The sequence below is a fragment of the Schistocerca serialis genome, chromosome 2, assembly GCF_023864345.2.
Source record: "Schistocerca serialis cubense isolate TAMUIC-IGC-003099 chromosome 2, iqSchSeri2.2, whole genome shotgun sequence".
Classification (NCBI taxonomy): domain Eukaryota; kingdom Metazoa; phylum Arthropoda; class Insecta; order Orthoptera; family Acrididae; genus Schistocerca; species Schistocerca serialis.
In genome coordinates, this window is record NC_064639.1 from 287,228,290 (window position 1) to 287,452,807 (window position 224,518).

At 42.8% G+C, this 224,518-nt stretch overlaps 1 protein-coding gene and 1 pseudogene across 1 annotated transcript; both read right to left on the reverse strand.

Moving 5' to 3' along the window:
* Nucleotides 1–67,134: 67,134 nt before the first annotated feature.
* Nucleotides 67,135–193,297, reverse strand: LOC126455528 (lysozyme-like). The gene is made up of 4 exons (XM_050091279.1): nt 193,145–193,297; nt 127,315–127,497; nt 111,546–111,619; nt 67,135–67,372 (listed from the first exon to the last, which is right to left on the reverse strand). The coding sequence occupies exons 1-4, from the start codon at nt 193,221–193,223 to the stop codon at nt 67,220–67,222; spliced, it is 489 nt and encodes a 162-aa protein (XP_049947236.1). The 5' UTR covers nt 193,224–193,297; the 3' UTR covers nt 67,135–67,219.
* A 21,337-nt stretch (nt 193,298–214,634) lies between these two features.
* Nucleotides 214,635–214,751, reverse strand: LOC126459093 (5S ribosomal RNA; annotated as a pseudogene).
* Nucleotides 214,752–224,518: the final 9,767 nt, after the last annotated feature.

The following is a 224,518-nucleotide window of genomic DNA, read 5'->3' on the forward strand; positions in this document are numbered from 1 at the left end:
GAGCAGCATTTGGCACCACAGTGATACAACGAACTGTTACGAATCGGTTAGGGGAGAGTGGGGCACTCTGAACCACGAGGCACAATGAATCAGGTTGCATAACTTCAGTATAAGGTGATAACTTATTTTTTCCGTCTGTGCATATGTTGTCACTACTGCTCTACCGACTTCCATTTGTTTTCTGCAGGATCTAGTTCCTGCCAATAGTGTTGTACTGGTGATATGTTAGTTTCACGGCAGTGAAGTAATTTTTGGAGATGTAGATAGATTGAATTTTGTTCAATCCTTTGCCACCAAATTTTAGAGAAACTAAGTCATTGTAATAATATCACTACTGTATTTTAATGATATAAATCTTCAAATATTAACAATGTTCATACATAACCTCACATGAGCTTTGTTTAAAATATGTACTGGTGGGGTACATTGAACCAAGCTCTCCCGGGCAAAATGAGCCATGGTTCATTGTGCCCCAGGAACCTTTTAAGTGTCCAATACACGCACTCTGTACTTTCTTTCCTTAGCATGGGTAAAAACATATGTGTAGGTATTTAAGGCTTTTAAATTACAGACATTCAGCAGTCTTGTTTTATATTATCAGGTTTGAAGATGGTTCGTTCATACTACAGGAAGACGGACAGAGAGAAAACTGACCACGATGTTATGCAAGAAGCTCTGCAGGTTGTTCTTAATAAGGGCATGGCATTTCGCCAAGCAGCTAAATCTCTGTTTCGAATTTCTTCAAAAACTCGAAGGACTTTTACCGGAGATACCCTACTTTCGCTGATGGTACAAGGGTTTTCAATCTGGATGAAACCAATACCTCACTTGTACCAGATAGGCTTCAAAAGGTAGTGGCACAAAAGGGAAGTAAATAGATTTCTCAAGCTACTACTGGAGAATGTGGTGTCTTAGTGACCACCTGTTGCACAATCAGTGCAGGTGGTACTTTCCTGCCCCCAGCAATGATATTTCCTCAAGTACATTTTAAACAACATATGATAAGTAATGCACCAACAGGAACCCTGGGGTTAGCAACAAAGTCTGGCTCGATGAATAGCGAATTTTTGTGGATGTCATTAAACATTTCATCCACGAATCCAGTAGCAGTAAAGACAATCCTGCGCTTCTAATTTTTGACAATCATGAAAGCCATCTGTCAATTTCCTCAAGTGAAGGATGAAGCTTTTGTTCCAGCTATTAACATACTTCATGTGCTCCCCGAACTGCTACTGATGGTGTGACAAAGAGATAAAAATCATATTTCAAATTTGGAATCGGCTTCGAGTCCATTGATGTTCGGTAATTCCAAAATAAGTTACATGATTGTGTGCCTACAGATTTAGTTATATGATTCACATGTGGAATATATGTAAACATTATGTTTAAAGTACATTTACACTTACTTTGTATGCTAAGTAGGTTCTTTCAATGAACTTATTTAAAATGGTTCGTTGTACCCCACATGTGGGTGCTCAATGAACCAAATTTTCTTCAAAGGCGTGCAGCTAAAAAACAATTAATAACAATGAAATCGTAAGGCCATTTGATACTTGAATGATTAAACTGTAACATCTGTAAATCACAACTCTGTAATAAAATTATTGGATGAATAACACGGAGAAATATTTTTTATGGTTCAATGTGCCCCAATACTCCCCTACTCAGAGCCAAACGCCACTTGCGGCTACAATGGTGTCAAGCAAGACCTAATTGGAAGTCAGAATTGAGGTCTGTTGTGTTTTACGATGAAAGATAGTTCTGGCCGTGTCTTGGTTAGACAGAGGCCATCCGAGAGCCTGCAGCCGACCTCTCTGCTAGGTACACTGTAATTACACCTGGATCTATGGTCCGGGGTGCGGCTTCGTATGACAGCAAGAGCACTCTCGCGGTCATCCCACGCGCCCTCAATGCAAATTTGTACGTCAGTCTGGGGATTAGACCTGTTGTGCTGCCATTCATGGACAGCGTTTCAGTGGGGGTGCTTTCCAACAGGATAACGCTCGACCGCATACCGCTGTTGTAACGCATCATGTTCTACCGACATGTTACCTTGCCCTGCCTGATCACCAGATTAGTCTCTAATCGAGCACAAGTGGTACATCATCGGATGATAACTCCAACCTCATCACTGTATTGACCGATCAAATGCAACAGGCATGGAACTCTATTCCACAAGCTGACATCCTGCACCTGAACGACACAATGCTTGCACGTTTGCATGTTTGCATTAAAAATTCTGGTGGTTACACTGGTTATGAACATACCACCATTTCACATTTGCATGGCTTGTCTCTCGCTTACGTTGACCTGTGATTTTGCAATATTAATCACTTGAATCAGTTACCTATACAACTGTATTCCCGAAATTCCATTACTTTACATAATTTTTTTTTATGTTGCAATTACTTTCATCAGTGTAACATAATTTTTCTATCACTTATAAGGACACATCATACTATAGTTTTATTCGACGTTCTTCATTCTTAGAAGATTTGAAAGTCAGTGTCGACACAAGATTTTCTTAAAGCAGTAAACGAGCATTAAAAAAAGTAAAGAAAAAGGACACATTTTAAGATTAAAAGACTGCCGAACACTGTTAATAAAAGACTAATGTGGCAGGAACTGGATCCGTCGGTTAAAGACTTTGGAACCATAAGGTCGTTGGTTCGAACTCTGCTACACGATTTTTTTAGTTTAAATTCCAGATTAATTAACAAATCAAAATATTACTTTACCTTGGACTATAATTCTTAATAAACTAGCATTTTGTTTTTAATTAGTAATCGCATGAAAAAGTGACTATTTGATATGAACCAAAATCTGGTAAAAAATGTAAAATAGCATAAGAAAATAAAATGCTATTGGTTACTAGAGATTGGAAAGTATCATTGATTTATATAATTTTCATTTAACAAAAAGCTATTTCACATGTCTGGGCCAGATTTTAATAAAATTAAAGGGACTTCACGATCAGAACCTTTAATTCTATGCACCCCTTCACCTGCATCTAAGAGGAGATTTTTTTATACTTTGAGAAATGTGTCTTACTGTTGTAGGAAAATAATGTGGGGACTGACCTACAGAAAATGTAAATACGAGGGCAATTCAAAAGACCCGTCCGTGAGGTCACCCAGTTATTTTCCACAAATTTTATTATTATTATTATTATTATACACAACTTTGTTATCAGTTACAACGTACAAAAAGTTCTAAAATATTAGGTTGTGGTCAAGATCTATTACACAAACTGGTTCAAAAACGAAGTGCGAAACGTATGTTTAACATCTAAGCACGCCCGACGTTAACTGAATGGTACCATTCCAGGACGGTGGATTGGAAGAGGAGGAGCAGAAGATGAACTTCATCGTCGGTGGCCTCCCAGGTCTGCAGACCTCACACCTTGTGACTTATCTGCGGGGTTACGTGAAAGACCGCGTTTTTATCTCCCCTATTCCCGACACACTTGAAAGTCTGCAACATAGCATTGTTGAAGCTGTGAATTCGATAATGAGAGACCAGCTACTTCGTGTGCGGCAGGAAATGAGCCACCGTTTTGATATTTGTTGTGTAACGCATGGTGCTCACATTGAATGCATAAAAATTTGAACTTTTCTCTTTCCAGGAACGTTGAAGCTATGTTACTATCTTTTGTATTTGTAAGCAATAAGTGTTTGAAATCTGTTCCTTCTTTTTGAATAACCCTGTATAAATGGCAGCTTTTGACAAGCAGAAATTTGATAGTATGACAAATCACTTGACACTACTGGTCGGGAACAGGCTAACGGACGTATCACTTGGTTTACCCGTCGCAACGTACAATTAAAGATCCATTTCAAACGTTGCGAATACGTTAGAAAGAAGTGCACTGCTGTTGTAAGTACAGAAGCGAGAACATATGTCACTAGAAACAACCACCATCACCTAAACGGCTCCACAACTTATTGAAATCAAAGGTAATCCTTCGTGTTAACTGACAATTCTCGTCTTCATCGCGACGGGGATTCACTTTTATCTTCCCCTAATAGCTACCAGAGCACGCCAACACCCGTCTACCACGCCCTCGTCGACAAACCGTGCACCTAGGTGAAGAATTGATGACCAGAGATCAGCAATGGCACACTAATACTTCTCATTACTTTCGTCTACTGTCAGTCCATATTCTGTACTCATTATACTTCATTCCATTCAATACATCCTGTAATTTTTCATTTTTACTGAGAATACCAGTGTCATCAGCAGTCTTACGGATATTCTTTCACCTGACTTTTAATTCAACTGTTGACTGTTCCTTTTATTTCTGTCATTCTTCATTCATGTAATATTAACGAAAAACTGCATCTCCGTCTTACACCCTTTCTAACCCCAGCACTTCATTCTTTTTCTTCCACTCCTACTGTTCCCTCTTGGTTCTTGTACATACCGTACTTTAGTCTTATTTCCCTACAGCATACTATCACTTTTCTTAGACTTTCGAAAATCCTGCACCAGTTTACATTGTCGAATGCTTCTTTTAGGTCAACAAATGCAATGAAGTGGGCTTGATTTTTCTTGTTTTGGTTTCATTATCAAGCGCAGGGTCGGAACTGCCACTCTGGTGCCTTTCCTAATCCCAACTAATTGTCAACTAACACATCCTCGATTCCAACTTCGGTCATTCCATGCTCCGATTCGTAGAATGTTATCGCTTTGTTTGTTATTCCATATTTTTTTCATGGTCCCCTCCCCTTGGCAGTCCACTCTAGGACGTCCGAAAGGGATTAATCCAATATCTTTTGCCATGAAGATATTAGCAAGACACTTTTTCGATTACACATTTCACGCCCAGTGGATATACCTGATGTATCTTAATGCAGAGGTTCCCATTGCCTTCTGCATCCTCATGCCCTTTATCACCACTGTCTACAATCCTCAAAAGGACTAACATCGTGCTTTTTGCTGTTTTGTGAAACAAAGCTATTTTCAAAACATGTGGTGTGTCTAGATACTTGGTGTTGTCCAATGATCTTTAATAGTAATGAAGGCCGTTGACTGTGTGTAAATACTTCGATACCATGAGTGGTAACTCATGTGTTTCAATAAAAGCACGAAGCTTTCCGACGATGACTATATAAAAAGCTCTAACTTTTGCTAATGTGAGAGCACATTTTACAACACATTACACCTTCGTATGTTTTTTATCCCTAGCAAGAAAAATAAAGCTGTGTACTGTACGGTTGACTCCTGTTCTATGATGGGCGATCAAAACGTTTCCTTTCGAAGGACGTAAGTCCAGAATCGGTATGCCAATCACGTAAAATCGCCGTGAATATTGAGCCAGTGACCCCATCGACGCACCAAGTTGAAGGTATCCATGTAGTAAAATACCGTGTCCTGCTCCGTGGAGAAGTCCATAACTGCTGCACATGCACGTCTAACAGGAATCGTCGACCGTTGAAGGCCTCTTAAGGGAGCGAAGGCATGATAATGGCTTGGGAATAAGGACTCTACGGCGGGAGCTCTGGCGCCTCACACTTGAGTTTGCGTAACATCGGCGTTTTGCGGTATGGTTACTTGTGTTGCGCAGAATCGCGACCAGCACGGAACTTCGCGCATCATTCCACAACAGCGGTTCTCTACGGACACGCTGTCCCAGACACATTCTTTATTCTCCGATGGATATCTGGTGTTGGTCCTTCGGCAGCCAAGGAAAGCGTAACAGCACGTTGGTCCTGTTTGGACTCTTATGGTAATATGGCTTGGTTCAAATGGCTCTGAGCACTATGGGACTTAACATCTGTGGTCATCAGTCCCCTAGAAATTAGAACTACTTACACTTAACTAACCTAAGAACATCACACACATCCATGCCCGAGGCAGGATTCGAACCTGCGACCGTACCTATGGTAATAACGTCGCCAGAGGTCACGCTGCCGCATTTACCGCAAGCATGTCGGAAAGACACGAATACCACACTAATCCCCTGCCTACGTGTCGGTGCTTATATACCCGCATCTGAGTCGCTCCACGTTGCATATACGCTGCAGCGACTCCTCAACCAGAAATTTTTTGATTACTCTTATACATTATGTGTTTTAAATCTCCTCCGATCCGCTTCTCTATGCATGATTGTATTAGAGCGCCATAGATTTTAATTACACATGCACAACTTACAACTTCTCTAATCGTTATGAGATGGGACATTAACAAGCAGGATAAGATCGTCACAAAACCATCACTTTGAATAGAAAGGCTCTGTTTACAATATCCTGTGTGAAACAATATGCCGGCCGGAGTGGCCGTGCGGCTCTAGGCGCTACAGTCTGGAACCGAGCGACCGCTACGGTCGCAGGTCCGAATCCTGCCTCGGGCATGGATGTGTGTGATGTCCTTACGTTAGTTAGGTTTAATTAGTTCTAAGTTTTAGGCGACTGATGACCTCAGAAGTTAAGTCGCATAGTGCTCAGAGCCATTTGAATCATTTTTGATTTTGAAACAATATACTTTTGAAATAGAAAAAGCAGTATCACTAACCTCGTACAGAATCTTTGGACAGTTGTCACTCTAATGACAATTTCATCCGTGCCGGAGAAACTTTCTTGCATTCGAGTCGTATTTCCTTAGAATTCGTTATCAGTATATGTTTGTCAAATTATTAAAGAAAATTGTTCAAATGGCTCAGATCACTATGGGACTTAACTTCTGAGGTCATCAGTCCCCTAGAACGTAGAACTAGTTAAACCTAACTAACCTAAGTACAGCACACGCATCCATGCCCGAGGCAGTATTCGAACCTGTAGCGCCTAGAACCGCTCGACCACCCCGGCCGGCAAATTATTAAAGTAGTGACATCAACAAGACATTGAAGAGTCTGCACCTCAATTACATTTCTGTTGGAATGGCTGGAATATAATGTTTACAAATAGATCGAGAATACCAAGCGTCTCTATGCGAGCTTTATTTTTCTTTGTTCGAGCGCGAATGGACAATCCTTGTTATCATAGAAACGTGCTAACAGCTGAAATACTTGCTATCGGACAGGCCATATTATTGCACCATCTACGAGTAGACCGTCCCTCTATCTATCGATTATGAGAGTGCTTTGCTGTCTCTTGCATTTACATCTGTACCACATCTATACGCCCTACCACATGTGGCAAACAGTACTTCTGATATCACTACATTTCCCCTTTCAATGTTCCATTCGTAAATCGCTCGTGAGAAATCAACTGCAGAGAAATCACCACAGTACCACCAGTTTCTCTGGTTTTTCTCGTCGTGGTAATTTCATGAGACATATGTGAGAAGAAGTACTGTGTTGCCCGACACTTCTTGGAAGATAATTTTAACGTAAAAACCGCTCAATGGTTCACAAGACCTCTCTAGAGTTGGATAAATTTAAAAAAATTAATATGTTCAATGTATCGTAGTGTCCTGCAGAAATAAAGTGGGTAATACTGAGTAAACTGCCAATTATGCTTTCTGCTTTTATGTGTGGATGAACTAAGTTTTCGAGTACGCAATGGACGCAGATCTATGGATCACTGTTGAAACGACGCGTGTGGACAAACACTATCACTTTGAACATCGTCGTGTCAGCCATTGGACTAAAACTGTTTTGAGAGTGCCACGGAGTACGACACTGTCTAGAGCTATATGCTCCGTAAATATTTCAGTGCAGCGTGTTTCAGATTGTGCATGCTCTGGAACATTGTTCCACAACACCACGCTCACGACAGGAACTGCGATAGTACAGCACTCCTATCAGTAACTGCAACAAATGTACACTCCTGGAAATGGAAAAAAGAACACATTGACACCGGTGTGTCAGACCCACCATACTTGCTCCGGACACTGCGAGAGGGCTGTACAAGCAATGATCACACGCACGGCACAGCGGACACACCAGGAACCGCGGTGTTGGCCGTCGAATGGCGCTAGCTGCGTAGCATTTGTGCACCGCAGCCGTCAGTGTCAGCCAGTTTGAGGTGGCATACGGAGCTCCATCGCAGTCTTTAACACTGGTAGCATGCCGCGACAGCGTGGACGTGAACCGTATGTGCAGTTGACGGACTTTGAGCGAGGGCGTATAGTGGGCATGCGGGAGGCCGGGTGGACGTGCCGCCGAATTGCTCAACACGTGGGGCGTGAGGTCTCCACAGTACATCGATGTTGTTGCCAGTGGTCGGCGGAAGGTGCACGTGCCCGTCGACCTGGCACCGGACCGCAGCGACGCACGGATGCACGCCAAGACCGTAGGATCCTACGCAGTGCCGTAGGGGACCGCACCGCCACTTCCCAGCAAATTAGGGACACTGTTGCTCCTGGGGTATCGGCGAGGACCATTCGCAACCGTCTCCATGAAGCTGGGCTACGGTCCCGCACACCGTTAGGCCGTCTTCCGCTCACGCCCCAACATCATGCAGCCCGTCTCCAGTGGTGTCGCGACAGGCGTGAATGGAGGGACGAATGGAGACGTGTCGTCTTCAGCGATGAGAGTCGCTTCTGCCTTGGTGCCAATGATGGTCGTATGCGTGTTTGGCGCCGTGCAGGTGAGCGCCACAATCAGGACTGCATACGACCGAGGCACACAGGGCCAACACCCGGCATCATGGTGTGGGGAGCGATCTCCTACACTGGCCGTACACCACTGGTGATCGTCGAGGGGACACTGAATAGTGCACGGTACATCCAAACCGTCATCGAACCCATCGTTCTACCATTCCTAGACCGGCAAGGGAACTTGCTGTTCCAACCGGACAATGCACGTCCGCATGTATCCCGTGCCACCCAACGTGCTCTAGAAAGTGTAAGTCAACTACCCTGGCCAGCAAGATCTCCGGATCTGTCCCCCATTGAGCATGTTTGGGACTGGATGAAGCGTCGTCTCACGCGGCCTGCACGTCCAGCACGAACGCTGGTCCAACTGAGGCGCCAGGTGGAAATGTCATGGCAAGCCGTTCCACAGGACTACATCCAGCATCTCTACGATCGTCTCCATGGGAGAATAGCAGCCTGCATTGCTGCGAAAGGTGGATATACACTGTACTAGTGCCGACATTGTGCATGCTCTGTTGCCTGTGTCTATGTGCCTGTGGTTCTGTCAGTGTGATCATGTGATGTATCTGACCCCAGGAATGTGTCAATTAAGTTTCCCCTTCCTGGAACAATGATTTCACGGTGTTCTTATTTCAATTTCCAGGAGTGTATAACGGGTCTGGAGACATTTTCAACGTAGAATCGCCAAATGCCAGGAAAGCACGTCATAGCGGCCGCATCGTACAACGATGTGATGTGCAGCCAAGCGGACATATTTGTAAAATGCTGTTGAATACAAGCAGGCTCACGAATTTCTGAAGTAATGTATCTGTTCTCTCTTTAAAATAAAATATTGTTCCAGTCGTAATACTGTAATTTGCCTATGAAAATATTGTGGGTACAACAGTACCAACATATGAATACAGTATTTTTGCTCCCCAACCCTAGGTGTAATTTTTGTCGTTTGTAAAGGAATACTCACGCTACTTCTCATCGTTCAGAGCATTAACTCTATTTCATAAATTCTGGTTTGTCGCGTACTAAATATTTTTCTGAAAAGAACAGATTGCAGGCTGCCATTACATGACGTGCACACAAACGTGTCACAGATGTGCTTTGTTCCGGATGGCTGAGACCAGCATACCGCACGATATTTGAAATTCATAGTGTCTGGGGCTGGTTTGTTTACAGTATTAAGCGAACTGCATGGATTGTTCGTTTTGGCGTTTTTCGAGTAATAGAGTACATTTCTGGGTGTACCTGTTATTCAGTGCTCTTATGCTTGTGGCAATTACCTAATGGCAGAAAATGACGTTTAATTTTCCTTTCTAATTTCTGCATGTTTGAGTAAATGTCCAGGACGAATATATGAGTATAACTTTATTGCTTTTGAATTTCACAGTAAATTTAACATCACTGTGTATGCAGCAATATTTTGCCTCCATACATGTGATGTTATGTTAGTTCATTTGCATATTTTATTCGATATGAGATCGAAATTTACGATGGGTGATCGGATGATTGATCATTTCTTTGTTTGATACTGGGTACCACCACGAACTAACATCATTCTGTAGTGTTGCAAGTATGGGAATTCATTTAAGCTGACAACAGGGTGCGGTGACCTTTACGCGTTTCTGTAAAAGCAGCTATTGACAGAAGGAAAGTCAGAAAAGAAGCCGTGTCTTGTTCGACCAGGAGGGATGTTTTACTGCTCTGAGCCCCCCCTCCCCTTTGGCGATGTCAGTGAACGGATGCGAGACGCACTCCTGCCATTAAAACAATTGGTGAAAACTGGAAACAGCTAGGTGTCGGAAATCGGGGTTGGAGAGCGAAAGCGTCTTACAAGAATGGAGGCATCCTTATAGTGCAAAGGAATGCATGGGGTATCGAACGGGGGATGCAAGTTAACCCTTTACAGATCTTCTCCCGGGAGATGGCGAGCCACGTTTCCCACCAAAAAGCAGAGAAGTGAATTTGATTGGCGGAGTCCTTAGTTGGAGGAGGTGTTGCAGCATGGTCTAGAACAGTGTTCTGTAAGGAGTATGGACTGCACTGCTTCTGTAACTGACGCTGGGATTCTTTGCAGGGAGCGCACATGCAGACGCCGCGGGCTTTGCCGCAAATAGGCGTTCGGCGTGAAAAGGAGACTGTCCTGTTCGTTTCGAAAGAGGCCACCGCCTGGGGAGCAACTTGGACATCATTGACAAATGCTTCTGTGAAGAATCTAGCTGTCACAATTTGCAAAGTGTCGACTTCGCCACTAGGTGCAAGGTAAGTCGTTTCTCTGTGAGCAGAGCGATGATTCTTCGCTTCTCTGTAGAATCTGAAGCAGTGAAAAGCTTTTCTACGAATGAATGCTTTAGTTCCTGTTCCTGGCTCACGAGCAAACAAAAATCTTGACTCGTTCTGTGTTCTACTGAAGTAGTTTCAGCTCTAGGAGTTAGTGGACGGTGTATTACGTCCATTGTGTAGATAGAATCTAGAGGTACGCAACGTGCCTGTAACGGCTCGGAGCAGATCGATACCGCAGTACCACTCCTCCCAGCACTGTAATCGGTGATACACGAACTACGGCTTGATAGATACAATCATAGTAAATGTGTTCCATTTCCTTGTTCTCTTAGCTCTTTACTGACAGAGCCAGTCAGGTTGAGGTCTTCTGTTTCTTGGGGGTAATCAGTACCAGCCAACCTAGCGTATCCATCTGCATGCTATGCATGTTTCGAGGAATGTCACAGATGTTCTCCCAACCTTAAAGCTAGAGTAAGAGTAGAATTTAACATTTTGTATTGACTTTATATATTTCTGGTTTATTCTCTTGTTTGAGAATAATATCCAGTGAATGTCAATCTCCATCCACTTTTGCTATATTAGTTTTATGTAATCATTTCACTTTAGATCGTTTAGGACAGTTAATCCTTGATATTTTATGGTGATTCCTGTTTCCCGCGATTGATCGACAATAACGTAGTCGACCAAGAGTGGATGTCTTCGCCTGTTTATTTCCAAAGCTGGGCAGTTGACAAAATACCGATATATCGTAATTTCAAGACGTTTTCTCCGTTATATCGATATCGAAATGGCATTATCGAATGCCGTTATTTTTATGTTACATTATATTTTTCTTGCAATGTTCGGTAAATATTTGAAATCGTTCTTTTGAAAACGTAGTAGAACATAACTTTATATTAGCTGTGTGAAGGGATCTTACTACTTGTTGAGCTTTCGTCATGGCTAGTATTTCTCCGTGTGTGAACCAGGTATAGGCAGCACTAAGTAGTCCGAATGCGCTGGAGTTGGCGGTGTGAATGGAATAACAATATTTCCGAAGTGAAGAAGTAGCTCACCAGCTGCTTTAAACAAGTTAAACGCAAGTAGTGTGCTATTTTTTCACATCGGCATCCTCAATAAAAGTTGCTGAAAATGAAGAACAAAAATCTAAGTGACAAGACTGGTCTTTGTGATGGGCGGAGACGAGCGAGGAAATGCTGACGTAATCGGCGCTCGACGCTACCAACACAAACAGCAACGTTTAGCTTCACCACGCAATTTTGACACTACAACTGCTAGGTCGCTGGCGTTTGCAGAAATGAAAAACATGGAAGTCAACATGAAGTGTTCCGGACAAATCTGATATGTGACGAAATCTAACGAAAGACCCATCGGGCACAGTGCCACTTACCGTCGTTAGCAAAGTGGTTACCGCCAAGCGTGAATGTACATCGTTTTCCTTTCAATTCTTGCTCAAAGGGGAATTGGCAGGCTGCTCCCTTGTTGGTGTACAGAACTTCTAATAATTAGCCAATACTTAAATATACAGCTCTAAAACCGACAGTTTACTCTATGTGATCAAAAGTATACAGACACCTGGCTGAAAATGATTTAAAAGATCGTGGCGCCCTCCATCGGTAGTGCTGGAATTCAGTATGGTGTTGGCCCACCTTTAGCATTGATGACAGCTTCCACCCTCGCAGGCATACGTTCAATCAGGTGCTGAAGGTTTGTTGGGGAATGGCAGCCCATTCTTCACGGAGTGCTGCACTGAGGAGAGATATCGACGTCGGTCGGTGGGGCCTGGCACGAAGTCGGCGTTCCAAAACATCCCAAAGGTGTTCTATAGGTTTCAGGTCAGGACTCTGTGCAGACCAGTACATTACAGGGATGTTGTTGTGTAACAACTCCGCCACAAGTCGTGCACTATGAACGGGTGCTCGATCGTGTTGAAAGATGCAGTCGCCATCCCCGAATTGCTCTTCAACAGTGCGACGCAAGAAAGTGCTTAAAACATCAATGTAGGCCTGTGCTGTGATAGTGCCACGCAAAACAACAAGGGGTGCAAGCCCCCTCCATGAAAAACACGACCACACCATAGCCCCATTGCCTCCGAATTTTACTGTTGGCACTACACACGCTGGCAGATGACGGTCACCGGGCACTCGCCATACTCACATACTGCCATCTGATCGCCCCATTGTGTACCCTAATTCGTCACTCAACACAATGTTTTTCCACTGTTAAATCGTCCAATGTTTACGCTCTATAGGTTTCAGGTCAGGACTCTGTGCAGACCAGTACATTACAGGGATGTTGTTGTGTAACAACTCCGCCACAAGTCGTGCACTATGAACGGGTGCTCGATCGTGTTGAAAGATGCAGTCGCCATCCCCGAATTGCTCTTCAACAGTGCGACGCAAGAAAGTGCTTAAAACATCAATGTAGGCCTGTGCTGTGATAGTGCCACGCAAAACAACAAGGGGTGCAAGCCCCCTCCATGAAAAACACGACCACACCATAGCCCCATTGCCTCCGAATTTTACTGTTGGCACTACACACGCTGGCAGATGACGGTCACCGGGCACTCGCCATACTCACATACTGCCATCTGCTCGCCCCATTGTGTACCCTAATTCGTCACTCAACACAATGTTTTTCCACTGTTAAATCGTCCAATGTTTACGCTCCATACACTAAGCGAGGCGTCGTTTGGCATTTCCCGACGTGATGTGTGGGTTATGAGCAGCCGCTCGACCATGGAATCCAAGTTTTCTCACCTCCCGCCTAACTGTCATAGAACTTGCAGTGGGTCCTGATGCAGTTTGGAATTCCTGTGTGATGGTATGCATAGATGTCTGCCTATTACACATTACGACCCTCTTCAACTGTTGGCGGTCTCTGTCAGTCAACAGACGAGGTCGGCCTGTGTGCTTTTGTGCTGTACTTGTCCCTTCACTTTTCCATTTCACTATCACCTCGGAAACGGTGGACCTACGGATGTTTAGGAGTGTGGAAATCTCGCTTACAGACGTATGACACAAGTGACACCCAATCACCTGACCACGTTCGAAGTCCGTGAGTTCCGCGGAGCGCCCCATTCTGCTCCCTCACGAAGTCTAATGATTGCTGAGGTCGTTGATAAGTAGTACCTGGCAATAGGTGGCTGCACAATGCACCTAATATGAAAAACGTATGTTTTTGGGAGTGTCCGAATACTTTTGATTACATTGTGTATTTACAATGTGCAGTTGATATTTTTATAGGCCATTACATCGATACTTTTCCTGCCGAAATATCGATACTGATTTCCGATATATCGAGAGACGACAATGAATTGTTTCAAATATCGTTAAATCGAATTTCCAGTATTTTTAAAAACATCAGCAATCCTAGTCCAGAGTTATGCGTCAGTGCCAGCACCTGTCTTCGATCTCCTGCTGGTCTCCCTACATTTCGCCACAGCCTTCTGACATTTCCATCAGCCTATAGACAAAAGCATCGTTCGCGGATAGCCTTATGGAGCTCCCGACGTTATCTACCGCGTCTTTTTATATGTACTGTAAACAGTAACGGCCCTGTATCATTTGACTGGGGTACTCCCGAATTTACCTTTACATGTCTGTATTTTGTTCCGTTAAGAATAGTGTTTTGATTTCTACCCGTTAGGAAGTCCCGAACTCAGATCCAGTCAAAAATTTAGTCCAATACTTGCTGTGTTCTCATTTTATTTTAAGGATGTCCGAGTCTGTATCGAGGACAGTTTTGCGGGAAACTGTAAGAACTATCTAGCGCATGAAGTCCCAAGGAATCTTATTAAATCGAGATGTGTCCATAAGTGTTTCCAGTGGACGTCCAGCCACATTCTCTTAAAGCGGTAACAAATGTCCCTAAGCCAACTTTAATTTGCCCATCAACACTGCGATTGGTCTCCAATACTCGGAGATTAGATAGAATGCACAACGCCGAGGAATGAGGACGTTGATTTCAAAGCGATTTATGATTGGGCTGTCCAACAGTACGTAGATCATTCATTCCTTATATATTGTCCAACAGTACGTAGATCATTCCCTACATTCCTTATATCTGCCCCATGGTGGAAGCAGACTTGTGCCGTTAGAAAATTAAGAGCTAACCATGTGTAAAAAAATGCAGTCATATTAATGTATTTGTAACTTAGCCTCTGTAGAGCCGAGATTTCATATTAATGTAAGTTTTATTTCTTATCTAGTTTTGTCCATTAGTTTATTTCACGGATTTACTGTTTAACTCCACATCACATGACACATTTGTTTATGTAAAAGATAACTTTCAAGTTGTGATATGAAATCTGAAAGTTCATAATGTGTCACATCTTACAAAAGCCGTAACTTAAATTTTTTTTAGACGTTTCCATCACTTTGTATTTGTATCTGCCCTGTCTGAAGCTATTTAAAATAAAATATGAACAGAAACTACCCGGGATACTGTAGTTACACATCTGCATGCTGTGCATGTTTCTTTGTACGACTATTTCATAATTTGAAAGGAACATGGAAGTGAATTTTTTTCGATTTTACACTACAGACATAGTTCATTTTTCGTTTTCGTTTCTAACAGAAAATTGGCAAAATAAATATACGGGCAGGGTTGGGTTTGTCAGCTACTACCCGTATGAATCCTTTTGTTGGATTTTTATTTTGGTTCTTCCAAGTTCAGTAGCATCTCAATAAGAATTAACATACTATTCGCATCATGGTTACCACAGTGTACCAAAGCACGTGAACTAAAACAGCTGCAACCCAAACTTTGGTTCAGTGGCACACGCATGATGACAGATAGACAGAAAATTTCACTCACGAATTTGAATGGGACGAAGAAAGAAAATAGAGCTGTATTCAATTCACAGCGACATTAGTGACCTACGTGTCACAACAATCGCCAGTTCATACGATTCATATGAGAATTGTAGAGGGACTGAAGAGAGCCCAAAGAATGTACGTAACGAAGTAATTTCTTACTAAGCAGATTTCTATTTCTGTGCCTAACGTTTTCAACAAAATTCTGAAGAGAAAATTCCATGTCATTCGATTTGCGAGTGAATCTAGACGAAACAGAGGAAATTCTCACTTGCCTGGGTTCTGGCTGACAACTTGCCTCGTCGTATGCCAACTTCTCCAGCGCCGTCCAATGCAAGACGTCAACGCGTCGATGAGGAATGCAGAAGCTCGACGACAATTTCGTATTCCAGAGGAGCCAAAAGTTGCAGCCGTTCCAGACAGGTTCCTTTTACCTCAAGCTGTCACCGGTAGTAGGTTGTATGACGTTAGGAATTGACGGGAAAGATGTCGCGAAGTAGGAAGTCAGAGTTTGAAAGGTTCGGCGGAGAACGAATTTCAGCACAGGAAGGACAGTATGTCCCCCAGCGCTTCCCGATCGCGGTAAGGCAGCGACTGGAGCAGACGTCGACCGCCGAGGTGCTGGGTGCCGGGTGGCGGCTGATGGTGCTATCGGCGTACCGGCCTCTTGAGCGGGCATCGGCAGCTGTGGTAGGGACGCCAGGCGCACCGTCGTAAAACACGCTGCAGCTGGGGATCGCCCTCTGATAGGCCGTGTTTGCCTGCCGCGTGGCCTCCACCCAGCGAAGCTGGTGCGAAGAGTGGAAGGCCACGACACATACAGTCTGATTTAAACTGTTCGTCATTCGATGTTTAATCTCCAAAGCCTTGGCGTCCGCAGGCAGCCGTCACATGGCATTTCTCTCTGTGGCGATATAAAATCGCTTTAAGGCCTGTATATTCCACAAAAATGAAGTAAAAAATCTCAAGTTCACATACGATATAGATTTCTATAGCGCCTCTCAGCATGTCAAAAATCTGTTCTCAATTATAAATAGGGAAAGTTCAATTTTTTTGAAACTTAAATTTTCCAGTTCCTAAACAGCTTCAAACTTACGCCATTTCCCAAAAACTATTGCTCTTACGGCAATATCTTTTTTCGTCGATCATCGAAAGATCTCGCTCGGCAACGAATCTTTCAAAATTTTCGTACCTTACTGTGGTTCCTATATATACGCTTCTGAAAACGGCGTTTTTGCGTAGTTATGTCGATATTTAACTCTGAACAAGTATGAAGTTTAAAGTCTTTATGTTCAACAAAAATAATGTAAACATTCTGAAATCCTTATACACTATCGCTCCCAGTGTTATCTCTAAGCTTGTCAAAAATCTTTCCTAATTGTAATTAGGGCTGGTGTTACGTTGCTTCTTGAAACTGGAGGAATTTTCGCGTCCTGCAATTGCGCAACTTGAAAACTATTACACAAAATAACGTCTTGTTGTCTACATATAATGAAATACGAGGGCAGTTCAATAAGTAATGCAACACATTTTTTTTCTCGGCCAACCTTGGTTGAAAAAACCGGAAATTTCTTGTGGAATATTTTCAAACATTCCCGCTTCGTCTCGTATAGTTTCATTGACTTCCGACAGGTGGCAGCGCTGTACGGAGCTGTTAAAATTGCGTCTGTAACGGATGTGCGTTGCAAACAACGGGCAGTGATCGAGTTTCTTTTGGCGGAAAACCAGGGCATCTCAGATATTCATAGGCGCTTGCAGAATGTCTACGGTGATCTGGCAGTGGACAAAAGCACGGTGAGTCGTTGGGCAAAGCGTGTGTCATCATCGCTGCAAGGTCAAGCAAGACTGATCTCCCGCGTGCGGGCCGGCCGTGCACAGCTGTGACTCCTGCAATGGCGGAGCGTGCGAACACACTCGTTCGAGATGATCGACGGATCACCATCAAACAACTCAGTGCTCAACTTGACATCTCTGTTGGTAGTGCTGTCACAATTGTTCACCAGTTGGGATATTCAAAGGTTTGTTCCCGCTGGGTCCCTCGTTGTCTAACCGAACACCATAAAGAGCAAAGAAGAACCATCTGTGCGGAATTGCTTGCTCGTCATGTGGCTGAGGGTGACAATTTCTTGTCAAAGATTGTTACAGGCGATGAAACATGGGTTCATCACTTCGAACCTGAAACAAAACGGCAATCAATGGAGTGGCGCCACACCCACTCCCCTACCAAGAAAAAGTTTAAAGCCATACCCTCAGCCGGTCAAGTCATGGTTACAGTCTTTGGGACGCTGAAGGGGTTATTCTGTTCGATGTCCTTCCCCATGGTCAAACGATCAACTCTGAAGTGTATTGTGCTACTCTTCAGAAATTGAAGAAACGACTTCAGCGTGTTCGTAGGCACAAAAATCTGAACGAACTTCTCCTTCTTCATGACAACGCAAGACCTCACACAAGTCTTCGCACCCGAGAGGAGCTCACAAAACTTCAGTGGACTGTTCTTCCTCATGTACCCTACAGCCCCGATCTCGCACCGTCGGATTTCCATATGTTTGGCCCAATGAAGGACGCAATCCGTGGGAGGCACTACGCGGCTGATGAAGAAGTTATTGATGCAGTACGACGTTGGCTCCGACATCGACCAGTGGAATGGTACTGTGCAGGTATACAGGCCCTCATTTCAAGGTGGCGTAAGGCCGTAGCATTGAATGGAGATTACGTTGAAAAATAGTGTTGTGTAGCTAAAAGATTGGGGAATAACTTGGTGTATTTCAATGCTGAATAAAACAACCCCTGTTTCAGAAAAAAAATGTGTTGCATTACTTATTGAACTGCCCTCGTACATTTAAAACTGCAGTCTAACGTACTATAAGGAGAGGATGAGACCTGATTGAACAGTACACCCTAGTCTCATAATAGGAAAGAGAAATTGATCGAATTAAATTCACAAACACAAAATTTAATGGGACTTAGATATTACTTAAAGTGCACTATACACTACACGCTAATCACATAAGGGAAAAAACCGCTTAGGTCAGAGTACTGGAACTACTGGCGCCGCTGCTCGAAGTGACCACGCCTGAATGGCCAGCAGTTGTGCTCAAGCCGAAACAGTACGTTGTCTTTCTGACCCTAAGGCGCCTCTACATCGATTGTTATCCTTGTTCCAGACATTCCAAAGCTTTCAACTTGATCACAATTCCCTGGGTCATCCGCATAGCAGCCAGGCGGCTATAGAGGCTGAATTTAGAATAGATAGCTGTACTACAAAAATTTAATGTACTATCATTCTTCTCACACAGTCCAGTCTTATTTTTGTGCACAAGCAAGTACTGTTAATTTTGGGGAATTCGATTAAAGCTGTCAAATACCTCGCTTCGACATTTGTACAGTAGTGCTCCAAAAACAAAAACTGTGTACTGCAACAAAATACAAGCACACGCAATGACATATATGCTTTGTGACTGGCAAACAGAAAGCAGCATGTAACTGAAAACAGTTTCTAATTTTTAACGAAGACTGAGCTTCAGTCGTGAAAGTAATATCGATTATACCCACGGAAGCCTTATACCACCATTACTTTTCAGAATATTGTGTAGTGACCTTCTGGAAAACGCAATCTTTACGAGGTATTTTGCAGATAATGCTGTTGTCTTTGGACAAGCTCAGCGCTATAAAACTGTAGCGAAATGCAGCGAGGCCTGTTGAGGATCGACTCTTGGTACAAGGATCAGTACTTTATTCTCAAAAAATGGACATTTTGCTCATAAACAGGCGGGAAGGTCTCTTTTTGTATCATAACATGATCGCAAAAGTATCACTGTTAGCTGCTACATTCATTAAATACGAGACTACACGTACGAAACTTTTTAAGTCGATGAACGACATAAAAATTAATCGCAGTAAACGCATGTGTCAGATATATTCAGGAAGTCTTGTCCACTAACGAAGATGGTGGTTTACAAAACCCTCGTTTATCCGATTTCTGAATATTATTTCTCAGGCTGGGAGCTATACCAGATAGTACAGAGGTAATACCGAATATCTATAGAAATTAAATGCATTTTGTCACAGGTTCCATCGCGAAGATGCGCATCCAACTTCAATGGCAGACACTGCAAGAGAGGCCTTGTGCATTACAGTGTGCTAATAGATTCAGTGTGCTATCTGATGCTGGGGGGGGGGGGAGGGGGGGGAGGAGGCTGAGCAGGATCAGAATGCACTTTCTGCCATGATAGTGGCCGCTCCTTCAGCAAGGTACGGACAGGCACGTGGGGATAGGGGTTTGTTAGTTATTGGGAGCTCCAAAGTTAGGCGGGTCATGGAGCCCCTCAGGAACACAGCGTCTAAGGCGGGGAAGAAGTCCAACGTTCACTCGGTGTGCTTGCTGGGGGGGCCTTGTCCGGGATGTGGAAGAGGCTCTTCCAGCGGCTATCGAGCTTGCGGGGTGCAGCCAGCTGCAGATTGTTGCACATGTCGGCACCAACTATGCCAGTCGTCGGGGTTCCGAGGAAGTCCTTGGTTCCGTTCGACGGCTGGCTAAATTAGTGAATGCGGCCTCCATCTCTCGAGGAGTGGAAGCCAAGCTGACGACCTGCAGCACCGTACCCAGGGTGGACCGGGCTCCTCTGGTTTGGAGTCGAGTGGAGAATCTAAATCAGAGGCTACGTCGACTCTGTGACGAAAATGGTTGTAGATGCCTCGACCTACGCTGTGGGGTGGAAGACTGCAGGACGCCCGTCGATAGATCAGGGGTGCACTACACACAGGAAGCAGCTACAGAGGTAGCACAGTACTTGTGGCGTGCACATGAGGGTTTCTTAGATTAGGTTCCTCCTCACGGGAAACAAACAGTTGGCCTGAAAAATTACCAGTTCATGACACTGATGGGGGTGTGCCAACTATAAAAATTGTTAGTTCGCCTAAACAGGTCATTTCAAAGGATTTAAATATACTAAATCTCATGTTAGTAAATAGTCGAAGTGTCTGTAGCAAGATCCCCGAGTTAATCTCCGAAATAGTAATGCCAACATTGTTCTAGATACCAAAGTTGGTTGAAACCAAGCACAAATGGCAATGAAATTTTGAACTCAGACTGGACAATGTTTAGGAAGGATAGGACTGATGCAATGGGAGGTAGTGTGTTCATTGCAGCTAAAAGCTATTTAAAAGTCTGGATAAAGCTGTCAATCAGACAAGGAGTGACCATTGTATTAGGATGACTACGAAGTCTTTCGCGACGGAGTCCTTGCATAAAAAGTTCTCGGTTTACTTGCCGCGTCAAATTTGGATAAAATCCCAAGCTTTCGATGACACCTCCGTCATCTTCGTCAGGGGTTGGGATTTTATCCAAATTTGACGCGGCAAGTAAACCGAGAACTTTTTATGCATTGTATTAGGATGTTTTTATAGCCGCAACAAACGTCGCAGAACGTTTCAGGCAAAATCTTGAGTACACAGGAAACAAATACCCAAATTATCCATTAGTTATAGGTGGAGACTTTAATCACTCGTGTGAAGTATTCTAGGAGCGCTCTCAACATACAACCTTTAGCAATTCGTTAGAAAACCAACTCGAGATGGGAACATATTAGATATCTTGGTGACAAACAGACCTGATCTTTTAGAGGAAGTTAGGAAGTTAACCTAGAAGAAGGTTTAGCGACCTTAACGTCGTTGTGGCTACTATGTCACTGGAAATTGCAAAAAAAACGAAAGGAACGGTGTAGAGTTTTCTTGTTTAGGAAAGCAAATAAAAGTGTCATTAATGAATATCTTCATAGTCAGCTCCAAGCATTCAACGCGGGACACAAAGATATTGAGCATCTTTGGTCCGAATTTAAAGGTATTGTCCACTACAAGTCGTTTTAAACGTAGTCACAGCCCCGCTGACAAACAGGAATTATGCGAAATGAAAGCAGCTGTCAAATGGTCAATGAGAGATTCTTTTAACGAATTTGAAAGCAATATTTTACCCGCCGATTCTAAAAATAACCCCAAAAAATTTTGGTCGTACTTAAAATCTGTGAATGCAATAAATAATTCTATACCTTCTCTTGCTGACAGTACGGGTAATTTAACGGATGATGATAAACAGAAGACCGAAATTCTAAACCTAGCTTTCCAAAATTCGTTTACGGTAGAGGACTACAGCACCATTCCCCCTGTCAATTATCGAACAAATACAAGGATGGCTGACATAGTGTTTAGTATATCATGGATTGTAAAACAGTTAAGATCCTTAGACGCCAGGAAGGCATCTGGCCCAGACGGTATCCCCGTAAGGTTTTGTGTTGAATATGCTACAAATGTAGTAGCCTACCATTCTTATCCATCATCTATAAGAGATCATTGGAACAGCGGAAAGTTCCACGGGATCGGAAGAAAGCCCAGGTTATAGCAAGCTATAAAAAGGGGATGCACATAATTACCGGCCAATCATGGAACATACTTTGTGTTCAGACATAGTGACCTTTCTAGACCCTGAGAAGCTCATCTGCAGAAACCAGCACGGTTTAAGGAAACAGTGGTCTTGCGAGACACAGATGAACCTCTTTGTGCATAATATACAACAGGCTCTAGATACCAGCTCCCAGGTTGATGCCATATTCCTTGACTTTCGAAAGACGTTCGTCTCAGTTCCGCACTGTCGCTTGCTCCAAAAAGTGCTCGCTTATGGTCTATCCGATGACATATGCCGTTAGATAGAAAGTTTTGTAACAGACAGATAGCAGTATGTCGTCCTGAATGGGGAGACCTCCACCGAAACAAGCTAAACATCAGGTGTGCCCCAGGGCAGCGTAATAGGTCCGCTGTTTTTTTTCGATTTACGTAAACGATCTGGTTGATGGTATTGACAGCGGCATTAGACTGTTTGACGATGATGCTGTAGTCTACAGGAAAGTAGTATCACACGAAAGTTGTGAACAAATCAATGAGGATTTGCAGAAAATAAATGCGTGGTGTAATGACGCAGTTATCTCTCAACATTAGTAAGTGTAACCTACTACGTATAACAAAGCGAAAATCTCTATTAACGTACGAGTACAAAATAACTGTCCAGTCTTTGGAAGCGGTAACATCCGTCAAGTATCTGGGAGTGACTATTCGAAATTATCTCAAATGGAACGATCAGGTTACACAAGTAACGAGTAAGCGAACTCTAGATTGCGGTTTATTGGCAGTCCTTCAACAAAGGAAACTGCTTACAATACTTTAGTTCGTCCAGTCTTAGAATATCGTTCCTCTGTATGGGACCCTTACCAGTTCGGTCTGATTCAAGAGATTGAGAAGGTTCAAAGAAGAGCGGTAAGATTCGTGACTGGTACATTTAACCATCGCGAGAGCGTTACAAATATCATAGAAAATTTGAAGTGGGACACACTTGCAAATAGACGACTCGCTAAACGGAAGGGGCTGCTCACTAAATTCCAAAATCCGATCTTCGCCGAGGATGTAGAGCATACATCATTACCACCAACTTTCAAATTGCGCAATGGTCACCATAAAAGTTAAGGGAAATTAGTGCTCGTGCTGAGGCATTCAGACAGACGTTTTTCCCTCGCGCGATCCGCGAGTGGAATAGAGGGGGGAAATATGACTTTGGCGACAATAGTGGCCTCCGCCACACACCGCTTGGTGGCTAGCGAAGTATATTTGTAGGTGTAGATGAGGACTTACTGTTAAAATTCCAAGAGAGTCCGTTCCTAGAAGAGCCAACCAATAATATTGCTCCCTCCTACACACATCTCACGGAAAGACCGTGATGGTAAAATTAGAGCTATTCGACCTTGCACGTAGGCCCCCCGCGAACGAATGGCGAACTGGGTGAGAAAGGGCGGAGTGGTACTTTCAATGTTACACAAAGTACCCTCCGCTACATACCATAAGATGGTTTGTCAAGTGTAGCTGCAGGTGAAAAAGACAAGGCTAGTACTTTATTTACAACTGCCAATACTGTGTGGTTACAGAACATTAGAAGTTATCAAACATATTTTATCCACGCATCCGCATTTTAAGATAGCGAAAATGCGTCTCACTGTTGAAGCAGAGAAATTTTATTTACGAGAAAGAAAGTATTTCATAATGTAAGGCAACTCGGTCTGGACCTAAAGACTTACGGCACGCATGGGTGTCCAGAACAAATTTTTCCTCTCAAAGTAGTAGATGACACTAAGCAACGCTGGATAATGCGGTCGCAAATATCATATGATGGATAAACATCCAAAGAAGAGCGAAAAACCTTAAGCTATAAAATGGAAAAGCTAGACTATAGAGACAAATTCAGGAGTATATGCCTCTTGTTTTTCCTCATACGGCAAAAGAAACTTTACATAATAGAAAAACCAACTGACGAACAAAAACTTACAACCTATTTGTCCAGTGCTTTCTAAAGCAGAAGAAGGCTCGTACCGTTGTACACTCCTGGAAATGGAAAAAAGAACACATTGACACCGGTGTGTCAGACCCACCATACTTGCTCCGGACACTGCGAGAGGGCTGTACAAGCAATGATCACACGCACGGCACAGCGGACACACCAGGAACCGCGGTGTTGGCCGTCGAATGGCGCTAGCTGCGCAGCATTTGTGCACCGCCGCCGTCAGTGTCAGCCAGTTTGCCGTGGCATACGGAGCTCCATCGCAGTCTTTAACACTGGTAGCATGCCGCCACAGCGTGGACGTGAACCGTATGTGCAGTTGAAGGACTTTGAGCGAGGGCGTATAGTGGGCATGCGGGAGGCCGGGTGGACGTACCGCCGAATTGCTCAACACGTGGGGCGTGAGGTCTCCACAGTACATCGATGTTGTCGCCAGTGGTCGGCGGAAGGTGCACGTGCCCGTCGACCTGGGACCGGACCGCAGCGACGCACGGATGCACGCCAAGACCGTAGGATCGTACGCAGTGCCGTAGGGGACCGCACCGCCACTTCCCAGCAAATTAGGGACACTGTTGCTCCTGGGGTATCGGCGAGGACCATTCGCAACCGTCTCCATGAAGCTGGGCTACGGTCCCGCACACCGTTAGGCCGTCTTCCGCTCACGCCCCAACATCGTGCAGCCCGCCTCCAGTGGTATCACGACAGGCGTGAATGGAGGGACGAATGGAGACGTGTCGTCTTCAGCGATGAGAGTAGCTTCTGCCTTGGTGCCAATGATGGTCGTATGCGTGTTTGGCGCCGTGCAGGTGAGCGCCACAATCAGGACTGCATACGACCGAGGCACACAGGGCCAACACCCGGCATCATGGTGTGGGGAGCGATCTCCTACACTGGCCGTACACCACTGGTGATCGTCGAGGGGACACTGAATAGTGCACGGTACATCCAAACCGTCATCGAACCCATCGTTCTACCATTCCCAGACCGGCAAGGGAACTTGCTGTTCCAACAGGACAATGCACGTCCGCATGTATCCCGTGCCACCCAACGTGCTCTAGAAGGTGTAAGTCAACTACCCTGGCCAGCAAGATCTCCGGATCTGTCCCCCATTGAGCATGTTTGGGACTGGATGAAGCATCGTCTCACGCGGTCTGCACGTCCAGCACGAACGCTGGTCCAACTGAGGCGCCTGGTGGTAATGGCATGGCAAGCCGTTCCACAGGACTACATCCAGCATCTACGATCGTCTCCATGGGAGAATAGCAGCCTGCATTGCTGCGAAAGGTGGATATACACTGTACTAGTGCCGACATTGTGCATGCTCTGTTGCCTGTGTCTATGTGCCTGTGGTTCTGTCAGTGTGATCATGTGATGTATCTGACCCCAGGAATGTGTCAATAAAGTTTCCCCTTCCTGGGACAATGGATTCACGGTGTTCTTATTTCAATTTCCAGGAGTGTAGAACTGGAAACCTACATAAGCCCTTTTGTACGTCATGGCTTAGATTTCAGTGCGACGTATCTTCAAACAAACAGGACTTACAACGCCTATTCCCCAACCTGTGTAAGCAACTGTGTGTTTTACAGCACAAAAGAAACTAATAAGGGAATGTTTCGTCTAAGTCGGTGACAATGCACTTTTAGGATGAAAAGGTTTAATGCCGTCCTATTGTATTTTGATTTACTTGTTTCCGTGTGTAATTTTAGAGATACAACTTGTCACAATATTGATACGTACAGCATCGCTGGAGTGCCGGAGTATTGGGCAAAAATTCTTCGATGAAAATTTATTTCTTTATTTCATTAAGGAAGGCTACGGCAGCCTTTCTGCGAAAGTAAGTGTTTTCCCACCACAAATAAAAAGGTCGATTTAAGTAAACAAACCAAACAAATGTCACTAACTTATCATCACTGTCAATTCACATTCTTTGATCACAGCTTGGAGATTTTCATTTCTGCTCTTGGAAATTCTAAACGGAACTACCGAACAGAAAGCACGTTTTCGCAGATACGAGAAAACTGGGATTTCCCATGTAGGGCATAAGATGAAACAGTCTGAATAACCTTACTGTACCAAGCCAGTGCGTCTACCCATCCGTCCGCAGCTCGTGGTCTAGTGGCATTGCTGGCTCTGGATCACGGCGTCCCGGGTTCCAGCCCTCCCCCCCCTCCCCCCCCCCCCCCCTCCTCCTCCTCCTCCTCCTCCGGGGACTGGGTGTTTGCGTGTCATCATTTCATCATCATTAGGAAAAATGGCGGGATTGGACTGAGTAAAGAAGGCGATTTTGTACGGGCGCTGATAACCACGCCGTTGGGCGCCCCATAAACCTATCTGTTTTGCATATCAGGAAAGAGACTAATAAGTATTTCGCTAATAATTCTACACACAAACACGGAAGAAGAATCAGTCTGGATTTGCATTTTACAAGGAAAACCAAACAAGAAACCCAAAATAGCTTTTTCTATCAGGGAGTAAAACAGTATAATGAAGCGCCTAAGGAGATGGAAAAGATTGCTGAGATACGTCTATTAAAAAGTGGCAGCAAAAGCATACTTTCTAAGTAACGCATACCACACAAAGATTACCTAATGGATCGCAGGACAACTGCAACACCCTGTCACATGATCGCAATATAATGTTTTTAGAAGCAAATGTGCCAAGATCTATGGTGTCATACTCTTTAGCTTAAGATGTCACACGTCAGAGGGGACTCTGACTTTGTTTTACAAAGGAATTAGACGTGCATGCTCATATTAATGACCCTGCGGTCCATAGTGTGTGCAGTGCAGAACTACGATTTATACACACATCAAAAAAAGTTTTGTATCTCCCCGGTTGACAGAACTCAGGAAGATAGACGTTGACTGTGGATGTTGTATCATAGACACAGTCCCTTTGACTGTTCAGAGACGTCACTCAACCTGCCCAGAGGTGTAAACAACCATGCATGAGCAGCGCCTATTAGACGGAGGGGGCTCGACAGCCGATTAGTTCTAGTCATTCCACCAGGAAGGAGGTACACGGCTAGCTTTGTCGTAGCTCAACCATGCCTAAATGGTCAATACCGCGGTTCGATCGCATCCGTATTGTTACTTCGTGCCAGGAAGGGCTCTCGTCAAGGAAAGTGTCCAGGCGTCTCGGAGTGAACCAAAGCTATGTTGTTCGGACATCGAGGAGATACAGAGACACAGGAACTGTCTATGACATGTCTCGCTCAGGCCGCCCAAGGGCTACTACTGCAGTGGATGAACGTTACCTACGGATTATGGCTCGGAGGAACCCTGACAGCAACGCCACCATGTTGAATAATGCTTTTCGTGCAACCATAGGACGTTGTGTTACGACTCAAACTGTGCGCAATAGGCTGCATGATGCGCAACTTCACTTCCAACGCCCATCTTTACAACAACGACACCACGCAGCGCAATACAGATGGGCTCAACAACATGCCGAATGGACTGCTCAGGATTGGCATCACGTTCTCCTCACCGATGAGTGTCGCATACGCCTTCAACCAGACAATCATCGGAGACGTGTTTGGAGGCAACGCGATCAGGTTGAACGCCTTGACACACTGTCCAGCGAGTGCAGCAAGGTGGAGGTTCCCTGATGTTTTGGGGTGGCATTATGTGGGGCAGACGTACGCCGTGGTGGTCATGGAAGGCGCCGTAACAGCTGTGCGATACGTGAATGCCATCCTCCGACCGACAGTGCAACCATATCGGCAGCACGTTCGCGAGGCATTTGTCTTCATGGACGACAATTCGCGTCTCCATCGTGCACGTCTTGTGAATGACTTCCTTCAGGATAACGACATCGCTCGACTAGAGTGGCCAGCATGTTCTCCAGACATGAATCCTATCGTACATGCCTGGAAGAGATTGAAAAGAGTTGTTTATGGAAGACGTGACCCACCAACCACTCTGGGGGATCTACGTCAAATCACCGTTGAGTAGTGGGACAATGTGGACCAACAGTGCCTTGATGAACTTGTGGATAGTATGCCACTACGAATACAGGCATGTATCAGTGCAAGAGGACGTGCTACTGGGTATTAGAGTTACCGGTTTATACATCAATCTGGACCACCACCTCTGAAGGACTTGCTGTATGGTGATAACATGCAATGTGTGGTTTTCATGAGCAATAAAAAGGGCGGAAATGATGTTTCTGTTGATCTCTATTCAAATTTTCTGTACAGGTTCTGGAATTCTAGTAACAGAGGTGATGCAAAACTTTTTTCGATGTGTGTGTTACAAGTTACGTCGCGTCAGGCATATTTCGTATGATCAGAAGTGTATTTACAAGACGGATCGGACGAAGGAGGCAGCGTAGTTAAGACACTAATTTCATATCGAAGAGGATGGAGTTTTTGCTGTCCACTCTGCTTTCGGTTTTCTTAGATTATTTGAAGCTAATGATGGGATGGTTCCTTCAGCGAGGCCATGGCCGATCACCTGTCCTAACTTCGTAAACGTACTAATATTTTCTTTGTGTATTTATATTAAATATCTGTAATATTTTCTGCGTATACGTGTATTAAATAGCTCTAATATACATACACACAGAAAATATTAGTACATTTATTTTCATTGTATTATGATGACTAAACCACTATTATTGAGATTATCCTCGGACGAATAGAAAAATAAATAAATGTATACAAAGTTTAACCCGTTGTCTGTTTGTATTCCATAGTTTGAACGTTTTACTTAAAGTCATTTTTACGGTGCAGTATGGTACTGTAAATAATATTTCAGTATGACAATGTCCATTTTGCAGTTTCTGCATAATTCGATGCAAAGTTGCAATCATGTCCGAAGGAAAATTACATCGAGCTATACAGACACTGCCCTACTGTATTTCATGCCAAAGCAAGGCGATATGACACTGCCCTACTGTATTTCATGCCAAAGCAAGGCGATATGACGAGCAAAAACGACGTCTCTCCTTGTGCGGGAATCGTACGATTTGTATGTTGCCACTATGGAACGTGGACACTAGGACTTATGGAAGTTTTGGTTTTGCCGTGAGTTGTGCATGGGCAGCCAAAGCGGTTAAGGCGACCGCTTGCGTAAAGCGGGAGATCCGAGTTCGAGTCCCAGCCCGGCACAAATTTTCGTGTGTTCCTAATAAATGATATAGATTATGTACAATTCATAATATGATTTCAAAGAATGTAATCTTTTCTAGTTTCAGTAGCAGGCGGTCTGCAGATCGGTGGAATTGTGAACAGGTTAACATTCTCGTAAGTGTTCGTGAGAAACGTGAGGGGGAGGGGAAGATTAGACGGCAATGTAGAAAGTTGAAGCGTGCAGGTAATACGTGTAACCAGCAAAAGACACGAGCCGCAATGCGACGTAGGCATTATAAAATCTTATCATTAGAGAGCGGATTTTATGCATCATAAAAACCTTAAAATATGCATGAAAAGTGCTTAAATTTCATAAAAAGTGTCGAAATATGCAAGATCAAATAATAAAAAACATAGTTACCACTTGCATTATATCTCAAAGTCGAAACTGTGCACCGGCATGTAATTTTTACGCAATATTGATTCATCTGGTTCAAATGGCTCTGAGCACTATGGGACTTAATATCTGAGGTCATCAGTCCTCTAGTACTTAGAACTACTTAAACCTAACTAACCTAAGGACATCACACATATCCATGCCCGAGACAGGATTCGAACCTGTGACCGTAGCAGTCGCGCGGTTCCGGACTGAAGCGCCTAGAACCGCTCGGCCACCGATTCATCTGGTATATTTTGATTTAAGCAATATTTGCACAGGAAGCCTTTGAGGACAGAGTTTGTAAGTTTGTGAAGAGGAATATTGCTTGCAATGAATGCTTCACACAGATCCATATTAAACCGACATTTTTGGTTATCTTTGGACAAATTCCTGCTACTGCAACTTGCTGTTGTCAGAAGCTGTTATCGTGGACCTTTCTTCTACATTCCTGCAATATGAAGACTTGCCTTGACATTCTGGTCTATCTGAAACTGTTTTCTTGCACGAAACTTTTTCTCGCAAACTCGACAATATAAAACAACTCAATCACATTTAAATGTTCCAGGATGGTCAGCAATCCACGAAACGACGTTTCTTTTTTCGGGCAGCATGGCGCACAACATGTTACACACTATACGTCGTAAACACATTCAACTGTGTACAGGCAAATAGACAGCTTAACTGAAACAATGGACAAGCGACTAAAAGTTTGCGTAGTTTAACTTGTTGCCGACGCGTACGGTATGGCAGCGGAGGGGATTAACCAGGGATGCGGGGGCAGGAGCATTGACTCTGTCTGCCTGTTCCTGTTTCTCTTCTGTAATGATTTCGCTAGGCAATGGCCTCTCAGTTAGCGATTGCACGCAGTTCTATGTCGCGGTCAAACTGTGAGACATCGAAACTGGATCGAGCTGGAGACCGGCCGTCAAAATTTTTAAAATATTGTAAACACAGAGTGAAAATATGCATGTCACTAGTTTGTAGTTCAAATATGCAATAACCGGTGAAAAGGAGTCAAATATCCAAATGCATATGCTACATGCAAAGGCTTATAATCCAGTCTCTACTTACCATACATAGTCGGAGAGCTGTAGAAAACAAACGTAACAATGAACCTACACGTTACTGTTGTGTCAGCTGGGTCGTCAGTTCCTGACCTCTGAACACACTGCACCAGTTTCCTGTTGCAACAGCCTGGCAGCGCACAATGCGATGTATCAGCCGAGCGCTAATACAGCACTGCAGCACAACATTAACAGCCCTGGGTCAACGCAAGAGGTCGCTAGAAGTCACTGGAGTCTTCTTTGCTAATGGCATACCATGTGACGCCACAGGCAAACACTACCTCCGCAATTCACAAGGGATGGTCTCACACATGGGTCACCGATTTTGATCAAGTTTTGCGAGGAAATTCTGTATTGAAAATAAGAAGACACTTGTTTCGGTGATTCACTTGCCGGCAAGGTAGCTCAGCATGTTCTCTTTTTTTTTTTTTTTTTTTTTTTTTTTTTTTTAATAAGATGAAGTATTCAGTTCTTAACTTGAAGGGGTGTCATATGGCGTCCACCGACGGGAGAGGGGTGTGGGAGAATGCAGTAAAGGCCTTAGACTACCAAACTGGTGGTCCTTGGTTGATTCTTGGCTGTGGCTTTCTTTTCATTCGATATTTTTTTCTGCTACGGTCGCAAGTTCGAATCCTGCCTCGGGCATGGATGTGTGTGATGTCGTTAGGTTAGTTAGGTTTAAGTAGTTCTAACTTCTAGGGGACTGATGACCTAAGATGTTAAGTCCCATAGTGCTCAGAGGTATTGAACCATTTTTGATATTTTTTTCAGTTTATCAAACAACATCCTGATGATGGGAGTATCACTCTTTTTTATGTAAAACATCTGGAGGCGTGATAATAATCAAATAAGTGTAAATAATGTACCGAAGCTATTTTCGCCGCGCGGTTAGAGGCGCCATTTCACGAACTGCGCGGCCCCTCCCGCCGGAGGTTCGAGTCCTCCCTCGGGCATGGGTGTGTGTGTGTGTGTTGTTCTTAGAGTAAATTAGTTTAAGGTAGTTTAAGTAGTGTGTAAGTTTAGGGACCGATGACCTCCACAGTTTGCTCCCTTAGGAATTCACACACATTTGAACATAGGAAGCTATTTTCATAGTGCTAGATGAAGCGCTGCATCAGTGATTTCAACTCCAGATGACGACGGTGGAGACAGTAATCGAAAGCTGAGTGCTTTATTCGAAATGATATGGCTTGTAAACCGAGAAGATTTTATTAAAAATGTTTGTTCTTAGACGATCTTTCGATGCACAGCACTGAAAATACGATTTTCAGTCATCAACTTTGACCTAGATTTTTTTTCAGAAACTAGTGAGTGTCTAGCAAAAAGCCCACACACGTGTCACTTTATTTTCAGCGTAGATCGTCGTTGCAAGTCTTGATCAAGATCGGTGACTCACGTGTCAGACCCCCTCCCCTTCTCCCTTCGACAGAAAACGCCAAATAACGATCCACAAATAACACTGTCCCAGTTCAGCAAATTTGGCCTTCATTTTTTTCTTTGTTGTTATTTCAGTCCTCTCTCCCGCAAAGGGTGTGTGGGCTGCCAGCAGCACAACATTCCGCTCTTCAGCCAAAAGCTTTAACAATAAAATTAAAGAGGAAACAAAAAGATCAATAGGGCGAAAATTTTACAGATGATTTCAAAATTTAGAAAAAGATTAATATTGTAGGTGCTTACATAACGTTAAACTGTTCTATTTCTTCGTTGCTTGAGTGGAAATGGAAGGGCTAAAAGATACAGATAAGAATAAAAATATATGACACACTAGAGAAGTGGTGATACCATTTTAAGAAAGGATCACTGCAGTTTCACTTGAAAGCTAAATGACCTGCAGTGGGAGAAAAAAGGATTTGGGAAGGTAAAATGTGTTCTGCAAGGTCAAAGGATGTCGGAATAAATATTGGTCCGTTGAACAGTATCTGTGAGGTGAAGGTAGGTGTTGGGTGCATCGGAGAAAGACAAAGAGACAAAGTGTTATGTGTGGTGTGGGGCAGGGCCGTAATATGAAGAGGAGGATGGATGCGGAAAGGTAGAGAGGGAGAAAGAGTCCTGATGTGGAATGGGATGGGTGGCAAAGAGTTATATTTAGGTAGATTGTATTGCCCGGGAGAAGGAATGGTTGAAGTTGTGTTGGTTTACGATGTGTGGTGTGTGTGTGTACGTCTAGAGACGGTAGGCACGACAGCATTCTAGGATTGATGATCAAGCGTGAAATGATGGGATTATTGGAATGTAGTGTGCAAACAGTGAAGGATATGTGGAGGTGCTCAGTGTGCGTGAGGGGTGGGAATTTTATGGGATAGTAGAGGATCCATGTAGGGACTTTTCCTTCAGGTATAAGAGTGTGCATACAGGGTGAACAATAATAAAACCGACAAATTGCAGGGACGGATGCCTGATTGGAAATGGAGGAAAAAAAAGAGTCCTATGAACACGTGACCGGAAATTCATCTTTGCCATGGTAGATGGGGCTGACGAATGAAATCTCCTGTGACCACGTGCCGTATTTTCCTTGTGTGCTACAGGCTGCGTGACGACATAAGGAACACACTGCAAGTGGTAAGAGGAACTTTCATTCGTCAGCCCCATCTACCATGGCAAAGATGCATTTCCGGAAACCTGCTCATAGGATTCTTTATCCTACATTTCCAATCAGGAATCCGTCTCTGCAGTTCGTCGGTTCTATTAATGTTCACCATGTATATTTCTGGTGGAGTTTTACCTTTGCTTTTGTAACCGACAAATGCTTGCGAGAGTTTTCATTCTCGGTTTAAGCCTCTGCAACAGCTCACCCTACTTTTATGACGTGATAAACGTAAAAACAGTCATAGTGTTGGCTCTGACAAGAAAACTAGATAAATACAGATATTAATCCAGAAGGAATTAGTTCAGTGCAAAACAATGAAATTGCCTGACTGTAAATGTTGAAGCGTGTTCCGTGTCATGCTTAAATGTTACCGTTAATTGAAACACATTTTGTGACTAAAACTATTTGCAATTGAAGCTCGTTCTTATTTGCTTTCTTTGATGTAACCACTTTCTCGCTGTCCTTGCCAGTTAAGGTTTTTAAGATAATAATTTATCTTTTTTGTGAATTTTGTAATAAGAATATAATAGTAGTCTTAAGTTTAACAGTGGTACAACTTACAATATAGCTTACAAACATGTTGCGGGGTTACTCAAGAGAAAAGTCACTAGTCTGCTGTTATAATCTGTTCATTGTAAGAAAATCGTAATGTAAACATTACACGGCGTATTCTTCCATTTTTGCTATTACCTCAATGGATTTAATTTCCCAAGGAGCTTCAGGTGTGTATAGTTAGGTACGAAAATAACCTTACGTTTTATGCGGCAGTGTAGCGCACCCGCACTACTCAGCGAAGAAAACTTCTGAAAATGTTGACAACTAGCGGTTTATCACCGCTTTTTTAAGTCCAGTGTTCCTCTTCTTCGTTTCACAAAAGAACGCGACGCAGTTTCAGCCATTTTAACCGTACACATGAGAAACACGAACGAGTGAGAAGCACCACAATGATTTCCCGAGTGATTGTTGAGAAACGATTGGGGGAGGAAGAGGAGAGGAGGGGGGGGGGGGGGGGGCAGGCTGAGACTGCCTGCTATTTTCTTCACTATTCACAGCGGGTGAGGTTCTACCGACCAAGGTAGCACAGTTGTTAACACACTGGCCTCGCAGTCGGGAGGACGACGATTCAAACCCGTGACCTGCCATCCTGATTTAGGCTTTCCGTGATTTCCTTATAGAGCTTAAGGCAAATTCCAGGATGTTTCCTTAGAAAAGTGCACGACCGCAACACCACCAGGCGCCATTCAGTCTCGCCGTGGGCAGTTGGTGTAATTTTTTCGTGAATACCTCACATCCTCCACTCGTCCAACTGCGCTAATTGCATGCAGACCATCTGCTACATACATAAAACCTCGTTACCGTTACTTACTTCAGCGGTGGATGGTCAGTTATGCGCCCAGCACCAGTTCTGCAGCATCTTCAACGTTTCAAAGGGACCAGCGTGCTTTAGTAAGGGGATGGTAACCATTTTGTCCAATAAGCTTTTTTTTCAGCTTTTTTTTTCTTGGCCTTTCTCCCGTATGGGAGCTGGGTCGGCACAGCCATGAACAGATTTGGCATGGTCAATTTAAGGGGTGGCTGGATGCCCTTCCCATCACCACACCGTTACGGAATATGTATACTCGAACTGTCTGCGTATAGTGTCACCAACGGAAATTGCTCCTATAGAAGCACAAAAAATTCAAATATGTTCCTGTTTGAAACTTCCTGGCAGATTAAAACTGTGTGCCGGACCGAGACTCGAACTCGGGACCTTTGCCGTTCGCGGGCAAGTGCTCTTCCAACGGAGCTACCCAAGCACGACTCACGCCCCGTCCTCACAGCTCTACTTCTGCCAGTATCTCGTCTCCTACCTTCCAAACTTTACAGAAGCTCTTCTGCGAGCCCTTCAGAAATAGCACTCCTGAAAGAAAGGATATTGCGGGGACGTGGCTTAGCCACAGCCTGGGGGATGTTTCCAGAATGAGATTTTCACTCTGCAGCGGAGTGTGCGCTGATATGAAACTTCCTGGAAGATTAAAATTGTGTGCTGGACCGAGACTCGAGCACTTGCCCGCGAAAGGCAAAGGTCCCGACTTCGAGTATCGGTCCGGCACACAGTTTTAACTGCCAGGAAGTTTCATTTCAGCGCATACTCCGCTGCAGAGTGAAAATCTCATTCTCGATGTTCCTGTTTATTTAAAAGACCGACTGAAAAGTGGGGTGTCACTTGCCTCATTCTACCTTCCCCAGTACGTTTAAAAATTTTCTCAAAAATTTTAGTATGCGAACATATTCGCGCTTTCTTTAATGTGCGGCTCACCTCAAACTCCCCCAAGCTCCCCTAACTGTAACCTACTAGTACATCACTGTAAGTCACTCATTCCACACCCCTCCCCCCCCCCCCAGTTGCCATTTCTCACTCACTCATTCAGTCCAAGTCATTGTCAATATCTCTTTGTGTCTCTGTCACTGTCTCCTGTGTCACAGCCACTTTCTCCTTTCATTTTCACTACGTCCCTCTCACTCTCTCTTACCGCTAATATCTCACTCCTTCATTTCTACTGCTGCTGTTTCTTCTAATTGGCACTATCTCTCTCTTTCCCTTTGTTATTGTCATATATTCTGTCTTCCATTACCACTTTCTCACTTCCACTTCCTCTTTCTCTTTATTCTCCTCCAACCCCCCCCCCCCCCCCCCCTGGCACTCTCTTCGTCACTCTTTTCCTAGTACGCGGGACTGCTACGGTCGCAGGTTCGAATCCTGCCTCGGGCATGGATGTTTGTGATGTCCTTAGGTTAGTTAGGTTTAACTAGTTCTAAGTTCTAAGGGACTAATGACCTCAGCAGTTGAGTCCCATAGTGCTCAGAGCCATTTGAACCATTTTTGAACCATTGTCAACTATGTTCCACTGCCACAGTGTCCCTCTCTTCCTCTCACAATGCCGTTGTCTCCTTCGCTCTTTCTGTAACACAACCACTGTATTTATCACTTTTCCGTCTCTTTGCTACTGCCACAGTCTTCTCTCTCGGCATAAAACAGCACAAATATGTTCGCATGCCAAAATTTTTGGGAAAATTTGTAAAGATGGTGAGGAAGGTAGAATGAGGCAGCTGATACCCCACTTCTCAGTCAGTCTTTTAAATAAACAGGAACAAATTTGCATTTTCTGTGCTCCGATAGGAGCATTTTTCCGCTGGTTCCCTTCTTTCCCATGCCGCAGTAGGCTATGTACTCATTTGACAAAAATGTATTGCCCAGTGAAATTTAGATAGTTGATTTATGTGAAACTGAAATAACGCAAAACTAATTTTATACCTCAGACCGGATTTTGAGTGCGAAAAGGTTTGCATATGCTTCAGTACTACAGCATGGTACTCTCAGATTACAACGGAATCGCTTTACAGCGTATTTCTCCATGCCAAGTCACTTTTTAAACTACGTTCTCGTCTCGCACCGGTTTTTACGTGCGTATTTTACGTATACAAGCAAGGTAAATTTCAGCTTCTGTATCTCGGAAAAGGATCAAGATATGAAAAACAATTTCAAGGCTGTTCCAGATCGGGATCTCAGAAATACATCGTAAAAATTAGAGGAATTTGCTGAGAATAGGCGTCTCGGAATCCGCGACTGCATTTTGATCCGCAAAAAAAACAAGTTTTCGGGGTGTTTCTCGATAGCGTTTAAAGATTTTTGAAAATGGGGAATTGGCCCTTCTAGATAAATGCCTAGTGGATATGCTGTTAAAGGATGAACAATCTGCTGCGACTATTTACAATTTTGATTTCGCCTCATACCGGATTTTACGTGCAGAAGTAGGGTAACTTTGAACCTCTGCATCAAGAATATTCTGAACGTTGTTCGAGATCGGGATCTTAGGAATATACCGTAATAATTTCAGCCATTTGCTGTGCATTGACGTCTTGGAATCCTCGGCTGAGTTTTGGTCCACTGGTGATAGCGAAAATATGGTAAAAAATCCTTTTTGTGGGCTTTTCCGAGGAACCGTCCATGAACTAATGGTGTCTCCATAAGCCCTATGAAGCCCTCCGGAGACCACATCAAATGCGAAAAGAACCAACCTATTTGCTTCATTTGTCTAAGCAGGCGGATGTGTGTAATATTCATATTTTTACCCGGTACTGTAGGATAGCGACATTAAGACGATCCTTCTGTTGGGTATACAAATTGTCCCTAGTACAAGGGCTTTTCAAAACACTTGAAACTACATTTTTATCACCAATAAAACCTGATGTATGAGTGCCGGAAAATTCCGTTTTTATGCGTGGTGTTTAGGAACATACTAGGTATAGATGCTGACACATGCATGTCGATTTATATGAAAGTGAGCGAAAGTTTTCTAAATGTTTGCGAATCGTGTAACCGAGTCGGGACGTGGATACCATCCGGTATTCACCTACTCAAATGTGGGAGACCACCTATTGAACCACATCAAGGCGTGCCGCCATATCGACCTTCGTCGTTAATCCGTCGGGCAGATTTGATCCAGGGCCGTCGCACCTTCATGTCCGGGAAGCGGCGCTTTAAAACCACCGGCTCTGACCGTTAGATCCTCGGTTCCTACTTCTGAAAGTTACGTCGACAACACACATATAATAGGTTTTCAGGCTGCAACGGTGCGCACTCGCTTCTAGACTTTAGACCTCTCAATAGTGGCACTATACTGCCCTCCGAGAACCAAAATCGAAATTGGTGAGTGGCATACGATGGTTAATCAGCACTTGTGCAGACTTCAATGCGCACCATGCGATCTAGGGATGCAAGATGAACGAAAGACACGGTGCAGCTGCTTCGGGACATCATAGATGAATTCAGCTTATTTATTCAGAACAATGGTTGCCCAACTCTCATCCTGGCCTGGAAGACGCTCGTCTGCAGCAGAGTGTTCTTCGTATATCTCCCAAGCATTCAAGTGGAAGTCTGCCACTACCCGTTGGGGTGTGATCAGTTTTCTATTCCAATAACTACGATAAATGAGAGTGATCCAGGTCCATACACGCCGTCATCAAAATGGAACATTCCCAAAGCAGAATGGGAGGCGTATAAAACATTTATTAAGAAACACCTTCACGAAGGTTTACTGCAAGAGCCCGCAGACGAACATTACAATCTGTTCATTTCCCTAATAAATGAGGCGGCCGTATTTTCCAAATGCCAACTCAAAGCAATCCAGAAACCGAAAGTTTTTTCAGCTCCATGGTGGAATCAGGACTGCACAAGACAAATTGCTTAACGAAAGATAACTTACAGCATCTAAAAAGAGAACGCACATGGGTGAATTTTCTCAAATACACAGAGGTGGCCGCAATTTCCAAAATGTTTTTGAAGCAGCGAAAACAACAGTCTTGGAATTAGTTTTGTGATACGCTCACCAGAGAAACTCCGTTGTCATCGGTTTGGACCACAATACGCAAATTCCGCAACAAGTTCCCGTTGTAAAGGTTTGCATGGCTGGTTGGATGACTTCACACAAATCGTCGCGCCCCATCGGTCATTCCTGAACCACTGCCAACCTCTGATACTGCTGCTCCTTTGTTCCTGGGATCGACGCAATCCTTATTGACTCCATTTCAATTCTCAGAACTGCGGGACGTCTGCTCCAAGGTATGACGACTGAAAGGTCCCCTTTGAAAAATTATAAATGACTCTGCTGGTAAACTTCTACGTTATTTGGTTTTCAAACAGCTGAGCAAAACTGAAGGTACTCAGACATTTCTCTCTTTACTTATTATGATCATCACTAAACTGACACACAATATTTTTAGCACACGCAATTTGACTTTCAATAATCCCCACAGAAGAATGGCCCTGACTAACAATAACATATACCTTTCATCAATCACTTACCTCACAAAAATCTTCGCTACTCGAACTACTACAATACAGCGAGCGCCAATACTGCCAGCTAAATAAAATATTCTAACTACTGAATGCACTAACTACTGATAGGCTTAATTAGCAATATATATATCAATTCATGACCTCCATCTTTACAAATTTCCTTTTTCTGGCGGACACACGTCCAGATCGTCCGCTTATAGCAACCTCTCAAAGCTGTGGCATCTCTCTCTCCACATCTACCACTGCTGGCGGCTCACCTCCAGCTGCCTAACGCTACGCGCTGTTCACATCCTACTGCCCAACACTACAATAGCGAATATTCCAACAATACCATCCAGCCGCATACACACAGCGCAGTCAGTGATTTTCACACAGAGCGTTACGTGGCGTTACCAACATCAAAACCTAAACAGCCTACTTACACGACATCCACTACAAAATGCTGGCCAATTTGCCGGACGAATCCTGAGACATATTGCTCGACATTTACAATCATTTATGGGATCTAGGCAACTTCCAGAATGATTGGTGCACTTATTACGCCCGTACTCAATCCCGGAAAAGACCCTGATCTGGGCAGTTCATAACACCCATCGCTCTTTCTTCTTGAGTCTTTAAAACAGTAGAAAGGATCATAGAGCGCCGTTTGGAATGATGATCTGAGAGGAGCTCACTTCCGTCACGCTCTCAATACGAGTTTCAAAAAGGAAGACGCACCACAGACAGCCTAAGTCTCTTAACTACCGACATACAAAGTATTTACGTTTCTAATTCTTACCTGACGGCACTGTTTTTTTATGTTTCCGGTGCGTGAACACCTGATACGAAAGCTCCAGTCAATGAGTGTACCAGACCTCGTCGCCCGGAACCTTTACTCTTTCCTATGGCAACGTCTACTATGTGTCAGACAACAGAACAAAGCCTTGCGTGGACTACGTCTGGGCTACAGAGGACTGCCGCAAGGCTCCATCTTAAGTCCTATTCTTTATGCAGTGTGCTCGTCAGACGTTAGCGCAATTTTTGTTCTTTCAGTAAAAATCCTAATGTACATCAATGACATCTGCTTGTTCACGTTTTCTCTCGGCTAAGGTGGTTGGATCGAGCGAAGTACGTGCTGTGTTGGGGCTAGTGCGGAACTGGACTGAATCTGGCAGATACCAAATCTTCAGCGGTTGTCTTTACGCGGCAGAGACGGGCGATAACAACGCCCGATATACGATTATGGCCTTTTACTATTCGAGTTAGAAGCTCAATCAACTGGATTGGACTCTTTGTCGACGGCAGACTGACTTGGGGAAGTCGTGTGGAATATTTGATGTTCCGTCAATCAGTCAGTATCTTACGAACGATATCTCGCTTGTGGTGGGAAGCTGATGATACAGTCCTGCTCACTCTTTACCGTGGCATGACTCGGTCTATACTGGATTATGAGCGTACATTATGTGTCAATGCCTCCATATCTCTCTAGCCGGCCGCGGTGGTCTAGTGGTTCTAGGCGCGCAGTCCGGTACCGCGCGACCGCTACGGTCGCAGGTTCGAATCCTGCCTCGGGCATGGATGTGTGTGATGTCCTTAGGTTAGTTAGGTTTAAGTAGTTCTAAGTTCTAGGGGACTGATGACCATAGATGTTAAGTCCCATAGTGCTCAGAGCCATTTGAACCATTTTTGAACCTCCATATCTCTGCTAAACAAGATCGATACTCTGTAGCACCGTGCCATTAGGCATTGGGCAATGAAATGTACACCTGTGAATGCGCTTTTCGTGGAAGCAAGGGAGATGCAACTCCGGAGGACTATCTTTAGTAGAGCAGCGGAAATACACTGCAGCACCACAGAAACTGGTATCGGCATGAGTATTCAAATACAGAGATACGTAAGCAGGCATAAGACGACTATATAAGACAACAGGAGTCTGGCGCAGTTGTTAGATCGCTTACTGCTGCTACAATGGCTGATTATCAATATTTAAGTGAATAGACGGTTCACGAGCGATGGGATACAGTATCTCGGAAGTAGCTATAAAGTGGGGATTTTCCGATACGACCATTTTATGAATGTACCGTTAATATCAGGATTCTGGTAAAACATCAAATCTCCGACATTGCTGAGGCCGAAAAAAGATCCCGTAAGAACGGGACCAACGACGACTGAAGAGAAACGTTCAACGTGACAGAAGTGCAACCCTTCCGCAAATTGCTGCAGACTTCAATGCTGGGCCATCAACAAGTATCAGCGTGCGTATCATTCAACGAAACATCATCGATATGGGCTGTCGGAGCAGAAGGCCCACTCGTGTATCCTTGATGACTGCACGACACCAAAATTTACGCCTCGCCTGGGCCCTTCAACACCGACATTGAACTGTAGATGACTGGAAACATGTTGCCTGATCAGACGAGTCTCGTTTCAAATTGTATCGAGCGGATGGACGTGCACGGGTATGGAGGCAACTTCATGAATCCATGGGTCCTGCATGTCAGCAGGTGACTGTTCAAGCTGGTGGTGTTGGGCGTATGCAGTTGGAATGATACGACTCTGCCAGGTGACACGTAGGTAAGCATCATGTCTGATCACCTGCATCCATTCATCTCCATTGTACATTCTGATGGGCAATTCCAGCAGGACAATGCGATACCCCACACGGCCAGAATTGCTACAGAGTGGCTCCAGGAACACTCTTCTGAGTTTAAACATTTCCGCTGGCCCCCCCACTCCCCAGACATGAACATTATTGGGCATAGTTGGGATGCTGTGCAACGTGCTGTTCAGAAAATATCTCCACTCCTCGTACTTCTACGGATTTGTGGATAGCCCTGTAGGATTCATGGTGACTGCTCCTACAGCTCTACCTCAGACATTAGTCGAGCCCATGCCAAGTTGTGTTGCGGCACTTCTACGTGCTCGCGGGGACCCTACGCGATATCAGGCAGGGGTACCAGTTTCTAAGGCTCTTCATTGTAGATCATCCTCTTCTCCAAAACCGTAACTGCTTCGTTGAGGACAACGGGTACATTGATAGGATTCCAAGGAGGAGGATATCCCTCCTAATTTAAAGTTTCAGGCAGTAAAGGTACGTGGTACCCATCGCCCTAAAAGACACTCTGCCTCCTGCATTTAGCTTGGAATACGATGTACTAATCTACCATTCTCCAATCTTCTATCAGCCCAGGGGGTCAGATCGAACTTTCACTACTTCCCCTGGCGTTTCCCAACTATTGCATCAACGGGGCCACCGTCGGTCAAAATATTCACTGACAGCTCCAAAACAAGAGAGGTGACCGACTTCACTTATATCTGCAGAGATAGTGGTATCTTGACCAGTGTTGAGCCAGCATCTTCACTCCCGAAGTTCTTGCAATTAAGGAAGTCCTTCAATAAGCGGCAAATCAGTTGGATGACATCCTTATTGCCACATATTCGAAGAGTGATCTGGAAATCTTGGAAAAGTAGCAATGGGACTCCAACACTAACTGCCTTGTGCTCGATGTAATTAAGTTAATCTATCAGTGTGAAAGTCAACATAAACGTGTCCAGTTCTTATAGAGCAAGGGTTGCTCTGGTATCTCATGTAGTGAGGTGGCGGACCACCTGGCGAAACAAAGTGTGATCGATGGCCACCCTTACTGCACTTGCCTTCCACATACAGATTTTGTTGCTGGCATAAAGAAAAATGTCCATCAAAAATGGTCAAAGACAAGGGAGATCTCACAACAGTGCAAAGAAAGACATTATGCCGCAATACAGCCGAATATTCCGCGGACACCCTGGTTCTCTGAAATAAAACTATCTAGACGCCATACTGCCACTGTTGCGTGGATCCGGATGGGTCATCGGTTGTTACTCTTCACATATTTTTAGGAGGAAACTTCAGCCATCTCCATACTGCGAAGTCCACCAACTGAGACTGCAGACGTCAACCATGTGATACTAGGGCGTTCACGCTATGACAGACAACTCCGCAAGTTTCTTAAGGTCTTGATCAGAGCAGGAATTACCCAACCTAGATCTGTGGCGGACCTGTTTCGACAGTTGACCACAGCGGAATATGTGAGCGTTGCCCAGTTTCTGCATGAAGGGGATACCCAGTTATAAGGCAGCCACAGAGATTCCATCGTAAGCAGTTGCGATATATGGATTGTGTTGAGTGTGTGAATGCTCATGACGTACACCTAAAATTCATGTAATTTCTATTGTCTGTGCTGTATATGTGATATTGTAAGCCAAATTAGTAGTTACTCACTTGTATGGCCAAATGGTTTATGCCAAAGTCCAATAAATTATATTTTAAAAAGAGAAACATTCTGTCCTGACTTCTCTAGGGACGTGCTACGATACTGCGGCGAGGGTATTTTCATCTGTATGAGGACTGCAGCATGCACGTTTAAACAAACAAAAAATTAATTAGAAAACTTAATTTTTTGAGGTGGTAATTAAGACATTGAGAGTGCTCCTCGTCCTGCTGAAATACGTTGACAGGCACAAGTCTGCAGAAATACGAGGGTCATTCAATATGTAATGTAACACTTTTTTTTCTCGGTTAATTTCGGTTGAAAAGCAGAGAAATTTCTTGTGGGACATTGTGAGTCATTCACGGTTCAGCCCCTATAGTTTCATGAAGGTCCGATAGGTGGCCGGCGCCACACGTAGCCTTCAAAATGGCATCTGTGACGATAGTGCGTTTCAAGCAGAGACATGACATTGCGTTTCTTTTGGCGGAAAACCAGAGCATCGCAGATATTCATAAATGCTTTCACAATGTCTAATAGAGACCTGGCAGGGAACAAAAGGACCACGTGTCGTTGGGTGAGACGTCCGCCATCATCAAAAAAACATCGCCAAATCTCCAGATCTCCCACGTGCCGGCCGGCCGCAGTTGTAACTCCTGCAATGTTGGAACGTGCGCACACTCTCATTCGAGGTGATCCATGGATCACAATCAGACACTCGCTGCTCAACTGGACGTCTCTGTCGGTAGTGCTGACACACTAGTCCCCCAGTTGGGGCACTCAAACGCGTATGCTCGCTAGTTTACTCGCCGGCTACGAGAAGACCGAAAAGAACAACTCAGGTTCATGTGTGCCGTGTTGCTTGCGCGTTACGAGGATGATTGTGATTATTTTGTGTCGAGCATCGTCACAGGCGATGAAACATGGATTCATCATTTCGATGCGTAAACAAAACGGGAACTCATCGAGTGGCACCACATTACATCTCGTTCGAAGGAAAAGTTCAAAGCCGGCAAAGTCATGGCGATGGTGTTCTGGGACTCCGAAGGCGTTATTCTGTTTGATGTCCTCCCTCATGATGCATCGGTCAACTCTCAAGTGTACTGTGCTACCCCCAGAAAGCTGGAAAAACGACTTCAGCGTGTTCATCACCACAAAAATTGAAACGAACTTCCCTTTCTCCATGAAAATTCAAGGCCCACACAAGTCTGCGCACCCGAGAGGAGATTACAAGACTTCATTGGACTGTTCTTCCTCATCCACACAACAGCCCAAATCTCGCACCGTACGACTTACGTTCATTTGGCTCAATGAAGGATGCCCTCGGCGGGAAGCAGTACGTGGATGGTTGGAAGGTTATTGACGCAGAGAGACGTTGACCCAGACGTCGACCAGTAGAGTGGTACCATGTGGGCGTACAGGCCTTCCCAGTATGGTGGCGTAAGACTGTAGTACTGAACGAAGATTATGTTGAAAAATAGGGCTTAGTAGCCTAAACAGCAGGGAATAATACAGTGTATTGCAATCCTGAATAAAATCAACCTGCTTTAAGAAAATAATGTGTTGCATTACGTATTGAACGCCCCTCCTAGTATGTCAAGTTCGTCGACATAGAGTCGCAAACAAGATGACATATCGTAAGAGATCCTCGCTTCAGCAACTTGAGCCCCGTCTGAGTGCAGGTCCTACGTAGTCGGCTTGCAAGCACCAGCGACTGCTGGTGGCTGTCAGATACCACCCTATTTACGAGGCAGCGCTCCTAGCGCCGCCTTATCGCAATGTTCCTCACAAATCACTCAGCGCGAGGGGGAGCTGCAGTGGCTGGGATAGTCGAGAGCGAGAGTCGACTATTTCCGACTACAGCGTACTCTCTAAACATAGGGTCAGCCTTGTACGTTGTCCCTCGCAGAGTAACGGAAGAACGGTTACAATCTTAGAGTCGAAACCCAAAAACTACAAATGACGAATGAGTGATGTGTAGCAGACAATTAAAAGCGGCTTACGTGAAATGGAATAGAATGCGATATCTGTCTTTTTCGCTATTCGCCTTCTTTATTACCGTTTCTAACGACGTTTTGGTTAACAAACTAGCTCGCTCACGATGAAGTTTGTAACTAGCTAATGTCATAATCTTCTTAGTCCACGATAAGAATGCATGTAATTGCTCTTTTACAGCTAATGATGGTGGTTTTCACTTCATATTGACCGCTCCGCTTTCTTTTACGGTTTGGACGATCCGCAGATTGTTGCAGAAAGCAACCGAAATTAGCTATCGTGCTTTAATTACTTCAAAAAATATATGCGGTACAGGCATTAAAAATTTTTGTTCCACAAAATAGGAAATTAATCTTCACGAACCGTAAAATGTATTTTAGGTTCGAGCGTCCTAAGCAGACAACTATAATTTGTCATGGGAATAAAACAGGTATGATGTACCTGAAGGCACTTCGGATGGATGATACCTATTTTATTCGTATGAGGAAGTTAGATATTTGCTAATCACATTAGGTAGGTACCAGCAGTAGACACGTTTATACTTGGAGGGGGGGGGGGGAGGAGCAGGTCTTAATAAGTATTTTGTTATGTATTACATGAATTAATTACAGAATAACGCTGTTTTAAAGTGATTCTCCAAAATTTATGTCATAATACGGAGATGAACTTTTTGTGTACTATTTACACACAAATAACTTAAAATGAGGCTGTGACTCCAAGCCAGTAACGAACAAAGAAGCGAGAAAATAAATAAAAATTGTAGTTGTGCAACCGTTAATTCCAGTTAGAAATTCCCTTTACAAAATAATGAAGAAGACTATGAAAAACAATGTTACCCCGAGCGTCCATCAGCACTTGACGATAAACGGAAACGTGGTACAGATATTACAAAAGTGTTTTAGCATAGTAGTTATCTTCTTCTTCTTCCACAGATATCTGAGTCATGCGCTGCTACTAGCGCTCGCATACAGGATGTTCCTCCGGTAATGGTGCACACTTTCAGGAATGCTGTGAAAGGCCAGTTGTTCAGCATGAGACTAGGGATCATTTTTTTCCAAATAACTTCCGGGAATTCAGCCAGGTAACACTTTCAGCGACCGCCGATATTTCGGCAGGAGAACACCCCGCCATTTTCAAGGCAAACTGCAACGGACAGGCGGCGTACATACAAATTTAATACCTCGGTTCTCGGATAGAAGCAGGAAAGATAACACACACACACTGAACACTAGTGCCACCAAAGATGACCAAAGTCAGAGCTATCGATAGTGAGACTATGAATTCGTAGGTGAGGCAGCATTGACTCTGTTCCTCTGTTTTTTGACAAGGGAGCGAGCCGGATTCCAAACAGAGTTTAAGCAGAAACCTCCATCCCTGTTAACGAGGTTGCTCGCTAATTTAATCTCAACTGCCTCCCTAATGACACTGTCCCAATAGCTGGACGTGCATGCCAATATCTCTGTGTTATTATATAACATGGGGTGCCCAGTATCCAAGCAATGTTCGGCAATAGCAGATCTATTTGGCTGCTGTAATCGTGTGCGCCGTTTATGCTCAGTACATCTGTCCTCCACGATCCTGATAGTTTGACCAATATATGCCATGCCGCAGCTACAAGGAATACGATATACACCCGCCTTACGCAGTCCAAGATCATCCTTAATGGAACTCAAAAGTGCTCTAATTTTAGATGGAGGTCGGAAAACACATTTCACATCGTATTTCCGTAAAATACGACCGATCTTATTGGACGTGTTTCCTACGTAAGGCATAAAAGGCAGTAGACTTAGGTGTTGACTCAGAATTATCATCAATCACCCGATGTACCGTTGGTCGATAGCGCAACGCACGTTCAATCTGTCTATCACTATAACCATTTTGACGAAATGTAACTTCAAGATGGGACAGCTCAGCTGGCGAAGTCTCAGCGTCAGAAACGACATGTGCCCTGTGTACCAAGGTACGAAGTACCCCTTCACGCTGAGCCGAATGGTGACAACTATTAGCTTGTAAGAACAAGTCGGTGTGAGTTCGTTTCCTGTAGACTGCTATTGCCGAACATTGCTTGGATACTGGGCACCCCATGTTATATAATAACACAGAGATATTGGCATGCACGTCCAGCTATTGGGACAGTGTCATTAGGGAGGCAGTTGAGATTAAATTAGCGAGCAACCTCGTTAACAGGGATGGAGGTTTCTGTTTAAACTCTGTTTGGAATCCGGCTCTCTCCCTTGTCAGAAAACAGAGGAACAGAGTCAATGCTGCCTCACCTACGAATTCATAGTCTCACTATCGATAGCTCTGACTTTGGTCATCTTTGGTGGCACTAGTGTTCAGTGTGTGTGTGTGTGTTATCTTTCCTGCTTCTATCCGAGAACCGAGGTATTAAATTTGCATGTACGCCGCCTGTCCGTTGCAGTTTGCCTTGAAAATGGCGGGGTGTTCTCCCGCCGAAATATCGGCGGTCGCTGAAAGTGTTACCTGGCTGAATTCCCGGAAGTTATTTGAAAGTTGTATACGCCAGGAGAAACTCAGGTCTCACATAGGGATCATTGTCCACAAACGACTAAGTCGATAGTTTCTAAGTCAAACAAATCGGGAGGGAAATTCTCCCTGTGGAAAACCAGACCCTATCAATAGCTTTTCGTACGATGCAGTAAACTGACTGAGAGGAAGGCAAAACCCGTAATGTTCATGAAGGGTGGGGCCGGAGTGGATACCCGATACTCCACTAATGCGCTTTCGATGCTATGATGTGCACACTGACAGGATCAATCAGGATGTTAAGGTCTGTAAGAGTGCAGTCTGTGTTCACAAGATGAAGTCATAGTCGCTCAGCACTAGTGATATGTAGTTGTAGTCAGTTACGGAATTAGCACACATGACTTTCATCCACAAACAAGCATATAGGAAGTGTAGCTGGGATAATAGGTTGTATCAGTATGGACATGGGAGTCATGTGAGGCACGCTATGTTTCCAAGGCTGTTCCAATAGACAAGGGGCAGAGGGCAAAACATAACACAGTAAAATAATTGAGAATGAACTATACAGACCACCATCTTCGGAGAAGAAATGTTTGTTTGTGTAGAGAACTAGTTTTCAATCAGCATTAATTCACTTGCACGTGAAGTTTCCCGAATGAAACTTGTTTCATCGCGGCAGCACTGTAGTAAAGTAGTACTAGTAATAGCAGTGCTCTCGTATGATCCACTGCCAAACCTCACATTATAATTTTGATAGGTTGCCAACAAAGATTTCCAGGAACTTGTGAGCAGGTAGGCCTATATTCAATGATTGGTTGATAGGTCAACTTTGTTTTTTCAAGTGGGATGCTATAGTTTGGTACTTATTTTCTGATAGCGGCTATAGAGACGAATCCAATGATGTATAACAGTAAGGTCTTTGAAGGTCAACGAAGGTCAAAAAGGTGGCATGAACGTCCATTTACAGGAGGTGTTCGAAGTAATGACCACTGGTATCAGTGTAGTGCTGCAATATTCTTATCATGGATTGAGTGGTATTCCGTATCACATCGGCACTTATAGCAGCACATGCTCTGACAATTTTGAAAATTGTTTCGAGAATAATAAAAGAAGACACTTGTAAAGAATCACGATTTGCTATCAGTGTAACAAAATTACCATTCCATTTCCTCATTCAGTGCAGACTGCTTTTTCTACTCCACTGTAAAGAATAGTCTGAAAGATAAACTCAGACATTGTTAAAGGAGTAGTTAAAGCATTAATGGAACAAACTCAATAAAAGTTTAACTACGGCCAAGACTATGCAAGAAGTTATCCCCTCTCTAATGAATGTGTTGGTTCGAAGTAAAGTAAGCATTATCTGTTGCATACTCAATTAATTGAAGTTTCATGGTCAGTGTACAACCATCAAATACATGGATACAGTTGGACCGGTTTTAAGAAATGACACCTCTGTACCAAGAATGATAACGTACAGTAAGAGGCTGAGATTTGCTTAGCAAAGTTCAGGAACAGTTGTGCACAGTAATGTCAAAACTGTGTCTCTTGTGCCTTTACCTTTCTTAAAGCCAAACTGATCGTCTTCTTCTCTATATTATTCTTGTCAGAAATGTGGATGCATCAGGTGTTAAGCTACTCGCGTGATTATTCTCGCAGTTGCCAGCTCTTGCAGTCTTCGGAATTATGTGGATGCTTTTTTTCCGAAAATCTGGTGAGATATCGCCACACTCATACATTCTACACACCAATGTGAATAGTCATTTTCTCTTCTGTCATATCATACAAGTCTTCCTCCTCATAAAGGGCTTCAGTGTACTCTTTCCACCTATCCGCTATCTCCTCTGCATTCAACACTGGAATTCCCCTTGCACTCTTAATGCTACAACCCTTGTTCTTAATTTCACCTAAGGTTGGTTTGAATATATGCTGGGTCTGTCTTTCCGACAGTCATTCTTTTTCGATTTCTTCACATTGTTCACGCAGCCGTTTCGCCGTAGCTTCCACGCACTTCCTGTTTATTTCATTCCTAAGTGGCTTGTATTTCTGTATTCCCGAATTTCCATGAACGGTCCTTCTCTCAGCGATCAACTGAAGTATTTCTTTTTTTATCCATGGTTTCTTCGCAGTTGCCGTCTTTGTACCTACGTTTTTCTTTGCAAATTCTGTGACTGGCCTGTTTAGAGATGTCAGTTCCACTTCAACTAAACCGCCCACTGAGCTATTCCTTTGCGACCCAACGGACTTCAAAATCGAATACATTGTATAATCTTCTTTCTTAATTATGGGATGCTACAGAATGTAACACCATAGAAGATACAGACCGAAAAAAAGCAAAATAGAAATATAGTAACAAGTAAATATAGTAAATAGTAAAAATAGTAAAAAGTAATTTATTTCTCTGTGTGATGTGACGTCAGAAGGTGCAAGAATGGCTGAACTGAGCTGTATAAAAAAAACCAGAGTATGTTTCAATCCTCATCAGTGCTTTACCAATGCCTACCCAATAACTTGTGCTGTTCTGCCTGTTACTAAATCTTAGCAAGCCACGCACTATCACTCTCAGAAGTTAATTAATGAAAAGGGCTTTTCAGTTGCTCTCTAGGACTTTATTGAGTCTACTACCGGTTTTGGATTTTTTGTTAAGCCATTCTCAACTGGATCTGAAACTGCCTTACATATAAGAGATGTATACATGTGTATCATTTGTTGTATCCTGACTACTCGTCAAATATGGGGTGGCTAGGAAACCTGCTTTCTCGAATCGCTAGACAATTCAAGCAAATCGTATTCATGAAGTTTATTACAAAAGGAAATGATTACAATACTTAACAGATGCGTCGCAGGTTAAGGGCGACAGATAAAATAAGTGCGAGGTGCCGGGGCTAGCAGTGTATTTAACACTAAATTCTTCTAGAATCTTCATATGGAAATGATGCTCTAAGCCCCCACCCCCTTTTTCTAACTCCGACTTTTGCTGTTGCACAAGGATTAAGAAGAAATGCGAACTGACTGTAATCGACCCTGCAGGTGGAGTAGAAAAGAGTTTGACACCTGCAACAATTTAATTGGATAGAAATTAATTAGATAAAGGAAAGTTTTATTAACATAGTGAGAAATGAAAGGGTTACTCTACCAATTAACAGAATGAAAGTTCTGTCCAAAATAACAATTTGATTTATTATGACCAAACTCAAAATAATAAACAAAACACATGAAACATTTATAATACATCAAATTGGATACTCAAATAAATGCTGTGAAGGTGAAGTTGTCCATAAACTAGCTTGTGACAGTTATGACCAAGTGGTATATGGAGCCAGTTCCTTGCAACTCAAATACTGAGAGAAACACCCAGCCAACCCAACATCAACTGCTGCTACAGTAGTAAGAACTCAGACAATGAACACCCAAGGCAGAAGAAAGTTAGAAAAGACGAACAGGCAGGCTCTGCTGAGCTCTGATTATCACCTACCAAAATTACCTAATCTGCCAGTGCTGTGGACATACATTACGAAGCTGTCTTCTTAACTGCAAGGACACTATCTGGCGTACCGGAGGCGATGGCTGGTTGCATTGACGTCCCGTCGTGATGATAATGTCGCGAGTATAGCACGAAACAAATTGTCCTGGTCTGGTTATTTCAGACTAAAGACTTCCTAGCAATATAAAAGCGCCTCTGAGGGAGAAGAAGATGGCCCGCCACACAATCACTGACGGTACAGTGATGGATTTTGACAAACAAAGCCAAACAGTAACTCCGATACAGTCAACTTTTGCCAAAACTGCTCAAGACAGACAACATAGGCCGCTTGTATGCAGAACTCTCAATTGCCAACTGTACTTGGAAAGTTATGTTGAAGTCGAAACTTCAGCAACTTCGTCAAACAGTTGCAATAAAATGAAAGTATATTAGACAGCCAATGGAAGGCAGGCTGTCCAGAGCAGCGAGAGCTAAGTCTTGTAACCTACTCCGACTGAAAGGCGAGAGGCAACTCTCTAGAGCACCCGTACAAGCCGAACACAGAACATTCCCGCCCCCCACGACAGTGGCCATGGTTAAACATTCCAATCAGCAACTCGAAAACCAGCGGAAAATTCCACTCTATTGCCGACGCACTACTATTCCACCAATGGATATACTTGGAGCCAATTTTTGGGCCGATTTTGCTACGTCACGGAGCTATCCCCTGAGCAAGCCAATCACAGTTATGATTTTGCAGAAAACTCAGTAATTTGCCCGCCAAGACTGCCTGGGAACACAAATCATTCCCACGCCCGCCAGAAAGTGTTTTCACAAAGTTTCTACGAAGTAACAGAGTCTCTATCCTAGCCGCTCCGTCAGACCCCTGTGTCCATGTCGCCCCCGCTCTTATGACAATGTCGGCATCTGGAAAGCATCCACTCGACTCCCTCACACCCGTTGGCTTAACCCTTTCAAGATCAGCAGTACCCGCCTGTCACCGGACCACCCGGGAGACGAGAGATGCTGCGTGAGAAGTCCGCGTGTGAAGGAATAGCAACTTTTCACTGCATGCTATTAGAGAGGAAAATCGAATTACTCAGAGTAAGATAGAAATATGAGAGGGGGCTCCTGCCACCTCTCATCAGAAATCCCTTCAGTATAGACAATGCTACATAGTAGAAGCAAAATGACTAGTCTATATGCCATTCTTGTATCTGCTGCTGTAGAACTCACAGAACTGGCTGCGGCACCTATGTCCTCTTTGCATAGAGGGCGCTGCCATCGCAGTGTCGTCCTGGAGAGGACTCGGTCCGCATGCAATTGTCAGACGTCTTCTTCACAGCCCTATCTGCTCTAACGTACCCGACCGGCGCGACGGCGCTTGACTTTGCGCCGGAACATGATCGAAAATTAAAAAAAAAAAAGGAAAGCTGACATATGTTAATGTAAAGACAAACTATAAAATTTACAGGGGCGAAGTAATAACCAAAAGATGTAAGTGTTGTTCCCTGCAACTCAAATACTGAGAGAAACACCCAGCCAATGATATTGTCTCAAAACTAGTATAAACCATTGCATTGTAATTATTCTTTGGGTTTATATAGATTTATGCTGTGACGTAACTTCGACACTAAGTTTTGGAGACTCTCCGTGCATAAACATATGTAAGCTTTGTTTTTTCTCATATTCAACCATAATATAAAAGAATATATTTTTTTATATTCAACCGTAATATAAAAGTATACATCTGTCATTTGAAAGGCAGGTTCAGATCCACTTGAGAATGGCTTAACAAAAAAGCCGAAACCAGTAGTGGCTTCAATGAAGTGTACAGAGCGACTGGAGCGGGTTTTTCCATTAATTAAGCAAAGAGTAGTAGAACACAAGGTGAAACTAATAAATAAACAAAACTATTGAACGATCTGAATTGCGTTGCATCTGCTTGCAATGCACATAACGTAACTTTCTAGAAGTCCTGTAACCTCATTTCAGTGCAGTAGCTTGACAACACAAAATGGTTACCACAAGTGACCACTAGAAACACTTCTCTCTATAGCCATGAGTCAAGGCTTAAATTCATATCATGATACTGCAAATATTAGGAAACATCTTATCAGAGGTAAATGGAAACGATTGTATGGCGTCAGTGACCGGGAGTTCCCAGGCGGGAAATGCGACCGCCAAGTGCAAGTCTTACTGAGTGCAACGCCACATTGCGCGACTTGCGCGTCGACAGTGGGGATGAAATGATGATAACAGCACAACACCCAGTCCCTGAGGGGACAAAATCTCCCACCCTATCCGGTAATCGAACCTTGGCCCCCCTGCGTGGCATTCCAACGCGCTGACCCTTCAGCTAATGGGGCGGTCTTATTAGAGGTGAGATACTCCTAAACGCTTGTAAACTCAAATTTACCACATTAAGTGACAATTTTAAAATGAGACACCGTACGTCCGTAACTCTATCGCATAAACCATACAGTAGTTCTTACGCAAAACTATTTTTTTCCTGAATAAGAGAATTTCTAAGAATATCTGGACTCCAGCAGTTCTATGGTAATTCGAAGTATTATTGATATCTAAAATGTTTTCCAGCCACCTATTACCTGCCGTTCTCTTAGTGAATTTGTATAAAAAGGCTACTGAACTAACCAGTTACGAAAACGCGTATAAAGCCGTCAAGCGCTATATGGATACCTCACCATCAACAGCATATCACTAGTAATTTTCTGTGCTCAAGATGGCACATGGATTTGTGTGCAGTTCGAAAGTCACCTATCTAGGGGGATTCCCACTAGTGGCGACCGCTTCAAATAGGCACAAAAAGATCCTATTCACCTTTGATGACGCGAAATGGAGAACGTAGTATTGCACTATCGTTCCAAATTCACATTCAACAAGATGTCCCTTTATTACCGACTAGAAGACAGGTTGGACCATGACACAGATGGAAGTCACAAATAACGCTAAATAAGACCTGTGAAGACTGTTTACAGCATATCCGCCGGGAAAGCTTGAAGAGTCACAAGGCTTATTACGTTAATAATTTAACTTTAGTTAATGGCCCAAACGCCATATAGGGTTACGGGGCACTTATTCCGTCTTTTATATTGAAAATACTGGTACTGGATTGAGATTCGAATTCGGATCTTCCCTACCGCGGGATCTGATCTCTTCAGAATGATATAATTCAATAAATGTTTGTTTGCCCAAGATTCCAAACTCTCCAAGAAAGGCATCATCAACTCAGAAATTTTCATCATGTCTTTTCAAGTTCTAGCATGCACATAAGTAACTGGAAGTGGAAAATACAATAACAATAACAGTAGGTGACAGTTTCGTCACCTAGGACACTGGTATAAGGAATTCGATGATTAACGCCTCATCACGTGTAGTCAAGGCGCAGACTGAATAACCATACGTGGCTGATGACAGGCTTACAATAAATGTTCATGGTGTTGAGACAGCAACCAGCCACAAATTTATTTGAAGTTCATTTATTCAAAAGGTACCGTTACCGGTTTCGAATTATTACAATTCATCGTCAGTCGGCTTTCATGCTTTCATTACAGCATGTGTGCATTTTTTACTGATTAGTTGTCCTGAAATATAAATAATACATAATTGGCTCAAATGGCTCTGAGCACTATGCGACTTAACTTCTGAGGTCATCAGTCGCCTATTTTAGAACTAATTAAACCTAACTAACCTAAGGACATCACACACGTCCATGCCCGAGGCAGGATTCGAACCTGCGACCGTAGCGGTCGCTCGGCTCCAGACTGTAGCGCCTAGAACCGCTCCGCCACTCCGGCCGGCTAATACATAATTATAAGCACGTCACACAGATGACTGTGTTACAGGTTTGCATTGGGTTGTGCCTCACGTGAAATGCCGGTTTGGAGTACTTGTTTTCATACTTTTTATCCAGCAGACGGCGTTCGTCGTTTTCGCCACATTCCCATCATTGCACACATAAACTTTGTCATTGAATACATCTCCACCACATTCCTACCGTTGCACACGTAAATTTGTATCACTGAGCACTTCATATTAGTCACAGAACAGACTTCTAACACGCAACGCAAGTTTTGATAGATACATACGAGTGTCAAAGATGCAATAATATATCGTAACGTTATAAAGATGCTCTATGTTTGGAAAAAGATCATATATTCTCTTATGTAACTGAAACGCCTTTTACACCAATACAGAGAGACATTGATTTTGTGAATATTAGCAAGTATTGTTACACTAATTATAAAGATGTTCCATGTCAAAGCTTTTTATTATATATATGGGCAAGACAATACATTATTTATTTATATTTAGCATCATGCGAATTGTAGTAACATAAATTTGCTACTTGATCTGCAGATAGGAGTAGAAATACTATTTGCTTTGGAGGGTGGAAAACATTGGAAATTTTTCAGGAAAGGGGTTTTAGTCAACTCAGTTTGTTCATTAAGGACATAGTCTGGGGTGTTGTTTTTGTGTATGTGTATTTCTGTTTCTTCCAATATATTCGTAGTGGATCCCTTTTCTGCTAGGTGTAAACTTTTTAAGTTGTTCTCAATGTTTCTTACTGAATGGTTTCCTTCATCAATATTAGCTGCAAATGCAGATTTGTTCAAGTTTCTAAGCCTTAAAGCATCAATGTGTTCTTTGTATTTAATTTCAAAACTTCTGCCTGTTTGTCCAATGAGTCATGCAGCCAAACCGCTCATGACTGGCTTTTAATGCTTACCTGTGAGGTATTACTACAATCAGATGGTGTGTGAATTTAATTTCTGTGATACACTGTGCACGGTGATAAATTTTACTTGTTCGACAAGTATTTTCTTTTACGATTAGTTTTAACTGGCAGACAGGTTGACTGAGTAAATGTCTCATACATCCCACACGAATAATTTGGCTAAAGCAGTAGAAGATATTTCACATCATGTTCGGCAGAGATTGTGGTTCCGATATGATTGTGAACGTGCACACTTACCATAGTATTTCACTTCTCGGGAAACTGTTTGGTTGTAGAGTTCGTATTTTATGGCCTCTGCGTTCGCCTGACATGAACCCCTTAGATTTCTTCCTGTGGGGACACTTTAAGGAGACTGTTTGTCGCACTCCGCCAATAAATGTAGAGGAAATGGCAACGCGCTTTCATGCTCTTGTAACTTCTACGTTTTTGCAACTGTGGTGGCAGTTAAGCTGCGAAGAGTCCAGAGAAACATGATCCAGCAAGTCGGTAAATGTTTGAAGACGCGAGATCTGCTGCTCTGAAGACACTATTTGTGAAAGACAGTGTAACTAATAGAGTATTACAATTGGCGGATCTTACTGAATCTAGTATGTTTAACATTCTCACATTGTTGAGTTCTGTAGTTATTTCTGTCCTAAAGCAGATAATTAATTTTTAACTGATTATTACTCTTCAGATGTTTCGGATACCTCTGACCACTAATCTTTACGTTTAGTTACAGGGCAAGAATCGTTTAAGAAACAGTACATATTGCTGCATTATTGGGTAGATTAAAATTGTAAATTAACAAAAGACACTTCTAGTGCGCACTTTGGAACTCGACTTTGCTAACGCGGGTCTCTACACACTGTTCTAACTTCGCAATATAGAATGAACCTACATGTCATGTTTGTGATCACCGTGTTACCAAACTGCATTTCTTTGACTTCCATTTTCTGCCGAAAATATACACGGGGCAAAAATTTTGTTGCAGATTCTTTTTAACTATAATTTTGCAAGAAATCGCACTATGGCATCAGAGTGCGCTAACTTTCGTTCACCATGTGTAACAACTAGCATGCTATTAAAACTGGAATTTGAATGTTATCTTCAGAATGAAATTTTCACTCATTAGAAGACTGAGTGCTGATATGTAACTTCCTGCCAGATTAAAACTGTGTGCCGGACCTGAACTCGAATCCAAGACATTTACCCATTCCGGGCAAGTGCTCTACCATCTGAGCTATCCACGAACGACTCCCGATCCGCCCTCATAGTTTTACTTCCTCCAGTACCTCATCGCCTGCCTCCCAAACATCCTTGGACCGAGTCTGTGTCCCCACACAGTTTTAATCTGCCAGGAAGTTTCATATCAGCGCACGCACGCACGCACGCACACACGCACACACACACACACAGTGTTGCAGAATGAAACTTTCATACTGGAAACAATCCCCCAGCGTTTGGTTAAGCCATTTCTCCGCGGCATCCTTTGTTCCAGGAGTGCTAGTTGCGCAGGGCATGCTGGGAGTTAGTATGCGCATTATGGTTTGGTTTAGCGACGAAGCCCACTTCATTTGGGGAACTGAGAATCCGCATTTCGCGATCGAGAAGTCCTTCACCCTCAGTGAGTGAGTGTGCGGTGCGCAATGTGCACTCACGAAATAATCGGTGCGATGCTCCTTGATGGCACGGTGACTACCGAACGGTGCGTGAAGGTTTTGAAAGATGATTTCATCCACGTTACCCACAGTGACCCTAACTTGGACAAGATGTGGTTCATGCAAGACGGAGCTCGATCCCATCGAAGCAAGAGAGTGTATGATGTCCTGTAGGAACGCTTTGGGGACCGCATTCCGGCTCTGGAGTACCCAGGGGCCACTGCCATGAGCCTCGATTGGCCGCCATATCCTCCGTATCTGCACGCATGAGACTCCTTTTTGTGGGGCTATATTAAAGACAAGGTGTACAACAATAACCCCAAAACCATTCAGGAAGTAAACGACAGAATCGATGTCCTGACATTTCAGCGGGTCATACAGAATTTCGCTATTCGTCTGCGCCACATAATGGCCAATGACGGCAGGCATATCGAACATGTAATAATCTAAATCCGAATATTTGTCGTGACGTTTACTACGCCGCAGTTTGTAACTAATTTAGGTGTTTTTCATATAATGCAATCATTGTCACCCTGTATGTAGGAGATCTTCTGTAATGTTTGGAAAGAAGGGAACAAGGTACTGGCGGAAGTAAAGGTGTGGGGACGGTACGTGAGTCGTGCTCGGGTAGCTCAGTCGGTAGAGCTCTATCCCAAGATAGGCAAAGTCCTGTTTTAACTTTTTTTCCGAAATGGACGAATGGAAAAACTTAAAACAGTTTATGTGGCCAAAACTAGGTCTACTGCTTGTAGGTAATGGGTACCGTTAATGATTCTGTAAGTCAGGAGCATTATTTTAAATACAAAGTAATAATTTTATGTACCTAAGATTTGTGTAACTCCGTAATTAAGAATAGCACACTGCCTTTACCTTATGTATTTTCATAATTACGCCGACGAAAAACTTCTTTCTTATAAGCTGCAATCTTACTTCAGAATACGTTGTAAATAACGTCTCTCTTCCTGTATTTTATCTTGTTACCTTCAAAAGTAGAGTGTAGTCGTGCCTATGTTGTGGAAAGCTTTCGCTATATCTACTAATGCTATGATTGTAGGCTTACTTTTCTTTAAAGTTTCCTGTAAAATAACTCGTGGCGTCAGTGTTAGCATGCGCATTCGTACAGTTCTCTGGAACCCAAAATAATCATCCCAGTGGGTCGGCCTTTGCAGTTCTTCCACTTTTCTATAAAAAATTCATGCCAGTATTTTGTAAGCATGATTTATTAAACCGATAGTTCACTGACACACTGAGGTGATAAAAGTCGTGGGATACCTACTCATATCGTGTCGGACGTCCTTTTGCCCGGTGTGGTGCAGATACTCGACGTGGCATGGAATCAAAAAGTCGTTGAAAGTCCCTGCAGAAAAAGTGAGCCATACCGCCTCTATAGCCGTCCATAATTGCCAAAGTGTTGTCAGTGCAGTATTCTGTGCATGAACGGACCTCTCGAATGTATTCCATAAATGTTCAATGAGATTCACATCAGACGATCTGGGTGGCCAAACCATTCGATCGAATTGTCCAGAATCTTATTCAAACAGTGGAGAACAGCAGTGACTCGGTGACGTGGCGCATTGTCATCCATAAAAATTCCGTCGTCGTTTTGGAACATGAAGCCGAACATAACCTTTTCCAGTCAGTTATCTGTTCAGTTGGATCAGAGGACGCAGTGCATTCCATGTAAATACCGCCCACAACATTAAGAAGCCACCACCAACTTGCTAGTGCATCGTTAACCATGGCTTCGTGAGGTCTCCACTATACTCTAATCCTACCATCAGCTCTTACAACTGAAATCGGGATTCATCTGACTACTCCACTGTTTTTCAGTCATCTAGGATCCACTAGATATGGTCACGAGCCCAGGAGAGGCGCTGCAGGCTGTGTCGTGCTTTTGGTCGTGACACACGGGTCGGTAGCCTGCTCTAGTAGCCCTTTAACGCCAGATTTCGCCGCACTGTCCTAACGGATACGTCGTCGTACGCCCACATTGATTTCTGCGGTTATTTCACGCATTGAGTACAAATGACAGCTCTTCCAATGGACTGCCCTTTTATCGTCTGTGTACGCAATGCCACTGTGTGTGTGCATTTCGCTATCGCCTGTCATCTCAGTGTACATGTACTATGCACAGAGTGTCACAAAATTGTATAAGGAATATACTTACTACACTTCTTAGTCTGTGTGTTCCACAACTGCAATTCCTACTCGGCCTAGAATGTTCTGTTGCAGTATAACGTATGTTATAACAACATGTTCTGCATCTTGCAATGCAAGCATTCCTAGGTTATTGCTGCTATTGTTCAAAGAATTTAATGTGCAGGCTCAAACATCCTTTAAAATTCACATAAGGTCTAACTACAAGATAGGATTGTATACAGTTACAAAAAATTAAACAGTGAGGTACTATCAGTTTACAGAGGAACGCTTGTAATTCTATAGAGACCCACGTTGTAATTAGACATTGAATTTTGAAGTTTTACTATTTGCAATATCTTGAGCCTGCAACTTAAGATCTTTGGCAATAACAGCAATAGACGAAGTACTAAAAGTACTTCCAGCCACTATAATGTTTATGTTACAAGACAGAGGCCATGTTGAGCGAGATGGCGCAGCGGTTAGCGTGCACCGGCCGGAGTGGCCGTGCGGTTCTAGGCGCTACAGTCTAGAGCCGAGCGACCGCTACGGTCGCAGGTTCGAATCCTGCCTCGGGCATGGATGTGTGTGATGTCCTTAGGTTAGTTACGTTTAATTAGTTCTAAGTTCTAGGCGACTGATAACCTCCGAAGTTAAGTCGTATAGTGCTCAGAGCCATTTGAACCATTTTTTGGCTACCGTACTGGACTTGTGTTCGGAATTACGGCGGTTAATGCCAGTCCAATCATTCAGATTCAGATTTTCTATGATTTCCCTAAATCGCTGAAGGCAAATACCGGGATGGTTCCTTTGAAAAGGACACTGCCTATTTCCTTCCCGCATCGAGGGCTCAGCATTCGTTTGCTGGATACAGGTTTGACGATGCCGGGGTTCTTGAGCTGGGGATGATAAGCGCCCCAGTCCCCTGTTATCGTAAGATCTGGGAATGCTTCAGCGACCACAGTATGACGCGGCAGCGGAACGTTGCGTGCCATAGGGATCGGGGATCTTTGCTTGACCGTCCAGATCGCCATGGTGGTAAAAACCTCTATAAAAACGTATTAGTCTCAATGTGTGTTGTGCTCTGATGAGATGCGTGGTTGTTGAGATGGAACAGTCGTTAGCGGGCAACCTCTGGGAAACCTGCCGGACCTCAGTTATATAGGGCTTACCCAGGCACGCGGGGCTCTGCCTAGGTGGACTTTTGTTTCCCTAGCTGCTCATGGGGCCGAGATGGAACCTTCGAAGTCTTCCACTTCCCAGCGGAACTTATGGGCCACTGGTAGGTACTAACACCCAGTCAAATAAGAGGGCTCTTGTAGTTGGTCCTCCGTACTCAGGGATACTAAAGAATTCAAGTGGGCTTAATTACAGAACGCACGCTGCTGGCCACAGTGTGTTTTTATTGGTTAAACGGAAAGAGGGGGCTTTAGAAAAAACTGTCACCTTTTACATACGAATGTATTTAGAGAGGATGGCAGGTAATTGAAAATCAGTTAAGGAGTTATGAAATGGGACGCTTTTGGTGGAAACATTAAGTTCCCAACAAGTAACAAACCTGCAGAAGGCCAAAACACTTGGGAAATATGCCATTGAGACTAAGCTTCACGCTATATTAGACTACAGTAACGATATTGTAACATACAGAGACCTGGTGGACATCCCAGAAGAAGGCCTGAAAGTTTAATGGGTTCAAGAAGGCATTTTAGATGTGCTGAATATTATGAAAAGGGTGTAAGGCTATCTGATTAAATACGACTCGTTCATTCTCACTATAAATAGCACAAAACTCCCGTAACACATTAAGGCGGGTTTTCTTCGCTTAACTGTATGGCCCTATGTCCCCGAACCAACGTGCTGTTTTAAGTGCCAGTCATTTGGGTACACCACTTTTGGATGTAAGGGAGAAGCCACTTGTGGCAAATGTGGTAAGGCTACCCACGAAGGAATCGGATCTTTATCTCCTCCGAAGTGTGGAAACTGTCCTGCGGCTCACGCTGTGTGCAGAAGGGACCGGAAGTTGCAGTAGATTAAAACCACACCACGGACCCCTATAGTGAGGCCAAGAAGATTTATAAGGCCCTGCATCCCACGACGTTCTCTGCCTCCTTGTTAGACAGTACAGAAAAGCGATGCTGCTACACAAATGGAGGTAGCTCTTGTTAGCACTAGTAGCTGCTTTTCTCAATGTATTTTTGCTGCTGCACTTCCTTCGCAGCCTGCACTTCCTCCCAAAACACAGGAAAAGTCTGTGGTCGCTAACGTTGTGGAGCTTCTTGCTCCCTATAAGGTTCAGTCTGGTTCACCATCCAGCGCTGCCACTACCACTAACACAGTTGTACCTCGAAGCTTACCCAGCACAAAAAATCAAAGGCCAAGAGTTCGGGAAGTAAACAGTCTGATGACGTCTGTGTCCTACTACGAGTATCAGACATCTCTCTTGACTCTTCGGTAGAGTAAATGGAGCTTGGTGTTGGACTGAGGCAATCGTCTCGCCAACACTGAGTCCCCACACATTACGGGCACCCCTGCCTGGTGCAGAGTGAAAGGACCTGTGGTAGATGGCTCCCATACTAGAGTGGAACATTAATGGGTTCAGGATATGTGGTGGAACTGAAACTGCAAGTGCAAGTGCAAGTACGCCCCCCTGTGCCTGTGTTTACAAGACACGTTTTAAAGTCACTGACACCCCTGTGCTACGGCGCTACACCCTTCACGGAAAGGATGATCTGACTGGGGACAGAGCCAATGGAGGTTCAAAAATAGTTCAAATGGCTCTGAGCACTATCGGACTTCTGAGATCATCAGTCCCCTAGAACTTAGAACTACTTAAACCTAAATAACCTAAGGACATCACACACATCCATGCCCGAGGCAGGATTCGCACCTGCGACCGTAGCGGTCGCTCGGTCCCAGACTGAAGCTCCTCGAACCGCTCGGCCACCCCGGCCGGCGCCAAGGGAGGTGTTGCTTGTGTTTCTCAATAACGCACATCACTTCTCTGCTCTTCCCGTAGCTACTGATCTGCAAGCAGTTGCTGTCGAAATTCGTAAGTGTCAGATCACGGTTTGCTCGCTGTATCTACCATCGCCAGATGCTACAGATTCTTAGGGTCTCTTAGATCTCATGGAAAAACTCCCGTGACCATTTTTCCTACAGTTAGACTTCAATCCCCATCATGTTTTGTGGGGCTTGACCCCTACTTGCCCTTGGGGTCGAGCTTTTGAGAGCCTCATGAGCTCTCACTAGCTGTGCATCCTCAACACAGGTACTCACACTCACTTCTGCACTGCTACTGGGTCATTTTCTGCCATCGACCTCTTTTTCTGCTCTCCAGCCCTCACATTCTCTGTGCAAATGGCGGCCATTGATGACCTTCATTCCAGTGACCACTCTCCACTTCACATTCACCTAGCTGGGCTAAATGGACGCTGTTGAGCCAGGTGAACATAACAACAGTGTCCCGGAATGGGTGGACCACACAAGTGATCCATCATGCCGCTGACGTATTCATCCTAAAGTCCTCACGTCATCTTAGGTGGTGACCTGAAGCTTGGTGGACAGATGAGAGCATTCAGCCATCAGGGACAGGCAGCTCTTCGCCGATTTAAATGCCGCCCTACAGCAGACAACCTCATAGTCTTTCAAGTCGTGAGAGCCAAGGCTCGACGCGTAATTAAGGAGAGCAAGGAAAGGCCATGGCAAATGGTCATGGACTCTACTAATTGTGCCACTTGTTCTACGAAACTGTTCAACAGGCGTTTACCAGTAGCAGTAGTGTTGAAACAGGGGTGTATCAAAAAAGCACCCGGAGACATTGCTCAGATGCTGGCAGAGGATTTTGCATGGACTGATGCCAATGCGAGCCAGGATCCGGCGTTTCGTCGTAGAGAAGCGAAAATTGGTTTTCAAGTCCAAGAATTCTGAGACTTACAACTACCCTTCCTCCATGTGGGAGCTAGAATCGGTCCTGTATGAGACTCGTGATATTACATTCAGTCAACCATATCCAATACTGCGTACTTTGACATTTGCCAGCAGCGTCAAAGAAAATCCTCCTGTAATGTTTTAATCTGGTATAGCAGAAAGGTAACTTCCCAACTAGAGAAGAGAGGCATTTCTGATACGTCTAATCAAACCAGGAAAGGACTGCACGTGTCCCTGTTGTTATCGTAGTATTGCTTTAACGAACAGTGTTGGAAAGACACTGGAGCGAATGGTTAACCGTCGTCTCATCTGGGTGTTAGGGACCAGGCAGCTCCTTAGCCACTCTCAATGTGGATTCCGGTGATTTCGGTTCACTGTCGACAACCTGACCCTACTAGAGGGGCTAATCGGTAGGCTTCCCTACATAACCATCGCTGTCTAGGTATATTAGTAAGGCACACGATACTACTTTGAGACACTATTCTCGCACAACTGCATCAATGGTGCTTTCGTGGCCGCTTCCCCATCTTCATCTGTCTCAGCGGGTTTTTTAGGACCCAAGTTAGTGATTCGCTGTCAGATCGTTTTGAGCAGGAGAATGGTGTCCTACAGGGCAGTGTTTTAAGTGTTACCCTCTCTGCCATGGCCATAAACACTATCACGTCTACGGTGCACAGTCCTGCACAGTGCTCCTTATTCGTAGACGATTTTACTGTTTTCTGTTCTTCTCCAGTGTTGCAACAGCGAGCAATCAGTTGCAGCTTACAGTGCGGAGGTCAGAGGAGTGGGCTGCAAAGGCTGGTTTTCAGTTTTTTGCAGATAGTTGTGCGCTCATCTTAATCGTTCTCGACGTATATTTAATTTACCTGTCTTGCATATGAGAGACACCATCCTACATTTTAGAGAAACAGTGAGGTTTTTGGGGCTCATTTTTGACTGAAAATTATCATGATTGCCCTACCATAGACACCTGAAAGCGAGATCCCTAAAGGCACTGAATATCTTAAAGTGCCTTAGCCACACTTCTTGTCGAGCAGACAGGGCATATCTGCCCCAGTTATACAGGCCTTTCGTGTGTTCGCGGCTGGACAATGTGTGCGTGGTATATTGATCGGCGAGGCCTTCTTATTTGAAGAACATTGACACTGTCCACCATGAGGTGATAGGCTAGCCACTGGTGCTTACAGAGCCAGTCCCCAAGCTCTGTCTCTGTGCTATGGCCAGGGAACTGCCCCCCCATCATCCGGCGGCAGCTCCCCTTGGCGTACAGGTACGTAAGTTCCTCGCAGTTCCGGCTTCAACTGCATGCCGTACTGTTGCTCATCTACCTTTGGAACGCCTTTCCTCCAATCGTCCACGAGCCACAAAGCCGTTCGGGATCCGCGTGCATCGTGTGCTAGAGTCACTCGGTGTGCAGCAAGTACAAATTCAAATCTATGCTTTAAACCGTCTGCCGCCCTGGTTATTGCACAGGACCAACGTAATTTTAAATTTAGTGCAGTACGAGAGAGACTGCACTCCTGCTTCTTTTTTGAGTGATATTTTCTAACATTTTATGTGATCACTACAACTTTGTTGCTGTCTTTACGGAAGGGTTGAAGCAAGGGGGGGGGGGGGGGGGTGACTCAATTGGTTGCTCTGTCGTTTTACCGAATTGTGTCCCCAAGGTCCTGTCTTCGACGCAAAATTACATGCGATCTTACAGGCATTGGAGCAGATGAGACGTTCTCCCAGTGCTAAATTTCTTTTCTGTTCCGATTCTCTGAGTGCCCTTCACTCTCTCCAACATTTATTCCCAGCGGATAAAGTAATCCAGACTATTCAGGGTGACCAACTACGACGACTGGGGAAGGAGGTGTCTTTCTGCTGGGTACCATGGCACATTGGTGTTGCGGGTGAACGAAAGGGAGTGTCGTCATCCTCAGTTATTTCTCTGTGTCATCCCCCTGCATGCTATCACCTCGCTGTTGATGTACAGAGTCAGGTCTCGATGGGAAGACAAGTGGCTGGAAATGACTGACAGTAAGCTCCATATAGTGAAGCCCACAACTCGGACCTGGGGTACCTCCTTCCAGCCAAGTCGACGGGACGAAATCCTTATTCGTCTTCACATAGGTCACACCCTTATGATGCATGGCTTCTTATTCCAGTGAGAGAACCCTCTAATGCGTGGTGCTCATGGCATACAGATAATCGTGCGCCTCATTTTATTGGAGTGTGTTTTATTTTCAGACCAGTGCGCCACGATGGATTTGCCGACCAATCTGTCCTCAATTTTAAGTGACATTCGAACGAATGTGTTCGAATTTTAAAGTTTTGTGAATTGTCTAGTATTCTGCTCGAGATTTTATGGGAATTTTATTAATGTGTTCATAGAGTTATTGCCTCACCAATGTATTTTTGTAAGTAGGCAGCCTTTCCTTTCACTCCCCTGTCGTTTTTCTTGTTTTAATCCCCCCGTACAACAGATTTTAGTAGTTCTTCATTGTCTCAGAGCGTATGCTAACATTTCCATATTTTATCCACATCTGTTTCTTTTAAAGTGTGGAAATGCCACGCCCTCCACACCCTCCACACCCTCCACACCCTCCACACCCTCCACACCCTCCACACCCTCTTTTCCTTCTCCATTCTACCATAATTCTAGCTTGTGCTGTGTCTATAATGACCTCACTGTTCACACTATATTGAACTCTAATCCTCCTCCTATCATAGGACATGTTGGTTAGAACACATATTACAACAGAACATTTCAGAGTGAGTAGGTACTGAAATCTTGATATAAGCAGCTGTATAGGTTTTGCAACTATATTCTTCATATAATTTTGTGATACTGTGTGTAATACATGTATAATGTATCCACAAATATTGATAGGCATAGGTACAGCAACTAAAAGCACTGTGTACTGCATAATAGTACTTAACATCCGTGAAAGATGTTCCACCCTTCCCACAGAAAATATTTCAGAGTAAATAGACTTGGCCACTAATGTATCTGAAGAGCAGCCTAAAGCATTAATTGGTGGTCAAGTCGCTCTAGTTCAATAATGATTTTGCCTAGCACAGTCAAATGATTTACATCTCTAACTGAACCACATATCAACATAAAACGAATGCTTTTTGATACATGGCAACAGTATACATTCAGTGCATTCATGCGACATGTGTAAGTAAACTCTGAGAAGAGTTATCGTCTAGTTGATGGTTGGCTAAAATATCCTAAGAATAATCTTAGGCACGTAGTGTGCAGATGTTTGAAAGTTTGTGAATAGCTTTATAATTAATGTGAAAATGATAACTTTTTGAAAATGATGACCTTTTGTTTTATTTCACCTTCACCTTCACCCTTGACGAACGTCTCACTTAAGGATGTGTGGAAAGAACATTAGCATATTAGCTATTTTGTAAGTATGTCTTACTTTTCCTTTCCTGCCATGTCCCACACATTCGAGGATCTATTCGCTACGGGTCTACATAACAAACAGCGGATACAGGAGATTGTGCACAGAATAGTTTAATGAGCTGTGTCTCCATAAATACAATACTATTTTACAGGGAATAGGGGTGGGGGTAGTTGTGGCGGTCAGATGTCGCCGGCGCCCAGCAGCAGTGCGTTGAAGCGGCAGTTGTCGAACTCGTCCGTGTAGGCGGAGGGCATCGTCCCCTCGCAGCTGGGGCCCAGGAAGTGCAGCAGCGCCAGGTCGTGGCAGTCCACTTGCTGGTTGCCGTTGCAGTCCTGCAACACGGACATACAGTGTCACAAAAGCCAACAGAATTGAACATACACTGATGAAAAAAATTGCAACAACAAAAAATAATTAACGCACAGTAATGAAATAACGTCTTTTTCGACAGTGCTAGTCTGGTTTTGATGTCCTCCCTGCTCCGACGTCACTGGTCATTATGCTGCCTACGTAGCAAAGATCCTTAACTTCATCCACTTCGTGACCATCAATACTAATGTAAAGTTTCTCGCTGTTCTCATTTCTGCTACTTCTCATTACTTTCGTCTTTCTTCAGTTTACTCTGAGTTCATATTCTGTACTCATTAGACGGTTCATTCCATTCAGAAGATCATGTAATTATTTTTCACTTTCACTCCTCAGGACAGCAATTTCTTCAGCGAATCTTATCCATGATACAATTTCACCTTGAATTTTAATTCCACTCCAGAACCTTTCTTTTGTTTCCATTATTCCTTTTTAGATGTACAGGGCTATTACAAATGATTGAAGCAATTTCACAGCTCTACAATAACTTTATTATTTGAGATATTTTCAAAATGCTTTGCACACACATGCAAAAACTCAAAAAGGTTTTTTAGGCATTCACAAATGTTCGATATGTGCCCCTTTAGTGATTCGGCAGACATCAAGCCGATAATCAAGTTCCTCCCACACTCGGCGCAGCATGTTCCCATCAATGAGTTCGAAAGCATCGTTGATTCGAGCTCGCAGTTCTGGCACGTTTCTTGGTAGAGGAGGTTTAAACACTGAATCTTTCACATCACCCCACAGAAAGAAATCGCATGGGGTGAAGTCGGGAGAGCGTGGAGGCCATGACATGAATTGTTGATCATGATCTCCACCACGATCGATCCATCGGTTTTCCAATCTCCTGTTTAAGAAATGCTTCTGCTTTAGCCTTTACCGTAAGATTTTCCAAACGGTCGGCTGTGGTACGTTTAGCTCCCTGCTTGCTTTATTCGTCGACTTCCGCGGGCTACGCATGAAACTTGCCCGCACGCGTTCAACCGTTTCTTCGCTCACTGCAGGCCGACCCGTTGATTTCCCCTTACAGAGGCATCCAAAAGCTTTAAACTGCGCATACCATCGCCGAATGGAGTTAGCAGTTGGTGGATCTTTGTTGAACTTCGTCCTGAAGTGTAGTTGCACTGTTATGATTGACTGATGTGAGTGCATTTCAAGCACGACATACGCTTTCTCGGCTCCTGTCGCCATTTTGTCTCACTGCGCTCTCGAGCGCTCTGGCGGCAGAAACCTGAAGGGCGGCTTCAGCCGAACAAAACTTTATGAGTTTTTCTACGTATCTGTAGTGTGTCGTGACCATATGTCAATGAATGGAGCTACAGTGAATTTATGAACTCGCTTCAAGCATTTGTAATAGCCCTGTACGTATTAAACAGTGAAGGACTACATCCCTATCTTTCACCGTTTTTAATCCGAGCATTTCGTTGTTGGTCGTCCACTCTTATTATTACCTCTTTGTTCTTGTACATATTGTATATTACTCATCTCTCCTTGTGGCTTACCTTATTTTTCACAGCATTTCGAACACCTTGCACAATTTTACATTGTCGAACGCTTTTTCCAGGTCGACAAATCCTATGAAAGTCTCTCTATTTTTCTTTAGTCTTTCTTCCATTAACAAACGGAACGTCAGAATTGCCCCCCCTGGTGCCTTTGCCTTTCCTAAAGCCAAACTGATCGTCAGCTAACATCCGCAATTTTCTTTAGCATTCTTCTGTGTATTATACTTGTCAGCAACTTGGGTGCATGAGCTGTTAAGCTGCTTGTGAGATAATTCTCGCACTTGTCAGCTCTTGCAGTCTTCGGAATTGTATGTATGATGTTTTTCCGAAAGTCACACGCTATTTTGCCAGACCCGTACATTCTTCACACCAACGTGAATAGCCGTTTTGTTGCCACTTCCCCTAATGATTTTAGAAATTCTGATGGAATGTTATCGATCCCTTCTGCCTTATTTGCTTTAAGTCCTCTAAAGCTCTCTTAAATTCAGATTCTAATACTGGATCCCCTATCTCTTCTAAATCGACTACTCTCTCTTCTTCTATCACATCAGACAAATCTTCACCCTCATAGAGGCTTTCAATGTATTCTTTCCACCTATCTGCTCTCTCCTCTGCATTTAACAGTGGAATTCCCGTTGCACTCTTAATGTTACCACCGTTGCTTTTAATGTCACCAAAGGCTGTTTTGACTTTCCTGTATGCTGAGTCTGTCCTTCCGACAATCATATCTTTTTCGATGTCTTCACATTTTTCCTGCAGCCATTTCGTCTTAGCTTCCCTGCACTTCCTGTTTATTTCATTCCTCAGTGACTTGTATTTTAGTGTTCCTGAATTTGCCTGAACATCTTTGTAGTTCCTTCTTTCATCGATCAGCTAAAATATATCTTATGTTACCCATGGTTTCTTTGCATTTACCTTCTTTGTACCTATGTTTCTCTTTCCAGCTACTGTGACTACCGTTTTTAGAGATTCCCACTCCTCTTCAACTGTAATGCCTACTTGACCACTCTATTGCTGTATCTACAGCCTTAGAGAACTTCAAGCGTATCTCGTCATTCCTTAGTACTTCCGTATCCCAATTCTTTGTGTATTGATTCTTCCTGACTAGTCTCGAACTTCAGATTACTCTTCTCATCACTACTACATTGTGATTTGAGTCTATAATGCTCCTGGGTACGCCTTACAATCCAGAATCTGATTTCGGAATCTGTCTGACCATGATGTAATCTAACTGAAATCTTCCGGTATCACCCAGCCTTTTTCAAGTATACCTCTTCCTCTTGTGATTCTTTAACAGTATTCGCTATTACTACTTGAAATTTATTACGGAACTAAGTTAGTCTTCTTCCTCTCTCATTCCTTGTCCTAAGCCCTTATTCACTGTAACCTTTTTCTCTACTCCTTCCCCTAAAACTCTGTTCCAGTCCCCCGTCACTATTAGATTTTCATCTCCCTTTGCGTATTGCATCACCCTTTCAATATCCTCAAGTACTCTATCTCTCTCTTCATCTTCAGCTTGCGACGTCGGCTTGTATACCTGTACTACCGTTGTCGGTGTTGGTTTGCTGTCGATTCTGATAAGAATAACCCTATCATTGATCACAGTAACACATTCTCTGCCCTACCTTCGTATTCATAACGAAACGAATCCTCCCTTTATACAATTTTCTGCTGCCGCTTATATTACCCTATACTTATCTGACAAGAAATCCTTGTCTTCTTTCCATTTCACTTCACTGACCCCTACAACATCTGGACTGAACCTTTGCACTTCCCTTTTAGATTTTCTAGCTTCCCTACCACGTTCAAGTTTCTTATATTCCACGCATCGATTAGTAGAACGTTATCCTTTAGTTAATTATTCATGCTTTTTCTCATGGTCACCTCCCCCTTGGCAGTCCCCTCCCGGAGATCAGAATGGGAAACTATTCCGGAATCTTTTGCCAATGGAGAGATCATGAAACTTCTTCAATTACAGTTCCCATGTCCTGGGGATACACGTCATGTGTCTTTCATGCAGTGGTTTCCATTGCCTTCTGCATCCTCATGACCATTGCTGATTCTTCCGCCTTTAGGGGAAGCTTCCCACTCCTAGGGCAAGAGAGTGCCCTGAATCTCTGTCCGCTCCTCCGCCCTCTTTGACAAAGCCTTTGGCAGAATTAGGTGGTCTTCGACCATCAGTGCTGATTATTAATTAAAATTTAAGCGGTGGCGACTTTCAAATCCGGTAACGAGGAAACGTTTTGATTATGAATCAGAGACGCTACGCAGGCATTTAATTGCTCAGTTGTACCATTTTACATTTTATCAACTTATTCACTCTTTCGTAACAACAGCCACTTATAGCGCTGGTTGCATTTGACCGTCTTACAGTATCCCTTCGCTTTAATATTTAATGTTCAAAAATGGTTCAAATGGCTCTGAGCACTATGCGACTTAACTTCTGAGGTCATCAGAACTTAGAACTAATTAAACCTAACTAAGGACATCACACACATCCATGCCCGAGGCAGGATTCGAACCTGCGACCGTAGCGGTCGTTCGGCTCCAGACTGTAGCGCCTAGAACCGCACGGCCACTACGGCCGCCATTTAATGTTTGGTAATTGGTACTGTTCATACATTTCTGTATCCAAAACTAATGTACTGTTTCAATTGTGACTTAGTATTGTTTTCCTTTTCATTCAGTGTTGTATTACTTAACGAACATCAATGTTCGGTATATGTTTGCTACAGATTTAGTGAATTTGAATATAGTTTTTTTTTATCTTATAGAACGTAAATATAGTAGAAGTTTGTCATCTTTTGTCTTATTATAGAGTCACCGCTTCACAAAATTAATTGGTTGGTAGCGCCATCTGACAGCGTTTTCGTGTAGCCACGACGCCACTTGTAGCCAGTTCTCTGACTGGCAGAGTACAGGAACTTCCTTGTTCGTTGAGCTAGCGTTGGTACCTCTTGTTTACCTCTGCATATGAACTACGTTAACTGTTATCGCTGCCAGTCACTTTGTGTTAACACAGAAGTGTAGCAAATGACCCCTGGATCTGTATGTGATGAATGGCCAACTGCATAAAAACTACTGTAACCAATGACAACTTTTTCTTTAGCTACGATAATAGTTTGATACCATTTACAAAATATACTTTTGCAAGTCTTTATTTTTTGTCACGATTCAATGTATTTTCCAGTATGAACATGCGCAATCGATACTTCAGTTTGGCAAGAGCGATTCAGCTCAACAGATGACGATGTGACTAATACACGTTGAACAAAATAATTTTATGTTGGAGTGAATCATATAACTAAAGTTCAATTATTAACTGTATCACGTAATTGTTCACCTCATATCCAATTTTCTGTATTTTAGATATGAGTATGGCTCGTCGATAAGATGAAACTCATTTTTGATATCTTGTCTTAGAATTTTTAATCTATACATGATAACAGCAAGTGTGCGGCAACATACGCTGTCCACAAATGTACGTGCATTGCGCTAGTTACTAAAAGGCAGCTTTCAGAATTCTGCATGCCTGCTAGAGACGCAGAGCGTCATGTATCTTGCAGGTATCGCTTGGCACAGCCGTTTCCCCGTTTCCGCCGCATATTAACTTACCAACGTCCGAACGACGAAACAGTTTATCTTCCGCGTATTAAATAGCGCACCTCATTACAACTGAAAGCAGGAAGCTGGGTGAATTTGCATGTCTATGTTACCAAGAATAACTTTTCCATGATTGCTGTCAGTGCCAGTAGCACAGTTCTGCTGAAAATACTGATAAACTGTTAAGTATAATTTTCGGAGACGAGGACACATGGTTTGGTAACCAGTAGTTCGCGGCAGCTTTTTTGATAGTCACGGAAAAAACAGTCGTATTTTCCACTACATGATACGTGGCACTGCTTGGTGTTTCTTATTAGAAATAGAAATTGAGAGGCGATCCTCGATATCGCTGCTATACTGCATTGAACTGAATGCTTTCTCAGAAAATTATTTTGAACTATTAGTTCATGAACCCACTCGAAGCGTAAATGGTTGCAAAAGCATACTTGACCTCTTAGCAACAAATAACACTGTTCTAAAAAAAAAAAACCTTTTTTTCTATTTCTGATAAAAAATATTGTGATCCTAGTTGTATTTTGAGTGCTGAATTGAAAATTGTTTTTGGTTTTTTTCTGTCAGGGATAGTTAATGAGTAATCGCAATTTTATTTCTCTTTTCAGTTTCTGATATAGTGCAGCAAACGTGAGGTAAAATTCGATAAACAAATGCACATCTTTATGATGTTATAAGTTCATCACATTAATGGAGGGTGGGATCTAGCATATAACACAGTAACCTTTGTGTATACACTTTGAAGCATTTATTTGACATGAGAAATTACAGAACATTGACAAACAATGAGCCACTGCCTTGTAATGCACATCACTTTTTTCTCTTGTATTGTGAATCTTTCTTCTTTCGAATGATATTCCAGCAATAATCTGCTAACATAGAAGGTACCCACATCCCTTCATAGCGCCTTTCTGTGGTAGAAATGCCTTTATGGAATCTTTCCCCATGTTCATCCGATACGTCACTACAACTCTGTGAAGTAGTCCAGATGCAGATGAGAGTCCATCATATGTACCTTCAAAGACATATTGCACCCCAAATCCTGATATGCTTTGATCATATCCTTCACCATTGCTTTGTAGTTAGTAGCTCTTCTTCTTCCGAGGAAGTTTTCCATCTTGAAACAGTCCCATGTGGTTTTTTTCTTTATCAGTTAAACATGCTTCAAAATTTGCAACTTTCTGCAGGTCCCCGATTTGTGGACCCACAAATACACCTTCCTTCATTTTTGCAGCTGAAAGACGGGGGAATTTGGTAGCCAGATATGCAAACCCACAGCCTGTTGGATCCATGGCCTTCACGAATTGTTTCATCAGGCCAAGTTTGATGTGAAGCGGTGGAAGTAGTATATATTCAGGAGCTACCAGACTTTCACGTTCTACATTCTTTTCGCCAACTTTCCATCTTCGCCTAGGCCATTTCTTTTTCACACAGTGAGAATTTCGGTCTCGACTATCCAACTCGCAAAGAAAACAGGCATACTTTGTGTAGCCTTGTTGCATTCCCAGTACCACAGCAATTACCTTGAAATCTGTACATATTTTCCATTTGTGTTCATTGTATTTTAATGAATTTAGTAGCATCCTTTGTACGAATTCGTAATTCTCTTTTGTCAAACTAGTGTAGGCTCCTGGAACAGAGGGTATTTTATTTCCGTTATGGAGCAAAACACCCTTCTGACTTGTTTTCGATGCATCTATGAAAAGTCTCCACTCCTGTGAAATATAGGTGAAGTTCAGCACTTTCCTCAGGCCAGCAACGTCATTGCAAAATGTCAGTGCTTCGTCAGTTGAAAAATAAGAAATAAAGGCATGTTCTCTGTGCCTGAACACACTGATTTTAGTACTTTGGTGCAGTAGATTATACTCTTGTAATCTTGAGCCAAGCAGCTGCGCCTTTTGTTTACTTAGTCCTAGATCACGTACTAAATCATTTAAATCTGCCTGTGTTAACAAATGTGGCGATGACTCACTTCTGCAGTGATATAAAGAATCATCATGTGTGATTTCTTCAGTACTACTTATTTCACTGCCACTCGGAATCTGACCTCAAGCTCTTGAAAGTACTGGAAGGTTGTCGGAATGCTGCACTGGCATTCTCGCTGAAGGCATATCTGGGTAAACAATGTGCCTCTTCGACTTTTTGTTTGTAAAACCCTGAATTTTTGTTAGACAGAAATAACAATCAGTAATATGGTCCTTAGGCTCCCTCCACACCATGGGAACAGCTAACAACACCACATTCTCTTTACCTTTCCACCACTGAATTAGTCTGCAGTAACATGTAGCACAACAGAAATGTGGTGCCCATTCTTTATCTTGGTCTCCTACCTCTACTCCAAAGTAATATTTGTATGCTTTCTTTATGACTGAAGAAATTTTCTTCCTATTTCTGGCAAAAGTGAACTTCCCACAGATGTAGCAGAAGTTGTCCGGCTTATATCGACATCCACGACGACGCGGCATTTCTGCAAATTTAAAAACACCACTTTGGTAATACACCCGTATTAAATTAATAGTAAGGAACTAGAGGAACGCTGATGTGTAAAAACAAGCAGTCGTTTTATCTTCAGCACCAGGCTCAATCAGTTTACACACAGGAACTAAAAACTTCAACCGTGCTCGGAAATATGACAGACAGTTACTTGTCAGCCAAAACACCCACTCGTTAAGACTGACACAAATTGCGGCTGACATCACTGTTGTAAACTCGATGCACCTGCCCCTAGGAGGCGTGAAGCTTTACTGCCGAGGCAGCAACCGGCTGTCACCGTTCGAGTTAATGAGATGTTTCAGGTGGTCTTAATGACATAGGTGTGGCGGGGGATAACTTAATGATGTCTGCTTCTTCCCACCTGCTGTTGCACAAGAAATTATCACGTTCTATCACTACTGGATGCGGCAACATACCCGTATTTCTCTATAATGTCTCTGTGTTTGCCATGAATTGTGAATATACATATATATACACATTACATAAAAAGTATCCCTGGCAACGATATTTTGTTTACATATTTGAATTTCCCACGGTAAAATGGTCTAGAAGCACATACTTTAATATCAGAAATAGAACCCATGTCGAACAGTGTAATCCTGGACAAATAGTGAGTATCGTGACGAATACAGGGATTAGCGACCACAAGGCAGTAGCTGCTAAGCTGGAGACTAACTCCTATAACGATCAAAAAGAAACGAAAAGTATATCTATTTAAAAAATCTGATAAAATGATCTTAACGCCTTTTTAAGAGACAGTCTGCACTCCTTCCGATCTGATCATGTAAGCCTAGAAAGATTGTAGAATGATGGTGTCGACAGCAATTGAGATATATATATACCACATAAATTAATAAGTGATGGTCCTGATCCCCCATGGTACACAAAGGGTCAGATCGCTGTTGCAGAAGCAGCGAAAAAAGCATGCCAAATTTAGAAGAACGCAAAATCCACAAGATTGGCAAACTTTTGCAGAAGTTCGAAACATAGAGCGTACTTCAATGTGAGATGCTTTCAATAATTTGCACAACAAAACTCTGTCTCGAAATCTGGCAGAAAACCCAAAGAGATTCTGTTCATACATAAAGCACACCAGTGGCAAGACGCAATCAATACCTTCACTGCGCGATAACAACGGTGAAGTCACTGACGACAGTGCCACTAAAGCAGAGTTATTAAACACTATTTTCCGAAACTCCTTCACCAAGGAAGACCAAGTAAATATTCCTCAATTTCAATCAACTGCCAAGATGAGAAACATAGAAATAGATATCCTCGGTGTCACAAAGCAGCTTAAATCACTTAATAAAAGCAAGGCTTCCGGTCCAAATTTTATACCAGTCAGGCTCCTCTCAGAGTATGCTGACACAAATCCTCCATATCTAGCAATTATATACAACTGCTCGCTCACAGAAAGATTTCTGCCTAAAGACTGGAAAATTGCTCAGGTCACACCATTACCCAAAAAGGAAAATAGGAGTAATTCCTTGAATTACAGGCCCATATCACTGACGTCGATTTGCAGTAGGGATTTGGAACATATACTGTATTCGAACATTATGAAATACCTTGATGTAAGCGATTTATTGACACGTAGTCAGCACGGATTAGAAAATATCGTTCTTGTGAAACAACTAGCTTTTTATACTCAAGAAGTAGTGCTATCGACAGGGGATGTCAAATTGATTCCATATTTTTAGATTTCCAGAAGGCTTTTGACACCGTTCCTCACAAGCGTCTTCTAACCAAACTGCGTGCCTAGGGAGTATCGCCCCAGTTGTGCGACTGGATTCGTGATTTCCTGTCAGAAAGGTCACAGTTCGTAGTAATAGACGGAAAGTCATCGAATAAAACAGAAGTAATATCCGGCGTTCCCCAAGGAAGTGTTATAGGCCCTTTATTGTTCCCGATCTATATTAACGACATAGGAGACAATCTGAGTAGGCGTCTTAGATTGTTTGCAGATGATGCTGTCATTTACTGCTTTGTAAAGACATCATATGATCAAAACGACTTTATTTAGATAAGATATCTGTATGGTGCGAAAAGTGGCAATTGACCCTGAATAAAGAAATGTGTGAAGTTATTCACATGAGTACTAAAAGAAATCCACTAAATTTCGATTACACGATATGTCACACAAATCTGAAGGCTGTAAATTCAAATAAATACTTAGGGGTTGCTATTAAAAATATTCTACATTGGAACGATCATGTAGATAATGTGATGGGTAGAGCCAACCAAAGACTGCGACTCATTGGCAGAACACTTATAAGGTGCAGCAGGTTTACTAAAGAGACTGCTTGCACTACACTTGTCCGCCCTATCCTGGAGTATTGCTGTGCGGTGTGAGATCCGCATCGATGGGACTGTCGGATAACATCGAAAAAGAACAAAGAAGGGCAGCTCGTTTTGTATTATCACGAAGTAGGGGAGATAGTGTCACAGACATGATACGTCAATTGGAGTGGCAACCATTAAAACAAAGGCGTTTTTCGTTGCGACGGGATCCTCTCATGATATTTCAATCACCAGTTTTCTCCTCCGATTGCGTAAACATTCTGTTGGCACCCACCTACATCGGGAGAAATGATCACGATAAAATAAGAGAAATCAGGGCTCGCAAAGAAAAAAATTAAGTGCTCGTTTATCCCGCGCGCCGTTCGAGAGTTGAACGGTAGAGAGACAGCCTGAAGGTGGTTCATTGAACCCTCTACCAACCACTTTATTGTGAATAGCAGAGTAATCACGTAGATGTAGATGTCAATAATAATAATAATAATCCCCGTGGAGGCCCGGGAAAAGAATAGGCCTCCGGTATGTTCTGCCAGTCGTAAAAGGCGACGAAAAGAACAAACCACTAATAGGGCTAACCCCCCTTTTAGTGTGATTAGTAGGTTCAGGACAGAACTAAAGAAGCCTCGGACAAGCGCCATCATGGTCGGGGACAACGCTTGAACCCTATGCCCGCCCACAATGGTAATGACACTGCTAGCCAACTGGAAAATGATTTAAATCCAAATAGAGGTGTTTTGCAGGATATGCTTCCTGCAACCACCCTAGAAGGAAAACAAAGACAGAGGATGAGATGGTCAGATGAAGTTAATCGACACCTCATGTTCTGTTATTACCAAGCAACAAACCTAGGAACCAAAACAACTGGATACAGATAACAAGTATACACAACATTTATTACCAGATACCCAGAATTAAAATTTTTAACAGAACAACGACTAGCTGATCAGATCCGTGTAATAATAAAAAATAAGAGGATACCCCAGTCAGAATTAGAAAACATCAAACAACAAGTACAACAAATACTGGAACAAAATAATGTGCAATCAGAAGAAGAAGAAAATACAGTAATGGACTCAAACAACCCAGAGCAAACAAACAAAGAACAACACGCACCAATTAAACAATCAGAGGAAAACGAAATCTTAAGACAGCCACCAGAACAAGCACAAATAGAACACGAAGTGACACAGATGTTAGATATAGAAGAAAAATTTCAGCTAACATATATAGAATACAAAGACACAAATACAGACATTAGACCATTCTTGCATACACCACCAAATAACCCACAAGTCGAAACAACAATAAAAACTATCAACACAATCATACACAACAAAATAAATGAAAACACAACTATGGAAGAGTTACAACTACTGGATTATATAGGAGCACTCACTACACTAAATATACACACTAGGCAGAGATCAGAACCAACCAACACACAGAAGAAACCCACAAAACCAGCATGGTAACACAGGCTACAGATCAAAATAGAAAAACTGAGAAGAGACATCGGACAGCTAACACAATTTATAAGAAATGAAATCTCGGAAAAAAACGAAAAAGGTTAGGTAAAATCTCACAACAAGAAGCGACAGAGCAATTAGACGAAAAGAAGCAGAAATTACAAGCATTAGCCAAACGACTCAGAAGATACAAAAAAAATGAAAATAGAAGGAAACAAAACCAAACATTCAACACAAACCAAAAGAGATTTTACCAGACAATAGATAACACACACATTAAAATAAACAATCCACCAGACATAACAGACATGGAACACTTCTGGAGCAACATATGGTCAAACCCGGTACAACATAACAGGCATGCACGATGGATACAAGCAGAAACAGACACATACAAGATGATACCACAAATGCCTGAAGTGATAATTTTGCAACATGAAGTCACCCAAGTAATTAATTCTACTCACAATTGGAAAGCCCCTGGAAATGATAAAATAGCAAATTTCTGGTTAAAGAAGTTCACCTCAACACATTCACATCTAACTAAATTATTTAACAGTTACATTGCAGACCCATACACATTCCCTGATAGACTTACACACGGAATAACATATCTGAAACCTAAAGATCAAGCAGACACAGCGAACCCAGCTAAATATCGCCCCATAACATGCCTACCAACAATATACAAAATATTAACTTCAGTCATTAAACAGAAATTAATGACACATACAGCACAAAACAAAATTATAAATGAAGAACAAAAAGGCTGTTGCAAAGGAGCACTAGGATGTAAAGAGCAACTGATAATAGATGCAGAGGTGACATATCAAGCTAAAACTACACAAAGGTCGCTACACTACGCATACATTGATTACCAAAAAGCTTTTGTTAGTGTACCCCACTCATGGTTACTACAAATATTGGAAATATACAAAGTAGATCCTAAATTGATACAGTTCCTAAACATAGTAATGAAAAATTGGAAAACCACACTTAATATCCAAACAAATTCAAATAATATCACATCACAGCCAATACAGATTAAGCGTGGAATATACCAAGGAGACTCATTAAGTCCTTTCTGGTTCTGCCTTGCTCTGAACCCACTATCCAACATGCTAAATAATACAAATTATGGATACAATATTACTGGAACATACCCACACAAAATCACACATTTGCTATACGTGGATGATCTAAAACAAAACTACTGTCAGCAACAAATCAACAACTCAACCAATTACTAAAGATAACAGAAGTATTCAGCAATGATATAAGTATGGCTTTTGGAACAGACAAATGTAAGAAAAATAGTATAGTCAAGGGAAAACACACTAAACAAGAAGATTACATATTGGATAACCACAGCGACTGCATAGAAGCGATGGAAAAAACGGATGCCTATAAATATCTAGGATACAGACAAAAAATAGGAATAGATAATACAAATATTAAAGAAGAACTAAAAGAAAAATATAGACAAAGACTAACAAAAATACTGAAAACAGAATCGACAGCAAGAAACAAGACAAAAGCTATAAATACTTATGCCATACCAATATTGACCTACTCATTTGGAGTAGTGAAATGGAGTAACACAGACCTAGAAGCACTCAATACACTTACACGATCACAATGCCACAAATATAGGATACATCACATACATTCAGCAACAGAAAGATTCACATTAAGCAGAAAGGAAGGAGGAAGGGGATTCATCGACATAAAAAACCTACATTATGGACAGGTAGACAATTTAAGAAAATTCTTTCTAGAACGAGCAGAAACTAGCAAAATACACAAGGCAATCACTCATATAAATACATCGGCTACACCACTGCAATTTCATAACCACTTCTACAACCCTTTAGATCACATAACATCAACAGATACGAAGAAAGTAAATTGGAAAAAGAAAACACTTCACTTCATGGCAAGCACCCGAACCATCTAACACAGCCACACATCGATCAAGACGCATCCAACACATGGCTAAGAAAAGGCAATATATACAGTGAGACAGAAGGATTCATGATTGCAATACAGGATCAAACAATAAACACCAGGTATTACAGCAAGCATATTATTAAAGATCCCAATACCACAACAGATAAATGCAGACTTTGCAAACAACAAATAGAAACAGTAGATCACATCACAAGTGGATGTACAATACTAGCAAATACAGAATACCCCAGAAGACATGACAATGTCGCAAAAATAATACATCAACAGCTTGCCTTACAACAAACTTTTAAAACAACACGTTCCTACATACAAGTATACACCACAAAATGTACTGGAGAATGATGAATACAAATTATACTGGAACAGAACCATTGTAACAGATAAAACAATGCCACATAACAAACCTGACATCATACTCACCAATAAAAAGAAGAAATTAACACAACTAATCGAAATATCCATACCCAATACAACAAATATACAAAAGAAAACAGGAGAAAAAAATTGAAAAATACATCCAACTGGCTGAGGAAGTCAAAGACATGTGCCATCAGAATAAAGTTGACATTATACCAATTATACTATCAACTACAGGAGTCATACCACACAATATCCACCAGTACATCAATGCAATACAGCTACATCCAAACATATATATACAACTACAGAAATCCGTAATTATTGATACATGTTCAATTACCCGAAAGTTCCTAAATGCAATATAACACATACCGTACAGTTAAAAGGAAGTGACGCTTGATCAAGGTCCGCGTCACTCCATTTTTAACCGGACTTAACGTCTGAGAAAGTGAAGGAAATAATAATAATAACAACAAGGGCGACTTTGAAACATGATGAAAAAACGGGTCTCTAATTCGAACCCTTGCCTTTAGCGGCAGGTGATCTTCCCGGCTGAGCTATCAGGGAAAATCCTGCAGTCGGCCTCACAACCCGCAACCTCGGCCCGCAGTTTCTTCCTCATTCCTACGAAAGTCTTGTTTTTGTTAGTTCCTGACATAGTCAGGATGGAGACCAGAAGTGTAATGCTTTACAAAAAATACAAATTCTTAATACAATCTCGTAATAGCCAAGATCGCAAGTGAAACGTTAAGCGACGAGTGTTTTCACCAATCTTTAGATCGATTATTAAAATGAAAAAAATTGCATCGAGGTGGACACTCATGCAAGAGCTGGATCTCAGTAAAATAACGGCATACACCGTTGAAGTAAAACATTACGTGTGTAAGGCCGCACTGATATATAATATTTTGCAGGCAAACTCATTGCACCAGTAAATGTCAAGCAAAACATGTACAGAAACGTTTTTCCTGCGATCATGACTAGCAGATTTTATTATGGAGAATATTTTAACTTTTCGTAGATTTTTTTAACCAAGCAGCATATTTTGACCAACGTAGATTTTTTTTCACACAGGCCTCCATTTCGAACAACGGCATGTTGTGTGCCGTGTAGAATATCTGCCCCTTCTTTTCACATGTAACAAGAGGGGAAACGGGTCATCTAGGTTTTAGACAATTCTCTCTCGTCAGCATCGTGATATATAGGAAACACATATGTAGGTGTCTGTCATTTGTAATTCTATTCCGGAGACACAACGCAGAACTTTTAAAATATACGTGTCAGGGACGCATCAAAAATCATTTTAACCCGCTTTCAATGACGAAACACATCCAATGTGAACATTATGTAGTCTGAAGATAGTTACTTTCGCGAAACAACCTGGAACCACAACACGTCCTTCAATCGATCCGGAGGAAGTCATTTCGATGGGGTCACGTCCTTTAACAAGAGGACGCGTGTTGCCACAAAATACACAGGATATTTGACTGTAATATGTCTCACCCTTCATAACAGAAGGACCCATTGTCAGTGCCCCTCACATCCAATCTTATGCTGTATGAGTTTTAGTTTTCGTCGCTGCATTTGCTTTGTTGTGCTCTATGGGTGAATATATCCATCATGTACAGTTCAGTGACCTTTGATTTCGTAAAAACGTGTCGCAAAAGACACTCAGCTGTAAGGTCAATACAGAATGCGGAGTTCATCCTACTGAAAATAGGAAGTATCGTTTATTGTGAATCTGTTTCCATCCCACTGGAATTTTTCAGATAATGGAAATCACATCCTGTCCGTCAGCAGATGTTTCCTAATACTATTTGAGAGAGACCCTGAACTCATGCATGTTGAGCAGGTGTTTTGGATTTAGGCAGAAAATGAGGCGCTGACATTTCGAGGACTGTACAGAATGACGGTAATCGTTATGTAGAGCAGTCGTGCATTCGAAGTTCCGTTTGGAACTTGCCGCTCTTCAGAAAACCAGCTCTCATGGCGGTACATGTCCTTGCGTTTCTCTGATTTGTCAAGAGCTGCTCATACGAGTCGCTTGTGAGCCGAAGGTGACAGATTTTGAAACGTAAGGCCTTTATTTTGTTGTGTGTGTGTGTGTGTGTGTGTGTGTGTGTCATGTAGCCACTTGCGATAAGTTAAACTCACGCCTATTGTCATCTAGAGTAAAAAATAAATTAAAAAAACCATTAGTCTGAATGTGAGAATCTCTTAATATTATTTCAACGTATTTTTTTGTGTTTCATTTTCCATGGACAATATAGACAAACATAAGTAGCGAAACGATCATTTGAATCGTCAATATTCTGGCTGGTTTGATGCGGCTCATCAGCAATTCCTCTCCGGTGCGAACCTCTTCGTCTCAGAGTAGCATTTGCGACCTATGCCCTCGGTTACTTGCTGGACGTATACCAGTCTCTGTCTTCCTCTACAGTTTTTACCCTCTGCAGCTCCCTCTGGTACCATGATGTCTTGACAGATGTCCTATCATCCTATATCTTCTTCCTGTCATTGTTTTCTATACATTTCTTTCCTCACTGATTCTGCGGAAAAAGACATTCCTTACCTCATCAGTCCACCCAATTTCGAACATTCGTTTGTAGCACCACATCTCAAAAGCTTCTTCTCTCTTCTGTTTCAGTTCCAGCAGTCCATATTTCACTACCATACAATGTTGTGCTCCAAATTAAAGTCTCAGGAATTTTTTCCACAAATTAATGTCTACGTTTGACAGCAGTAGACTTCCCTTGGCCAGGAGTGCTCTTTTCGCCAGTGCTAGTCAGCTTTTAATGTCCTCCTTGCTCCGTCCGTCGCTGGTTATTTTGCTGCCTAGGTAGCAATCCTGATATTAAATTTCTCGCTGTTCTCATTTCTGCTCCTTCTCATTACTTTCGTCTTTCTTTAATTTACTCTCAAAACATATTCTGCACTTATTAGATCTTATCGTTGATAACCTTTCACCTTTAATTTTAATTCCATTCTTGAACCTTTCTTTTATTTTCGTCACTGCTTCTTCGATGTACAGATTGAACAGTAGGGGTGAAAGATTACATCCCTGTCTTGTAATCTTTTCAATAAGAGTACTTCGTTCTTGGTCTCTGGTCTTATTGTTCCCTCTTCCTCGTCGTTCATATTATATGTTACCCGTCTTTCCAGTGACTGGAAAAAATTTACAAATCATCCTTCGTTTCCAAGAGGCGTCGTTGAATAGAACCACAAAACTTTAGGCCTATATTGCTGATGTCAATATGTTGAAGTTCGGAACACGTTTTATGCTAGCGTATTAGGACCTTTCTGGAGACCCGAAAATCTCCACTGTAGGAATCAGCATGGATTGTGCAACCAACAATAATATGAACCCTAGCTCGCTCTGTCTGTTCACGAGAAGCAGACTGTTGTGTTCCATTAGTTCCGGAAGGCTTTCGATTTAGTTCTGCACTGTCGTCTAATGAACAAAATACGAAAGTACGCTATATCACACCAGCTTTGTGACTGGACTGAAGAGTTTGTAGCAAACAGAACACAACACATCCTTAACGGAGAGAAATCTTCAGTCGCAAAAGTAGTTTCGGGCGTACTCCAAAGGATTATAATAGGGCCCTTATTGTTAACAGTAAACATAAATGACATAGTGGATAGCGTGGGAAGCTCCATGCTGGTCTTCGTGGATGGCGCTGTTGTACACATAGAAGTTTTAACGCTGCAGAATTGTAGAAAGACCAAGAGAATCGATGTCTGCTTGAGGGAGTGGCAACTGAACCACAACAAACAGATGTAAAGCATTCCGCACAAATAGCTGGGAAGACACATTACTGTACAATATCACTATTGTGAAACAATCGCTGGAAGCAGTCACATACATTAAACATCAAGTATGCCTATGGAACGAAGTGGAGCAACCACATACAACTATTCGTAGGAAATACACTGGAATCTTCTTTGAGTGCAGTCTACGCCCGAAGAAGGTAGCTTACAGAACCCTCATTCGACCAATAGCTCAATAGTGTTCGTCAACTCCGGACCCATACCCAATGCGATTGGTATAAAAATAGATAACACCCAAAGAAGAGCACCGCGTTTCGTCAGAGATAAGTATTAAAGTGTCACTGAGAATATCTCCAACTCGTGTGGCAGACGCTACAGGAGAGACGTTGTGCATAAAGATGTAGTTTACCATTAAAATTCCGATAGCGTACATCCCTCGAAGAGTCAACCATACCTCTTACTCATACCTCGTGGAAAGATGAAGTTAAAATTAGGGAGCTTGGGGCTCACGCGGAGGCTTAAACGATTGTCCCTCCCCCCTCCCCTCCCACCACACTATTCTCGACTGTATCATGCAAAGGGGGAAGTGACAGTGGCACACGAAGTATTCTCCACCACACATCGTAAAGTGGCTTGCAGAGTATGGATATATTTGTAGACGTAGATGACAGACACTGTTGATACCTTACAATGACATTGTGTCAGAGTAAAATATTTTGAGAACTCTACAAACGGAGCATTTACATTTTTTCACGTGGCCGTGTCGTTTAAATGTTTTTATAGCTTAAGTGAATAATTAGAAATAGCGATATTTAAAAATGAAATTAATAACATTCATAAAAATGCCAGATGTGTGAAGCCTTTCGAGGTATGAAGACATAAATATACCTGATGATGATATTTAGGGAGAAATGGTTAAAGATGGAGGAAAATCAATCCAAATGAAAAATTATTTACAGAATGTGAATCTTCATTTTTTCACAGGGTATTACTTAATGCATAAAATTGCGAGAATTCAGCCTTAATCGAACTCTGTTACCTGCTAATATTTTGACTGTCAAACGTTAAGCCCTCTTTGGAGCCAGCTCTCAAGACACGATAAAGAGCTCCCATTCACCTAATGCACTGGTAGTCAGCCAATAGCGCATCCGTACAGGGATAATCATGGTGGAAGAAATAACACACGGGCATAAGAGATACACGCTACCGCGATGCCCCTCCTCAATAACGATGTATCACGAACTCTGGTCTTGCCTAAGTGAGTTAACTAACAATTGCCGCGTTCTATATCCTATGAAAGTAAAACCATAATCAGAGTTAAGAAAATCACTCGTCAAAAGTATTTCGATGACTACCCTAAAAACTGATTCCGAGAACAATGAAACAAATCTAGGCTTTCTTATATACTGCGGCCTGTTCATATATGGTGCACGGCAACTCCAGATACATCAGGCTGAGACAGGGGTCTACAGCGCCAGTGTTGTGCGTAACGTTCTTGGCCTGTTCGCATAGTACGTCCAAAATAAACTGAAGAGCCAAATAAACTCGTACACCTGCCTAATAGCGACCTGAAATGGTCGTACGGGAAAATCCCCACTTCTTCGCTATTTCGGAAGATACTGTGTCCCATCGCTCGTACCCCGACTATAACACCACCAAAATCACTTAAATCTTGATAACCTGCCATTGTTGCAGCAGTAACAGATCTAACAGCTACGCGAGACACTTGTGTTATATAGTCGCTGCCGACCGCAGCGCCGTATTCTGCCTGTTTACATATCTCTGTATTTGAATAAAGATGCCTATATCAGTTTCTTTGGGGCTTCAGTGTATGGAAGTCCATATTGATAGGGAATCTTATGCAGATCTGTCTTCCCTAGAATCGTATCTTCCTTCACAGAGTCTACGAGCTTGCCTGTGGTGCTGACGGAACAGTAACCGTCACTTAGTGTTTAGAAAGGACACAACCAATTTTTTTAAAGAATAGATTCCCTACGAAGTATAGTGCCAGGGACTTTAACACTTTCTCTTTAGCTTCTTGAGGTACGAGACACGTCTTCGGTCTGAACTGCTTTAAACTTCTTTGGTGGATAGCTTTTATATTTTCCATAAACATTTTTCAGCTGTTACAGTTTCAGTTATTACTGAAGATGGTTCTGATCAGAACACATATGTGCTTTGGACACAAGTGTATTAAAGATACCGCTGGTGCTGGTCTCCACAGAATGGTAACAGCCTTCAGCTTGCAGGTACAGATCCGTATGCGTCGGTTTGTTAAAGATACAGTGTCTGAGAGTGCCGTCAGCTTTAAGGCGAACCAAGACATCCAAGAAAGAGTGGCATCGGTCCTTTTCCAGCTTCATGGTAAAACTAATGTTTTCATGAATGGAATTCATGATGGTCCAAGAGTTTAAGACATTTCTTCTCGCCATGAGGTCACACTTTAAAAGTGTGATCCCAAACCTCCAAAAGACGACAGGTTTAAAACTTACAGACGCCACCGCTTTCTCCTAAAAATCCTCCATACAGAATTTGGCCACGAAGACGGACAACAGACTTCCATTGCAACACTGTCAATTTGTTTATAAAATTCCTTAGGGAATAAAAAAATAAGTTCAGAGCAAATGTTGAAAAAAAGGTAGTAATCTGATTCTTAAAATTTTATGGAAACGAGAATGTCTACAGAGGACGCCAATTATACTAAACTGGAACAATGCTATTATTTTAGCACCGATCCAACACATTTTCAACTGTCACTATACGTCGTGTACTCGCGGGCTACGGACGCAGCACGCGGTACAGCAGAGTCAGCGTGGTTGCCTGCATAGCAGGCGTATACTGTCCGTCATAGGGACCGACACACACACACACACACACACACACACACACACACACACACACAGAGAGAGAGAGAGAGAGAGAGAGAGAGAGAGAGAGAGAGAGAGAGAGAGAGAGAGAGAGAGACACGTCTACTCTGGAACTCAATCTCTTTCACACTAGTGCTGTATCCTGTTTGATCAAGGTAATCGTTTATAATCTGATGTAAGATTTGTGCAGTCGCTTTAGTAGATAGTGGAAGTCCGGCTGCATACGTCTGACCACAGTAAAATTAAGATATCGCGGTGCCATGCATGCAGGTCCGAAGGGACACTGCATCGTGACAGGTGCTGCAATACCGTACTTATCCGCCGACACCTGGCAAGCGACTTTCAAGTTAAAGGTCTCCCCTGTACGGGAATATACATAATGGATATAGGAGTACAGGTTGTAGACACATGGTTGACAACGTATGAAAGTTTGGATCTGGCTGTAAATTGTACTTGGGTAGCCAAATGGTAGGGCGACTTTTTGCGATAAGCGGGAAATCCGGGTTCGAGTCTCGGTCCGGCACAAATTTCCACTGTCGTCATTCCATTGTATAGTTGATGGTTATCTATATTCGCAATGGGACATATGCCTGTACCTCTCAGTGGATCTCTTCTGAATGGGTCGCCATAACGGTCACAGGTAACGACGTTTGTGAGCAGCGGCGACTGTACTACCTGTAGCTGTTACGAGGAGAAATATTGCCCCTCCCTCTACCACACCATTCACTTTCACAGGCCCGTCACGTGCACACATTTCTCACAGTTTGCGGCGCTGGTATCACATTAGGGAGAGGAAGTGGGTACTCAGTTTCTGTCTGGCCATCTTTATTTATATTCTCAGGGTTTTTGTTCAATCAGTTGTGGCAAATGACAGGACGTTACACTCGAGAATTGCTGAACCTATTTCTCCCCTTCCATGTCCTGTCCGACCTTGCGCTCCACCTCTAATGACCTCGTTATAGGAGCGGATCCAAGGTGGAGATATGGGGTGTCGTGGGTGTCATGATTTCACCCCCACCCCTCAGAAAGAACAGAATTTGTGGAAACTTGTATGTTTTTACACACATCACTTTCGAATCTTCCCGGCTAACTTTCGAAGAATAAAGTACCATGAAAAATCAGTCTCTAAAATGTCAACGAACGGAAGAAAGTTAGAAGCTACTGTATGTTTAACACAGGATAATTCAGTTTTTCGCGCAGTTTGATAGGATTCCGTCCTGACAGCTTGAGTAAAACATTCCAGCCAGCAAAAGACACTCAATTCCTAGGTTGCCCATGCCTGACGCCGACATCAACAAATCCGACAAGGTTTGATAGTTCACGAGTGTCACGGTCAAAACGCTGCATTTGAGCGAAGCAAGGGAGAGAGGGAAAGATCTCCCACCCACCTCCCTCCCAACTTAAAAAAAAAGGAACGGAAGGACTGACTTCCCGCAAGTAGGCGGAAACGATCGAAAACGACAACACTCCTCATTTACACTCACACATAGCAATAATCTGCCTACCTGTGTCCACAACCTTTGTGCTAAATTAAATATTGGTACGGGTGAATTCACGCTTCGATTTTACATCGCTTAAAATTTAGTGGTAAGAGTTTGCCATTATTATAGTTCTTAAATAAATTTCTTGACACGCACACTTCTCAAATTATTGGGAAAATGTCTTTGCGTGTGCTGCACTTCTCTGAACAGCAATTTTTACGTCTACAACAGTACTCCGCAAGCCACTTGACGGTGTGTAGCGGTGGATGCTTCTGGTACCATTAACTATTCCCCTTTCCTCCCTATCCCCTCTTTCCCTGTTCCACTCGCGTAATGGCGCATGGCAAAATGATTGGCACCAAGTTTCTATATTAGTTCTAATTTCTGTTTTTTTTTTTTATCGTGGGAATTTCGCGAGATGTACCGGGTGATCAAAAAGTCAGTATAAATTTGAAAACAATAAATCACGAAATAATGTAGACATAGAGGTACAAATTGACCCACATGCTTGGAATGACGTGGGGTTTTATTAGAACCAAAAAAAAAAATACAAAAGTTCAAAAAATGTCCAACAGATGGCGCTTCATCTGATCAGAATAGCAATAATTACCATAACAAAGTAAGACAAAGCAAAGATGATGTTCGTTACAGGAAATGCTCAATATGTCCACCATCATTCCTCAACAATAGCTGTAGTCGAGGTTATGGTGAGGCACTGGCGTCGGATGTTGTCTTTCAGCATCCCTAGAGATGTAGGTCAATCACGATACGCTTGCGATTTCAGGTAACCCGAAAGCCAATAATCGCACGGACTGAGGTCTGGGGACCTGGGAGGCCAAGCATGACGAAAGTAGCGGCTGAGCACACGATCACCAAACGACCCGCGCAAGAGATCTTTCACGCGTCTAGCAATATTGGGTGGAGCGCCTGGCTCTAATAAAACCCCATGTCATTCCAAGCATGTGTGTCAATTTTTACCTCTATCTACATTAGTCCGTGGTTAATTAAATTTTCACATTTATACTGACTTTTTTATCACTCGGTATGTTGGAGGAAGTAATGTGTTTTCCGACTCTTTTGGAACTTTTGCTGAAAGGGTGTATTCACAAGAAGTGTAAACAAATAATAATTATTACATTAAAACGTTCTAATATTTTATTATTATAAAAAGTTTTCATTCTAAGGCAGTGTAGTGTAGAACCTGTATGCGTATCAGGCAAAGTCGTCGTGAGCATAGAGGCAATTATAACATCGGCACACCAGATTTTTAGTAAAGCACCGTGTCCGGATGCGTGAAGAAATCCGTAACTGCCTAGTGCGAAGACTTGTGCGATAGGAATCGTCGACCATTGAAAGCCTATTTTAAGGGACCGAAGCCGTAATAATCGTATGGGGATAGGGAGGGTACCTTAGTGTCTCCCACTCGAGTTAGCAAAACTTCTGCGTTACTACTTGCTGTAGTCGACGTGGGCTATGCACGGAACTTCACAACGTTCGTTTTCTATAGACATGCTGCTTCATAGAAATTCTTTTCTCCGATGTATGTCTACCGATATTTGTCCTTCGGCAACCAAGGAAAGAATAACAGCATGTTGATCTTATTTGGAAACATTTAGTAATAACGTCATAGTTCACGTTTCCTCTTTTACCGCACGCACGAATGCCACACTAATCCCTTGCCCACATGTCTGTGCTAATGCATCCGCATCGGAGGCGCGCTACGTTACATATACGCCGCAGAAACGCTCTCAATCGGAAACTTGTTAGTCGCCCCTTACATTATAACCGTAGGCATCTGTGGCGTAGTAAATATGAGGACGACGGCTAGTTAAGTTTAGGCGGCCGTGAGAGGGGGGGGAAAGAGACTGTAATGCACTGTGATCCCCCCTCCCAACTCCAATCCCAGAACCAAACTACTCACCCTCATCAGGCTCGTCGACGACTACATGTTAAACCCTAATCGTTCTGCATTTCTTCTCAGAAAATGCTTCACTAAATTTTGGCCCCATTAGGAACAGTGAATACTATCTTCTGTTCCAGTTTCAGTCCCATATGGCATCGTCCACTACATCACACTCGAGCGATCAGCAGTATCCACACACACTTAAAAGAAGTAGGGGTGGGGGGGAGTAGACGAAGGACAAACGTATGAAAACCTTTATATTTTACTTTGACAGCCAACGAACTGGACAATATTTACTCAACGACACATTGGTAACAAAGTAAACCTAATTCCTTTACAACATTTTAAGATAACTTAGTGAATCACTAGAGTAAACATTTATGCATCACACCTCTGGTCGTATTTTAGCAGAAATAGTAATTTTAATTATACTGAGTTGTTTTGGAAGTATGTCAAGAACCTATGTGTGTAACAATTCTTTATATTATTTTCTTCATATCTGTTCGTGTTAAAAAAAAACACAAAATGTATAAGGGTTAAGCAATGTAGTTTACTAAGGCAAACTAAGTAGTCCATTTATACCTCTCAGCGTTATTTGCACATTATTTAACGAGTTAATAAAGCAGCCATCATTCTGAATATAATTTTAGACACCCCATTGCTGTACTAGGCATGGTCCTCTTTGAGGTGGTGTGCCTTTGCCTCCCTCCAGCCTTTGAACTGACTTACCTAGCGAGTTATAGAGGCGGGGCAGATCTACTGTTTAAGGTGGAAATTCGGCTTTTATTTCGTATCAACAAACATTGCCAGAGATAAAAGAAGTGGTAAGTGCCAGGTAAAAATCCTAAGAGACCGGAGATCGGATTCGAAACCTTTGGTTTTAAGGTCTGGTAATTTACCACTGACCTATCTAGCTCTAGCGCACCATTTGGTTGAAGTATTTCAGACGCACTTCGTTATCACATCACGCTCTTAGCATGAAAAATACACAGAAAGCTAGCAAGACACAGTAATTACCTCTCGATTGATACGGTTTCCTCAACAAGCTGCGGAAACGAGCAATGCTGCGGTTTCCGCGCGGGACTTGCGGCCGATTGCAGCAGGAAAACCAACAAAGGCTACAGAAACCGTGTATCCGGAGCACTGCAAACCGTTCCTGTCTAACGTCACCGATGCATAATTACGCACCATTACGGCGTGCAGAGACCGGAAAATTAAAGTATCGATATATCGAGTTACTAAATAATAATGTGTGACTAGGGCCTCCCGTCGGGTAGACCGTTCACCAGGTGCAAGTCTTTCGATTTGACGCCACTTCGGCGACTTGCGCGTCAATGGGGATGAAACGATGATGATTAGGACAACACAACACCCAGTCCCTGAGCGAAGAAAATCTCCGGCCCAGCCGGAGATCGAACCCGGGCCCTTAGGATTGACATTCTGTCGCGCTGACCACTCAGCTAACTGGGGCGGACATCGAGTTACTGATAAATTGACAATAATTACATCGGTACTGTCATACAGCGGATGCAAAATATCAATATTTTCGGTATATCAGATTTGCGATGCATCTGAAAGAACTTTCTTGTGTGGCAAAAATGTCAGATACGAATCGCCAATTACTACGAGAACAATTCGTAAAAGTGGTTGAACCCACAACGAATAGATCTCTGCACTTGTTTCACAAGTAGAATTTGTTTTGCCCGTAACCAGTGTAAGAGCATTCGCGTGATTGTTAGGAATTAGCTTAGTGTAAATCTATTAACTGATGTAAATGGAAACGCTTTACCTAAAACGTTTATTTCTGTGTCATCGTGAAGAGCTTCAGGTCCAATAATAGGACACAAGGTTAGACAATAAAATTATTCACCAGTATGTAAGTGAAAATCTGTATTAAACTGAATATTACAAAATAACGAGCGATGTCTTCTCAAATGACTCGTAAATATGCTTGGAGTAACAGGAAATGCAAATTAGAGAGAAGCTAGTGTCGAAAGGAAACCAAAAAGCCTGGAAAGTCCAGTGTCGAGTGAATGCAGGCGCTACGACACGGCGAAAAGGAAATGAATGCGTAGCTGGCCCTTGGGGCGTACAGCGTCACTCCAAACGTGTACAGATCACGTGCAGGCATCGTTGCAGAAAACAGCGATAATATAGACACCGCCAGACAATTATGTACTGCGACCAAATACAGTCGTCTTGTCGACCAATGCGCCAGCATCGATGGAGGGCGAGGGGTGTGGTTGGGGGAGGGGGGGGGGGGCGGGGGACGATAGACTGTGATGTCATTCGGCAACCCGCCAGAGATCCACAGACGGTTAATCGGTGGATCGGTGGATAGCGGCGCATAGTCACTTTGTAAATGCCTTTAGCGCAAACGTGTTGGTATCGCGTGTAAAGTGTGCGATTGCTTATGGTTCCGATGCGATGTGAAGTCACAGTAGATTTAAATGTTAATGCCGACAGCGATAAAGCCGTGCTCAGTCATGTTATGGCAGTTCGGTACGATAACCGCAACGATTCCCAGTCCTACAGCACGCGGCAATACCAACAGTGGATATAATTTTAACTACACTTAAAACCCGATGCAGTGTGAGGGGTGCACGTGTGTTACAGTAGCTACCACAGAGCCTTGCTAAATGCATCACACTTGTGATTTATATATAATCATTGTACTGCTCTGTGCGATCATTTTATTGAAGATATCGATACTTGAACGAGATACTAATACGACAAGCTTGTTATGATTTTATCCCGATGTTTTAACCAAAAATCTACGATGCGAATTTGAACTAAGCACAGTTTTTTAATTCATCTGACAGGCTTAGACCAGGAAACTACTATTTCCTTTAAATTTGGTTTACGAGAGGTCTTTTTTATTTAGGCACGGAAATAACCGAGAAATTTATTTTAGTTTTCCTACAATTCAGTTTAACGTTTTTATTGTTTTTAAATTGAAGAAAATTTATAGAGCCGACTACTTACACTACACCTATATTAATAATTATATTATAGATAAAATAGTTTAAAAATACTATTTGGAAATCAGTAACACCAGCTTTTCCTAAATTCTTGCTGGTATTTCTTACATGCATATCTGAAACAACAGAAATTGCTGACTAGATTTCTCCAAATTAATGCGCTGACTGAATTCCATGACATGAGCCGTATTACGTACAGATTTATTACCCTACACTAACAGATGACAATTTGTGACAGACCGGTATTCGAGCCCGGTTATCACGAGAGGTCGTCTTAACCACAATGGCTATCCGTGCACACTGCTCGGACCAACCGAAACTTCCATGCATCACAGTGTATACACCCAGGCTTCATACACCACGATGTAAGGATGTAGACAGTGTGACATGGAAGTTGGTTCGGTCCGAGGAACGTGCACGGATAGCGGTAAATCGTGGTTAAAGTCCCAATACGGCAAAAGTTTTCACATGGTAGTCTTGGGTAGGAGACCGGCGATAGGAAGGGCATCCGGGCATACTCTATCATTAGCAATCCAATGTCCGATAATGATCATGCCGATAACGTATAGGTACGGGATAAAAGCAAGAGAAAAAGAAGCACTATGTATGACAGTATGACTAATGAGGAAACAGACCGTGCGCTGTTAGTGAAACTGTTTTATGTGAACGGCAGCATTTACTGTGTCGCCGACCAAAAGGTCTCAGGAGAAACCCGATGACTTTAAATGGTTAAAGGTGACAATGAAATCTAAAGCACAGGCGACCTTGCTGTGGCACCTGGAAGAGGAAAGTTTCCTACCCTGGTGGACGTTATTGAAGGGGTTGCTGTTGCTGTTACTGACCACGCAGCACGTGCCCCGGGCAGTACTATTGCTCGTGCAGTGTCACGAGAAGTGTCCATCCCATGGTCAGCAGCAAGGAAAGTTGTGCGGCCTATATTACACCGTTACCTCTATAAGATCTAGACGGTGTACCAGCTGAATCCTCAGATTGGTAGCAACGTTCTGAATTTGTTCTGTCACTGCTCTCATCGTATGTGACTGTGTGGTGTGGATTAACAAGCACCATTAAACACCTAGAGGACCTCTCAGGTGAACCGTGACCTCTGCATGTTATCGAGACGTCCATGTCCAGCATGTGATTTCTACTTTGGTAGAGCACAATTGTGTGGAAAACACTGCTTTCATGCAAGATGGAACAACATCTCGTGTCGCTCGGCCAGTGAAACATCTGCTTAATGCAACCTTCCACGAACGTGTTGGTTTCAGAGGTTTCCCAGATGCATAGCCTGCAAGATAATCTGATCTGAATCCATGTACTTTTGGCACAGGAGACAGCTGAAAGAACGCTTCGAGTAGGGACACGTTCGGTCTATATCTGATCTGAAGGCCAATATGTAGGAATGCGTTTCTCACCTTCCACGGGTCTGCTGCGAGTAATTGTTGGTCAAGTGGTGGGTGGTGCTTAGTGTTTAACGTCCCGTCGACAACGAGGTCATTAGAGACGGAGCGCAAGCTCGGGTTAGGGAAGGAAATCGGCCTTGCCCTTTCAAAGGAACCATTCCGGCATTTGCCTGAAACGATTTAGGGAAGTCACGGAAAACCTAAATCAGGATGGCTGGAGACGGGATTGAACCGTCGTCCTCCCGAATGCGAGTCCAGTGTGCTAACCACTGCGCCACCTCGGTCGGTTTGTTGGTCAAGTCATTTTACGGATGGAGCATCTCGTAAACGTCTCCGATGTTCATGCCGAACAAATTGTGTAAGCGGCGGTTGATAATAAAATCAACGTTACTCATTTCTCACTTGTTTACCTTTTCTGCCCACATCCCATTTCTAATTCATTACATATGGAAGCCATTTCTGTACGTCTGTCTTGTATTCACAGCGACAGATATGCACCTGGTGACCAAAACTTTAACTAATTTTTTTTTCCAACATAATCTGACTCCGCACTAACGCATGAGAATAGCTACCACGTGTTGCTGTCACACAATGATTACAGCCCACACTGGACCTCTGTCAGAATCTGCACTTTAATTATATAGATCCGGTTGGTTGGTTGATTTCTGGGAGGGAACCAAACCGCGAGGACATCGTCTCATCGGATTAGGGAAGGATAGGGATGGAAATCGGCCGTGCCCTTTCAAAGGAACCATCCCGGAATTTGCCTTAAGTCATGAAACGTCCCCTTTGAACAATTATACAAGACTGTGCTTAAACTGACACTATATTTTTAGCGCAAACGCAATCTGACTTTCAAAAATCCCTACAAAAGAATGGCCCTGACTAACATTAACCTATACCTTTCACAAATCACTTACCTCACAAAAATCTTCATTACTCAAGCTACAGCAATACAGCGAGCGCCACTACTGACAGCTAAATAAAAGATTCAGACTACCGAAGGCACTAACTACTGATATGCATAGTTAACAAATGAAAGACTTTGATAGAGAACAAACAATGTACACTCCTGGAAATTGAAATAAGAACACCGTGAATTCATTGTCCCAGGAAGGGGAAACTTTATTGACACATTCCTGTGGTCAGATACATCACATGATCACACTGACAGAACCACAGGCACATAGACACAGGCAACAGAGCATGCACAATGTCGGCACTAGTACAGTGTATATCCACCTTTCGCAGCAATGCAGGCTGCTATTCTCCCATGGAGACAATCGTATGGATGCTGGATGTAGTCCTGTGGAACGGCTTGCCATGCCATTTCCACCTGGCGCCTCAGTTGGACCAGCGTTCGTGCTGGACGTGCAGACCGCGTGAGACGACGCTTCATCCAGTCCCAAACATGCTCAATGGGGGACAGATCCGGAGATCTTGCTGGCCAGGGTAGTTGACTTACACCTTCTAGAGCACGTTGGGTGGCACGGGATACATGCGGACGTGCATTGTCCTGTTGGAACAGCACATTCCCTTGCCGGTCTAGGAATGGTAGAACGATGGGTTCGATGACGGTTTGGATGTACCGTGCACTATTCAGTGTCCCCTCGACGATCACCAGTGGTGTACGGCCAGTGTAGGAGATCGCTCCCCACACCATGATGCCAGGTGTTGGCCCTGTGTGCCTCGGTCGTATGCAGTCCTGATTGTGGCACTCACCTGCACGGCGCCAAACACGCATACGACCATCATTGGCACCAAGGCAGAAGCGACTCTCATCGCCGAAGACGACACGTCTCCATTCGTCCCTCCATTCACGCCTGTCGCGACACCACTGGAGGCGGGCTGCACGATGTTGGGGCGTGAGCGGAAGACGGCCTAACGGTGTGCGGGACCGTAGCCCAGCTTCATGGAGACGGTTGCGAATGGTCTTCGCCGATACCCAGGAGCAACAGTGTCCCTAATTTGCTGGGAAGTGGCGGTGCGGTCCCCTACGGCACTGTGTAGGATCCTACGGTCTTGGCGTGCATCCGTGCGTCGCTGCGGTCCGGTCCCAGGTCGACGGGCACGTGCACCTTCCGCCAACCACTGGCGACAACATCGATGTACTGTGGAGACCTCACGCCCCACGTGTTGAGCAATTCGGCGGTACGTCCACCCGGCCTCCCGCATGCCCACTATACGCCCTCGCTCAAAGTCCGTCAACTGCACATACGGTTCACGTCCACGCTGTCGCGGCATGCTACCAGTGTTAAAGATTGCGATGGAGCTCCGTATGCCATGGCAAACTGGCTGACACTGACGGCGGCGGTGCACAAATGCTGCGCAGCTAGCGCCATTCGACGGCCAACACCGCGGTTCCTGGTGTGTCCGCTGTGCCGTGCGTGTGATCATTGCTTGTACAGCCCTCTCGCAGTGTCCGGAGCAAGTATGGTGGGTCTGACACACCGGTGTCAATGTGTTCTTTTTTCCATTTCCAGGAGTGTATTTACCTTACTAGTGTTCAAAAGTCATAATATATATAGCAGTCTTGACAATCAATCTTACACATTTCAAAACTCCGCCATCTCTCTCCCCACATCCACCACTGCTGGCGGCTCACCTCCAACTGCGCAACGCTACGCGCTGTTCACATCCAGCTGCCCAACGCTACAATGGCAGACAACAATGCAAACTAGCCACAGACTGCACACAGCACAGCCAGTGATTTTCATACAGAGCGCTACGTAACGTTGCCAATAAGAAAACAAACAGCGTACTTACAAAGTCATTTAGAGAAATCTCGGAAAACCTAAATCAGGGTGGTCGGCCGTGGGTTTGAAACGTCGTGCTCCGAATGCGAGTGCAGGTTGCTAACCACTGCATCACCTCGCTCATTAAACATCCGCTATTAACACTCGCTATTAAAACAGAGAATGGCTTTTTCATTTTATTTCTTTCTTAAGGCTGTTTGGTCTGTTACAAATGTTGTGACTGCATCGGTTTTGGGCGTTTACGCTAACGAGCTATATTTGAATACTTCCATTTTATCTGCAAAAGAAACCCCGCCTCCTGGCCCCGAAGGGCCAATCGGGACCGACTGACCGCCGTGTCATCCTCTGCCAGTGGCGTCATTGGATGCAGACTGGAGGGCCGTAGGGTCAGTACACCGCTCTACCGACCGTTGTCGGCCTCTCCCACCCACGAGCCGCTACTACACGGACAAGTAATTCCTCGACCGGCTTCACGACACTGAGTGCGCCAGTTACGGTCTTTTCACAAAGGAAATATCCCTGGTAGTACCGGAAATCGAAACTGAATCCTTCGCATAGCAACCAGGCACGTTAATCACTATGCTCCAGAGGCGGACCCAACATATTTGAGACAAGGAAATTTAAAAGAGACCCATTATCAGTGATTTCCACACAGGATATAGGAGATATTAATATCGAATACCCAACAGAAGTGCAAATTAAATTAAAGCTAAAATCGTAATATCGTTAATTATTTCGATATTTTGACAGCATAAAACGGTAAAAAGATCGATATTTCCGATACTTAAATACGTTGTTGTCTTCTATAACCGTCATCAAGATCTGTACGTAGGAATTATCTGCTTTATATGACGCGTTACTAAATCAAATTTCTATTTGAATTAATTTTTCTGCTATTTCCTGCAACTCTAACTCCTTCACTACGAAAGAGTCAGATCAGTTATGAGTCGTGAACGAAATTATAGAATGGAGGAATGAATATGAATTACCATATTATATGGTATTCACAGCTTTTTTTTTAGAACGCTTTTGGGCCAGTTGCAAAAAGATCTCCACTGACGGCCTTGATAAACAAGGCAACGGTTCAGCCTATGGTAATACACTGAAGAACATATACATCAGCACTACACTTTCCATTAACAGCGCCACACACGAGGGACGGATCGCAACGATCCATCGCAAGCGGTGTCGCTGCAGTAGGTAGCTCGCCTCGATCTGCCACACGTGAGCGAATTACCATGCAATTTCAAACACAAACAGAATGTGTAAAGAAGTTGGACTACGGAAAATGAAGTGCTATTTGTAGCAGCAGTGACAGTTGATTTCTTAATTCCCACGAATACGTGTAAAAAATAAAGTAACAAGGACAGCAATTGTAATTTGTTACACTTGGTTTGAGACGCTATCCTTGTGAACTGTAGGTTACTTACAGATTAATACTCTCAGAACAAAAGAAACGACGCACCACTAAGGAATTATTCGAATGGGATGGAAATCGGGACATGCGAGAGCGACATTAATGGTAATTTCAAAAAAAATTGATAGATTTGTTCAAGAGAAAGTGTTTCAACAAACAGAGCAAGTTACTAACGCATTGTTCCACCTCTGGCCCTAATGCAAGCAGTTATTCGGCTTGGCATTAATCGTCAGACCAGGTTTGCTGGATGTCCTCCTGAGGGATATCGTGCCAAATTTCCTCTAATAGGCGCGTTACATCATCAGAATCCCGAGCTGGTTGGGGGGTTCATACCCACAATAATTCAAACGTTCTCAGTTGGAGAGAAATCCGTCGATCGTGCTGGTCAAGGTAGGGTTTGGCAAGCACTAAAACACGCAGCAGGCACTCTCACCGTGTGCGGGCGGGTATTGGATTGGAAAAATCTCTCAAAAAGTAAAGTATGACGAAATGTTTTTAAGAAACGTGGGTTTCATGGTAATAGATTTTCGAATAAAGGGAAATATTGTGCTCAACATGTGGCATGTGAAGTTACAGACAATGAAATACAGGCAAACTCGTCAGTATCTAGAGAAACACTCATTAGTGCTTCGAAGATTAAAATAAAACGTTGTGATACAGTGTTTTCTCAAAACTAAAGTCATGTTAATGGTAAGTTAGGTTATATTCTGATAGATTTACACATCCTACTAAGGGTGTTAGGTGAATTTGTGTGTTGTAAAATACGTGGAGTGCCAGTTTACATGAAGACAGTGAGGTATCAAATGGACTAGCCAGGAAACTTATTAATTGCGCCAGTTGTAAACATATTCATTTCGGAATTCTGATAAGTGTAAATATAATTATTTTGGAGTAAATGTTAGGTGGTTTTATGTATTGAGAGCTATTGGCAAAGGACACCCTGCAGCAGAAACAATGTGTGCCCACATGAATATGACACGCCCACCTTGTAAAATCCACAAGCATGCAGGATTTATTGCTGCTGAAATAAATCATGGTATGACTGACATACCAGTAGCTTTTGATGACACTTGGCAGAAGTGTGGCTACAGTTCTAAGAATTCTGTTGCTACGGCGTCCAGTGTGGATACTGGAAAAGTAATAGATTTCCACATTTTAACCAAACATTGTTATAATTGTAAATCAGGGAATGAAGAAGGACATATCTGTGACAGAAATTATGAAGGAACAAGTGGTGGTATGGAGGCCTCTGTAGCTATTGAAATGTTTAGTCGACCTGTGAACGAAAGGGGAGTGTGTTACACTAAGTTTCTAGGTGATGGAGACTCAAAAGCACATAACAGTGTAGTAGCTGCTCAGCCTTATGGTGAGAAGATTATCACAAAACTGGAATGTGTTGGTCATATCCAGAAGAGGATGGGCACCATACTGAGGAAGTTGAAACGAAGTTTGAGAGACGAAGGAACTTTCTGATGGTAAAACCTTAAGAGGCAGGCTGACAGACAAAATGATTGATGAACTACAGCAGTATTATGGGATGGCGATTAGAAATAATACTGAAGATTTGTTCAAAATGAAGCAGGCTGTATGGACTATCAGCTGATGAAAAACCAGTACACCACCTTTGCCCTCCTGGACCTGATTCATGGTGCAATTATCGCAATACCCAGTACTCAAACAGTTCATACAGCAGAAACAGTCATGGATATCATAAAACCTATTTACAGAGACCTGGCAAATCTCGAATTACTGGAGAAGTGTCTGCATGGTCAGAGTCAAACTCCCAATGAGTCGTTCAATAATCTTATATGGACTCGCTTACCAAAAATGTTTTTGTTGGAGTGAAGACACTGAAGGGGGAGGGGGTCAGTGATGGTGTTATTACTTTTAATTATGGCAATATTGGTAGGGTGAAAGTGCTATAGCATATGGGAATTAATCCTGGAGCAAACTGCATCAGAAAACTTTAACGGATGGACAAGGTTCGCATTGATAAAGCAGAGTATGCAGCACAGTTGGCCACTAAGGAGTCCAGAAAGAAGAAAAGAAGAAGAAAAACTTGGAAAAAGATCAAGAGGATGATATGCAGTATGGTGCAGGGTGTTCCTGAGTGACTAAAAATAAAAAATTAAGCATATATTAAGAGAGTTACAGTTTTTTTGAAAATTTTAGAAGCCGTTCCTGAAAATTTACATTTTCTGTTGCATTTTTCCCTCAATCTCAGAAACCACAAGGTAGAGTATTCAAATTTTCAGGGAGTAATAACATACATATCATGAGTCTAATGAACTAAAGAACGACAATGTTATGTACAACTAAAATTATTTAGGATAACGTACAAAAGTTACACAAAATTTTAATCATGTAATTAAAAAAGTTTATTTCCGAAAGCAGTGGCTGAAATGCAATTATTATAGTTCAGTGGACTCAGAACATACAGTTTAAAGTCCTGTGGAAGTTTTATGTCAGTGGCTACAGTGGTTCCTGAAATACAGGGAAGCCAAGTCACTAAATTTAACATTTTCGGTATAGGGTGTTCCAACTCCCCTTAAAGCTGGTTCATGAAACGTTGGTAGGCTTTCTCGGGTTAATTTGCGTCTGTCTTCAAGCATCCATCAGTTTGGTTTTTCCAGCATCTCCGTAACATTCTCTGTTGAGTCATACAAACGTGTGCTGCCCTTCTTTGTATCCTATCAAGTATCCCCCAATCTGTTTGGCACGTACGAGTCCCACAAAGTTCAGCATTATACTAGGCTAGGTTATTCAAGTGTTCTGCTTCCTATCTCCTTTGTAAACTGTTCACATTTCCTTAATAACCAGCCAATGAACCGAAGTGTGCCACCACTTCACCCGCAACTAAGCCTATGATCATACCGTTTCATATCCCTACAAACTACTACACCCAGTTACCTATATGAGCTGACCGATTCCAGCACACTTCCTGAGAATGTAGTCGTAGGATACTACGCTTCTTTGATTTGTTAAATGCACAATTTTACATTCTGGAGCACTTAAAGGAAGTTGGCGAAGTTGCAACTTTTGCACCACTTAGAAATTCTATCAAGACTCAACTGAATAATTACGCAGATTTTCTCAGACAGTACCTCATTATAAATACCCGTATCTTCTGACAGAAGTCTGATTACTATTAATGTTGTCTGCAGAATCCTTAATATAAAGCAAGAACAGCACGAGTCCCAGCATACTTCCCCGGGGCACACATGAACCTACTTCGATAACTACTTTCGATAATAAAACTAGGAGGGGTACGGAGCCAAATGCTTTACGGAAATCGAGGAACATTCCATCAATCTGACTGCTATGAATACTGATTTTCAGGATGTCGTTTGAGAAAAGTTCGGGTTGGGTTTCACATGATCGATCTTTTCGGTATCTATACAGGTTAGCTTGGAGGAAGTCATTATGTTCGAGATACATCATTCTTGTCTCAGTATCTGCTCACAGGCAGTTAGAGTGTGTGCAGGTGACCGTTGAAACGCTACCACAACATCCGGCCGGACGTCCTCGTTTAATAATCGCCCTTGACCAGCATTTCCCAACTTGTGGTCTACTTTTATTGGTTTGATTAGATACAGCGATCCTTTCCCTCCTCTAACTCCTAACTATTCTCTTTTCTGTTTGACAGAACACCAAACACTGAGTGAGAAATGCGAGGACTGTTCATAAACTACCCTCCGATTAGTAACTAAACATGCGAATAATGTAAGTAAAATATTCTAGATATAATCTGCACTTTCATGATCAGTTACTTGTCCACGCAGTCGCTACCCAAACGCAAACATTTGTGGTAGCGTGACACAGGTCCCTCGATCCATTCGCCAAAGAATGGTGCCGCCTGGCGCTTCAGCCAGTTGCAGACAGCATCCTAGAGGCCATCGTCTGTCGTGGAGTTCGGAGTAGCCAGCGAGGCTATCTTGGAAAACAGACGGAAGCCGCTCAGTGCCAAGTCCAGACTGTTGGAACGATGTTGAAAAATCTACCAGCCAAAACGTCTGAGCTTTTCTTCGTTCAGTTCCCATCATGGGATCGTGCCTTGTCGTGAAGGAGAATGTTTAATTCGGTTATCATGCCACGCCGTTAGTTTTGGACGGACCTTCCGAGTTTCGCAAGAGTCTCACAATAAACCCGTGATGTCAGAGTAGTCTCATGCCTTACCCTCATCAATGAGTTGTCAAAATTCTTCTGCGATCCTAAAGATATATAACCATTTTTTTTTTGCGACTTGAGTAAGTATGGTTGAAGTTTTTGGGCTTACTGGAAGAATGAGGGTGTATTTACTGTTTGGACTGTTCCTCAGTTCCAGGGTTCACATAATGTACCCATGTCTCTACACCAGTCACAATTCTGTTTGGAAATTCGTCCCATCTTCGTGGTACGACTGAAAGAATGCCAAGGCCGAGTCCGCTCCTTCAGGTTTTGAACATCGGTTAGACATTTTGTTACCCACCATGCGCGGAACATATTGTAACGTATCCTCTTTGTGATAATGTAAAGAAGATTGTCTTTGAAATCTGAGACACGTCTTTAGAAAGTTTGCTGATTGTTAACCGGCAACTCGCATGCATAATTTCCTCAGCATGTCGCATAATTCCGCAGTCGTGTACGAATGGTTTTCTTAACCACTTTCATCATGCACATCTGTGCGACAGGCCTTTAATTTTCTGTGCCACTCCCTCACAACATCATCACTCATAACGGCATCCCCAGACGCACGATACAATTGATATAATGAATATCGACTTCACTGGCGCTTTCTGCTTGATCGAAACGAATGACAACCTCGCAGCTGGCGGGAGACAGTAACACCGCCCATTTCAATCGCTTGCTGCTTACACATTGAACAATGCGACAGACCTGACTGACGCTACGTGAGCTTCAGAGTCTCTCTTCAAGCACTCAGGCGCAATTAAGCTATAAGCATTTGTTTATTGTTAATACCCAACCAGAGTTTAATTTGTAAACAGCCCTCGCATCTCTTGTGCAGTTTGGCTAGCCACCAGCTCATTACCAGTTTTCTTCGTGTGTTCGGCGGTGACAGTCACTCCACTAACACGCACCACTGCAGGATGATAATTGTTTCCTCGCCTTTAACTGTACGCAATCGCCATTAGTTGGGCGCTGATGACAGCGCAGTTGAGCGCCCCCACAAACCAATCATCATCGTCATCGTCATCGTCGTCATCGTCATCGTCATCGTCATCGTCATCGTCGCCATTAGCTGTTACGATGAAGTTGGCGCAGTGGGCACTGAATGCGCATTCCACAGGACCTGGCCATCCAGGTTTAGGTTTCTCGCGGATTCCCAAAAACCGATTAAGGAAAATGTGAGGATGGTTCGTATGGACAGTGCACGGCCGGATTCCTTCCCCATTCAGAGTTTTTGTTTCGTCTCTGATTGCCCCAATTTTCTCTCCTTCAGTAAAAAGTACCTCAAAATTGCTAACGTCAAAGTTATTTTTAATCCACCAATCTCGATAACATATTGCTGAACCTCACAGAAGGATCGTGTTTAAGGAATACTTTTAGTAATAACGCAAACTTTTTCTCAAAGTACACATCAAATTACGAAGGTTACTAATCTATACTTACTTTTTCTGAATATCTATTACATATGATCAGTTAGGTTTTAGGAAGGGTAAACGCATTAGAGAGGCAATCCTGACGTAGCTGTCGATAATGGCAGCAAGAGGGGAAAAAAATTAAGACACGTGCATAGGATTTGTCGTTCTAGAGAGAGCGTTCGACAGTGTAAAATTCTGCAAGATGTTTGAAGTTCTGAGATGTGTAGGGGTAAGCTTCAGGGGAAAGAAGGGTAATACATAAAAGGTACTAGAAGCAAGAGGTAACAACAAGAGTGAAAGACCAAGAACGAAGTGCTCAAATTAAGAAGGGTGTAAGTCAGGAATGCAGTCTTTCTCCCCTACTATTCAATCTGCACTACGAAGAACCAATAATGGAAATAAATGAAAGTTTCAAGAGTGGAATTAAAATTCAAGGTGAAATGATATCAATGATACGATTCGCTGATGACATTGCTATCCTGAGTGAAATTGAAGAAGGGTTAAAGAATTATAGGATGTGTTGTATGGTTTGAGCAGTAATCAGAACACGATGTGCGTTTAGAGTAAATCGAAGATGATTAAAGTAAAGAGAAATAGCAGAAACGAGCGCACTGAGCAACTTATCAGAATTGCTGATAACGAAGTAGGCTAATAATAGAATAACCCATAACGGGACATAAAACGCACACTAGCAGTGGCAAGAAGGATATTCCTAGCCAAGAGAAGTCTCCTAGTATCAAACATAGACCATTTGCACTTTTGGAACAGACCATTGTATGATACTGGCTCAAATGGTTCAAATGGCTCTGAGCACTATGGGACTTAACATCTGTGGTTACGAGTCCCCTAGAACTTAGAACTACTTAAAGCTAACTAACCCAAGGACATCACACACATCCATGCCCGAGGCAGGAATCGAACCTGCGACCGTAGCGGTCACGCGGTTCCAGACTGAAGCGCCTAGAACCGCACGGCCACACCGGCCGGCGTATCATACTGAACGCTAGCTGTGAGAAAACAGGAACACAATCGAACCATTTGAGATATGGTGCTACAGGAGACAGTCAAAAATTACGTGAACTGATAAGGTAAGAAATGAAGAGGTTCCCCGCAGAATCGGTGAGGAAAGGAATATATGGAAACCAGTGACAAGAAGAAGGGTCAGGGAGATAGCACATATGCTAAGACATCACGAAATAGCTTTCATTGTACTACAGGAAGCCGTTGGGAGCAAAAACTGTAGAGGAAGACAGACTGGCCATACATCCAGCAAGTAATAGAGGGCGTAAGTTGTAAGTGCTACTCTGATATGACGAGATTGGCACAGGAGAGGAATTCGAGGCATCCATATCAACCAGTCAGAAGACTGATGACTCAAGATGATGATGATGATAATGATGATGATGATGATGATAATAATAATAATAATAATAATAAATCCCGTGGAGGCCCGGGAAAAGAATAGGCCTCCGGTATGTTCTGCCAGTCGTAAAAGGCGACGAAAAGAACAAACCACTAATAGGGCTAACCCCCCTTTTGGTGTGATTACTTGGTTCAGGACAGAACTAAAGAAGCCTCGGACAAGCGCCGTCATGGTCGGGGACGACGCTTGAACCCTATGCCCGCCCACAATGGTAACGACACTGCTAGCCAACTGGAAAATGATTTAAATCCAAATAGAGGTGTTTTGCAGGATATGCTTCCCGCAACCACCCTAGAAGGAAAACAAAGACAGAGGATGAGATGGTCAGATGAAGTTAATCGACACCTCATGTTCTGTTATTACCAAGCAACAAACCTAGGAACCAACACAACTGGATACAGAGCACAAGTATACACAACATTTATTACCAGATACCCGGAATTAAAATTTTTAACAGAACAACGACTAGCTGATCAGATCCGTGTAATAATAAAAAATAACAGGATACCCCAGTCAGAATTAGAAAACATCAAACAACAAGTACAACAAATACTAGAACAAAATAATGTGCAATCAGAAGAAGAAGAAGAAGAAGAAGAAGAAGAAAATACAGTAATGGACTCAAACATTCCAGAGCAAACAAACAAAGACCAACACGCATCAATTAAACAATCAGAGGAAAACGAAATCTTAAGACAGCCACCAGAACAAGCACAAATAGAACACGAAGAGACACACGTGTTAGATATAGAAGAGAAATTTCAGCTGACATATATAGAATACAAAGACACAAATATAGACATCAGACCATTCTTGCATAGACCGCCAAATAACCCACAAGTCGAAACAACAATAAAAACTGTCAACACAATCATACACAACAAAATAAATGAAAATACAACCATGGAAGAGTTACAACTACTGGTTTATATAGGAGCACTCACTACACTAAATATACACACTAGGCAGAGATCAGAACAAACCAACACACAGAAGAAACCCACAAAACCAGCATGGCAACACAGGCTACAGATCAGAATAGAAAAACTGAGAAAAGACATCGGACAGCTAACACAATTTATAAGAAATGAAATATCAGACAAAAAACGAAAAAGGTTAGGTAAAATCTCACAACAAGAAGCGACAGAGCAATTAGACGAAAAGAAGCAGTAATTACAAGCATTAGCCAAACGACTCAGAAGATACAAAAAAAGTGAAAATAGAAGGAAACAAAACCAAACATTCAACACAAACCAAAAGAGATTTCACCAAACAATAGATAACACACACATTAAAATAGACAATCCACCAAACATAACAGACATGGAACACTTCTGGAGCAACATATGGTCAAACCCGGTACAACATAACAGGCATGCACGGTGGATACAAGCAGAAACAGACACATACAAGATGATACCACAAATGCCTGAAGTGATAATTTTGCAACATGAAGTCACCCGAGCAATTAATTCAACACACAATTGGAAAGCCCCTGGAAATGATAAAATAGCAAATTACTGGCTAAATAAGTTCTCCTCAACACATTCACATCTAACTACATTATTTAACAGTTACATTGCAGAACCATACACATTCCCTGATACACTTGCACATGGAATAACCTATCTGAAACCTAAAGATCAAGCAGACACAGCAAACCCAGCTAAATATCGCCCCATAACATGCCTACCAACAATATACAAAATATTAACTTCAGTCATTACACAGAAATTAATGACACATACAACACAGAACAAAATTATAAATGAAGAACAAAAAGGCTGTTGCAAAGGAGCACGAGGATGTAAAGAGCAACTGATAATAGATGCAGAGGTGACATATCAAGCTAAAACTACACAAAGGTCGCTACACTACGCATACATTGATTACCAAAAAGCCTTTGATAGTGTACCCCACTCATGGTTACTACAGATATTGGAAATATACATAATAGATCCTAAATTGATACAGTTTCTAAACATAGTAATGAAAAACTGGAAAACCACACTTAATATTCAAACAAATTCAGATAACATCACATCACAGCCAATACAGATTAAGCGTGGAATATACCAAGGAGACTCATTAAGTCCTTTCTGGTTCTGTCTTGCTCTGAACCCACTATCAAACATGCTAAATAATACAAATTATGGATACAATATTACTGGAACATACCCACACAAAATCACACATTTGCTATACATGGATGATCTAAAACGACTGGCAGCAACCAATCAACAACTCAACCAAGTACTAAAGATAACAGAAGTATTCAGCAATGATATAAATATGGCTTTTGGAACAGACAAATGTAAGAAAATAAGCATAGTCAAGGGAAAACACACAAAACAAGAAGATTACATATTGAATAACCACAGTGACTCCATAGAAGCGATGGAAAAAACAGATGCCTATAAATATCTAGGATACAGACAAAAAATAGGAATAGATAATACAAATATTAAAGAAGAACTAAAAGAAAAATATAGACAAAGGCTAACAAAAATACTGAAAACAGAATTGACAGCAAGAAACAAGACAAAAGCTATAAATACTTATGCTATACCAATATTGACCTACTCATTTGGAGTAGTGAAATGGAGTAACACAGACCTAGAAGCACTCAATACACTTACACGTTCACAATGGCACAAATATAGAATACATCACATACATTCAGCAACAGAAAGATTCACATTAAGCAGAAAGGAAGGAGGAAGGGGATTCATCGACATAAAAAACCTACATTATGGACAGGTAGACAATTTAAGAAAATTCTTTCTAGAACGAGCAGAAACTAGCAAAATACACAAAGCAATCACTCATATAAATACATCGGCTACACCACTGCAATTTCACAACCACCTCTACAACCCTTTAGATCACGTAACATCAACAGATACGAAGAAAGTAAATTGGAAAAAGAAAACACTACATGGCAAGCACCCGTATCATCTAACACAGCCACACATCGATCAAGACGCATCCAACACATGGCTAAGAAAAGCCAATATATACAGTGAGACGGAAGGATTCATGATTGCAATACAGGATCAAACAAACACCAGATATTACAGCAAGCATATTATTAAAGATCCCAATACCACAACAGATAAATGCAGACTTTGCAAACAACAAATAGAAACAGTAGATCACATCACAAGTGGATGTACAATACTAGCAAATACAGAATACCCCAGAAGACATGACAATGTAGCAAAAATAATACATCAACAGCTTGCCTTACAACATAAACTTATAAAACAACACGTTCCCACATACAAGTATGCACCACAAAATGTACTGGAGAATGATGAATACAAATTATACTGGAACAGAACCATTACAACAGATAAAACAACACCACATAACAAACCTGACATCATACTCACCAATAAAAAGAAGAAATTAACAACTAATCGAAATATCCATACCCAATACAACAAATATACAAAAGAAAACTGGAGAAAAAATTGAAAAATACATCCAACTGGCTGAGGAAGTCAAAGACATGTGCCATCAGAATAAAGTTGACATTATACCAATTATACTATCAACTACAGGAGTCATACCACACAATATCCACCAGTACATCAATACAATACAGCTACATCCAAACTTATATATACAATTACAGAAATCCGTAAATATTGATACATGTTCAATTACCCGAAAGTTCCTAAATGCAATATAACATATACCGTACAGTTAAAAGGAAGTGACGCTTGATCAAGGTCCACGTCACGTCCCATTTTTAACCAGACTTAACGTCTGAGAAAGTAAAGAAATAATAATAATAAACAATTTATATTGTGAAATTAGAAAAATATCTTAAACAGTAAGCACGATACCAAGAACATTATGGCTGATGCTAAAACAGATCAGTAGGAACTCAGCTTACATGGCTGGCATTTCCATAGCTTCATGCTGAAAGGTGTGTAGCATGTGTTCTGTTCATGACGCAGCACTTACTTGGGTGCTAAAAATGTGTGTGTTACTCACTGCACATTATTTTCGACACGTTCAACATCAATGAGAGTTTCCTCGCTGTGAATCTGTTGAGCAAACTACGTTTATGTCCTATTGTATCAAAATAAGAACCTATTTTAGAAAGAAATTTCAAGCATACTTCAATCCTGGTTACAAACATGTGTAGTACAAACTATTACTTTCTCGCTCTCCTCAGGACTGACAAATTCAAATTGCAAAATGTTTTTTCGAGAGTGTTCACCCCTATTTCTTCTGTTGTACTGCGATTTTATTCATTAGGCAATAGATGCTGAGATCTTTCCTATAATAATTAATCTTGAGATATTCTTTTATTATACATTTTTCTATCGTTGTAAGGTGTCCCGAACCTAATCACAACGTCCTTTTGCCGTTTCTTTTTAGTCCTTAATTCGATTCCAAATAGCGCCCCAGAAACTGTTGCTGTTTTATAAAACTGCATTATCGTTTGGTTTAGCTTTTTGTGCCTTCAGATCTGTATATCCTTCTGCAAATATTTCTCGAAAGTCATGCGCTAACTATGTAGCTATTCAGAACTGTGATCACTATTTTTTCGCGAAATTCTGCCGAACAATTCCAATATTATTATTATTATTATTATTATTATTATTATTATTATTATTATTATTATTATTATTATTATTTTTACAGGAAACCCGAAAACTGTAGCATATCTACAAGGATTGTGAAAAAACGTTTGTTGCTCAGAAGTCGGGAGCCAGCTTCACCACACTGGCCGAAAGCCTTATATGTAGCATGAAATTGGTACCTGGCGCGGCTCAGCCGATGTCGGTCAAACGAGATATCCAACGCAGCATCGGATTCTGCTGCAGCCTTACCTTGCGATACCGCTCCATGTAGTGGTGCGCCGTTCGTAAGGCGCAGAACGGATCCGTTGCACATCGCTCGAAAGCTGAAACAATAGCAACACACCACCATCAATTTGTTATGCGTGTAATTCAGCCTACACTAGAAAACAGACAAATCCAGCAGAAGGTTATGAAAATCTCCCAAAGCAGTTTAAACTACCTAACAGTTATCATAAATGAACGTAATTATGTGTAGCGGCACTTTTACATCAACTCCTAGATAAAGAACTCTTCCATACTTCAACTGCGTACGAATCTGAATCCCTCTGTCCATATATCAATACATATTTACAAAAATCATTGTATGTATGTACATTATGCGTCTCCGACTCCAAGGGATCGATTTCGGCCGTACTTGGTTCACACATCAGTTAGTCCGGTATTACACTATCAAACATCTTTCACAAACAAATGTGATCAGATACTCATCATATTTCTTTTCTTTGAAGTGGAGCAAAAACGGATATTACACTGTCTTCAAATATTTCGTCATCTTTCCTTCAAAATGACAGGGAAGACTTGTTTTTATGTTCTGCAGTTGCGTGTACTACAATTGCATTATGCTTACCTCAGAAAGAGGAGCGGAAAAAAAAGTATACGTACTTGGGTGAAGCCGTGGATTTCGCGACGACCTAATACAAGCATTCAACAAAATGTGTTAACGAAGCTGCAAGTCGAGAAAATGAAGTCGTACGAAAATTATTTACGAATGGACGAGGGTTGATTTCAGTAAGCGCTCAGGAAAGTGGCTCATAATACGTTGGCGAATACTCACCTCGGAAATGTTGTATCTATGTTCATAAATAGTACATTAAACATATTGTAAAATACGGGGTGACTCAAAAAGAAAAAAGATATCTTGCTTATTACAGAGAAACTATGAAAGATAGAAACACATTGCGCATGTCACTGAACAGAAGAAGGCCCACAGTTTTATGTTGGCACAAACACTATAGCATTCACTCAATACCAGCACCATGCGTTGCTAGACGAACATCGAATCTGTAGTCCATTTCATTCCACAGACGGATCAACGGGTCCTTGTTCAGTGAATCGACAGTTTCAACAAGTCGACTTTCAGCTGTTTAAGAGGAGTTGCCGTACGTGGGATAAAGACTGTCTTATGTACCCCACAGACAAAAAAGCTGTGAGATTTGGTGACCTTGGAGGCCAAAAGCAATGAACAATGTCTTGATGTTCACCTCTTCCAGTCCAACGTTGTGGGATGTTGTTAAGATAACGCCGCACCTCAATGCCAATGTGAGCCGTCATTCGTAAAAATGAAATCAGTGGAATATTCGTGACTTTGAGGAAACAACCAGTTTTTCAGCATGTCCAGGTATGACATTCCTGTCACACTTGCCTTCGCAAAAAAGGTCCATAAACACTGAACAGAAACGGCTCCAAACACATTCAGTTCCGGTGAGTCATGTTCGACGACGCCATCAGGACTTTGTGATCATCAAATTCTTACATTATGGCGGTTTACTTTACCGGGTAGATAAAATGTCGATTCGCCTGAAAAGATGAATTGTTTGGAAAACGGAGCCTCTGCCATATCCTGGAGAACTGAAATAAAAATTTCGTACCTTCTGTTGTGTTCGACGGGACGTAACTAACTTGAAAGGCTTCATAAGGCGGCGTCGTTTTAGAACAGGACGCACCGTCATTTAAAGAAGTTGAAGTTCCTGGCTTCCTGGGGCTCCGTATAAACGCATCTCTGATATGCTGGACGTTTCCACCAGACGTACGTGGCCGACCAGTGCTTTTTCCCTTTGCACATGCAACCAGCTTCCAACAATTCTGTCTACCAGTCACACATCTAGAATGAGATTTTCACTCTGCAGTGGAGTGTGTGCTGATATGAAACTTCCTGGCAGATTAAAACTGTGTGCCGGACCGAGACACGAATTCGGGACCTTTGCCTTTCGTGGGCAAGTGCTCTACCAACTGAGCTACGCAAGCCAGGAAGTGGCTAAGTGCTGTCTCCGCAGTATCCTTTCTTTCAGGAGTGCTAGTTCTGCAAGGTTCGCAGGAGAGCTTCTGTAAAGTTTGGAAGGTAGGAGACGAGGTACTGGCAGAAGTTAAGCTGTGAGGACGGAGCGTGAGTTGTGCTTGGGTAGCTCAGTTGGTAGAGCACTTGCCCGCGACAGGCAAAGGTCCCGAGTTCGAGTTTCGGTGCGGCAAACAGTTTAAATCTGCCAGGGAGTTTCAGTCACAAATCTCCTTATACAGAGGCGGTTTCTCGCTGAATCGACGGTGGTATGCGCGTTACACTTTAACAATTGATTGACTTCGCGCAGATTCCAACAGACGGTGTAGTCGCAATGTTGCTACAAACACATAATAGCGCAGTTGTACCAAAACTTTGAACGTTCCTCTATCCAGTGAAATGAGCCAAGTGTTTCTATTTTTATAGTTTGTAATAAATAATATCTGTTCTTTCTTTTTGAATCACTTGGTAGTTTACGTGTATGTCAGTCAACATCAGACTTCTAAAGGTCTCTGTTTACGTTCATCAACTTATGGTTAGTACTGCAGATGTGTTAACTTTTAGCTAGCTAAATGACTGTTAGTTGCTGAAGGGCAAATAAATAAGATCATTTAACCAAGGAGATCAGTTTTCTCCTTGAAGTAAACAGAAGACTACAGTTTTCTTTTATCAGATCTAAGGCGAGGCAGCAGAGGATCAAGTAGGTAAAAAGACGAGGGCTAGTAGAAATCCTAGGGTAAGAAGAAATATTGAATTTAATTGATGAAAGGAGAAAATACAAAAACGCAGTAAATGAAGTAGGCAAAAGGGAATACAAACGTCTCAAAAATGAGATCGACAGATAGTGCAAAATGGCTAAGCAGGGATGGCTAGAGGACAAATGTAAGGATGTAGAGGCTTATCTGACTAGGGGTAAGATAGATATTGCCTACAGGAAAATTAAAGAGACCTTTGGAGAAAAGGGAACCACTTGCATGAATATCAAGAGCTCCGATGGAAACCCAGTTTTAAACAAAGACGGGAAAGCAGAAAGGTGGAAGGAGTATATAGAGGGTCTATGCAAGGGCGATGTACTTTACGACAATATTATAGAAATGGATTAGGATGTCGATGAAAATGAATTGGGAGATAGGATACCGCGTGAAGAGTTTGACGGAGCACTGAAAGACCTAAGTCGAAACAAGGCCCCGGGAGTAGACAACATTCCATTAGAACTACTGACGGCCTTGGGAGAGCCAGTCCTGACAAAACTATAACCGTCTGGTGAACAAGAAGTATGAGACAGGAGAAATACCCTCAGACTTCGAGAAGAATATAATAATTCCAATCCCAAAGAAAGCAGGTGTTGACAGATGCGAAAATTACCGAACTATCAGTTTAATAAGTCACATCTGCAAAATACTATAGCGAATTCTTTAGAGAAGAATGGAAAAACTGGTAGAAGCCGACCTCGGGGAAGATCAGTTTGGATTCCGTAGAAATGTTGGAACACGTAAGGCAATACTGACCTTACGACTTATATTAGAAGCTAGATTAAGGAAAGGCAAACCTACGTTCCTAGCATTTGTAGACTTAGAGAAAGCTTTTGACAATGTTGACTGGAATACTCTCATTCAAATTCTAAAGGTGGCAGCGCGTAAAATGCAGGGAGCGAAAGGCTATTTACAATTCGTACAGAAACCAGATGGCAGTTATTAGACTGGAGGAGCACGAAAGGGAAGCAGCGGTTGGGGAGGGAGTGAGACAAGGTTGTAGCCTCTCCCCGATGTTATTCAATCTGTATATTGAGCAAGCAGTAAAGGAAACAAAAGAAGTTCGGAGCAGGCATTAAAATCCATGGAGAAGAAATGAAAACTTTGACAGAATTACAATGTCATCGGCTAACCTCAGACAGCAAAGGACTTGGAAGAGCAGTTTAACGGAATGGACAGTGTCTTGAAAGCAGGATATAAGATGAACATCAACAAAAGCAAAACGAGGATAATGGAATGTAGTCGAATTAAGTCGGGTGATGCTGAGGGAATTAGATTAGGAAATGAGACACTTAAAGTAGTAAAGGAGTTTTGTTATTTGGGGAGCAAAATAACTGATGATGGTCGAAGTAGAGAGGATATAAAATGTAGACTGGCAATAGGAAGGAAAGCGTTTCTGAAGAAGAGAAACTTGTTTACATCGAGTATTGATTTAAGTGTCAGGAAGTCATTTCTGAATGAATTTGTATGGAGTGTAGCCATGTATGGAAGTGAAACATGGACGATAAATAGTTTGGACAAGAAGAGATTGGAAGCTTTCTAAATGTGGTGCTACAGAAGGATGCTGAAGATTAGATGGGTAATCACATAACTAATGAGGAGGTATTGAATATAATTGGGGAGAAGAGGAGTTTGTGGCACAACTGGACTAGAAGAAGTGATCGATTGGTAGGACATGTTCTGAAGCATCAAGGGATCACCAATTTAGTACTGAAGGGCAGCGTGGAGGGTAAAAATCGTAGAGGGAGACCAAGAGATGAATACACTAAGCAGATTCAGAAGGATGTAGGCTGCAGTAAGTACTGGGAGATGAATCTTGCATAGGATAGAGTAGCATGGAGAGCTGCATCAAACCGGTCTCAGGACTGAAGACCACAACAAGGCGAGGCGTTGGTTTTGATCAAAGAAATTTGACAAAAAGCAACATTTAACAGAAGTTCTCTATTACACTACGTCAAAGATATTGGAGAAAACAATTTTGGCAACGAAATTTGATAGTGCAATACGGGTCTTACTGAAAAGAACAATGGGAGGGGGGAAAGAGGTGAGGGAGTAAGTACAAAGTATCTCCCATAGGGGTTTGGGTGGAATAAGTCAGGAGCGATTTCAACCTAATTTCGTATATACAGGACTCATTTGTGTATTTTGTGTTCTTCGTATAACTATTTCCGTCATGATAATATTCCTACCACCCTTCGGTGCGGGTGAGGAACCACGACATGTAAAGATATTCGATAACGACCGGTATTAGTATTGAAACCGCGTGCGGTGCGCAGATATCAGCACACTGGACTCGCATTCGGGAGGACGAGAGTTTACATCCGCATCCGGCCATCCAGATATGTGTTTCCTGTGTTTTTTCCTAAATCGCTCCATTCAGGTGCCGATAGATTTCCTTTGAAAGGGCCTGGCTGATTTCCCTTCCCATCCTTGAAACAATCCGAGAACGTGTTCCGCCTTTCATGACCGTCGATGGGACGCTAAACCTTCATATACCTCCCTTCCTTTTTAGTACTGAATACACTGTTTTATAGGGGGCTAGGCAGACCGATGACAATCCTGATGACGGAACTTCCTGGCAGATTAAAACTGTGTGCCGGACCGAGACTCGAACTCGGGACCTTTGCCATTCGCGGGCAAGTGCTCTACCATCTGAGCTACCGAAGCACGACTCACGCCCGGTACTCACAGCTTTACTTCTGCCAGTATCTCGACTCCTACCTTCGCAGGAGAGCTTCTGTAAAGTTTGGAAGGTAGGAGACGAGATACTGGCAGAAGTAAAGCTGCGAGTACCGGGCGTGAGTCGTGCTTGGGTAGCTCAGTTGGTAGAGCACTTGCCCGCGAAAGGCAAAGGTGCCGAGTTCGAGTCTCGGTCCGGCACACAGTTTTAATCTGCCAGGAAGTTTCATATCAGCGCACACTCCGCTGCAGAGTGAAAAACCTCATTCTGGAATCCTGATGACGTTTCACCATTATGGGAGTAGTGAGCGGGGTGTAAAGACATATCAGAATATTTCTGTTATGCCTGAAGCAATTTCTGCCAGATATGGCACACGTACCACTCGCTATCTAGAAAAAATTACTGAGACAGTAAAACACCCCTTGCACCTCTGTGTCAAGAAGTGGTGGCGAAAAGAGATTACATAAAAACATAACTCAGATGTATTTGTAACAACTGAATGTAATGACACTTATTACTGACCATAACGAATAAAATAAAAACAACAACAAAATATTTATATAGGCTCCCTGAAGCTGCACCGTTACATTGTTACTCTGGAAGCGAACACCCAAAGAAATAAACGTATGCATGTTGCATCTGCGTGGTTTCTCAAGTCGTCTACCAAACTTGTATTAGGCTGTTGTCTCGCTCTTTGCTATTCCTTACAAGAAAAACACACCACAGCACCCCTCTCAGATTTAGTGGTAAGAGTACAGTGGACAGGTCGTCAGAAACTGAACACAGATCAAGCACGAAAACATGGAGGTGTGTACCGGACAGTGAAAAAAAAAAACAAGAAAAATAGAAACTGAACAGTATAATAAGAAGTGCAATGCAGAGCAGCCGGGAAGAGAAATTGCGTCGTGGTCAAGCGGTTACCGTGTTGGACTGCCAAACGGGCGAGCCGTATTCAAACGTCTCCCTTACCACTTTTTTTTATTATTCAGATTTGTCTGTGTTGTAGTGTAACGTCTGTTTGCAACAACGAGGTGTAAGGTGTAATGACAGTTGATTCTGTACAACTACTCTATTAGCAACCAAAAGGAAGTGGCTTTCGAATGAGAACCGCAAATGTTTGGTGGCAAGACAAGTCAACCGAAGCCTCCATAGGAAAACACGCCTGGTATGTCATACACGGCGTTAGTGACAGTACGTCTGTCATACGATACGAACCCCTTACCGACCCACCTACTTTGTACGATTGGTGAGTGAGGTAGTCCTCCTTGCCAGATTTAGGTGTTCGTGTGAATGCGAATGTGTTCGCTCCCAAGGAAATATGAAAACTTAATAGTTTGTCACATAAGCTGCAACAAATGAGCGCAACAGTTTCACAATCACACAGTTTCTCTGTGCTCTGTCAAAACACGTTTTTCACGTTTTTGAAGTTGCGTTCCGTTTTAGAATTCTTGACTCCTGAATTCTTTTGTTGTAACGTAGTTCACACCCGTTTATTTGTTGTTTTCATTTCTGTGAAACGTCTGTGTGGTATCTCGCTGCTCTCACTATTCGTCACATTTACTTGCGACGGTAACGTATTCTTACCAGATGACTCATAACCAATGTGTAGTGTGACAGCTGCCAAGACTACAGAAAGAGAGCAAAGATTTCGATGACCGGACGGATAGTTTACAACGTTGTCAAATGAATGGGACGTAGGAATTTCGAACACAGCTCACCTCCTTGGCAGTCCAACACCAGGACCGCTTACCCACGACGTCGTCACTGTTTTGGGCTGCTCTTTATTGCACTCCTTGTTTCTACTTTGCTTTTTTACGGTTCAGTACACATTTTTCCTGTTTTCATGCTTAATCTGTGTTTAGTTTTTGGTGGGTTATCCACTGGGCCATCATATCACTAAATCTGTGGGGGATGTGATGGGGAGTTTCCCTTGTTAGAACCGACGATGTGATTTCATGGTCCAATCGCCTGCCTGCTTCCAGTTTATTTTTGTTACAGTCATAATTACTTCCTACGGTCCACATTGTTCCATGATGCGTTCATTTATTTCTCTGTCTCTCCTGACAGTTCACATCAGCCGTCTATCAATTACTATGTCTCATTCACAAAATTAGTAACACTCATTGTAAATCATTAACATCAGACATACTGGAAACCTCGTTTCAAAATATACTTACAAGGGAACCTCCCCATCGCACCCCCCCTCAGATTTAGTTATAATTTGGCACAGTGGATAGGCCTTGAAAACTGAACACAGATCAATCGAGAAAACAGGAAGAACTTTTATGGAACTATGAAAAAATAAGCAAAATTTACAAACTAAGTATTCCATGCGTAAGATAGGCAACATTAAGGAAAACGTGAGCTCAGGAGCGCCGTGGTCCCGTGGTTAGCGTGGGCATCTGCGGAACGAGAGGTCCTTCATTCAAGTGTAACTTCGAGTGAAAATTTTACTTTCTTCATTTTCGCAAAGTTATGATCTCACCATTCGTTCATTGCCGTCTCTGTTCACTGTAATAAGTTTAGTGTCTGTGTTTTGCGACCGCACCTCAAAACCGTGCGATTAGTAGACGAAAGGACGTGCCTCTCAAATGGGAAAACACATCTGATATATTCTATACGACACTGGCGACGGCATGTGCGTCACATGACAGGAATATGTTGTCGACCCACCTTACCTGCACACTTGGCGAATGGGTAAAAAGATTCTACCTTGCCCGATTTAGGTTTTCTTATGGATGTGATAATCACTCCCAAAAAAGTGAAGAAAACATAAGAGTGTGTCACATAAACTCCAACAAATGAATGCAACAGTTTCATAGTCGCACAGTTTTCTCTGTGCTCTGTCAAAACATATGTTTTTAACGTTTTCAAATTTTTTCGTGTGTAGACCGTCAAATCCTGCATACGTCCAAGCAAATCTGAACATGTCCTGGAATTTTAGAGAGCGAAGTTGATTATGTGTGAGTGCCTGAACTCTGATAATTGTCTGGAAAAAAAAAAAAAATATTCACTCGAGGGAAGACTTGAACCAAAGATCTCTCGTTCCGCAGCTGCTCACGCTAACCACGGGACCACGGCGCTCCTGAGCTCACCTTGACTTTAATGTGGCATATGTTCCCCATGGACTACTTAGTTTGTATATTTTGCTTATTTTTTCATGGTTCCACACAACTTCTTCCTGTTTTCTCGATTGATCTGTGTTCAGTTTTTCAAGTCCTATCCACTGTGTCAAATTATAACTAAATCTGAGGGGGGTGCGATGGGGAGGTTCCCTTGTTAGCATAGCAAAAGTATTCGTTAATGATCGTGTTTCTTCTCCTGCCTGTCCAGTCGTTTTCAACCCGCAGCGCGCTTAATTTAAACCTGTGTCATCTAATATTCTTTTGTTCACTAACATCAATCTCATAGAGCAAAACAAAAAGTATCATTGTATCTTGAAACATTCGCATATCAAGACGCGAATATTTGTTATGCACGACAGTGTCGACATTTTGTGTACATTGATTAAAGATAATAAAAAAGATTATATTCTGGTGAGCATTACCAAAAGCTGTAATTTTATAGTTTGATACTCTTGACGTTTACGACTACGGGAAATTTGTTTTACAGTGCACAATTTTTTATTGGTTCAAATGACGCCAGAAAAAAGCTGATGCACAAAGAAAGAACATTCTAATATGCTATCGCTTTGTAAAGAAACTATAATCATCATTAATAGATTTTCAATAAGTTTCATTTCTTTAAGGGAATTGGGAAATAAACAAAAGTTATGATTCATAATAAATAATCTAAAAACAACAATGTGTAAGATTGATATAGTTTCTCTACTTTTACTACACTAAATCAGTTTAAATGTATAAAAAGTACACTGGAGTTTAACTTCAAATATTACTAACATGCGATTCCACACTATTCCTCACCACCTAGGGTAACTATCCCCAGTCTTTGGGGGCATTGTGCACTTGAGAAGGGAGGATTATATCAACCACACGCGAGTGAAAGTACTCGCCAAATTGTCTGCCAACTTCTGTTAGGTGGTTATAGTATTGCAATGTATTTGAACAGTAGATTGGGATGTGTAATTTCCTTCACTTTTGCATTTCAATACATTTTAGAATGTTCGTTATCACAGTGTTTTGAGATGTCTTCTACGGCACATGCAGCATGATCCCAAGCAGAATACCAAACGCACCCGTACCGCAGTTCTTATACTTTACCTACTTCTCCACGGATGCAACATAACTCCTTAAGTTCTTTGCTACATGTAGGCAGTAATCTCAGGGTGCCAATTAATAGCTTATTGATATGACTATCATCTTAAATGCTGGTAACATCTGATACCTCCAAAGGCTCTGGTGTTTCCTCTTTACTTCTTGTACCCTTTTTCTTCTCTTTTGGCTGTTCAAAGAAACACCCAAGTACAATTTTCTCCTTGTTTTTCTACCACATCTATTGTTTCTTTACATTCCTTACCCTTTTCCCCCATTTTGCCTTGTTTTTGGATGGGGTGTGCGTCTGTTCTTCAGCACACCATTACCCAAGTCTGCCGCTGCGAACTAACGCTCGCGTGGGGGCTTAATTATAAATTTAATGCAAATATTTTTAATTTTTAGTAGCTAACTGTCCGGTTACGCAGTCTCGTAACCGGTTGGCCCTGACTAGTATTACTCCGCAATCTGACTGCATAGAATAACAACAAAGAATGAAAGAAAATTTCCGTTAATACAATTAATTAATTAAGTCCCCAGCAGCTATAAAACCAACGAAACAACAAGCACAAATGTAGCTGTTCTGTGTATGGAAGTGTGATTCAACGTACACATCTGGCACGGTTCTTCTTCAATAAGACAAGAAATTTTAAATACCATTTATACTGAAGTAATTTAAAAAATAGAAATACTATAATTGCGCAAGAAATCCAGAATTACACTCTAATACAAGAACACGAGCCAGATGCTTTGTTGACTGAACCTGTGACGAGGCATTGTTTAAGACATAATGAAAAAAAAGGAATTTTTTAACTTCATATATATTGACGAAAAGCACTCTGATCATTACAATATCTTCATTCGAACAACATCTGCTGTCTAGCCCATGAAACAACTGCATACAACATGGCCACAAATAGCACAGCTATCAATATCCTCTCAGCACGATCTGCACAAGCACTCACTACGACGACATCTCAACAACGACTTGACTCCTACTACTTCTCAACAAGCACTGACTACTGCCACATCTCGACAAGCACTGCCAGTGGAGGCGGCCGAATAAAACTCCGGCGCAATCTCTGGCGCTGTGGCTCAGTGTAGCCACCTTTCACGCTATCGTATTCTGTGTGTCCAACTGTTGTATTTACAAAGCAACTACATTCAATGATACAATGAATTACAGATTTTAATAACATGTTCATACAAAAGTGAAACAGTAATTTATATATACAGGGTGTCTCACCTACTCTGCCCCCTCAAATATCTCTGGAACAACAATAGATATTCAAAAACGGGTTTCACCAGCATGAACTTGCGGCAGGGGCCTACGAAACTATGCGAAATTTCAAAACGTAAACAAATACTATTTTCAACACAAACTTGTGTATTTTTAAATGGACACCCCCTATTACCTCATATGCAATCAATAGCATGAAAAATCACAAAAATAATGGCGTTGGTTGCATCCAAATACGTCAATTACATCCCGAGAAATTGCGAAGCAAAGTTGACACTTGAAATAAATAAAGAGCACAGCTAGCGCACGTTCTGAGACTCAAGCATGCACCTCACGCTGCCAGTAATCGTGATGTGATTGACGTACTACGTCAGTGGAGTGTTAATGTATGATGTGGTATTGTATGACAACACATCATTAGCCCATATTTCATTGATTGCACTCCTAAAGGGGGATAATTTAGCCCCTTCTTGAGCTGTACCTTACTTGAAGCGGTCCACCTCTTATAATGTGTCAAATAATGCGGTATCAGAATGATGGATGTCCTGCGCATAATGTTTATTGTTGCGAAAGGACAACTAGAGGTGCAATTAGTGATAACACACTCGGTTTCACGTTTCTAAACCTCACAAGTTCTGAATATGTACCTTGTAAAGGATAGCAACGGCGTCACAGTTTCGGACGTTACGCATCGTATGTAGTATTGTGCTCAAAGCAGAGGTTGCCTGCACTGGTGCCTGTATCCTGCCATAAACATACCAATATCACCACGGCACGCTCTACCTTCAGTGTGCAAGTGCCTCCTAATCCGGTCTGTTGAACTGCTCTCATACTGTAAAGTAATTCACATACGTCGCCACATTAAAACCTGTTTTCTTGTGGCTTGTTACATTTACCGTGATCTAGTCGATATGCCGGCCTTCAGTAATGAAGAAAAAATATATATATTATTTTAATTTATGGTAAATGTCACAGAAATGCAACTGCAGCTGTGACACTGTACGCTGAACGCTATCCAGATCGCCGGTGTCCGTCACATCGAACCATTGGCAACATCTGCAAGACAGTCACGGAAACAGGAATCTGGGCTCTCACATAACGTCGATTTACAACGCCGGCGATTGGAAATTGAAACGAAATTGCTGTTCTGGCTGCTGTAGCGCACAATCCGCAGGTGGGTGTACGAGAAATTCCACGAGGTGTAGGAATATGCCACAGCAGAGCGTGTGCAGAATCTTGCATCGGCATCGGTTCCATCCGTTCAATATCTCACTGCACCAAGAAATGTACGTTAATGACTTTGAATCCCGCGTTGCATTCTGTTGTTTTGCACTTCAGCAGTTGCACGGTAATCCAGTATTCCTAAGCAATACGTTGTTTACGGACGAGGCTTCATTTACAAAAATGGTTCAAATGGCTCTGAATACTATGGGACTCAACTGCTGTGGTCATTAGTCCCCTAGAACTTAGAACTACTTAAACCTAACTAACCTAAGGACATCACACACATCCATGCCCGAGGCAGGATTCGGACCTGCGACCGTAGCAGTCGCACGGTTCCGGACTGCGCGCCTAGAACCGCGAGACCACCGCGGCCAGCGCTTCATTTACAAACCACGGTAATGTGGACCTGTGGAACATGGAGTAACGGTCCGTGCAAAACCCCCACTGGATTCGCCAAGTTGCTCGTCAACGACAGTGGAATGTCAATGTTTGGTGCAGTATAATTCCTAACTGCATTGTAGGTCCCTATTTTTACCGTGGAACATTGAATGGACAGCGATATTTCTTCAACACACACTAGCGCTCCTCATGGAGGATCTAGGATTGGAAACTCGTCTGTCAATGTAGTTCCAACATGATGGATGTCCCGCACACAATGCACAAGTTGCCAGAGACGTTCTAGAAGCGACATATCCAAATAGGTGGATGGGGCGGGGAGGTACTGTGCGATGGCCAGCACGCTCCCCAGACTTGACGCCATTGGACTTCTTTCTCTGGGGCGCAGTGAGAGAAAGTGTATTAAGAACCCCCAACGACAGTAGAGGATATGCAACATCGTATTAGTGCAACATGTGCGGCAATATCTGTAGAAACTCTACAACCTGTGCAACACTCTCTCGTTACCCGTCTGCAAACGTGTATTGATGCAAACGGACGGCACTTCGAACATATGTTGACGTGACAGTTTCATTGGTCAAGATGTGGGTGTATTTTCTATACTGGATGTAATGCACAACAATACAGTTTATGTGGGCAGCAGGGCACTAGTAAATGTGTTTAACAAAGTGAATTCAAGTGTGTTATCTCTAATTGTAACTATAGTTCTCATTTCGCTAGAATATACATACATTTACAATTTGAAAAACTTAACTCTGTGTTGGACGTGTTACTTGTTTATTTTTATGGATTGTGCATACCTTCCCATTGTGTGAGCCCCTGACAGACGCAACGTGACGTGCACGCTTGAGTCTCAGGACGTGCGCCAGCTGTGCGCTTCATTTATTTCAAGCGTCAACTTCGCTTCGCAATTTCTCTGGATGTAACTGACGTATTGCGATGCAACCATAACTATTATTTTTGTGATTTTTCATGCTATTGATTGCATACGAAGTAATGGGGGTTTCCCATTTAAAAATAAACAAGTTTGTCTACCCTATATATACAGGGTGTTAGAAAAAGGTATGGCCAAACTTTCAGGAAACATTCCTCACACACAAAGAAAGAAAATATGTTATGTGGACATGTGTCCGGAAACGCTTACTTTCCATGTTAGAGCTCATTTTATTACTTCTCTTCAAATCACATTAACCATGGAATGGAAACTCACAGCAACAGAACGTACCAGCGTGACTTCAAACACTTTGTTACAGGAAATGTTCAAAATGCCCTCCGTTAGCGAGGATACATGCACCCACCCTCCGTCGCATGGAATCCCTGATGCGCTGATGCAGCCCTGGATAGTGGCGTATTGTATCACAGCCGTCCACAATACGAGCATGAAGAGTCTCAGCATTTGGTACCGAGGTTGCGTAGACAAGAGCTTTCAAATGCCCCCAGAAATGAAAGTCAAGGTGGTTGAGGTCAGGAGAGCGTGGAGGCCATAGAATTGGTCCGCCTCTACCAATCCATCGGTCACCGAATCTGTTGTTGAGAAGCGTACGAACACTTCGACTGAAATGTGCAGGAGCTCCATCGTGCATGAACCACATGTTGTGTCGTACTTGTAAAGGCACATGTTCTAGCAGCACAGGTAGAGTATCCCGTATGAAATCATGATGACGTGCTCCATTGAGCGTAGGTGGAAGGACATGGGGCCCAATCAAGACATCACCAACAATGCCTGCCCAAACGTTCAGAGAAAATCTGTGTTGACGACGTGATTGCACAATTGCGTGCGGATTCTCGTCAGCCCACACATGTTGATTGTGAAAATTTACAATTTGATCATCAGAATCGAGGAAGTACAGTACATACTGACGAAACTAAAATGAGCTCTAACATGGAAATTAAGCGTTTCCGGACACATGTCCGCATAACAACTTTTCTTTGTTTGTGTGTGAGGAATGTTTCCTGAAAGTTTGGCCGTACCCTTTTGTAACACCCTGTATATATATATATATATATATATATATATATATATATATATATATATATATATATATATATATATATATATATATATCATGAATGTTCGTGCGTGCGTGTGCATTCAGAGGTGTCCCCAAAAGAACAGACGCACCGTTTTTGATCTTGCAGCCACTATGAATTAAGAAACAAAGGAATTAAAGACATGGGCTACCAGTGTGCACTGATTTGTATCAATGGGGCAAGCCGAAAATTTGTGATGTACCAGAAGTCAAACCGGGGTCTCATGCTTACTAGGCAGATGCGCTAACCATTATGCCATCCGGTCACAGTGAGGTTGTGGTGACCATTGACTACCCTGGCACGCCTCCTGTCAGACACAAATGTTCGACTTATACCACACACTAGTCATATGCCGCTGCTCTTTAGCGTCGTTACGCAGGTCATCTCGCAGATTCCCGTAGTAGTTCGAGCTTGGTGTGCATCAGCAGGGATCACAGGCCGTCATTGCCTTAGTTATATATGTGTTGTCTGTTCTTTCAGAGTCGTCCAAAAGAACAGATACCATTTTTTATCCTGTAGCCACTGTGTCCAGATGGCATAGAAGTCAGCACATCTGCCTCGTAAGCAGGAGCCTGTGTTCGAATCCTGGTCCGACACAAATTTTCAACTTGTCCCATCAGTGGCCACTGGCAGCTAATGACATTAATTCACTTGTTTCTTGACTGGCCGGCCAGAGTGGCCGAGTGGTTCTAGGCGCTTCAGTCTGGAACTGCGCGACCGCTACGGTCGCAGGTTCGAATTCTGCCTCTGGCATGGATGTGTGTGATGTCCCTAGGTTAGTTAGGTTTAAGTAGTTCTGAGTTCTGGGAGACTGACGGCCTCAGAAGTTGGGTCCCATAGTGCTCAGAGCCATTTGAGCCATTTCTCTTGACTGTTTGTTAATCACAGGAATCAGAAGAGGGCTGCATCAGTGCGAAGTAGTCGTGTTTATAGCAAGCTTCGAATACTCGATGCATACGATTACCCACTCTACACAATTACCCAGCTCTCCCTTAAATGTTACGATTAGTTTAGTCTCTCGCTGTTTCAAAGAAAGAATGTTACGAAACCAATTCACTACGTTTTCAGGCAACAGTTTTCTATGGAAGGAAGGTAGGGAGGAACATGAGGGTCTAATGTCCCGTCGATATAGAGTTCATTAGAGACTGTCCCACAGCAAGAGTTAGCAATACTGGAAATGGCGACCGTGCCAGGAGAGAGCAGAGCACTGACCATCGTTGAGGAGTCGCGCGTCGGCCGGCAGCGTGGGCGCGCCGGCGTCCAGCCAGTAGTGGCGGGTGATGCGGAACAGGCCGCAGGCGCCGTCGTTGCAGCCCAGCGAGCGGTTGCACCGCGACGCCGCCTCGCAGATGCAGCCGTAGCACGAGTCGTACCGCAGCCGCGACTCCGCGCCCTCTGCCGGCAACACCACACAACACTACGCTAACGAGTTTTTTATAAAATGTTCACGTTGGTATATGAACATCTAAGTTTCAATATCGATGTTCAAGTGTTTAAAAATCATAACATCGATACTAAAGACAAAACACCAACCTTCGATGATTGCAAAAAACCGCCGTCAATGTTTTCGTCTTTTCAGTGAACCCCTTTTTTCCGAACATGTCACATAACGACATCAGTTTAACAATTGCTAAGTGTCAAACTTGGCCGTGACAGGGAGGAGGGAGCAATATTTGTGGTCGAATTAAGGCAGGAACATTCCCCATTGTAGCAATGCATTGTTCGCTTGGCTTTCGGGGTTCATTCAGTTCAAGCAATACAATAGAAAAAACGAGTTGCAGTACGTGTTAGAGCGTTAATGTGCTGCTTCCGTCATGTGAGGTGCCGCATCATCATCATCATCATATCATCATCATATCATCATCATCATCATCATCAATATCAATATCATCTATGTTTTAACTTCATTAATTATTGTTTTTTAACCTAAACAATTTACAAAAATCAATGGTTGAAGAGCAGCAACATGGCCACTGTCGGGCTACAGTGCAGAAGAAAGCCATTCCCTCAGATGAAGAATGGTACACGTACGTTATTGCTATTGGACGTGTCTAACGTCACTGGGACCTTCCATGTGCAGATTGCAACTTACTATTGAAAGATGGCGTGTTTATATAGCTTATCACAATGTTCCCAAACTTGAGAAAGGCAGAGTGGCACCACGAACTGTCGGGGAGGACATAACTGTAAACTGGGTGGAAATCTAGTTGCCATGAATTACTTACCTCTGACACTATACCACGGACTACAGAGACTTGCAATCTATTTAACCAATGTAAAATGGGAAATTAAGGGGTATTCTGTGGTGTTCAGTGATGGATCTCTAATTTTTGGCGGTCACATCGATGCCGAGGTATCCATAGCCGACCTGCCTAAATATCACAATATGCAGCGATACTCGATATCCACACCTCTACAACACCTTAAAGCATGGCGTGGGAAGCTATTTGACACAACAGGACTGATCTGGTGATTATATGTGGCAAGAATGTTAAGAACAGTGTACAAAATGGCATATTCTAGCAGGGCAATGCAAGACCCAACACTGCAGTTCAGATTAAAAACACTATTATGAATATAAGATCCTTGACTAGCATTCCCAGCCCATAGGTTTGTCTTTGTGATTTAATGGGAAGACCTGTATTTTCAAAGCAGCGTTAGTCAGCAAACTTTATCAACTAGTACTGCATGTGCTTTAGGCATCGCTAAAAAATTCACAACATGACATTCGGAGGCCGTTTGCTTCCATGCTTCAACGAAAACCTAAGTGTAGTCGTCTTCATGTGAATTACAGCTCGTATGATGATAGAAAAAAAATGAAAGATTAATCATTTAATAAACGCTACTTCATGAATATCTCCACATATATTCATAAACATAAGAATTTTGCTTCATGGTGTAACACTCTCCAAATCTATAAGCGTATAAGGCTCAGATGGCTTTGAGCACTATGGGGCTAAACATCTGAGGTCATCAGTCCCCTAGAACAGAACCACTTAGACCTAACTAACCTAAGGGCATCACACACATCCATGCCCGAGGAAGGATTCGAACCTACGACCCTAGCGGTCGCGTGGTTCCAGACTGAAGCGCGCCGGCCAAAGTGGCCGTGCGGTTAAAGGCGCTGCAGTCTGGAACCGCAGGACCGCTACGGTCGCAGGTTCGAATCCTGCCTCGGGCATGGATGTTTGTGATGTCCTTAGGTTAGTTAGGTTTAACTAGTTCTAAGTTCTAGGGGACTAATGACCTCAGCAGTTGAGTCCCATAGTGCTCAGAGCCATTTAAACCATTTTAAACCAGACTGAAGCGCCTAGAACCGCTTGGCCACACCGGCCGGCTATAAGCGTATAAGGATAGTGACAAATTTCAGGGGGGAACAATCATCAGTGAAGATTTGCCGATGATGTTGATATCCTTTGCAACAGCACCTGTTGAATGCAATGATCACTCTAATGATCACAGAATATGAACTGATGAGTGTAGGATAAGCAGCCAACATGGCGAGGGCTCCACCATCTCTCCCCCCAAGGAGGAAGGGAATACATAAATTTCAGCTGTTATCAAGAAGGCTCCACTATCTTTCCTAAGGAAGAAGGGCTGTCTTGTCTGTGGCCATTCGCCAACCAACTCTGCTACCAGCCACACACTCGCGATCAGCAGGTTGCCGCGCTGCAGTCACTAGCTAGAATCCTCTCATGTGCCAGTGATTTAGCAACCGGAAGCACTTGCACTGTATGTACGCAAACTTTCTGGACAACGCCGGCCGCGGTGGCCGTGCGGTTCTAGGCGCTCCAGTCCGGAGCCGCGCTGTTGCTACGGTCGCAGGTTCGAATCCTGCCTCGGGCATGGGTGTATGTGATGTCCTTAGGTTAGTTAGGTTTAAGTAGTTCTAAGTTCTAGGGGACTGATGACCACAGCAGTTGAGTCCCATAGTGCTCAGAGCCATTTGAACCATTTCTGGACAATAAACAACCTGTGCTGGGTTGTTATCTACAGTATCTCCTGCAGCCATCACAATAGGCACCGGCCACACCGCCAGCAGAGTGAGCCTCAATGACTGTGGCGCTGCAATCAAATCACATGCTCCATGTGAGTATCCACCTGCCTACCTGGCAACGACCCCAGAAGGCATCATTTGCTTACGCCCTGGGCTTAAGCTGGCCATGGTTAGCAGTCCATCCGTCAGAGCTCAGGCATTCACTCAACATACGCTCTGTGCCCAGTGACTCAGTTGGAGCACAAGCTCACCCTTTCAGCCATGCTCATACTCCAGGCTCTTACACAGTATACACCCATTGGCTTATCAGTTGGAGGACGAGCACAGCTCACTATAGTAGCAATACAATAGCATTTCCTGTGCTGACCCTGTCACCAGTCAGGGCTTGCGGGTTTTAGTGGAATTGTTTGCCAAGTGTTATATCTTCCTCCAACTGACGACAAACTGAAGTACCAATTCTCCTGCTATTGGACGATAGCCTAGTTATGTTCCTTTCAGATCTTGTGTGTTTAAAATGCTGTGCTACTCCTAATGAAGAGTTACTTGTTCTTTATCTATTTGGGAGCCAGTTATGCACCGTACACCGGTCATAATAGGCTTAGTGAAGTTTCCTCAAGCTTATAAGGACTGGAGCTATGTCACTGTTGTTATTACTGAATACATGGTTATACGCAGTAAGACTAGTTACAACAATGAGCATAAACAAACGAAACACCGAAGAGTGGAGGAGCAGCGACTTATGAGATTAGACACAGAAGAACTTAGTGTCGAAATGGAGGACCAAGTGGTAGAATGCTGCCACATTAGAAGCAAAATAACAGACGACGATTCAAGGACAGCAACAGGAAGTAGACGAGCACAGCTGAAGGGAACATTCATCACCAAAATAAGTCTAATAGTAATGAAGAAATTTCCGAGAATATACGGCATTTCTGGATCAAGGTAAACTATATAAGTTAGTCGTGAATGTAGAAAAACCAGAAACGAGCAGAACTGAAGCGTGAGAGATGTACTGCTGCGCTGTAGAACATTGTTGAAAAGTAAGTGGATCGATAATGAGTGGGCTTTTCGCAGAATTGGCGAGGAAAGAAAAAACAATGAAGAAGGAACAGAAGAAATTGAGGCATGCGGTCTATTTTGAAAAACACTTATTCACAACTGATGTGGTTTCCGGAAGAAACGTCTATAGATCTACATACCTTTTCTCGGGAAATTGTTTAAAATTTATCAGCGGGTTACCTAAAATATTCTACCAAAGTTTCATTATCTCAATGCCTGAGATCAGAACAGCATTGTTTGAATGCGTGTGCGTACAGCACTTCTCATTCAGTTCAGTGTAGCGAATAGTTATGTGCAAGTCAGCTTACTTGGTGCATCAGCAGTCAGTGTGCAATACTGCACTGGACTTGTGGTATGTTTTGGAGAGCGACAGAAGACTGAGTTAGCGCCCCAATAGCAATCACTTTAACTAGTTAATCTTGCACTTGACTCCCTGCCCCATGCATCTACTGAATTGATTTTGCTGTTGAACTGTGTTTTTTATTGATCGCCTGCGTTAGAGGTTATTATAGTTATCAGAATCTAAATGAACTTTAACGCTAAATAGTATTAATGGAAAGGTGGCCCTGTCACCATTTTAGTCACTTGTTGATGGATGATTCATATCAACACAGGATTGACCTTTTATAAAATTTGTGGCATAAGTTTATTGCTGAAAAATTTAACAAAAATCTATGTTAAGCGTGATGAAAAAATAGAACAAGAACTGATGGCAGCACAAATATGCAAAAAACAGTTAACACTTCCTAAGGTTGCCAAGCACTAAGGTTTGTCTGACTGAACTGTTTACTTTGGCTGAAAACATGGATAACGCAATCTGAAATTATCTAATAGTGAACAGACTATGATGGATTTATTCTGCACAGAAGTTATACTACGTTGTTGCTGAGACCAAGTGGCAAGATTTTGATCCTGTTTGCTCTAAGAAGCCGGTGCAGCAAGACAGCACTCCCTTTCACTACGTGTGGCGCTTTCTCAGGTGACAGTTGTGGTTCAAGTGTCTTCAGAGCAGTGATGCTCGGTGCCTGTAATTCCCTATCACTGCCACGAAATTTGCGAAGTCACGGCTGGCGGTTGCTAGACTGGTCGCAATTACTCTCTAATGGAGCCCTAAAATCTCGGCAGATTCCAGCGTGACACACTCGTTCGCCAGATATACCATGGACCAATCTGACTCACCCGTACAGCAGTGCGCACAAGGAGATCGAATGTCAAGGCAGCAGACCTGCCACAAATAAGATTGCTCTTGGCACAGTGAGCTGTCAGAAATGACAGATTTAAACTGTCAGTATAACTAAATCCTCACCACAGACTCCCCAGTCAAAACCACTGCTAGTGTGAAGTCACACTTAGGATATCTGTCCAAAGTGCACCCCTCAACAGTCAAGACCAGACCCACTCCAGACCTGGGTCTGAATCGGAATACGCCGAACCGCTCCGGACCAGAGTCTGAATCGGAAGACCAGGTTTCTCCTCCCCTCACTTTCCATCAAACCTCGGTGAACTCAACAAAACGACTTCTGCAACCACTCTCACAAGGGCTTCATGGCATCACAAGTCTCAATGACCTCCTTGTCTCCCCTCTAACTCGTCTGCTCTACTCATCGACCAATCCTAATCAAAGGTAACAATATTATTCTCTTTTCAGGAGAAGTGGCCAATCCCTGACTTGCAGATTCCCGTGCAGAGAGAAGACATTGTGCTCTTGATTTCTTTTTCACATAGCCGCTTTAGGCAGCTTGTTATTTTGAGTTTTCGTATAGCTCTAAAGTGAACAACACATTTATCATGGAGATCACTATTTGGATTTCCCGAACGTTACTACGTGCCCAACCAGGGACCCTACCTAAATTAAGAGAAGTGTTTTTGGGCCGCAGCTAAGCTACGAGAAGTGTTTTTGGGTCCCAACGTATATCATTTCAGAAACACCATAAATGTTGCATTCCTTCTAAAGTTGTTTTGAAAGTCTAAGGCTTCTCGAAAAACTCTGCAGGCTGAGAGATATCACTTGACGGCTTCCTCGATAGTGTCCATGGTGAACATGGAAACTCGCCAATTTTTATGGCCGCCGTCTGTTCACAAAGGCTGCCATAATGCATTGGTTGGGCGACCGAGATTTCTCTCACGCCCCCGCCTCTGCTGTAGCAAGAGGCACCTAGCAGGCAGCGTCGGGTAGGCCGTTTTTCCGCCTCTTCGGCTAAATGAGTTGTCTGCTCACCGGTGGGTGAAATTTTTGTTCCCAGCATTCTGTCGTCAGTAAGTGCTTCGAGATGATTTTTTTTTTCCCTAATAGCTGCACGTGGCTTTTAAGTCCCAAACATCCAGTGCAAGATTTGCTGTTAAATGGCCAAACTGCCTGTTTGTTCTCAACTCCAGAGAAATATTACTCCACGGAGACCCACCAGAAAGATCTTGCCTGCATTAACGGTGTATACGCTTTCATCAATGTCTGCTCTTGCTAATACCTTCCTGTCGTCTCACAAACAGTATGTCCTGGGTGGAGGATAGTGAGAGAGTGATACGTCCTCTCTCAAGTGTTGTGTTCATATAGTAGAACTTGACCAAAGCGAAACACGTGTAATACGGATATCTGCTCTAACTTTACAAGGATTTCAGTCCAGCTCCATTCACTACACTTTCATATGCTAATATTTTTGTATAAAGCGGAACATGCCTGACTCAGAACTGAACGCGAATATCAATGCTTGTAATTCATTGTCTAATGCGGAAAGGGGTTGTACAATACTACCGTATTAAAATATACATCAGTGTTATTTACAACTCCAGGACGACGATCTTTTAACACAAAGACCGTAAAGACCTGACAATGCTGTTAAACTGCGTAAAACCAAGAAAAGATGTTCGATGCAACACACCACTGCGGGTGTTGACATCAAAACGCTCCGCTCTCTGCAATAACGAACAAGCTACGCGCAGTGTCGGTACATCAGAGGGAAACAGTTCACTCTTGAGTTCTCTGTTTGTCGACGTTTCTAGTTTTCCATTATTACTGGCGCGCGCGGGCTCACACTGGAACATCGTTGTGCACCTACGACCACTCTGCTGGAATCTGCGCAGTGAAAGATGTGAGTGTTGTTCCATTAAACAATGGTTTTCCCATCGAGGTCAAGCATTCCAAAGAAATGCTCTACCTGCATTATTTTCTACCCGTTTCAGTTGACTAGTAGCTCTTTAAGTGAGAACATGATGTCGAAAGAAGAAACTATGTCGCTAACAGTTACCAAAAAGATTAAGGTAGTCGAGGCAAGTAAGAAGGACTAATTCACTGTGTGCGAAATAATGTTACGGTAAAACACAAGTTTGTGATACTTTCAGAAACAAGGGTATGATACGGGACGAATGAATGACGGGAAACCGGCAAATGAAAAGAAAAACGAAGAAGACAGGAAATGAAGAAATCAACGAGACAGCGTCGGGATGGTTCTTGAGTACGTGGTCAAAAAAGTTACCTTTGTCTGGGCTCATGTTGTAGAGTGAGGCTCACAGTCGCTAAAGGACTTGGAAATAAGGAGTTTAAGGCGCCCACAGGACGGCTAAACAGTTTGAAAGCCAGGTACATCATCATGTGGAATGAAGTGTGTGGGGAAGCTAAGAATGTGCACGAAAGTGTTGCAACAGAATGGAAGGCAATACCGCACAACGCACTTGCGCATTATGACCAGAAAGTCGTGTTCAGTACCGCTGAAACGGGATTTCCAGCAATTAAAGGTGAAAAGATTACCGACAGAAAAATGTCCAAGAGATGACTCACTGTACTGCTGTGTGGAAACATATTAGGTAAATAGAGAAGCCACTGGAGATTGGAAAGGCGGCATAGCGCTTTGTTTCACGAACATAATACGTCAGTAATCTGCCAGGAAGTTTCATATCAGCGCATTCCGCTGCAGAGTGAAAATTTCATTCGGTAAACATCCTCCAGGCTGTGGCTAAGCCATGTCACCACAATATCCTTTCTTCCGGGAGTGCTAGTCCGCAACGTCTGCAGGAGAGCTTCAGCGAAGTTTGGAAGGTAGGAGACGAGGTACTGGCGGAATTAAAGCTGTGCGGACGGGGCGTGAGTCGTGCTTGGATGTTCAGTTGGTAGAGCACTTGCCCGCGAAAGGCAAAGGTCCCGAGTTCGAGTCTCGGTCCGGCACACAGTTTTAATCCATATACGCCAGAAAGCTTCCAGTAACATGGCGAAGCAATAAAAAGGAGTGGATGGTGAGTGGTCTTACGGAAGAATGGCTGGGCTCATTCAACTCCCAAATGAATAACAGATCACCAAGTCCTCTATTTCCTAGACAATGCAGCTTGCCACCCGGAAGTCGAGTTATCAAACGTGAAATTCGCCTGGTTCCCGTCAGGTTCTCAAAATCCATGTACGACGGGGTTATTTACATATTCAAGTTCAAATGCCTCTAAGCACTATAGGACTTAACATCCGAGATCATCAGTCCCCTAGACTTAGAACTACTTAAACCTAAATAACCTAATGACATCACACACACATCCATGGCCGAGGCAGGATTCGAACCTGCGACCGTAGCAATAGCGCGGTTCCGGACTGAAGCGCCTAGAACCGCTCGGCCACAGCGGCAGCACACATTCAAGTCCCATTATAGGCTGTTATTGGCACAGTCTCTTATTTTGAACAAACAAAGTAAATTTGCTCTTGCATGGTCAGTTTCTGTCCTGGATGCTGTGAAGTACATGTTAGTACATATTAACTTGGCATTAAGGAAAAAAGCCTAAAACTGTTACCAAGTGCTTCAACAAAGCGGGGTTTGGAGGTCAAGAACAAGCCGCTTCTGAGGCCAACGAAGTTCAACAAAATGCAGCAGCAATCGCTGAATCAAAATGCGAAAAATTTCTGTCAATTCATTCCAGCTTCACTTCAACAACAAATTTAATAGAAATCCGCAACACAAAGAGGTCTTTAAGAAGCCAAGGAAGAAGAGGAGGAGGAGGAGGAGGAGGAGGAGCAAAAGTACGTCTCTAGAAAAATTAATACGCGTGATGAAGCTATTGTATGAAATTGTCACAAGCTGTTGGAACTATTCTACTACTGTGTAAAAAACAATTTTGAACAGGAATGTTGCGAAAAAATTGAAATGTAGAGCAAATAAATAAGGAAATAATGTGTATGTACATACAACGATAAGCAACTTTAAAGTTGAAGTAAAAATACAGAAATTTCGTATTATTTATCAGTTAGGGTAATAGTCTACTGTTCCGTTGTACACTGTTGAGTAAATAAACATGTGCTGCACTGGAGTGTAGGTACGTAAATAGGAGCATAATTACGTATTATTCTTTTGTACAGGATACCTGACGAATTTTATGTAGCCTAGTGATAATCCCTTGCGATCCCGTTTGGAGCAAGTTTTACTTTATTACAGAGAAACCTATTCCGGGGTTTGCAACAGTACGCAGTAGTAACGGGTAGGAATCGACGACAGTCTTAGGACAATTCGAATAAGAAGAGAGACGATAAGAAAATAAAACGGCGTGGAGGTGACACCTACATTTCCGCCAGTAGCGTTGACATTAAAGGAAAGATTTTCAGCTGTGTCATCGTGTTATCAAAAGTGTTACTGGAAAGTAAGTGGTGGTGAGCAAGAAGAGCTCTTTGACAGTTTCTACGGTGGGTGATCAAGGTAAAGCATTACGAAATTCTGTTTTAGGTGAATGTATAGTGAAGAAATATAGTACCGGTACGTCTTACAAGAAGCTGACGCCAAATCATAGGCGGTTCAGGAAAACTACCTGGGAATATTTTCTATGTATTTCTAGCACTAATTTCAAAGTATGTCGTACTTATATATTAAGCCTGTATCGGATATCTGTCAAAAGACTACGAATCATACAACGAAACAAGAAACTAGTTAACGATTCGTTTCAGGAGAGAAGGGACAAACATGATAATCGCTCTCGCGAAAACCACAGTTTCAGTTTGGGAAACGGTAAGAGAGCACTTATGCACAAGTCCGAATCGACAAAGTCATTACTATGAACACAAATCATCTTTGAGATAATGTGAGAACCCAACTCTGAATATTAAATTATTGTATGACCTTTTATCAAAGATATTCTTTGAAACTACAGGTGATAACTTTGAAACGAGTTATGTAATCTATTTTAAGTATTTCACGCTTAGCTGTGACTACACCTCCAAACAACCTAGAAGAGATATCCGACTTTTACACTGCTTCTGAAAATCAATTTGAAGCCAGTAAAAAACGACCCTTGCTTCGCAGAATTCTTAAGTCACAAAACGAATGCTGAAACATACCTTATACTTAAGGAAGACTTTATTCATAAAAACTAATGTGACTCATCGTATCTTGTGATTAAGTCTGAGTTCCCGTAAAACCAATCTGTATCCAAACTGAATGTGACCAGCCAATTTTTCGAAGTCCCTTACGGTTATATGCTTTCAATGTCCACGTACATAGTGATGGTTCATTTATGTACTTATTCATGGAAATGCAAGCTAAAAAGAACCCCAGGACTGTTGTACTGTTCATACATATTGTTCTAGAAATCGAACTGAAAGACTTTCCATACGTCAAGCATATTGACCTGCCCTGCCATGTACGTGGTGGTTAGAATACGAACTCTTAAGTAGTGTCATTTTCTTCATTGATAGGACGAGTGTTTCGCGTGGAAGTTACTCATCTTTTCCCTTACTTGAGGACATCCCTTTGGGTAATGTGTTACGAACTCTGGTCTGAATAAAGAATAAGTGAAGAAATAAGCCAATCGTGCTGCAGACTCCTGCTTGTTAGCAATGGTGATGTGCAGAAGTAATCCATCGCTCATTATTGTTCTTATGGACAGAAGTTTAATGGAGCTATGATAATAAGTTTTTGACCGACATATCTTTAAGAAATCTATCGCCAAGGGAACCGTGTTAAATTCTGAAGTATTCTGTTCTGAAATACGAAGCAGATAGATCGGTACTGTGCTCACTAACGTAAAAAGGTCCGTATACATCATTCCGATTTTTGAAGCAGAAATATAATAACGGAGTATAGAAAAAACAGACTATGAACAGAGACGTTTAATGTAGTGAACCCAGAAAAAGAAAAGAATGTCAGGGATTTATTTAAGAACATGTATGCTGAAAGTAGTCCATGGTTACAGAATATGCTTTAAGATAGTCACCAGCAAAGAGGCGTTATTTAGAAAATAGACATCCACGCAGGCCAGGTTCAAATGGTTCAAATGGCTCTGAGCACTATCTGACTTAACTTCTGAGGTCGCCAGTCGCCTAGAACTTAGAACTAATTAAACCTAACTAACCTAAGGACATCACACACATCCATGCCCGAGGCAGGATTCGAACCTGCGACCGTAGCGGTCACGCGGTTCCAGACTGTAGCGCCTAGAACCGCACGGCCACTACGGCCGGCTCAAATAATGATATTGTCCTATGAGCCTTTCTTCCGGAAGTTGCCTCAGTTTTCTTCGTAACATTTGATGGACTTAAGTCATCACCATAACCAGTATACTGTTAGGAAGCAACACTTAACGTAGGCACCGCTATTGGCCCTATGCCTTTCCGTTTTATTTCTTAAATGTGTTGTCCCAGGACAATATTTTTTGTGAAATTATCTTGTAAAATATTATACACCATGTCGAATGCCTTTGTTAAACGTAAATTTGTATTTTTTTTATGCCACAACGCAATTCTTAATCTTTTTTGAACGATTTCGTGACGCCGCCATTTGCTAATCTCTCTATTTTTGACGTGCGATTGTACAATTTTGGCCTTGGGTCATGTTCAAGTGTTTTATGGGCGATTTTTTTAATGATATATTATGGCATGTATGTCCTTGCTCCTATGAATGCATGTCACAAAATAAATTTCAGGAGCACGTTGCTTTTGAGCATTTGCAAAGTCGTAATGGTTGTCGGGTAATTCTGAGCCAATCTCTCCGCATCTCGCAACCAGATGTTTTCAATGGTCGAGAGATCTGGAGAAAATAATCGCCACAGGGCAACGCTCGGCGGAATTGTTGAAACATAATTTCACGGAAACCTCGAGAACAGGACGTGGTCATCAGCCTTAACACATCAGAAATGTAACGCCTGCTGCTCATATTACTGGCTAAGCAAACTAGGGGTGTGCTCAGCAGCACTCCTTACCGTCATGCTAGGTGTGGCGCCTGTATAACTACAACAAATGCAAGCTAATAACGTCCCATCTCCTCGGAACTTCTTGAAGGAAAGAACATTGGCTTTAACGTCCCATCAACATTGAGATTATTAAAGAAGGAGCACAGGCTCGGATTGTGTCAAGGATGGGGAAGGAAATCTGCCGTGCCCATCCTGGCATTTGCCTGGAGAGATTTGGGAAAAATCACGCAAAACCTAAATCTGGATTCCAAAACGCGGTTTTAAACTGTCTTCCTCCAGAATGCGAATCCAGTGTGCTCAACACTGCGCCAGCTTGTTCGGTCGGTACTTCCGGTCACGGAAATATGCATCTAGATGCTGCATAAAGAACTGGGATTCGTCTCAGAGGACGAGGCGGTGGCTCTCCAGTGTCCCGTGTGTCGCTGGCTGCACCACTGTCGCGCAACTACCTCTGCTGCCAACGCAAGCAAGCCATGACAATGGTCGCCATGCTGACAGCCCGTGGTGCTTCAGGCGTGGTCACACTGCCTTTGCGTATGCCTGTCTAGCTGCAAATAAGACAATTTACTGTCTCAATGTACGTGACTCGCCTTATGTCCGAGTGAATATTATGTCTGCTCTCTCGAGCGCTAGTCGCGTGGACCCGTTGATATTCTGTATGGCGTGTGTGTGGCCTTGCAGATACCGTTGATTCGATACTGATATGCCAACCATGGGACGCCAACCAACGCGAACAGTAATATCACAGAACCATAAACCACAGTCGCGATATGCCACCAAGTTTGAATTCTGACATGAGCTGATAGACATTTCTCATTCTTATACGAGGCGTAACACGAGTGTCGCACACACAAATACCATTCAAATAAAAATTCAAAATGCGAAACACGCTGTATAATCTTACCTCATATACAGAACGTAGACAGTGTTACCTTTGCCTATGTAGTGTGATTACGCTGAAATGGTACACATCTGCATGTCAAAGCACGTCAGCTTTACGTCTGTTACAGGGCACCTTCACGGTGTTGCAATTTTAATTGTAGGTAGTGTATACTGAGATTGTGAGTGGCCTTGTTTCGCTTCTTTCGGGCACACCCCATATTACTCTCGTATCTGTTGGACACCTGCCATCAAATGTAGACTAGGTCTACAGAGTTGGGTTAGTGAAACATTCATCAAATCATTCGAAGTATGAATTAAAAAACGGCTTCAGTAACAATTTTTCACGTTTTATTCATTGTTGTTGTTGTTGTTGTCTTCTTCAGTCCTGAGACTGGTTTGATGCAGCTCTCCATGCTACTTTATCCTATGCAAGATTCTTCATCTCCCAGTACTTACTGCAACCTACATCCTTCTGAATCTGCTTAGTGTATTCATCTCTTGGTCTCCCTCTACGATTTTTACCCTCCACGCTGCCCTCCAATGCTAAATTTGTGATCCCTTGATGCATCAGAACATGTCCTACCAACCGATCCCTTCTTGTCAAGTTGTGCCACAAGCTCCTCTTCTCCCCAATTCTGTTCAATACCTCTTCATTAGTTATGTGATCTACCCATCTAATCTTCAGCATTCTTCTGTAGCACCACATTTCGAAAGCTCCTATTCTCTTCTTGTCCAAAGTATTTATCATCCATGTTTCACTGCCATACATGGCTACACTCCATACAAATACTTTCAGAAATGACTTCCTGACACTTAAATCTATACTTGATGTTAACAAGTTTCTCTTCTTCAGAAACGCTTTCCTTCCCATTGTCAGTCTACATTTTATATCCTCTCTACGTTGACCGTCATCAGTTATTTTGCTCCCCAAATAGCAAAACTCCTTTACTACTTTAAGTGTCTCATTTCCTAATCTAATTCCCGCAGCATCACCCGACTTAATTCGACTACATTCCATTATCCTCGTTTTGCTTTTGTTGATCTTATACCCTCCTTTCAAGACACTGTCCATTCCGTTCAACTGCTCTTCCAAGTCCTTTGCTGTCTCTGACAGAATTACAATGTCATCGGCGAACCTCAGTTTTTATTTCTTCTCCATGGATTTTAATACCTACTCCGAATTTTTCTTTTGTTTCCTTTACTGCTGGCTCAATATACAGATTGAATAACATCGGGGAGAGGCTACAACCCTGTCTCACTCACTCCCCAACCGCTGCTTCCCTTTCGTGCTCCTCTACTCTTATAACTGCCATCTGGTTTCTGTACAAATTGTAAATAGCCTTTCGCTCCCTGTATTTTACCCCTGGCATCTTTAGAATTTGAAAGCGAGTATTCCTGTCAACATTGTCGAAAGCATTCTCTAAGTCTACAAATGCTAGAAACGTAGGTTTGCCTTTCCTTAATCTTACTTCTAAGATAAGTCGTAAGGTCAGTATTGCCTCACGTGTTCCAACATTTCTGCGGAATCCAAACTGATCTTCCCCGAGGTCGGCTTCAATCAGTTTATCCATTCCTCTGTAAATAATTGGCGTTAGTATTTTGCAGCTGTGGCTTATTAAACTGATTGTGCGGTAATTTTCACATCTGTCAACACCTGCTTTCTTTGGGATTTGAATTATTATGTTCTTCTTGAAGTCTGAGGGTATTTCGCCTGTCTCATACATCTTGCTCAGCAGATTGTAGAGTTTTGTCAGGACTGGCTCTCCCACGGTCGTCAGTAGTTCTAATGGAATGTTGTCTACTTCCGGGGCCTTGTTCCGACTCAGGTTTTATTCATTACATGATGCATTTCGGACCCTGTGGGTTCATCTTCAGGTGTAATTGGTCTTATTGCACGATTTATTTGTCCTCTTGAAAGAGATGAAATGAAATGCATATTCCTGTCACAAAGTTCATAACCTAACATCAAACCTTTTCGTAAGTCAGACGCGGAAAATGTGTGTGAAATATAGGAAAAGGTGAATAGTGTAAACTTACCAAATAATCCAAGAAAGGGTTTTTAGCGTTTTAGTGACAGGATAAGTTTTTTCCTCCATCGTTTTCAAGCATATCACGTCATTCAAGAGGCACATTCGCAAGCACATGTTTCTAAACACTTCACAGATATTTTTGTGCATTGTGTGGTCTAAGATGAATTTTTCATAGCACACCTCTTGAATGAAGTGATATGCTTGAAACCGACGGAGGAAAAAACTTATACTGTTACTAAAACGCTAAAAATGCTTTTCTTGGATTATTTGATAAGTTTACACTATTCATCTTTTCCGTTATTTCACACATATTTTCCGCATCCGATTTACGAAGTTCATAATCTAACATCAAACCTTTTCGTGGCAGGAATATGCATTTCATCTCATTCAAGAGAACAAATAAATCATGTATTAAGACAAATTACACCCGAAGATGGACCCACAGGGTCCGAAATGCATCGCGTACTGAATAAAACACACAGAATTGTGACTGAAGGCGTTTTTTAATTCATACCTCGAGCGTATTGAGTACAGTCACGTTTGGAGCTGCAAAATATGGATAAAATTAAATTGATCAAAGCAGTCACGTGTCTGCGAAGGCATCCTATATGATCGTTTCTTGGTTATTAGTCGATGTGATATAGTACTGAATACGACAAAGTTTCCTTCAGTGGTAGCTGCTGATATTGTCACATGGTCACAAACCTCAAGACTGAAACTAAAGATAGGACTGTACCTGTGTGGGAACCGAGGAAAAATTTTTCAGAATATTTTTGCGTTTCAGTTTTCGTTTTTACTTTATATTTCTGAAACGAAGATCAGGAACCAGCCCAATATTTCCTTAGATGAGTGTGGTAAACCGTCCGAAAATCGGAATCAGGGTGGCCAGTGTACAGGTGCCGACGCTCGCCGAAACGGCGCACGGAAGGAACCGGCATGTGCGGTGCCGCATTGTCTATGAAACACGTTCGCCTTCGAAGGCTTACGTCACCGTTTGGGAAACAGGTTTCTCACATAGCAGGGAAGTGTTTTATTGTGCTTCCCGATGATGCAGCGAAAACGAGCATTCAACATTTGGCGAGAAAGACTGAACATAACACTCAAAGCAGCATTTTCGGTCAAGAAAATAATTCTACGATAAACTGTCTAAGATAGACGTATTTATAAAGGCAGTTATGAAATACCTCTTCAGTATTATATTATGTACAGGGAATGGTTACTTGGGTAATATACACTGAAGCCCCAAAGAAACTGGTATAGGCATGCGAATTCAAATACAGAGTAAACAGGCAGAATACGGCGCTGCGGTCGGCAACGCCTGTATAAGACAAGTGTCTGGAGCAGTTGGTAGATCAGTTACTGCTGCCACAATCGCGGGTTGACTTTGAACGTGGTGTTATAGTCGGTGCACGAGCGATGGGACACAGCGTCTCCGAGGTAGCGATGAAGTGGGGACCATTTCACGAGTGAACCGTGAATCGGGTAAAACGTCAAGTCTCTGACATCGCCGCGGCCGGAAAAATATCCTGCAAGAACGGGACCATTGACGACGGAAGAGATTAGTTCAACGTTAAAGAAGCGCAATCCTTCTGCAAATTGCTGGGCCATCAACTAGTGTAAGCGTGCGAACCATACAACGAAACATCATCGATATGGGCTTTCGGAGCCGAAGGCCCGCTCAAGTACCCTTGATGACTGCACGACCCAAAGCTTTACGCTTCATCTGGACCAGTCAACACCAACATTGGACTGTAGATGACTGGAAACATGTTGCCTCGTCAGACGAGTCTCGTTTCAAATTGTATCGATCGGATGGATGTGTAAGGGTATGGAGGCAACTTCATGAATTCATGGACCCTACATGTCAGCGGGGGACTGTTCAAGCTGGTGGAGGCTTTGTAATTGTGTGGGGTGCGTTCAGTTGGATTGATATGGGATCCATGATACATCTGGATGCGAATGACAACACATAGGTAAGCATCCTGTCTGATCACCTGCATCATTCATGTCCATTGTGCATTCCGACTGACTTGGAAAATTACAGCACGATAATGCGACACCCCACACGTCCAGAATTGCTACAGAGTGGCTGGAGGAACACCTCTTCTGAGTTTAAACACTTCCGCAGGCCACCAAACACTCCTCAGACATGACCTGTGATGCCTTGCAACGTGTTGTTCAAAAGAGATTAGGCAGACGTACCAGTTTCTTTGGCTCTTCAGTATAGAAGAGGAGTTTGCTAAATACTGTGAGTAGTACAACTATCGATAGCGGCATGAAATAGCCAGTCATGTACCATACGGTGGTTCTCTGGAACATTCGGAGTGAGCGCCCCTTTTCCAGCAGGAGGCACTGTCTAGCCGAATCGTCCATCAAAGCCCGAGCGCTACTGCCCACGCCCCTTAATGCGAGGCAAAGACATACGTTCAGGATTCGCCTGCATCGGTCGTATACAGACTAGTCGCACGAGATAACTGTGCAGTTGCAGATGTAGGAGTTAATTTGTAAGTTTTCCATACAATGGCAAAGCAACAGTGCAGTGAGTGGTTGGTTGGTTGGTTGGTTGGTTCGGGGGGAAGGGACCAAGCAGCGAGGTCGTCGGTCCCATTGGATTAGTGAAGGATAGGGAAGGAAGTCGGCCGGGCCCTTTCAAAGGAACCATCCCGGCATTTGGCTGAAGCCACTTTGCAGTGTTACTTGAAAATGGCCATAAGGCCGAAATTGCAATAGTAACAATAAATATTTTACACAGTCAACGTCAACTATGATGTCTTTTAAGAAATATGACTGTGAATCCCAACCATGAGAAGTTAATAATATAAGGATGATTGAAAAGGCCATTGTTAGCAAATGTTTTACGAACACGGTAAATGAAGTAAATGCTATGAACTTATCCTTTCAAAGCAATCTTTTTCCCTTAAAATTCAACAACTTCAAAATTCGTTTAGAAAAACAGACGGTTTTCGTTCCCGGCAACTCTGTCAGGTTTCGCGCGAAGCGTGCTGTCTGTTAAACAGTCCTTCCCCTTGACTGACTGTCGTAAAGAAAACTCAGTTAATAATCACAAAAATATACCAGAAGGAAGGCTACAAAACATGTAACAAAAGTAAATAAAGCACCTATGTCCGTTCACAACTCAGTATTTCGTACTGTTATTACAATGTTTTCCACATGAAAAAATATAACGGTCTGCAACGGATATTACTGACACCTTACAATCATTCTAACCTCAACAACTCACTCAGTGTGGAGGACTACTGATTCAGTACTTTAGACAAGCAGATGAAAATTTGTGATATGCGGAATAGAAACCAAGCATTGTCGCTGTGGTCCTGGTGAGATCACAGATATGTAAAATGTGTAGTTTGCATTCAATTAACGATGCTAACAAATGAGTGGACAGTATAGCATTAGCCTTTTACATTATTAACTTATTTTAAAGAATACGTAAACAGAACAGTCTTGAAAACTAGGGATGAATCTAACGAGATTTCGTTTTCTTTAACAACCTTGTATTCGGATGAATATAGGCACTAATTGCCATTCGGTCATCCTTATTTAAGTTCTCCGTGGTTTCCCCAAATCACTTTAGGAAAATATCGAGAGTGTCCTTGCTATAAGGTCGCAGTCTCGTCAAACTACTGTTGTGTATGTGAATGTCTGCATGCGTGTGTTAAGGTTCTTGTTTCTCCTTGACCAGTATTGCACCATGTCCAGTAGCCTTATAAAAGTGTTCGACGGATGAATGAAACTACATGTAATAGACATATTACTACCACTAATTTTATATTTCGACGTAGTAGGACCGGTGGCAGAGAGTATTATCAAATTTGTAGCATAGTAAACGTTATTTTCCAGTCTCTCTCCTGTTATTGTCAGGTTGTCTGTTTTTCAGCAAACAGTTTCCATGCAAGAAGTTGTCTAGTCATTTGCACCAACACAGCTTTTTATATCCTGAAGACGTAACGACACTTTTATTCACTAAAACGTGTTAGTTTGTCAAAAAGCCTAATTAAGAAACAATACAGCTATTAAGTCACCTGGACAAACTTTATTAACTTTTCGATGAACGACCTAACTTGAACTAGCGCCTCCATAACAGTCTCTCCTTTACAGAACCTGAGATGAAACGCATCGCTTGTCTTAAGATATTCCCTATCTCATCCATCAGACCCACGTGGGACCTGGTGGTGTAGTGGACCCGTCGCAGGTTCGAGTCCTCCCTAACAACGAACAATTATGAATAGACTGCAAGAAAGTGGTAAAGCACATACCTATAAACCAAGAAGTCGGCTGATCGAATCCCGGCGGTCTACGGAAATTTTCAGTCTATTCTTATTTTAACCTTGACCTGTGAAAGATTTGAGGAGCCGCCATGGAAGACACGTCGTTCGAATTCTACGTTAAACTACAGATTTTCTTTACCTGGTTGGAAAACTTGCGAAATTAAGGGCACCGTAAGTCGGCGAAGTGGCGTCAAGTTCGAAGACTTGCGCTCGGTCTTGGAATCTCTCGCAATTAATACTGTTATCAATCCTTTGTGCTACGGTACTCAACCTGGCGTGAATTTTTAAGAATGGATTGAGGATTTTGTAACCGAATTTTTTGTGAATGTATTGCATTTCTTTATGGTTCCTCCAGTGAATCTTACTTTGCCATGTGTACTTCCTAAAATAGTTTTACTTCGTCGTTCCACTTAGTTCGCTCCGGTCGCTTGCTCCTACATATTTTAGGTTTTTTTTTACAGTGATTTATAAAATTCAAAAGTTCTTTCCACAAAGCTTACATTTACACAAGCTGCAGCATGGTCGCGAATCGAACAGTGATCCAAAAAGTGTAGAAGGAATTTCTTTATTTTCGTCTATGATCACAAAATGTTGGTCCTCAGACCAGCTGTTTCATTCAGCAATTGTAATCTTCAGATCTGCAGTAAAATATGTAAAAATCACAAATGCAACTAGTGACTTGTCTACAGTCTTAACTTTATTATGTGATTTAATTTATTTCATTTTCTTACTGTTATGACATACGTATCTGGTAACGCTATCGTGCAGTTACATCACTGAAGAATGTGTGTACGCCTACAGTAGCGACATATGGTGAGCTTACGACAATTTGTGGCTACTGCACGGCAGTTTGTTTTGAACAGTAGCGCTGTTAACAAAATTACTATTATATATGGTGTTTCATGTATGTGTAAGGAAGCTGAGCTAATTTTGTGTTAATCTTTCGACGATGTCACTAAGGCTCCATTAAATTAGGACACATTTTTAAAACACGTATGCCTCGTCTTATTTAAAGCGCACAATTTTCTCTTGTATGTCAGTGACACTTTACATTATGGCCTATTTTATTGTTTTAAGCTGTAGACAGTCCCCTAGTAGTTGTACTTTTTGCCATGTTTTGCTGCACATCTGATGATGGTCACTGCCGACCGTTAAAGGTAGTCTTAGGACCTGACATTTTGTAATCATAGACGGAAATAAAGAAATTTATTCCAGCCTACATTTATTTCTATTGAGAGTCAGTTGCCTGACCATAGATTAAGTGCCGATTTTAAGGTTAGTGATGGGTATATCCGAATGAAAGGTAACGATTGAGTCGGGTGTAGTTTTACATATAGGTCGATTTATCAAATCATTCTTCTGAGTGAAACCAGTCTGTGGGAGAAACAGTATGAAAATAATCGAATCAATCGGATGGACTATTCGTTCATTCTTTGGAGTGAAATCAGTCTGTGGGGGCAAGCCAATTAAAACAGTCGATTAAGTTGGTTGTAGCTTTACGTATCAGCAGGCTTATTAGTCATTCATTTCTTTCGACTGAAACCAGTCTGCAGAACTAACCGAATGAAAAAAGTCGATAGAGTCCAGCGCATTCAGTTCTGAGCGGAGACGTTCGATCGTCTTGATATTGTTACATCATTATTGTTGACTGCACTCTCTTATCAACTGTCGCCACTGTTACTGGCGACCAGTACTTAATTTTCATGGAATACCAATAAGTAGCTTCTAGTATAGTTCGTCGTCCATGTTCATGAATATGCGTTTTATTAATAGTGAAATTTGTGTTGGGATCAGAATGCAGAAACACCCAGCGCCGTGGAAGAACTCGTTTGGCTGGATAAAAAGTGAGCCTCACCATAAGTTCTATGCGACATGAAGTATGTGCAAGGATGATTCGCGCTTGGAAACTATATTAATTAGAGAACAAGGGCAACTAACAAATGGTGACCAATATTTCTCGCAAAAAATGTTTATAACAAGTGACATTATATGGTTTAAAAGAAGTGATGTCACCAAACAACAACTTTGTATATCATACGCTTAAAGAGAGAAACAGAGCTTCAATAAATTTAAATAAAAAGTAATTATTCATTTACTCAAACATAAATTTGTAGCGTAGCATCGGCTATCAGCCTCTTAAAACCAACCAAAAAGCCATTTTAATGCTTGAAGTACGAAAAATTTGTATTTAAGTAGATAAACACAAATTCTAAAAGAATTTCATTTTGAGAAACATACTTTTTATTCACCTCTCTGTGACATGGGATCTATATCTACACACATCTACATCATATTCCGTAAGGCACCTAATGGTGTGCGGTGGAGGATACTTTTTCTACCACTAATTCCACTCCCAATTAGCGCGTGGGAAGAGAGTGTCGGTAAGCCTCTGTATTGGCTCTAATGATCATTACGCGTGGGAGGAAGTAATATGTTGTTTGACTCTTCCCGGGAAGTGCTCTTTTGTCTACAAATAGATTTTTTTGAGTATCTCCGTAACGATCTCGTGCCGACTAAACGCCCGCTCTTCGTTGGATCTTCTCTATCTCTTCTATCAGACCTATCTGGTAGGGATTCCAGACAGATGAACAGTATTCCTTCGTGAATGAGTTACATTTCCTTAAGACTCTTCGTATGGAAGTTTCTGGCATCTGCTTTTGCCACTGTTTTATATGGTCATTCGATTTAAGGTTACGCTGCATAGTTACGTCTAGAGATTTTACGACAGATACTGTTTCCAGCGCTTTGTCATCAATAGTGTAGCTATAAAGCAGTGGATTTCTTTTCCTATGTATGCGCAGTATGTTACATTTATTTACGTTCAGGATCAACTGCCAGAGCCTGCATCATTCATCAATTTTCTGGTGGTCATTTTACATATCGTTACTATCTTCTGGCGTTGCTACTTCGTTATAGAAAACCGCATCATCTGCGAACAGATACATAGGAAGTGTCGGACGCTCTCTAACGCTGGGATCTCCCATTTATCTTGACCACCCTAAATAACTTTGTCCAGATGCAAATTACAAATTGTTTCAAGCAAATGTTATTAATTACATAACACAACATAAACGTTAACGCTCCCAGCGCTTAGTGCAGGTACTAGGGGTAATGGAACACATCCATATGACAGAGGATAAATGTAAACATAAGCAGACTGCACACCAGTCATTCCGTCAACCATGGCCAGTTGAAGAGTTGTGCGAGTAGAATGTACACCAACGAATAGAAGGTAGAAATGGTACTCGTCTATGGGGAATGTAAGTTAGCAGAACAGCAATTGCAATACCGTTTTATTACGTACGGGTACATTTAGTAGAGTAGTTTACTCCTTTTAAATACTGTCGTGTAGAGTAGGCATACAGTAAAGGCTGTCCTTCCTACAAACTGCATCGACATAACGTTTCTTTTATTGTTGTTGAAGGTAGGCGAAATGCTACGCAGGCAGCGGAACTGTACTGAGAGCGATATCCTGAGAAGAACCTACCATCTCGACGGATGTTTTCTCGCCTTATTGCGACGCTTCAGGAAACGGGAAGTTTCAAGCCACGACAACGCAATAGTCATAGCACTCGCACAGACGAAGCTGCCGAAGTTTCTGTTCTCGCTTCCGTTACTATGGATCCACATGTGAGCACACGACAGCTTGAACACGAGACTGGCACTCCTAAAACCAGTGTACATCGTATTCTTACACGTCACCGGTTCCATCCTTTCCATGTACACCTACATCAAAAATTACATGAGAATGATTTCCAGAATCGTGTATAGTTCTGTCAGTGGGCACGGCAACAAATCCTCGCCAACCCGAACTACTTCTCCAATGTTCTATTTACCGATGAATGTTCCTTCTCAAACAAAGAACAGGTAAATACAAGGAACATGCATTATTGGTCCAGCGACAACCCACGATGGCTTAGACAGGTGGAACATCAGCGTCAATGGAGAGCTAACATCTTATGTGGGATGCTTGGTATTAGAATTATTGGCGCTAATTTCATCAATGGTAGTCTAAACGGCACAACGTATGCCAACTTCCTCAGACGAATTCTTCTTCCTCTTCTGGATGAAGTGCCGCTAAGAACCAGAATGCTTATGTGGTATCAACACGATGGATGTCCAGCGCATAATGCCTTGCGTGCACGTCGTCTTCTTAACCGAAGGTGTCTGCCAGTTGGATTGGTCGAGGAGGAACAGTAACTTGGCCTGCTAGGTCTCCTGATTTAAATCCTCTGGGGTTTTTTTCTTTGTGGATGCATTGAAGACGTTGTCTATAGTGATATTCCAACCACTCCAGAGGAATTGCAGGAAAATATCGTGCTTATTTGTAATTCTCTTCAGCAGTCAACACTGGAAGCAGTAAATAATTCTTTCACTCAACGAGTGCATCAGTGTATCGGTGTCCAGGGTCACCACTGAGCACCTTTGAATGTTCTACTCCTGGGCAATGGTACAGGTGAGCCAAGTCAATTTTGTGTTATGGTTTTACTTGGTTTTCATTTGTTTTCTGACAACTCTAGCAAGTGGACGAGTTTGTGACCCCGGGCTCAAAATCGGTGTTGTGTTATGTAATGTAATTAATAACGTTGTGTTTCAGTGAATGGTACACTGTGGTACATTGTTGAGTAGGTCATTAGGAGAGGAAATGATTTACCGAATAAAGAATACAGGGTGCCATTTAAAAAAGCCATACCGCTATTCATATCTTTGTAAAAAAACAAAGCTACAACGAAGGTAATCATGCTGATTGATCTCCGCCTGACGGCTAAAAAACATTTGCTTGAAATATTTTGTAATTTGCATCTGGACAAACAATTATTTGGGGTGGTCAAGATAAATGGGACATATATTTAGTAAACAGCAACGGTCCAATCACATTTACTTGGGGTACATCGAAGATTACGTTTACATCTGTCTATTTTGTTCCGTTAAGAGCGACTTGTTGAATTCTATTTGCAAGGAAGTCTTGAATCTAGTAGCAAATCTGCTCCAATAATTTTTTTCTTCAATGAACGGCAGTGTGGGACGGAGTCGAGATCGTCTACAGCGTTGTGGATGTCATGGAGAAAACAGAGCGAGCTATATTTCGCAGGACCTCTTTTCGGAATCCATTTTGAATTTTATAGAGGAGATTTTCCTTCTCCAAGAACGTCATAATTCTTGAGCATAAAACATGTTCCATAACTCCCCAACATATTGACGTCAACGATATAGGTCTATAATTGTGTGTATCTGTCCTACGGTCGTTTTTAAAAACGATAATGACCTGCGCTCTCTTCCAGTCGCTGGGTACGCTTCGTTCCTCAATCGATCTGCGATAAATTACTGCTGGAAGGGGAGAAAGTTCTTTCCCTACATCTTTTTAGAATCTTATAGGTGTCATCTGAGCATCTACCATTTCGACGTTCGTACGACGATTGGATGGACAGACCGTGTTGCGATCTTCTATACTACATCGATACTCTACAATCCACCCTACCGCGCGTGGCAGTGGTACCCCGTTTCACTATTATTCATTTCCTTTCTTGTTCCACTCGCAGTTAGAACGACGAAAAAACAACCATGTATATGCCTCCGTACGAGCCCTAATTTCTCGTACCTTACCTCCGTGTTCCTTAAGTGCAATGTATGTTGTAGGCAAGAAAATCTTTCTGCAGTGAGCCTCAGATGCCGGTTCTCTAAATTTTCTCATTAGTGTTCCTCGAATAGAACGTCGCCTTCCCGCCACGGTTTCCCAGTGGAGTTCCCAAAACAACTCCCTATCTCACTTGCGTGTTGTCCGAACCTACCAGTGACAAAGCTAACAGATGCTGCGATGTCTCCCTCTAATCCGACATGGTATGGATCCCGACACTCGAGAAGCACTCAAAAATTACTCAAGAACAGGTTGCACTAGTCTCCTATATGCAGTCCCCTTTACAGACGACCCACACTTTCCTAGAACTCTCACAACAAACCGAAGTCGACCAGTCATCTCTCCTACCACAATCCTCACAAGATGGTTCCTTTCACATCGCTTTGCAACGTTACTCCCAGATATTTAAACGACGTGTGTCAAGCACGACACTTAATGCTGTATCCGAACATCACGGCTCTATTTTACCTACTCACCTGCATTAACTTGCATTTTCCGCATTTGCAGCGATTTGCCATTCATCACACAAGCTAGAAATTTAGTCTTCGTCATCTTGTATCATTCTAGAGTCACTAAACATCGACACCTTACCGTACATCAAGATCATCTGCGAACAACCGCCGACAAGATTGGTCATATGCTGCGGAAACACAGTGCGGAGTGTGCTTTTCTACTAACATCAAAGATTAAGCGCTTATAAAGTCTATTTGTCTCTAAATAATTTGGCAACGCTAGTCATGGTTCACGTATAACCGGAAAGAGTGAAAAGTATGTAAGTCAACCACTCAGATCCGGTGAGTGAGTGAAAACGTTCATATAGCTGACAAGGCCTCAGAGACTTAGTTCCATTCGCTTGCTGCAGACCACTGGGGGAAAAAAGAGACTGAACGAGAAAAACAATCGACTGGTCGGTCAGTTACAAACATGAGTGGGTCGTCCCATCACCGGCTAAGGTGGTGCTGTGGTGCTGCATTTCGCTATAGTTTTCTGGCGTGTCAGGCCGGCCGAAGTGGCCGTGCAGTTCTAGGCGTTGCAGTCTGGAACCACGAGACTGCTACGGTCGCTGGTTCGAATCCTGCCTCGGGCATGGATGTGTGTGATGTCCTTAGGTTAGTTAGGTTTAACTAGTTCTAAGTTCTAGGGGACTAATGCCCTCAGAAGTTGAGTCCCATAGTGCTCAGAGCCATTTGAACCATTTTTTCTGGCGTGTCAGCTTTCGTGCACTCAACAGCTTCGTTATCGAACTGCCTGACAGCTTACTACGTTAACGACTAGACTACGTCATTTATAGACGTTTTGAATAGCAGCGGCGCTGTAACAATCACGTGCGGTACTCGCAAAGTTAACATCACGTGAGATCGCCTTTTGTCTTTCTGCAGAGTAACAGCGGAAACTTTTAAACTGTAGTTTTGTGTGTTGTATTCCGGACAGAAAATTTCTTATTTTGTGCAGACGAACAGTGTTGCTGGTATGAAATACAAGACGGATCTGAAAAAGCAGGGAGTGGCTGAATGGATGTGTCCTTGTGAGAACCTGCAAAACAGGTCATCTTGAGTTTCAGTATGTGTTATATGGTTTTCCTGAACTGCTTCAGACCAATGGCAGAATAGTCATTCAAACCAAGAAACAAACAGATGGAGAAAGACGTGTATTCTGCGATGTGAAAAATGTGCCACACATGATGACTCAATCACCAACATAAAATTCAGAACCATTCGAATTTACATGATTGAAATATTGTTCTATTGTAATATGCGAGCGTTATTTCGTAAGTGGTGAGCGTCATTTTTTGTCTAAGTCCGTATTTCACTCTGAAACTTTAGTTTCTCGTCGTCTACAAAATATTCAGTCAACTTATGGGAATGCAGCCGTGTTACATTTTCGGTAATTAACCGACGTTATTTCGACAGTTGTACGGCCCGTCATTTTCAAGGCACAAATGCAACATGAGACCGCTGTGCAAGGTAATTTAAAACCTAAGTATGTGGGGCATAAGCAGAAAGCCCGCATCTCGTGGTCGTGCGGTAGCGTTCTCGCTTCCCACGCCCGGGTTCCCGGGTTCGATTCCCGGCGGGGTCAGGGATTTTCTCTGCCTCGTGATGGCTGGGTGTTGTGTGCTGTCCTTAGGCTAGTTAGGTTTAAGTAGTTCTAAGTTCTAGGGGACTTATGACCACAGCAGTTGAGTCCCATAGTGCTCAGAGCATAAGCAGAAAAACAACACATACATTGTAAACACTAGCGCCAGCACACAACCACATATGACCAATCTGAGAAGTTATCGATAGCGAATATTAACTACCAACAGATGAGCAAGTAGCATTAACTCTTTCTCACTGTTGACCAGAGAATGAGCAGAACTCTAAGCAGAATTGAAACAAGAATCCGTCTGTATTTGTAAAGTCACTTGCTAATTTAAACTCAACTGCCCTCTTAATAACACATATGGAAGCTTATGCCAGAATCTGTGTTATATTCCATAGGTTTAATAGTGTCAAACGGAGTTATCCTACCTCGAAAACACCTTTCGTCACAATGGTTATAGTGAAAGATCAGATGCGCGTTGCGCTATAGCCCAACCGTGAATCGGACGAGTGATGAAATAACGATTTGGCCCCAAGTCTACGTCCTTTTTGCCTTACACAGGTAGTATTCCAAACAAGATTAGTCATTTTCTGCGGAAACACTGTGTGAAGTGTGTTCTTAGACCACCATCTAGGATTAGGCGCCTTTGAAGTCTATGAAAACAAATTCATTTGCATAAGGCGGGTGCCTACCGCATCGCTTGTAGTTACGACGTAACAGACGTTGGTGAGACAAAGATCGTGCAGAAACGGTATATCGGCATAAGCGTCAAACACGCTTACAAAAACCGAGCAAATCCGCGATTGCAGAAATAGCCTAAGCGCTGGTCATCCATTGGAATATAACGCATATTCTGGCATGCACTTCCATCTATTGGAATAGTGTTATTAAGAAGCCAGTTGCGATTAAATTACCAAGTGATCTTATAAATAGAAGCCGAGGTTTTTACTTAAATTCAGCTTGTAAACCTGCTCTCCCTGCTCAAACAATATTCTCCGCATACTGAGGTATTAAAGCCGGCCGCTGGTGGCCGTGTGGTTCTGGCGCTACAGTCTGGAAGCGCGCGACCGCTACGGTCGCAGGTTCGAATCCTGCCTCGGGCATGAATGTGTGTGTTGTCCTTAGGTTGGTTAGGTTTAAGTAGTTATAAGTTCTAGGGGACTTATGACCTCAGCAGTTGAGTCCCATAGTGCTCAGAGGCATTTGAACCATTTTTTGAGGTATTAAATTTTCTTGGGCAGGGCTCTTATGTTGCACTTGTACCTTGAAAATGACGTAGTGTTCATACGTCGAAATGTCGTCGGTTGTCGATGACGTCACCCGCCTCCATTTTCGTAATTTGTTTGAACGTATTTCACTATTTTCCATTTTCACTGGTGTCCTTAAATACAGTCTCACTTCTTCTCAACGACAGACACAGAATATCTCGAAAATTTCCTACCGAAATAACTAAGGAAGCTTAGGATTTAACTTTCCATCGACAACGAGGTCATTGGAGACAGAGCACAAGTTGGGATCAGGAACGGATGGGGAAAGGAAATTTTAGACAATCCATCCTGAAATGCGTTTTACGCTATTAAATGAAAGATGTTTACTGTTACCAGTCACTGTTTATTTATCTCCGCAACGCGTTTCTAAGGTTTAAACCTCCATCATCAGGTGGATTAAGTATGGCATATGTGTGTGTTTTGTTACGACTTTTTGAAGGAACTTGTGGCAGTGTCCCCAGTGGTCACAGGTTCCTTTCACTGTCGTAACACATCACATGTACACTGTCATATTATGTAAACAAATATGGCGTCTGGTCGTTTTACGCTGTTTTGACAGAAACCTAATTCTAGATTTGAACCGTCGCCCTCGGGAATCTTAGTCCACTGTCTTACCACAGGGTCACATTGCTCATTTCACGATTTCCTGTTGCAGTCGCGATGGCAGCTCAGTTTAATTTAGTGAGTCGGTAAATGGTAACAGCTCTTCCAGGGAAGGCCTACTACGTGCATGCATTGATTGTTACAACTTCGCTGGTGGGATGGGTAATAAAGATTTAACTATCTCAAAAACTAAAGATACGTTTTCAGCTTTTCTTTATTTGCAGGTACATCTACACAACATTAAAAATCGCGTACCCCAGTACCATAACAAGCCCATCAAGTAGCCAAATCAAAATGATGCAGCGAAGTGTTGTGCGGTAATTCGCTTTCTGCATCTGAAGGAGGAAAATTCTGCAGCAATCCATGATGAGTTTGTGAAAATGTATGACCAGAACGCATCATATGATACTTTTAAATTCTACGGGATACGAAATTGTTATTTGTTATCTCGCCCATATTGTCTTCTTCTTGTTAAACTTTTCTTATCAAGTAATTATAAGTAATGATGCCATACCTAAAGGAAGAGTTTTCTAAGAGGGACACAACTAAAAATTTTATTACTTTTATTTATATTAAGAGTTTGGTCTTCAGCGAGGAACATTCGTTTTGATTCATGATGCCGTAGTTTGCTTTTTTAAATGCATCTACTTCAGACATTAGAGAGCTTTACTTATCTGTCCTACAAATTATGTGTGTGTCGTGTTCTATCTTATTCTTCTTTAAGGTCATTCACAGTGATCCGTGTGTCAACTTGTTAACTGTATTCTGTCATATCACAATTACGCTGTTTGTTTTGTTCACAAAATAAACACAAAAAATTTAAATGTGTGTGAAATCTTATGGGACTTAACTGCTAAGGTCATCAGTCCCTAAGCTTACACACTACTCAACCTAAATTATCCTAAGGACAAATACACACATCCATGCCGGAGGGAGGACTCGAACCTCCGCCGAGACCAGCCGCACGGTCAAAATAAACACGAAAACGTTAACTATGTTTCTGTTATCTGTGGACTAACAGCCCTGGACTACACAGTCGATCACAAGAATATATATTTTCAACTATTTTGCAGATGAACGTTGAAGCACGTGTGCTGTACACCAGTAAAAACTTGCTGGAGCTTGTCAAGAATGTCAAAAAATGTCAAATTCTGTAATAAGCATAAGCGGAGAATTTCATTTGTTTACTCCTTGACAGCGCTTTTTCAAATTTTATTGGTTGTAGGGAGCTTCAGGTCTTCACTCGTTGACTGAAGGAGGAGGTGTTTGCACCCCCCCCCCCCCCCCCCCGCCACCCCCATTTCTTAAGTAATCAAAATAATATGCGTTTTTCAGTCACGGATCTGCTTCGGAAAAGATGAGAGGAGGCAAACGATGAAAGACAAATCGCAAGCATTTTCTGTTTAAATTTTGTGAAATTTCAGTAGTCACAGAAAGTTCCTCGTACGTTTACGAGTATGTATCTGAAGTTTCACACCTCTTGCCTCGGACCGTTGTTTATGCTCATACGACCACCGCGGTCCACTGTCAACTCGTTTCAAACTTCAAACTTCACTTACACCTTTTTTTTTTTTAATCTCAGCATACTACCTCTTAATTGAGAAAGCCAGAACGCTTGTGGCCCATTGCAGGCTCCATGTTACTTAAAAACAAGATCAGCTTCTTCATCAAGTATTGAACTGCAATTCACTTGTTGACGGTGTTGCATCGCCTAATCCTCAGTGATACAAAGCCGCGCGGGATTAGCCGAGCTGTCTAGGGCGCTACAGTCATGGACTGTGCGGCTGGTCCCGGCGGAGGTTCGAGTCCTCCCTCGGGCATGGGTGTGTGTGTTTGTTCTTAGGATAATTTAGGTTAAGTAGTGTGTAATCTTAGGGACTGATGACCTTAGCAGTTAAGTCCCATAAGATTGCACACACATTTTTTTTAGTGACACAAAGCTGTAAATTGTTTATGAGATGTCCGTCGTGCGGGACTCTACTTGTTAAATAACGGAGAAACAAAAAGGTAGCCGGATAAAATACTACTCTCCATTTAAAAGAGCTCAATGGTCACTATGGAGCGCTGTAAATAGTACCAGACACTCATGTGAACCTCCACTGAAGTGTGTACGTCCCACTCGGATGCATGGAACCAGCACATTAAGGTGCGGCGAGGTGAGGAAGTAGCAGAATGGCAGGCAGGATCTGTCGTGTTTGGACGCACCCGTGACCACACCACTGAATAAAGTCGATGTATCAACTATGACTGTCCAGTTCGCCTCGAAGAAATAGTGTGCCACTGGCAGACCTACGACAAGGCGTAAGAACACAGGTCGTAAAAATATCCTAACTGTCGGGGACTGGAGACGAGTGGCACGCCTTGTCAATGACTATCGGTTTCAAATCCGCCACGAACTGATGCCGTCAGTGAATGTAGGTCCATCTCAGTTTCCGAGCGTTTATTACGAACGAAACTGCAAGCAGTGAAAATTGGGAATCGGCCAATTGTCACAGCAGTACATAAAGCTGCTCGTCTTTGATGTGCCCAACAACAAAGAAAAAGGGCAGAAGCTGATCGTAGGCATTCACTGTGGCCCGACGTGACGCGATTTCGCCTCTTTTCAAATGATAGACTTCGAGTGGACCGACGGCCGTTTGATATGCCCTGTGTAGAGAATGTAGTTCAATGCAATTCAGAAATGGTTCTGCGATATTTTGTTGGGGATTTTCGTACCCTGACTTTGACCCACTCATTCAGATTGCCGCCATCGCGAACCAGCATGTTTAACATTCCCAGTGAGCAAGTGTTGTCCTTTCTTCTACAGTTTCATGATGATTATGCTGTGGGGTCTGCCGTCTCTTAAGATTACAACAGCCGTGGTCGCTGGTTTGATCAACTCCCCGATACTAAGTCGCATCTCGACTGGTCCGCTGTATGTTAATCCAGTAGAAAATGTCTGCATGTATTTGGAACAGCGAGTGAAATCTATGAATCAGCAGTTTTGGGGTTCGGTAGTTGTATTGGATTTAATTATCAATGAGTGGCTTCAGCTGGATGCAGCATACCTGAATAAATTTGTGGCCTTTCTTCCTCGCCATACTGAGGCCTTATGCGGTATTAGCGTGGTGTCTCCTGTGGGCAACTAATTTTAATCCGGTGTGGTTACGTTGCAGGAGCCGAAAAATTCTTAACAGGACTAAAAATACACTACTGGCCATTAAAATTGCTACACCACGAATATGACGTGCTACAAACGTGAAATTTAACCAACAGGAAGAAAAAGCTGTGATATGCAAATGATTAGCTTTTCAGAGCATTCACACAAGGTTGGCGCCGGTGACGACACCTACAACGTGTTGACATGAGGAAAGTTTCCAACCGATTTCTCATACACAACCAGCAGGTGACCGGCGTTTCCTGGTGAAACGTTGTGGTGACGCCTCGTGTTAGGAGGAGAAATGCGTACCATCACGTTTACGACATTGATAAAGGTCGGATCGTAGCCTATCGCGATTGTCGTTTATCGTATCGTGACATTGCTGCTTGCGTTGGTCGAGATCCAATGATTGTTAGCAGAATATGGAATCGGTGGGTTCAGGACGATAATACGGAACGCCGTGCTGGATCCCAATCCGCATGGCTGTAACGGATCGTACAGCCACGTCTCGATCCCTGAGTCAACAGACTGCGACGTTTGCAAGACAACAACCATCTTCACGAACAGTTCGACGACGTTTGCAGCAGCATGGACTATCAGCTCTGAGACCGCGGCTGCGGTTACCCTCGACGCTGCATCACAGGCAGGAGCGCCTGCGATGGTGTACTCAACGACGAACCTGGATGCACGAATGGCAAAACGTCATTTTTTCGGATGAATCCAGGTTCTGTTTACAGCATCATGATGGTCGCATCCATGTTTGGTGACATCGCGGTGAAAGCACATTGCAAGCGTGTATTTGTCATCGCCATACTGGCGTATCACCCGGCGTGATGGTATGGGGTGCCATTGGTTACATGTCTTGGTCACCTCTTGTTCGCATTGACGACACTTTGAACAGTGGACGTTACATTTCAGATATGTTACGACCCGTGGCTCTATCCTTCATTCGATCCCTGCGAAACCCTACATTTCAGCAGGATAATGCACGACCGCATGTTTAAGGTCCTGTACGGGCCTTTCTGGATACAGAAAATGTTGTACTGCTGCCCTGGCCAGAACATTCTCCAGATCTCTCACCAATTGAAAACGTCCGGTCAATGGTGGCCGAGCAACTGGCTCGTCACAATACGCCAGTCAATACTCTTGATGAACTGTGGTATCGTGTTGAAGCTGCATGAGCAGCTGTACCTGTACACGCCATCCAAGCTCTGTTTGACTCAATGACCAGGCGTATCAAGGTCGTTATTACGGCCACAGGTGGTTGTTCTGGTTACTTATTTCTCAGGATCTATGCACCCAAGTTCCGTGAAAATGTAATAACATTTCAGTTCTAGTATAACATATTTATCCAATGAATACCCGTTGATCATCTGCATTTCTTCTTGGTGTAGCAATTTTAATGGCCAGTAGTGTATGTACATGACCAGTGTCCCACAAAGACTGTGTTAAACGACGAACGACTAAGTGAACATGCTTTGTGTGACACGCGCTTAAGAGCAGAATTTCGTGACTTGCACAATCACTGATCGAGGATCTACATAGGTGTGCTGGAAGTCTACAACACAGCTGGCCTCCTGTTCAATTCCAACAATGAAAAGACGAATGTAGGGTTCATAGTGACAAGTGTACGTGGTAATGGACTCGAGGCATGCACGGCAGGTGGAAAACATATTAAGACACTGGTATCTACTTGCAGTAACTGTGCCGAAATATCCAGAGACACCCCACAGTTTGGGAACCTCTGTTGTATTCACAGATCGAAGTAAAAAATCACCCATCGCCGTTTGAGTGAGGACTCCAGAGGCTATTCATTAATTACGCAATCTACCCTTGTAATCTTCAGCACTGTTCTGTAACACCTTACTTCAAAATCTTCTATTCCCTTCTTGTCTGAACTGTTTATTGTCCATGTTTCACTTTCATATCATGTTACACTCCAGACAAATACCTTCAGAAAAGACTTCTTAACACCTAAATCTATTTTCGATGTTACATTTTTCTTTTTCAGCAACGCTTTTCTTGCCATTGGCAGTCTACATTTTGTATTCTCTCTACTGCGGCTAACATCAGTTATTTTACCGCCAAAATTCCAAAACTCACCTACTAGCTGTAGTGTCTCGTTTCCTAATCCAATTCCCTCAGCATCACCTGATTTAGTTCGCTTACATTCCATTACCCTCGTTTTGCTATCGATGATCATCTTATATCCTTTTAAGACACTGTCCAATCCATTTAACTGATATTCCAAATCCATTGCTGTCTCTGACAATGTTACAATGTAATCGGTCAAATCAAAGTTTTTACTTCTTCTCCCTGAACTTAATTCCTGTTCCAAACTTGTCGCCGGACGGTGTGGCCTAGCGGTTCTGGGCGCTGCAGTCCGGAACCGCAAGACCGCTGCGGTCGCAGGTTCGAATCCTGCCTCGGGCATGGATGTGTGTGATGTCCTTAGGTTAGTTAGGTTTAAGTCGTTCTAAGTTCTAGGGGACAGATGACCTCAGATGTTAAGTTCCATAGTGCTCAGAGACATTTGAACCATTTTGAACCAAATTTGTCTTTGGTTTCCTTCATTGCTTACTCATTGTGCAAACTGGATAACATCTGGATAGGCTACAGTCCTGTCTATATCTCTTCATAACCACTGCTTCGCTTTCATGTAAATAGCCTTTAGCTTCCTGTATTTTACCCCTACTACCATCAGATGTATGATGAGATTAAAGAAATTATTCTGATAGTGAAGTGAGACGAAAATTTAATAGTCATTGGTGAGTGGAATTCGACAGTAGGAAAAGGAAGAGAAGGAAACGTCGTAGGTGAATATGGACTGGAGGTATGAAATGAAAGAGGAAGCCGCCTGGTAGAATTTTGCACAGAACATAACTTAATCATAGCTAACACTTGGTTCAAGAATCATGAAAGAAGTTTGTATACATGGAAGAAACCTGGAGATACCGACAGGTTTCAGATAGATTACATAATGGAAAGGCAGAGATTTAGGAACCAGGTTTTAAATTGTAAGACATTTCCAGGGGCAGGTGTGGACTGACCACAATCTATTGAACTGTAAATTAAAACTGAAGAAACTGCAAAAAGGTGGGAATTTAAGGAGATGGGACATGGATAAACTGACTAAACCAGAGGTTTTACAGAGTTTCAGGGAGAGCATAAGGGAACAATTGACAAGAATGAGGGAAAGAAATACAGTAGAAGAAGAATGCATAGCTTTGAGTGATGAAGTAGTGGAGGCAGCAGAGGATCAAGTACGTAAAACGACCAGGGGTAATAGAAATCCTTGGGTAACAGAAGAGATATTGAATTACATTGGTGAAAGGAGGAAATATAAAAATGCAGTTAATGAAGCAGGCAAAAAGGAATACAAACGTCTCAAAAATGAGATCGACAGGTAGTGCAAAATGGCTAAGCAGGGATGGCTAGAGGACAAATGTAAGGATGTAGAGGCTTATCTCACTAGGGGCAAGATAGATACTTCCTACAGTAAAATTAAAGAGACATTTTGAGTAAACAGAAGCACTTGCATGAATATCAAGACCTCAGATGGAAACCCTGTTCTAAGCAAAGAAGGAAAGCAGAAAAGACGAAAAGCTGTAACGAGTATATAGATGGTTTATACAAGGGCGATGTACTTGAGGGCAATATTATGGAAATGGAAGAGGATGTAGATGAAGATGAAATGGGAGATACGATACTGCGTGAAGGGTTTGACAGAGCACTCAAAGACGTAAGTCGAAACAAGGCCCCGGGAGTAGACAACATTCCATTAGAACTACTGACAGCCTTGGGAGAGCCAGTCCTGACAAAACTCTACCATCTGGTGAGCAAAATGTATGAGACTGGCGAAGTGCCCTCAGACTTCAAGAAGAATATAGCAATTCCAGTCGCAAAGAAAGCAGGTGTTGACAGTTGTGAAAATTACCGAACTATCAGTTTAATAAGTCACGGCTGCAAAATACTAACGCAAATTCTTTACAGACGAATGGAAAAACTGGTAGACGCCGACCTCGGTTAAGATCAGTTTGGATTCCGTAGAATTGTTGGAACACCTGAGGCAATACTGACCCTCCGGTTTATCTTAGAAGCTAGATTAAGAAAAGGCAAACCTACGTTTCTAGCATTTGTAGACATAGAGAAAGCTTTTGACTCTCAAATTCTGAAGGTGTCAGGGGTAAAATACAGCGAGCGAAAGGCTGCTTACAATTTGAACAGTAACCAGATGGCAATTGTAAGAGTCGAGGGACATGAAAGAAAAGCAGTGGTTGGGAAGGGAGTGAGACAGGGTTGTAGCCTCTCCCCTCTGTTATTCAATCTGTATATTGAGCAAGCAGTAAAGGAAACAAAAGAAATGTTCGGAGTAGGTATTAAAATCCATGGAGAAGAAATAAAAAAATTTAAGGTTCGCCGATGACATTGTAATTCTGTCAGAGACAGCAAAGGACTTTGAAGAGCAGTTGAATGGAATGTACAGTGTCTTGAAAGGTGGATATAAGATGAACATCAACAAAAGCAAAACAAAGATAATGGAAGGCAGTCGAGTTAAGTCGGGTGATGCTGTGGGAATTAGATTACGAAATGAGACACTTAAGTGGTAAAGGAGTTTTGCTATTTGGGGAGCAAAATGACTGATGATGGTCGAAGTAGAGAGGATAGAAAATGTAGACTGGCAATGGCAAGGAAAGCGCTTCTGAAGAGGAGAAATTTGTTAACATCGAGAATACATTTAAGTGTCAGGAAGTCATTTCTGAAAGTATTTGTATGGAGTGTAGCCATGTATGGAAGTGAAACATGGACGATAAATAGTTTGTACAAGAAGAGAATAGAAGCTTTCGAAACGTGGTGCTACAGAAGAATGCTGAAGATTAGATGGGTAGATCACATAACTAATGAGGAGGTATTGAATAGAATTGGGGAGAAGAGGAGCTTGTGGCACAACTTGACAAGAAGAAGGGATCGGTTGGTAGGACATGTTCTGAGGCATCAAGGGATCTCCAATTTAGTATTGGAGGGCAGCGTGGAGGGTAAAAATCGTAGAGGGAGACCAAGAGATGAATACACTAAGCAGATTCAGAAGGATTTAGGATGCAGTACGTACTGGGAGATGAAGCAGCTTGCACAGGATAGAGTAGCATGGAGTGCTGCATCAAACCAGTCTCAGGACTGAAGACCACAACAACAACAAAAACCTTCAAAATTTTAAGGAACGTATTCCAGTAAGCTTTCTATAAGTCTAGAAATCCTACAAACGTAGGTTTATCTTTCCTTAACATACCTGCTAAGGGAAGTCGTAGAGTCAGTGTTGCCTCACTTGCTTCTACATTTCCCTGGAATCCAAACGGATCTTCCGCGATGTCGGCTTCTACCAGTTGTTCCATTCTTCTATAAAGGATTCTTGTTAGCATTTTGCAGCCATGACTTATTAAAATGACAGTTCGGTAATATTTACGCCTGCCAGCACCTGCTTTCTTTGGAATTGGAATTATTACATTCTTTTTCAAGTCTGTGGGTATTTCGCCTGTCTCATACATCTTGCACACTAGGTGGAATAGTTTTCTCATGCTGGTTCTTCCGGAGATATTAGTAGTTCTGGCAATGTGCTCTACTCCAGGGCGTTGTTTCGACTTAGGTCTTCTAGTGCTCTGACAGTTTCTTCTTGCAGTGTGTTATTTCCCATCTTCATCTACGTCCGCTTCTCTTTTTATAATTATGTCTTCAAGTTCATTTCTTTTGTATAGACCTATTTATTCCTTCCACCTTCAAGCTTTCCTTTCTTTGCTATTTACTGGTTTTCGATCTGAACTCTTGATATTCGTACAGCTGCTTCTCTTCCTCAAAATGTCTCTCTAATTTTCTTATATGTAGTATCTGTCTTTCCTCTAGTGATATATGCTTCTACATCCTTACATCTGACCTCTAGCCATTCCTGCTCAGCCATTCTGCACTTCCTTTCAGTCATTTTTAGACGTTTCTATTCCCTTTCACTTACTTCATTTTCAGCATTTTTTACATTTTCTCCATTTATTAATTAAATTCAATGTCTGTAGTGATATCCGAGTGCCTTGTCTTTTTACGTATTTGATCCTCTGCTGCCTTCACTATCATCTCTCAAAGCTGCACATTCGTATTCTGTAGTATTGCTTTCCCCTGTTGTAGCAACACACATACTCTTGTGAAATGTAATACGAGCGAGCATAAGGCGATAAACTAACTAAGTAGTGTAGAAGTGTTAGCATGTTTCCACAAATAGGTCATTAGCAGCTGCAGCACTCAGCCTCCCCCTTTCAAAGCGAGACAGTCTTCCATTTTATAACGTTCTCTCAAATGTCTTGACTTTTACTATATATTAATGCTTAGTTCTGATCTAAAGACGTTTAGTATACTCTTAGATATTTTTTATTCTGCACAATTTTATCAAATACATTGTGAGGTATCGATAGTTCCGATGCCACAGCGTAGGCGCACGCTCGTAGGTTGTCACTACGAGAGCGGACGAACTACGCTGACCACAGCACCCTCTGACCGACGCTGTGGAGCTCAACGAACGCCGCTCTGCTTTCTGCCCAGTTGATCAAGAGCAGACGACCTGGCAACTTAGCTTCTACTTCGTAGGGGTCTAGCCATTACAGACTTTGCCTTTATTACTTCAAGTAACTATTAGCTTTGATATATGAACAGCTTCGCACCTACATACCCATCAGGCCCAAGTGTGTGTCTTTGAGTAATATTCTCTATTAATGTGCTTTTACTTTACATGCAGTACGAAGTGCTTTGCCTCTCCTGCTCCTACTCGCTTCCTTCATTCGGCCTATTTTGCAGATCACAGGAGCAGACCCACGCGCCGCCTTTCACACAGGTGTTCAAAACTAAACCACCAAACTGCTATTTCCGAGTCGTACGTCTAATCATAGAAACTGTCAACAGATGATGTTACGATCGTGTTCTGCACGTAAGATGGCATTCCGATCAACGGCCAACCACATCAGCAATGACGTCAGGGCGCTTATCAAGCGGGGTAGTATTTGCGGGGTCGTCCCACATCCACAATTGCTGTGTACGCCGTCACAGACCGTGCAGTACGGCACAGAGATGACGCCTACAGACACACTGCTGGTGACGACCATAGGAAGAATGGAAGCAGGAGAGTCGCAAAACGGTGTGGCCCGATGGCTTACTGTGAATCGTCCTGTCGTTTCACGGATGAGGCGACAGTTTACAGAGACCGAAACTATATCTCTGAGACCGAAACTATATCTCTGAGACCGAAACTATATCTCTGAGACCGAAACTATATCTCTGAGACCGAAACTATATCTCTGAGACCAGGAGAGACCGAAACTGTGTCTCTGAGACCAGGACAGGACCGAAACTGTGTCTCTGAGACCAGGACAGGACCGAAACTGTGTCTCTGAGACCAGGACAGGACCGACCACGTGCGACATCAGAAAGAGGACAGTTATTTTGCTGTAAGGGCACGACGGTTCCGCCTTATTACTGAACTGAAACTTGCATCTGGCCTCGCAGCATCGCCTGGCCGTGTTTTATCGAGACAAACGGCATACAGAAAACTTCAGCAGAGTAGCCTTTACTGTTGGAGACCTGCTGTATCTCTGGCGTGTCTTCACAGAAGGGAAGGTCTACAGTGGAGCTGCCAACCTGCCACCTGGACGGTCGAACTGTGGGCCAATGTTCTTTTCACAGATGGGTCCCGATTTGGTCTGAAGAGTGATTCACGACGGATTCGCATCTCGAGGGCACGTGAAACAAGATTTCGGGACCCAAACATTGTGGAAGAGGACCTATACCGAGAAGGATCGCTAATGGTGTTGGCAGAGATTATGTTGGCAAGTGTAACACATCTTCATGAAACTGTGCAGGTAAATCGGCAAGATTTAACTGCTGTCAGGTACCGTGAGGAGATCTTGGGATCTCATGCGCGGTTTTTGCGAGGTGCTTTGGGCCCAGACTTCGTATTGATGGACGATAATACTCGACCTTATAGAGCATGGGTGGTTGATGTTGTCTTGGAAACAGAAGATACTGCACGCATGGCGTCTTCTCTTCGCTCTCCCGACTTTAACCCCATAGAGCATGTCTGGGAGGCGCTACGGAGACGGGCTGCATCACGTCGGCATCCACCAACCACTCTCCAGGACTTGTGAGCAGCTCTGCAGGAAGACTGGGCGGACGTTATTGCCTAACATGAGACTGATGACATCATTCACAGCTTGTCCCATCGTTGTCAGGCCTTTATTGGTGCCGGAGGTGGTTACACTCCATACGCAGCACATTAACCAGTTGCCAGAATGTGTGTGTGCAAATCCGTTAAGTTCGAAAAAAAAAAAAAAAACATTTTTGTCTACCATTGTGCATGTTGCAGTTGACTACGTTCTGTACTCTTTACTGTGTCTATACTTTACTATCACCTATTTATACTGTTTTGTGGCAAAATAAAAGCAAATAAGGAATTAAAGTAAATATAACTGTATAATGTTAGTTATAATAAAAGTTTATCATTACTTCTTTTTAACTAAGTCCAGTACACAACTGTGATCTGCCAGCATCTTGTGGCAGTTGCCTTTTTTTAGTTTTTCTACGTAGTGTTCACAGCCAAGTGGTGGTACTGCCGATGCTTTCCTGTCGTTACGGCAATGTTCCTCGTGGGCTTCTGGAGAATGGAAAATTCCACTATAAAAACGAAGACTGATTTCGTAAACAAATATCTTGCGAAACACACAACGCTCACTTCGTCCATGACATCCACAGTGCTGTAGAAAAAAGGCGCTCAGGTTGATATGGCGCTTCCCGATTCCTGGAAGTTATTCGATACGGTTTCCCACTGTCGTTTAGTGAACAAAATACCTGCTTACCGGATATCGGACCAGAATTTTGACTGGAGTGAGGATTTTCTGAGAGACAGAACTCAACACGTCATTCGTAAAGGGATGAAGTCGATAGATGGAGGGAAATTTCTAGAGTACCTCAAGGGAATGTTGTTGGGCCATTTGTGTTTAGAGGATACCGTTACAAGCTCTGTGAAGCTTTTTGCAAACGAAACTTGTTTATAGGAAGGTAGCAACTCCAGAAGACTAAAAAATAGAGGAAGACACGCGGAAGATCGATGATTGTTACAGGGACTAGCAGGTGACACTGAACCTAAATAAATGTAACGTGGTACTTGCAGACAAGAGTTCCGATCCTGTTGGGATATACTTGGGATGAAAAGTCAGTGGAAACAGCAACAGCCGTAAAACACCTAGGACTAACCTCCAGTTGCGACCTAAAGTGGAAGCATCACCTAAAACTAATGGTCTGAAAAGCTGATGCTTGGCTGCCATATAATGAAAGAATCTAAAGGAAATGCAATTCATACATGAGAGAAGTAGATCGCAAAATATTTGTTCGATCGATTCTTGTGTACTGCTAATCGGTCAATAATCCTTACCAAGAAGTATTAACGGAAGAGAAAGGGAACATACAGCAAAGAAGGGCACGTTTAATCTCTCAAATGTTTAGTAAGTGCGAGAGAGTTAAGCGGGGTTTACACGTACAACTGATATGACGCAAGTTCTTGTGGCTTTCTGCAGTTGCACTGTGAGTTACCGTTCACACAGGACAGCATAAGTACTACGTAGTGGCACAGCTTTCAGCATGACATCAACTGAAATCATACGGGCGGGTGTTAATGTTATAGAGCAGGTTATGGCATTGCAGCTGTGACAGGGGTTACATACAAGGAAGAAGAAACCCAAATATTAGATCCGAAAACAGATTTCGCGGTAACACTCTAAGATGAAAATGCTGTCTGCTATGGCAAACTAACCAACATCTGGTTTGCAAGTATCATCTGCAGACATACCACTCCTTCAAGATTTTAGAATTTTATATTCGTTGAGGAAGGCACTTTGAACAACTAATAACTGTGGGAGAATACTCGTGTTTCAAAGTACAGCCACCAGGAAGGAAAGTGGCGGAACAAACTACAATCAAGCTGAACTTTGTGTGGGGTGAGAGAAGTTGCGTCTCTTAAGTTGCGCCACTGAAAACAAAGTCCATACATGCAACTCAGTATGCCACTAGCTGTGGTGACACTTTTGCTTCGTGTGTGACCCCGGCTTTACGGAGATGCTCAAAAAACTCTAGTATCACAGAGGCGCTGTGCATCACGGAGAAAGTTACCTCTAAAATTCCAAACGCGTACGTTCGAAGAATAATTGAGCAACATATTGCTTCCTCACATACACAGGGGATAGGTAAAATAATGCGAATGGGAATTGTTTATTGGTAAGGGGTTTTAACCCCATTTGTCCATAATATAGGTGCGATTCTTCTTGGAACACTGGCATACAACGATTCTATAGTTTCCAGTGGAACGTTATGTCACTCTTCGACCAGAACCTCTTCTAACTTCTGTAGTGACAAGGAAGGCAGAAATCTGCTCTGGAGTCTGCATTCCGATACCGCCCAAAGTGATCGATAATGTTAAAATCCGGGGATTGTGCTGGCCAGGGAAGACGCTGCAGTTCAGTTGCATGCTCCTCACGCCATGATTGTAGTGTCCTGGCTGTGTGACAGGGTGCATTATCGTCCTGAATTATAGCATCATTGTTGGGGAACAACATTTAAATCATGGGGTGTACCTCATCATCTAAAATGTTCACATAATCATTGGCTGTGACACGGCCTTTGAGAGTAATGAGGGGACCAGCAGAATACCATGATATGGCTGCCCACATCGTCACACTTCCACTTTCACGCTTAACCGTTGGAGTCAAGCAATCAGGATTGTAGGCTTCTTTTGGCGATCTCCACACGTAATCACGGCCCGATGTTGAAAATGACGAAAACGTTGAGTTGTCGGACCATATGACGTGTTTCCACTGATCAGCCGTCCAGGATTTATGCACCTGACACCATGTTTTACACTTCGTTGTCGTCACTAATGGTTTCGGTATAGCAGCTCGTCCATTAATATTCGCTTTATGCAGTTCTCTGCGGACATTATCGATAGACGCGGGGTATCTAAGGTGGCTATTGAGCTCTGTAGTCACTTTAGCCGCCATAGTTTTGTGTTGTTTTGACACAATTCGTGTTAACGTACGACGATCTCTGTCATTTAGTTTTGATTTGCGTCCACTATTACGTTTACGCGATGATTTCTTTCCATGTTTGGTGTAGGCTGCCATGACTGTTGAAACAGTTGCTCTTTAAACATTCAAGAAATTGGCTGTCTTTGTTACTGGTGCCCCAACTAATCGGGCCCCCACAATCTGCCCTCTTTGGAATTCGGTTATATCTTTCATCGCACATCGACCTCGGCCTCTGAATGCAAATGCGAAGTGTGCACTACTCGAAAACAATCTGCAGTGAAGCCTAGTCCGTACTGAACACGTACTGTCCAGCGCGACATACCCTTACCTGCGTTGTTGACCGTCGAACACAACCATCCGATTACTATTACTGTTCATATTACTTTGCCTATCCCCTGTATGTCTCGTCAAGTAGCCATGAAAAAAAAATCAGAAATTACAGCTCTTACTAGGTATATCGATAGTCGTTCTTATCAAGCACCATTCGTGATTGAGACAAAAGGCGGGAAATGAGTGTGGAACCAGAGTACCATTCGTCAGATACCGTTATGTAACTTGCGGGGTATAGGTGTGGATGTGATGGAAGATATCCTAATTAGAAAGCCGAAGAAACAACGAAGGGATATTTCCGCATCTAATTACGGCGGGTAAAACTTCGAAAGGTAATTAGTCGCACTCGCAGAGACGGCGGTGGACCCTGTTGACAGCCCGATGGCGAGAGGCCGACCAGGAAAAGCGTTCTGGAAGATAACGGTCGCGATCAGCTGTCTGGCGTCAGCCGAGAGGTAGCTGACGGGGGAGCGGAAAAGACGCGGCATTTCCTGGAACGCGACTAATCCCGCTATGGCGGCATTTGCATACTACTGCCTTCTGCTCCCTGCTGAGCTGGTCAGGGTTAATTTACGCCCTCTCCGGCGCCCATTGTACCACGTGCGATTTCACACCATTCAGCCTACACCAAGGTAGGCGTGCTGACGGCAGCAGTCAGAAATCAGGACTATTAAATACCAGGAATATTAAACACCTCCTTTAAAAACGTATTCACTAATGAGGGTATAGCCGAAACAAATTTTATCCTCTACACGAACTCTCAAACGAGAGGTATCGATTATAACTCAGCGGGTATTGAAAAACAATTAGGGCTCCTTAAGGACACAGAACGTCTGATTAAAAAAAAAAGTCTTATAACGTTATCAAATTCTATAGTCTTTCCTGATTGCAGTGGGATCAGCATGAAAAATGACGGCTATATATTAAATTTCGGAGTGCACGCTCCCACACTCCCTTTATTTCAATTAAGAAAACCATTAGTATTTAGTAAACCAACAGTTAAATTTTTGTTTGGGATGTATTGTATATGTTGGAAACACTGCTGATTTATAACATCTGTAAACGATGATCTTTGACCCTTTTTAGTTTTCCCAAGGTTAGTTTTTCCTTGTTGACATTTATGACTTACTGAATGTTTGTTGCTTGTGTGCTACAGATAGTTGTGAGCGCAGATATCAAGTGTGTAGTAATGTGTATCAATGATGAAGTGATAGCTAGATTCGGAGTGTTGAGAAATCTGAGCATAAGATGTAGCTCTGATACGAAAGACCAATTGCTTACCTACAACAGACAACGGATGCAGGAAGCTGAAAACTTAGGTCTTGAAATCATCAAAGAAGAAAGAAATTCTATAACGGATGCCAAGAGGAAGCTTGAAGATGAAGAAATGCAGCAGAATAAAGACTGTGCTTCAGGAGCGTTATGAGGGGCAATTTACAGTTTAATATGATGTGTCTTCATTCGCAGTTTCCTATAAGTCGTATTTTTCAGAATTTAGGTATACCTGCAGCGAGTGAACAAAAATACGGAAATACCAAACACACATTACGTTACAGTGCCTAATACTGTATAGGAAAGCCTTTGGGATTCGAAATAGCTCCTAATCGTCTCGCATATATATATATATATATATATATACTCCTGAAAATTGAAATAAGAACACCGTGAATTCATTGTCCCAGGAAGGGGAAACTTTATTGACACATTCCTGGGGGCAGATACATCACATGATCACACTGACAGAACCACAGGCACATAGACACAGGCAACAGAGCATGCACAATGTCGGCACTAGTACAGTGTATATCCACCTTTCGCAGCAATGCAGGCTGCTATTCTCCCATGGAGACGATCGTAGAGATGCTGGATGTAGTCCTGTGGAACGGCTTGCCATGCCATTTCCACCTGGCGCCTCAGTTGGACCAGCGTTCGTGCTGGACGTGCAGACCGCGTGAGACGACGCTTCATCCAGTCCCAAACATGCTCAATGGGGGACAGATCCGGAGATCTTGCTGGCCAGGGTAGTTGACTTACACCTTCTAGAGCACGTTGGGTGGCACGGGATACATGCGGACGTGCATTGTCCTGTTGGAACAGCAAGTTCCCTTGCCGGTCTAGGAATGGTAGAACGATGGGTTCGATGACGGTTTGGATGTACCGTGCACTATTCAGTGTCCCCTCGACGATCACCAGTGGTGTACGGCCAGTGTAGGAGATCGCTCCACACACCATGATGCCGGGTGTTGGCCCTGTGTGCCTCGGTCGTATGCAGTCCTGATTGTGGCGCTCACCTGCACGGCGCCAAACACGAATACGACCATCGTTGGCACCAAGGCAGAAGCGACTCTCATCGCTGAAGACGACACGTCTCCATTCGTCCCTCCATTCACGCCTGTCGCGACACCACTGGAGGCGGGCTGCACGATGTTGGGGCGTGAGCGGAAGACGGCCTAACGGTGTGCGGGACCGTAGCCCAGCTTCATGGAGACGATTGCGAATGGTCCTCGCCGATACCCCAGGAGCAACAGTGTCCCTAATTTGCTGGGAAGTGGCGGTGCGGCCCCCTACGGCACTGCGTAGGATCCTACGGTCTTGGCGTGCATCCGTGCGTCGCTGCGGTCCGGTCCCAGGTCGACGGGCACGTGCACCTTCCGCCGACCACTGGCGACAACATCGATGTACTGTGGAGACCTCACGCCCCACGTGTTGAGCAATTCGGCGGTACGTCCACCCGGCCTCCCGCATGCCCACTATAAGCCCTCGCTCAAAGTCCGTCAACTGCACATACGGTTCACGTCCACGCTGTCGCGGCATGCTACCAGTGTTAAAGACTGCGATGGAGCTCCGTATGCCACGGCAAACTGGCTGACACTGACGGCGGCGGTGCACAAATGCTGCGCAGCTAGCGCCATTCGACGGCCAACACCGCGGTTCCTGGTGTGTCCGCTGTGCCGTGCGTGTGATCATTGCTTGTACAGCCCTCTCGCAGTGTCCGGAGCAAGTATGGTGGGTCTGACACACCGGTGTCAATGTGTTCTTTTTTCCATTTCCAGGAGTGTATATATATATATATAAAGAGAGAGAGAGAGAGAGAGAGAGAGAGAGAGAGAGAGGGGGGGGGGGGGTCCTGTATGGCTTTTCAGGTAACATATATCAATCTTCCAGAAGAATAGTGGCAATTTCAGGGAACGACGACGAAGGTGGTAGTGATCACGGGCACTCTTCTCCAAAGTAGGCATAACAACATTGAGCTTCAATGATACGGAGAACCGTGATGCCAGTGGAGATGTGACAGTTAACCCTCGTGCTTCCAAAACCGGTCCTGGGCGATGCGAGCTGGTGAATAGGAATCCCTGCCATCTTTGAACATAATATCGCTATTGGGGGACAAATATTGTTCCATGGGATGAAGCCGATCAGCTAAAATCGGCACATTGTCCTTGGCAGTAATTCGACCCTGCAGAGTAGCCGTGGGGCCCTTGGAATACCACGGTATAGCTTCCCAAACAGCCACCGAACACCCGTCATGTTTCACTCTTGGGACGCAAACTCAGCCAGAAGCTGGAAACATTGTGAAAGAAGACTCATGAGACCAGATGCCTTTCCTCCTTTTCTCCACGGTGCAGGTTTCATTGCTTCGGCACCAAGTTTTCCAATTACGGTATTTGCATCACAGATAAGTGGTTTTACAATTCGAGCTATCCCTGCAGTTGTCTGGTTATGGAGGTCTGTTTATGTAGTTTTAGCGCTGACAGGAAGCGCGAGTGCGATATTCAGTTCTGCAGTTACTTCCGCAGCTGTCATTTTTTGTCACAATCCTCTACAACGACCGTCAACTCTCACTTTCGTCCGCGTCGTGACATAGCGAATGATACTTTCCCCGCTTTGTCTGTACGCATTATACGTAAATCTTCGACATGGTGCTTCTTGAAACGACAAACAGTTTGAATTACCGAACAAAGACACTTACCACATGATCAGAGACCAAAACACCTTTAGAATTATCGATAGTCTCGCCAGCGAGGTCTCATCAAAAGTCCTGCGAGAATACAGAAGGGAGAACTAGTAATTGGTAGGAGATAGCATGACATTCCCCGCACCTATCCCATCTGGTGGGGCGCGGATTGGCCGATCGCCGTGACGGTCGGAAACAGACGCGTCCTGGAACAGGGGGAAGGTGCGACACCGACCCGGACTTAACTTTGCGCACCGATTATGACCAGTAGTAGTTAGCTTTTAAAGTAGGGAGTAGATTTTTTGCAATATGTCTAGTAGTACCTGCAGCGATTCCAAGTTAACGTCCAGCCTGGTGCCAGGGACTCTACCACTGGGATTAGCCCGTTGGGCCTGGCCAGATAAAGTACGTTTATACATCCACCGTCCGCCTGCTTAGCTGGGTGGTAACGTACTGGCCTACCATGCAAGAGGGCCCGGGTTGGAGATTATCTCGCTCGTGGACAGGGTGTTGCGTTGTCATCATTTCATCCTCATCACCTGCGCGCAAGTCGCCCAAGGTTTCGTCGAATGAAATAAGACTTGCACGTGGCGGCCGAACTCCCCGGATGAGGCCTCCTGGCCAACGATGCCATACTCTCATTTCCATTTTTTTAATCATCCACTGGCACACCTGTAACACTGCAGGAGTGTAGATTGGTAGGGCAGCTACATAGAAAACCAGTAGTAAAAATGTAATTGCCCATAGAGTAGCTCATCTCCTGCAGAAAGTAGAGAATCTAACACTGTTGTAACAGTAATGCGCTGCTAACAACTATTAAATATTACTACCCACTAATGTATTAGGTGCTGGATTTATGATATATTGATAATATTGTTGTTGAAATAAAGAATTAAAAAAAAAACACTTCGGCTGCAATTGTTACAGAAGCCCCCACCATACGACCACTAACAATTTGCCCACGCTGGATTCACTTAGCTCCGACATAAAGCATTCACATCTACACAGAAACTGTTCTGACCACGGCTGACAATTGTAAAGTATTGAGGACATTGCAAAGGTGCCATTCGTGGTGAAGTATTAGGTCTGTAACTTTGCTTCCTGCGTTTTGCAATAGATGGCAGTAGCGGCAAGCGGTGGTAGAGGTGGGAGGTCATTCATAACAGTGGTCTGATTAGCTCAGACGACTTTATACATGACGTCATCAAACCATTAGGTGACTTGTGATTGCATCATAAAATAATTCTCGATTAAACATGTCAAGCCGCGCGGGTCAGCCACGCGGTGTGAGGCGCCTTGCCACGGTTCGCGAGGCTCCCCCCGTCGGAGGTTCGAATCCTGCCTGGGGCACGGGTTTGTGTGTGTGTGTGTGTGTGTGTGTGTGTGTGTGTGTGTGTGTGTGTGTGTGTGTGTGCGCGCGCGCGCGCGCACGCATGTGCGGTAAAAGGTAGGAACCCTCACTAGCAATAATAATCTCAGAAACAGGTATAGTACGGTAAGCTAAGATTTCACGAGTTTCAAAGGATTCCAAACCGGCTCTTCCTGCATTGTTACAAGCAACGAAAGCTACAGTTATCAATCCGTTACCCAAACTGGAAGAAGAAGAAGAAACTTTCATTAAAGAAAAATTTAACTTCGCACCACAAAATAAAGTAGGTCCATGAATAAGAACAAATTGAGTAGTTTTACCTACTCCTCTTACTTCGTTCTTTTTACCCTTCGCAGAAGATGTCGAAGCACCAAGAGTGCCGTCCACATTGACAAGTGATTTGTGGTAGGTCCATGAATAAGAACAAATTGAGTAGTTTTACCTACTCCTCTTACTTCGTTCTTTTTACCCTTCGCAGAAGATGTCAAAGCACCAAGATTGCCGTCCACATTGACAAGTGATTTGTAAACCACAAATCACTTGTCAATGTGGACGGCACTCTTGGTGCTTCGACATCTTCTGCGAAGGGTAAAAAGAACGAAGTAAGAGGAGTAGGTAAAACTACTCAATTTGTTCTTATTCATGGACCTACTTTATTTTGTGGTGCGAAGTTAAATTTTTCTTTAATGAAAGTTTCTTCTTCTTCCAGTTTGGGTAACGGATGGATAACTGTAGCTTTCGTTGCTTGTAACAATGCAGGAAGAGCCGGTTTGGAATCCTTTGAAACTCGTGCAATCTTAGCTTACCGTACTATACCTGTTTCTGAGTGCGCGTACGCATGCGCTCCCATAAGAACTTCCCACAAATTTCCAATAACCAAATATGTCGACTTACGAGCTCTGTTCTCGTCATTTGCGAGAAGTTAATTTTTTGCTTGAACATTAGAAAATCTACAACTGACAAGGGGAGGCCACGACGTTGGACTCACGGATTTACTTCGAACTTTGTACACCTCTAGTAGGCCATTGAAACAAGATACTGTGCAAGTAGTAAGGTGCACTACTCTGGCAGTTCCGAGAAGTTTTACGCGTCTGTTGTGTAACTGATGTATCTGTGCGTAGGCCGCGCGGGATTAGCCGAGCGGTCTCAGGCGCTGCAGTCATGGACTGCAGTCCTCCCTCGGGCATGGGTGTGTGTGTGTGTGTGTGTGTGTGTGTGTGTGTGTGTGTGTGTGTGTGTGTGTGTGTGTTTGTCCTTTGATAATTTAGGTTAAATAGTGAGTAACCTTAGGGACTGATGACCTTAGCAGTTAAGTCCCACAAGATTTAACACACGTTTTATTTTGATTTATCTGTGCGTAGGGGCCGGACGCCAGAGTTCACTGTGGTCTAGTGGTTAGCGTTGAAGCTTTCGCAAGACGCACCTGTGTGAAGCGACGGTTCGACTCCCGCTCAGAGCTTCATTTTTGTGGTACCAAGATTAAATTCTGTGATATTCAAAACAATTGCACCTACACTACTCGTCCTTGCTGCACTAGCAACGTCTCACCACTACGCAGGTTAACTGCCAACTGACGACTGACGACTGCCTCCATGTCTGCAGCTTGAACTGTGGAGGTCAAAGTAGTTCCGCGTATCTTACCAGATTGCATGTATAAGGGATTTCGCAAATCACGACAGGCACACATTTTCAGAAAATCTGTATGCCTTTCTTCATTTGCTTGCCGATAGTTATAAATATGTTTGTTCTAATAATTAATTTGAATTAAAAATAGTAAGTATTCAAATAACATGAAATTAATTAAAACTTCACACATATACGGATGATTTTTTTTTAAATATTTTACCTCTCAAGTGTCAAATTAAATAATATGACCAGTGATGAAAAAAATAAGTTAAAAATTAAGTTTGAGCTTGAGTCGAACCGTTACCTTTGACACGTTCGTGCTACAAAGCTTGAAAGCGTGACCACCGTGCTCTAGCAGCCAGAGGCTATGGACAATACATTGTTACATAATATACGCTAAAACTTCTCTTGATATTATCTCGGAATTGCCACAAGAGTGCACCTTACTGCTCGCACTTTATGCTGTTTTAACGGCGGACTTAAGGTGTACAAAGTTGGAAGTTAAATCGGTAATCCCAACGTCGTGGTCTCCCCTTGTGAGACTCAAAAAATGCTGAGTAAGGCATATAGTGAGGCACCTATTAGGGAAAGAACGTGAATAGGATGGTTTCAGCGCTTCATGAACTGTAATTTTGACGTCGAAACCAGAATAAAGGAGAAGCATATTATTTATTGTACGCTGACGATGCTGCTATCTGCAGGAAAATATTTTCGTAGCACCGTTGTTAGGAACTGCGGAAAGACGTGGTCAAAATTTAGGCCTGGTGTAATGAACGGCGGCTCTCTTTAAATCGGATAAATTTAAGATAACTCCTATAACAAAGAGAAACAATCAGATATTTTCGGATTACAAGATTGACAGAGAACGTCTTGAGCACGTCAAATAAGTATATGTAATACCAAGAAAGGTATGAGATGGGCCGATCACGTAAAATCGGTATTAGGAAGGCATTGGATTTGTTGCAAAGGTACGGGGAAAATAGAGTGCATGTGTGAAGGAAATTGCTGATTCGACTAATTTTAGAGTTGGAGTCGTTATCATGTAGGCATAGCAGCAGACATAGAACGATTTCAGAGACTTACTGGCACGATTGTAACATGACGACGCAGCCCATACAGATATCTACACCTAAATCAATACACCGCAAGCCACTGCATTGTGAGTGGCGGAGGGTACCCTGTACCACTACTGGTTGCTTCCTTTTCCGTTCCACTCGCAAATGGAGCGAGGGAAAACCGACTATCTATATGCCTCTGTACGACCCCTAACGTCTCTAATCTTATTTCCATCGTCCTTAGGCGAAATGTTCCCGAAGCATCTCCGCTATACTCGCGTGTTTTTGTGGTATATCAATGGGACCCCTTGGAGAAAAGACGACATTCTTCCCGCGAAACCCTGTATCTTAAATTTTAAGCAGCTGTAATCGAAGAAAACAGTGCACCCATTACGCTACCAACAACGTGTCGTGAACGTGAGAATAAAATTATAGGTATTAGGCGTAGTTCTCACTGAGGCCTTACGATATGCGACGTGAATCGCGATATAACGCATAAACAACCAGCACTGGTGGAATGTGTAGCAACGTCGTTGAGATGACTTGACAGGTTCACACTGGGACGACAACGATACAACACCGATACCATAGAAAGAAGTTCAATATGCAGCAAAAATTTCTAAGCATTTGTCCAGTAATAAAATATGACAGGAAGCAAAGCATGTTTTAAATCCAACTTAGAATCATTTCTTCTGGACGACTTCTATTCCATTAACGAATTTCTGCTTAAAAACTGGTAGCCAGCAAAAATTAAATAAAATAAAAATAAATAAAAAACTTTGTAAGTGTCGTTGTATGAGTAAGACTAAAAAGTGTTTCCATTAATATTGGTTCAAAATGGTTCAAATGGCTGAGCACTATGGTACTTAACATCGGAGGTCATCAGTCCCCTAGGACTTAGAACTTTTTTGCCTTTGCTGCTCCTTTTCTGACTTCCTCACTGTGAGGAGGTTCGGGTGGAAGTTTGTGGCCTGTTGGCCTTTACTCCCCTGGGAATCTTGTAGAGTCTTCTGTCTGTACTTGTGGTTGGATCTGTACTGGCAAGGAGTGCCGATGTCCTAATTCTTGGATCTGACGATGTGTCTATTTTTCTTCTTCTTCTTCTTCTTGCTTGTTGCTGAGGGCTCTCCCTCGGTTGGGATACTGGGAATAGTGTATCCTGCTTTTTCGTATTCTCCGTTGACCAGAGCGAAAATGATGTAGCGCATTTGCCACTCTGTAAAGATAGGGTAGGAATTAATCAAAATGTAATCCTCCCTAGAAAGACCGACAAGGCCTTCTGGATACTCAATTGGTTGGTGTGGGGGTGGAGGTTTAGTATGGTTAGGTGGGACGAAAGGATAAGGGTTGTCGTGGTGGGGGTAAGTACCATCGCGAAGCGAGTCAGCGATCTTCTTCGTTACAGCGCTTGCGCTGTACATGTCTGGAAGCGGGAGAAATGAGGCTTCTTCCCACTCTTCTTCTTGCGCTGCTGCTCCGGTGTCCTTGTGCTGTGTCGCCTCCCCTTCGGCAGGCAAGTCGGTCTGCGTGGCCACCGTCGCGAAATCCTCCCGTGGAGGAGTCGTCTGGGTGGCGGTGTCGACTGTTGTGGCGGAAGCTGCCTTGGCTGAGCGAAGCTCCTGCGTCAGCTCAGCGATCTGACGCCGAGCCTCGCCCAGTTCCGCCAGCATGGCCGCCCTCTCTTCCGCCATGGCGGATTTGAAGGCGGACATGGCTTCTTCTACGGCGTCGTTAAAGCGCCTGGTCACGTCGTCTTCTGTGCAAGTGACCACCTCTTCGTGTGTGGTGGTCACTTGCTTCTGCGTCTTCTTCTCCGGTCCGCGCCAGTTTCTTCTGTAGGCGCAGGAACGGGCGTTGGCCGCGTGAGCGCCGCCGCAGTTGGCGCAGGTACAGGGGGCGTCCTTCTGCTTCTTGCAGTCACGTGTGTCGTGTGCTTGCGCACACTTCAAGCACGCGGCTGCTCCGCTGCATTGCTTGGCAACGTGGCCAAGCTTTTGGCAGCGAAAGCACTGCGGTGTAGTCTTCCTCTTCTTGCCGGATGTTCCTGCTAGCGTGAGCAGCAACTCCGCCAAGGCAGCAGCTTTGCGTCCCCTTCCGCGTCCCGACATCTCGAGTGGCAAAAGCGACAATCAGCCTATGCGTAACTCTCCGCGGCGTGAGCGGGAATGGGACTCAGAATTACTTAAACCTAACTAACCTAAGGACATCACACACATCCATGCCCGAGGCAGGATTCGAACCTGCGACCGTAGCAGTCGCGCGGTCCGGACTGAAGCGCCTAGAACAGCTCGGCCACCGCGGCCAGTTTCATTAATGTTAGCACCAATCATGTATACATATTGTGTGAAATGACTCGTTCCATAGCGTTTCGATAAATGAATCATTCAAATGGTCTGTTGAACATGGAACGAACTAACTAACTATATATAATCGGAGTGTGCTGAAATCGACTTAAAAATGTTTACCCAAAACTGGTCTCATACACACTAATTCTGCGAAAAGGTAATGAAATTGCACTGGATGTGAAGGCCCCAAACCACTTTGGAATTCAACTGATAATGGATTAGTAACAAGTTGAGAAACAATGGACAGGAAACTAGAATGTAATGAACTCGTCACGTAGGAGATCGGAAAAGTTGATTTCTAGAATTTATCTAAAAATTAAGAGGTATGCCGGAGTAAATTAAACGACTAGGTTAGAATTTTAGAAAATTAAGGTTACTTAGAAACATACCAAAGAGTTATTTTCTAAAAAAGATTGTGTTTTAAACACCAAAAGAAACAGCAAGTATGGAGAAAACTGGATTCAGGAAAATATTACACAGAAAAAGGCAAGAGTTTGAAGTCAACGATGAAAGGAATATAATATCCTGACAGAGAAATCAGTAATGTCTCTATTTATAGGCGCACGTCTGCCGTCTTAGTACACATGGAAATCCGCGCGCCTTAAAACCGTAGCATGCCGCAAGAGGAGTCGTTTAGTAAAGTCGGGAACCGTACCCTTATTCGATTTCTGCATTTGGAGGGGAACAACACTGCAGCAGTCTATGCTGAATTGGCGGAAGCCACAAGGCATCATCATTCGACACAGTGGTGAGATGGCTATAAAATCTTGCCTCATACTTCGTATTCTCGTGATACGACACCCCATGAGTCCCTCCTCTTTCCTCGTACAGCGAAACCTCTGCGTGACAGGCTTTTCCAGAAAAACGACGAGGTGGTTTTTGATGTGCAACATCATTTCCTAATTAGCCAAAAACGCAGACTTGTACAACCGAGGTCCCTGCCAAGTCACTCCTCACTGGGAAAAATGTCTCCCATTCGAGGGTGAATATGTGGAGTAGGAGCACCACCAAGTTTCACTATCGCAACTTGCTATTTTCAAAGTGATAATTAAAACTTTAGCACTAACGCTCGTACTGCCAGTCATTCGCAGCGTGAAGAATGGATAGGCACGTGGGGGTAATGTTTCGACAGAAACCCTCGAAGTGGGAGGAAACGCGATGTAGATGCAACTTACAAAATTATTTACGGACTGTGTGGGCGGCCCAGATATTGGAGATGCTGGTCGAGAAGGAAGACTGTCGACCACAGACGACAATGTACAGATAGCCGAGGAACTGTTTCACAACAGTCACAGGCTTTCCGACGATAAGGGCGTTCACACAGCGACACTCCAATGACTCCGCGACCGAGTAGATTTCTATCGCTGAGGAATCTAACTATTGGTAGAACGTTCCGGCCGTTGACTGCATAGACTGACGACTATGTTAAAGAAGTGCCATGCAACTGTCACATTGAAGTGTAGTACAGCTTTAATAAAAGTTACTTTACCTGCCAAAATAACATGAAACTTCGAGGCCCCCTCGTACAACACCAGAAAGAACGACGACCTACGTTATTGTTTAATGAGTCTAACATTGCTACAGAAAGGAGTTAATTATGCACCCATCAAACTGAACCTATCCCCTCGAAAGAAAATGTTTCACCATCAAAAGAAGTGTTTTGTAATGTAGATAAAAGATGTTTCTCCTTAGCAAGTCGATCTACTCGTATCCATAGAAGAATTTCTGAATATTTAGTAAAAAATGCAAATGGCGAGCATGTGCCCAAACAATTATTTTCAAACATTTGTATGTTTATTCCACATCCTAATGTTAACGTCAATATGATCTAAGGCACAGCTAACCAACAAACGAATAGCCTTGTAAGACACGGAAGGTGAAATGTAACCTGTACGAGAATCAAGTATGCTACGAAGTGAATACGTGGAAATAGGCGTTAGGTATGATGGAGATTTCGCGATAGGGACAGGGTAAGTTAGACGAACTGACTTTATGCAGAATGACAAACTGGGTAGAAATCCAGCGTGCCCTTCTTGCCTTACGTCTCATAAGTGAGGAACAAGACTGACCCCGTGACAGGCAGAAATTCAGGACCACCACCTACAGCAGATTCGTAGGCAAGGCCGATTAATGATCAGGGCCTGAAATACCATCGGTTGCAAGATGTGTGCGGGGAACCACACGACAAATAGCTTGGGAAAAGCCCAGCGACAACGTCTGGGTTGTCCCATACCTCTGGCCGACCACCAGCGTTTTTTGAAAGTGACTGCCGCTCCAGCTGACAGTACGTTGAGAATCCAGCAGCCGGAGCTGCTCTCGTACAAAAGTCGATTTTAAAGCCAACATTAGTATCGAGATGGTGTACCCGGCTTTATACACCCACTGGCTTTTGAACCACGATGTAGCTTAGCATTTGTCGTATACTCGAATCATTGCAAGAGACAAAATAAGCGATAAGTGAGGAAAAAATCTAGGAACGATTGAGGATTGAACCTCTAACTTTTGGACGTGTATTGTGATAGTTAGCTATTTAGAACGGAGGTACCCCACCTCGAAAGGCTAAAATCGAATAAACATGATCTTAAATACGGAGTTATGTCTGGTCTATCACCCACCACCTGTGAAACTCTGCATTTGTAAACAAACTACGTTTGTAGGTTAACGAAGCTGAGAACAATAGCAGCACAAGTTGCTGAGGGAAGTATACCATATGACAGACAATTATGACCAGCAGATTCAAAAGAATCATAAAAGATCTCTGTAAAGATGGACATACAGAGTAATAAATGAGGTATTATTCGGTGAAAACATTTGTTTGAAATAATGTACAGAATGTTAGGCGTATAGATGCAGATATTTTTACTGGTGACTGAAGACAATGTACTTTACAACATTACATCAGTCTTTACTTCATTGGCAGACTAATAATTATTGTTATTAGGAGTAGTATGTTTTTACATTGGTTAGTACATCCAAGTACAAGTGGCAAGAGCAAGCCATTAATACTTATTTTCGCCTGGGCAGCGAGTCAGGTGTTGAAGTGTTGGCGCATGGACGCAAAACGGGTAGTCTATACTGACAGGCTAGTTCACTTGCAAGGGGACCATACGAACTTCCTCCCGCCGATTTGATTCATATTGACAGACTGTGTCGGAGACGCCTAAGACTAACGTATGAAGGGCTTATTTCAATAATGGTACAAGTCCATTTTTGTTCGTATTGAGATACAGAGTCCTATAGTTAAATGAGCACTGAAAATATGCAGTTGAGATACCAGACATATCCAAGCATATGACTTCTTGCTAGAGATGAACCTTTCTTTCTGTTTGTTTGGACCATTAATATCAGAAGAGTTATAGACAGAAACTTGGAGATAATGGACTTTTATCACTGTTGAAATAAGCACTTCATATGTAAACAGGAAAACCCAAGTTTCAACAGTTTGAGAAAATTGATTTTGAAAATTATAGGAGTGCTTGTGCTGTACTCTTTGTAGGGCATTAGTGTTCACGGTACCCACAACAGAGAGTAAGCGCGTAGCTTCATGTACGCCAGGTCTCTAAATCAAATCTCGTTGCCGCTAGTTTATTTTTCATTCTCACGAAATTTTAAGAACAGATTTATTGTGCCCGTGAAAAATATCAATATCTAATGATTTATTTACTATTTTCCTAATGCGTAAAATTGAAAAAAGATTAAAAAAATTTTTCTTAAGGAGATTGGAAATGAAAAAAAGGATAAACGAAAAGCTTCAATCAAATCAGGATAGTCATTTTATTTATATTACAGTATATTTTTGACAAGAATAATGTGTAACCCACGCAGCACTGCACGAATCAGGGTGATGCCGATCATAGAAATATGGAAAATGTTCAAATGTGTGTGAATCTTATGGGGCTTAACTGCTAAGGTCATCAGTCCCTAAGCTAACACACTACTTAACCTGAATTATCCTAAGGACAAACACACACACCCATGCCCGAGGGAGGACTCGAACCTCCGCCGGGACCAACCGCACAGTCCAGGACTGCAGCGCCTCAGACCGCTCGGCTAATCCCACGCGGCAGTATGGAAAATAGTAATTATCGCGATATACAGCAAATGTAAGGAACGCCGAATTTTTCTATGTTCATGATTTTTTTCCAGTGTGTCTATCGCAAAACAAACTTTCGATTCATAAGCGGTTCTTGGTCGTCACACTGTCTCACGGCGTATCATATCGAAGCTTAGTACCGAATATTGGTGCAAAAAACTCACAAAAAAGAACCGGCAGCAAGATTCGATACAGAGGCCTCGCGCAAATGAAACTAAGTGCTTACTAACTCAGTTGTGGACATGTTGGGTATTAGAGACCGTGCAAAATATATAAGCACGCCTAAAATTTTCATACTCTATTTTCTCGAAAACTGTTGAGAGTTGCATCTTCCTGTTCCATATGTTGAAGTCCAAGTCGTGCCGTATACTCTGTCAATACGACTCAAATCGGTGAGGTTAAGTCCGTACGGTCCCCTTGTTAGGACCGTGCAGGAAAATAAATTATGTGATATGTTTGCGGGAAGACTATTAGACACAGAGAAAAAACAACTAACACACTGAAGTGGGCACATATTAAGGTACCAGCGATCACAATATCTGCACTTATACCCTTAACACCCTGTAACACATGCAGTACTTAAAAATAAGATTTTTCCCCTAAACAGAATTTCTACTGTTGTCGTACGTTCTTTCCTTCATTACTCATCGAAGTACATATGTGAAATCAGTAGCGAGAGAGTGAAACACAGCATGATGTTTCAGTCAGAGGCAAAGATCTGGATAATTTGATTCCTCTAGGTTTTTTTGCTGGACTATCGGTATAGTAGTGGAGCTAACACCCAATTTATGTAATACGTCCGCATGTTGCCGTTGTCGAGTAACCATACTATTCCAATCCGTTGTGTTGTAATTATTTCATTAATATTATTCATTTGCACTTCGATGAAGAATAAGGGAAAAATGCATAACAACGCAGGAACCCCCAATGTGGTAAATGTGATTCTGTATGCAGTGAGTGTTATTTACGGCACACGTTTAGCTTTTGGCCAAGTAATACGTCATTTATGACTGTTGTGGATCTTCTGGTCACAGCTGTCTGTTACATGATATGTTTCCTCAGCTACTTGTGCTTCTTCAGTTTTCAGAATCGTTAATCTTGAAACATATAGTGTACACAAGTGCACGGTGTTACTTGTATATGACCTCCATGTGGTAGAAAAGATATCTCCGTAACTTAAAATGATTTTTCTTCGATTTTAGGTGTTCAGATCGGGGGACATCGGCTGTTAGACATGGACAGATACTACAGTCTAACTATACGTCATAAATCCCCGTGGATGGAGTGATATTACGACAGAATTAATCTTTTACTTGTGTTACACGTAGCAATGAACTGAACATGCAATAGTTTATATGGTGCCTTGCTACCAGAGTAGGATTCACGTAAATTTTAACACCTGACAAAGAGGCTTCGTCTTTTTCTGTTTAGTGTCTGGACAGAATGTATTTAATTTTTTTTTAAATTGGATCAATAATTATATCAAATACTGAGAATTAAATTTTCGTTGCCCTCGGAAGCTGCTAAATAGCCACCCTCCAACTGAGGCCATGCACCATGCACCATACTAGCCGTTTAGTACATAGATGTTATTCCATACGGATGGCAGCTCATGCTGGGCGCTCTGCTAAATTTGAGGAGAAATTAGTTCACTATACATAAAATGTGTTCGTGAATGTGTGTTAATTAATCGAAAGTCAATCGCTCCTCGCCGAAATGCTTTGTACAGCTGATGATCACAAGATGAGATGTTCATGAGTAATGAATGCTGGGAGCAGCAAAAGTGTTATTGCGAGCCCAAATACGTAAAATTATAGCGAAATACAGGAAGACCTACACGGGACCGACGCTTGGTGCAGGAAGTGACTTGACTCTGAACGTGATGCGTAAGCACAGAAAGAAAGACGCATTATTGCACGATTAAACGATTTAAAGAACAGTGGCTAGAAGCAGCTCCTTCCACCGTACGTACGGAGCTATTTAAAGTGGAACAAGCTCATAAAACTAATCACATGAAAGGCAGATGCCAGACAGATTCATTGGAACAATCCTCAGGAAATTTAGTTCGTCAACGAAGGAGATGGCTATCAAAACTATCGTTCGACCAATACTCATCAGTATGGGATCCGTTCCAGACTGAATTGATATAGAAAGTAGAGAAGGTCTAAAGAAGAGCAGCGCATTTCGTTACAGATACGGAGGAAAGACGTTCTGTGGCACGATTTAGCTTACTTTTAAGTTCCGAGAGCTTACGTTCCTATAGGATTCAGCAAATATTTTGCTTCCTCCTACGTATATGTTGAGGAAAGACCACGAAGATAAAATTAGAGAAGTTTGAGCCGACATGGAGGCTTACTGGCAATCCCGCGAACTATTCGCAACTGGGAACAGGAATGGGAGAATTGACACTGGTACACAAAGCACACTCCGCCACTCACAGCAAGGTGTCTTGCGGAGTATATATGTAGCTATGTAAGACGACACATAAGGCGCAAATATGATTCAATATTGGTAGGATGATCAGGCACTGTACCTTGGCCTTCAACGTCAAACGATCTCTAATTTCTCTCTCTGTCATCTCAAAAGTGAAGTGTACAGCATCCCCGTTGATACGCCTGAGGATCTGGAGCAGGATCTGTTCAGTCCTGATAAGATTTGCGAGATGATACGGACGCGCCGGCTGTTGTGACCGAGCGGTTCTAGGCGGTTCAGTCCAGAACCGCGCTGCTGCTACGGTCGCTGGTTCGAATCCTGCCTCGGGCATGGATGTGTGTGATGTCCTTAGGTTAGTTAGGTTTAAGTAGTTCTATGTCTACGGGACTGATGACCTCAGATGTTACGTGCCATAGTGCTTAGAGCCATTTGAACCATTTTTTGGTACGGGAGCTTCAAAGAATTCATAGCTCACTGCAGAGACGAATGCAGTATTGCACCCGAATGTAAGGTTGGTTGGTTAAAATGGGAAAGGGACCAAGCCACTTGGTCATCGGTCTCTCCGAATGTGAGGCCAAGTGGAACACGTACTCTTACAGGTACCAGTGTACGGTAAATTGTATCACATAGCGATCTGGAGTAGCGTTGTATTTCTTGTTACGATAGGCTTTGGGTGGAATCACAACCCACTTAGCTCGTGAGTTAATAGAAAAGTTAGATTTCAAATATATTTTTGCTAACTAGTACAATATTTCATGCCGAAGTCAGTGTCCGCTGGTAACCACACATTTACAGTTACCTCGGAAACGGCTAGTTTGTGGGCCCGTGTTTGCCGGAACGTTTTTGCTTTTACTATCTTACACATTCAGCGTGTCAGTTTTCACTAATAATTGTCATACTATGTACAGTAGCGATGAGTCTTTCCTGGTCACATCCCGAGCATGAAATGATGTTCCATACCTCATTAGCACTATATCCTGACCAGTGGAAGAGTTTTACTGAAGCAGACTGCACGGGGTTCCATCGCTGTCATAACGGGTCGCTATCTGTTAACAGTGCCGCGTCAGCTGTAGTGACGTAGCAAACGAATTACCTAGACGGCTCTTCAGAGAACTGCGGAAGCGTCAGCAGTGGAAAGGCCACTGTACCCGGACCCGGTACTCTTGTCACTCTTCTATTGTGGTTGTTGGTGGATGCTACGGTGCGGCCGATTTCAAAGACGCACGCTGGCAGATCCCTAGGAATTCCTCGCCAGCGGAGTCACTGCCCGCAATCACGCGATCTATGGTCTGCGGCGCACGTCAGCAGGCGTGTAAAAGCCGCTGTGCTAGACGTTCCCTTAGTGACTAAACAATGTTTTATGGACAAAGCAGAGGGCAGATGTGTCAATTTGAAATAGGGAACAACTGATTAGCTATGGCCAAGTGTAGAGACTGCGACTGTGTGAAATAATTGAGTTAAACTGCTACCAGCCTCATTTCCATTTATTTTATGTTTAAGAGACCTCCTCTAAATTCAATAAATTCAACAGTCTGCATAAAAATAGTCAATTCACTCTTGAATGTAAAGATAACAACACAATTCCTTTTCTTGATATCAAGATATCGGGAAACAACCAGCAGATGTCTTTCAGTGTACACAGGAAACCCACCGCGACAGACACTACATTACCAAACTCTTCCACACATCTCATCACACACCAGAAACAAACTATGAAACGTACCGCATTAACAATGGATATGACCTTTCACGCTCACCGCAAACAATAAACTGAACAAATATAAGCAAACCACATTCGCAACCGACAGTTCTGTAGCAGTTAAACTTTTACAATCTTTGTATAATGTGATGAATTAGCTAGATTATTAGATGATACAGTTGAAAAAAATCAGCGTAAGCACCTCGAAAAAAGTACGTAGGATGCATATTAACAGATCTTAACATATCTTGCATTTACAAAATTACCTGAAGAGCCCAAAGTCCAAAGCCTAGAGATGTATACGGACAGCGTCATTCTGTTCTAGGATAATGCCCTCTCACATTTTGCACTAAAGAAAGACATTCTTGGCTGTCGATTTGCTTCGGACGAAGAGGTGCAGACCCGGGTACAATCATGGTTCCACAAGCAACCGGAAACATTTTTCCATGAAGGCACTGATCGTCTTGTCTCGCACTGGGATAAATGTATTGTATTGACAATTACTTTCGAAATAATTGAAAGTTTACTTATTTTTATCCATCTGTCTCGTTATAATTTGACTGCCCCTTATATGTAAATGCCCATGTACAAGGTGTATTGTAGTTAATGGCGAAAATGACGAGAGTGGAAGTACACGATAACAGAAGCAAAAACTTCCCGGGAACTCTGATCTGCAAACGAGTCATTACCGAGATAATTGCTATGTGTGATTACGAGCTGCTGCTGCTTTCAGTATGAAATATTGTTATGAAATGTAAATTTTTCGTTTAAGTCCCCTTCTAATTGGCTCTAATCACACCAATTATCCACTTTTGAGAAATGTGATACATGGATAATGGGACAAGTGTATTCTGCTGCTGATGTAAGGTAATATATGACACGTCAATGGTTTAAAGTGGAGAGTCCTGTACCAAAATCACCTATCATCTAGTCCCTGGATTTTGATGGATGGAGCTGCGCGGGATTAGCCGATCGGTCTTTGGCGGTGCAGTCATGGACTGTGCGGTTGGTCCCGGCGTGGTGTGTTTGTCCTTAGGATAATTTAGGTTAAGTAGTGTGTAAGCTTAGGGACTGATGACCCTAGCAGTTAAGTCCCATAATATTTTACACATATTTGAACATTTTTGATGGCTGGAGTGATCACAAAGGTGAACTATAGGGCACTCTCATTGATATGTTTCAGGAGATGGAGCACTGAATTGTGCAGTCTTGATAAGATATACGAGATGATATGAAAACGTTTGAAAGAGTTCATAACTCTCTGCAGCTACAAAGTGCAGTGTTGCATCCAAACGCGACAGCCGACACGTGGAACAGGACCTTTAGCAGGTGCAACTGTGATGCAAATTGTCACATTTAACGTGCTGAAGTAGTATTGTATTTCTTCCGGCAGTGAAATATGACAATTATTAGATAAACGAAAAGTTGCATTTCAAATACATCTGCATTAATTAGGACGATAGTTCATACTGAAATCAACTGCAGCTCGACATTACAATTTTCGCGAACAGCTTGTTTGCGAATCTGTGCTTCTGGCGGAATTGCTGAAGGCATGCCTCCCCCACACCACACAACCATCACCACCACCAGCACCAGCGTTAGACGTTTTGCCATTTTTTTCTATGTGGATTTAATAAATTTCACAATCTTTTAAGTAAGTTTATTGATTAAATGATCTATATTGATGAAAACTATTGCGCACAACAAATTAAATGTATCATTAAAGTAATTTCAGTGGAAATTGTGTAAAGTACCTAAAAAACGGAAGTGAAACAAAATGTTTGTCTTATTTTTTACGATAGATACTGCACGTCTGTTTAGTATGATGAACAATAAAAAAAGCAGATTCTGTTTCCTCCTCATAAACTAATAATAGTGCATAAATTATTAAACAGAAATAAAAGAAAAAGGGCAATATTTAAGAGCAGAGAAAAAAATCACATCCCGAGAAGACTGTTTCAAAATAAATTCCATCGTACATCAGCAGCTTTCCTCGCCAATAAGGGGCGAAATGGTGTGTTATTGTGTTTGTCTTTTCTTCCAAATTGTGCGATGAGAGAGAACCTTTTACTAATGTAAATCAAGTTTGTTTTTGTAGAACCTTTATAACAGTATAACGATACAGCCTCCCCCAGGGCTCATATGAAATGTCCGATACCGCTTTCTTTTTATATACATCCGGATAGTTATCGGACAATTTAGTACTTCCTAAGGCCTTGTATGTGTGTCTTTATATGTGTCTTTCTGTCCTAATTGATAAAAATCTTGATATTCATTGCGAAGGCATGTGGAATGTTCTGGAAGGATAGGCGTTGTAATTATCGGTGGATTGTTGCCATCCATAAAATTATGTGCTTATATTGAATTAAGTAACTAATCAAGAAATTGAAGTAATACGTCCTTAGCAATAAATAACTAGAGCCTGCAGAGATGTTAGCATGAAAAATCAATGCTTCTAATTAAAAAAATTGTAATCTAAAAATCCAGAAACAGAAGACCTCACTATCTTGAGAAACAGCTTAAAAGTTATTACCTAGCGATGTATTTTGATTTGTTATTTATTTTTATGTCTTCCTCTGTAATTAATATTGTTTGTAATTATATTTCTAATTAACTCTCCAATTGTTTATATCTCACAGTTTTCCAGTTTCCAGAATTTGAGGCCTTATTTGTGCATTTTATGTATGTAATCGGATAAAGCAAGAGTTCTGTACTACCACTGAAAGTAACCAAATCCAAACTGTAATTAATTACGTAACTAAAATAATACGAGAGACATTATTGTAATTAAAGTTCAGAATGATTTTCTGATGGAACACTGAAAATATTACTATAACAGATTGTCATTGAATATTGTATTTTATACCTTATTCGGCTGTAACATCAGTTTCTTTACGTTTTGTAAATTTTAATGGTAACATCAAAACTGTACAAAATGAATAATGCTTTATTTTGGAAGTTATTGTTAAAATTCTATATAATGCGATGCAGCGACGCTGCGACGAGTCAGTTTTGAAGTTACTTTTGGAAGTCAAAGAGATCAGTGAAGTCTGTCCGTGTTTTGTTTACATGAGTGTGCAGTTCGGATGTCAATGTGAATAAATTCTGTGAAGCATGAAAATTTCGCATTCATTCATCAATGGACCAGGCAGAAGAAACCTAAGTAACATTCACATGAATCGTTACAACAGCCATGTAATAGTAAAACTGCGACGTTCATAACGCGAGCAAGATGCCGAGAAAATTACTGCTTCCCTGTTATTACGATGAAAATCTCACCAGCACATACGAAGTTTTTGGGTGTGTTACAATCGCTTCCTACGAATTGATTTACAACCCCAAATTTTCCTTTCCTGTTCTTTTCAAGCCTTTTATGAAAATATTAGTAAATACAATGTATTGGACATTTCGGTTTACTTACAGTAAAGGAAAACTTGAAAACAAAAAAAGTTTCGGAATAGCGGGTTGACACTACAGCCCTCTATCATTCTGCACTCTTTCCTATGGGACAACCGTTGCCACGGCCGACTCAAGCCATAAATGCCAGTTTCTCTAAATGGCTGGTCATCTGGAGCTCCAAATTCTGTCACTTTCGTTTCCGGCCAAGCGCTGCATACACCATAAATCTGGACGAAATCGGTGACGACGAGTAGGTGCGGTCCCCTTGTAAGTTCTATCATTACTTACAACGAGCTGTCAAGTGAAAAATGCGCTCCAGAGCCCGAAGGCTAACGAAGCCATACACACCGCCGCCGGCTGTTTACGTATCTCAGGCAGGCTCCGAGTCAGCGATGGCCATTAGCGGGTCAGTGTAATGGGCCGCACGCGGCCGAGGTAATTCCCCCGTGACGCGGTGCTAGCAGCGAGCTCCAAGGCCACGGCGGTAAGCTCGTACAGCAGGAAACTCACCGGCAGCGGCGGCAGACGCGCAGGTCACGGCGAGGTACAGCAGCAGCAGCGGCAGCGGTTGCGACTGCGACGGCTCCATCCCGGCTGAGAGAGCTGAGGCGTCTGAGCCCGCGGACGACTCTGGCACACCAAGGCGGCGAATGCAGCGACACCTGGCGGCCGGCCTGCAGCCTGCCGGAAGCTCCGCGTGGCGTATCGCACGTGGCCTGCGGTAGGCCGGCCCTTAACTAATGCACCTGCCAGATATCGTCACCAGCGGAAACCTTCAGGGACGCGCGCCCGGAAACTCCACTAACGGCTCTTGGGAATTGCACCACTAACGTGAATATATCTGAATGATACGAATCATAGGAATTCTTGGTAACATGCTACAAAGGGTAGCTCCCAACCTTTCTGAGATAATTACCCTTGTGTGTGTGTGTGTGTGTGTGTGTGTGTGTGTGTATTCGTCATCGTCATCGCCATACTGGCGTATCACCCGGCGTGATGGTATGGGGTGCCATTGGTTACACGACCGCTGCTCTGGTCAGCACATTCTCCAGATCTCTCACCAACTGAAAACGGCTAGTCAATGGTGGCCGAGCAACTGGCTCGTCACAATACGCCAATCACTACTCTTGATGAACTGTGGCATCGCGTTGAAGCTGCATGGGCAGCTGTACCTGTACACGCGATCCAAGCCCTGTTTGACTCAAATAAGGTATAAAGCAAAATGAAATTTTCTCTTTATTACAGCACTTTCAGAGGGGTCTGTGCAGTCTATGGGTCCTTTCCACCTCTGGATTCGTAAACGTAAATTAATAGACGGTTCAAACGGCTTTGAGCGCTATGGGACTTAACATCTGAGGTCACAGTCCTCTAGAACTTAGAACTACACTACTGGCCATTGAAATTGCTACACCAAGAAGAAATGCAGACCATAAACGCGTATTCATTGGACAAATATATTATACTATAACTAACATGTGATTACAATTTCACGCAATTTGGGCGCATAGATCCTGAGAAATCAGTACCCAGAACAACCACCTCTGGCCGTAATAACGGCCTAGATACGCCTGGTCATTGAGTCAAACAGAGCTTGGATCGCGTGTACAGGTACAGCTGGCCATGCAGCTTCAACGCGATGCCACAGTTCATCAAGAGTAGTGATTGGCGTATTGTGACGAGCCAGTTGCTCGGCCACCATTGACTAGTCGTTTTCAGTTGGTGAGAGATCTGGAGTATGTGCTGGCCAGAGCAGCGGTCGTGTAACCAATGGCACCCCATACCATCACGCCGGGTGGTACGCCAGTATGGCGATGACGATGATGAATACACGCTTCCAATGTGTGTTCACCGTGATGTCGCCAAACACGGATGCGACAATCATGATGCTGTAAACAGAACTTGGATTCATCCGAAAAAATGACGTTTTGCCGTTCGTGCACCCAGGTTCGTCGCTGAGTACACCATCGCGGGCGCTCCTGTCTGTGATGCAGCGTCAAGGATAACCGCAGCCACGGTCTCCGAGCTGATAGTCCATGCTGGTGCAAACGTCGTCGAACTGTTCGTGCAGATGGTTGTTGTCTTCCAAACGTCCCCATCTGTTGACTCAGGGATCGAGACGTGGCTGCACGATCCGTTACAGCCATGCGGATAAGATGCCTGTCATCTCGACTGCTAGTAATACGAGGCCATTGGGATTCAGCACGGCGTTTCGTGTACCCTGCCGAATCCCACCGATTCCATATTCTGCTAACAGTCATTGGATCTCGACCAAGGCGAGCAGTAATGTCGAGATACGATGAACCGCAATTGCGATAGGCTAGAATCCGACCTTTATCAAAGTCGGAAACGTGATGGTACGCATTTTTCCTCCTTACACGAGGCATCACAGCAAATTTCACCAGGCAATACTGGTCAACTGCTGTTTGTGTATGAGAAATCGGTTGGAAACTTTCCTCATGTCAGCACGTTGTAGGTGTCGCTACCAGCGCCAACCTTGTGTGAATGCTCTGAAAAGCTAATCATTTGAATATCGGAGCATTTTCTTCCTGTCGATTAAATTTCGCGTCTGTAGCACGTCATCTTCGTGGTGTAGAAAATTTAATGGCCGGTAGTGTACTTAAACCTAACTAACATAAGGATATCACACACATCCATGGCCGAGGCAGGATTCGAACCTGCGACCGTAGTGGTCTCGCGGTTCCAGACTGAAGCGCCTAGAACCGCTCGGCTACAACGACCGGCAAATTAACAGAACACTGGCATGACAAGGGACACATAGTTAAAGAAAAGGAAGGCGAGAGGTACCCTGACCAAACAGTCCAGTTATGGCGTAGCAGACACGTGGAGAAGACCTGCCAGGGTCAGCACACTAGTAAGTTTCTGGTGGAACATGTAAAACAGGTTTCTAATATCAGCAAGGGCAGGTGTCATATGTCCCATCAAAGAGGTAAGAACGTCAGCAGATTGAGGCTGTTGATGATGTTCAGGACTCGCTGCTTGTGCGTGCACTGGCTGTCGATTCTGAGAGGTAACCCGTGGGAGCTGCTGGTGTTATCTTACAGCCAGGACCCTCACCTCACCCCTCCTATCTATCTTAGTATCCAGGCAGCTCTTTCCTACTTGGATGAAGAGGTTGTGGTTGTTGCGGAGGCTACTGTGTTGAATGGAGTGACTGTGAGCGGACATCGGAGAATTGGTAGACGTCCTGGGATGATGGCCTGATGACAGTTGTGCCCCGAGAAGGCAGTGACTGTGCAACAGCACGCCGTTGGTAGGCATGAAGTACAGCTTCGTAGGCTGTTCCTCTATATGAAGCAGGGTGGTCCTGTTCACAATTACGGCATTTCGCCTTCTCCGTCCTCAGCAGGGCGCAGTCCCGTACCAGGCACATCTCACACACTGCGGTGGGAGGCGGCAGTAATTCGCTGTATGCTCAAAGAGCTGGCACAGTTTACATTTGGGGCTGCCCACACCCTAGTATCAAGTACAAATTGCAGACTGTAAATTCCGTCATTAGTCTCCTCTGGTGGCAAGATAATAACGTGAATGCGAAAAAGTCGTTAAGTCCTGGGAGGAGTCCTCCAGATTTTTTTGTTTTTTTGTGTTTTCTTTTTTTGTATTGGTACCTTTTCCTCGTATTTCTTTCAAGACATCGGCTGGAAACAGGGCCAGAAGACGCTTCAAGACAGCCTTTTATCGCTTTTGACAATCACTGCTAAGTGTAACCAGATATTAGCTAGTTGTACACCCTCCCCCCACCGTCATTAGCATTAGCCACTAACTGAACTCGAGACTGAAGAAGTGATTTGAACATTTATTTTTAAAATGACGAAAAATAAATTATATTTGGTGCTAGTTATTCCTAACAAACTTATTTTATAGACTGATGAAGCAATTCTGAGTGCATCGCCAGCGCCACCTACTTACAAAATAATGTTAACTGTCCACTTTGATGATAGACATTTGTTACAAAACATGCTTCCTCTGCAGTACTCCCCTGCCCAGCGACACTTGCATCACCTACGCCATTCATACACATTTAAAAACAAACTAATTAAGATGTGTCGAGTATACTTAGGCCTTCTGTTTTTTGTAAATCACTTGATTGCTGATCTATTTCTGAACTGGCAGAAATTCGAAGACTGCAGGTTACCAATGTTTTGTTTCAGACCACTTCCACTGATAATAATAATGACAGTAACACACAGTGTAAGCCCTACAGCACTTTAGTAACCATTAAAGAAATAACGTTTGTAAGGTGGCAGAATAAATGAAGGTCAAATTCGCACCTTACGTGAGAGCTTTATACATCGCAACGGGAAGGTGAATATGACACCTAACTTAATTCGACAGTTATGAGCAAATTTGCCTATCAGTATGTAATGCAAAAAAGGATGACACTCAATCAATGGTAATTAACACATTGTTCCTACATAATGCATGTTTATGAGCAGAAGGTGCAACAAGAAGCGAGAGGCGTTTTAGTTTGGATTTCAGAGGGGCGAGAGCAGAGGCAAGGCCACGGAAATCACTTAAAGGGGCGTCCCAAGCCAGGTCAACGACCGACCAGGTAACTCAGAAGGGGAGAACGAGTTAACGGGCCATCTGAGGGAGGACAGGAAAGAAAGCTTTTAAAAATTTGCATTTCAGAATTCCAAATGGATACTAACAATGACGCATTTTCGATCACATGTCCACCTAGTGGTACACACGTGAGAGACAATCTACGCATTTTGATGTCTGGTGCGGGCACAAAACGTCCGATTGGCGGAAACGCACTAGGAAGGAGTACAGAGCCAAAGTTTCGACGCAGTTTAGTGGTAGGGCCCTTGCGATTGGTACAGAGTGTTTCCACAAAATAAGAGGAACGCTCCTATTGGTCGAAAAAAGCTGTGATGTGAAGAATGAAAGAACCCAGGTGGGGAGACAGTTCAGCTATGAGAAAGACAAGACAGAAATCTTGAAGGGGCTCTTCTTGGCACCAAGTGCAGAACGGAGTGCATAACGCTGTGTACGACGCAGAGAAGAAATTTGGGTGAACACTGTTCACAGCGGCTGACATCCCGCTAGAAATTAGCTGTAGCATCGTTTAGCTCCAACTGTGGAGAAACGAACCAGCCAATTAGTTAATTGTACTTGTCAGACCTGGACGGCATAACATGTACGCTGCTCCAGCTATGCGTGTGTATATAGCCATATTCTAAGACTAGGGATGAGTACATGTTTTCTCGCATAACAAGAAACATAGGGAGAGTTTATGCTGAAAAAAATTCAGCAAAGGGTTTAATTAGTTTTATAGGAATTTCAGAGGAGAGAGCGGCCTAGCAGACGACAGCTCATCGCAGCTTAAGGTAAATGCCGCGTGCAGAGGCGTAGACTTCTTCGTAATCTTTCGTTCAATTTGTCACATAACTAACCATCCACCTTAGACTTGATTGTCATCCTAAAAATGGTACCAAACTTTGAACCGGAATCGGATGATTTATTGTAGTACTGACCAACATCAAAACAAAATCAAAAGAATACTGTAAAGAAACTTACAGTTGAATTTTAATATTGTCGTGTTTAGGATAATTTAACTTTCTAAGGCTTAATAATCAATGTTGTTGTGTTTAGGATTATTTCACTTTTTGATGTTGACGAGATGCGTTATCTTGACAACTATTTTAACATTGTCACATGGTAAAGTGTGTAAAAGAGTGTATTTCTATGCAAATATTGCGACATTAAGCAAGTCAATTCAGCTCACACAGGTGTGTCCAATCCTAGAATAAGTAAACCAAATATTTCACCTTACATGTTGAAGCAATTTCTGGTCTATTGTGCGAAATACCTACAACTCGGAGAATGCATTTCCATGACATATTTAAACATATGTGATGTGTACATCGATATTTTACTGTCATATATACATGGTACACTCTAAGGCAGAAAGAAAAAGAACATATTTAAACATATGTGATGTGTACATCGATATTTTACTGTCATATATACATGGTACACTCTAAGGCAGAAAGAAAAAGAACGACGCACCATGATGGAATTAATCGAAAGGTACGCAAATGAGATGTTTTGTACCTCTATAGACAAACAAAGGTTGGGTGATTGGACGATTTATTCAACAAAAATAGTTTCACAAACTGAACAATTCAGTGACGCCTTGGTCTACCTCTGACCCTTAGGCAAGCAGTTACTCGGCTTAGCATCGACTGACAGAGTTGCTGGATGGCCTTCTGAGGGATATCGTGTCTATTAGTGTCCAACTGGCCCGTTATACCGTCAAAATCCCGAGATGGGGTGCAGGACCCTGCCCATAATGGTACAACTTTCTCAATAGGGAAAAGATCCGGCGACCTTGTTGGCCAAGGTAGGGCAACGTAAGCTCGAAGACAAAGAGGAGAAACTCTCGCTGTGGGCGGAGGACATTACCTTGCTGGAACGTTAAACCCTCCATGGATCGCCACCAAGGGCAACAGAACAGGACGTAGAGTATCGTCGACGTACCGCTGTGCTGTAAGTGCGTGGCGGATGACAATCAAAGGGCTCCTAATATGAAAAATACGGTACCTCTGTTAATCACTCCTGGTTGTTAGGCCGTATGGTGGGCAGCAGACAGGTTGGTATCTCGCCAGTGTCCGGGGCTTCCCAGACACGTCTCCGTCCTGGAATCTGATTGACTGGTGTAGATTTGTCTCCAGTGATGAGTTCCGCTTCGAATTGAGCTGCGGCGACCAGCGGAACGAGGCTGGAGACGCCACGTTTAGCGGTGAGGTACCAGCCTGACTGTCGCTCTTCATACGGCCTGACACCCAGGAGTCGTGGTCTGGGGCGTCATTTCTCTTCATAGTAGGACCCCTTTGGTTGTCATCCGCGGCACCCTTACAGCACAGCGGTAGTCGACGACATTCTACGCCCCACTTTATTGCTCTTCATGGCAAGCCATCCTTGTCTCACATTTCAGCAAGATAATACCCGCCCGTACACTGCAAAAGTGTCTACTCCTCGTCTTCGTGCTTATCATATCCTACCTTGGCCAGCAAGGTCGCCGGATCTCTCTCCAAATGAGGACGCTTAGCGCATTAAGGTCAGGGCCCTCTAACCAGCTAGGGATGTTGACGAATTGATGCGCCAGTTACACAGAAGTTGGCACCATATCCCACAGGAGAACATCCAACAACTCTGTCAATTAATGCCGAGCCCATTAACTGCCTGCATAATGGCTAGAGGTGGACCAACGCGTTATTGACTTGCTGAATTTGTGAAGCTGTTTCTCTGGAATGAATCGCCCATTTTTTCTGAAATTGTAATCATTTGTTTGTCTGTACATATACATCACATCTTCCGGTTTCCATCTCATTCGGTTAATTCCATCGTGGTTTCGTCTTAGAGAGTGTGTGCACATTGGGAGGACAATGTGAGGATGTTCGCATACTCGTTTCACAAATTCTAATCTTTGCTATACGCGTTAATGCTAGTATTTGAAAAAAATATGTTATTACTGATTATGTAATTACTATTAATGTCTTACAAACAGTGATAATCACAACGATCTCTTAAAAATTATTTAGTTTCGTGACCGAAACTATTGAACGTCTTTGTGTTTACCTCTTAGAAAATTACATGGTTCAAATGGCTCTGAGCATTACGCGACTTCAACTTCTGAGGTCATCAGTCGCCTAGAACTTAGAACTAATTAAACCTAACTAACCTAAGGACATCACACACATCCATGCCCGAGGCAGGATTCGAACCTGCGACCGTAGCGGTCACGCGGTTCTAGACTGAAGCGCCTAGAACCGCACGGCCACACCGGCCGGCTAGAAAATTACATATTTCCCCTCAGAGGGTAATTACCCTCATGCTGCGAACCACTATTCTGGATGGAACATACATCACGTAAATAAGAGTACCATTCCAAATCGCTTTAATTTTATTGATGGTTAAGTTTCGGTTGTATTAAAAACATCAGACCAACTTTAATGAGGGACCAACAGCCGGCGGTGACGGATACTATTTGGCAGCAGCACAGTGGCCTGTATAATGGCTCCTCATCTGATTATGGTTAATACGTATCTGAAACTGGTAACCAACAATAAAATTAAAACGATAGAGACTCATATTTCTATTTATTAATGAATTAGTTAATTTCATTATCATGGTATAAAACTCAAACTAATACACTTTGGTAGGGGCGGGGGAGCGAGTTCATCGGTCTCCTGACCGATTTTAAATTGCCCATCACCATTATCTTTCCTGTGTCACCTCAAAATAGCACTTGCACCCAATGGTGTAACTAGTGTACCGCAGCCGGGTGCGTACCCTGCGGTCTTTTTCCGCGGGGGCGCAGTTTTGGACAGACGATAAAAATGAGAAATGGCGAAAGGAAAAGAGAAGATAAGACAGGGAGAAATAAGAGGGTGAAGAGGAAGGTGATGGTTTGGGGGGCATTGAAATTGGAATAGGAATCATGAGATTCGAACAGGAGTGTGTTGACATACCATTGCTTGGCACATAGACGCTTGTGTCTTATTTTCGGCTATTAAATGGAAGCATTTTACGCTGTAGTTATGAATAGTGATCCAAGACAGCGAATTGTAAATGACATATTTTCTACTTGTTGTTTTGTTTGTTATGGCTTTATATTGATCGTCAGTAAATAAGAAACGCGTTATTGCTGCAAACAATGCAACCTTGGACTGTGTGTTATTATGTGTTTCAAATTTGTGCCGTAGGAGAACAGAATTGTTAGCTGTGTTGATGTCAAGGAACTAATAAAAAGGCAAATTAGCGATGAATATGAAACAAAAAATGATGTCATGTCAGCAGTGGGTGGGTGGGGGGAGGGCAGAGGGGGGGGGGGGGGGTTGTAAAGTCGAAATATGCTATGGTCGCCAGTTACCCTTCTTACTCTACTGCTTACACCAAAATTCTTCAATTTTTTGTTGAATATTTTTCTAATCTCTTTCTTCGCTTACAATTTTGCCTTCTGCACCACCCTTTAGTACCATGAAAGTTGTTCCTTGATGTCTCAAAACATCTCCTATCAACCTGTCTCTATCTCTACTGTTACATACATACTCTCCAAATCACTGTGAAGTGCGTGGCAGAGGGTACTTAGCACTGCACCATATTTAAGGTCTCTTCTCATTCTAACCGCCTTAGGGGCGCTGATAAAATGACTGCGTAAATGCCTGTGTTCGCTGTTATTAGTCAAGTCCTCCATCGCCGTCCCTACAGCAATGCTACATAGGAGGCTGAGGTACAATCCAAATTGTTCGATTTAGGTCGGTTCATGAAACTTTTTAAATGTATTCTTGTTGAACCATTTGCATCTATCTTCAAGCGTCTTCCAGTTCAGATTTTCAGCATTTCCGTAGCTCTCTCCCTCGAGTGGATGAATATGTTACCAGTCGTGCTGCCGTTCTTTGATCTTTGCAGTACTGTTGTAGTCTTCAGTCCGAAGATTGGCTTGATGGAGCTCTTCACGCTACTCTACCCTGTGCGAGTCTCTTTATCTCCGAATAACTATTGCAACCTATATCCTTTTGAACCTATTTATTCATTCTTTGTCTCTATCTATAATTTTTACACCCCACGCTTCCCTCCAGTATGGAACTGGTGATCCCTTGATGTCCTACAACAGGTCCCACCTCACAGTCAAGATGTTCCATAAATATTATTTCTCCCTAATTAAATACAGAACCTCTTCATCAGTTAACTGACTTACCCGCCCAACCTTCAACGCTCTTCTGTGGCATCACATTTCAGAAGCTTCTGGTCTTTTCTGGTCTGATCCGTCTTGTTTCGTATGGGTCTCTCACATTTGAACAGTATTCTAAAACGGAACACACGAGCAATCTCATTGTTAGACTGACCACATTTTCCCAGTATCCTCTCAATGGATGGAAGTCTCCCGATATGAAAATTTCATTTCATACTCTTACAAACTGTTACATCCAGATATTTGTGTAACTTGACTGATTTCATTTGTGTCTCATTGATATTTTAGTCATATGCCACTTTTCTGCTCTTTACAAAAGACACAGTTTTACATTCCTGTACATTGATAGAAGATTGTCAGATTTTGCACCACTCAAATTTTATCAGGGTCTCATTGGATATATGTGCAGATTTCCCTTGAAATAGTACTTTATTATACACTGAAGCGCCAAAGAAACTGATATAGGCATGCGTATTCAAACACAGAGATGCAAACACGCGTAATACGGCCCTGCGGTCGGCAACAACCTATATAAAACGTCTGGCACAGTTGTTAGCTCTGTTACTGCTACTACAACGGCAGGTTATCAAGATATAAGTAAGTCTGAACGTGGTATTACAGCTGGCGCACGAGCGATGGGACACAGCATCTCCGAGGTAGAGATGAAGTGGGGATTTTCCAGTACGATCATTTCACAAGTGTACTGTGAATATCAGGAATCCGGTAAAACATCAGATCTGCGACATCGCTGCGGCCGGAAAAAGATCCTACAAGAACGGGACCAATGGTGACTGAAGAGAATATCAACATGATAGAAGTTCAACCCTTCCGCAAATTATCGCAGTTTCAATGCTGGATCATCAAGTGTCAGCGTGCTAACCATTGAACGAAATATCATCAATATGGGCTTTCAGAGCCGAATGCCCACTCATTTATGTTTGATGACTTCACGACACAAGGCTTTACGCCTCGCCTCGGTCCATCAACACCGACAATGGACTATTGCTGACTGGAAACATGTTGCCTGGTGGGGCGAGTCTCGTTTCAAATTGTGTGCGGATATGGAGACAACTTCATGAATCCATGGTCTCTGCATGTCAGCAGGGGATATTCAAGCGGTGGAGGCTCTGTAATGGTGTGGGGTGTATGCAGTTGCAGTGATAAGGAACCCCTGATACGTCTAGATACGACTCTGACGGGTGACACGTACACAAGCAACCTGTCTGATCACCTGCATCCATTCATGTATATTGTGCATTCCGACGGGCTTTGAAAATTCCAACAGGACAATGCGACTCACCACACGTCCAGAATTGCTACAGAGTGGTTCCAGGAACACTCTCCTGAGTTTAAACGCATCCGCTGGCCACCAAACTCCTCAGACACCAACATTATTGAGCATATCTGGGATGCCTTGCAACCTGCTGTTCAGAAGAGATCTCCACCCCCTCGTACTCTCACGGATTTATGGACAGCCCTGCCGGATTCATGGTGTCAGTTCCCTCCAGCACTACTTCAGACATTAATCTACCCCATGCCACATCGGGTTGCCGCACTTCAGCGTACTCGCGGTGGCCCTACACGATATTAGGCAGGTGTACCAGTTTCTTTGGTTCTTCAGTGTAGATAACTGCATCACCTGCAAATAGTCTGGGGTTGCCATTCGTATTGTCTGCATGCCATTAATATACAACAGAAAGAGTCTCAATACAGTTCCCTGACGTACCCCTGAACTTACTTCTACATATTTCCATGACTTTCCATGCGCGGTTATAGGCTGATTCCTTCCTGCCAGGAAATCCTGAACCAAATCACAAATTTCGTTGGGACCCCTTCAATCGTACTTTTCTAAATAAATACTGGTGTATTAAGGAGTTAAATGTTTCTCAGAAGTCAAAAAACACTGCATCCACCTGATTATCTCGACCCGTGGCTTTGAGGATGTCATCTGAGAAGAATGCTGGTTGGGTTCACATGTTTCCGTAACGCTTTCTTGTTTTATTTCAGCTACAGTATTGCATTATATTTAATCACGGAATCTATGATTCTACAACACATGGATCACAAAGATAATGGACGGTAGTTTTGTGGATCACATTTGCTACTTTTCTTCTAGATAGATGTGATCCGTGCTCGCTTCCAGCGTTTGGGCAGTTTTCCCACAGTCCATGCTTTACTTCCGTAGAATTCTGTGCCCCACAGGTTCATTCTCAAGACGTTACTTTCTCTAGTCAAGGCCTACGTTTAATAATATTCTTGTCTATGCTAGTATGCTTCTCACATCTTCCTTGCTTTGTCAAGCGTTATTTTGCTTCCAGAGTAACGGAAATTATTTCGCTTCATCTATTACCCGATTCCAGTTTTGATATTAGGCTTGTCGCTAGTCTCATTTTTGCTTCTCCTCAGTATTTTCGCCTCCCTTCGGTTTTCTCGTTGTGCTCAGTTCCATTGCTTCTTACTTCCACAGTGAACATCAGTATCATCAACTTGTCATTGATATCCTTTCACACTGAATTTTAATCCCATTTCTGAACTTTTCAGTTCCGTTGTTGATTTTTCGATGTACAGGTCAAACAGTAAAGTAGAAAGATTACATTCCTGCTCTAAGTCCTTTTTAATTTTAGCACTCCTCTGTTGGTTACATACTCATTGTTCGCTCTTGGTTCTTGTGCATACTATACATTATCCGCATTACGCTTTAGCTTATATCCATAAAATCTTCTTATTATATTGAAATATGTTGTTGATAACCAGATAAATTTTATGACAGTCTTATGACACTTTACTATGTGATTACGACAGCATGAATGGGTTAGTATCAGATTACAAATTCAAGGCTCACAGATTCGTTTTCCATCGTTATATGAGTATATATATGCCGTGCATTACGATCACCTTTGACAATGATTCCTTGTCCAAGAACTACCTAGATACTCCATGGTCCAGATTACATGTTAAACTGTAGGTGTTCATATATCTGGTTGGGTTAGCTGGTTTTAAGAGCACAACAGCTGAACCAGGAGCATTTGAAGAAAAGTACTGTAGTTCTCAAACCAATGCCCTATTAGAGAAAATTTCTGGAGGCTTAAATCCGTCTATTTGACCCCGATTAGAACCGTTTTCATTCACTAGCAGTTATGTTAACATCTGAGGTGTCCAGGAATAACTCACGACACATTTCATAAAGTAGTCCATGTTCGAGACTTTGTCCAGCTCGAAGTTGTATTCTGTCAGCAAGTTACACAACAACACGCACACAGTTCCAGAGTGGAAGATTCTCTCGGAAATCTTTGGGTTGATGACCGCTTTACTTAAAAGCGAATGCTTTCCTCCTTACGTGCATAGATACGTAAACATGTGAATGTCCTGCAATTAGGTAGCTGCGCCTCCTGTAATTTTAGGCTGGTAAATGCGCTCTGCTTATGATTGTGCAATGAAGCAAAATAGAAACATTACTTCCGAGATAGAATGTTCACAAGAAATGTCTCACTGCCATTATGTGAACCCAGTTATACTCCGCAAGCCTCCTTGCGATATCTGGCGGAGGTTACTTCCTGCACTGCTATTACATTCCCCTTTCGTGTTCGACTGGCGAGTGGTGCTCAGGAGGAAGAATTGTCGGTAAGCTTCCATAAGGAAGCTTGAGTACAACGCTGGGCCATATTAATATTCTGCCTTATGGGGAAACACATGTACTCTTCCTTGTTTGTTGTACAGGATGAGCCGAACTCAACTGGGAAGTATTTGATTATATGTTTTTTTTTTAAAAAACTTTGTTTTAGCCTATAGTTGCAGTTTATTTATTTTGCTTATTGGCTACTGGTTTCGCTACACAGTATCATCCTCAGGCCATCCCCAGGCATGGAGTCATCACTTTCGCTTCCCAAGTAGGTGTGTCAGATATCGGAAGTGACAATGGAGTGCCAGGGGCTGGCCAGAGGATGCTACTGTGTACTGATACCAGTGGCCAGTAGGAAAAATAATTAAATTGCGACTATAGATGAAGACAAAGATTTTCAATATTGAATTGGTTGCTGGTCTACTAACAGTATGTCAGGAATATGTAACATTTCACCTGGTCAAGTGTATGGAACCTTAATGAAGAGCTTACATATTAGCGTTAAAATTATTTTCATTGTTAAATGATAGTAATGGTTACAAAAACGAGATAACGCAACCATGCCAGTAATTTTTATGTAACAGTCATTTATTTTAAAGGTAGTGGTCGACTGGGCCACCCTCTACATCAATATAGGCTTGCAAGACGCACAGAAACATTTTCACACACCTTCTGACACATGTCCACAAAACACTGTTGACTCTTGAGCAATCACCTCACGCAGATACTGTCAACTGGTAATGGGATTACACCTGATCGCTAAGGTAACCCAAAAGAAATGAAGTCAGGAGATCGGGCTGGTCACTCCTAAGGTCCACAGGTCCTTGACAGCCAATCCAGCGCCCTGGAAACACTTCATTCAAGAACGTCCAAACAACATGAGTGAAGTGTGATGGAGCACCATCTACCTGTCACTAAAGTTCATCATATTTTGAAGTTCTGGGTCGACAGTACCTCTCAGTAACTCAAGGTAGGTGCCCCCCATGACCGGAAATTCCAGGAAGTATGGGCCAATCAATCGTTCGTACGTCACGCCACCCTCCGCCATCACTCCCATCGATTGGGAATCATACTCAATGGTGACATCGGAGTTCTCTCTCCACCAAAACACGCAGTTCTCTCTGTTGACTGATCCTGATGTGTGGAATTTAGCCTCATCAGTCCAGACAATATTCCGTATCAGGCCAGGGTCCTCCAGAAACTAAGCGAGCGTCACCTCAGCTATGGTATGGCATCCGCTTCAAGACACGCAAAACTCTTCCTAGACTTGTCCTGAATATGTTCAACAAGGCCGATAAACAACGGAGAGACTTCGATTTCTCAGGAGTGGATGCTAGTTCCACAGCAAAAAGTGCTTCTATGTTTAGAATTCGGACACTTCCGGATGGCCAGGATGTTTAGGATTTATAGCACTGGCACGTGCATCAAACTGCTTGTTTATTCGAGCAGTGGTGTCCTTGTGGAATCCAAACTGTCCAAATTCTTCCAATAATCGGCGCTGTACTCGGATAAATTGAACGTAACCGAGAAAAGGCGAACATATATTCGCATTGCTCAATAAACAACCTTCTTCCCACCGTTATGCACATCAACTGAAGAGAGCAGTGCCTTCGTTGGTGCTATTTATTCATAACTTAAGGTGCTGCTATCTACCGACAAATCCAGGTACATTCCCCTTTTTCTCTGTGAATGGTTATATTATTGCCTAATTGAGTCTGGCCCATCTTGTATTGTTTTTTTACATTTGTTAGAATATCATTAACTTTAGAAAATTATAGTAACAGTGAGATTTGATTTCCAATATTTGTTTTGGTAGAGAAAATTTTGTACTGTTATTGCAGACCAGCTTAGATTTTGAAGAAAACTGGACCATGTTCACGTTGTAACTGCTCATTACAGGAAGGTTTGAACTAGATACTTTACATTGACAGCATACCCAGACATACACGAAACTACAGCGTTTCCATTGTTACCAGAAATGGAGCTGGTAGTTTGTTCATCTTCATATTCAGCAATGGATCTCTCTTCTCCTTCATTAATTCCTGTCATTAACTCCATTCTATGGTGTTAGCTTCGGGTAGAAGTCACTGTACACAGGAAGTAAGTAAGGAATACGTTTCTTGAGGTGCTCTAGTTTCGCTTCTATGATTTGTCTCCTTCTTGGCTCAGCATTGGCTCTGATATGCTTGAGAGCAGAGCATCTTGTGTCTATAAAAGTCCAGACTTTTCCAATCTTCCACTCTCACCCATAGAGTTGTGACATACGAGCAACGAGTCCGGCAAGTATGGTATGTCTATGCAAAATATTTTATTTAGCAATGTGCGGCTGGCAAGTTGCCGAGATTTGGTTGGGCCAGGTAAGTCAGACTTGGCGCTGGACAGAGCATCCAGGTTATTGCAGTGAGCCGTGAGTAGCCATGAGCTTCTCGACAGGTTAAAGGCCAATTCATATTTGCCGTCACATCATGTTGTGTCGCGTCGTAACATTCCAGAGCGCATTTTATATGGCGGCATTCACACAGGCCGTCAACGGACCGTCATGTCACGTCACGTCGCGTCACGTCAAGCCACCATCAAGGTTTCTCGGGAGGAAAGTTTTAACGGTGGTGTTGTCTGCTAAAAATCGAAAGTTAACCATCTACAGGCACTGTATTCACTCACGTTATAGCACTGGATTTTGCGTTTTTGTGTCTTCATCAGTTTTGTTATATTATTTTGCTTTGTTTTCTTGACAAATTGCAAACGTTCAGTGGCGACATGGATTTTTTTTTTCATTTAGTGTTCTTCCAGAAGGGAGGACAGATATCTGAAAGTGAAAAATTATTTAGGTTTTACAGTTACAGAACTGAGCTGAAGCCTATGCTGTTTATAAGTGAGATCACGAGTTGATGAAGCAATTTTCATCAATTAACGTTTTTAAGTGCAAATTTCAGCTCTAAAAAAATGGTTCAAATGGCTCTGAGCACTATGGGACTTAACATCTATGGTCATCAGTCCCCTAGAACTTAGAACTACTTAAACCTAACTAACCTAAGGACATCACACAACACCCAGCCATTACGAGGCAAAGAAAATCCCTGACCCCGCCGGGAATCGAACCCGGGAAACCGGGTGTGGGAAGCGAGAACGCTACCGCACGACCACGAGATGCGGGCTTTCAAGCTCTAATTAAAGAGAAAAATATATTACGGTATTTTTAGTTACATTAAAAAAAGAAACATAATCGACAAGCCAACAACCTCTATTTCTTCCCTTATAAATATTGCTTAATGTGTTTGCATGTATACACATTACGAATTATTGTGATCGCTTCTCAGTTTTGGTTACTGATAACTTGATACAGGCGATACAGACAGGCGAAATACCCACAGACTTCAAGAAGAATATAATAATTCCAATACCAAAGAAAGCAGGTATTGACAGATGTGAAAATTACCGAACTATCAGTTTAATAAGTCACAGCTGCAAAATACTAACGCGAATTCTTTATAGACGAATGGAAAAACTGGTGGAAGCGGACCTCGGGGAAGATCAGTTTGGATTCCGTAGAAATGTTGGAACACGTGAGGCAATACTAACCTTACGACTTATCTTAGAAGAAAGATTAAGAAAAGGCAAACCTACGTTTCTAGCATTTGTAGACTTAGAGAAAGCTTTTGACAAAGTTAACTGGAATACTCTCTTTCAAATTCTGAAGGTGGCAGGGGTAAAATACAGGGAGCGAAAGGCTATTTACAATTTGTACAGAAACCAGATGGCAGTTATAAGAGTCGAGGGACATGAAAGGGAAGCAGTGGTCGGGAAAGGAGTGAGACAGGGTTGTAGCCTCTCCCCGATGTTATTCAATCTCTATATTGAGCAAGCAGTAAAGGAAACAAAAGAAAAATTCGGAGTAGGTATTAAAATTCATGGAGAAGAAGTAAAAACTTTGAGGTTCGCCGATGACATTGTAATTCTGTCAGAGACAGCAAAGGACTTGGAAGAGCAGTTGAACGGAATGGACAGTGTCTTGAGAGGAGGATATAAGATGAACATCAACAAAAGCAAAACGAGGATAATGGAATGTAGTCAAATTAAATCGGGTGATGCTGAGGGGATTAGATTAGGAAATGAGACACTTAAAGTAGTAAAGGAGTTTTGCTATTTAGGGAGTAAAATAACTGATGATGGTCGAAGTAGAGAGGATATAAAATGCAGACTGGCAATGGCAAGGAAATCGTTTCTGAAGAAGAGAAATTTGTTAACATCGAGTATAGATTTAAGTGTCAGGAAGTCGTTTCTGAAAGTATTTGTATGGAGTGTAGCCATGTATGGAAGTGAAACATGGACGATAACTAGTTTGGACAGGAAGAGAATAGAAGCTTTCGAAATGTGGTGCTACAGAAGAATGCTGAAGATAAGGTGGGTAGATCACGTAACTAATGAGGAGGTATTGAATAGGATTGGGGAGAAGAGAAGTTTGTGGCACAACTTGACTAGAAGAAGGGATCGGTTGCTAGGACATGTTTTGAGGCATCAAGGGATCACAAATTTAGCATTGGAGGGCAGCGTGGAGGGTAAAAATCGTAGAGGGAGACCAAGAGATCAATACACTAAGCAGATTCAGAAGGATATAGGTTGCAGTAGGTACTGGGAGATGAAGAAGCTTGCACAGGATAGAGTAGCATGGAGAGCTGCATCAAACCAGTCTCAGGACTGAAGACCACAACAACAACAACTTGATACCAGTGTCTGAGTTTAATTTGTACATATCAACACTGAATATGATCACTATGTGATCGAAAATCGATTCTACCATCAATACGGTCGTTGTGCACACAGCACTCCATGGAGTCGACAATCAGTTTAGTGATTTTGTTGATAGGCTCAAGCATTTATTGTCCACACTGGCCACTGACTGCGGAATGCTCCCCTTGCGCTACAGATTAAGCATTCAGTGGTATTTTGTTTCTGTATTATGGTAAGTTAACAACTGGTGTGAGATCAACATTCGAATTCAAACCTGTAAGTGGTTATTAAATGAAGCAACAAGTTCACTGTTACCAGTCACCGTTTTATTTATTTCCACGACGCGTTTCGAAGGTTTAAACCTCCATCATCGGGTGGATTTACATTAGTAAGTATTACATTTGTGTGTGCGTTGTGTTACGATTTTTTGGAGGAACTTGTGGCACTGTCTAGTGGAGAAACGAGACACTATTTCAGAATATGGTTTAGGATTACTTTTGACGAAAAATTAAACAGATATCTAATGGTAAACATTAAATAGGTAATGTACAGTACCTTCAGTGATCACAGGTTCCTTTTGCTACCGTAACACATCACATGTATACTGCCACATTTGTAAACAAATATGGCGTCTGGAATATGCTGGGTGCAAGGTTCGTATAGCAGAAGTGAAGATATAATTGCAAAGTGCAAAGAATATACATCATAACAATATTATTACAGAATAATTGCTTTAAGCATTTGGCGGTGTTAGTTTTGAGGTGTCAAATATATATGTGTGTACTTCAGGTGGTATATAAATCCAATTCTGACAAGTTAAAACAGCAAACATTCGTACTCGTTTATACAATCATGTGAAATGTTAAAATGGCTTAAACTTCATACTTATTGATAACAATTAGGTGAAATGTTACTGACTGTAATTACAATGATCATATTGGCTACAACAGTAAAATCATACATACATTACACTCTTTGATTGGGGTTAATAAACAGATGTGAAGTGAGGGGCTGGAGGCAGAAGGAGAGGTAGAGAGAGAAAGAGTGTGTGTGTGTGTGTGTGTGTAACAGTGAACTTGTTGCTTCATTTAATGTCAGTAACAGTCACGGTAAAGCCTAACCAAAAAATGTTCGCCTGTAAGTGGTTATTTGAATAAACATATAATCGAAGCTGGCCTGTTCTAGTAGATCGCATTGTTATCCTACGGAAACTTTTCTCAATATTTTCCTTTTATTAATCGCTGAAAACACATTTATTTATTTAATTATTGCGTTACTTGTGGTGCTAATTCAGGTGCGTTATGAATAATCCATACTTCCCTAAAGACTTGAGGAAAAGCGGATGACCGAACCCGTTTTGACGAGATGAGCCATATTAAAATCTAAGTTCGTGCACTCGCCTTTTGCTGGTTATGTAGCAACGAATTGACATAGTCACAAACCCTTAAGCATTAACAAAATTTTTACTCCGGTTGTACTTATTCGGTCACTGATAACTGGCCTGTGATTAAGTTGACCAGCTACTTCACATTATCGTCAACGAAGCCGCTGTGAAGTTCCAGAGTATTATAATTTTGTTACCATTGTTTGGGTACATTCTATACAAAGTCTCTGAATTTGTAGCCATTTCACGCACTGTCCATCGTTAGCCTCGTCCCGAGGTAGCATTGTTCTGAACCTCTAAATTTACACGCCTGCACAGGCGAGTATAACTGTCGTTGTAGACGAGGTCCGGTTTTTTTCCCTTTTTTTTCTTTTTTTTTTTACGCCGACTACGCGCCGACAGTCCGCGTCACCGTGACTTGGTGTATCCGTCGTTCGGATGAAGTTCCAGAGTATTATAATTTTGTTACCATTGTTTGGGTACATTCTATACAAAGTCTCTGAATTTGTAGCCATTTCACGCACTGTCCATCGTTAGCCTCATCCTGAGGTAGCATTGTTCTGAACCTCTAAATTTACACGCCTGCACAGGCGAGTATAACTGTCATTGTAGACGAGGTCTGGTTTTTTACCTTTTTTTTCTTTTTTTTTTTTTTACGCCGACTACGCGCCGACAGTCCGCGTCACCGTGACTTGGTGTATCCGTCGTTCGGATGAAAGGCCTGATCACACAAGCACCGTGACCTCAGTACTAAGTGCATAGTTTCATTTTAACGTGGTGTTAACAGCTTTAAAACATGTGACGTGTCCTAGAAACGTGCCCTCTACTAAGGTCAGGAAACGAGAAAGTGGCTGATTTCGCTAGAGAAAAGTATTTTGGTTGTCTTAGATCTGTGACTTGTTTTTGGCTAACTGGTAGGCTCTGAATCCAAAATTAACCGCAGTTTTTGGTTGTCACGTCAACTTTTAAGTCACAGAATAGTCTCTCTTTGTCTCAAAAGTCACATAAAATGTGCATATAAAAGAAAATAAAAATAAAACTTACCAAATATACTGTTCACGAAGAATAGTTTTATTCATACAAATTCTATAATAGTTACATCGAGTTAAATTGTGTTCACACAAATACTAGTTTCTTTGCCAAACGGTGAACATACGTATTAGCAAAACTTTTCGCTTACAGATTCTTCAGGAGAGTTTAATCTGTGCACATTTTCACTTGATACTCCGCCAGTAGGCAGCCATCATATTTACATCCCATCTACCTTGATACCGTACCTCCATAACCTTCATGTCTCTATGGCATCCCTCACTCTGCTCACCACTGACTGCACAAAGATTGGCCCAGAGGTCAGCAATTATATGCTCATTTTTCAATCAAGGAGGAAGCATTTCAACACCGATGCACGTGATATTGCAACAAATAAGTGACTCTTAAATCTTCGTTTTCTTCACGTAAAAAATCTGAATGGCGTATTGGAATTGCACGAAATAAATTTACATCGTGGAGGAGGACACACTTCAAACTCCGCTTTGAGCTGTCGATGAACAATCGCCATTCAGTTGCGTTATGGGCTGAAATTTCCAACTCTCCATTAAACCACGTACGTTATGGCAATATAGAAACCCACCATCACTTAGAAAGTACTGCAGGAACGCGCTTTCCCTGGACCAAATGTAGGATACGTTAGCTCCTTTTTCAGTCAAGTTTTTCGTGCGCAGTCTTGGTGCTAAAAGTTCTGAGCTTTCCTGGATACTCCCAAAACTCGTGCCAAACAATTCAACTCGTGGTGCTCAAGTCCCTTACGAACTGAATCATCTTCAGTAGTAAAATCTTCGTCGTTGTGTTCACTTGGATCTTCACCAGACTTGTATTCCTGTATTTGCAAAAAGGATAATTCTTTGAAAACTGAAACTGGGATTTCAGCTGAATGAGTCACTGAGTGTATAGCTAACAGTAAACGAAGATACTCTATTTTACATTCCTTGTCGTATCCTGACGTTAGCAATACACGACAGTAATAATCACTTGAGTGATCTCACGACTCTCGCCAAATCATACATCAAAAGGTATTTATGTTTTTCCTTCGTCCACATCCGTAAAGGCTCGACATGCTGCTTTCACATTTTGTGAGGAGCCCATGATTTATCTTGATCACTAATCTGCACTTTAAAATTAGGCAAAATAGGCTTGCCTGTCAAATGTACTGATGTTTGTCCTTTGACTGGGAATGGTAAAACTGCGACATACGTAACAAAACGATTCAGTCCTGTTTAAGCGAACTACCAGAGGCAGACATTACAAAAAGTTTCAGCTCATATACGAATAAACACTAAATACTTCTAAGCACTCCGTCTTCAGGCCACAAGTGGCCCATCGGGACCATCCGACCGCCGTGTCATCCTCAGTTGAGGATGCGGATAGGAGGGGCGTGTAGTCAGCACACCGCTCTCCCGGTCGTTATGATGGTTTTCTTTGACCGGAGCCGCTACTATTCGGTCGAGTAGCTCCTCAATTGGCATCACGAGGCTGAGTGCACCCCGAAAAATGGCAACAGCACATGGCGGCTGGATGGTCACCCATCCAAATGCCGGCCACGCCCGACAGCGCTTAACTTCGGTGATCTCACGGGAACCGATGTATCCACTGCGGCAAGGCCGTTGCCCAAAGACTTCTAACCTTGTGTGCAAACTGGAACTCAAGACTGCACACAGGAGTGCACCTCATTACATCAAAGCGACTCTCACCATCTCGCTACAGTATCTGAACTGGTCTAGACAACATGAATCTGTCCCTGGTCTGTGACGGAATCATACTCCCATCTGCTTGCCGGTCGGAGAAAGTTTGTCTATCAATAGCAGAGCAACAATGCTTCCTGTGCTCCACGCTCTATCCCGCAGAGTATGGTCACATTCACATAATGTGTAGAGAAAAAACTTGGCGTAGTAGAAAAAAAAGCTACAGTTTCGAAATGAGCATTCATATTTAACTCTAAAATAGTTCAAACATCGAAGTCAACAGAAATTATGTTACAAATTTTTCTCCGGTGTTATTGGCAGATAACACAGCTGATCATTAAAATTGCAACACTGTGAAGGAGGCGTGCAACAAGCGTTAAACTAATATAAATTTATGTATACGCTTGGAAAAATTATGTAAATGAGAAGCATTTCAGAGCAGCTGCACAAAGGAGGTTCCTCATCATCTACATTCTGTATAAAAGGAAAGATTACGCAGCGAGATATCTCACTGGCAAATCACATTTGAATGTAGTTTGATACTATCCCATTGTGACCGCCTCCGTAGCACAGCGGTAGTGTTACTGCCTTCCATCCAATGGGGTCCGGGTTCAATTCTCAACAGGGGACTGGGTGTTGTCTGTCCTTCATCATCATTGACACTCAATTCTCCGAAGTCGCGTCAACTAAAAAGACTTGCAATACGGCGGCCGAACCCCGAAAGGGATATCCCGGGCAATAAATGCCATACGATCATTTCATCTCCCACTGTATGTTTTACACATAAGTGATGCAAATACCATAAATCACTCCTCGATTCAACTTTGGTAAAAAAAATCAAAAATGTATTCCTGTAGGTAACAAAGGGAGTAGATACTTTTTTTCGCCTGAGAAAGTCTACTACAGCCAGCATTATTATAGCCATAACTAATCACACTTAAGGCATCAAATAAACGATAAATTGTTAAATTTCTCAAGAGGCACTGCCTACGCTTCAGTAGTAGATTCATGTTAAAGGCGCAAATGTAAGTAGATCAGACATGTACCGGAACCTACACACTTTGCAATTTTGCGCTGTTTAAACTGTGTTATGGAAGTTTTAGCAGATCTTACTACAGACGGCTTCTGAAATAACTCTGAAGTTGATTCTACAGGTACACAGCGTGTGGTGTACGAACAGTTTGTTGCAAGTGTTTCATGAAGTAGTCATTATTGGGTGTCAGACCTGTGATGACTGAAGCTCCTTGAGCACAGGTAATAGAAGAGTTTGATGCAAAAAGGAAGGTGTCCCAAACACGTTTCACTGCAGTTGCAGCATCATCGGTGGGCTTTTATTTTTGGCTGTTAAACATAAAGAATGTTCTGTACTGTCTGTACACATGCAAATATTAGGTTTTACAATCGTAATTACAAATTTTTGAAGAACATACAAATTTACGTATTCATACCTTTTTACCACAAGGTGTGGTATTGCTGAGGAGCTATAAAAAAATAATACCTCAGGAAAACCACACCATGTGGTAAAAAGGTATGAATACATAACTTTATATGATCTTCAAAAATTTGTAATTACGATTTGAAAAACTAATATTTACATGTGTACAAACAGTAAAGAACACTCTTTATACTTAACAGCCATAAAATAAAAGCTCACTGATGATGCTGCAACTGCAGTGAAACATGTTTGGGATATAAATCAAAAAATAGGTAATAGAGAATGTTGAAGAAGAGATGTATCGCCGGCCGTAGTGGCCGTGCGGTTCTAGGCGCTACAGTCTGGAGCCGAACGACCGCTACGGTCGCAGGTTCGAATCCTGCCTCGGGCATGGACGTGTGTAATGTCCTTAGGTTAGTTAGGTTTAAGTAGTTCTAAGTTCTAGGGGACTGATGACCTCAGCAGTTAAGTCCCATAATGCTCAGAGCCATTTGAACCATTTTCGAAGAGATGTATCGATCATTAGAAACAATGCGCCAGTCAAATGCGCCAGGAAATATAGACTCGACCAGTTCGGGCCGTCGGACGACAATCCAGCACCTGATCAACACAGATGCAATCAACTCCTCCACCAAATGTAACGCCCCACAGAAGAGCACATAGTTGGACGACAGAGGACAACACGATGCTATGTTTCCACCATGGACGCCCTGAATACGATCTACGCTACTCCACAGAAAGAAGACGAGTGTTCGACAACTACTATCCCACCAGGCTTCAACCGTCACAGCAGTTCCATTCGCGCCAGTCAAATGCAGGCGATTTTGGTCAGCGTGTAGGACGAAGACTATCGCCGTACTCTCCACAAAGTCACTACCCAAACGCTGTAGCCATTACCCGTAACCGTACCTAGGTCGCTTAGCCACCGAATTCAGGAAAATTGAATGAAGCGACCAGCTCTTGCATGACCGGCCACGGCGTGCCAAACTTGGCGCGTGCAGCGTGAGCAGACCACAGGCGGGTCAAAGCCACGTATACCACTCGGCTTTACTCGATCCTTCTCGGAAGAACACGAACAGCGCGACATTTCATTTAGAATTGTGGCGCGGGATTTTTCGGTCGGCACAACTCTCTGTGTTCGGCAGAATGGTGCTTTCAGCGCTGTTTACCTTCGCTATTCGTTCGTCGTATGAAGGACTTTCACAGGTCCAGTGGGTGTTTGCACAAAAAGAAGCGGTAGCGATCTATCGCCGCAATCCTTTGAAATGAATGAGAATGACAGAAGAGTGGTATGAGAATTCTCAGTTCGTATAAGCGACTGGAACTGCATATTTGCTGTGAAATGACATTACAGTACCATGCAGAAAGAATTTAAAGATTAAATTGACTATTAAAGGGCAAAAAATTACAACAATCGACAGAGAGAATTCATCCGACTGTACATCAAAAAGCACTTGGTGCTAAATTTTCAGGCCTGGAGCACGTGAAGAAACTGGTGGTACGAGCAGTAAAATTTTCTGAAGTCACAAGCATTATTCCATCGTCATTGCAATAGTTTTCAGTGGAAGTGAACGAAGAAGATGTAGACTTCATATACAGGGTGATTATAATTAAACTTTCAAAACGCTGTAGAAATAACACCACTAGTCGGAATGACGTCAAACTGCAACGGAATATTATCGGAGAAGAGGGAAAACGTATGGCAGAAGAAAAAGAATAGTGTGAAAATTGATCAATAGATGGCGCTGTGTGTCAGAATACGTAAATGAAAACTCCTGTCATGCGCACGAACCATTGAAGTTGGTAAAACACACCTGGTGCACGGCTTTTCCTCCTTTCGCGTCTGCGACGTTCACCATATCTCAATGCAGGATCGCGCTCTGCTCATAAAGCTGTATTACAAGAATGATGACTGTGCACACGTCGCTCTGCAGAAGTTCCGGACACTGAAGGGTTTGAAAAAAGGCGTCCGATCACTGCCGTGGGTCTGGAGGAAATGATTCGGAAATTCGAAAAGACGGCTTCTTTCGATGTGCAACCTGGCAGAGGGAGGAAACGAACTGTTTCGATGTCAGTGGAAGTAGTGGCCACAGCAGTGCAGGAGGAGACGAGTGGTGGAGTGCAAACGTGTAGCGCATGGAGAATTGCCCGAACATTGGACATACCGTACCTGTGAGCACGGTGCGTAAAATTCTACGAAATATCATTTTCTGCTGTCCATTCAGAATTACCCATGTACGCGAGTTGGTTCCTGTTGATCTGCCAGCAAGAGAGACCTTTGCTTTAGAATTTCTTGCTCGCATGGATGTGGACAATGATTGGCCATGGAAGATTTTGTGGACAGACGAAGACCACTTCCATCTGACAGGATTTGTCAATAAACAGAATTTTCGAATATGGGCAACGGAAAATCCACACACAAATCAACCAGTACCACTTCATCTTGAAAAAGTCACTGTGTGGTGTGGGTTTATGGCATCATTCATCATAGGACCATATTTTTTCGAAGAGAGAGAAGCTTCCGGTCCTGTTACCTTTACTGTCACTGTTAAGCATTATGTGTGTCTTTTACACAACCACGTCGTCCCAGCTTGAAAATAGTACTTTCGCCGTCTGATTTGATGCAATGTCTGTAAGTTAGAATGGTACAGTGAAACAGCTTTCCAGCCATGCAAGAATACACGGTGCATTTGCTTTTCAGTAACACATGGCCTGTGGACACAATACATGCTATTGGAACTTAATGCACAGCCAGGTGTGCCTGCACCAGCGTCCTCATTCGAGCATTCTATCCAGGTTGATAGCTCCACAGGAATTTTGGCCCCTGGGAATCCAATGCTGCTCCTCCAGGCTGTGAAGTGCCCTCCCAGCACTTATGGCCACCATATGTGTTAATCCAGCAGAGCGGTGCATGCACACGCTGCACTGGACTCTCTCTGAGTGGGAATTCAAATCCGCAGGTACTGGTGACAGTAATTAACCATCACAGTAATCCTGCCAACAAACACATTTTTCCCACTAGAGAATAGTTTGTTGATACGAACTCTGCAGAATGTTTGACGTTGCCTGAGTCATAACCTTGCTTCTGCTTGCACCAGCATTCTTTAAGTTTTGGAAACAGATGAAAATTGGATGGAATCAAATCAGGGCTTTTTGGAGGATGACATGACAGTGAACCCGTAGTGTAGGATTACTGCAGATGTTGCACTGCTCATGTGTGGTCTAGTATTGTCATGCTGAAGGAGAGGGTGCTCCACGTGTTGAACTGTTCAAATTTGAAACATACCATTTCTCACACACCAACAGAGTTATGTTACACACCACCATGTTACAAGCTATAGTTCAGAGCCCTCTTGTGGCACAGGTCTGCAAATATGTAGACATGAAGAAGAAAGATGTAGACTGTGAATGACAATTGTTTTATTTAAAAGTTTTAAAAGGTTTCACATAAAAATTCAGAGGCATTACTTTTCAGCACACCCTTTTAAATAGAAACCTCATAATTTCTAATAGTACAAAATGCTGTAGAAAAGTAAAATTATACATTTAACAAAATGCAGAAATGTAGAATCCAGTGACTACAAGACCAGTGAGTCACAGCTGCAGCCAGTCAACTCTTACAAATACCTGGGTGTAGCAGCTTACAGGGATATAAAATAGAAAATCATATGGTCTTAATCATGAATGAGATAAGTGAAAGTTCATTGGTCAGGCTACAAAGAAGATTCCTTATAAAAACACACTTGCGACTCGGGCAACATGAATCATCACAGGTTTGTTTGACTCATAGGAGTGTGTAAAGGAAACCTAGAAAAACAAGCCAGCAGATGCTCAAAGCAGGTGCCAGTTAGTCTGCAAAAGCCTACTTAAAAACTTTCAAGAATCAATAATACATGAGGAATGCAAGAATAATTTTATTTTATCCTTTATGAAATCCAAGAATATACTACACCACTACATATTCTTGCTCTTGTAAGGGCTGTGGGAAAAAGATTAGTTTAAGCAGTATTTATTCTCATGATACACAAGTGAATGGAGCAGGAAGAAATCATCTGTAGTGTACTTGACCACAGTTTGCAGAGTATGGTTGTAGATGTAGATGGAATGTCACTGTTTTACCATGTAAATGAAGATAATGTTATCTTTATTTTAACACTAATAAATTGAGCAAATAATGCAGCAATGTATGGGTAGTAATCATAAAGTTTTAATTATCACCTCAAAAAAAATCAGTCTGTGGTGAAACTTAGTGATGGTGTCAGTCCTCTTTGATATTTTTAGCTTTCAGTGGGACCCATTTTTCCCAACAGTGGATGACATGGTGGAGAACTTGGCTGTACAAGACTGGATTCTGGCTGATCAAAAAGTTCCACCTCCAAAAGCACCTCATCGTCGTATTGGAAATACCTGCAATGCAATGCTTTCTTCATCCAAAGAAAGAGGAAGACTGAGGGAGGGAGAAAGGTTGGCCAAGGAAATATGACTCAATATGACTCATTCCTGTACAGGATGTGTTGGGGCACTGTCGTAGCGCATCAGCACTTGCTTGCACTGTTCCCGCGACTCTTTGTGTTGGTCAGAAAACACAATCTTATAACATGATTCCAGTAGTATTTTCATGTGATGGTTACTCCCGTATAAGCACTAACGTTAGCATCACAGTATGGCCGTCTCAAAAACACTCAATATCGTCTTGCTGAACGAAAGTTGGGTCTCTGTTTCAGCAGTTGCAAATCCACAAAGTTTCCTTGCTTGGTTTGTTCTTTTGCCATGAGGTCATAATAATGAACCGAACACTTGTCTATGGAGATTAGGCATCTGAAGCTGCCACCTGGAAAAGCCTAACTCAGCTACTAGATCTCCAGTACTGCCTCAGTTCAGCAAGTTTGCTGGAATCCTGCTGGTGGAGATCATTGTCATGTTCGGAATGTTGTGAAAGATGTTGTACACTGAATCATGACAGGATTTCACTTTTTCCACTATTGCATCAATCATGATACTCTGGTCTTTCGGCAACAGGGACTCCATTTTTCATTCAACTCCTGGTTCTTCATAGGTGTTCTGTCATGTATCCTCTTTCAGACTTGTTTGATCACACTGGAAGCATCTGCACATCACAGCCACTGTGTCATGTGATGGTGAGTTGTTGCTGCGCACTTCCACCAACTCGGCATGGGTAGTTGCAGCATTATTCCTCATCAGAAACAGATTACGGCATGTTATTCCAATTTATCATAGAGCTGTGCCATTTTGTTTTGGTTCATGTAGTGGTATGCTGGGGTACTGTTGCGTGGGTATTCGATATCTGCCAGGCCTGAAGATTTGTCCCTGAAAACAAACCGACAAATAATTATGTACCTATTTTAAGGTGATAACTTAAATTTTATGACTGGCTGTGGCATTATAGTGCACAAAATCATAAACCTACACAAGATAGGAGAATAAGCCACTGATAATCTTATTCTTGCAAACAATTTTGTTTCATTACCCACAACATTCTGTATATTTCTGTCAAGATTCTCCAGATAACTGAAATAGGATGGAAAGTGAGTCCCCTAACCACATCTTCTGCTTGATTTTACTTTTGTGCATAAATTTATAGAATCCTGATCTTTACTGCTGCTGTCTGCATCTTCCTATCCTCTAATTGCTCTTTCAGTGCTAAAAATTCTGGTTACATTTTCATGATAAATTTCTCTTTAACCCCCTACTATTTGTACAGTTGTTATGTTTATCAAAAGCCAAAGAAACAGCATCAGGCATGTTACCACTGGTAGTAGAAGAAGTGACACAGTGATGGGAATGTAGCACCATCACTATTTTGTGGATGCTATTGTGAAAAATTGCAGCTCAGTGAGAGCAGATGAAGTAGCCACAAGTAGTTGGCAGGAACAAAGGCACTGACATGCCTAATGCAGCAACAGGGCTCTTTGTGCATAGCAAGGTGAGCCAGGCCAAACACTGCAATCTTGATCATGCAGTGGAAAGATGGGGCTTGTGCAGGACAGGCTGGTCTGTTTCTACACCATCAAGCCTCGGATTTGTTGTTCTGTATGTAGCTGGCAGCAGTACAATGTCACAACAAATGATCTTCTAATTGGTATAAATACACTTCAATTGTAGCAGAGGTGCTGCACTCTGGTAGCACCTACTATGATGAGAGACTACACTGGGTCAGAAGGCAGCTGCCACAATTTTGGGCCTCTGCCACTGCAGTAACATCTGCTGACACTAAGTTCTCCTCCAAGAACTTAGCACTTTCTACTGATGAGTCGCCTCCAGGCTCGGGCTCTCTCCAGCAGCAGCCAGAGGGGCAGAAGATGTGACTGGCAGTACAGCCACTTACCCTCCTAAGCTGGTGTGGGGATTCTGGCACCACGCCTCTGTGTCCGCAGGGGCAAGTTAAAACTCCTTGCAAGAATTCCAGCAGACTTCCACACTGCTGAAACCTACTGAAAGCATTGCCAAGCCTAACTGGGGCACACAGAACTGAGCTGGTTTCTAGGCATCAGCATTCCGGGATACCAACGTCACAGGCAGCCTCCTGGATAACATCTGGGCTCAGCAGAATTTGTGGGTCATCTACACCAGGTGCTAAAGGGAACATGGCTGCTGGCATAGTAGTACTAAAAGTGTAGGAACAATAACATATTTGACTTTGTGATACTATTTTCACAAGCTATCAAAGAGCTGCACCCTTGCCATGACTAACCACCGCAACCCCAACCTGCACAGTAGCGGCCATCAAATGCCGGCCACTACAGGAATTAAGTCTTTGGACTGGGATCAAACCTTGACAGATCTTAAATATTTCGTGTGCTGATCATGTACTTAGTGTGAAATTTATTATTTAACAGTCTGATAAAGGCCATAATGGTGGTAGTTTTATCACATGATGTGATTTTAACTGGTTCTACATTTAACTGTTTTATGCAGACCGCTGACCAGAGAAATTTTACAATTTTAAAAGTACTTAAAAGTATGCACTTCCTCATCAACAGAGTAGTGATTGTTTTGTCAAAATATTTCTCAGAGGTTTGCAGGTTTTTTCATGTCGAAATTTCCCTGATATAATTTTTGCTGCATGTGAAAATAAGCTTGACTAACTAGGTTTCATGTCCTTACATGGTTTGAAGTTGTAAAGTCAGTTATTAGCAATTATTCCATGTTCAGCTAGGATTGAAATAAAGATGTAAATGAAGCTGATGATTGAGTTGTTACTCAAGAAATCATTTTTATAACATGTTATATCATGTTTTATTATAACTTTATTTACACTGAGAATATTCATACTAGATATTATATACAATCTGCAAATATTTTATCATTCAGAATTGTTAAACTGGGTCTAAAATCAATATAGAATAATACACATCAGGGTAATTGTAGCTGTGAAAATAACTTTTTTTTATATATTGCTGTATATTATGTAAGCTATATGTCCTTGCTGCGGAAATTTCTCATTATCATCGTCTGTCATCACTCTGTCCACGTCATGTCACTGAGTGATAACCTCAGGTGACCAAGAAATCCTTGCAGGAACTCACTCTGAACATCTGGAAATATACATGAGTAGAATTTAATACCAATAACATATCACGTTTCCAAACAGATCTCACAATGTGGCCATTGACTTCTTTTGAACCTTTTTAATCATTTATATTGCCTGTAACAGGTGCAAATGATATGGAATCAAAAAAGTATCACTGTGTTAATTTGAAGCATGATCTTGCAATAAAGTTGGCTAAATACTGCTTTGCATTGAAATTGAAATTTGTAAAAAGGAACTGAAGTCTGAAGGTTCAGTGCTGATGCAAAAAAACATATTCCAAAGTGGGTGTGTATATTAAAAAATTAAAAACATATCTTTGTTTTGGTGCAAATGATGAACTGACAGATACCTTGTAAATTTCCATGCACCTGTTACGCACCATTGGACTCTCAGTCATGCATGGAAAACAGATTGGATGTCCAAGACCTACAGAAAATAAAGTAGACTCTCGGGGTTGGTGAGTATGCCAGGATAGTCATCATCCAACAAAAACCATTACAAGAATTCATTGCACTTCCTGAACTTTTCTTATCAATGGTAAGCAATGAAAACCTCAAAACTCCATTGTTAAATTTTGCAGGTGAAGCAAAACTGGCTTCTTAAAAGTAATATAAAGTGATACAGAAAGTTGCTACATGTGTAACTGTATAGCAGAAGCTAAGTTACTGACAGATTAGAGAAATACATACACTTTCAGAGCTCTGTGA

Bases quoted from the DNA above. Each gene is read 5' to 3' on its own strand.
- LOC126455528 (XM_050091279.1), bottom strand. From the start codon at position 193,223: ATGGAGCCGTCGCAGTCGCAACCGCTGCCGCTGCTGCTGCTGTACCTC. The intron at 111,620-127,314 runs GTCAGTGCTCTG...CTATTGTTTCAG, and splicing joins CGCGCGACTCCTCAACGATG to CTTTCGAGCGATGTGCAACG. The intron at 67,373-111,545 runs GTAAGGCTGCAG...TCCGTGTTGCAG, and splicing joins ACATGGAGCGGTATCGCAAG to GACTGCAACGGCAACCAGCA.